Below are 225,000 nucleotides of genomic sequence, written 5' to 3'. Positions count from 1 at the left end.
GCACTCTGTCCAGGGTGTATCCTGCCTTGATGCCCGATGACGCCTGAGATGACCCCCGTGACCCGAGAATAGATCGGATAAGCGGTACAGACAATGAAATGAAAAAAAAAATTGTGTTTATCTTGTTTCCTCTGCATGTGTTTTGCTGGAATTATAAAGTTCTCCCAGATATCTACCACATATATATACAGTATATATATATATATATATATATATATATATATATATATATATATATATATATATATATATATATATATATATATATATATATATACACTTTATTGATCCCATGAGGAAATTTCTTGTATTAAAGCTTAGTCAGTTACAATATAAACTATATTGCCAAAGGTTTTGGGACACTGCCCCTTAGTTCCAGTGTTCAGCTTCATACCAAGAGATTTTGGACAATTTCAAGTTCCCAACTTTGTGGGAACAGTTTGGGGATGACCCCTTCCTGTTCCAACATGTGCAACAGGGCACAAAGCAAGGTCCATAAAGACATGGATGAGTGAGTTTGGTGTGGAGGAACTTGACTTGAGTCCTGACCTCAACCCTATAGAACACCTTTGGGATGAATTAGAGTGAAGACTGACAGCCAGGTAAAACCTGGGACGTCTGCCTTTACATGGACATGAATGTAATATGGAGTTGTCCCGCCCTTTACCCTTTACCACAAGGTTTAGGAGTGTGTTTATGGGAATTTTTGACCGTTCCTCTAAAAGCACGTTTGTGAGGTCAGGCACTGATGTTGGACAAGAAGGTCCGGCTCACAGTCTCTGCTCTAATTCATCCCAAAGGTGTTCTATGGGGTTGAGGTCAGGACTCTGTGCAGGCCAGTCAAGTTCATCCACACCAAACTCACTCATCCATGTCTTTATGGACCTTGCTTTGGGCACTGGTGTGCAGTCATGTTGGAACAGGAAGGGGTCATCCCCCAAAAAAACAACACCTGAATTCAATGATTTGGAGGGGTGTCCCAAAACTTTTGGCACTATAGTGTACAACATGCACACACACAAAAATAAAATGTAAAGTAAATAAATATATATGATGATGTGATGAGAGAAACTCACAATCTTCTCTTCTACAGAAACACAAACAAAATTATCAACTAACTTTTTTCCTAAGACATTTTAAAACCTTACTGCAGCTACATTAAAACTCCACATTCAAGTGAAGAGTATAAACATGTCATTTTAGTCTTGTCCTGTACTGACACACTGCACAATGAAATCCAGCAATAAAAACAACTTTCTCCATCTGTTTAGCTCCACGAGTTCCTCAGCAACACCTGGGAACCTTAAATCAAGAAAACAAACACCAAAATATGCTGAAAAATTGAAAGAATATGGAGTCACAAGAACTAAAGTAGTGTTCAGGACATGGGATCAGGAAATTTACGAAACCTTTGTCCACACTCTCAGATATAAAGGTACTCAGCTGTACTTATGCTTGTTGCTGGCTTGGTAAACAGATGTAGGAGCTTTTTATAGTGTCTTTTACTTAGAAAGGTTCATGTGGTGTAATAATCTTTTACAGCTCTGATCCTTAAGGTCTGATGACACAACTTAAATAAATACACAGGTGAAATACACAAAGTAAACACACGAAAGTCTTGTGGGTGTGGCGAGGAAGAGCGGCCTTAGACTTGGTACCTGAATTCCTGAGACCTGACTGTGCTGCTTCTTGTCTTATCAGTCAAACTGTAGCTTTTGTCACTCTGTTGTCGAATATTGTGTTACGGCTGCAGTTGTGAAGCTGCATTCCACTGTGTTCAAGTGCACACTGAACTTAAACACGCTTAAAGACATGAATAATCTCTGATCGCGAACAGTTAATGCAACGAATTGCAAAAACTGAAAATGGAGTGAAGAAGAGAATGTGAGGAAGATTCCACGTGAAAATGTAAACTACATGCACTGTGTGTGAAAGACGTGTGAAATAAAACGTGTGTCAAAAAAATAATGTGTAAAATCTCTGTGACTTATTCAGTAAGGAAATGAAGCGTGTAGTTTGGGTGTATAAATAAATGTACATGTTGTATCTGAATTCAGCAGAGAACTGAAGAAGAAAATCAGGGCCCATTTAAAAAAAAATCAGGGTTACAGTTTCATCATAAAAAAATATTAATTTGTGAGCAAGTGAGAATAGAACTTAAACTGTTTCAGTGAGTGAAATGTCGATTATTTGATTATTTTAGACATTTACTTCTCCTGTTTGGGATTTAAAGATGTGGATTTTGAGTTTATATTTTTGTTGGGTTTATATTTGTGGTAAGTTTATTTGTGCAGTTCACTTTGACTGGCGTTGTAACTCTGTTCACGCTGTGAGCTGATTGGTTTATTTTGCACACCTGGCCTCGCGCACCTAGGGCTATTTAATAGGCGTGGCTCGGCGCGCGCTCCGCTTCATACCGACAGTCCGCCGGGAAGAGCTTTATTTTCTTTAAGAATCGGATTATTTGGTTTATTGTTTTATGATCTGTTGCCGTTTCCTTGCCGCGTTGCGGTGTGTGTGTGTGTTGTGGCTGCGTTGCACGACGCCAGGACGGTGTAAATGTCGATTTAAGTTTAGAGTTTCTTTTCTTACCTTCTTACGGCTCGCAGTCTTTAATCCATAAAGTACGGTGTGAATTCGGAGTAAAACTCAGTAACTCAATAACTCCGTAAACTCGGTCCTGTCCGGTTTAGACGCCCCGTTCTTCTGTGCACTTTTTCTGTGGGCGGTGAAACACAAGCGCTTTTATTAATAGCCCCAGAAGCGCTGAGGATATTTTTAAAATCCACTGAGAGTCTGAAATGTCCCCCATTACGCCATGAATCCCCATGAACACAACCATGTCCAACACAGAGCAGCACACTGTCCTACACACAAGCGCTTGTGTGCAAAAGTATGTGCACCCCTAATCAACCTCATTTATGGATCAGATCCCCTGGGCAGATCAGACTGCTCTACAGTGAGGAGGAAAAAACAAAAGGAAGTCATGTATAATGATTAACTTTATCTAAACAGTTAAAGGACAAAGACAATTCATCTAAATGTTGTGTAGCAGTAACACAAGTAATAAAACTAGTCTAAAGCTATGTGGATAAATGTTTTCTGGTTTTTGGTTTGTTTTTTACAAACCAAAAAAACTGTGTTGCACTTGCATGTTCAAGTGTGGAGTCAAGCTGTTGAGCCATTATAAGAGATTTAAAAAGAAAAGAAAACTAGTAATAATTCATTATAGTAAAGTATATTTATCAATTCTAAAGGAAAACTTCTGAAACTTGTGAATATTCCTTAAAATGTTAAAAAGTTGTGGTTGAGAAGGTGAGGAAAAAAAAATCAGTTTGTTGGCCAGAGATGGGGCTTTCAGTCTCATCTCCTGTTTTCATTCCTTCTGTGATATTCTGCAGTTTTTGTGATGAGAGAATAAATGAAGTCGATAATAAATTCACTCAAAGTTCATTAAGTATATTAGCAACAGGAAAAGCAAAAAAGAGAAATTTTAAAAATTGGTTTATAACGTTTTGCCCTCACATGGCATCTGTGACTTCAGTCTGTCTTTCAGCATATTTAGAAGAAGAAGAAGAACTGAGGGCATGAAGCCTTTAGTATCGTCACACATACATTACAGCACAGTGGAATTCTTTTCTTTGTATATCCCAGCTGAGGAAGTTGGGGTCAGAGCACAGGGGCAGCTATGATACAGTGCCCGTGGAGCAGAGGGGGCCTTGCTCAAGGGCCCAACAGTATTTGGACTTTTTTCTTTTCTATTTTTCCACGTTACACTTTCTCCATTTGTGGTTTTTGGAGTTTTTTTTCCTTTAAATCAGAAATAAGGATGAAACCTGACAGCTGAACAAAATGACATCCACAATCTTTATCTTCATTGTGTTTATTAAATAAACAGGAGGTAAATAATAGATTAAACACTTCATCGTTCTTCAATAATATATTATTATTAATCCTAAACTTTATCACATTGAGATTTAAAAAAAGCGACACTGTGGCTGTGTGTAAAATCAGACACATTACATATAGATTATATACAGTATTATGCAATAAATGTGTTTCCATATGAATAAACATACACAGGTACAACATTTACATGATTCCTCTCGCAAATGTTAAACAAAACAAAACAAAACAAAAAAAACAACCACTTTCTCTCTGCATCTTTCAGAAACCCCAGGAGGATAAAGAGCAGAGCCTTGTCTGCTGAATTGTTATTTTCTCCTCAGATATGTACGTCCTATGAAGTAGCTTGACTTGCAGTTTTTCAAAAACTTGAATTATCTTTCATCTGCAGGACAAAGTGCGCATTATTTCCTTCCAATAAAACAAGTAAATGCAGAGAATTGACCCAAATTCAGACCCGTGTTTACTGATCAGATCAGAAGATCAGAGTCCATCCTCATCATCCTCCTTATCCTCATGAGTGCTGAGACCAGACCAGCAACAACAAGCTGCACACGTGTTCAGCGAGTCACTAGGAGACCTGCTCTGAATCAGTTAACAGAATATGTGACATTTCCATGAGCTTAGCATTAGACTAGCTTCTGTGTAAAGCTCCAGGAGCAGACGAGGGATGCCATGTTCATCTCAGCTCTGGCGGAAGTGAAAATTCCACACAAATCTCTTCCCTTTTTATATTTCCAAACTTACTTCCACATGTTGAGTTTATCCCATTACTGTGTCCCAATATTGCCTTTCAGCTCACTTCCTCTATGGACCAGAAGCATGGGATACAATGAATTTTTGAAGAATGCTGAAATTATGATATACTGTCAAACAGGTAATGTATAAAATAATGTTCAAATAAATACAAACAGATTGGGATCCGCTGATCTGATGTTAAAACTTTTGTACCAAATCGTTAAAACTGTCTCTGTGTCACTGAGGCGATGGTTGAAGCGTCTTTGGGATGCTGAAGATCTGGCACTTCACATGTATCACTTAGAGGGAAGAAATATTTAGAAATATTGAACTCTGTAAAGGTGGAAAAAGCACAGACACATCTTCACTTAGGAACTGATACTGAGTTCCTGACAGAAGAGAAACATATGAGACGTGTTAATGTTTTCTTCCTTCATTTGTACGTTTTGTACAGACTTCATTTCATGAACCTGGGATCGGGACTTCATCCCTGCTCTGTGAGGTAGAGTTAAGAGGGAGTGTCTCTTCCTCCACGCTCAGCGATTTGACGTGTGTGAGCGTGGACTCGGTACGCGAGCGCTGCTCTTTCCCACAGTTCCTCAGCCTCATCTCCAGCCTCGCCGAGGCTCTCCAGGTCCACAGGAACCTCTTGAGCCGAGCGCCAAAGCTTCTGAGACACCTGGTTTGGAGATTTGCGAGAAGGCGCTGAGACTCTGATGGCAGCTGATATAGCTTCAGGCCTTGAAACAGCTCGGGCAGCTCAAGCGCCTCTGTGTCCAACTGCACCAGAGCGAAGTGCTCAGTGGCGCCACCCTGCAGACGAGCGGAGAAAAGGGAGCTGAGAGCCGAGCTGAAGACGTCGACGTTCCACAGCCAGGATGGTCTGCTCGTCTTGTCGTCTTCGTTCGACACACAGCTCCAGCGCTCAGAGTAGGTTTTGGCTCGGAGCACTGCGTCATGCGAGAGCAGCAGCAGGATTTTGCCGCCACTCGTTTGGACGTGCTGAAGCCGCGAGTACAGCCATGGGGTCGGACCCAGCTTGCTCACTTCGGCCTGGTTCCATAGATCCAGAGAGACGGAGAAGCCGAGATCAGAAAGCCAGGTAGCAAACCAGCACACGGTGTCTGAGAAAGATGGATCAGAACTGGACAAGTGCACAAGCAGCACTTCACCACGGAGACCTGGTGGGGAGAGAGAGAGAGAGAATATTAAATAAAACAAATAAAAAGTGAACACAAAGAAATTAAATAAATAAATATTATTATGTAAAATATTTATATATATATATATATATACACACACACGTGTGTGTGTGTGTGTGTGTGTGTGTGTATGTGTATATATATATATATATATATATATATAAATATTAGATATTATTGTCATAAAATGCATAGAAAAGACAAAAGCAGGAAGAAACAGAAGACATAAGAGCAAAATACTGGGGAAGAAAGGCAAAAACAAATGCAAAGAGGAAGGAAAGAAGGATGGAGGAATGTGGGAAAGAAAAGTCATGAGAAGAAGAAATGAAGGAACTCAAAAGATGTTGGAAGACAGAAACAAGTGAAATAGACACTGACAGAGCTTAATGCAGGGACTGAAACATGGCTGTGTGTGTGTGTGTGTGTGTGTGTGTGTGTGTGTGTTACCTTGGGACTGATGGGTTGGGATGGAGTTTGAAAGCCACTCTGTGAGAAAGAAAGAGAAAGAGAGGGTGAACAACAGCACTTTGTTCACATTCTCTCATACTGAACAGCTCCAAAGAGTAAAGTACATTGCTGGAATTACTTAAATCGTGGGTCGGTCTGTCTCTCTCTCTCTCTCACTCACACACACACACACACACAGATGGCAATACTAGAAGCCTGACAATAAACTTCACCCAAAATGCCACCAACTCTCCACTGGTGGACAGGGTACAGGGGTGCCAATTCAGGGTGCACAGTGACAGTCAGTTATTTGACACCTACAGTGTGGCCCTGTAAGGTTCTCTCTCATATCATCTCACACATAGGAAACAGTTCCTCGTGTTACCCAGGCACAGCTTTGTGTTGTTCTTGAAGGCAGAAAGCCTGGCAAACACACAAGGGTTTTCATCGTCACTCACCTCTGTGTCTGATCCTGAGCACAAAGACCGCCACTATAAGCAGGACTACCAGCAGCAGTGTGACAACCACCAGGCAGATCCAGCGCACCCTAGTGGCTGAGTGGAGAAACAAACATGGCAAAGTTTTACTGTTATTACTATGACGCAAAGAAAGATAGAAATAAGAGAAAGTTGTTTATTCAGACACTCACTGTAATCCTCACAAAAGGGGCCGAACGTTTGTCCGTCCACTTTAAACTGCAAGAAAACACACATACACACAGCTTTTATTCATCCGTACTGATTTATGATGTGACTTGGAGCATCACTCAGGTCTGATGGGAAAGCGTCTTACCATCACACAGGGGGGCAGATTGTTTGTAGTTCTAACGTCCAGAAATGAGTCAGATTTCTGTAATAAAACAGGGCAGCGTCATTAGTGTTGTTAAAACCAAAAACACACACAACAAGCCCTGACGAAGCAACTTTCCTTAACGAAGCCACTAAAGGTGATTCTAGCAATGGCTTGTTGATGCTTTGCTTTTATTTATTTAAAATTATGATGTCACACAGCAAGTGCACACTCTGTAAACACCTCACACACTCATCTCACATCTCTGGTGCTGTGGCCTTTCAGCTGCTTTCACGCTCTTAAATAATATTTTTTGTTTCCGGCAAAGATGCGAGTCAGAATAACTTTCACTTCCACCTCGGAGAAAGTCTGTGATTTGTCTTTCACTCATCTGTGTTTGCCTTTGGTGGAGTTTTGGGGGTATGGCCAAGTGCAAATCAGCTGACCATGTCCTCACCTGATAACATGCAGGTGATTAGCGCTCATCGGTATATACATGTGGGTCTAAAAAAATCTGCGTTTCAGAAACTTTTATAAAGAAATGTTTAGAAAGCAGAAACATTTACACAAAGATTTACTGAACGACTGATAATTGAAGCACTTCAGTAATTTTTTCATTACCCTAGAATCTTAGCAGTGAAATATTTTTTAATTCAGTACACCATAAATCTCCTCATACTCTCTAATAATGAATTGGAGGTAAAAAATGATGCCGCATGGTGTTTTCCCCTTAACCATGACTAAGACATTACCTGTAGCCTGAATAAACAAAGGATTATTATTATTATTATTATTATTATTATTTTAATAATCACACAGGCAGTGTGTCCAAACCTGAACCTTCACACATGCCCTGCATTCCAGCACGCCCCGTTACCATCGCCAACATCACACCCAGCATATTATTTACAAGAACATCAGACTAGTGAACAGACCTGAACTCGCCACACCTTGAAGTGATTTTTTTTCAAACTCTCAGGGCGAGTGGGTAAGTATGTGCACCAACACTACGCTATCAGCTAGCGCTGATGTGCTCTGATATGCTCAGATATTAGAAACTCTTTTGGAGTTTTTTTTTTGGAGCCGCGCTTTATAAAAGCAGATTGCTGAAAATTCTTAACATGGGTGTGAAGTTATTCACATTAAAATCATTAACTTCCTATTCAACCATTAAAAAACCTTTACTAAGGCATAAAAATGATGTTTATTGAAAAATTATATGAATAAATGAAATTACTAATGGGCAGTAATTTGGAGTTTGTTCTGCACTGAACACATGGTTCTTTAAGGGCGCATTGTGTAGTTTTTCAGGGTCTACATGGAACCCTTCTGAGTGGAAACCCTGTGTTTTATGGTTCTGCAAGGAATCCCTGTGTTTTATGTGTGCTGCAGTGATGCTGATGGTGCCACATGAAGAACAGTGCAGATGGGTGTAGAATGCTCACACACTGACTCGCATACACACTCATACACTCACCCACACAGTGCTGATGTTCTCCTCCCACCCCATACTCGTGTTCCTTCTGAATCCCGGCACTTCCCTGCAGCCTCCTCCAACATTCACAGCCATCTGGCATGGCCACACCTCAGCCTCCAGCCTGCAGGGGGCACTCAGGTTCCAGTTCAGAGCCAGACGGCCTTCGTTTGACTCCACGTGTCGGACAGACAGGGACACGTTCCTCATCGCGTTCCTTCTCAACCCTTCAAATTAGTAATTCATTCAAAAAGTATTTATTGAATTACTGGGAGTCTGTGCCACAGGAAAAGCTGCAGATGTGCTTAACGAGGCTTAATTAATAAATTTAGGAAAATTTATTATTGGAAGCAACATATCACTCTATCAGCAATGTTCCTAGAAATGTACACACACACGCTAAACTGGTATTTGTGCTTTTATCAGGTTTCTAACCAGCAGTGTGTTACTGTAGAATAAAATATACACACTATATTTTATATTAATGTATACTTCATAGTATATATTGTATATTATATACAAACTGCTGTATTTTACCTTCTTCTTTCTCAAAGGGGCATTTTTCAGACCGGAAAGATATTTTATCATCTTTGTTTTGCTTCCAAGCCTAACACACACACACACACACACACACACACACACACACACACACACAGAAGATAATAGGGGGAATTAAAAAAACAAAACAAAGAAAACGCTTGAACTAGCTGTGATTTTCAGCAAAATCTTCACTGATCTATGGTCATGTTCTAATTTCTGAAGTTTACACATCTAGTCCAATGATTATTAAATGTTAATATGAACACAAGCTTAGCTCCTACTCCTGAGGTGAGTGTCAGGTGGATCCGTACCTGGAAACACATGCAGTGTGTGACGGCGTGTAGAGGGATGATCCATTCACTCAGCTGCAGAGGAACATCACAACATTTCATTTTAGCACAATCAAAGCTGATCTTTAGTTACAGTTAAAAAACCCCCGACCTGAGTAACATACTCTGTCCTGCGGCATTCAAGAGTCCAGTTATAATGTAACACTGTAGTTGATTTTAAATAGAGACTGTGTAATAATATATATATATATATAAAATATAATACACACTGCATCAAATTGGTCTGCATGGCTGTCATCCCAGAAGGAAGTGTCTACTAAAGATGATGCATAAGAAAGCCTGCATACAGTTTGCTGAAGATAAGCAGATTAAGGACATGGCCAGAACCATATCCTGTGGTCCAATGAGACCAAGATAAACTTATTTGGTTCAGATGGTGTCAAGCGTGTGTGGCAGCAACCAGGTGAGGAGTACAAAGACAAGTGTGTCTCGCCTACAGTCAAGCATGGTGGTGGGAGTGTCATGGTCTGGGCCTGCCTGAGTGCTGCCGGCACTGCGCAGCTACAGTTCATTGAGGGAACCATGAATACCAACATGTACTGTGACATACTGAAGCAGAGCATGATCCCCTCCCTTCTGTCTTTCTTACACAACTGTAACTCTGGATCAAAGTGTGTTAAAAGGAGCTGCTCATTTCAGGCTCTGATCTCTGTTTCCTTTTGATTGCAATGTGATAAAAACAGCTCTCTAAGGTTGAATATGTGCAACACACACTCTAAACAAAGAGCGAAATCAGTGTTCCGTAAAGGAAAGCGTGACAGAGCAAACGGATGTGAGAGGTGTTGAGGCGTCAGCAGCAGTCTCACCTGACACAGGGTCATCCCTTTCCTCTTCACACACAGCTGCAGCGGCACCTCCGGGTCCTCGGGCTCTGCTTTCAGCTCCATCACTCCTCTGACCACGTCAATGTTTGGGGAGATTCTGGGAGCTGTTGCACATTTTAAACACAGCAATTAGTTACGTAATTCTGCTTTAATTTTATGCTCTTTCTGTAGTTTGCCAAATCAAAGAAGCTTTATTGTCACTTCAGCCATATATATCTGATTCAGTACATGGTGAAATAACACAACATTCCTCTTAGACCAGAGGTGATACACAGAACAAAAACAAAGTACAGGTGACATGGACAAACAAAGCTAAACTATACTACAAGGTGCATAAACATACAGCATAAGTGCACAGGATGACAAGGCAGTGCAGACAAACAAGACACACAACACTGACTCTGTGCAAAAGGACAGTGTTTCACAGTGGGTGCAAAGAAGGATAGAAACGGGGTTAGGGACAGTGGAGATAGCAGCAGAAGTACTTATGTTATAACAAATACAAATATTTAAAGTGATGTGTGTATTTAAAGTGAATAGACAAATATTTGAAGTGACGTGTGCATGTAAACAAGATCAGTTTTGTGTGTGTGTGTCCGTGTCCAGCTCAGTTCAGTTGTCTGTTGAGACACCTGATTCCCTTCATTATTCAAGGTGTATTTACACGGTACAACTTTGTGTATGACAAATGGTGAGTTCTTTTGGCTTTGAACTGATACCAAAGACAAAGTTGTGAGAAATTTCACTGAGAGTGTGAGCACTGCCACGGCGCTCGTCTTCAATCCATCACCGAAAATTTCGCCTAAATCAGCTGGAATGGTACAGTGTAAACCCAGCTGAGGTTCACTACACTAACAGCAGAACCATGTTCAAAAAGTACAGGGACATTTTTCACAGATATTCATCATCGTTTTTTTTTTAAAGAGCGAACAAGGTTCTGAGAGATACACACTCTGCTGATACACACAACATTCTCACAAAAGCACATGGAGACATTTATCACAACGTCCATCTCATCATATCATCCAGGCCTAACAGCTAACACCAGCTACTTTAGGAACAAACAACATGAACCTCACTATCTATTATTCACATATCTTCCATGTACAAGGTTTGTACACACATTTTCTACAGGCTCATACTTCCACGGTTCGTGTCTCATAATCTGGACAATGCTATAAACCTGATTCATGTCCCATATGCACTGAGCTGATAGCTGCAATTTATTACGGCATGTCCAGTTAGTCAGTGATCATTAGACAGAGTTAATGACTTAGTATACAGCGCGCGCACACACACACACACACACACACACACACCATCTGATTTCAGTGGGGGATTAATCATCAACCTTCTTTTTGCCTTGGCTGCAGTTGAGGACAAACGAATTGTCCAGGTACAGAAACCAAACCAGATACTCACTTTTACATTCCTTTACATGAGGAGAAGGACACACTGTGGAGGGGGGAAAAAAGAGAAAAACATGTTTAGCATTTCTCATACACTTTACACTGCATGACTTTAAATAGAGCTGGAACCTGTGAGCAGGAAATGTGAAGATGTCTTGAACTTCCTGTCCACCCAAAATGAACAGGTCTAACTACATATGTGCTTCTTAAGATTACTGTAATTGTTCGGTGTGAAGGCTGATAAGCGACTGACACGAGTCAGCCGTGACAACAATGAAGTTTACATGCTTTTTAAACATGTTGTGTTGCTCCAGATCAGTACAGTATTGTAAAAAATCTTAATATTTGACTGGTCTGGTTGCCAGATTTGTTATTTAATCTACATTTAAAATTCATTCATGTATTGTTGGACTAGAAATTCATTAATAACTTAGTTTACATTTAAAACGTTCAGCAGTGATAATAAATAATGGCCCATTGTACACTGTGTCACTGTGGTGTTGTATGATTACTGTTTGATGTTGATATTGTGCACTTGGCCGTGTCTGTGTTTTCAGCTATAGCTCTTTGAGCAAGCAGAAACGAGATCTTTTTGGTTGGTGTCAAACAGTCATGCCAGTTTGTCTCAGAGGATTTACACAGCGCTGCATCGCCACTGAAGCGCGTCTCATGTGATGGAGATGGACTGCAGTCTCACCTGAGGAAGCCAGTGGGACGTGAACTTTCTCAGACATGTTGTTCAGCATGACAGTCACAGTGCTGCCCAGGTACACACCGTCCTGCACCTCCACCATCACCTACACCACAAAATAACAGGCTCTCATGGAGTATCGGACGGCTGGATGAACACTTAAACACTTTTTAGGGAGTGGGCAGTGTTTACAATACTGAGTTAAAAGATTACAAATCTAAAACAGAAAAAAATGCCCCAATGTTTCATGCTGTCATACATTTCATTTTTACCTTCAATTAAACAGGTGGCTGAGGAGAGGTTGACAACAAAACCTTTTTATCTGAATGTATTTCCTTCAAGCAAAACAAAACTCCTTGTTTTTGTAGATGTTCTTAATCCTAATCCTGTCCACTTTTCTGATCGACCCATGTGACTCCAAAGTTAGTATTTTTCTTTTCCCTGATTCTTTCTAACAAACTCATTTCCTTCAGTTTCACAGAATGTTGTCATTTAAACTCCCCTGAGCAGTTTATCCGTAAACTTTAGGCTGTATTATGTTTCGATTTTGCTGTTAGAGATAAAATCACTCCGAGCAAAGGTATTCTTTGTTTGTGAATTCAGATCACTAATCTTATAACACTCATCAGCGGCTGATTTACTGCCACCGCGTCCAAAGGTAACCATCAACAAAGTTGTTGCAGTGTGAGAATCTATTATTATTATTGTGTGCGCTGCCATGGCACTCGCCTATTATCTGGCTGCATGGTGTAAAACTCACAGGGCAGCCAGAAAATACAGAAGTGGCGATGGAGAAGCGTAAATAGAACATGCTAACGGACAGAAAACTTCTCTCATGACCTTTTTCTTCTCTTTGTTTTTTGTTAGTATGCTTCCAGTCCTGAAGTACAGCTCCAGATTAAAATAAAGTGCTAGTGCAGTCCACAGGAACAGAATTAGTGAAAAATCCTGTTTTTTAATTTTAAGTGGTGTAGGGAATCCTTTGCTCACCAGTTCTTCTTGGTTCTTCCGTGTGTTGGATTTCACAATAAAGCTGATCTCATTGCAGGACATGAGATTCGGTGCAGACATGTAGCACAGGATTAAAGCAGCTGCAGGGGGGGGATAGTTTATAAGAAAATATGAGAATGAGGAACCTCAAAAACAAAAGATTTTTATGCGATCACGTGTCAATGGCTGCACGACATTAGGTTCCAATTGCAAAATATTTTTCCTGATAAAGCTTTGCACACTCATCAGCATTGTCTCCACATTCATAATAGAGGTTTTTCTCAAATTTCCCTAATAATCTGCATCTTCACTGACGTCAATTGAATTAATGTAATGTGTCAAGTGAAAATGAGAATGAAAGGAGTTTTATACAGAAAACTGTGGTTTGATTTAAAGCACTAAACGATTCTTTTCACAAATTGTTAACATTTAATAACCACGATATATACTTGTGATTATTCTCAGGATTCTTCACTCAGGTTGTTTTAAGGTCAAGTGACATTTCATGTAAGATAAGATAATCCTTTATTCGTCCTTGGTTCCTTGACCCAGTGAGGAGCCTGGTTTATTTTTAGACATTTGAGAAAATCCTCCTTGTGAAGCTAGCTGAGTATATGCTCTGTGTGCTCACCACTGTCTTCATTTTCTGAATCATCCGGTGTTTCTCCACTGACATCGTCATCGGCAAGGACTCTGAGCTGGATTTGGATCAGGAGACAAACTTTGTGCATTTTTACGCAGATAGCAGGTTCCACACTGAGAGTCAAAACTTCCACCGGCGTGGAAGTGCTAGGTGGAAGTGCACCCTCACATTGAGGAAGCACACAGTTCTTATTAACAACTGTGCATCCTTTCAGACCCTGTCACACACAAAACAGACAACCTCAGTTAAACTGCATATTAACATCACACGATGAAATGTATTCACTTAACCAGACTAGTCACAACGAGGTCAAATCTCTTTTTCAAGAGAGCAAATAACGCTTAACTTTAATATGATTAAAAAACAAGATCACTCAGGTGAAGTCATGACTAACAGGTTAAAACCTGATAATGCAACGAATTTCAAATCACTCCATGACACAGTATCTAAACCTCAGGTTCCTCAGGTGACGTTTCTTTTCTTCAAGGGTAAAAGTTGTAAAAAGTTAAAAATCCTGAGGTGTTTATGCAGCCCACCTGAGAGCAGGTGATGTTGCACTGCGAGTCGTGTTCCATCAGACCTGCTGCACACAGAACAGCTCCAGCCAGCATGAGGAACAGGGGACGCCACGGTGTGGACATGGCTACGGGCATTCGCCTTTCCATCTCCTCAGAGCCAAAAAAAAAGATCAACAAAAAAGTGTAAATGAGTTAATCCTCAGCTGGTAACGACTCTAATGAATAATGCTCAACAGCCGATGTCCTGATATGTTATCTGAAGATTTCGACTGATTATCTGACTTCAACATTTGATGCGTCATTTGCACAGCCCTCGATATTAACTAGGAAAACCAGTGAGAAGATCGAACTAGATTTAACTAGGAAAACCAGTGAGAAGATCGAACTAGATTTAACTAGGAAAACCAGTGAGAAGATCGAACTAGATTTAACTAGGAAAACCAGTGAGAAGATCGAACTAGATTTAACTAGGAAAACCAGTGAGAAGATCGAACTAGATTTAACTAGGAAAACCAGTGAGAAGATCACCAACCCACAAAGCTAGTTAATCTGGCTGTCCCACTTGAACAGATTTGAGATACGCAGTGTATTGTTCTCAGGATTTTCATGGTCCCTGTCAAATGTGACATTTCTAAAAACAAGTCAGGCTTTTGCAATCATTTCTATTTTCTTTTTTAACCATATCATCTGAAACGTGACTGTTTCTGGCGTCGCGGATACAGAGGAACACAAACAAACAAAAATCACGTCGAGTCTAAATCTAACATGAATCTAATATTTAAACGTGTAAATATAAAAATCCCAAACATTTCTTTTTCTGCTTCTTATTTATTTTATTGTATTTTCTTTTTTTTTTTTTTTAGGATCGCGCGGTTTATAATAGGCTAATTACAGAGGTGTCGGAGTGCGACATCAGATTTCTTTTTCAGCTTCGTCGCTCGGACCTCGTCCACTAAAGAGACACACGGGGCATAAAAAAAAACCGTCTGGGCAGCTGAAATCCACTGCTTAGAACCCAAGCCAGTGTTTCATGAAAAAATGAAGAGCTTGTCTATAAAGTAAAATAATAAAAATTGTACACAGATCGTTAATTCGCTCTTACCTGTCGTACGTCTCGAGTTGCGCTCCCAGGTAAGCTCGTGACGCTGGCATTCCCGGAAGTGGGCGTACCTGATACCTGACTCACGGCTAAATTAGTATCATTCCACGTATACGTAAAAAAATAGTGTATAAAACACCTACGACATTATTATTTTCGAGTGGTATCACGTTGGGGGGAATTAAAACATATCTTATGGTTATTATTTTCACCGTCTCGCCAGCTTTCTGAGAATTTTATTTCTATGGAAACGGGTGACGCAGAGAAACCTGAAGTCACGCCCACGGTGAGCCATGCGTACTGCAGTCTTCCTTACTACACAGTATTCCCAATAAACAATGGGCGCGGACTATTGTGCCATACTTTTAAGTAAGGTAGTATGTTTCGGAGCTAAAAAAACAAAAAACATGTACTAGGTGTGTATATTACCGTAAATGCAAGGTAGTTATTACTCGCAGACTAAGACTAGACGAGATCAACTAAATCAACAGCAATCCAGAACACAACTGAAAGCTGAACTGGATTTTCATATCGTGTTGTGACTTATTTCAATGGTGTACAGTTTTTTTTTTTTTTTCAGAATTCAGTATGGCATCCATGTTAATTAAATAAGAATTATTTGACTAGATAGGAATTTAGTTAGGAGGAAGGAAACAAACATTGGTTTAATGTTGAACTAAAACCCTATGGTGCATTCAAAGGATCTCTTTCTCTCTGTCTCACTTACACTGAATCCTTTCAGGCCGGTCAGTGTGCCGAGTTTAATCCGATTAATCATTCATCATGAAATGCAATGGGTTTGAAGTGCGCTTTTGGTTGTGACATAATTTGATGGCTGTGTTGAAATAGAATAGAAACATATAAAACAAAGAAAGAAACAAACACAGTCTTTTTTCTGTTTGTTTTTTTTTGAAGCACTACACTCTGGTGTTTGTATTAAAACATTCCCTATCCATTTTATCACATACACTTAATGACTAGGTGTATCTTTTGCTCTGCTTTGCACAGCATATTGACCCTTTACGCTTTCCTTCCATTGAGCAGGTATTAATTGGGTGGTTTATTTTCAGCACAGCAGTGACCCTGACATGTTAGTGTGTGTGGTGGTGGTGCTTTGAGTGTATCTGGTAAAGCAGGTGGTTTCTTTGACGTCAACCAAAAATATCCAGATAGAGACAGAAACCAAAGCTGCGGAAGAGGACTGCTGAGAAATGTGTATGAATAAAAGACAGAGGTGGACAGTAAAGAAGTACATTTACTTGAGTACTGTACTTAAGTACACTTTTTGAGTATCTGTACTTTACTTGAGTATTATTTTTTCTGGATACTTTTTACTTTAACTTCACTACATTTCAAAGACAAATACTCTACTTTTTACTCCACTACATTTCTGTCATGGTCATTGAGTAGAAATTATTTACATTAATCATAGGATGATTTTTTTCACTCTTGCAGCATCACGTGTTGTAAAGTTCAGTGGTTTTCCATAATTTTTTTAACTCAATTGCTCAATTGATCAATTTCTGACAAAATGGACGAATATATGCTTTGTATATTATACACCACCAACACATTGATATTGATGTTAGTTAACACACAAAAACATGTTCTACTACTTCCGGTAGAAATACAAAGTGCAGAACAATGCACACTCTAACGGGTAATATTGCCCACAACGCATTGCACACAGGAGGGAGGAGCCTGGACAATGGTGTAAATGCATATTAAAACGATGAATTGTGGAAATATATATAACTCTTTGTTAAAGCAGTGTTGCTGTTGGCTGGTTGTACAGCTACAGTTGTGTAGCTGGGTTTTAAAGCAGGTTAGATTTTTTTTCTGACCAGTCTTCATTTACAGACCATTTGATTGAAATGTGCATGAGTGGATACACATAGATGTGTACAGGTACATCTCAAAATTTAGAATATAATGAAAAAGGTCAATATTTTGTGTCACTCAGATGAGAAAGTGAAACCCATATATTATATAGATTCATTACACATAGAGTGAAATATTTCAGGCCTTTATTTCTTGAAATTGTGATGATTATGGCGTACAGATAAGGAAAACCCAAAATTCTGTGTCTCAGAGAATTAGAATATTGTGAAAAAGTTCAATATTGGAAAGTCATGGTGTCACACCCTAAATAGGCTAATTACCTCAAAACAACCTCAAGACTTGACAGTTGTCCAGAAGACAGTCATTGAAACCCTCCACAAGGAGGGTAAGCCACAAAAGGTCATTGCTAAAGAAGCTGGTTGTTCACAGAGTGCTGTATCCAAGCATATTCATAGAAAGTTGAGTGGAAGGAAAAAGTGTGGTAGGAGAAGGTGCACCAGCAAAAGGGATAACCGCAGTCTTGAGTGGACAAAATCCATTCAAGAATCTGGGGGAGCTTCAGACGAATCCTAGACACGGCCTACAAATGTCGCATTCCTTGTGTCAAGCCACTCCTGAACCAGAGACAATGTCAGAAGCATCTTACCTGGGCTGTGGAGAAAAAGAACTGGACTGTTGCTCAGTGGTCCAAAGTCCTCTTTTCAGATGAAAGTAAGTTTTGCATTTCATTTGGAAATCAAGGTCCCAGAGTCTGGAGGAAGAGTGGAGAGGCACAGAATCCATGTTGCTTGAAGTCCAGTGTGAAGTTTCCACAGTCAGTGATGATTTGGGCTGCCATGTTATCTACTGGTGTTGGTCCACTGTGTTTTCTGAAGACCACAGTCAACGCAGCCATCTACCAGGAAATCTTAGAGCACTTCATGCTTCCTTCTGTTGACAAGCTTTATGGAGATGCTGATTTCATTTTCCAGCAGGACTTGGCACCTGCCCACACTGCTAAAGGTACCATAAGCTGGTTCAATGACCATGGTGTTACTGTGCTTGATTGGCCAGCAAACTCGCCTGACCTGAACCCCATAGAGAATCTATGGGGTATTGTCAAGAGGAAGATGAGAGACACCAGACCCAACAATGCAGATGACCTGAAGGCTGCTATCAAAGCAACCTGGGCTTCCATTACACCTGAGCAGTGCCACAGGCTGAGTGCCTCCATGCCATGCCGCATTGATGCAAAAGGAGGCCCAACCAAGTATTGAGTGCATAGAAACGAACATACTTTTCAGAAGCCTGACGTTTCTCTTTGAAATATCCTTTTTTATTGATCTTATGTAATATTCTAATTTTCTGAGACACAGAATTTTGGGTTTTCCTTATCTGTAAGCCATAATCATCACAATTTCAAGAAATAAGGTTGCTAGTAAGTATTGCATACAACAATGCAACAATAATAAAACAATGTGTTGACATTTACTTTTGATACTTAAGTACTTTTAAAAACAAGTACTTCTGTACTTTTACTTAAGTAAAAATCTGTCTTTACAACTTTTACTTGTAATGGAGTAATGTTTGACCAGTAGTATTTGTACTTTCACTCAAGTAAGGAAGTTGTGTACTTCGTCCACCTCTGATAAAAGATGAGCTTTAATCTCATTTAGTCTTGTCTCACGATAAACCGATTGTTTATGAAACAATAAATAGGGCAGGGACAATCTATATTATTCAGCTGACTTTAGAACACTTAGTAAAATGACAGACAATATTGTCTTAATATAATTTAATTTAATAATTTATTCTTACTTCTAGTTATTTATTTATTTTTTTATTTTCATTTTTTCCCCTCCCCTTCCTCTGTTTCTCTTCTTTTGTAAAGCTGCTTTGAGACAATGTTCATTGTAAAAGGCGCTATAAAAAAAAAATTGAATTGAATTGAAATATTGGCGAAGTACATATTTGTGTTTATTCTCCTAAATTCAAAATATAACTATTGTTATTTAGAGCGTATATTTAAAGGAAATGACAACACATCAAAATAACCCAAGATCATGCAGTATTTGCAGAGCTTTAATAACTCAAATAAAACAAAATGCAAATCATTTGTAAACAAATTGTGTTAATGCTTTGGCTAAATAACATTAAGAAATCAGTATTTGGTGGAATAACCCGATCTGCATGTGTTTTGGCTCCATGATCTCCACCAGTCTTTCACATTGCTGTTGGGGAACTTTATACCACTCTTTTTGCAAAAAAGCAAACAGCTCAGCTTTACTTGATGGTTTGTGACCGTCCATCTTCCTCTCGATGACATTCCAGAGGTTTTCAATAGGGTTCACATCTGGAGATTAGGCAGTGGTCTCTTATTTTTTTTTCCAGGGCTGTGTATATATATAAAATGTTTACAGTTTAATGTGTAAGGAATATGTAAGTCTTATTGAAGCTTAACTTATAAGCACAAAATATAAGTTTCATGTCTACATCTTATGGATGTGAAGTTTCTGTAGGTTGATGCACAACTGCAGAGGAGGTATTGTGTTTGTATCTTGTGAGCTATACACATAAAGTACAATCTGTAATTCTGAAGCAATATTTTCATGAGTTTCAGTGAGCACAAGAGACAAATATAATGTTTTATCTGTAAATATGCAGACAGGTTGTAGTTCTAATTGATGTTTTGATTTATCACAAGAAGACAGAAGCTGTGGGAGACATTCTGTCAGCATTAAAACAGTTAAAAAGTATGACTGATAACTGAAAAATAATCAGTGTTGGCAAATTGCTGTAGTATAAGATGAATGAAACACTCCAATATTTTAGCAGAATATTTAGGGTATGGTTTAAGCTGCCTGTTTGTACTGCAGGAGCGAATACACATTTTTAGGCATTGTTTCGTATTGGTTTTGAGTTTTAGCAAAACGTGAGTTTCCTATTAGAATTCATACTGTTTTGTAAAGCTTAATGCTTGAGTGAATTATAATCACTAATGCTGAAGCAATATGTATTGAACACCTGCTGCACTGTTGCATTCATATCATTGAAAATGAACACGCAGGTAAGTTATAGTTTTGATAGAGTATGAAACGATCACATGGTGCATAAATGTAACTGGAAATGTAAGTGCAAGTAATTTAAAGCGTTATAGATGTACATAATAATCACATGCTGCATTAATGTAACTGCATATGTACACCCAGGTAAGTTATAGTGGTCATACAATATATAAAAATTGGAAATTTAAACACAGGTTTATAACCTTGATGATGATACCGTTTTATTCTGTATGTATTACTTATGAATGTACATGCTCTGTGAGCACACCTGTGTGGTGTGAGCTCTTGCACTGAGAGCATCATGAAATTGGACATGGAATTCCACAGTCGTTCAGAAGGAATTCTTCTCAGTGCATGCAAACCTGCAGTTATGAACTATGTCCCCATATGAACCCAGAGTCAGTCCATGGCCACTGGTATTAAAATCCAGGGTGAAAATACCCCAGTATATCAGTTCTTATGTATTCACAGTAGTAATGGGAATTCTAGCTTTTTCAAAGGAGTCATTTTTTTTTTAGATCACTTCACCAGTGAGAGTTGAATCTTGGCTGTAAATGGATGATTTAATCTCTAAACTGAATAATGGTTTTGGCATTATGACCTGTTTTATAAAGTCTTGCACCCAAAATCACATTATCAGGCACTGCATTTCATAAACTCAGATTATCATAACATCAACAAGGCGTAACATGTATAAGAATTCCTGAACTGATGTTATTGTGCTTGATGTTTCTTTGCTTTCCTCTTCATTGCTGTCCTGCTGCCTAATACAGACAGCTGAGAGAAACGCACCTCAAACTAGCGAACTGCCCAGATATTGATATTTCCTGGACAGAAAATATCATGGTTATCTTGTTTTTAATTCACCTTTTAAAAATGCTTGTGATGAAAATTGTGAATGGCTTTTCTGTGTAATAGCTTACATTTGCATTATTTATCTTGTCATTGTAAGGTGAAAGTGTGTGTGTAGCAGTCTACAGTCAGAGATGAGGTGTGAACTCATGCCATAACAGTGTCACTGTAACCGCCCTGTAAATGCTTGGTTAGCAGGGCTTGTGAACAATGTTTACCTAGCCGATTGTCTTGTCATATGTTCTACAGACCTGCTCCTTAATTACAAAGAATGTGTCTTTCCACTGTTGAACCCATAGTGTATCTACTGTGCAGATAAGAGACTTGACGCAGGCACACATAGTAAGCGTGAATGTTATCACACATCATTTCGACGCACACACTCTTTCTCAGGCCTTAATTAAGCTTTACAGCTCTCTTACCCTTATCAGAGCCTCCACTAACATTTGCCAGTGCCTGTATTTAATAAAGGCCCAGCTAGATTAGAAAGGCATCTTTACACTCTGGTTAGCTGAATGAGAGTGACATATTCTCATAAATTAAATTCAACATTAACATATGGTACCAAACAAAAGTAGTACACCTTTTGTACACTGGATGGATTGTAAATATGCCATTGCTGTGGATAAGTGTAGGTTTCACAGGTAACCAGTAATTTGCTTTATCTCTGTTTGTTCCTGAAAGTTTGATATTGTTAATAGATTACTTCCAGCTGCGTTATTAATACTTAACTCTCCGTCTGCCAGGTTCTTGCAGTTCAAACCCTGCCAGGTGCTTAAAATGTATCTAAAGTGGGAACTTTTTGGTTGTTGGTAGATTTTTAGAAAAGGGTCTTTTTTAAGGGTTCATTTGGTAAATAGGTTTTCTTAGTTTCCCAAAATAGTTTTTATTTCTGAGAGGGAAGCATTCTGTACTCTGGTGTGCTACACAGTCCTATGTTTTAATTGCATGGAAATCTAATTAATGAGGCTACAAAATGTTAGCAATTGTGATGTAATAATGTATGGCAAGTCGGTTTACTCTTTTTTTTTTTTTTTTTTTAAAAAAAAAAAAGAGTAAGAGTTTGTTCCCCTTAGCAAAAAACCCCTGACCAAAACAATTTGCTCAAGTTTCTATTCAAGCGGTCATGTTTTTACAGCAAGAGATTATTCAGATCTGGTTATTAATTTTATTTTCTCTTGACATGTGGAACTGCAAGGCAACTTCAAACAGCAGGAGAGTAATATCTTTTTCTTTTTAACACATTTTTATTCAGTTTACTCAGTGTTTCCATTCAGAATTGCTCGCTATAGTTACAGCTACATATAACATGGTTTTGTGAAAGCTTTCTATCTTTTTCTTCTTGCTGGACTGTTTGTCCATCACACAATGACAGGTTAAACGTTTGTAACGCAAAAACAGAATGCTTGTCTGATTTACCCACCTTGTGGTGTTAATGCAACTAGAATAAAGGATTTAAAAGCAAATTTATCTTTCTACTGCTTTAGCTTCACATTTAACTAATGTCACACTGTAAGTAAGATATCATTGTTGCATAATTTAGTGGTGTTTTTTTCTTCCAACAAATAACTTTGACCAGATTTGCACAACCTTGTATAACAGGTTAGGCAGCATGCTCTTACACATTAGTCAGCAGTATTACTTTCATTTTTCATAAACACGGGATTGTAGGTATTGCCAGTCTGACTGCATTCATGTGCTTGTGTCTGGCTTATAACTTGCCATTTTTCAAATTTAACTGAATTTATAAAAACATTTAAGTGCACACTGTAATTATCTGATTATCTACAGTGCAAATTAGACAGCTGCTTCATTTTATCATGTTTCCCTCAGAATCTGTTGCTGTTTTATTGAAATGTATTTTATAGCAGTTCAGAACATGAAAATCCTGCATATGGGTCTCCTTTCAAAACCTTCAGCCAGTTCCCACCATTTGGTTAGCTCTCCTGGGTAGAGCTGCCCTCTTCCTCATACCACAAACTCATGGATAATTTGTGGAAACATTTGCTGTGTTGTGCTGTTTGTAGTTAATTTGAAATTACAAATAAATTGTTTAATTCCCGCAGTTCCAGATTAATTTCCACTTTTATTATACATAATCTTTAGAGTTCTGATTTCCGTAGTGCCTGATTAACATGGATATAAATCAGGACAGAAATGACAAGTAGGAATAATATTTCTAAATTTCACAGAATTCTACAACTGTGACACAGTAAAGTCAGAAAGCTCCCCCTGCAGGGCAGACTGGAATGGTACAAGACAACGTTCCACTATAGGAACTACAGGAACTCTGTAGTCGACAGCTGAGCTCCTATAATGATACACATGCAGTTTAGTGTCAGAACAGCAGTAAGAGAGTACTATAAATTAATGTATGAAATTCATTGCATACTTACAAGTGCACCAGCACTTCTGATCCATGATTTTAATCTTTGATCCTGGTAACTCCTCATACTGAACATTTTTTCCTTGAATATTAAATTTGAAGGCTGTCAGCAGAGGTGGGTAGTAACAAATTACATTTACATTTACTTGAGTAATTGTTTTGGGTAATTGTACTTTTAGAGTATTTTTAAAGATGTGTACTTTTACTCAAGTACATTTTTAGTGAAAAAACTTTTACCACATTTGGCGGCGTTCCTCCGTTACTGTCAAATGGTAATAATTAATGAGATTTTAAAAATAATTAGTTTATATGGCTTATTTGCAAGTCTTGCAAGATGTTGGAGAGGCTGCTTCGCGAGAGGCTGTTACGGATCTCCCGTTTACGTTTAGCGTGCGTTTAGAGGAAGATGATGAAGCTGAAGCAGAGGAAGACGTGTGCGAGTTAACGGAGGCAGATCACCCATGACCTCAAGTTCAGTCCGTTTTCACTCCAAGATATCAAAAAGAATAGTTTCATAATGTGATGCATGCCGTGTTCACCAAAACCAACTGACATCCCAGAGTCCAGAATTCCAGCTCCAGCCTGAAAAAACACGGAGCAGTAAGTGTCACAGTTAGGTCTATTTCAACCCTATTAATGGTCATTTGGTAACTATGGGCACCTTATTTTAATACCAGATTTCTCACACTGTCCGAATGTTTTTCCTCATATGCCCTCTCGTGCAAGCAATATCTTGTGCATCCTACAAACAGCACAGGTTCATGAACAAACGTTCATTCTAAAAGTCTGGACAATTTCACACCCATTTCCCACAAAACTACATCAGTTTTACAGCACACTGTGACGTCATGCATTTATACACAAATAGGGACACCTCAACAAAGTGTAGAACCTACATACAAAATAACGGGATTGTCTTTGATTTTATTCTTACCTAAAGAATGCATGTAGTAATATATGCATATATTATTATTTCATCAGAGGATTCACCGAACAAGCTTAAGATTTATGCAGGACTAATCAAGTCAAGAAAACAAGGATCAGTCCACAGTAAAATTCTGTAAAACCAATTGTTCAAGAAAGAACATATGACAAAATAAACACTCACATACTGAAGGGCAAACACACAAACAAGTTCATACACAAACATAATAACAAACACACACTCTGCACACCTTCTCTTTTGTACTGTTAGCTTGTTTAAATGCAGATGCTGACAAGTTTGTGTTGTGAATATGAAAATAAAAACAGAGTTAACTGTTAGAAAAACACCTGGGTGTGTTTGAGATTTTATTGCAAATGACGTCATGTAAAGTTAATGTGCCCTTCACTGGACTGAGATAGGCGGTTGTGAGGCCGGTTGGATGTACTGCCAAATTCTCTGAAACGCCTTTGGAGACGGCTTATGGTAGAGAAATGAACATTCAATCACGGGCAACAGCTCTGGTGGACGTTCCTGCAGTCATCATGCCAAGTGCACGCTCCCTCAAAACTTGCGACATCTGTGGCATTGTGCTGTGTGATAAAACTGCACATTTTAGAGTGGCCTTTTATTGCGGCCAGCCTACGGCACACCTGTGCAATAATCCTGCTGTCTAATCAGCAGCTTGATATGCCACACCTGTGAGGTGGAAGAATTATCTCAGCAAAGGAGAAGTGCTCACTAACACAGATGTAGACAGATTTGTGAACAATATTTGAGAGAAATAGGCCTTTTGTGTACATAGAAAAAGTCTTTGAGTTCAGCTCATGAAAAATGGGGGCAAAAAAAACAAAAGTGTTGCGTTTATAATTTTGTTCAGTATATAAGCAGAACAAAGAGACTTTCAAGGAGAGGTGTGTGAAAGCTTCCCAAGTAGTTTGAAATTCTGGGTTTTTCACTCAATCAGATCAGTCAGATAAGAAGTAACTAGCTACTTGAGTAGTTTTTTCATCCGATACTTTTTTACTCTTGTTCAAGTAACTATTAAGATTGTTACTTTTACATGAGTAAATATTTCTATAAGTACTTTTACTTGAGTACAGATTTTGGATACTCTACCCACCTCTGGCTGTCAGTACCATCACATGAGCATGTCTGATTTTAGGTGCTGTTTTAGAGCATAATTATTCGACAAATCTGCACTATTTGTACCATCCTTTCTCCTTGTACAATATTGTATTATTATGTTAGACTGAACCTTGCATTCGCAGCATGGCAATGCATCATTCTTTAGAAGTGTTTCAGTTCTCTTACCCAGAGTGCCTTGTGCCTTAGCATTTTTTTTAGTTGTTGACGAACAGAAGGCCACAGAAACACCTCCCCATCTTTGTTGTGGAAGAGAAAAACAACACGCATGGATTCCATGGTCACATTTAATTCATTGTCCCTCAAAAATATTGACATGCTATGGAGAGGCAAAATCACTCAGTTGGATTGACACATTCATATACTGTTTTCTCTCACATGCTATGTGCACAATCTGTGCACTCAAATGCTACTTTACTGTCACTAATACACTGTGAAATATCTTTATACTTTAACATCTTCTGCACTGCCCAGTGTAGTTATTGTACTACCCCGTACCACATAGTACTTTCCGTCAGAGTAGACACTTTCAGTAGGACTCACAAGAAGCTTTTCTGTTTTGTAATGTACAGCGATCAGCTGGAAACCTTTCTGTGACTGTTCAGCATTCATAGAGAAATCTAGGGAGAGAGAGAAGAAAGTAATATCCTGAACAATGGTAATAGCAATTACCAGATTTAATATGCCTTAATATTTTATGTTCATTTTATTTAATTGTCAAGGTTTATGAATACAACAAAATCATATCAGAGCCTTAAACACTTGAGCTACCACTGCCCCAAATGGTGGGCAGTGTGTTCCTGTACCATAGTTTTATTAAATATATATATAAATGGAGAGAGAGAGAGAGAGAGAGAGAGAGTCATACCTGACATCTTCACTGGAATTGATTGAACATTTCCATTAGAAGACTTCTTCAACCTACGCACTAAAACAGAAATGGATGGTATTCCTCTTCTCACTTTTAAATATATAATAAAAAAAACTAATAAAATGTGTTGCTGTTGTAATCTGAAGATCATACGCATCGTTGACAGTGGGCAGCTGTGTATGCTGTAATACTTAAGCAGGCCTACTTGCTTAAGCAAAACGGAACATGGAAGAGACCAACATGGAAACATGGAAAAGCTAAACTCTGAGTGAAATGAAGTGTAATGCTTGCTTATTGTGAAAAAAACTTAACAAATATCTCTAATACAGGCAAAAAAAATCTAAGCTGGAAAGAAATTACAGATCATAAGTAGGCAGATACACAGTATATCTGTCTAAAAATATCTTGGATATTTCAAAGTAATTTTTCACCTATGATAACTTTTGTAAAGTTATAAGTTGAGATATATATATATATATATATATATATATATATATATATATATATATATATATATATATATATATATATATATATATATATATATATGGGATGGAAAAGACATGGGTATGATGCCCTGGGGGTGAGAATAACGACACACACACAGAGGTGAAATAAGGCGGATATATTATAAATGTAATGATATATAAACCACACAGTGAACCGGAGAAGACTTTGGGGTGGACCAAGGCCAAAATAACAAACAGAAACCCTCTAGGTGGGAACTAGCTAACCTATACCAAAAAAAGAACAAAAAGACATTTACTTTCCCTAAACTCCCTAACAAGAAATAGAGACAAAAATCCCACTCCCCAACAAAAATGGCAGTCACACCCCTACTACCGGATAGATATACAAAGTAGCATTATTTACAAGAGTATATTCACAACAGAGGCAACCAAAACAAAAATAGGGCATGGATCAAACTTTCAAATGAACAATAAAGCTGCCGGTGCTGGCCTCCATCCCGGCTTTATAGGGTCGCCATTACTGATTGAAGGTGGAGTAGCTGGATCATCAGGAAAGCCCAGGCTGGAGTATGGAGTGGACCAACCTGAAGAAGCAAGCAAAACACACAGGACAGGACACACAACGCAACCCGTACCTCCGGGTTGAGGAATGAGGAATGACTTATCTATTTATTTTATCTATTGAGTTTAAGTAGGACTTGCATAAGGTGTCTGAGAAACTAATTGAATAAAGTGAGTGAATAAAGTTTATTCTGTCTAATTCAGGCCTTAATGGAAAAAATACGTATTTATTACGTTTTAGCCAAACAGTGTATTTTTGGGAAACGTTTTGCTTGAAAAGTGTTTGTGGTAGCTTTCAAATAAATCCTTTTTTGAACAATTAGATTCGATCATCCATTCTTGTGGGGATATAAAGATCTTCTAAGTACTTCTAATGGTAATGTCTTCTCTAAGGAGATGATCACTCTGGAACTTTGTAGCTTATCAAACATCTCTATAGGTTTTATAACAGATGTATTTATAATAGAATTCAGTAATTTAAGAAACAAGCAGATGGCCCATGAAACCTGGGCTCATTTTTTACCTTCGTAGCTGGCACTGAGGTTATACATAGAAGTAAAGATCCAATGAAAGTTATTATGATTGTTGCTCACTCCATGGTGACCCATATAACACTCTGGTCTCACAATTACACAAACATTTAAACAAACCATCTGGTTACTCCATTTGCTGGTGGCTCCACACGGTTTGCCCTTGTGCCCTAGGGTGCAAACAGCCACAATTCTGTTTACTTAAGGTATGATTACCCAAAACTGTTAAACCATTCTGTTCACAAAAGATGAAAAACAGTTTAATTTCAGATTTTTTTTTTTTCAAGTGTAATGATTCGCTGGTGGTGGAAGTATTGGAATCCATATGCAGATTTATTTAGCAAACACAGCAGGCAAAAATGTGGTCAGAAAATTAAGCAAAAGGTCAAATCAGGAAATCAGCGAGCCTGCAAACTAATCCAAATCGAAAGGCAAGGATCACAAAACACGGTGGCAGAAACGAGCTCAAACACAGTAATCAGATCAAACAATGTAGAGAACGGCTTGGTGCAAACACACGGGAACGACACTTTGCCTAGAGTGAAGTGAGCGCATCTCTTTTATATTCGTGGGAAACCCAGGAGCACGTGATCAGAATTCGGGATTTAAACATTTTAAAAATTTACATGTACACAGAATTGTTGGTACCCTTCCACAAACCCACAATGTTCACTGAAATAACTTAGAAATTACAAAAGTAATAAGTAAAAAATTACTAAAAATGTATTAATGAAAATCTGACATTGCTTTTAAATTGTGGTTCAACAAAAACATTAAAAAAAAAAAAAACTAATGAAACTGGCCTGGACCAAAATGATTTTGTTGCACAACATTTTGAGGCAATTTCTGAAATCAAGTGATTTCTTTGAATTTCAATGATACTTCGGCACCTGTTGACAGATATTTTGGCATACTCCTTGTGAGAAAAGTGCTCAAACTGTCTCAGGTTTGAAGGGTGCCTTCTCCAGGCTGTTTGTTTCAGCTCTTTTCACAGATGTTCAATAGCATTTAGATCAGGGCTCATAGAAGGCCACTTGGGTGTTTTTTGCTGTGTGTTTTGCATCATTATCCTGTTGAATGACCTGTGACTGAGACCAAGCTTTCTGACACTGGGCAGCACATTTTGCTTCAGAGTGCCTTGATACTCTTGAGATTTCATTGTACCCTGCACAGATTCAAGACACCCTGTGCCAGATGCAGCAAAACATGTTTTACATTCGGTACAGTGTTCTGTTCTTTGTATGCTTATTGTTTGTTTCTATAAACATAGGGCTGATGTGAGCTCCCAAAAAGCTTCAGTTTTGTCTCACTTGTCCAAAGGACATTGTCCCTGAAGCTTTGTGGCTTGTCAATTTTGGCAAATTCTAGTCTCGCTATTTTATGACTTGCTTTCAACAGTGCAGTCCTCCTCAGTCATCTTCCATTAAGTCGACTTTTGCTCAAACAGTGACAGATGATGCGATCTGAATCTGATGATTTGACCTTGACCTTGGAGTTCACCTCTAATCTCTTTTGAATTTGTTCTGGGCTCTTTTTTTTTTTTTACCATTTGTATTATCTATCTCTTCAATTTGTCATCAGTTTTCCTCCTGTGGCCAGAGGTTGGCTACTGTCCCTTGGACATTAAACTTATGAATAATATACAACTATAGCCTCTGGAACATCAGGCTCCTTGGAGATGGCCTTATAGCCTTTTCCTTTTAAAATGCTTTTATACAATTTTCCTTTTAATTTCCTGAGATAACTCTCTCCTTAGCTTTGTGTGGTCCATTTGCAGTGTGGTGCACACCATGATACCAAACAGCACAGTAACTACTTTTTACCCTTTTAATAGGCAGACTGACTGATTACTAGTTTGAAGACACCTGTGATGGTAATTACAGTACACACTTTAGTTTAACATCTTTTCAATAGGTTCCATAATTTTTGTTAAGGCCAGTTTTAAATGTTATGTCTCATTTTCATTATTCAATTTTCTGTAAATGTTTATTGTTACTTTTGTCATTTTCAAGTTATTTCACTAAGTATTGTGGGTTTGTCTTTCTTTAGTGGTAGAGTACCAACAATTTTGTCCACGTGTGTATATTGATATAAAGGATGTGGTCCATCTGGCTGCAGGTGAAAACAATTTTTATTAGACATATTAATTAGCTTAAACAACTACTAGATAAACTTTTTGAAAACATTGTGATAGAACAGGGAAAATTATCATAAAGTGCATCACAAACGTAGCCACAATACTCCAGAGCTAGCACAACATTCATCTTTGACTTCGGCTTTCATACACCACAAAAAATGCACTGTTGTCTTGTGTTTTGGATGTATGCGTGATGTTCTCTATCCACTGTATGTCAGAAAACAAACTAAATGGATTGTTAGATGGCCTCAATATTTTTTTTCCAGTCCTTTAAAAATTTGGGAAATGACATAAAATTCTTGGTTAACACAACTCCTGGTTGTCCCTCTTTGTACATTGTTTAAAAAAAAAACCTATACCCTTTTGTTTAGGTCGGGATGAAGACGTCCACTAAATTAAACTGTTCTTAAAATATATCAGATAAATATTATTTTTAAACTTTTTTTGCTTAAATCTGTCAGGTATTCAAGGTGCCTCTCAGAGTTAAATGAGACCCAAATGCAGGGATAACAAAGTGCAATGCAGCACTGATAAATAGGGGAACTGATTACAAGCACATAGGTGACAGGTTTTCAGAGGCGGGGAGTAATCTATAACTAAGGCTGGGCAAAGACACGTAAACACAATATATAAATAAAAGCACATAACACAATACAAAAACATACGCCGCTGAAAAGTACCCTAGAGTGCTGGCAGTGAAAGTCCAAGCCTAACCCTGACAAAATCTGTTAATCAACCTAAGTTTTGATCAAAACTACTAAATATAAATTTTTATTTTAATTCTTTAAATACAAGTTTCATAAGTGATGTCACTGATTTGTTGAAAAAACACACAAAATGACTGATTTTCAATATATAGAGTGATTGTGGACCGGATTTTTTTATTTTTATTACCTTTTATCACTGTCTTGGATATGTCAAAGATGAGTAACATGATTGGCTTTCATGCATTGTTTTTTGCAGCATCAGATTTAAATTTTTTCTTCATCATTTACTGTTTGTGGATGTTTTTGCCCCATAGACTTCCATTATAACAACATTTTTTGACTTTACAGCTATGACACTATATAATCATGCATTCTTGATTGTTGGTGGTTTTCCATGTTGGAAAAAGCTAACATTTGTGATTTTTACCTCCAGCGTGCTGCAGGATATATCATCATCTCCCTCTGACACCACCGACTCAGTAGAGTCAGATCCTGATTTTGTTGTGGCACCCTCATCGTCCTCTCCAGCTTCTTCCACTAAAGGCAAGGAGGACACAGAGGATCCTGGATCTGGCTGGATTGGGAGAAAAGGCAAATTGTGGTTTCCCACCAATGCGGAGACAACAACCTCTAATGTCAGAATGACCAGCCTCCATGGCAGCCGAATAGTGAGAAACTGGACCCGGGGTGAACTCCACAGATCTCACTTACATGGAGCTACTGATTTGGGCTGGTGTCTACAGGTTCAGAGGGTACTCTACATGCTGCCTGTGGATTATGGCAGTGGTCGTACGACTTTCAGAGCCACCGTGTGCCTCTCAAGATTTTATGAAATCGGGAGAGCTCTGTTTTTTGACAAGTTGAAGAGACCATTGGCAACTTGTGATAGAGAGGACAAGCTTTCCCCCATCAGATCTCTGTTGGAAATGTGGACACGTTGCCTTCCCCCCATTCAACCCCAGCAAAATGTCACAGCGGATGAGCAGCTTGTGCCATTCAAAAAAAAAAAAAAAGGCCAAATATGGACTTAAATTTGGGTGAGTGCTGATGTCGCAACATCCTACAGTATGCCTGGAGGTGTGACATTTACCTGAGAAAGACCAGCGATGCTGCAGAGGTGTGCCAGGACAAGCGTGTTGTCATAGAGATAACAGAGGGACTCTAGGGTGTCTGTCACTTGTGACAACTTTTTTTTATGTTACACACTTGTTCTGGAGCTTCTGCAGAAGAAAGTAGCCTTGGTTGGGATGATCAGGAAAAATAAACCAGAGCTACCACCCAACCTGGAACAGGTTAAAAGACGACCTGCTCTTTCTGTCGTCTTCGCCTTCATGAAGAACACCATGGCCGTGAGTTACATTCTACAACGGGGAGGGAGTGTGATCCTCATCAGCAAAAGGCACCACAGTGTGTTCTTGTTCCTTTACCGTTGTAGGTTGTCAGCACTTACAGCTGCAGAAGGAGGAGCAGTCGGTGGCCAGAGATGTTATTTTTTTAATATGGTGGACATCTCAGTATATATTGCTAATGTCATCCTCACAGCTGTGGATCCCACCTGGAACCAGGCAAATTTGTTTAGAAGAAGTCTTTTCCTAGAAGAGCTGGGAAATTCTCTGGTCTCTGCAGCTATATTGAGGAGAGAGCACCTTCCTCACGTATCAGTTGCACTGGTGAGAGGGATCCAGTCTTTTGCAGCTGCCCCTCCAGACACAGAGCCACAGACACCAGCAGACGTAGGAGTGAAGAGGGGAACATGCGCACACACACACACACACACATGTACACATGCACATGTACACACAGACACACACGTGCACACACACTAAATAGTTTCATAGTTTAGTTTAGTCCTCAACTCTTGCACCACTATTCAGTTTATTTGAGGTTGTTGCATTTTGGTTCATAATAAATAGTTATGTTCATAAATCTGATGCGGAGTAGATCTTTTACAGGAAAAATGGAAAGTGTATTACTGAAGGATTTTAAGGTAGTTTTAAGCTGGCTTTACCATCAAGAAAAGACAAGTATTTCATACACAAGCCTATATAAAGCCTATTCCCTTACTGAACAGTTTTCTTACTGAACAGCTGATCATACTGATACACTGTAATATCTGTGTACATCTACTTTATCTCACTGTTATTCACCTGGCATCTTTGCACTATAGAAATAAAATGGTTTTGCACTACTGTACATTTTTATCCTGTACATAAAATACTATTTAAACATGCACATACACTACTCACAAAAAGTTAAGGATATTTGGCTTTTGGGTGAAATTTATGGAAAATGTAAAAAGTTCACGCTACAGTGATTATATCATGAAAGTAGGGCATTTAAGTAGAAGCATGCAATGGTGATTTCCTCATCTCAAACAATTTATTGAAACAAAAGCCAACAACAGTGGTGGGTATACTACAACAAAAAAATGTCAATGTCTCAATAATTTGTCAGGTGCCCTTGACCATCAATTACAGCTTGACAACGACGTCTCATCCTGTTCACAAGTCGACTTATTGTCTGCTGAGGCATGGCATTCCACTCTTCTTGAAGGGTGGCCCTCAGGTCATTGAGGTTCTGGGGTGCAGGGATATGAGCCTCTACACGGCGACTCAGCTGATCCCATAGGTTTTCTATGGGATTCAGGTCTGGAGAAAGTTCAGGCCACTCCATTTGAGGTACCCCAGTCTACAGCAGCCGCTCCCTAATGATGCGACCTCGATGAGCTGGAGCATTATCGTCCATGAAGATGAAATTAGGCCTGTGTTGTTCATGCAGGGGCACATTGCCTGGATTAATGATGTTATTCAGGTAGTATTGGCTTGTCACTGTACCATTCACAAGATGTAGTGCAGTTCTTTATTGAGTGGACACACCTGCCCAGACTGTAACACCACCATCACCAAAGGCTCAACAGTGGCTGATGCATAGTGCTCTGCTTGACGTCTCCAACATCGCTGGCGGCCATCATTTCTGCTCAACGTGAATTGACTTTCATCAGAGAACAGCACTGAGTCCAGTGTAAATGCTCCCTGGCCCATGCAAGATGATGCAGGTCATCTAAAATGCAGACCACGCTGATGTAAACGGTTTTGAATGGTCTGATGTGACACTTGGGTGCCTCTCATCTCCCTTAAATGTGTCTGGAGTTGAGTGGCATTCATCATCTGGTTCCACAGGGCACTGTTCACAATGAAGCGGTCATCAACGTGGGATGTGGCCAAAGGACGTCCACTTCTATGCCTTTCTGTGATTCTTCCAGTCTCTCTGTATCTCTGTCACAACCTGCTGATGACACTCTGTGACACTCTAAGCTCAGTGGCCACTTCCCTCTGAGAACATCCTGTTTGAAGCCTCACAATGGCGAGGTACTGTTGATCAATTGTTAGGTGTGGTCTTGGTCTCATGATGTCAAAATGTGAACAGCATGATGAAGAGGACTGTTTAAATACCAATTCTAATGGAACCAGAAAACGTATTGGTGGATTCATGGATCAAACACCAGTTGTAAATTTTGCTGCTCACTGTTTGTCAAATTTGTTTGCTACATTTTGCTTTCCGGTATTTTTGACCATTGCCTCATTTTCTTGTTTATGATTCTGTTTTCCAGTGTTGTGAATAAACTGTGTATGGATTCTACACCTTCCGCCTCTGGCAGATCATTACAGGATATTACGCCTACGATGAATCCAGCAGATTACCAGGCTGCATTACTTTGCCAGGGTGAAATTATTTGCGCATACCAGAATTAGTTGGCAGTACTCTAGGCCGAAACTAGCCAGCTGCAGCAGCCTCCTCCTGCTCCAGCTCTACATCATGAAGCTCCTTGGATGGCGCTGCCGGATACGTTTGATGGATCTACAGACCACTGTTAGGGATTTATGTGACATTTTTTTTCACTTATCAACCCAAACTGTATGAGGCAGATACAACCAGGTGCGTTTTCTTACTGTGCTTTCTTGGGATGTGGAGGATGTCCTCAGTTCCAGACTTCCTTCACGTACTTCGCTGGTTTGATTCGGGAGGTTTTCGAGTACCCAGTGGGTGGGAAGAACATCTCTGTGCAGCTTTTGGAATTACACCAGGGCTCTGACACTGCTGTGAATTACGCCATTAAATTCTGTACCTGCACAGCACAATCGGGATGGAACAACACTGCATTACTCGCTGTGTTCTGGAAGGGTCTTCATCCAGCCCTCCAAGCAGAGCTAGCCTGCCATGATCCCAATGCTACATTGTCCAGCTACATCAGTTCTGCCATCCATTTAGACAACTTCAGGTGCCAGCACCTGACATCCATGCCTGCCCACTCGCAACTTCGCTGATCTACGGAGTTCTCCACCCCCAGAGAGGACACCATTGAACCCAGTCGTCGTACTGAGCAGCACCTGTGCTACTACTGCAGCAACCCAGGATGACCCTCCAAATCTCAGGTGGGAATCCATGTTCCTCATTCCAGCGTTTCTGTACCTGCTGTGTTGAGCCACACTCATGACCGTGTTTCTGTATCAGCTTTAGTAGATTCTGGGCTCGTGGAGAAGCTCCATCTACCCACCGTTCCATGCACCCCACCACTATAAATGATGGCCATCAACAACCAGCCTATCAGAGAGGGATTCCTCTACCGCCACACGACGCCATTGGAGCTTGCCTTGGGATTATTTCACAAAAAAAGCTCTCGTTCTACGTAATCAGCTCCCCCAGTAACCCCGTCGTCTAGGGGCTACCCTGGCTACAGCTACATGATGTCCGCATCTCCTGGAAGGATAAGGAAATAACCCTCTGGTCACCTCGCTGTCTGAAGTTCTGCCTATCATCCACTCAGTCTCGCCCATGCCTCACCACGTCCATCAAAAGCCCCGAGACCAGCACGTCAGTCACCCTTCCCAGGGAATACAGTGACCTACGGGAGGTATTTAGTAAAGAAAGTGCTACTCGCCTTTCTCCTCATCGTCCCTGGGACTGCGCCATTGAACTTCTCCCCAATGCTATGCCACCCAAGAACTGAGTGTACCCTCTCACTCTCCCCAAGACTAAAGCCATGGAAGACTACGTCGAGGAGGCACTCTCAGCTGGATATATCGGCCCCTCTACTTCCCTGGAGGCAGCAGAGTTTTTCTTAGTGGAGAAAAAAGATGGCGGATCGAGACCCTGCATTGACTACAAAGGACTGAACACCATAACCATACATTACCCGTATCCTCTCCCCTTGGTGCCTGCGGCTTTGGAACAGCTACAAGGGGCCAACATCTTCTCCAAACTGGATTTAAGGAGCGCTTACAATCTCGTGCAGATCAGGGAGGGCGATGAGTGGAAGACGGCGTTCCATACATCCAGAGGCCACTATGAATATTTAGTCATGCCCTATGGACTAAACAATGCTCCTGCTGCACTTCAGTCTTTTGATCAATCAGATATTCAGAGCATACATCGACGACATTCTCATTTACTCCAAGTCCAGGGAAGCTCACATACACCATGTCCATGTCATGCTAACCTGCCTCAAACAACACGACCTCTACGCTAAAGTAGAGAAGTGTGAATTTTATTGCAAGACTGTCACATTTCTGGGATGTGTTCTCTCCCCCAATGGGGTAGAAATGGACCTAGCCAAGGTAAAAGCTGTCACAGACTGGCCTGAGCCCACCACCGTCAAGGAGCTCCAGAGATTTCTGGGTTTTGCCAATTTCTACCACCAGTTCATCAGATACAACAGTACTATTGTGGACCCACTCACTTCCCTACTAAGAGGCAAATCCAAGAGACTTTCATGGTACAAGTCGGTGCGTGAGACATTCACAAAACTCAAACATAGCTTCATGACCACCCCCATCCTCTGCCAGCCCGACCCAGAGCTCCTGTTTGTGGTAGAGGTGGATGCTTCCAGGTCAGGCATTGGGGCTGTACTATCCCAGCGTCAGAGCGGCACTGAAAATTAAAGCGTTATTAAAGCAGCTCTGGAGGAGTGGCGAGCTCGAGGGAGCTCGTCACCCATTCCTTGTTCTCACCAACCATCGGAACCTAGAATAACTCCATGGGGCCAAACACGTTTTCAGGAATTACGGGCTCCCTGAGGACATAGTCTCCGACTGGGGCTCCCAGTTTACATCAAGAGTCTGGCAGGCCTTCTGTGGTAAATTAGGGATTAATTTGAGTTTAAGTTCATGTTCAGTCTAACGGCCAATCTGAGTGGCTGAATCAAGAAATAGGGAGGTTCTTTTGGACATACTGCAGCTGAAAGCAGCACACATGGAGTGAGTTCCTGCCCTGGGCGGAATACCCTGACTCTGTCACGTCTTGTTCTGTCGCTGAACACAAGAGGGAGCCCTTGCCCGAGTTTTGAAGCATCACATGGTTCCCGCCCTGGGTTTCCGACAGACGTTTAAGCTCCTTGCATAGTTTACGTAGAATCACTTCGGTGTTGCATACTTAGCATTTCAATGTTGTTACTAATCTTTTATATATCCGCGACAAAAGGTAAAAAAAAAATATCCAGTCCACAATCACTTTACATATTGAAAATAAATCCTTTTGTGTTTTTTTCTCCAAATTACATCTTATGATGTCACTTGGAGTTTCCAAGATTGCGGTGTGGCAGTAGCACTCAGCAGCCACTCCAGATCCTAGCCCAACTACTATGGTGCATGGACACCAGATACAACAGTGTTCATGTATGTAATCACCAGATACTATTAAGGAATGGAAATTGTGCACCAGTCAACGGGCAAGGGAAGAACTACGGAAAAAGCTTCGCGATCTTGGCTTGCTGCAGAGACCAGGCCCGTGTCCTAGCCGCCGCCTAATGCCGTCGGCCAGGATAGGAGTCGACGGAAGCGGGGTGTGAGAAAACGAAAGCATGGCAAATGGGTTGGCTCTCCCTTCCATACTTATATTCAACGTTTGCTCCCTGGACAATAAACTGGACTACATCCTACTCCAGCGAACTACACGGTGTGAGTACAGACACTGTTGAATTTTTGTTTTTAAGGAGACGTGGCTCACCGACAGAGTTTTGGACGCCAGTTTGCGGAACGTTTCATGCCGACAGAAATGTAGCTCTGTGTGGTAAGCCTCCCGTGGGTGGCTTGTGTGTCTACATCAATGCAGAATGGTGCAAGAATTCAATGGTGCAAGAATTTCAAGCTATTGCTCATCGTTAGTGGAGTTTGTGACTGTTGTCCATTTTATTTTTTACGGGAATTCACCACCATATTCATTGTCAGATTGTACGTTTTCCCCAGCACTAATGCTAAGGAGGCTCTGTGTGTGCTCTATGGAGCTGTTAGTAAGCTGCAGAATGCTCACCCCGTTGAACTTTTTATCATCACCTGAGATTTCAACCATGCAAATCTCAAATCTGGTCTCCCTAAATTCCATCAATATGTGGACTTTGCAACCAGAGGATGAACGCTCTGGATCTTGTTTACACAAACATTGCTGGCGTGTTCCGTGCAGAGTCCCATGCCCCGCCCCCACCAGTATGTGCACTGCTTTCATTTAACTTCACAAAATACTACTATATTAGACATAACAGAATAAACCATAACTATGACATGGAAAGTACTCTCAACAAAACATGACTATAACATAAACCATGACTAAATCATAAAAATAACACAAAAAACATAGATAACTTGGCATCCAGCCAAATTAAGAATAAAAAATTCACCCCGGTGGGTGAAAACATCGGCAACAGTACAAGCCAACATTCAGCATGAACTCTATAATCAGAGTTCATAAGCATGTCAGAGGTGGACGAAGTACACTACTTCCTTACTTGAGTGAAAGTACAAATACTACTGGTCAAACATTACTCCATTACAAGTAAAAGTTGTAAAGACAGATTTTTACTTAAGTAAAAGTACAGAAGTACTTGTTTTTAAAAGTACTTAAGTATCAAAAGTAAATGTCAACACATTGTTTTATTATTGTTGCATTGTTGTATGCAATACTTACTAGCAACCTTATTTCTTGAAATTGTGATGATTATGGCTTACAGATAAGGAAAACCCAAAATTCTGTGTCTCAGAAAATTAGAATATTACATAAGATCAATAAAAAAGGATATTTCAAAGAGAAACGTCAGGCTTCTGAAAAGTATGTTCGTTTCTATGCACTCAATACTTGGTTGGGCCTCCTTTTGCATCAATGCGGCATGGCATGGAGGCAATCAGCCTGTGGCACTGCTCAGGTGTAATGGAAGCCCAGGTTGCTTTGATAGCAGCCTTCAGGTCATCTGCATTGTTGGGTCTGGTGTCTCTCATCTTCCTCTTGACAATACCCCATAGATTCTCTATGGGGTTCAGGTCAGGCGAGTTTGCTGGCCAATCAAGCACAGTAACACCATGGTCATTGAACCAGCTTATGGTACCTTTAGCAGTGTGGGCAGGTGCCAAGTGCTGCTGGAAAATGAAATCAGCATCTCCATAAAGCTTGTCAACAGAAGGAAGCATGAAGTGCTCTAAGATTTCCTGGTAGATGGCTGCGTTGACTGTGGACTTCAGAAAACACAGTGGACCAACACCAGTAGATAACATGGCAGCCCAAATCATCACTGACTGTGGAAACTTCACACTGGACTTCAAGCAACATGGATTCTGTGCCTCTCCACTCTTCCTCCAGACTCTGGGACCTTGATTTCCAAATGAAATGCAAAACTTACTTTCATCTGAAAAGAGGACTTTGGACCACTGAGCAACAGTCCAGTTCTTTTTCTCCACAGCCCAGGTAAGATGCTTCTGACATTGTCTCTGGTTCAGGAGTGGCTTGACACGAGGAATGCGACATTTGTAGGCCGTGTCTAGGATTCGTCTGAAGCTCCCCCAGATTCTTGAATGGATTTTGCCTGACAGTCCACTCAAGACTGCGGTTCTCCCTTTTGCTGGTGCACCTTCTCCTACCACACTTTTTCCTTCCACTCAACTTTCTATGAATATGCTTGGATACAGCACTCTGTGAACAACCAGCTTCTTTAGCAATGACCTTTTGTGGCTTACCCTCCTTGTGGAGGGTTTCAATGACTGTCTTCTGGACAACTGTCAAGTCTTGAGGTTGTTTTGAGGTAATTAGCCTATTTAGGGTGTGACACCATGACTTTCCAATATTGAACTTTTTCACAATATTCTAATTCTCTGAGACACAGAATTTTGGGTTTTCCTTATCTGTACGCCATAATCATCACAATTTCAAGAAATAAAGGCCTGAAATATTTCACTCTGTGTAATGAATCTATATAATATATGGGTTTCACTTTCTCATCTGAGTGACACAAAATATTGACCTTTTTCATTATATTCTAAATTTTGAGATGTACCTGTACACATCTATGTGTATCCACTCATGCACATTTCAATCAAATGGTCTGTAAATGAAGACTGGTCAGAAAAAAAATCTAACCTGCTTTAAAACCCAGCTACACAACTGTAGCTGTACAACCAGCCAACAGCAACACTGCTTTAACAAAGAGTTATATATATTTCCACAATTCATCGTTTTAATATGCATTTACACCATTGTCCAGGCTCCTCCCTCCTGTGTGCAATGCGTTGTGGGCAATATTACCCGTTAGAGTGTGCATTGTTCTGCACTTTGAATTTCTACCGGAAGTAGTAGAACATCCAGGAATTTTTGGAATACTCTTTTCAGTATACTGCGATTTGGGGCATACTAATTCTATTTTTGAATACTATTTAGGACACATAGTATGAGAATTTGGACACAGCATACGTTTTTGTGTGTTAACTAACATCATTATCAATGTGTTGGTGGTGTATAATATACAAAGCATATCTTCGTCCATTTTGTCAGAAATTGATCAATTGAGCAATTGAGTTAAAAAAATTATGGAAAACCACTGAACTTTACAACACGTGATGCTGCAAGAGTGAAAAAAATCATCCTATGATTAATGTAAATAATTTCTACTCAATGACCATGACAGAAATGTAGTGGAGTAAAAAGTAGAGTATTTGTCTTTGAAATGTAGTGAAGTTAAAGTAAAAAGTATCCAGAAAAAATAATACTCAAGTAAAGTACAGATACTCAAAAAGTGTACTTAAGTACAGTACTCAAGTAAATGTACTTCTTTACTGTCCACCTCTGAAGCATGTCATTTTAAGAGTATCCATATTTACACAATATTTTAAATATGTTCCTAATCCATTAACAAATCATTAAAATTCACAACCAGATGGATCATTTCATTCCACTTTATCATTGTATCCAATTTCTTATTATTTGCTGAACATTTTTTGGCATTTTGATTTGGAATCTGTGGACAAACTGAGTCAGTTTGCCAAGCAGCTTGTGATGACTATGATGGAGTAGCAGTAGGTGTTTACTGTAGAGCTGATGTGGAAGCTGCATGCTTGTTGCTGCACTGAGAAAATGGCCACCTACAGTGGGCATTTTTTATTGTGTAGCTTTCTATATGTCCAGCAAGGATAAGTGAAAATTACTTGAAGGAGATGAACAAAACTGATCAAATCACAGAAACATAAACGTTATGTAGTTGTTATTCAGGTCATAGTTTATTTTTCATCTGATTTCATTTATTTGTTTGTGTCTTTGTGTTTTATTGTCAAACCAGTATTGTACTATTTATTTTTTACCTTTGGTGATGTAAGTACTAGGTCAATTCCAGTAATCTCTCCAAAACATACAAAACAGCACAAACAAATCTCCAAAAAAGTGCAAGCAGACTTTCATCTCAATGCTTTTCTACTAGTTGTCCATATTCTACCTGCAGACCTATTATTTTATTTAAATTATTATTTGACTAATTGTTTTTTTTACTTTTTAGATATTATTAATTGAGTAATTTTGTGTCTGCCCATTTCAGAGAGTCTTAAAACATTTGATACATTTAGTTTTTTTAAGTCCTGAAACCAGATTGCTTAGCTAAAAGCTGTTTATTTTTAATAAAACTTCACTTAAATTATTGTGAAGGTACATCATCAGTATCTGTGGCTCCTATTCTGCACATGATTCATCCATCTAAATTAAACAGACCTTAGTCCTCATTCAAGGGTTTTTTTAATGACAAATTATAATGAAGCGAATATTAAGCATTACGGGACTTACAAGAATTATACATAGTAATAATTATACCCAAAGTAATGGACATGTTCATCCTTTCAGACTTGCCAACAACACGTAAAATGCATTAATGCTTTTCCTTCTCTTGTGTTCATGATTACAATCTTAATTGTTTTCTGTACCTCGACAGATGTTTGTTGTAGACTAAATACTGTATTTTGTTTTGGCACTTTCATATCAAGTTACTTCTTTTGAAGAGTTTAATGTAAAGTTATGGATGAACAGCATTTCATGGCATTTAAGTATACAGATGGACTAACAGTGTAATTGCATTTGTTTGCTGTGAACTTTTGCAGCAAGGATCTAGAAGACTGCAGTTTTGCAGTCAGGATAAGTTTTGGAATTTCATTGCATTTGGATTCACTAATGATTTAGCAATGAATGAGCATTCAGATGAAAATAAGATTCACATATTTCATATGAAATTCTACAGCTGTGAGACAGTGAAGTCAGACAGCTCCCCCTGCAGGGCAGACTGGAATGGTACAAGCCAGCAATTCACCCTAGGGGCAGCAGAAAATCTGTAGTCGATGGCAGAACTCCTATAACGAGACAGAGACACGTATTTTTATGGGCGTCCATAAAAGTGTAACAAATGATGCATTAAAACTGTTTCAGTCTCTTACTGGAAAGCTTCAACTTCCTGGTCCTTGATTTTCAGTTTTGATCCTGGGAGCTCCTCATACTGAAGATCAGCTTTTCCTTGAATATCAAATATAAAAATATAAATATAATATCCTGAACCTCTGCCAATGCTACTTTCTTCCTTCTATTTGATAGGTAACTATCTAACTTGGCTTTGAGCCAATTGGACCAGATTGGGCTTTACCACTTTAAACTTATCAAAAAACATGTTCTATGACTATCATAATACAGTTTGGTTCTGTCGCCAAAATACTGCATTTTAAAGGCTTTTCAGCCTGCAAGCTGCCAGTAAACTAGCTCACTTTTGTCCCAGGTGGACCTGAGAAGGAGTCTCTGTTTGGAATGAAAAATGCAGCAAATTTTGTAATACGTTTCCTGTATTGGTTTAAACACTGATCCATAGAAATAGAATTCAAAAGTGAAACTATTGAGTTTAAGTCTGACTTTGTGTTGTACAGTCTTACCCAGAATGCCTGTAATGTTAGGATCTTTTCCTTGTTGATGAACAACAGGCCACAGAAAATCATCTCCTCTATTCTTATGAATGAGGAGAACAACACGCACACTTCCCATGGTGATGTCTAATTCATTGCTTCTTTGAAATATTGCTATGCTGTGGGAAGAGACAATGATCAGGTAGTTGAGTATGCCATGTCCAGCACTCAGTGATATTTCAGTGATGACATTTATAACGAATTTTTTAAGTGCATATTTAAGTTTGTCAGAGTAGCAGAGTTAAAGCTTTGGAGGGAGTATGGTCCAGTGTGGTGTGTGATAAGTTTTTTGATATGTCGATGCTGTTCCATTTTTGGCTTTTAGTTAAACATTAGTGTTTTAAATCTGATTATCAATTTTTGCAGCTGCACTCTGGATCAGTTGCAGAGGTGAAATGACCCTCTAGGGTAGACCTGTCAGGAGCAAGTTGCAGTGGTCCAGTCTCAAAATAAGAAATAGTCACCCAAATTGCCTCAGAGAATAGAAATGGACAAATCCTTCTGAGGTTCAGTGCAGTGTCACCCAAATGTGGATGGGTTCCTTCTGAGCCTGGTTCCGCTCAAGGTTTCTTCCTCATACACTGTATTGCCAAAAGTATTCGCTCACCTGCCTTGACTCGCATATGAACTTAAGTGACATCCCATTCCTAATCCATAGGGTTCAATATGACGTCGGTCCACCCTTTGCAGCTATAACAGCTTCAATTCTTCTGGGAAGGCTGTCCACAAGGTTTAGGAATGTGTTTATGGGAATTTTTGACCATTCTTCCAGAAGCACATTTGTGAGGTCACACACTGATGTTGGACGAGAAGGCCTGGCTCTCAGTCTCCGCTCTAATTCATCCCAAAGGTGTTCTATCGGGTTGAGGTCAGGACTCTGTGCAGGCCAGTCAAGTTCCTCCACACCAGACTCTGTCATCCATGTCTTTATGGACCTTGCTTTGTGCACTGGTGCACAGTCATGTTGGAAGAGGAAGGGGCCAGCTCCAAACTGTTCCCACAAAGTTGGGAGCATGGAATTGTCCAAAATGTCTTGGTATGCTGAAGCATTCAGAGTTCCTTTCACTGGAACTAAGGGGCCAAGCCCAGCTCCTGAAAAACAACCCCACACCATAATCCCCCCTCCACCAAACTTTACACTTGGCACAATGCAGTCAGACAAGTACCGTTCTCCTGGCAACCGCCAAACCCAGACTCGTCCATCAGATTGCCAGATGGAGAAGAGAGATTCGTCACTCCAGAGAACGCGTCTCCACTGCTCTAGAGTCCAGTGGCGGCGTGCTTTACACCACCGCATCCGACGCTTTGCATTGCACTTGGTGATGTATGGCTTGGATGCAGCTGCTCGGCCATGGAAACCCATTCCATGAAGCTCTCTGCACACTGTTCTTGAGCTAATCTGAAGGCCACATGAAGTTTGGAGGTCTGTAGCGATTGACTCTGCAGAAAGTTGGCGACCTCTTCGCACTATGCGCCTCAGCATCCGCTGACCCCGCTCCGTCAGTTTACGTGGCCTACCACTTCGTGGCTGAGTTGCTGTCGTTCCCAAACACTTCCACATTCTTATAATACAGCTGACAGTTGACTGTGGAATATTTAGGAGCGAGGAAATTTCACGACTGGATTTGTTGCACAGGTGGCATCCTATCACAGTTCCACGCTGGAATTCACTGAGCTCCTGAGAGCGACCCATTCTTTCACAAATGTTTGTAAAAACAGTCTGCATGCCTAGGTGCTTGATTTTATACACCTGTGGCCATGGAAGTGATTTTAACACCTGATTCTGATTATTTGGAACGAATACTTTTGGCAGTATAGTGTATCATCTCAGGAAGTTTTTCCTTGCCACAGTCACCACAGGCTTGCTCATTAGGGATAAAATAAAATAGGGATAAAATAGTTTAATAATTTAATTTAATAATTTACTTTTATTTATTTATTTTTATTTATACTTATTTTATACTTATTTATGTATTTTTCTCTCCTTTCTCTGTTTCTCTTCTTTTGTGAAGCTGCTTTGAGACAATGTCCATTGTAAAAGGTGCTATACAAATAAATTGAATTGAAAATTGAAAGAGGAATCGTCATGAGGTTGTCAGATTAGCAATGTCATAGGAAAAGGACAGTTGATGGTCTGTGGTTATCCCAAGGTTGCAGACAATGACTGAACCTGAGATTGTAAGATCCTTGAATCACCTGAGAGGAAAAGAAGCTCAGTTTTCCTGGGATTAAGTTTTTAGCTATTGAGCTGCTATCCATGATTAAATGTCTGAATGTCCACACATGTTGAGCAAACACATGAGTGTCAGTAGGTAAAAGGAGAGAATGAGTTGAGCGTTAGCCATATTGCAGTGGTATGAATACCTTTGGAAGGATATGACCTCACCAAGAGATTGAGGATAGAGGTTGATCTGATTAAGTATCAATACTTTATTGATTACCAAGTTTTGAACCTCATGGGACACCAATGTAAAGTTGACGTAGAACAAATGTGGATCCACTCCACTTCACCTGTGAAGCTGTTAACATGTAGCGCTACAAATTCCCGTGACGGTGGAGAAGAGGGTCTTGTGGTTGATGTTCAAATGTTCAAGGAGAATGAGAAGTGATGACAGATTGGATGTTCTTGCAGTATCTAGTGTCTCAGTGATGGCCAAGAATGTACTAAAACATTTTTTGGGATACTGATTGCAGAGTATTTTATTCACCAAAGTAATTTTTGCTTTACTACTATTTGTTTATTGTGACAATCGTGTGGTAGACTATCAGAATCATATGATGATTATCAGGCATGCTTTTGCAGCAGATGGTGTTAATGTGCAATACCTCCATGGTCAGGGCTTTTATCCTGTATATCAGGACATTTCATTATTTTTGTGTGTGGTTTCATATTTGATTTAACGTTATTGATCGTTTAAACCAGTAGAGTTAAGTTTTGTTCTTACTTCTCCGACTCATGACTGCTGGGCTGTCCCCACACGAACTTCACACTGTTCTCACCATCAGAGTAGACACTTTCAGCAGGGCTCACAAGAAGTTTTGCTGTTTTATAATGAATAGCAACTAGTGTAAAGCCATTATCTGAGAGTTGGCCATTTATAGAAATGTCTGTGAAGAGAGAGAGAAGAAATGTTACACACTATACTTTGTCTGAAACAAAAGCAGTTCTGGCTATGATCTGATTTAATCTTTTATCACTTCTCGGAAAATGATCAATGTTTTTTCATAACTAGTCACAATTTTGTGGTGTAAAATTAAATGCTCTAAAGACCCATGTATGCCCCACCCCTGAATATATATATATATTATATATACTGATATAATTTTACAGTAGTAGCTGAGTAGCAGTAAGCTGATTTGCTTGTATGTGTATATATATATATATATATATAAGTAAGCAGAAAAAGCGCAAAAATACAGCGTACACAGCACAACATGAAACACTCGGGGACAGTGACATGCGAAGAACTGGGATGCTGGAGAATTCTGCTTCCCTTTCCCCAACTGCATGCATAGCCAGCAGCCAATCAAACTGTAATTAAATGAATGGGGCATTGCGATTGGCCAGACTCGTTCCTCCAGCTGTGTGTCCGGAATAGCTGGACAGTTCCCTGCCAGGACCAGAGAGGGCGCTGGCAGGCGAATCTTGGAAGCCTGCTTCTTTATGTGTATTTTGTGTCATGCCTTTCCTATTGTTCTCGTTCCTGTTGTATCACCTGTTCCCCATTTACCTTATATATAAGATATGTATGTGCTTTACATTACTATAATGCTCATATTTAAATGCTTAGAGTCCTCTCTTACCATTACTGACTACCCTATTTACCATGTTTTTTATTATACTTTTCATGTTAATTCAATATAACTGCATTTTTTTGGTGGTGTTTGCTTTGTTTTACTTTGTTGTATGTCTCTATATATATATATTAAATTAATGTATTTTTATTTACTTCATATTTTATCCTGTAACACCGTGACAAATCAAACCTTTAAAACTTTTATATTGCCCACCTGAATTGTCCCAAAAGAGTCGGAGTTTGTGGCCTACAGGTGTGTCATAGCAGATCTGTTTAGGCTGAGCAGAGATTAAGAACCTCACAACACTCACTACAAGAAAGAGAATGGATAAAGAATGATGACACGCTGTACAGAAATGATTTTTGATTAAGATGCACTAAATGCAGATTTTCTGAAAACTCTTATTGGACCTGCAGGGGTAGTGGTTGGCGGTGTTTCAGTTTGGAGTCTATTTTGGAGGACGATCGTTGGCATGGGTTGTTGTGGTAAAGGGATCATATACCCTGCTAATGATATAAAAACGTCAAAAAGGCAGGCATTAAAATAAAAATGCAGTAAAAAAAAAAGAAACTTCATAAAAAGGTATGGATCCTTTTTATAACATTTTCTGTTAACATTAATTAACCAGTGAGCCAATATCATACACATACTGTGTAACTTCTTAGTACCTACTGCACTTCTTCATGTAGCATGCAGCTAATGTACATTGTAAATATTAATATACATATCTGAAATTGATGCATCATTGTCTTCAACAAACAAACCGTAGAGCTTAATCACTGGAAAGTTACATGTTTCAGTGTAAAAAATAAATTGAGGATAACATGAGCATGAAAAGCAACCCAGTATGATCAGTGAAAACATTTCTAAATTCATTCAAATTAAATTTTAATGAATGAAACTTCATTCATTGAAAGTGAGAAAATTTTCATAATAGAAGAGATATGTTACTAAAGACACCAGTCTTTAATATGTTTAATTGTTCAGTAAACATCATTGTTTAAATTTAATTTATCACAGTATAGTCTTTTATGTCTGTTTCTGTCACAAACAATTTTGCATAAATTTTAACAGAATACAGTTTCAGACAGGGCTTTAGGATCACAAGCACACCTAAACAAGTATTGAACTGTTGAATACAATGTATTGAATACAATGAAATAGATGTTAATTGTCATTTTTGTGTTTACCCTTAATGTATTTGGGACAACTGAAAATTTTAATGTCTTCCAAGTTTTCAGGTTTTGTAAAGTTTGTTTTTTGTCAAATCCTTAAATAAAGGTTTTTGTATTTTTAACATCATTGTGTAGATGTTATGTGTGGAACATACACTATTTTGCCAAAGGTTTTGGGATGTCTGCCTTTACATGCACATGAAAGTTAATGACATCCCATTCTTAATCTGTAGGGTTTAATATGGAGATGCAGCTAAAACAACTTCAGTTCTTCTGGGAAAACCTTTAGCAATATAGTGTAATTGACTTACCTGTATATGGAAAGTGAACCAGGTTCTTCAGTGAACCAAGCATGAAACAATTTCAACACATTTCTAAGTGTGGAATTATAAATGTGAAAAATCTGTTCACTTGCTATGTTTATACATACCAACTGATGGGACTGGTTTTCCTTCTCGCCCTGATTGGCCTCGTTTTTTCAGACCTTGTTGTACTGGTGGCCCTATTCGACCTTGTCGTCCTGCTGAACCTTGGGTGAAAAATCTTTAAATTGTTTAAAAATATTAAATAAGCAAGCATGTTTTTCTTTCTTTTTTGTTTCCAAGGCTCCAAACTGTGAACATCCAATTGTCCCATAAACAGTAAAAATAGTGTAAACAGCAGTGTAAAATCTGTTTTAGATTGGTTTTGTGATAATCTTATTTTATAATGAGGAAAGAAATATTGGGGAAAAAGTACTAATGGTAAGCCATGAATATTTTTAAAGTAATCCACTGTGGTTAATCACTGGTAACATCAGCCCCGGAGCAGCTCCAGGAAGAACAAATATTCGCAAAACTGGACCCGAGGTGTACAACCTTGGTTTGCCAATGAGAGGGGGGTAAGTAGAAAAATGCGTTTATAACCTCATGTGGCCACTATGAATACTTGGTCATGCCCTATGTACTTACTAATTACCAATGTCATAGTTTAGATTGACAACATTCTGATATATTCCAAGACTTATGAATCACATTTATTCTAAGTTTGCCAAGTAGTACAGAGACTGCTACAGCATAGCCGGTTTGTAAAAGGAGAGAAATGTGAATTTGATAGGCACTCTGTCTCATTTCTGGGGTATGTCATCAGCAAAGAGGGAGTACAGACGGACGCCAGCAACGTAAGTGATGTGATCAACTGTGCCATACCCACAAACATTAAGGAACTACAATGTTTCCTGGGCTTTGCAAACTTCTATCACCACTTCATCAGAGGATACAGCACAGTGGCCGTTCCTTTCACAGCCCTGCTTAAAAGCAAACCCAAGAAGCTTCCCTGGTCTGCCCCTGCCCAACTAGCATTTAATAATCTCAAGTAAAGATTCACCACAACCCCGATTCTGTGTCACCCTGATCCCAATCGACGGTGAAACTCCACTCCTGTGCCTTCTTTTTGATGAAGCTAATCCTGGCAGAGTCCAAGTATGATGTCGGGAACCAGGAGTTACATAAAAGAGGCTTGGGGGAATGGAGACATTGGCTGGAGGGAGCACAACACCCATTTCAAATGCTTACTGACTGACTTACTGGAGTATATAAAAGGGGCCAAGATACTCAACCCAGACAAGTGCATTGTTCTGGCATTATTCTTCACCCGACTCCACTGAGTGATCATGAGTGATCATGGGTAAACACACAGGACATCGCCAACCCTGACCTAACGGCTGAATTCCACGTCTACCGTTTCTCTTCCACTTACTCCATGGAGGTACGAGGGTCATCAGTCTGTGCTGCAATTTGGATAGCTCTACCCTTTCTTTGGGTTTGTGAGCAACATGTGTCTCCTCTTCCTGAGGTTTAGTGACCACCATGGAGGTGAGTGGAGTCGTAAATTCATATTTCAGAGAGAGATCCAGAGCTTTTTTCTGGGCTGCTTCTTTCTCGTTTCCTTTGAGTGCCACTCTAACACACATAAATGCAAAAATTGTAATACTCTGTAAATCCAGAATGTAGTGCTTTATGTAAAAGCAGTAAACAGTGTGAACACTCACTCTTTCTCCAGGAGCTGTTTCACTGTAAGGTAAGCCCACAGTCTCTGGATGAAGTTTTCATGTTGTGGTAAAACATCAATGACATCTTTTGTTGATATGGAGTCCTGGTATGTTACATTTGTGTTTTTCTGCAAGTGATAAAAGACAAGAAAAGTGGGTAAGTGAGATTTACAGAGAAGTGAAATTGAACTTTCTCCATTCACCTTGAAGTACTGTGCAGATCAGCTCTGTCCAGTATTTATAGACATCTTTAACACCTCACTGGAGATATGCCATATGCCAGCCTGCTTCAAGTCTTTCACCACCATCCCGACACAAAAAAACAAAGATTACAGGACTTAATGATGACAGACCCGTTGCTCTAACATCTGTGGTAATAGTTCTTTTGAGCATCTCATGCTGCCTCACCTAATATCCATCATAGACCCTCTCATGGACAGCCTGCAATTTTCCTACAGAGTCAACAGGTTTGTAGATGACACAAGTAACATGGCCAGGAACCTATGCTAAACTCCTGTTTGTAGATTTTCAGCTCTATACTGTTATTCCGGCTCTGCTACAGGACAAGCTCTCCCAACTAAGTGTTCCTGATTCTGTCTGTAGGTGGATCTCATACTTCCTGACAGATGTGAAGTAACATGTGAGATCTGGAAAACATGTCTCTGACTCACAGACCATCAATATTGGTACCCCACAAGGCTGTGTTTTTTCTCTTCTCCCTGTACACCAATAGCATAAGGGTGGTTTCCCTGGACCTTCAGGTCAGTGATAGGTGTCTGACTGTTGTTTCAGCTTATGGCCCAAACAGCAGTGTGGAGTACCTGACCTTCTTGGAGATCCTGTGAGGGCTGCTGTGAGGTGCTCCGACTGGGGACTCCACAGTTGTACTGGGGGACTTCAACGCTGCTAATGCATACTGGCAGGCCAAGCAAGCTGCAGCCTGGGTGGTTGCCAAAGCAAAAACCTCGGGTCTGGGAGGAGTTTGGTGGGGCCATGGAGAAAATCTGCTGGCCTCAGAGAAATTCTGGCAGACCATCTGGCACCTCAGAAGGGGCAAGCAGCTCTCTGCCAACACAGTTTACAGTGGCGGTGAAGAGTTGCTGATCTTGACTGGGGATATTGTCGGATGGTGGAAGGAATACTTTGAGCATCTCATTTTCACTGACATTCCTTCCATAGAGGAAGCAGTGGCTGAGGACTTAGAGGTAGATTCATCCATCACCCAAGCTGAAGTCACTGAGGTAGTCCAGCAGCTCAGTGGCAAGGTACCAGGGGTGGATGAGATTTGCCCTGAATTCCTTAAGTCTCTGGATGTTGTGGAGCTGTCTTGGCTGACACATCTCTGAAACATAGCATGGCGGTCAGGGACAGTGCCTCTGGACTGGGCTACTGGGGTGGTTGTCCCTCCTTTTAAAAAGGGGGATCAGAGGGTGTGTTCCAATTATAGGGGGATCACACTCCTCAGCCTCCCAGGGATTCCGGTTTGGGGACCACAGGATTTCATCCCTGATTTTTTCTCCTTCAAGCCAGGATCTACAGCATGCACTGGGGCAGTTTGCAGCCAAGTGCAAAGCGGCTGGGATGAGGATCAGCACCTCCAAATCCATGGCCATAGTTTTCGACCGGAAAAAGGTGACTCGTCACGTTTCTCCCTCAAGTGGAGGAGTTTAAGTATCTCGGGGTGTCTTGGGGTCTTGTTTACGAGTGAGGGAAGGATGTAGCATGAGATTGACATACTGATTGGTGCAGCGGCAGCAGCAATGTGAGTTTTGGGTCATGACCAATCGGGGAGGTATGGGTTGTGTTGTGTGTCCTGTCCTGTGTTTTCTGCTTACTTCTTCAGGTTGGTCCACTCCCTACTCCAGCCCAGGCTGTCCAGTCAGTAATGGCGACCCTGGATGCCCTAAAGCCGGGATGGTGCAGCTTGATTGCTCATTCGAATTTGGTGGTTGTGTTCTGTGTCATGTTTTTGCTTCTGCTAATCCGGTTCGATCCTTCCCTGCCTTGACTTTGAGTTGATCCATGCCCAGTTTTGGTTTTGGTTGCCCCAGTTGCATATACTCTTGCCTGTGAATGTAAATATTGCTACATTGTATAAATGTCAGGTAGTAGGGGTGTGTCTGCCATTTTTGTTGGGGAGTGTGGGTTTTCTGTCTGTTTTATTGGTAGGGAGTTTAGGGCAGGTAAATGTCTTTTTGTTCATTCTTTTCTTTTGTGTAGGTTAGCTAGTTTCCATCCTGAGTGTTTCTGTTGAGTGTTTTTGGCCTTGGTCCAACTTGAAGTCTTCTCCAGTTCACTGTGTTATGTATATATTACTACATTTATAATATATCCACTTTATTTCACTGCTCTATTGTGTGTTGTTACTCCCATCGTAACACCAAAAGGACGAGATCCCAGATACAAGCGGCCAAAATGAGTTTCCTTCGGAGGGTGGCGGGGCATTCTGCTGCTCCTCCACATTGAAAGGGGCCAGTTGAGGTGTCTCGGGGCACCTATTTTGGATGTCTCCTGGATGTCTCCCAGGGGAGGTGTTCCGGGCATGCCCCACAGGGAAGAGACCCCGGGGAAGACCCAGGACACGCTGGAGGGACTATGTCTCTCGGCTGACCTGGGAATGCCTTGGAATTCTCCCGGAAGAGTTGGAGGAAGTGTCTAGGGAGAGGGAAGTCTGGGCATCCCTGCTTAGACTGCTTCCCCAGCGACCCGGCTCTGGATAAGCGGGAAGCAATGAATGAATGAGTGTTTCTTCTTGCTTAATATTCTTAGATTTTTCTTTCATTTTAATGTTTATTCTCATTTTTTAATGCAAATTCCTTATATGTATAAAACCCACAGTACTTTGCAATAAAGCTGATTTTGATTCTGAACTACATCCTTGGTAGCAGTGATGATCTTACCGAGATTGCGATGACCTCGGTTTGTAAAGTTTCCAGGCTGTTGTCTGTGATTTGCCCAGCCACCACGATCTCTGAGCCATTATAATACTGCCTGAAACTGGTCTGGGTGAGATTTGCTCCTCCAGGATATTTCAGTTAGACATCAGTTAAGAGTGGCGTGGCCACTTCTTCATAAAAACCCTAAGCAGGAACGTGTGAAATAAAATTGAATTTTTGCCAAGTGACCAGTGTATAAGTGGATCTTCCAGAAAATCCTAGCACACTGTATCTCACCTGCAGCTGGAGGTCAGCATCTGAGTCCTCATAGATCCTGCGAGCAACTCCATCATTTTCCAGTGCCATTTTCTCCAAAAAACTAAAGTTTACATCAAATCCAAACCCCAGACAGTAAAGTGGAAATTTACCACCAATGGCCGCTTTGACATTGGCCTGAATTCTTTCGGTGTTTGTTTCACCTGTAGGACACACAGCTGTTAGAACTGACCAACTGGAACATCACTATCCTGACAAGTGCAGGTGACTAGAATGCTATGATCTTGAGATATAATATTGGGTTTGGCTAAGGTTTGTATTAAGTATTGTGATATAACAACCTATTAAATAAATACTTAAATACTGCACAGTAATTTAACTCTATAAAGGAATCATTGTTTTAACTGTAATATAATTCTGATTTGAATTTGAGTTTAACTGGTTCTACATATTAAATAGTGTTGGTGGATAAAAATGACTTGTCACTTGTTATTTGTAACAACTTATATTTAGTGTATTAAAGTATTTGATTAACCAGTTTTAATCTAGCTAATTTGTTTAATCTCTTTTGCTTTCACTGACTTTCTGTCTAATAATTAACCATTACTGTTACATATGAAGATGGTCTGAATGAAAGCACATGACGCTTTTGCTTTGTACTGCAATACAATACAATAAAATGTTTTCTTTCGTAACTTAAACATGATTACACTTAAGGAACTAGTTTATAGGTAATGGAATTGAGACATAGCTACTGTGTGTGTGTGTGTGTGTGTGTGTGTGTGCGTGCCTGACGTGGGGTCTCCATCAGTCAGCAGGATGAGGATGGAGGCAGAACCCTGTCGTGGGTGGCTTTTGATCATTTCCACCCCATTTAGCACAGCTTGATTGATGTTTGTGCCTGACGGGGAAGTGAATGTATTAAATTATTATTTTGATTTAATTAATAAATTGAGTCTTTTATCACTTAAGCACAATAAAGAATAACAGTTTTTCAAAGTCGATCGCACTACAGACAACATTCTTTCATTTAAAAGAAGTGAATCATCATAGACTTAGGCACTTCTTTTATGTTTTGTGTGTTAATTTAATAACAAATGACAGAGATGAAGTTTATTAGCAGGTTGATGATATAATTGCCCCTAGCATTGTCAGTATAGAATAGAACACAACCTTCAAATCTCTAAAAAAAATCCAAGAGTTTTTGACCAAATTGTAGTTCATTAAGACTCCTGTTAGGTTGCACACTTTTTTACCTCCTTGAGCTTGAATTGCCTCAACAAAGGACTTTGCCTCCTGCAGATTTGTCTCTGTGGCTTGGAGGAGTTCAGGGTTCCAGGCATGTACATAACTGTCAAAGGTGATCAGACCAAAGTAGTCATCTTCAGCCAGATCTCCCAAAATCTTCTGCATTGCCAGTTGAGTCTACCATAAAATATCAAGAGCCTTAGGCCAGTTTATGTTCAGCAATAACCGGAGACAACACGTTATCATTTTTCAATAGCTTATTATTTTAGGATTTGTTCAGCACTGCAAATCTTCACTGAATTAGCAGCAATAGCATTAATTTGCTCTATCATTACTAATATATTAACCAGTGGTCACATAAAAATCTTGAAGTGTTTCCCTGAATGCAACAGAGAAAAGAGGCCATTGTTGGGATGGCTGAGGTCTTTCACTTTTTTCCTGGGCCTCGTCTGGCAACACTTGCTGTAGTTGGACTGCAGGTCAGGGAGCTCAGTGCTGATAATTCATTTAGCTGACCACAACACCTTCTGGAGGGCTTGCCTGTCCTGTTTGGTGTTGTTCCCAAACCAGGAGATGATGTTACTCATCAGGACTCTGTCTATGGTGTAGGTGTAGAAGGTCTTTAGCACCTGAGTGGTTATTTTACAGTCTGTTGAGCATCTCAGGTGGTACAGACACTGCCGGGCCTTCTTCACCAGGGCTTTGCTGTGACAGAACCATGACAGGTCCTGCATGGTGTGCACAACTACATAATGGAAATTGTCTCATTTGTCAATTTGGGTCATGTTGATCTTTAGCAATTTGTATGCTCCTGCTTTGTATTGAAGTCCACTATCAACTACGACGTTCAGTAGAAGATTGTCCTCTTGGCACCATCTTTCCAGGTTCTTGATCTCCTGTAGGTAGGCCATCTTGTTGGAGATCAGGCCTACCACAACAGTGTTGTCAGCAAACCTGATGATGGTGGAGGAGTTGGAAGTGGCCACGCAGTCGTATGTGTACAGCGAGTACAGCAGTGAGCTCAGAACACAACACTTAGGAGCTCCAGTGCTTAGGGTGAGGGAGGATGAGACATGTTTACTCACCCATACAGCATGTGGTCTGTCTGTGAGTATGTTGGAGATCCATTGCCACAGGTATAGGCTGAGTCCCAGGACCTCCAACTCAGAGGTTAGTGTCGATGGAATTATTGTGTTAAACACTGAAGTGTAGCCCACAAACAGAATTTTCACATAATTCCCATTCCTGAAGTCCATAGATGTATGGAGAAGATGAGAAACGTCATCCTTAGTAGAATTTTTAGTAGAGTGGTTTTAGTTGTAAGCAAACTGAAGTGGATCCAGTGTGTCTGGAAGTGAAGCAGTGATGAAGTCTCTGATAAGTCTTTCAAAGCACTTCATCTCTACTGAGGTCAGGGCTACATGGCAATAGTCATTGAGGAAGGGGGGCTGGGTTTTTTTTGGGACAAGAACAATGGTGGACAGTTTGAAACATGAGGGGACTACAGACTATTCCAGGGAGAGGTTTTATATCTTGGTGAACACCGGTGCTAGCTGATCAGTGCAGACTCACAGACCCTGTGCTGTGATGCCGTCTGGTCCTGCTGCCTTTCTGGTATTCCCTCTTTTGTATGTCCTCCTCATGTCATGCCTCGAGATGGTGAATGTTTTTACCTCTCCAGCTGTCTCAGCCTGCATGCACTTTTAGCACTGTTAGTTGCAGCCCTGAAGCAAGCATAAAAGGTGTTTAGCTTGTCTGTCAGACAAGCATTCGCATTCATCATTCTGGATGTTGGTGTTTTATAGTCTGTGATCATTCACAGTCTCTGCCACAAGCTTCAAGTTTCATCCTGTAGCTCAGCTTGCCTTCCTTCAACGCTCTCTGTATGCTGTAAGATTCAGCCTTGTATTCGTCCATGTTCCCAGTGGTGAGCCCTGCATTGTAGGCAGTGGAGCAGGATCTCAGAGCATCGTGGATAGTGTTATCCACCCATGGCTTCTGGTTGGGAAATGTTCTGATTTCCCGATAAATCCCACCACCTCTTCCATAAAAATGTTGACATCATTGGAGCTGCACCTGAAAATGTCCCAATCTGCCTCATCTAAAGTGTCCTGGACAGCAGCCAATGATTGGTCTGTTCAGCGCCTCACCTCCCGCTGAACCGGAGCTTCCGTTTTTAGTCTTTGTTTTTTAAACAGACATGAGGAAGATGGCAGCATGGTCCAATTTTCCATATGATGGACAAGATTGTGACTTCTAGCTGTCCTTAAACAGTGTGTCGCACTTGAGGGTGGCACTGTTAAATTCCCAGGCCACAATGAGTGCAGTGTCCCAGTGCTGGGTCTGGTGTTGTGTGAGAGCCTCTTGTAGGTCCCCTATTGCAGGGTCTGTGTCTGTGATATATAAATGGCGCTGACCATGACCGAGCTGAATTCCCAAGAGAGATAGAAAGACTGACATTTGATGGTCATAAGGCCCAGATTGGGTGTGCAGGAGTGTGAAAGAGGTACAATGCTTGATACTAGGTAAGGGAGTTTGTTGGTCCTCAGCATCTCGCTCAGCCAGGTTAAGTCCAGGTTTAAAAACATCGAAAGGTGAGTGGGTTGTAGACCAATAGATATGAGTGTCTTTGTCATATGTAGTGATGGCCATCTTGTGAAAAGAAATTGGTAGAGATGACTATGAATACAAAAAGTAAACAAAAACAAACAAATTGCAAAAGGAGCACTCGTGACATCAGCCGACCTCACCAGTGCCATTTGGTAAAAATTCTGGTTTTATATTTTGCCATTGATTTTTGGCATGTGTTTTTGATTTTTTCTTCTCTGGGCTTCATTTATTGCATTAAATCTCTGTGAATTTTTTACCTGCACCTATTGAAAATATTTACTTGTAGTATCTTTATGTGTGATACTGTCAGACTCAGACTGTCATGTTTTATTCTAACCCATTAAACACATACATGTTGGTGATAAACATTAACAACATTAACCTTTGTGAGGGCAGCGTCATTCCATCACACACCAGGGTGAGTTATAACAATGACAAACCCTGGTTCACAGCTAAACTCAGACAGCTTAGGTCAGAGAAAGAGGCCGCATTCAGAAGTGGAGACAAAGGAAAATACAAGGCTAAGTACAGATTTAGCAAGGAGGTGAGAAGAGCTAAATCAGAGCATGGTGAAAGAATGAAACAGCAGTTCCAAACCAATGACTCTGCTTCTGTCTGGAAAGGGCTTAAGGCGATCACCAACTACAAGCCTAGAGCCCCCCCACTCTGTGAACTACCTGCACCTGGCCAACAACCTGAATGAGCATTTCTGCTGCCTTGAAAGACGATGGGACAGACCTGACCTCCCCCAACCCCCCCTCCACCACCACCACCACCACCACCAGCCATTGATCAGCAGTAGCCCCCCCCCTACACTTCCATACCTGGATCACCCACACAGCTCCACACCTCAGCGCCACTCCCCACCCCTCACACCTCTCACCATCAAAGAGGAAGATGTGAATAGGCTGTTTAAATGTCTGAACACCTGCAAGGCTACAGGCCCAGACTCTGTCTCCCTCTCCACCCTGAAGCACTGTGCCAATCAGCTGTCCTCAGTGTGCACAGACATTTTTAATACCTCACTGGAGACCTGCCATGTGCCAGCCTACTTCAAGACCTCAGCCATCATCCCAGTCCCCAAAAAGACAAGGACCACAGGACTTAATGATTACAGACCCATCACCCTGACTTCTGTGGTCATGAAGTCTTTTGAGGCCTTGTGGTTGTCCTACCTCAAGGACATTACAGACCCTCTCCTGGATCCACTACAGTTTGCCTACAGAGCCAACAGATCTGTAGAAGATATGGTGAACATGGCCCTCCATTTCATCCTCCAACACCTAGACTCCCCAGGATCCTATGCCAGGATACTGTTTGTGGACTTCAGCTCTGCGTTTAACATGATTGTCCCAGCTCTACTTAGAGACAAGCTCTCCCAGCTGAATGTGCCTGACTCCATGTGCAACTGGATCACGGACTTCCTGACAGAGAGACAGCAGTTTGTGAGTTTGTCTCCTCTGCTATTCTCCCTGTATACCAATGGGTGCACATCTGGTCACCAGTCTGAAGTTTCCTGATGACACCACCCTCATCGGCCTCATCTCTGATGGGGATGAGTCTGCCTACAGGAGTGAGATGGACCATCTGGTGTCAAGATGCAGCAGGAACAACCTGGAGCTCAACTCTCTCAAGACAGAGGAGATGATAGTGGATTTCAGGAAGGACCCAGCTCCCCCCAGCCCCCCCCCGTCATCCTTTGTGACTCTCTGGTGACATCTGTCGAGTCCTTCCGCTTCCTGGGCACCACCATCAACTCTCTCACCAAGAAGTCTCAGCAGAGGATGTATTTCCTGAGGCAGCTGAAGAAGTTTCTCCTCCCTGAGAAGATGCTGGTGAACTTCTACACTGCCATCATCAAATCCATCCTCACATCCTCCATCACGGTTTGCTGCAGCTACAGCCAGGGACAAGGCCAAGTTGAAGCGTGTCATCCACTCTGCTGAGAAGGTCGGCTGCAGTCTCCAATCTGTCCAGGAGGTGTATGTCTTCAAGACCCGGAGACGTGCAGCCAAGATCGCAGCCGACCCCTCTCATCCTGGAAACAAACTTTTTCAGTCCCTCCCCTCCGGTCCATCAGGTCCTCGCGCCACAAGAACAGTTTCGTTCCCACTGTAGTCAGCCTCCTGAACAGTGCCTCACTTACATCCAGATGACCCCCCCAACCCCTAAAAAACGTACGGACAGTCACTTCCACATTCTAAATTGCACTTCTGTTCATTCAAACTCACACCTTTGTACAAAATATTTATCTAATTCTAGATTGTGTACATACTTCACATATGTATATATGCTTGGACAGTCACTTTTACTTTTCACATTCTAAATTGCACTACTTTTCATGCAAGTCACTTTATACAGTATTTATTTAACTTATACTAGCTCTATTCTAAAATTGTGTACATTTGTACAAACATTTCATACCTGTGTATATGTTTGCACCTGACACCAAGACAAATTCCTAGTACTATAAAGTGCTCTTTGCTGACCCTTTGCTGTACCTGGCAATAAAACTTTTTCTGATTCTAAATACCTAAATACATGTCTACCTGTTGAATTTTCTTGCCGTGCATAGAGCCGCTTCGGTCGATGAGAAACACCACATTTTTTGGGATTTTCTGAATATCTGTAGGTGCAAAGTAGTGGACAAAATAGCCATGCAGTGCCTAGAAATGGGCAAAGTTATTTAGAATAAAAAACACATTACAAATGCTGTGCTTTTCAATCATATGAAAACCTGTCACAATGTGATGTCACTGTAAATCATTATTATTTTTAATATTTAGCAGTTTTGCATGTTGTAATTTCAAATTCTGATTAAGATTCTAATTTAAATTTCTGTTAAGTTTTAAACCTGCAGTTCTCCATTCTGTTTTGGTCTCTTCACATCATACTCTATGAACAGGTCTCCATTTAGTCCATTTTTTCCACAACCTTCACACTTGGTCTGTTGCTCGAGAGTGGGATAAAAGTTGACCCATGCCTGCACATACAGATATCAGATTTCTTTAGTCATGTATGATTATTATCATGCTTTAAATAACCAGCTAACTTTTGTAGTACAGGTTAGATGTTTACTAAAGAATAGCTTTAACGTTTAATTTTCACTTCTCTTGTAGACGCAGCTATAGCACTGGTTACAGCACTGGACAGCTCCTGTGTTTTCAGCTCACCATTTACCTCCAGGAAGGAAATACCTGGCTGCTCATTAATGTAGACATTAATCTAGTAGAGACACAAACATACTATCAAATGAAGATATTTTTTTTATCTAATGTTTTATCTCTAGTCATATAAAATAAAAACATAAAAAGAATCTGTAAAAAGAATCTGTCTAATCGGCTCTAAAATGACAAAAACTTTATTTTTCAATTATTGGATTAAATTTGTTTGAATTAAAATCTTAAATATTTGTTATAGATCTTGTTAACATTTAACTGTAAAATTTCTGTTAAATTATCATTAAGTCATTATTTTAAATTATTTATTTAAACAATGACCTGTTCTTTGCAGTAGCCTTTAAAAAGTGCCTTTTTTGCCACATAAATCGATGATATTTCATAGATGTTGATTTAAATTTCACTATGGAGTCATTTGTAGTAAATGTAAACTGTGATATGACATGCTCATAATTTCAAACAAGTTCTAGATGTTCTATGCCTGTTAGGTCTTAAATCACCTTGAAATCTGCCACAGGCTGCATTGGTTGGGCATTGATTTGTAGCTTGTATTTGCCAAGTCTTCGCCTTAGCAGCTCTTCATAGGTGAGTTCAAAGGTCACCTTACTGAGAGCTGCTACCGTCACTGAGGTTTTAAACTCCTCCAGGGTCCGTCCTACCGAGCTGAAGCCCACAACAAGTGTCATCAATATGTACGCCATTTGTTTGGTACTGAGAGTTTATGCTAGTTCATTAAGCAGGTTAGAGACATAAATTTAATCTTAAAGATTTTACTTTGAAATAATGTGAAATCTAAACCATATTATCCCAACTGCCTGGAATAATTATTCTTCTTTCTCCAGTACCTGACAATCCCGGCACTTTCTCCTCGTGATACAGCTTGACTATACTGTCGCTGTGCTTCTTCTTTTTGCTTTACAACTCCGTCATATGTCTTTCCCTCTATGATCCTCATGAAGAGATATTTAGACATATTTTTATTGATAGAATTCATAATTATTGCATACAACAAATATCCAACATAAAAACATAATCCACAATTTAATATCATTGTACCTAAGGAACCATTTTCCAGACATTTTATACAAGATTCTGTATGATGCTGCCATTTCTTCAACAACAACAAATAAAATATTCATTCAATTATAATATTTCCAATTATGACCACAAGTGCTACAAGTGTTAAATCTGACCATTCTGTGCTTTATTCTGTTATGACCCTGGTTAAAAATTTAGAATTCTGGACTTTTGCCTGACTCTGTTCTTGGAAACCTTCTGGCTACATCTGCAAGCAAATTTTAGTGTTTGTGATTTTAGCTTTACCCAGTGAACTTGATGCTTATGCTTGTTGAACCAAACATTTTTGTTAATGCTATTTATTATGCCAATTCTTTTTTGTAGAGCTTTGAAGTCTGTGAAGTACACATCATGCCACTTCTGAAAATGACACCTTTATGTCTAATTATGTGTATTTATAAATGACTTACATCCTGAATTTGCTGATGAAAGCATTTTTTGGTATCTTGACCTGGAAATGAATCTCTTTGGACTCATTGAGCCGGTTCGCCACACGGCTTGTGATGAGTGTAATGGCGTAGCGGCTGTTTACTGTAGAATTGATGTGGAAGCTGTAGATGTCAACTTCTCGTTCCTGCATTTAGGGGAAACCATTTCATTTTTCATTTATTAAATGTTCCCATATGGATGAATCAAAATTCATGTGTCTTCACACAAGTACTGTGTTGCATATTTTGACTGTAGTACACTCTTAACTCTTGTAAACTCTCCTAAACCTACAAAGCAACTCAAACAAAAATAACCCTTAATGTGTGAGTGGACCTTTACCCAATGTTTGCTCAACTACTTGTTTTTTCCATGCTGTATATTTTTGCAGATTCTCACATTCTCAGATTTGTAATAACATGGTAGTAATGTGGAGTACTTCTAAGGGTGATGTCTTCTGAAAAGATATGATCACTCAGGAACTTTGTTAAACGTTTTCATATAGATTGTAAAAGATGTAATCATAACAGAAGAAAGTAATTTAAGAAACAAGCAGATGATCCATGAAACGTCTTGGTCAGTTCGTACCTTCTTAGCTGGCACTGAGGTTATACATAGAAGTAAAGATCCAATGAAAGTTATTATGATTGTTGCTCGCTCCATGGTGACCCATATAACACTCTGGTCTCACAATTACACAAACATTTAAACAAACCATCTGGTTACTCCATTTGCTGGTGGCTCCACACGGTTTGTCCTTGTGCCCTAGGGTGCAAACAGCCACAATACTGTTTACTTATGGCACGATTACTAAAATCTGTGCAACCCTTCTGATCACAAAAGATTTTTGTTAATATCAGAACTTTTAACACTTTTCTTTCTATTTTGTTTCCATGATGCTCCTGACTCCTGTGTTGGTGCAGAGCCCAGTGGAATAATTCTGTACTGTTACTGATGAAGTAGTTGCAATTTTCTTGTTCTGTATTTCATTCATTGTTAAACAGTGGCCAAGCAGGTAGAGTAGGTTTTTGTTTAATGTTTTAAAAATTCACATATAGACAAAATTGTTCATACAATTTCTTCCATTATAGAAAGATAAACCCACAATGTTCACTGAAATGACTCGAAAGTGACAAAAACAACAGGAAATAATAATTTTCTGAAAATAATTCTAATGAAAATCAGACATTGCTTTGTAATTGTTGTTCAACAAAAGCATTTAAAACCGCCCTGAATAACAATGATGGTATGTTTAACTTAATATTTTGTTGCAGAATCTTTTTAGTCAATCGGTAATTCTTAATGAGAATTCTGCACCTGTCGACAGGTATTTTGTCCCACTACTCGTGAGCAAACTGCACAAGCTGTCTTAGGTTTAAAGGGTCCCTTCTCCAGACTGCATGTTTCAGCTCTTTCCACAGATGTTCAATAGGATTTAGATGAGGGCTCACAGAAGACCACTTCAGAATAGTCCAATGTTTTGTTCTTAGCCATTCTTGGGTGTTTATAGCAGTGGTTTTGAGTTGTTATTCTTTTGGATGTGACTGAGACAAAGCTTTTTGACACTGTGCAGCACATTTCGCTCAAGATTGCTTTGATAGTCTTGAGATTTCATTGTACCCTGTTCACATTCAAGACATTGTGTGCTAGATGCAGCAAAACAGCCCCAGAACATAACCAAGCCTCCTCCATGTCTCACAGTCAGTACTGTATTCTTTTCTTTGTATGCTTATTTTTTTCTTCTGTGATCATAGAGCGAGTAATGTCTGATTTTCATTCTTTATTTTTCAGTAAATTTTAGTTTATTATTTATTTAATCATTTTCAATAGTCAGTGACTATTGTGGGTTTGTCTATCTTTAATGGTAGAATGCCAACAATTTTGTCCATGTATGTATAATGATTTAAAGTATGTGGTCCACCTGGCTGCGGGTGGAAACTATTTTTATTAGATATATTAATTAACTTAAATAACGTCTAGAACTAAACTTTTTGAAAACAGGATGTGGGCATTGTGAGAGAACAGTGGAAATTATTATAAAATGCATCACAAAAGTACCCACAATTCTCCAGAGCTAGCACAACATGCAGTCACCTTGCATTTATATGGGTCTTCTCTATTGCTGTGTGTTACACCCAGGTCATGGATAAATAACAATTCGATGTATTTATGTACACTGACAGGCAAACAATAGAAAGTTCCCTGAATTCACTCCTGTGTCTGTGTTCATTGACTATATTAAATACATACAATAAAGAGCCAGAGAACTTTCCTGTATTATGACAGTATGATGAGGACAATAATTGCATTTGGATGTGATGGTGGAGGTTATGAGAAGTTATGAGTAGTGGTGTTCTAGTTGTCACTTTGAACATTGTTTATGTACTGAACTAAGTAACAGTGAACATAAATCATCTATCTACAGTATATTCTGGATTATTCTTCATTACAGTTTTTTTTCTGGATTGCAATATATTCTGCATTATTCTGGTTTACAGTATATTCTGGATTATTCATTTTAATTGGGTTTGTAACAGCTTGTAGCACTTGGTAAAATTTGAATAGCTACTGTTTACCTTTTCACTGCATATTGATTTATTTAGGTTATCACTGCATATTTAGGTTATCACCTTGTTGAGCCGTGGAGAAGCATTATTCCTGTTTTTTATTATTTGTTTAATGTAGGTAAATATGTTTTTTTGTGTAAGGACCACCCACCGGCCCAAAGACGGAATCCAGCGGCGTGGGTGAAGGGATCTCGTGTCCTACCTTCCTTTGCGCTTCTATAAGAGTTTGCTTATTTTATTAGAATTCGGCTTTGTTCTTTGAACTCTGTGTCTAATGATAATCTAACTCCAATTTATTAAATAGATAGAAAACTGAAATGATTGAACATAACTCCATTTAAACTTAAAGTTTCTCCATACAAGTTTAAGTTTCGGTTTGTTCTAATTTAACTTTAAACCGAGGCATTCTCCATTCAAGTTTAAGACAAGGCAGTATTGTACTATTTATTTTTGCCTTTGGAGAGGTAAGCACTAGGTCAATTCCAGTAATCTCCCCAAAACATACAAAACAGCTCAAACAAATCTAAACTCTAACAAAGTGCAAGTGGACTTTCACCTCAAACTAGTTGTACATCTGCTACCTGCAGACCTATTATTTTGCTCAAGTTATTATATAATGATTTGTGTTGTCTGAATAAACATCTTCTTGTATTGCAATTCAATACAAATCGAAATCCATGTGAAAGAACAGAATACATTGTATTTTATTAGGTATTATTAATTAAGCATGCATTAAGGAGCCAGAAGTCTGCAGTTTTGCATTTAGGACAAGCTGAAAATAACATGCCCATATTTCACATAGAATTCTACAGCTGTGAGACAGTGAAGTCAGACAGCTCCCCCTGCAGGGCAGACTGGAATGGTACAAGCCAACAATTCACCCTAGGGGCAGCAGAAAATCTGTAGTCGATGGCAGAACTCCTATAACGAGACAGAGACATGTATTTTTAGAATGTCCATAAAAGTGTAACAAATGATGCATTAAAACTGTTTCAGTCTCTTACTGGAAAGCTTCAACTTCCTGGTCCTTGATTTTCAGTTTTGATCCTGGGAGCTCCTCATACTGAAGATCAGCTTTTCCTTGAATATCAAATATAAAAATATAAATATAATATCCTGAACCTCTGCCAATGCTACTTTCTTCCTTCTATTTGATAGGTAACTATCTAACTTGGCTTCGAGCCAATTGGACCAGATTGGGCTTTACCACTTTAAACTTATCAAAAAACATGTTCTATGACTATCATAATACAGTTTGGTTCTGTCGCCAAAATACTGCATTTTAAAGGCTTTTCAGCCTGCAAGCTGCCAGTAAACTAGCTCACTTTTGTCCCAGGTGGACCTGAGAAGGAGTCTCTGTTTGGAATGAAAAATGCAGCAGATTTTGTAATACGTTTCCAGCATTGGTTTAAACACTGATCCATAGAAATAGAATTCAAAAGTGAAACTGATTCTGTGTTGTACAGTCTTACCCAGAATGCCTCTAATGTTAGGATCTTTTCCTTGTTGTTGAACAACAGGCCACAGAAAATCATCTCCACTGTTCCTATGAATGAGGAGAACAACACGCACACTTCCCATGGTGATGTCTAATTCGTTGCTTCTTTGAAATATTGCTATGCTGTGGGAAGAGACGATGATCAGGTAGTTGAGTATGCCATGTCCAGCACTCAGTGATATTTCAGTGATGACATTTATAATGATGGAATTTTTTACGTGCAAATTTAAGTTTGTCAGGGATTGGTAAGCCTTTAGATGTCATTTAAGCCTGCTAGATACTTCACATAGTCCACCACCTGGGTGCCAGAGCAGAAACGAGCTTTGATGCATGCCCTGAGACAGACCAGATGTAGCTGTGCTTGAGCTTTGGAGGGAGTATGGTCCAGTTTGGTGTGTGATAAGTTTTTTGATATGTCGGTGCTGTTCCATTTTTGGCTTTTAGGTAAACATCAGTGTGTTCAATCTGATTATCAATTTTTGCAGCTGCACTCTGGATCAGTTGCAGAGGTGGAATGGCCCTCCATGGTAGACCTGTCAGGAGCAAGTTGCAGTGGTCCAGTCTCAAAATACGAAATAGTGACCCAAATTGCTTAGGAGGATAGAAATGGACAAATCCTTCTGGTGTTCTAAAATAGGAATTGTCATGAGGTTGTCAGATTAGCAATGTCAAAGGAAAAGGATGGTTGATGGTCCGTGGTTATCCCAAGGTTGCACACAATGACTGAACCTGAGATTGAATCACCTGAGAGGACCAGAAGCTCAGTTTTCCTGGGATTAAGTTTTTAGCTATTGAGCTGCTATCCATGATTAAATGTCTGAATGTCCACACATGCTGAGCAAACACATGAGTGTCAGTAGGTAAAAGGAGAGAATGAGTTGAACGTTAGCCATATTGCAGTGGTATGAATACCTTTGGAAGGATATGACCTCACCAAGAGATTGAGGATAGAGGTTGATCTGATTAAGTATCGATTACCAAGTTTTGAACCTCATGGGACACCAATGTGAAGTTGACGTGGACCAAATGCAGATCCACATCACCTGTGAAGCTATGGCCATGTAGCGCCACAAATTCCCATGATGGTGGAGAAGAGGGTCTTGTGGTTGATTGTCAAACACCGCAAATGTTCAAGGAGAATGAGAAGTGATGACAGATTGGTTGTTCTAGCAGCATCTAGCATCTCAGTGATGGCCAAGAATGTACTAAAACATTTTTTGGGATACTGATTGCAGAGTATTTTATTCACCCACTATTTTTGACACTTCATTATTTTTGTGTGTGGTTTCATATTTGATTTAACGTTATTGATCGTTCAAACCAGTAGAGTTAAGTTTTGTTCTTACTTCTCCGACTCATGACTGCTGGGCTGTCCCCACACGAACTTCACGCTGTTCTCACCATCAGAGTAGACACTTTCAGCAGGGCTCACAAGAAGTTTTGCTGTTTTATAATGAATAGCAACTAGTGTAAAGCCATTATCTGAGAGTTGGCCATTTATAGAAATGTCTGTGAAGAGAGAGAGAGAGAGAGAGATTGGAAATGTTATACACTATACTGTAAAGCGCCCTTGAGATCAAATTGCTGTTGTCTCTTAGTGTTACAGACACGAATATCATAGTATATCTGAAACAAAAGCAGTTCTGGCTATGAACTGAATTTATCTTTTATCACTTCGTGGAAAATGATCAATGTTTTTTCATAACTAGTCACAATTTTGTGATGTAAAATTAAATGCTCTCAAGACCCATATATAGACCCATATATGCCCATATATGTTTACAGATATCATTTTACAGTAGTAGCTGATTAACAATAAGCAGATTTTATTTTATTAGTATTTTTTTTATTTATTTATGGTATGTGCCTTACATTACTGTACAATGCACATACAATCTTTAAATGCATAGAGTCCTCTCTCTTAGCATTACTAACTACCCTATTTACCATGTTTTATTGTACTTTTCATGTTATTACAATATACCCGCATTTTTTGGTTTTTATTTGCTTTGTTTTACTTTGTTGTATGTTTCTATATATTAAATTAATATATTTTTATTAACCGTTATTATTGTTGCTTAACTTGCACAGTCCTGGTGTCAACACTCGGCATTTTACTGCATATTTTACCCTGTAACACTATGACAAATCAAACCTTTAAAAAATGTTAAACCTTTATATTGCCTACCTGAATTGTCCCAAAAGAGTCGGAGTTTGTGGCCTACAGGTGTGTCATAGCAGATCTGTTTAGGCTGAGCAGAGATTAAGAACCTCACAACACTCACTACAAGAGAGAGAGAATGGATAAAGAATGATGACACGCTGTACAGAAATGAATTTTTGCAGATTTTCTGAAAACTCTTATTGGACCTGCAGGGGTAGTGGTTGGCGGTGTTTCAGTTTGGAGTCTATTTTGGATGATGATTGCTGGCATGGGTCGGTGTGGTAAAGGGATCATATACCCTGCTAATGATATAAAAATGTCAAAAAGACAGGCATTAAAATAAAAATGCAGTAAAGAAAGAAAGAAAGAAAGAAAGAAAGAAAGAAAGAAAGTTCATAAAAAGCATGTATCCTTTTCATAACATTTTCTGTTAACATTCATTTTTTTTATTTTTCTACTCCAGAGCCAATATCATACACATACTGTGTAACCTACTGCACTTCTTCATGTAGCATGCAGCTAATGTACATTGTAAATATTAATATACATATCTGAAATTGGTGCATCATTGTCAACACACAAACCGTAGAGCTTAATCACTGGAAAGTTACATGTTTCAGTGTAAAATAATGAATTGAGAATAACATGAGCATGAAAAGAAACCCAGTGTGATCAGTGAAAGCATTTCTAAAGTGTTTGGGTTTATCTTTATGCACCTATATCAGGAGCTCTTGTAGCTTGAGTCCACTAAAGCAGGGTTCCCCAACCTTTTTTGTACCACGGACCGGTTTGATACCGGACAATTTTCCGTTACATTTTGTTTTGGGGTCATTTTAGCATGGGTTAACTTGCAGACTTATGCCTATTTCACACTGCATAATTTTCAAAGTGGTTGGATCACTGTTGTTTTCACACTTCACAACTATCTGGGGTAGCCTTCAGCTGTTGCTTTGTTCACATTACACGATGGTTCGGTGACAGGAGGTTACACACTGCACAATAGGAAGAATCGCCAACAACTCTGTCTGGTCCACAAACTATGTTTCGGCGATTTTGCAAAACCTTTTGGCGAGTGAAAATCAGGGATAAAATCCTGCAGTGTGAACTCGGCATCACTGATGTATAGAAAAACCCGCGACTGCGTCAAATTTGGGAGTGAGTTGTGGGCAGAAGTGGTAATTTTTTTTTATATATATAAAATTATAAGTTTATTGTTTCTTCGCAGCCTGGAATCAAATGATCCATGGCCCAGTCTGCAGCCCAGTGGTTGGGGAACCCTGCATTAAAGGAAGAAGAAAGTAAAGTGTGTGTAGGATTAAACTGGCCAATATAATTATCTACAGTTGGTATAAGTCTCATAATTTATGTGAACATAAAACACAATACCATGAATGTGGTTTTCTGTTTATAAATCCATGAAAGAGCAATAGGATCATTATATTTAAAGCAATGTAAAATTTCACTTGGGTTGTTCAGTTCATTCATTAAAAGTAAGAAGATTTTCAGTGCATCTTATAATAGAAGAGATATGTTACTAAAGACTCCATTGTTCATTAAACATCATCGTTTGAATTGTCTTTTATGTCTGTTTCTGTCACAATTTTGCATTTTTGAATATAGTTTCAGACAGGGCTTTAGGATCACAAGCACACCTAAACAAGACAGAAAGTATTGAATACAGTAAGATAAATGTTAATTGTCATTTTTGTGTTTACACTTCCAAGTTTTCAGGTTTTTAAAATTTTGTCAAATCCTTGATGAGGCTTAAATAAAGGTACTTTTTTTTAGTATTTTTGACATCATTGTGTAATGTGTGGAACATACGTCATATTGCCAGAAAGTTTTGTGATGTCTGCCTTTACATGCACATGAATGTTAATGACATCCCATTCTTAATCTGTAGGGTTTAATGTGGAGATGGCCCTGCCCTTTGCTGTTAAAGCAGCTTCAATTCTTCTGGGAAAACTTTTAGCAATATAGTGTAATTGACTTACCAATATACGGAAAGGCTTCAGTGAACCAAGCATGAAAAAAATTCAACACATTTCTACATGGGGAATTATAAATGAGTAAAAACTATCTGTTTATTTGCCATGTTTATACATACCAGCTGATGGGACTGGTTTTCCTTCTCGCCCTGCTTGGCCTCGTTCTCCTATTAGACTTTGTGTTACTAGTGGCCATCTTCGACCTTGTCGTCCCTCTGGTAGACCTGGGATTCCTGGTTGAACTGCTTGAGCTAGGAAACTTGACCCAGACATCCCGACACCTTGGATTGGGAAAACCTTTAAATTGCTTAAAAATGTTAAATAAGCAAGCACATTTTTCTTTCTTTTTTCTTTACAAGGCTCCAGACTTCCAAAATCCAATTGTCCCATAAACAGTAAAAATAGTGTATACATCAGTGTAAAATCTGTTTTAGGTTGGTTTTGTGATAATATTTTATAATGAGGAAAGAAATATAATGAGGGAAAAAGTACTATTAATGGTAAGCCATGAATATTTTTAAGGTAATCCACTATGGTTAATCACTGGTAACATCAGCAGCTCCAAGAAGCATGAATATTCGCAATACTGGACCCAAAGAGCTTGTACAACCTGGTTTTCCTATGAGAGGGGGGTGAGTGGAAAAATGCATTTATAACCTCACATGGCTACTATGAATACTTGGTCATGCCCTCATTTACTTACTAATTACAAATGTCATAGTTTAGGTTGACCACATTCTAAAATTGTCCAAGACTTACGAATCACATTTATTCCAAGTATGCCAAGTAGTACAGAGACTGTTACAGTACAACCTGTTTGAAAAGAGGGAGAAATGTGAATTTGATAGGCACTCTGTCTCATTTCTGGGGTATGTCATCAGCAAAGATGGAGTACAGATGGACGCCAGCAACGTAAGTGATGTGATCGACTGGCCCATACCCACAAACATTAAGGAACTACAATGTTTCCTGGGCTTTGCAAACTTCTATCACCACTTCATCAGAGGATACAGCACAGTGGCCGTTCCTTTCACAGCCCTGCTTAAAAGCAAACCCAAGAAGCTTCCCTGGTCTGCCCCTGCCCAACTAGCATTTAATAATCTCAAGTAAAGATTCACCACAACCCCGATTCTGTGTCACCCTGACCCCAATCAATGGTGAACTTGGAAAACTCCGCAACACCCATTTCAAATGCTTACTGACCACAAAATTCTGGAGTATATAAAAGGGACCAAGAGACTCAACCCCAGACAAATGCATTGTTCTGGCATTATTCTTCACCCGATTCCACTGAATGATCATGAGTGATCATGGGTAACCACACAGGACATCCTCGACCCTGCCCTCACAGCTGAATTCCACGCAGTACATAATAATAGACCATGTCCCAGACCCCGTGGTTGACCAAGAAGAACCCCAAGAGGTGTTCTTGGGGTGGGGGATTCTGTTACAACTGCACACACAAATCCACCTATTGTCCACTGGAGGGAGCCCTTGGGATTTATTTGCTTCACTGACTGTTATTTCTGGCTTCTCTGATCTTTATGACTCTTTTTCCAACCCTGCATCTGTCTTATGATTTGGATTATTTACTGCTCATTAAACGGAGTGTTCAATCCGCACATGGATCCTACAAGCCAATCATTAGACCAGATTAGTCTATAACATTATCTTGTGAATTTCTGAGCATGCTTCAGCAAATAGTGCTGCATCGATTATGAAACTGTTTAAAGTTGAAAGAAAGGATTAGGCCATTTCATATGTTAAAATGACCTGAAATACAATGTATTGTATTCAAGACACCATAAAATAGCTATTTCCTTGGATAGTTCTCTAGCCTCCAGACCTGGATTTAGATCAACTTTTTATATAATATTGTAGGTAGGTAGGTAGGTAGGTAGGTAGGTAGGTAGGTAGATAGATAGATAGATAGATAGATAGATAGATAGATAGATAGATAGATAGATAGATAGATAGATAGATAGATAGATAGATAGATAGATAGATAGATAGATAGATAGATAGTTTATTCATCCCAAAGGGAAATTCACAGTATAACCTGTGGTATAATCAACATAGGAGTTATTCTTTTTTTATATGGAGCAGACTCGTGTTGGAGGGAGTAAAACCTAAATTGCTAAAATGTAATTAAAATTTCCTTGTCTACCATTTCTTTTCCACTTACTCCATGGAGGATGGTAGGCCATGTGTTTGAGTAGCTTTTTGGGTAGCTCTACCCCTTCTTTCGGTTTGTGGGCAATCTGTGTCTCCTCTTCCTGAGGCTTAGTGACCACCATGGAGGTGAGTGGAGTCACAAATTCATATTTCAGAGAGAGATCCAGAGCTTTTTTCTGGGCTGCTTCTTTCTCGTTTCCTTTGAGTGCCACTCTAACACACATGAATGCAAAAATCTCAATACTCCATAAGAAAACATAATGTAGTGCTTCATGTAAAAGCAGTAAACAGATTGAACACTCACTCTTTCTCCAGGAGCTGTTTTACTGTAAGATAAGCCCACAGTCTCTGGATGAAGTTTTCATGTTGTGGTAAAACATCAGTGATGTCTTTTGTTGATATGGTGTCCTGGTATGTTACATTTGTGTTTTTCTGCAAGCAATGAATGACAAGAAAAGTGGATATGAGAGATTTACTGGAAAGTGAAATTGAACTTTCTTCATTCACCTTGAAGCACCGTGCAGACCAGCTCTCAGAAATGCCATATGCCAGCCTGCTTCAAGTCTTTCACCATCATCACAAAAAAACAAGGATTACAGGATTTAATGACTACAGACCTGTTGCTCTGACATCTGTGGTAATAGTTCTTTTGAGCGTCTCATGCTGCCTCACCTAGACCCTCTCCTGGACCCACTGCAATTTTCCTACAGAGTCAACAGGTCTGTAGATGATGCAAGTAACATGGCCCTCCAGCACCTGGCCTTCCAAGGAACCCATGTTAAACTCCTGTTAGTAGATTTCAGCTCTACTTTCTATACTGTCATTCTAGCTCTGCTACAAGACAAGCTCTCCCAGCTTAGTGTTGCTGATCCCTTCAGCATGTGAGGCCAGACCATCAATATTGGTTCCCCACAAGGCTGTGTTCATTCTCCTCTACTCCTCTCCTTGTACACCAATAGCCTGTACACTCTCCCTGTACACCTCCAGTCATCGATCCATCAAACTATTGAAGTTCGTGGATGACACCACCCTCATTTGGCTCACATGGTGGGGTCAGAACAAGTTAGTCCTGCACATAAACTCTTAAATTAAAAAAGCGCACAAGCAGTTGTACTTCCTATGGCAGCTAAAGAAGTTCAGCCAACCAAAGACAAAGATGGTGCACTTCTAAACTTCCATTATCGAATCTATACTCACCTCCTCCATCACCACTTGGTATGCTGCTGCCACTGTGGTCCATCAAGACAAAACCCTTACACCATAAAAACAGTTAGCAACTGGCCTTATTAACAATATGTAGGACCTATCATGGTCTATATATGCAGGACCCACCATGGTTATCCGCCTCCTTGGACATTAAGGTACAAACGCACCAACCCCCTTGTTGTGTTCATATGTGTTACTTTAACGCACATGACTCAGATAGCCACACTGCACCTATACCTTATCTTACATTCCTACCTCAAACTGTGAGCATTTGCATTGTTCCACTAATGTACAGTTTATGTTTCTATTTACACTGAATGTAGCATTTGTAATTTAACGATTGCACTGGATCACTTTTATACACTATTATACTGCATTATCATACAATTAATGTTTCTTCTTGCTTAAAATTCTTAAATTTTTCTTTTATATTATTATTATGCTTATTCTCATATTTTTTTTAACCCAAATTCCTTATATGTGTAAAACCCACAGTATCTGGCAATTAAGCTGGTTTTAATTCTGATTCTGATTTTGAACTGCATCCTTGGTAGCAGTGATGATCTTACCGAGATTGCGATGACCTCGGTTTGTAAAGTTTCCAGGCTGTTGTCTGTGATTTGCCCAGCCACCACGATCTCTGAGCCATTATAATACTGCCTGAAACTGGTCTGGGTGAGATTTGCTCCTCCAGGATATTTCAGTTGGACATCAGTTAAGAGTGGTGTGGCCACTTCCTCATAGAAACCCTAAGCAGGAACGTGTGAAATAGATTAGAATTTTTGCCAAGTGACCAGTGTATAAATGGACCTTCCAGATAATGACTGTATTTCACCTGCAGCTGGAGGTCAGCATCCGAGTCCTCATAGATCCTGCGAGCAACTCCATCATTTTCCAGTGCCATTTTCTCCAAAAAACCAAAGTTTACATCAAATCCAAACCCCAGACAGTAAAGTGGAAATTTACCACCAATGGCTGCTTTGACATTGGCCTGAATTCTTTCTGTGTTTGTTTCACCTGTAGGACACACAGCTGTTAGAACTGACCAACTGGAACATCACTATCCTGACAAGTGCAGGTGACTAGAATGCTATGATCTTGAGATATAATATAATAAATACTTAAATACTGCACAATAATGTAACTCTAATAATGTAAAGGAATCATTGTATTCATTATAATATAATTCTGATTTAAAATTGAGTTTAAGTGGTTCTACAGAAGGGCAGCATGGTGGCTTAGTGGTTAGCATTGTTGCCTCACAGCAAGAAGGTCCTGGGTTTGAACAGGCAGGGGCCTTTCTGTGTGGAGTTTGCACGTTCTCCCCGTGCCGGCATGGGTTTACTCCGGGTACTCCGGTTTCCTCCCACAGTCCAAAAACATGTACATCAGGTTGACTGGTAATTCTAAATTGCCCATAGGAGTGAGTGTGAGTGTGTGTGGTTGCCTTTCCCCCAGTGTGTGCTGGGATAGGCTCCAACAGACCCCCATGACCCTAATTAGGAATAAGCGGGTATAGAAAATGGATGGATGGATGGTTCTACAGATTGGTGGATAAAAATGATTTGTCATTTATTATTCTTAACAATTTATATTTAGTGTATTAAAGTATTTGATTAACCAGTTTTAATCTAGCTAATTTGTTTAATCTGTTTTGCTTTCATTGACTTTCTGTCTAATAATTAACCATTACTGTTACATATGAAGATGGTCTGAATGAAAGCACATGGCCCTTTTGCTTTGTACTACAAGTTACTATTAATAAATAAAATGTTTTCTTTCGTAACTTAAACATGATTACACTTAAGGAACTAGTTTATAGGTAATGGAATTGAGACATAGCTACTGTGTGTGTGTTTGTGTGTGTTGTGTGTGTGTGTGTGTGTGTGTGTGCGTGCCTGACGTGGGGTCTCCATCAGTCAGCAGGATGAGGATGGAGGCAGAACCCTGTCGTGGGTGGCTTTTGATCATTTCCACCCCATTTAGCACAGCTTGATTGATGTTTGTGCCTGACGGGGAAGTGAATGTATTAAATTATTATTTTGATTTAATTAATAAATTGAGTCTTTTATCACTTAAGCACAATAAAGAATAACAGTTTTTCAAAGTCGATCGCACTACAGACAACATTCTTTCATTTAAAAGAAGTGAATCATCATAGACTTAGGCACTTCTTTTATGTTTTGTGTGTTAATTTAATAACCAATGACAGAGATGAAGTTTATTAGCAGGTTGATGATATAATTGCCCCTAGCATTGTCAGTATAGAATAGAACACAACCTTCAAATCTCTAAAAAAAATCCAAGAGTTTTTGACCAAATTGTAGTTCATTAAGACTCCTGTTAGGTTGCACACTTTTTTACCTCCTTGAGCTTGAATTGCCTCAACAAAGGACTTTGCCTTCTGCAGATTTGTCTCTGTGGCTTGGAGGAGTTCAGGGTTCCAGGCATGTACATAACTGTCAAAGGTGATCAGACCAAAGTAGTCATCTTCAGCCAGATCTCCCAAAATCTTCTGCATTGCCAGTTGAGTCTACCATAAAAAAGTAAAAAAAATATCAAGAGCCTTAGGCCAGTTTATGTTCAGCAATAACCGGAGACAACACGTTATCATTTTTCAATAGCTTATTATTTTAGGATTTGTTCAGCACTGCAAGTCTTCACTGAATTAGCAGCAATAGCATTAACTTGCTCTATCATTACTAATATATTAACCAGTGGACAACACATAAAAACGTGGAAGCATTTCCCTGAATGCAACAGAGAAAAGAGTCCACTATCAACTACAACGTTCAGGAGAAGATTGTCCTCTTGGCACCATCTTTCCAAGTTCTTGATCTCCTGTAGGTAGGCCGTCTCATCGTTGTTGGAGATCAGGCCTACCACAACAGTGTTGTCAGTAAACCTGATGATGGTGGTGGAGTTGGAAGTGGCCATGCAGTCGTATGTGTACAGCGAGTACAGCAGTGAGCTCAGAACACAACACTTAGGAGCTCCAGTGCTTAGGGTGAGGGAGGATGAGACATATTTGCTCACCCATACAGCATGTGGTCTGTCTGTGAGTATGTTGGAGATCCATTGCCACAGGTATAGGCTGAGTCCCAGGACCTCCAACTCAGAGGTTAGTGTCGATGGAATTATTGTGTTAAACACTGAAGTGTAGCCCACAAACAGAATTTTCACATAATTCCCATTCCTGAAGTCCCGGGGGCTCATAGATGTATGGAGAAGATGAGAAACGTCATGCTTAGTAGAATTTTTAGTAGAGTGGTTTTAGTTGTAAGCAAACTGAAGTGGATCCAGTGTGTCTGGAAGTGAAGCAGTGATGAAGTCTCTGATAAGTTTTTCAAAGCACTTCATCTCTACTGAGGTCAGGGCTACATGGTGATAGTCATTGAGGCAGAGGCTGGGGGTTTTTCGGGACAAGAACAATGGTGGACAGTTTGAAACATGAGGGGACTACAGACTATTCCAGGGAGAGGTTTAATATCTTGGTGAACGCTGGTGCTAGCTGATCAGTGCAGACTCACAGACCCTCTGCTGTGATGCCGTCTGGTCCTGCTGCCTTTCTGGTATTCACTCTTCTGTATGTCCTCCTCATGTCATGCTCCAAGATGGTGAATGTTCTTACCTCTCCAGCTGTCTCAGCCTGCATGCTGTTTGTGCCACTAGCACCTTTAGCACTGTTAGTTGCAGCCTTGAAGAGAGCATAAAAAGTGTTTAGCTGTCAGACAAGCATCCACATTCATCGTTCTGGATGTTGCTGTTTTATAGTCTGTGATCATTCTCAGTCTTTGCCACAGGCTCCTACAGCCACCATGTTGAACCTGTGACACTAGTTTCATCCCGTAGTGCTGCTTGGCTTCCTTCACCTCTGTAAGACCTTGTATTCGTCCATGTTCCCAGTGGTGAGCCCTGCATTGTAGGCAGTAGAGCAGGATCTCAGAGCATCGTGGATAGTGTTATCCACTCATGTCTTCTGGTTGGGAAATGTTCTGATGACGGTTTTTTTAACTGTATTTTCCATCATTTTCCTGATAAATCCCACCACCTCTTCCATAAAAATGTTAACGTCATTGGAGCTGTGCCTGAATATGTCCCAGTCTGCATCATCTAAAGTGTCCTGGAGAGCAGCCAACGATTGGTCCATCCAACGACTCACCTCCCTCTGAACCGGAGCTTCCTTTATTAGTCTTTGTTTGCAAACAGACATGAGGAAGATGGCGGCATGGTCCGATTTTCCAAATGATGGACATGATTGTGACTTGTAGCTGTCCTTGAACAGTGTGTAGCAGTCAACTAATGTCCTCTTCACCCCTGGTGAGGCATGTTATTTGCTGGAAAAAGTTTGCCATTGCGCGCTTGAGGTTGGCCCAGTTAAAGTCCCCAGCCACAATGAGCGCAGTGTCCTGGTGCTGAGTCTGGTGTTGTGTGAGAGCCTCTTGTAGGTCCCCTATTGCAGTGTCTGAGAGAGATAGAAAGGCCGACATTTGATGATCATAAGTTCCGGATTGGGTGTGCAGGAGCATGACAGAGGTACAATGCTCGATGCTAGGTAAAGGAGGTACCGGCGAAAGATGAGTGGATTGTTGACCAATAGATATGAGTGTCTCTGTCATATGTAGTGATGACCATCTTGTAAAAAGAAATCGGTAGGGATGACTATAAATACGGAAAATAAACAAAAACATACAAATTGTAGTAGGAGCACTTTTTTTTCAGAAAAATTCTGGTTTTGTATTTTGCCATTGATTTTTGGCATGTGTTTTGGATTTTGTCTTTCCTGGACTGTCTTCTCTCACTCTGTTGGTGATAAATAATTTTTATTACTAATAATTTATTTGCATATAAATTTTCATTGTCTACCTGTTGAATTTTCTTGCCGCGCATGGAGCCACTTCGGTCGATGAGAAACACCACATTTTTTGGGATTTTCTGAATATCTGTAGGTGCAAAGTAGTGGACAAAATAGCCGTTCAGTGCCTAGAAATGGGCAAAGACAAAATAATTTAGAGTAAGAAACATTACAACATTACAAATATTACAAATGCTGTGCTTTACATCTTCAATCATATGAAAACCTGTCACAATGTGATGTCACTGTAAATCATTATTATTTTTAATATTTAGCAGTTTTGCATGTTGTAATTTCAAATTCTGATTAAGATTCTAATTTAAAAGTTTTAAACCTGCAGTTCTCCATTCTGTTTTGGTCTCTTCACATCATACTCTATGAACAGGTCTCCATTTAGTCCATTTTTTCCACAACCTTCACACTTGGTCTGTTGCTCGAGAGTGGGATAAAAGTTGACCCATGCCTGCACATACAGATATCAGATTTCTTTAGTCATGTATGATTATTATCATGCTTTAAATAACCAGCTAATTTCTGTAGTACAGGTTAGATGTTTACTAAAGAATAGCTTTAACGTTTAATTTTCACCTCTCTTGTAGACGCAGCTATAGCACTGGTTACAGCACTGGACAGCTCCTGTGTTTTCAGCTCACCATTTACCTCCAGGAAGGAAATACCTGGCTGCTCATTAATGTAGACATTAATCTAGTAGAGACACAAACATACTATCAAATGAAGATATTTTTTTTTATCTAATGTTTTATCTCTAGTCATATAAAATAAAAACATAAAAAGAATCTGTCTAATCGGCTCTAAAATGACAAAAACTTTATTTTTCAATTATTGGATTAAATTTGTTTGAATTAAAATCTTAAATATTTGTTATACATCTTGTTAACATTTAATTGTAAAATTTCTGTTAAATTATCATTAAGTCATTATTTTAAATTATTTATTTAAACAATGACCTGTTCTTTGCAGTAGCCTTTAAAAAGTGCCTTTTTTGCCACATAAATCGATGATATTTCATAGATGTTGATTGAAATTTCACTATGGAGTCATTTGTAGTAAATGTAAACTGTGATATGACATGCTCATAATTTCAATTTCAAACAAGTTCTAGATGTTCTATGCCTGTTAGGTCTTAAATCACCTTGAAATCTGCCACAGGCTGCATTGGTTGGGCATTGATTTGTAGCTTGTATTTGCCAAGTCTTCGCCTTAGCAGCTCTTCATAGGTGAGTTCAAAGGTCACCTTACTGAGAGCTGCTACCGTCACTGAGGTTTTAAACTCCTCCAGGGTCCGTCCTACCGAGCTGAAGCCCACAACAAGTGTCATCAATATGTACGCCATTTGTTTGGTACTGAGAGTTTATGCTAGTTCATTAAGCAGGTTAGAGACATAAATTTAATCTTAAAGATTTTACTTTGAAATAATGTGAAATCTAAACCATATTATCCCAACTGCCTGGAATAATTATTCTTCTTTCTCCAGTACCTGACAATCCCGGCACTTTCTCCTCGTGATACAGCTTGACTATACTGTCGCTGTGCTTCTTCTTTTTGCTTTACAACTCCGTCATATGTCTTTCCCTCTATGATCCTCATGAAGAGATATTTAGACATATTTTTATTGATAGAATTCATAATTATTGCATACAACAAATATCCAACATAAAAACATAATCCACAATTTAATATCATTGTACCTAAGGAACCATTTTCCAGACATTTTATACAAGATTCTATATGATGCTGCCATTTCTTCAACAACAACAAATAAAATATTCATTCAATTATAATATTTCCAATTATGACCACATTCTGTGCTTTATTCTGTTATGACCCTGGTTAAAAATTTAGAATTCTGGACTTTTGCCTGACTCTGTTCTTGGAAACCTTCTGGCTACATCTGCAAGCAAATTTTAGTGTTTGTGATTTTAGCTTTACCCAGTGAACTTGATGCTTATGCTTGTTGAACCAAACATTTTTGTTAATGCTATTTATTATGCCAATTCTTTTTTGTAGAGCTTTGAAGTCTGTGAAGTACACATCATGCCACTTCTGAAAATGACACCTTTATGTCTAATTATGTGTATTTATAAATGACTTACATCCTGAATTTGCTGATGAAAGCATTTTTTGGTATCTTGACCTGGAAATGAATCTCTTTGGACTCATTGAGCCGGTTCGCCACACGGCTTGTGATGAGTGTAATGGCGTAGCGGCTGTTTACTGTAGAATTGATGTGGAAGCTGTAGATGTCAACTTCTCGTTCCTGCATTTAGGGGAAACCATTTCATTTTTCATTTATTAAATGTTCCCATATGGATGAATCAAAATTCATGTGTCTTCACACAAGTACTGTGTTGCATATTTTGACTGTAGTACACTCTTAACTCTTGTAAACTCTCCTAAACCTACAAAGCAACTCAAACAAAAATAACCCTTAATGTGTGAGTGGACCTTTACCCAATGTTTGCTCAACTACTTGTTTTTTCCATGCTGTATATTTTTGCAGATTCTCACATTCTCAGATTTGTAATAATATGGTAGTAATGTGGAGTACTTCTAAGGGTGATGTCTTCTGAAAAGATATGATCACTCAGGAACTTTGTTAAACGTTTTTATATAGATTGTAAAAGATGTAATCATAACAGAAGAAAGTAATTTAAGAAACAAGCAGATGATCCATGAAACGTCTTGGTCAGTTCTTACCTTCTTAGCTGGCACTGAGGTTATACATAGAAGTAAAGATCCAATGAAAGTTATTATGATTGTTGCTCGCTCCATGGTGACCCATATAACACTCTGGTCTCACAATTACACAAACATTTAAACAAACCATCTGGTTACTCCATTTGCTGGTGGCTCCACACGGTTTGTCCTTGTGCCCTAGGGTGCAAACAGCCACAATACTGTTTACTTAAAGCATGATTACTCAAAACTCTGCAACCCTTCTGACCACAAAAGATGAAAAACAGTTTAATTTCAGAATTTTTAACACTTTAATAAATTTTTTTTTTTTTTACAATGTAGCACACCTATTTTATTTTCAGGATGTTCCTGTCTCCTGTGTTAGTGCAGAACCCCATGGAATAATTTTATAATGTTATAACTGTATTTCATTCATTGTTGAACAGTGGCCAAGCAGGTAGAGTAGGTTTTGATTTAAACATTTAAAAAAATTACATGCAATCAAACTTGTTGGTACCCTTCCATTATAGAAACAGAAACTCACAATTTCCACTGAAACGACTTGAACTCACAAAAGTAACATTACATCAAAATTTACTAAAAATTTTCTAATGAAAATCAGGCATTGCTTTTAAATTGTGTTTAAACAAAAACTTTTAAATAACAACCTAATGAAACTGGTCTGGACAACAATGATGGCACCCTTAACTTAATATTTTGTTGCACAACCTTTTAAGGCAATCACTGCAATCAAGCAATTTCTGTAACTCTCAGTGAGATTTCTGTACCTGTCGACAGGTATTTTGGCCCACTCCTCGTGAGCAAACTGCTCAAGCTGTCTCAGGTTTGAAGGGTGTCTTCTCCAGACTGCATGTTTCAGCTCTTTCCACAAATGTTCAATAGGATTTAGATCTGAGCTGGTGTGAGCTGCTAAAAGGTTTTGCTTGGTCGTCTTCCATTAAGTTGACTTTGGCTCAAACAGTGACGGATGATGCGATCTGACACTGATCTGACCTCAACCTTGGGGTTTACCCCTAAAGTTGTTCTGGGCTCTTTTTTACTATTTGTATTATCTGTCTCTTCATCAATTTTTCTCTTGCTTCCACATCAAGGGAGGTTGGCTACAGTCCCATGCACCATAAACTTCTAAATAATATATGCAAGTGTAGTCTCTGGAACATTAAGCTGCTTGGAGATGGTCTTATAGCCTTTTTCTTTAACATCCTTGTCTGTATTTTTCCTTCAAATTTCCTGAGACATCTCCTTAGCCTTCTGTGGTCCATGTTCAGTGTGGTGCACATCATGATACCAAACAGCACAGTGACTACTTTTCACCCTTTTAATAGCCAGACTGACAAGTTTGAAGACACCTGTGATGGTAATTACAGTACACACTTTAGTTTAACATGTCCCTATGGTTCATTTTCAATCTTTTCTCTAGGGTTATCATAGTTTTTGTTCAGGCCAGTTTCATTAGGTTTTTATTTTTAATGCTTCTGTTGAACCACATTTCAAAGCAATGTCTGATTTTCAATATTCAATTTTCAGTAAAATTTTATTTATTGTTACTTTTGTCAATTTCAAGTTATTTCACCTTTATGGGTTTATCTTTCTTTAATGGTAGGGTATCAACAATTTTGTCCATGTGTATATAATGATATGAAGGATGTGGTCCACCTGGCTGCAGGTGGAAACTACAGCTCTGGAAAAAAATAAGAGACCACTGTCCAATCTCCAGATGTGAACCCTATTGAAAACCTCTGGAATGTCATCAAGAGGAAGATGGACGGTCACAAACCATCAAGTAAAGCTGAGCTGTTTGCTTTTTTGCAAAAAGAGTGGTATAAAGTTCCCCAACAGCAATGTGAAAGACTGGTGGAGATCATGGAGCCAAAACACATGCAGATCGGGTTATTCCACCAAATACTGATTTCTTAATGTTATTTAGCCAAAGCATTAACACAATTTGTTTACAAATGATTTGCATTTTGTTTTATTTGAGTTATTAAAGCTCTGCAAATACTGTATGATCTTGGGTTATTTTGATGTGTTGTCATTTCCTTTAAATATACGCTCTAAATAACTAAATTGTTATTTAGTATCTAAATTGTTTATGTACTGAACTAAGTGACAGTGAACATGAATCATCTATCTACAGTATATTCTGGATTATTTTGAATTACAGTATATTCTGGATTACACTATATTCTAGATTATTCTATATTATAGTATTTTCTGGATTATTCATTTTTAAGTGGGTTCATAGCCCCCCTTAGCACTTGGTAAAGAAGTGAATAGCTACTGTTTACCTACTCTTCGCATATTGATTATTTAGGTTATCATCTTGTTAAGGCTTGGAGAAACATCACTCTTGCGTTTTATCATTTGTGAAGGTGAATGTACTAGACAAAAACTTGATCTACAGTATATACTTTGCTATGTGATGTAGACAGAAGACAAGCAAGTGTATTTCAGATATTTGATCTGTTTGAAACACTATTACATATGCTTTGACTTTCATGCACAGTTTTGTTTTGTATGTTTGTGTGATGTTCTGTCTCTATGAATTAGAACTAAATGGATTGAATGCTTTATTGTGAAGCTGTTAATATTTAAGAGCTCCTTAAAATTTTTCTCTCAGTCCTTTTAAAATTTGGAAAATCACATGGAATTCTTGGTTAACACATCTCCTGACTGTTTCCCTTTGTGTTTAAAATAAGTTTCCGTAGATTTGCATATCATCAAAGTTCACATCCAGATTGATCATCCACATGTACGCTTGTTGATGCACAGAGAATTTGGGCCTCCTTCATTGGGCATTTTCGTTATTGTGTAGTCTTCTAGAACACATCCAGCAAGAATAAACAGAAAATTACTTAAAGGAGAGGAACAAAATTGAACATAGAAAGCACGTTATTCAGTTGTTATTCAGGTGATAGTTCATTTTGTAGCTGATTTCATTTCATTTTTTTCTTCCATCTTATCTTTGTGTTTTATTGTCAAATGCAGTATTGTACTATTTATTTTTGCCTTTGTTGTTGTAGGTACTAGGTCCATTCCAGTAATCTCTTCAAAACATACAAAACAGCACAAACAAATCTAAACTCCAGCAAGTGGACTTTCATCTCAAAGTTTTTAAACTAGTTGTACATCTGCTACCTGCAGACCTATTCTTTTATTTAAGTTATTATTTGATGATTTGTGTTGTCTGAATAAACATTTTGTTGCATTGCAATACAAGTAGAATCAAAACCCCGTGAAAGAACAGAATACAATGTATTTTATTAAGTATTATTAAGCTGAAAATAACATGCCCATATTTCACATAGGTTTCTACAGCTGTGAGACAGTGAAGTCAGAAAGCTCCCCCTGCAGGGCAGACTGGAATGGTACAAGCCAGCAATTCACCCTAGGGGCAGCAGAAAATCTGTAGTCGATGGCAGAACTCCTATAACAAGACAGAGACATGTATTTATAGAGCGTCCATAAAAGTGTAACAAATGATGCATTAAAATTGTTCCATTGCCTTACTGGGGAGCTTCAACTTCCTGGTCCTTGATTTTCAGCTTTGATCCTGGGAGCTCCTCATACTGAAGATCAGCTTTTCCTTGAATATCAAATATAAAAATATAAATATAATATCCTGAACCTCTGCCAATGCTACTTTCTTCCTTCTATTTGATAGGTAACTATCTAACTTGGCTTTGAGCCAATTGGACCAGATTGGGCTTTACTACTTTAAACTTATTAAAAAAACATGTTCTATGACTATCATAATACAGTTTGGTTCTGTCGCCAAAATACTGCATTTTAAAGGCTTTTCAGCCTGCAAGCTGCCAGTAAACTAGCTCACTTTTGTCCCAGGTGGACCTGAGAAGGAGTCTCTGTTTGGAATGAAAAATGCAGCAGATTTTGTAATACGTTTTGCAAAACTGATCCATAGAACTAGAGTTTTAAAGTTTTGAGTTTAAGTCTGACTTTGTGTTGTACAGTCTTACCCAGAATGCCTGTAATGTTAGGATCCTTTCCTTGTTGATGAACAACAGGCCACAGAAAATCATCTCCTCTATTCTTATGAATGAGGAGAACAACACGCACACTTCCCATGGTGATGTCTAATTCATTGCTTCTCTGAAATATTGCTATGCTGTGGGAAGAGACGATGATCAGGTAGTTGAGTATGCCATGTCCAGCACTCAGTGATATTTCAGTGTAAAAGTGTAGTATTATAGGTAAACATCAGTGTTTTAAATCTGATTATCAGTTTGTGCATCTGCAATCTCATCAGTTGCAGAAGTCAAATGGCCCTTAAAGGCAGACCTGTCAGGAGCAAGTGGCAGTGGTCCAGTCTCAATATGACAGGACTGCACAGGCACCCGAGTTACCTGAGCAGATTGAAATGGATTAATCCTTCTGATGTTCTAGTAGAGGAATCATCATGAGGTTGTCAGATTAGCTATGTGAGAGGAAAGGGACAGTTGATAGTCCATGGTTACCCCAAAGTTGGGGACAGTGACTGATCCAGAGATTGTAAGATCTCAGAGATTGTAAGATCATGACACATTGAATAGAACCTTGTGGGACGCCAGTGGAAAGTTGACATGGGGCAAATGTGAATCTGCTCCACATCACCTTTAAAGCTATTGCCATGCAGCGCCACAAATTCCAATACTTACGATAGTGGAGAAGAGGGTCTTGTGTTTGATTGTGTTAAACACTGCAAATGTTCAAGGAGAATGAGAAATGTTGACAGTTTGGTTGTTCTAGCAGGTAGGATCTCAGTTATGGCCAACAATGTACTAAAATAATTTTATTGGGATACTGATTGCAGGGTATTTTATTCACCAAAGCCTTTTTTGCTCTGCTACTATTTGTTGATTGTGGCTCCCAATTCCCACAATCGTGTGGTAGACTATCAGTGTCCTGTGCTGATTATCATTCATGCTTTTGCAGCAGATGGTGTTAATGTGTAACACCTCCATGGTCAGGGCTTTTATCCTGTATATCAGGACATTTCATTATTTTTGTGTGTGGTTTCATATTTGATTTAACGTTATTGATCGTTCAAACCAGTAGAGTTAAGTTTTGTTCTTACTTCTCCGACTCATGACTGCTGGGCTGTCCCCACACGAACTTCACACTGTTCTCACCATCAGAGTAGACACTTTCAGCAGGGCTCACAAGAAGTTTTGCTGTTTTATAATGAATAGCAACTAGTGTAAAGCCATTATCTGAGAGTTGGCCATTTATAGAAATGTCTATGGGGAGAGAGAGAGAGGAAATGTTATACACTATACTGTAAAGTGCCCTTGAGATCAAATTGCTGTTGTCTCTTAGCGTTACGGACACGAATATCATAGTATATCTGAAACAAAAGCAGTTTTGGCTATGATCTGAATTTATCTTTTATCACTTCTCGGATAATGATAATGTTTTTTTCATAACTAGCCACAATTAAATGCTCTCGAGACCCATATATGCCCCACCCCCTAATGCAAATCTCATTTTATAGTAGTAGCTGATTAACAGTGAGCTGATTGACAGCTAACAGTAATATTAGCAGTAAGGAGGATTTGTCTCTGTACATTTGGCTGTGATTGTCCTTTTTTGCTTAGTCGAGAGAAGTTAACATTTACAAAGAGGGAAATTTATATGAAAATTGTGGATCCTGAACTCCCACTAACTTATCTTCTTCTACTTGTGTGTGTGTGTGTGTGTATATATATATTATAATTATGTTATAATAATATTTAATATAATATATTTTATAACCGTTATTATGCTTATTTTTTCCAGCAGTCCTGGTGTCAACGATCAGCATTTCACTGCACATTTTAAAGCTTTAAAACTTTTGCAACCATTATATTGCCCACCTGAATTATCCGAAAAGAGTCGGAGTTTGTGGCCTGCAGGTGTGTCATAACAGATCTGTTTAGGCTGAGCAGAGATTAAGAACCTCACATTACCCACTACAAGAGAGAGAATAGATAAAGAATGATGACATGCTGCACACTGATGTGTTTAAGATGCATTAAATGTAGATTTTCTGAAAGCTCTGATTGGACCTGTTTGGATGACTGCAGTTTGGGTAATGAACGTTGGCCTGGGAACTGGTTTTAAAGGGTCCATTCTTGCTACTAATGATATGAAACAGGCAAAAAGACATGCATTGAAATAAGAATGCAATAAGAAAAGAAAAAAAGGTATGAGTCTTCATTCATTTTTCTGTTAAGAATTAAGAAGTCTTTTCACTGCAGATCCAATATCATACACATACTGTATAACTTACTGCAAATCCTCATATAGCATGCAGCTAAAGTACATCGTAGGTATTAATATACATACCTGAATATGACATTTCATAGTCTTCATCACACAAACCATAGACAAAAGACAACATTTTTTGTAAGAGCAAAATCAATTGAAAATTGTGTTCTAGTGTAAAAAAATAAATAGAGAATAACCTAAGCATTAAAAGAAACCCAGTGTGATCAGTCAATGCATTTCTAAAAAGTTTCTAAAGTTTCTAAAGTTTTCTTTATGAAAATTCATAAAAAGGTATGCATCCTTTTCATAAACATTTTCTTCTAGCAATGTGTATTTATTTTCCGTATATAACTTTTTAATTTGTTTTACTGCAGCACCAATAATATACACATACTTTATGACCTACGGCACATTCTCATATAGCATGCAGCTCAAGTCCATCATAAATATTAATATACATACCTGGAACTTGGTACAAGTCTTCAACACACACCATAGAGCATAATCAAAAGAACATTACATGTTTCAGTGTAAAAAAAAAAAAATAGAGAATAACATGAGCATGAAATTGTTTAAAGAGAGAAAGGAGCAGGCCATTTCATATGTCAGAGAAAACAAACAAATGTATTGTATTCAAGACACCATAAAATATCCATTTCCTTGGATGGTTCTGCAGAGCAGTTATTCAGTTTTTTATGGAGCAGAAGTGTGTTGGAGGGAGTAAAACCTAAAGTGCTAAAATGTAATTAAAATTTCCTTGTCCACTTACCATATGAATGCATGTCGTCTTTCAGCCCATGATAAGTTGTGGTTGGCTTTTCACCTTCTTTTGGTTTGTGGGCAACCTGTGTTTCCTCTTCCTGTGGCTTAGTGACCACCATGGAGGTGAGTGGAGTCACAAATTCATATTTCAGAGAGAGATCCAGAGCTTTCTTTTGGGCTGCTTCTTTCTCGATTCCTTTGAGTGCCACTCTAACACACATGAATGCAAAAATACTCTGCAAATCCAGAATGTAGTTTCCTTACATAAAGCAGAAAAAATGGTGAACACTTACTCTTTCTCCAGGAGCTGTTTCACTGTAAGATAAGCCCACAGTCTCTGGATGAAGTTTTCATGTTGTGGTAAGATATCAATGACATCTTTTGTTGATATGGAGTCCTGGTATGTTACATTTGTGTTTTTCTGCAAGTTATTAAAGACATACAAAGTGGATAAGAGAGAAATACAAAGCGTTAATTATTGGTCACGGAACATGTAAAGCAGATACTCGACTTAGACAGATAAAGACTCAGTTTAAAGACTTTTTATCTCAGCAGTATACTCGGTGTACTCAGAATCAGTTGAAGGCTGTAGCATTTACAGTTGCACACCTGCTTCAAAATTGACAAGCAAGAGATTTACAGGGAAGTGGAATTGAACTGCAGTTGTGGTAGCAGTGATGATCTTACCGAGATTGCGATGACCTCGGTTTGTAAAGTTTCCAGGCTGTTGTCTGTGATTTGCCCAGCCACCACGATCTCTGAGCCATTATAATACTGCCTGAAACTGGTCTGGGTGAGATTTGCTCCTCCAGGATATTTCAGTTGGACATCAGTTAACAGTGTGGTGGCCACTTCTTCATAGAAACCCTAAGCAGGAAAGCGTGAAATAGATTAGAATTTTTGCCAAGTGACCAGTGTATAAATGGACCTTCCTGAAAATGACTAGCACACTGTATCCCACCTGCAGCTGGAGGTCAGCATCCGAGTCCTCATAGATCCTGCGAGCAACTCCATCATTTTCCAGTGCCATTTTCTCCAAAAAATCAAAGTTTACATCAAATCCAAACCCCAGACAGTAAAGTGGAAATTTACCACCAATGACCGCTTTGACATTGGCCTGAATTCTTTCGGTGTTTGTTTCACCTGTAGGACACAATCATTACTAAGTAAAGTTACTAATGAAGTAAATAATTGCTGTTTAATGATGCACAATATTTGTGATGGAAAATCTTTCAACGTTTTGAAATGTTGTAGAAAATTGATGCCAGATTTATTAGGAGGCCAACACAATTTAAACATTAAGTACCTGAAGTGGGGTCTCCATCAGTAAGCAGGATGAGGATGGAGGCAGAGCCCTCTCTGGGGTATCTCTTGATCATGTCCACCCCCTTCAGCACTGCAGCATTGATATCTGTGGCTGAGGGGAAGATTAGTATGAGTTCAGATGAGTCATTTAAGAGTTATTAAAAACAGTATACAGTGTATGTTAATAAACAACAGTTTTTTCTTTGCATACCAAATTGGCCATTGTTTCCCAGTTTCTTGCATTATTCAAAATACAAATACATTCAGGCTTTTTTATTGGAGGCTTTTTTTTTCTTAATGTCATGGCAGTACACTGCATCTCTTTCAAATCCCATTTCTTGACACTTAACATGCCTATATGTAACTCTTGTACTACTTGCATACTGATGAAAGATCAATGTTACTTGCAGCTTCGATAATAATGATTTGTGATTTTCATTACTTATATTGCCATGCTTTACACAACCTTGTTAACCACTAAATGTTAAAACCTGAACATGTAAGTGAGAAGTTTTAAAAATACAATTCTATTAAGCACAATGCGTTTTTATACAAGTGCCCCCCTACAAAAAAAACCCCAAACAAACAAAATTTTACTTTAAAACCCTGTTATGTATATTCCCACTATTCAGTAAGAAAGCTAATCATTTTAGCTTGTTTGTGTTTACTAGTATTTAAGTTTGATATTGAAAATGACTACCTCCTCGATCTTTAATGTTCTTCACAAAGTCCTTTGCTTGCTTCAGATTCTGTTTTGTGGCTTGGAGAAGTTCCGCTTTCCAGACATCTACTTCAGAGTCAAAGATGATTAGGCCAAAGTAGTCATCCTGACCAAGATCTTCCAAAATCTTCAACATTGCCGTACGAGTCTAAAATGGCAAACATCAGCAGTATTTCAAACTGCATCTGTGTGCTGTCTGCATATACATGGTCAATGATATAAAGCCATTATAGCTTTATAATTATATCAGTTCTGATAACTGTAAAACTCCATATATATATACAAAACACATTTGACTGTTTGATTGTTTACCTGATTAATTTTTCTGCCGTGCATAGAGCCACTTCTGTCTATAATAAAGACCATATTTTTTGGGATTTGCTGAATATCTGTGGGTGCAAAGTAGTGGACGAAATAGCCATTTGATGCCTGAAAAATTGCAAACAGTATTTAAGTATGCAAAATATCTCAGTAGAATATCTCATGATTAATAGGAAGGGTATGCTAAGGAGGATCAGGGCGAGGAAGGCTGCGGGCCCAGACGGCCTCAGCCCCAGGCTCAGATCAGGTCTGAGCCTGAAGCTGGGGAAGGCAGGAAGACTGTGTGGTACCTGTACCAAAGATGTCTCGCCCTAAGGATTTTGGGGACTATAGACCGGTAGCACTGACCTTACATCTGATGAAGACGCTGGAGAGGCTAGTGCTTACTCAACTCCGACCAACACCCTTCACTACCACCAGTGAACATTCAGGGAGAGGACATTGAGAGAGTGGATCCTTATAAATACCTGGCTGTTATTCTGAACAACAAACTGGACTGGACAAATAACACAGTTGCAGTCTTCAAGAACATTACATTAGACAAACATTAGACTCTTTCTGCTGAGGAGTCATTAGACTCATTCTGCAAAGTTTTTTGACTGTGTGGTGGCCTCAGCCATCTTCTCTGGAGTGGTCTGCTGGTGCAGCAGCATCTTTAATGCAGACAGGAAGAGACTGGACAAGCTAGGAAGGCCAGCTCAGTTCTGGGGATGCCCCTGAACACAATACAGGAGGCGGGAGAAAGGCAGATGGTAGCTAAGCTTCAGTGACAGACTGTTACATTCTAAATGTCTGTAGGAGCGATACAGAAGGTCTTTTCTCCCTACTGCTATTAGACTTTACAGTCAAAGCTGCTCTCAGTGAACCAGTTGCCATAATACACGTTGTTCATTCTGATTTTTTTTTATAATGATTTTTATACTGTGTTATAACTGTGAAATAACCTCACATCATAATACACACTGTTGTGTGTGATATTTTTTAAGCCGTGCAAATGCATTAATTTAAATTCTGTGCAACAACAATAGTGCAATACCAACAGTTTATGTTGTGCAATTGTTTGTATGTTTTTGTGAATTTATTATTACTATTATTTTTATTTTTTCTTCTGTATTTATATATAGATTTCTTTATCTTTCTGCTTCATATTTGCACATCTATGGCTTTAATGACTTTTTCGTGTATGCTATTATGTGCTATTATTCTACTTATGATTCCACAAAGTACCCTCAGTTCTCCATTCTGTTTTGGTCTCTTCACATCATACTCTATGAGCAAGTCTCCATTTAATCCATTTTCTCCACAACCTTCACACTTTGTTTGCTGCTCGCGAGTGGGGTAAAAGTTCACCCATGCCTGCAGACACAAATGAGTGGGTACATTAATGTAATCTGTGTGTATACAGTACACATTGACCAATCAGTAAATTGATTTTCTTTGAAAGAGGCTTTGATATTGATTTAAGGAGTTCACTAACTTTCAGCATAAAGTTTATTTTTCACCTCTTTGGTAGAGTCAGCTAGAGTACTGATTACAGCATTAAACAGCTCCTGAGTTTTCAGCCCTCCTTGTACCTCCAGGAAGGAAATTCCTGGATTCTCATTAATATACACATCAATCTAGTGGAGACACAATCTGAATGTAACAATAAGCTGTATCTTAAGAACTGCATGGGATTTGCATATTGCATATATTCTGTATATATATCTGTATATTTGAATACCTTGAAATCTGCCACAGGCTGCATTGGTTGGGCATTGATTTGTAACTTGTATTTGCCAAGTCTTCGCTTTAGCAGCTCCTCATAGGTGAGTTCAAAGGTCACCTTACTGAGAGCTGCCACCGTCACTGAGGTTTTAAACTCCTCCAGGGTCCGTCCTACCGAGCTGAAGCCCGCAAGAAATCAAGGGTTTAATTCCTATGCCTTAGCAACACAAATTAAGCATTATTTCAGTCTCTCAAGTCAGAATATAACACATGATTTTCAGATTCTTTTTTCATTTTCATTATCTCACCTGGCTGCATTAAATTACAGAGGATATGAAAAGTCTACACACCCCTGTAAAATTAGCAGGTTTTTTTGACATGAAAACATGAAACGATTCCATTGACTATTTGATAGATATGAAAGATAGATGAATGATAGAAAATGACCAGATTAAGATCTACTGACTTTTGACCAATTCTTAACCAAAAGAGTGCTTTATATTCAAAATGTGTTAATAAAGTGCTAAATAAATTAACACTTAAATGTCTGAAACCAGGTTATTATACTTTTATTTATTGTTTATTTTGAGTAACTAGAAATATATATTTTTTTTCAAATCTTTTACAGTTAAATTTTGTTGGTTGCTTTATTACATGAATTCAATTAAATGTATTCAGTTTATACATTATACATTTCTACATTATTTGTACATTAAGGGTCTGATGTGATTAATCTTTTTCATTAAAAAGAACCTGGAGCATAGATTTTTATATCCACTGTAGCCACTTGTGGCACTGTGGCACTTGTGTTTCTGTGGTACCCGACAATTCCGGCACTTTCTCCTCGGGATACTGCCGCACTGTACTGCTGCTGTGCCTCTTCTTTCTTCTTCACAACTCCATCATATGTCTTTCCTTCTATGGTCCTAAGGAACCAACATTATAATCCACATAATATACATCAGTCCAGCATTCAGAATTGTGTGTGTGTGTGTGTGTGTGTGTACATGTAAATGTCTTAAGTCATCATGACCTCTGAAGTGATCATTTAATTATAGCTTGGGCTGTTAATAATGCTCCACATAATCTGAGACTAATAATAAACACAGGGATAAAATGATAAACTAGGGACTTATTAAGAAAATAAAACTACAGTCACATGGAAACCCTAGGAAAAACTAGGGGACTAAAATACAAACTAACGAACACAAAAACCAGGTAAAAAGAGACAAGGACTCAGCAATAAAACAAGCACAAGACTGCAGGTATTCATAGGGAAGGTAATTAGTGAGACAAAAGGAACAGGTATGTAGAGCCATGAAAGGGAAAGGGTTGGGCGTGGCAAACATATGTGAGAACTCAGAATATAAACAAAATCACACGGCACAGCAAATAACATAAACAAACCCTGCCATATTCCCCACCCCTGAAGAAACTGTCCAAGTCATACATGGCATGAACAGAGCAAGAATGATATCACTGGACCAGAAAAAAGAAACAAGATCAGAAGTGAGCAGACTATAGCAGAGCGAAAAGTCCTGAATCAACAGATAGGAAACACTTAGCATAAACATGAGGGATTAAATATCCAAAGTAATCAATGGGTAAACTCAAGGGAAACAACCAGTGACCCGACATGATAGATAGATAGATAGATAGATAGATAGATAGATAGATAGATAGATAGATAGATAGATAGATAGATAGATAGATAGATAGATAGATAGATAGATAGATAGATAGATAGATAGACTTCTTTTCATTATTCATTCTCTTGTTGATCATTTCTCTCATACCACAGCAATTTGCCAATGATTTTTATTTATTTGTTGTTTCCTCAACAGCTCTTCTTTCACTCCCTCTCTCTCATTCTCTCAAGGTCAAAATGACTAATGTATATGTGAGAAAGTAAATCAGTGCATGAAAGCTTTCATATTGACTTACATCCTGAATTTGCTGATGAAAGCATTTTTTGGTATCTTGACCTGGAAATGAATCTCTTTGGACTCACTGAGCCGGTTCGCCACACGGCTTGTGATGACTGTAATGGCGTAGCGGCTGTTTACTGTAGAATTGATGTGGAAGCTGTAGATGTCAACATCCCGTGGCTGTGTTGAGGGGAAAGCAGTTAAATAGAAGTTTTAATTCTAATGATCAAATAAAGGAATGTTCAGTCATTTTTTTGTTGACAACTTTCATTTCTTTCTACTTCCATTTACCGCAACAGCTCCATTTTCTTATGTTTTAACCTACTGCTGTAAAAAATCATAAATTATCCTGCATTGACTTTTATCATGTTCATGTGTAACTTCACACATTTATAATTTTACACAATTTTAAAAAAAGATTTTTTAAAGAGATAAATAAACATTTTTGTTAAATAGTTTTTTTTTAAATCAAGCAGTTTGCCAATTCCTTTTTCTATCATAAATCTAACAAATCTAAATGAATGTGGCGTTATTTAACCACTACATTACAATGCGTATGTTTTTGAACAAACTGATAGAAAATAAATTTTGCAGGATATTAAAGAAATATGGAAGTTTTTCTTAGACCTGGTATAGTCAATTTAATATAATTTTAAACTTTATATTTTTGTTAATGTATTTTGGTCATATGCTCTTATTTAAAAAATGGAATGATGACAAATTTCAAACTTAATGAACTTGCTGTTAAACATTAAAATGGGAAACATCATCATTAGCACACATCATAGTATATTTGATTTCATTGACTTTCTTTTATGTGCTTAATTTCTGTGATTATATTAATTAGGGATGCACGATATGAAAAATTTGAACCGATACCAATAACCGATAATTAAGTCCTTCTCATGGCTGATTCTGATAACCAATAAGTTGATATTTTTATATTAGAATTTTCATATAATCTGCAGTTTGTGCACCCAGGAGAATAGAAAATCTAAGATGCACTGATGACACTGATATTTTAGTAGCTCTGGCCTAACTGTAATAGCAAACATTAGACCTGAATCATCAAATGTTTTTATTTTTTGTGTAAGGCACTACAATAAGAACAGAAATGGTTTAACAGAACTATGACAGAGAACTATGGTTTATCTGCAATTAACAACTCATTAACAACAAATTTAAGTTAAGGTCTATATACCTTCCTCATCCTCAGGCACTAAAATGTTCGTATATAGACCTTAACTTAAAGTCTATATACCTTCCTCGATGCTCCGTGTTTAGCGCTAGTGGCTGGTGCTGCCGCGGCTGCTTCATATTCTTTTAATATAGCTACGCCACGATGACGACCCTTGAAGTGAGATATAAGATTTGTTGTGTTGACTATAACTTTTTACCTCCTCTCGGAATCCTTGCTGAACATGCGTTGTAAATAGAAATGGCATTGTCCTCCGCTGCCACCGAGTAAAACTTCCATTCTATTTTATTGACCCTGATAGATTCCAGAAGGAATCCATGATGGTCATTAAAACATCACTGACATTTCAACCACTAGAGTCGAGCAACAGTGTCATCATTGCTAGTTACAATAAAATCCTCAACTGGATTAAAATAGAAAACAGTGATTAGCTTTTATCAGTGATCATTTGATTTCTTGATAAACATTGCACTACAATGTTAAAATGTAATGTCTGCTTTCCATCACTAAACCTAGAGAATTTCGTTGAAATACACACTTAGAAACCTTCAGTATGACCTTTGACCTTACCTTTTTGATTGGGGTAGAAATGACACAGATAAGCAAGAGACTCAAGAGAGTTAATCTGATTGTGGCTCGCTCCATTGTGCGACTCAAACCGGACTGAGGTCTTACACACAACACAACCTTAATAACAACCCCCACCAGATCTGTTATTGGTCACTGAGCTTGCTAGAAGCAACCTCCGTAATGTCAGTGACCTCTTTTACGGTAAGGCTCTGGAATGGAAACTAAAAAATGTGTATTGAAAATTCGGAAAATAAAGAATGTTGAACCAGATCCTGAACCAAATATGTCATTCTTTATAATTTGATGATTAGTTCACATAATTTGGACCTGATAGTGGCGTTGTTCATCATTTGTAGCTGTCTTTCTTTGCTTGTACACAAAAATGGACATTTTGGGTTCTGTGGAAACTGGTTGCTCTGCAGTGCTATGTAATAAAGCCTTGATCATCATAAGACCACTCTGGGTTGATCAAAGGTGTCTAATAACACTCTGAAATCTTTTAGTAGTGCATACAGACATTCTGATTCAAGACTCTTATTCAAGAAGAAAAAAGCTCAGAAAACCCTCCTTATTTCTTCTGATTTTTCACTTTCAATATTTGATCATTTTGTACCCATAATAATTATATCGCATCCCCACCCCTTTTCTTAATCTAAGTGCCTTTTTTGTTTCTTTTATTTATCATACATTTATAATAGATTTCTCCTGCTATTTATTTATATAAAATCGTTTTAAGCAATAAATCTCACCATTGCTGTTAGGCTGTCAGCATGCATATTTGGTGTGCTTATGTTAATTTTTTTTAGCCTGAATCAAACACTTGTCTGGCATTTGATTTGTCCCACTAATATATTTATATATTTAGGATTTTAGTGCAAGCATATACAAGCGAAGAATCTCATGGCAGTAATGCATTACTTGGTGGGCATTTTTGCATAGCTAAGATACAACAGCAGAAAATATGGAAAAGCTGGATAAAGCAATTGTTTTATAACTATACACTGTACAATTATACATGTATTTAGTTCTAAGAAGAATCCTAATTTCAAATGATTATATTCTGGAACACCAACAAATTTATACATTTAAGTAAAGTGTTTTGAGTCACTGCATGAATTAAGGCATGTTTTACACAAAGCTGATGACGCCCATACGTTATTCTTATTGGACAGAAAATAAGGAGGGTGTGAAGACTGAACTTTGAATACACTTATAGTTTTTTGCATTTTAAAAGTGGCCATATACTCATTTACACACATATTCACACACGCACGTCCAGAATTTTGTAATAGCACAGTGTCTTATCAGATGTAGTGTCCAGAGATAAGCATAATATGTCTCCTATGTCAGTGATTATACATTTTAAATAGATACATCACCTTACACACACTTCCCTGTTTTGAACATTTGCCGCTGAAGCTTTTAAGTCCTGGTACTACTCATCACTTCAGTGAGAGGTAACATTGAACAGGACCTCAAAGCAGCAAACCTGTCAGGAACAGCTGGACCTTTCCCTGACAGGCCCAGAGAGGGCGCTGGCAGGTGAACCTTGGAATCCTGCTTCTTTGTGTGTCTTTTGTGCTACGCCCTTCCCATTGTTCTCATTCCTGTTGTGTCACCTGTATCCCATTAGCCCTAATGTCTATCCCTATAAATAGGGATCCTTATGTTCATGCCTTTGTCAGTGATTATCTGTGCCGTGGTTCTGTGTTAGGTTTTGTTTTGCCTTGCCATGTTTTGCTATGTCCAGGTTATGGTTTAGATTAGTTTTTTGTTTTGTTTTATACCATGCCATGTCTAAAGTTAAGTTAGTCCCCTGTCCTATGTTTATGTAATAAAAGCAGCACTTTGCTGAATCCTGCATATGGGTCTCCTTTCACAGCATGCAGACACATACATGCAACACCACGGAGATCTGGGTTCGAGCCCCGCACAGGGCAGGGGTCCCAGACGTGACGGAATCACGGAATCTTTTCGAGACCCAGCAGGATTCCCAACTAGTTCCTGTCTTCGGTAAGGATTTGCAGTCTGCTGGCTAGAGCCCTGGACATCCGGTGGATGACATCTGGCGGATTCCTTTCCCTGTTTCCCCAGGGAGGTGCCTCCATCCTTGTTTAGGTAGAGGACGCCGCTCCGTGATGGAGTTCCACGGAGGACGCTGCTCGATCCCATGTCTTGGGGGGCACCCCCCTTTTTATCGGACCCCATGGAAGCGTGGTTCCACCACCTTGCCAGAGGGGGACACTGCCCCATGATGGAGTTTCTGTGGAGGATGTCGCTCGGTACCATGGGTGGAAGACACTTCCCTCACGTCTCTTGCCAGGGCCGGATGTCAACTTACCCCTGGGACCTGGGCCATCGCCGTAGACTGCACTCATGAACTACATCAGGCCTTGCATCTTGCATCTCCCCTCTATTATGGACTACATCTCCCACCTACTCCTGGTGTTCATGCTTTTGTCAGTGATTATCTGTGCCGTGGTTTTGTGTCAGGTTTTGTTTTGCTATGTCCAGGTTATGGTTTAGATTTAGATGGTTTAGATGTAATAAACGGAGCGCTTCGCTGAATCCTGCGTATGGGTCTCCTTTCACGGAATGCAGGCACATGCATCCAACACTACGGAGGTCCGGGTTTGAGCCCCGCACAGGACAGGGGTCCCGGACGTGACAAAACCTTTCACTTGTATGTATTTGAGTGTTTCACATTTTCCTGTGAAACATCTGCTGGCACATTGTCCTAGACTGCCTAACAACAGTGTCATCTTTCCTTCATTACATATTCTTAATAAAATAAAATGACGATCTTTGAGGCAAATCATGTATAAATTATTTTTTACAATATTTTGCATGTACTGAGGATACTGTACATTTTCCTGCATGCTTGTACATTGAATAAAACTTCTAATTTGTCAACAGACTCCTGAAATGTCACCAGTTTATTTCATTAACAGGACATTTCTCTGTCCATTTCTAATAAATATAGCTTCTAATCCAGATTCCTTGGTATGAGCTTAATTGCTTACAGCCTGGCTCTCAAGGTATCAGTGAATGTGATAAATGTAATCAACAGACAAGGATACATTTCACTGTGCTTATACAGTGTCTTAGTACTGTTATGGGTGATATATGTAAAAACTACAGTATAGATAAATTATGGACATATTCATACTCACCTATTTGGCTAATGTTCATATACATATCAATTGGCATGGATATTTACATTATAAGGGCCAGAAAGATATATGTAAGTGGGTGCATGCTTTAAGAGATACTAGTAAAGTTGTACAAGCTACCACACTGTAATGGATTTTAGTTGATTTTACAGCATGGGAGACATAAAATAACTAAAAGAAAAATAAAATAATTTCACAGACACAAACAAACTACTGCAACAGGATATTGCACTTGTTAAATTATTGTTATTGCACTGTTGTTACACAGATTACATTTATTACACAGATTTATTACACAGTTTAAGAATATCACACACAGCAGTGTGTATTATGAGGACAGGTTATATCACAGTTATAACACAGTGTAAAAATCAGTATTTAAAAAATTATCATGAACAATGTGTATTATGGTGACTGGTTCACTGATAGCAGCTCTGATTGTAAAGTCTAATAGCATTCGAATAGTCTAATAGTCTAATAGTCTTTTGTTGTCTTTCAACAAAAAACCTGCGTCTTAAGATCCCCTGTAAGAAGCTCAGTCAGAGGTATATTTGACCTTTTAAAATTCTCCACCGGAACAACCCAGTCACGTATTGCCTACAGCTGCCTGCTTTGTACCATTGCTCCCTATCCTTCCATGCCTTTGGCTCAATCCTGCTTACACCACCCACAATACTCACAATGCTGATGCAGCACCCCCACCATCACTGGACATAGACTGCTCTGCCACCTACATTGTCCATACCATCCTGTGCTCCTGGAGGAGGAGGGATCACTTACAGTACTTGGTAGACTGGGAGGGGTACGGACCTGAGGAAAACCCTTGGGTGGGGGCCAATGACCTCAATCCCTAGTTGTTACAGAATTTCACCAAGCCCATCCCAACCGAACAGCCATGCAATCCATTGGGCGACCAAGGCTAAGAAGGAGAACACTGGGAGATGTTCCTGGGGGGATTTCTGTAACAGTGCTACCTGCAACTCCCCCTCTAGGTCTCCAGAGGGAGCCCTCACCAGAGTACTCAGCACTTCACGGGTACACCACTCACTTTCGAGTTACTTCCTGCTTGCTGTGTATTTAACCATGCTCTCAACAGTAGACTGTGCGAAGTATTAGCTCTGCTACTTACCAAGCCTTTGTTTGTTTCTTGCCATTGTTGTTGTTTCATGTGCCTTGACCTTGTTTCTCTCTGCTTTTGGATTACGTTTTTGGTACTTTTGCTCTGCAGATTGCTTTGTTTGGATTTTCGGACTACCTGCCTGCTTTGCTGATTTTGACCCTGCCTGCTGATTTAGATTGTTTGCCTGTGTTTTTTCTTCAATAAACTCTGCATATGGATCCTACATTGTTGTTCCCAGAATCCATGTTACAATATTGCTGCAAAATGACCTTGAACTGTGTTGATTGAAGTATGTTAGTAAGGTTTATTCTGGTTTTGTATCTTGCCATTGACTTGAATCAAAACCCATGTGAAAGAACAGAATACAAAAGTACTTTATTATGTATTAATATTCAAGCATGCCATCAGGAGCTAGAAGACTGCAGTGTTGCAGTTAGGACAAGCTGAAAATAAGATTCACATATTTCACATGGAATTCTACAGCTGTGAGACAGTGAAGTCAGACAGCTCCCCCTGCAGGGCAGACTGGAATGGTACAAGCCAGCAATTCACCCTAGGGGCAGCAGAAAATCTGTAGTCGATGGCAGAACTCCTATAACGAGACAGAGACATGTATTTTTAGAATGTCCATAAAAGTGTAACAAATGATGCATTAAAATTGTTCCATTGCCTTACTGGGGAGCTTCAACTTCCTGGTCCTTGATTTTCAGTTTTGATCCTGGGAGCTCCTCATACTGAAGATCAGCTTTTCCTTGAATATCAAATATAAAAGCATAAATATAATATTCTGAGTCACTGTCAGTGCTCATTTTTTGTTTCTATTTGACAGGTAATTATTCAGCTTGCTTTAGGAAACTACTAAATTTGGCTTTGGACCAATTGGACCAGATTGGGCTTTACCACTTTAACCTTATTAAACAAGTTTTATGACTAAATCATAATGCAGTTTGTTTCCAATGTTCACCTGCCAAAATACTGCATTTTAAAGGCTTTTCAGCCTGCAAACAGCCAGTTAACTAGCTCACTTTTGTCACAGGTGGACATGAGAAGGAGTCTCTGTTTGGAATGAAAAATGCAAATTTTGCAACACTGATCCATAGAACTAAAATGTAAAATTTGGAGTTTAAGTCTGACTTTTGTTGTACAGTCTTACCCAGAATGCCTCTAATGTTAGCATGTTTTCCTTGTTGTTGAACAACAGGCCACAGAAAATCATTTCCACTGTTCCTATGAATGAGGAGAACAACACTCACAGTTCCCATGGTGATGTCTAATTCGTTGCTGCTTTGAAATATTGTTATGCTGTGGGAAGAGACAATGATCAGTTATTTGAGTATGCCGTGTCCAGCACTCAGTAATGTTTCAGTGATGAAATTGGAATTTTTAAGTGCATATTTATGTTTGTCAGGGATTGGTAAGTCTTTGGATGTCATTTGAAGCCTGCTAGATGCTTGGACATCTACAAGAAGTTTAGTCCACCACCTGGGTGCCAGAGCAGAAATAAGCTTTGATGCATGCCCTGATAGATGGTGGGACCAAACGTAGCAGTGCTTGAGCTTTGGAGGGAGTATAGTCCAGTGTGGTGTATGATAAATGTTTTGATATGTGGTTGCTGTTCCATTTTGGATTTGTAGGATAAACACCAGTGTTTTAAGTCTGATTAACAATTTGTGCAGCTGCACTCTGGATCAGCAGAGGTCAAATGGTCCTCAAAGGTAGACCTGTCAGGAGCAAGTTGTAGTGGTCCAGTCTTAATATGACAAAGGACTGCATAGGCACTCGAGTTGCCTGAGTGGATTGAAATGGATTAATCCTTCTGATGTTCTAAAAGAGGAATCGGCACGAGCTTGTCAGATTAGCAATGTTGGAGAAATTGGACAGCTGATGGTCCGTGGTTACCCCAAGGTTGCGGACAGTCACTGAGATTGTAAGATCCTGACATATTAAATTGAACCTTGTGGGACACCAGTGGAAAGTTGACCTGGGACAATTGTGAATCTGCTCCACATCACCTTTAAAGCTATTGCCATGCAGTGCCATGAATTCCAGTACTTACGATAGTGGAGAAGAGGGTCTTGTGTTTGATTGTGTCAAACACTGCAAATGTTTAAGGAGAATGAGAAATGTTGACTGTTTTAGCAGCATGTAGCTTCTCAGTTATGGCCAACAATGTACTAAAATTATTTTATTGGGATACTGATTGCAGTGTATTTTATTCACCAACAATCGTGTGGTAGACTATCAGTGTCCTGTGCTGATTATCATTCATGCTTTTGCAGCAGATGGTGTTAATGTGTAACACCTCCATGGTCAGGGCTTTTATCCTGTATATCAGGACATTTCATTATTTTTGTGTGTTGTTTCATATTTGATTTAACGTTATTGATCGTTCAAACCAGTAGAGTTAAGTTTTGTTCTTACTTCTCCGACTCATGACTGCTGGGCTGTCCCCACACGAACTTCACACTGTTCTCACCATCAGAGTAGACACTTTCAGCAGGGCTCACAAGAAGTTTTGCTGTTTTATAATGAATAGCAACTAGTGTAAAGCCATTATCTGAGAGTTGGCCATTTATAGAAATGTCTATGGGGAGAGAGAGAGAGAGAGAGAGAGAGAGAGAGAGAGAGAGAGAGAGAGAGAGAGGAAAATGTTAAATGTTATACCCTATATTATAAAGTGCCCTTGAGATCACGTTGCTGTTGTCTCTTAGTGTTACGGACACAAGTATTATAGTATATCTGAAACAAAAGCAGTTTTGGCTATGATCTGATTTTATCTTTTATCAATTGTTGGAAAATGATCAATGTTTTTTCATAACTAGCCACAGTTTTGTGGTCTAAAATTAAAAGCTTTCGAGACCCATATATGCCCCATCCCCTAATGCAGATCTCATTTTAAAGTAGTAGCTGATTAACAATAAGCTGATTGTCACGAAACGGTGGCCTCCACAAGGCAAGATCATACCCAAAGTGCAGGGATAGCAGCCAGTCAGGACAATATACTTTATTTTTAAAAAATAAACAGGAACATACACAGAAACACTGGGGAAAAACTCAACACAAAAAAAAATCCAGAGACCAGAAGAGGCACAGAATCTCGCACAGAATCGCACACACACCCCACACACACAACAAACATAAACAAATGATTGTGAAAACACAAACATAAACAAAGACACATGGCACAGGTGTAAACAAACCCCTGCTGGAAAGCCCCCTAGTGTTCCAACAGGGAATTAGCCAAGCCATCCATGACACTGATTGAGATATATATATATATATATATATGACTACACCCCTAAAGGCTTGGTCACACTACAAGACTTTAACCGTCAGCAGATCGCTTTGCTGTTCAGACTACATGACTTCACTGTATGTCTTTTTGTCCTTGTGGTGTTCACACTACGCGACACTTCGTAAATGATCCACAAGAGGGGGTCGCACACCACACGATCTGACAACAACTCTTGTCACCCAACACCTCAACACTGTCCCCACCCTCTGATTTTCCCACGATCACAGCCCGATCTGTCGGCGAGCTCGTTAATTTGCAAATCGGGCTTAAATCGGGCTTAAAATCCTGTAGTGTGAACTAGGCTTAGGTGGAAATGTCCAAATTGGGCCCAATTAGCCATTTACCCTCCCCGGTGTCATGTGACCCGTTAGTGTTAAAAGGTCTCAGGTGTGAATGGGGAGCAGGTGTGTTAAATTTGACGTTATCGCTCTCACACTCTCTCATACTGGTCTTTGGAAGTGCTGCCAGCATTGCTGCAGAGGTTGAAGGGGTGGGGGGTCAGCCGGTCAGAGGGGTGGGGGGTCAGCCGGTCAGTGCTCAGACCATATGCCACACACTGCATCAAATTGGTCTGCATGGCTGTTGTCCCAGAAGGAAGCCTCTACTAAAGATGATGTACAAGAAAGCCCGCATACAGTTTGCTGAAGACAAGCAGACTAAGGACATGGATTACTGGAACCATGTCCTGTGGTCCGTTGAGACCAAGATAAACTTATTTGGTTCAGATGGTGTCAAGCGTGTGTGGCGGCAACCAGGTGAGGAGTACAAAGACAAGTGTGTCTCGCCTACAGTCAAGCATGGTGGTGGGAGTGTCATGGTCTGGGTCTGCCTGAGTGCTGCCGGCACTGCGCAGCTACAGTTCATTGAGGGAACCATGAATGCCAACATATACTATGACTGAAGCAGAGCATGATCCCCTCCCTTGGGACTGGGCCGCAGGGCAGTATTCCAACATGGTAATGTCCCCAAACACACCTCCAAGACCACCACTGCCTTACTAAAGAAGCTGAGGGTAAAGGTGATGGACTGGCCAAGCATGTCTCCAGACCTAAACCCTATTGAGCATCTGTGGGGCATTCTCAAATAGAAGGTGGGGGAGCACAAGGTCTCTAACATCCACCAGCTCTGTGAGGTCATCATGGAGGAGTGGAAGAGGACTCCAGTGGCAACCTGTGAAGCTCTGGTGAACTCCATGCCCAAGAGGGTTAAGGCAGTGCTGGAAAATAATGGTGGCCACACAAAATATTGACACTTTGGGCCCAATTTGGACATTTCTACTTATTTTTGTTAGTTATTTTGATGGGAACAGCAAATTTACACTGTTATACAGGCTGTACACTCACTATTTTACATTGTAGCAGAGAGTCATTTCTTCAGTGTGTCACATGAAAAGATATAATAAAATATTTACAAAAATATGAGGGGTGTACACACTTTTGTGAGATACTGTGTATATATATATATATATATATATAGTTTGTGTGTATGAATGTATATACTTATCTTTGTACAATGCTTGCATTTAAATGCAGGTACTCCCCTGTTATCGTTACTGCTTTCCCTGTTTGCCATATCTTATTATAGTTTTCAAGTTATTACATTTTATCTGCATTTTTTCCCCTTATTTTTGCTCTTTTTTACTTGGTTTTTATGTATATATTAAATTAACCTTGCACAGTCCTGGTGTCAACACTCAGCATTTCCCTGCACATTTTACCCTGTAACACTATGACTTTTAATCTATTGTATTGCCCACCTGATGAATTGTCCAAAAAGAGTCGGAGTTTGTGGCCTGCAGGTGTGTCATAACAGATCTGTTTAGGCTGAGCAGAGATTAAGAACCTCACATTACCCACTACAAGAGAGAGAATAGATAAAGAATGATGACATGCTGCACACTGATGTGTTTAAGATGCATTAAATGTAGATTTTCTGAAAGCTCTGATTGGACCTGTTTGGATGACTGCAGTTTGGGTAATGAACGTTGGCCTGGGAACTGGTTTTAAAGGGTCCATTCTCTCTACTAATGATATGAAACAGGCAAAAAGACATGCATTGAAATAAGAATGCAGTAAAAAGGTAGGAGTCTACATAAAATTTTCTGTTAAGAATATGGATTCATTTTTTTTTTTAACTTTTAGCCAATATCATACACATACTGTATAACATATTGCACATCTTCATATAACATGCATCTAAAGTACATCATAGGTCTTAACATACATACCTGAACCTGATGTGTCATAGTCTTCAACACAGAAACCGCAGACAAAAGACAACAGTTTTGTAAGATCATTATCAATGGAAACATATGTTTCAGTGTAAAAAAAATAAATAGAGAATAACATAAGCATGAAAAGAAATCCAGCGTGATCAGTGAATGCGTTTCTAAAGTATTCTTTATGAAAATTCATAAAAAGGTATGCATCCTATTCATAAAGTTTTTTTGTTAACAATATATAGTAATTTCCCATATATAACTTTGTAATTGTTTTTTTCTGCAGAGGCAATATCAAACACATACTGTAAAACCTACTGCACATCCTCATATAGCATGCAGCTAAAGTACATAATAAATATTAATATACATACCTGAATTTGGTTCATCATAGTCTTCAACACACACAAGGTAGCGCATCATCAGAGGAAAGTTAAATGTTTCAGTGTTTAAAAAAAAGAGAATCACACGAGCATGAAAAGAAACCCAGTGTGATCAGTGAATGCATTTCTAAAGTCTTTGCATTTATCTGTATTCACCAACATCAGGAGTTCTTCAAGCTTGATTCCATTAAAGGAAGGAGAAAGTAAAGTGTGTGCAGGATTTAATTGGCCAAAATGATGAACTACAGCAGGTTTAAGCCTCATAATTTACGTTCATAAAAATCACACCATCATGAATGTAGGTTTCTGTACATAAGTCCATGAAACAGCAATATGATCATCATGTGTGATGCAACAGGAAACACGTGAAAAAATCTCACTTGCGTTGTTCAATTCATTCATTAACAGTAGCGTTTCAGTGCTCCCCTTAATAGTAGAGATATGTTACCTAAAACACCAGTCTTAAACTTTAAATAAATTGTTCATTGTTAACATAAATTTGTTTTAAACTGAATTTATCACAAAGTCTTTTATGTCTGTCTGTCACAAACAATATTGCATAAATTTGATCGGAATTAGGATCACAAGCACACCTAAACAACACAGAAAGTTTTGAATGCAATGAGGTAAATGTTAATTGTCATTTTATTTTTACACTTAATGTATGTGGGACATCTTAATATTTGAATGTCTTCCAAATTTTGAGGGATGTGTTTAAATTCGGGTTTTTAAAAAGTATAAATGTACTTTTTGTATTTTTAATATCATTGTATAATGCATGGAACATAATTGACTTACGTGCATGTAGAAAGTCTTCGGTGAAACAAGCATGAAAAAAAAAATCAATGCATTACATGTGGAATTATAAATGAGTAAAAACAATCTGTTCATTTGCCATGTTTATACATACAAGGTGGTCTTGGTTGACGTCTTCTTGGTGCTAATAGACCTGGTTCAAATGGATCTGGGGAAATTTGTACGTCTGTATGAACTAGGTAGCTTGACTTGGGAATCCCGACACCTTGGATGATCCATAAAAAATCTTTAAACTGCTAATAAAAGCTAAATAAGCAAGCACATTTTCCTTTCTTTTTTTCATTACAAGGCTCCAGTCTAACAACATCAAATTATCCCAGAAACATAAAAATATAGTGCATGCAATAATGTAAAATCTGTTTTAGGTTGGTTTTGTGGTAACGTTATTTTATAATATTAAGACCAAAAGTTTGCTGGCAATCAAAATGAAATATGTTTGGGGAACAAGTAATATTAATGGTAAGGCATTTATAATTTTAAAGTATTCAACTGTGGTTCATCAAGCCAATGTGTTTTGAATGATGTGGTGGTTTTATTAAGATGGTGTTAGGACGTGTTCTTGCAGCTTTTTTTCAAGCTATTCCACAGAATTTGATTTGGACCTAGATTTAGCTTGGTCCATTTCGAAATATTTATCTTCTTCATTAATCATCCATTTAATTTTTTGTGCTTTGGGTTGCTATCAGTAGTTTTGTGCCAAAATAAATCTGTATTTGGCTCTGTCCATGATTCACTCTGGGCCAGATCTTTGCCAGTAAATGTAAACTGCCCACTTTTCCTGGCTGAAGAGTTAAGAAATTATGATGAAGAAATTAACATGCAGATTAGTCTGTGATATTATCTTGTGAGTTCTGAGCATGAATCAATCATTTGATCAATCATTTCATATGTTAGAGTACCACAAAACACAAAAGTATTGTATTCAAGACACTATAAAATATCCATTTCCTGGAATGGTTCTCAAAAAAGTTATTCTGGAGCCCTGGATTTACATAATGTTTTATATAATCCCTTCCACTTACTATATGGAGTCAAGTACGCCATCAGTCCATGATGCATTTTGGGTGGTTTTGCCCCTTCTTTTGGTTTGTGGGCAACCTGTGTCTCTTCTTCCTGTGGCTTAGTGACCACCATGGAGGTGAGTGGAGTCACAAATTCATATTTCAGAGAGAGGTCCAGAGCTTTTTTCTGGGCTGCTTCTTTCTCATTTCCTTTGAGTGCCACTCTATAAAGGCAAAAATCCAATACTCTGTAAATCCTGTAAACAAAGTTATTTTCTTACGTAAAACAGGGTGAACACTTACTCTTTCTCCAGGAGCTGTTTCACTGTAAGATAAGCCCACAGTCTCTGGATGAAGTTTTCATGTTGTGGTAAGATATCAGTGACATCTTTTGTTGATATGGAGTCCTGGTATGTTACATTTGTGTTTTTCTGCAAGTTATTAAAGACATACAAAGTGGATAAGAGAGAAATACAAAGCGTTAATTATTGGTCACGGAACATGTAAAGCAGATACTCGACTTAGACAGATAAAGACTCAGTTTAAAGACTTTTTATCTCAGCAGTATACTCGGTGTACTCAGAATCAGTTGAAGGCTGTAGCATTTACAGTTGCACACCTGCTTCAAAATTGACAAGCAAGAGATTTACAGGGAAGTGGAATTGAACTGCAGTTGTGGTAGCAGTGATGATCTTACCGAGATTGCGATGACCTCGGTTTGTAAAGTTTCCAGGCTGTTGTCTGTGATTTGCCCAGCCACCACGATCTCTGAGCCATTATAATACTGCCTGAAACTGGTCTGGGTGAGATTTGCTCCTCCAGGATATTTCAGTTGGACATCAGTTAACAGTGTGGTGGCCACTTCTTCATAGAAACCCTAAGCAGGAAAGCGTGAAATAGATTAGAATTTTTGCCAAGTGACCAGTGTATAAATGGACCTTCCTGAAAATGACTAGCACACTGTATCCCACCTGCAGCTGGAGGTCAGCATCCGAGTCCTCATAGATCCTGCGAGCAACTCCATCATTTTCCAGTGCCATTTTCTCCAAAAAATCAAAGTTTACATCAAATCCAAACCCCAGACAGTAAAGTGGAAATTTACCACCAATGACCGCTTTGACATTGGCCTGAATTCTTTCGGTGTTTGTTTCACCTGTAGGACACAATCATTACTAAGTAAAGTTACTAATGAAGTAAATAATTGCTGTTTAATGATGCACAATATTTGTGATGGAAAATCTTTCAACGTTTTGAAATGTTGTAGAAAATTGATGCCAGATTTATTAGGAGGCCAACACAATTTAAACATTAAGTACCTGAAGTGGGGTCTCCATCAGTAAGCAGGATGAGGATGGAGGCAGAGCCCTCTCTGGGGTATCTCTTGATCATGTCCACCCCCTTCAGCACTGCAGCATTGATATCTGTGGCTGAGGGGAAGATTAGTATGAGTTCAGATGAGTCATTTAAGAGTTATTAAAAACAGTATACAGTGTATGTTAATAAACAACAGTTTTTTCTTTGCATACCAAATTGGCCATTGTTTCCCAGTTTCTTGCATTATTCAAAATACAAATACATTCAGGCTTTTTTATTGGAGGCTTTTTTTTTCTTAATGTCATGGCAGTACACTGCATCTCTTTCAAATCCCATTTCTTGACACTTAACATGCCTATATGTAACTCTTGTACTACTTGCATACTGATGAAAGCCCAATGTTACTTGCAGCTTCGATAATAATGATTTGTGATTTTCATTACTTATATTGCCATGCTTTACACAACCTTGTTAACCACTAAATGTTAAAACCTGAACATGTAAGTGAGAAGTTTTAAAAATACAATTCTATTAAGCACAATGCGTTTTTATACAAGTGCCCCCCTACAAAAAAAACCCCAAACAAACAAAATTTTACTTTAAAACCCTGTTATGTATATTCCCACTATTCAGTAAGAAAGCTAATCATTTTAGCTTGTTTGTGTTTACTAGTATTTAAGTTTGATATTGAAAATGACTACCTCCTCGATCTTTAATGTTCTTCACAAAGTCCTTTGCTTGCTTCAGATTCTGTTTTGTGGCTTGGAGAAGTTCCGCTTTCCAGACATCTACTTCAGAGTCAAAGATGATTAGGCCAAAGTAGTCATCCTGACCAAGATCTTCCAAAATCTTCAACATTGCCGTACGAGTCTAAAATGGCAAACATCAGCAGTATTTCAAACTGCATCTGTGTGCTGTCTGCATATACATGGTCAATGATATAAAGCCATAATAGCTTTATAATTATATCAGTTCTGATAACTGTAAAATTCCATATATATATATACAAAACACATTTGACTGTTTGATTGTTTACCTGATTAATTTTTCTGCCGTGCATAGAGCCACTTCTGTCTATAATAAAGACCATATTTTTTGGGATTTGCTGAATATCTGTGGGTGCAAAGTAGTGGACGAAATAGCCATTTGATGCCTGAAAAATTGCAAACAGTATTTAAGTATGCAAAATATCTCAGTAGAATATCTCATGATTAATAGGAAGGGTATGCTAAGGAGGATCAGGGCGAGGAAGGCTGCGGGCCCAGACGGCCTCAGCCCCAGGCTCAGATCAGCTGCGCTGCATATTGTTGTACATGTTTGGTCTGAGCCTGAAGCTGGGGAAGGTGCACAACTGCGGAAGACAGGAAGACTGTGTGGTACCTGTACCAAAGATGTCTCGCCCTAAGGATTTTGGGGACTATAGACCGGTAGCACTGACCTTACATCTGATGAAGACGCTGGAGAGGCTAGTGCTTACTCAACTCCGACCAACACCCTTCACTACCACCAGTGAACATTCAGGGAGAGGACATTGAGAGAGTGGATCCTTATAAATACCTGGCTGTTATTCTGAACAACAAACTGGACTGGACAAATAACACAGTTGCAGTCTTCAAGAACATTACATTAGACAAACATTAGACTCTTTCTGCTGAGGAGTCATTAGACTCATTCTGCAAAGTTTTTTGACTGTGTGGTGGCCTCAGCCATCTTCTCTGGAGTGGTCTGCTGGTGCAGCAGCATCTTTAATGCAGACAGGAAGAGACTGGACAAGCTAGGAAGGCCAGCTCAGTTCTGGGGATGCCCCTGAACACAATACAGGAGGCGGGAGAAAGGCAGATGGTAGCTAAGCTTCAGTGACAGACTGTTACATTCTAAATGTCTGTAGGAGCGATACAGAAGGTCTTTTCTCCCTACTGCTATTAGACTTTACAGTCAAAGCTGCTCTCAGTGAACCAGTTGCCATAATACACGTTGTTCATTCTGATTTTTTTTTTATAATGATTTTTATACTGTGTTATAACTGTGAAATAACCTCACATCATAATACACACTGTTGTGTGTGATATTTTTTAAGCCGTGCAAATGCATTAATTTAAATTCTGTGCAACAACAATAGTGCAATACCAACAGTTTATGTTGTGCAATTGTTTGTATGTTTTTGTGAATTTATTATTACTATTATTTTTATTTTTTCTTCTGTATTTATATATAGATTTCTTTATCTTTCTGCTTCATATTTGCACATCTATGGCTTTAATGACTTTTTCGTGTATGCTATTATATGCTATTATTCTACTTATGATTCCACAAAGTACCCTCAGTTCTCCATTCTGTTTTGGTCTCTTCACATCATACTCTATGAGCAAGTCTCCATTTAATCCATTTTCTCCACAACCTTCACACTTTGTTTGCTGCTCGCGAGTGGGGTAAAAGTTCACCCATGCCTGCAGACACAAATGAGTGGGTACATTAATGTAATCTGTGTGTATACAGTACACATTGACCAATCAGTAAATTGATTTTCTTTGAAAGAGGCTTTGATATTGATTTAAGGAGTTCACTAACTTTCAGCATAAAGTTTATTTTTCACCTCTTTGGTAGAGTCAGCTAGAGTACTGATTACAGCATTAAACAGCTCCTGAGTTTTCAGCCCTCCTTGTACCTCCAGGAAGGAAATTCCTGGATTCTCATTAATATACACATCAATCTAGTGGAGACACAATCTGAATGTAACAATAAGCTGTATCTTAAGAACTGCATGGGATTTGCATATTGCATATATTCTGTATATATATCTGTATATTTGAATACCTTGAAATCTGCCACAGGCTGCATTGGTTGGGCATTGATTTGTAACTTGTATTTGCCAAGTCTTCGCTTTAGCAGCTCCTCATAGGTGAGTTCAAAGGTCACCTTACTGAGAGCTGCCACCGTCACTGAGGTTTTAAACTCCTCCAGGGTCCGTCCTACCGAGCTGAAGCCCGCAAGAAATCAAGGGTTTAATTCCTATGCCTTAGCAACACAAATTAAGCATTATTTCAGTCTCTCAAGTCAGAATATAACACATGATTTTCAGATTCTTTTTTCATTTTCATTATCTCACCTGGCTGCATTAAATTACAGAGGATATGAAAAGTCTACACACCCCTGTAAAATTAGCAGGTTTTTTTGACATGAAAACATGAAACGATTCCATTGACTATTTGATAGATATGAAAGATAGATGAATGATAGAAAATGACCAGATTAAGATCTACTGACTTTTGACCAATTCTTAACCAAAAGAGTGCTTTATATTCAAAATGTGTTAATAAAGTGCTAAATAAATTAACACTTAAATGTCTGAAACCAGGTTATTATACTTTTATTTATTGTTTATTTTGAGTAACTAGAAATATTTTTTTTTTTTCAAATCTTTTACAGTTAAATTTTGTTGGTTGCTTTATTACATGAATTCAATTAAATGTATTCAGTTTATACATTATACATTTCTACATTATTTGTACATTAAGGGTCTGATGTGATTAATCTTTTTCATTAAAAAGAACCTGGAGCATAGATTTTTATATCCACTGTAGCCACTTGTGGCACTGTGGCACTTGTGTTTCTGTGGTACCCGACAATTCCGGCACTTTCTCCTCGGGATACTGCCGCACTGTACTGCTGCTGTGCCTCTTCTTTCTTCTTCACAACTCCATCATATGTCTTTCCTTCTATGGTCCTAAGGAACCAACATTATAATCCACATAATATACATCAGTCCAGCATTCAGAATTGTGTGTGTGTGTGTGTGTGTGTGTGTACATGTAAATGTCTTAAGTCATCATGACCTCTGAAGTGATCATTTAATTATAGCTTGGGCTGTTAATAATGCTCCACATAATCTGAGACTAATAATAAACACAGGGATAAAATGATAAACTAGGGACTTATTAAGAAAATAAAACTACAGTCACATGGAAACCCTAGGAAAAACTAGGGGACTAAAATACAAACTAACGAACACAAAAACCAGGTAAAAAGAGACAAGGACTCAGCAATAAAACAAGCACAAGACTGCAGGTATTCATAGGGAAGGTAATTAGTGAGACAAAAGGAACAGGTATGTAGAGCCATGAAAGGGAAAGGGTTGGGCGTGGCAAACATATGTGAGAACTCAGAATATAAACAAAATCACACGGCACAGCAAATAACATAAACAAACCCTGCCATATTCCCCACCCCTGAAGAAACTGTCCAAGTCATACATGGCATGAACAGAGCAAGAATGATATCACTGGACCAGAAAAAAGAAACAAGATCAGAAGTGAGCAGACTATAGCAGAGCGAAAAGTCCTGAATCAACAGATAGGAAACACTTAGCATAAACATGAGGGATTAAATATCCAAAGTAATCAATGGGTAAACTCAAGGGAAACAACCAGTGACCCGACATGATAGATAGATAGATAGATAGATAGATAGATAGATAGATAGATAGATAGATAGATAGATAGATAGATAGATAGATAGATAGATAGATAGATGGATAGATAGATAGACTTCTTTTCATTATTCATTCTCTTGTTGATCATTTCTCTCATACCACAGCAATTTGCCAATGATTTTTATTTATTTGTTGTTTCCTCAACAGCTCTTCTTTCACTCCCTCTCTCTCATTCTCTCAAGGTCAAAATGACTAATGTATATGTGAGAAAGTAAATCAGTGCATGAAAGCTTTCATATTGACTTACATCCTGAATTTGCTGATGAAAGCATTTTTTGGTATCTTGACCTGGAAATGAATCTCTTTGGACTCACTGAGCCGGTTCGCCACACGGCTTGTGATGACTGTAATGGCGTAGCGGCTGTTTACTGTAGAATTGATGTGGAAGCTGTAGATGTCAACATCCCGTGGCTGTGTTGAGGGGAAAGCAGTTAAATAGAAGTTTTAATTCTAATGATCAAATAAAGGAATGTTCAGTCATTTTTTTGTTGACAACTTTCATTTCTTTCTACTTCCATTTACCGCAACAGCTCCATTCCATTACTGAAACTAGAGATTTCACTGAAATACACACTTAGTAACCTTCAGTATGACCTTTGACCTTACCTTCTTGATTGGGGTAGAAATGACACAGATAAGCAAGAGACTCAAGAGAGTTAATCTGATTGTGGCTCGCTCCATTGTGCGACTCAAACCGGACTGAGGTCTTACACACAACACACAACCTTAATAACAACCCCCACCAGATCTGTTATTGGTCACTGAGCTTGCTAGAAGCAACCTCCGTAATGTCAGTGACCTCTTACGGTAAGGCTCTGGAATGGAAACTAAAAAAAAGGTGTATTAAAAATTCTGTAAATAAAGAATGTTGAAACCAGATCCTGAACCAGGATCCAAACGAACCATTTCCATATGTCATTCTTTATCATTTGATGATCAGTTGACAGAATTTGGACCTGATAGTGGCGTTGTTCATCATTTGTAGCTCTCTTTTTTTTGCTAAGAGACAAAAAATGGACATTTTGGATCTGCAGTGTTATGTAATATAGCCTTGATCATTCTCTTATTCAAGAAGAAAAAAAGCTCAGAAAGCATAATAAAAACCATTATTTCTGCTGATTTCCCACTTTCAATAAATTTGATTATTTTGTGCCTATAATAATTATACCCCACCAAACCTTTTCTTAATCTAAGTACCTTTTAATTTTTATTTTTTATTGTACTTTTTTATTTTATTTTATTTTTTTGTTAATTGTTTTTCAAATCATTGTTGTACCACATTTAGCCTGAATCAAATATTGTCTGTCTTAAGCTCCTGTAAAGTGGTTTAATTTTTTGTCTTTTTAGGAATAGCACCTAATGGAGCTCATTATAGAACATTTCTTCGTATTCAGACTAAAACACACAAAAAATAACAGGTAAACATTTAAAAAAGATTTAATATCTTTACTCTTGTGAACAGTGTCCAGACTTGGCCTTAGTCTGTAAACAGAGGAAGAACAGGACGTGTTGAGCACAGTAGGATTTTAGTGCAAGCATATACAAGCGAAGAATCTCATGGCAGTAATGCATTACTTGGTGGGCATTTTTGCATAGCTAAGATACAACAGCAGAAAATATGGAAAAGCTGGATAAAGCAATTGTTTTATAACTATACACTGTACAATTATACATGTATTTAGTTCTAAGAAGAATCCTAATTTCAAATGATTATATTCTGGAACACCAACAAATATATACATTTAAGTAAAGTGTTTTGAGTCACTGCATGAATTAAGGCATGTTTTACACAAAGCTGATGACGCCCATACGTTATTCTTATTGGACAGAAAATAAGGAGGGTGTGAAGACTGAACTTTGAATACACTTATAGTTTTTTGCATTTTAAAAGTGGCCATATACTCATTTACACACATATTCACACACACACGTCCAGAATTTTGTAATAGCACAGTGTCTTATCAGATGTAGTGTCCAGAGATAAGCATAATATGTCTCCTATGTCAGTGATTATACATTTTAAATAGATACATCACCTTACACACACTTTGCACACTTCCCTGTTTTGTTCCTTTAGCTCTGAAGCTTTTAAGTCCTGGTGCTACACATTTGAACTCATCACCTCACTGAGTGAGAGGTAACATAGCACAGGACCACAAACCATGAACATACCGTGTGTATTTGGGTGTTTTACATTTTCCAGTGAAATGCCTGTTGGCACTAGACTGCCTAATAACAGTGTCATCTTTGATCCATCACAGATTCTTGCAAATCTTGAAACCCAGACTAACTTTTGGGCAAATCATGTGTAAAATATTTCCCATGCACTGGGCATAATGTACATTTTCCTGCATCCTTGTACATGGAAATAAAACTTTCAATTTTGCCAACAGACTCCTTAAATGTCACCAGATTTCTTCATTAACAGATATTGTCATTACCAGTGGCTCCACAACTGCTGTTCAAGGCACTCATGTAAACTTCACCTTGAAACTTTCTCTGTTTCAGTGACAAGCCATTTCTAATAAATACAGCTACTAGTCCAGATTCCTTGGTATGCACTAACTGCTGACGTCCTGGCTCTCAAGGTGTCACAGTGATGCAGTGAATGTTATGAATTGAATCAAAAGACAAGGATACATTTCAATGTGCTTATACAGTGTCTATGTATTGTGATAGGGTGATATTTTATGTGCAATATATGTAAAAAATACACTGCAGATAAATTATGGACATATTCATACTCAGCTATTTGGCTAATGTTCATATACATATCATTAGCATAGATATTTACATTATAAGGGCCAGAAAGATATATGTAAGGTGGTGCATGCTTTAAGAGATACTGATAAAGTTGTACAAGCTACCACACTGTAATGATACTTTAGAGAATTTTAGTTGATTCTACAGCATGGGATACATGGGCCTAGGAGTCCTGTTTTGAGATTTGAAGGGCTCTAGTGGAAATGACTGTCTGGTCCAAGATGAAGCCACAGTGGAGAACATAAATCCTCCCTGATCAGGACCTGTGTTCTGTGCAGGCCAGTGAGAAATGTACACAGAGGAACCTAGAAATTCACCAAAATGGTTGTCGTGCACTGACAACCCATCCTGGTGTGTGAGCAAGGGTGTCATCTCAGAAGTGTGGGAATTAATCCTCGGCCATGATAGAGAAAGCAACGAGGCTGATGTTACTGCTGCTGAGCCTGGAAGCACCTAGGCAAAGAAAAACATGGTGAAAGGTTTTTTTTAAAGGGTTGACCATGAAACTGTTCTGGAAATAACTTAAACAAGAGGAAGCACTGTGGCTCATGAGCTAAAGTAGTTGTATTTGAATAACTTTTAGTTCTGGCTAGGTCTCTAAAGATCCGGAACTACTGAGGTGAAGACACTGTTTAGTCAATAGCCGCCCTTTAGCCAAACATTCTTCTTGTTTTTTATTTTACATAAATGGCAAGTAGGTAATTTCACATTTCTAATGGTTTAAATTGCACAATTCTAATGGTTGACTCATGAATTAAAGGCTTGAATTGTGAAATTTCACATTGTGTAAGTTAGTTAAAAACCTACACTTTGTTAAGCAAACAGCTTAAAAAAACACCCTGCTCCATGTTCACTCTGGTGCTTTGCTCAATTTCTGTTTATGATCACTGCCCTTGTAGCAGAAACATAAAAACAGAAATTTCTTAAGGAACTGTGGTGTTCATCGAAATGGTAATGGAAAATCAGAATTTCTTGATGTATACAATAATAAATGTAGATGTTAGTAAGGTTTTAATGATTTAGCATATTTGTAGACATTGTTAGCTAATAGCATACAGATGGTATCAGTTATTAATAGTTCCATGCTGTGCTACATCCACAATGTTGGTAACAGAATACTGAAACTTTAAATGTTGTTTGTACAAGTCTGTCCTTACCCCTTCAGCACTCCTGGTTCTAGCTCTGGTGGTTTTCTGTGCTCTCAGGCTGAATGTGTGTGTGAACAAACAAGGCTGTTTGGGACTCCATGTGCCCACCAACTTCTGCAGCTCCTCAGGGCACAGGTCATTGTTGTTGTTGCTGTTGTTGCTTTGTGCTTGAGCTAGCCCCACTGCTGGGTGGCGTGGTGAGGGAGTTGAACCTGGGGGCATCTGGGGATGATTACATGCCCCAGGTGGACCTGCAGGCCCTGGAAAATCATAAAAGCCCAAATTAAATTACAGTACAATTTCCAGGAGTGCACCATTGGCGGAGGTCGTTAGCTGGATCTTTCAATATATGTTTAATTATATTGTTGAATACAGGGATTCTAACACCACAGTCAGCAAAAAAAAACACTGACTGGTTTTAATCAGAAATTAGATAAAAAAGGATAAAAGCATGAAAAATAAGTATAGTTACTGTTTCCACGTTCTTTACCCAGGCAGAGACGTTTCAGCGTCGACCCTACAGGGAAAAGATGTCAGCATTCAGGTTTAGCATTCAGTTGTAAGCTTTGAGAAATCTCACTAGACATGTAGGCAAAAATTCCAGAGGTTAAATGTAAAGACAGCGATCATGGATTCAGAACAGCAAATCAAACAGAGCATTATACGAAGCTGCTGAATAATGTTTTACAAATGGTAAATGTTATGTTCGGAAAGTAAGGATATTTCAAGATCAGTTAATGGTTCATATTGTTCTTTAATTAAACCATATAATATTTTAATGAAAGAAGAGTAAAAGGGTATTAATTTAATAATAAGGAAGAATAAAATAAACAGATTGTACTGATGTATGGAAAGGGAGGGTAATACAGGTACGACAGAAAATGGAACAGCGGATTGGTGAGTGACTTGGTTTGGTGAGAGAAAGATACAAACAGATGGTGAGAGAAACAGGCCCACTCAGGAATCTAGCACGAGGTTTACTGCTGGATTTGTAAGTGACCTTCTCAGCCGTTGGGTGATAAGGAGACCAGCCTGGACACAAGAAGAGGGAAAGGAAAAAAGAGGACTCGTGTGAGGAAAAAGTATTTCTGCAGAGGACGACAGTATACGATAGTACATTAACTAATCAATACACAACAAAATATCATGAAGTTATATGCTGTAATTTTAAGGACGTTTACCCTGTCCTGGCTGGCTGTACACTCCTGCTCCCTCTCCATGCAGTCCAGAGCAGACATTATCAGACGACATTGAGGCCTTGAGGGAGCAGGGTTGTTGGGTCTGGACCGGTTCTGATACAGAGCTGGGTAAAGTGTCAGTCCCTGAACGAGCCCGGGTAGGACACCTCTCTGAGGCTCTGGCTGGAGAGCCGTTCACACTCACAGCAGGTTCAGCTGAAACAGCAAAATCAGAGCTGTTATTATTTGCTTTTTTTATCCACAAGAATTATGAGTAGCTAAATCTGACTTGAGCTGATCCTGAAATTGCATGTTTATAACTTTATCCTATCAAAAAGCAAGGGAGCATCACCAGGTTTGCTGCTGTCACTTGTTTTGGTGACACTTCTTATCTGCTGGACCAGAGGGCTGAGCAGTTTGCTTGCCCTGAGTTTATGCTTGCTGGCTCTGCGTCTGCGCCCAGCAGGAGGCACTGTTGATGTGAGGCTGAGGCCAGTAGGTGGTGCTTTACCAAGTCGTCGATACAGCAGCTCGATTTCCCCACGCTGGTGAGCCTGCAGCTCTGTAATCTCCATCATATGTCTTAAAAAGAGTTCAGATAGAACAATACAAAATGTGAGTAAAAATACATACTGTATACACAGGTATACTATAACTGCTACTGACATCCTCTACGTAAATATGAGCACCATTTACACACTGAGTAACGGACATGATACTCACTTTTCCCTCAGTCTCTGCAGTTCATTTTTAATGTCCAAGTCCTCCATCTCAGAGTCATTATCACTGCTCATGTATGAGCCATACGTTCCACCATGTCTACTAGGAGAATCAGAGCTCTGCACACTGCTGCTGCGTCCAGAACGCCTCAAGAAGGCCACTGCCCTCCTCATGAGGTCGCTTCCTCTCCTCTCTGAACGAGATGGTGTAGGAGGCACCATTTTGGCTGGGCTGCTTTCTGCCCCAGAGTCAGAAGACATGAAGCGAGCGTGGACATCCGCTGAGACGGATGTACGTACTCGTGGAAGGGTGCCGGGCTCGCTGAGAGAGGACAGAGGGTCCAGGCAGAAATCAGGTGGAGCTGAATTCCTGCTGCTGTGTTTCTTGCGTGTGGCACTGTTATCCCCTGCATTAAAGGTTGCATTTGGCTCACCGTAAATGCTGCACTCCCCATAACAGGCACCAGGGTGTGCTGGAGAAGCCGTGCTGCTCCAACTCCGCTGCTTCCTCCGGGTCCCGGAAAGGAAGTCGGGAGCACCAGTTGTCATCTGATTGACAGTTTCTGAGATTAATGGCTACATTAAAGTGGATGATGAAATGTAGAAACTTTCTCAAAATTATTGCTTAAAAACAGTACCTTATAGCGACTCCTGGAGCTTGAGCAGGAAGTGGAGTGAGGCATTATGGGTTTCTTTGACACTGTAACTAAAGAGAATTAATTCTGGTCACAAAAATTATGGGGTGTCATGTAGTTTAATTTACGTTATCGCTGACCTTTTCAAATCGGAACATTTGAAATATATATTTTAGTACGACGGATAGGCTATTTTTTAATTGTATGGTATTATAGAAAAAGTAAAAAAGATTTGTCATACCAGCAACAGCAGAGTCACTGAGCGTGCTCAGACTGTCTACTCTCTCTGGAATCTGTGGCTGTTACCAAGAAATTGGTTAAAGTTAACACCAAGAAGAGAAAAGAAACCTTTCCTTTTGTATTTGTCCTGTTTGTCAGGTCTAAAATATGCTGATTCCAACTCCAAAAATAATAAATATCAGTATACGTTGGAGGTCTATTTAAGTTGATATTAATGAAAAACAAAAGCTTATTTAAGCAGTAGTAATAACCCCTAAATTCATACCATGGCCTTGGAATGTTTACATTTTTTTTAATTATGGAGATAAACGTAAGGTATAAATTAATGTTCATTATACTTTATATAACACCTGTAGAATAGTATACAGCAGGTAAAATAAGTATTGAAGGAATCACCATTTTTCTCAGTAAATATATCTCTAAAGGTGACATGCAATTTTCACAAGATGTTGGTAACAACCCATGCAATATGCACATGCAGAAAGAAAGAAATCAAACGATGAAATGACACAGGGAAAAAGTATTGAACACATAAAGAAAGGAAAGTGCAAAAAGGTATGGAAAACCAAGACACCAGCTGAAATCAATCAGTAATTAGAACGCAATCCTGCCACTGGTCAGTGCAAATTAATATCAGCTGGTTAAGTCCCAAATGATGGCCTATAAAAAGGTGTTTCATTACCAAGGTGTCACACAAGAAACATCTCATGATGGGTAAAAGCAAAGAGTGCTCTCAAAACCTTCACAACCTTATTGTTGCAAAACATACTGATGGCATTGGTTACGGAAGGATTTAGAATGTTACAGTGAGCACTGTTGGGGCCATAATCCGGAAGTGGAAAGAACATCATTTCACCAAAATCCAGCCTGAAACACCTGGAATTAGCAGGTACACTGGTTTAAAAGAAAACAATAAGTATTGCACTCAACCTTCGTGGCCTGTATGCATGCTCACCAAAGTTTGCTGCACAACATTTAGACAAGCCTGTGAAATACTGGGAGAAAATGGCCTGGTCAGATGAAACCAAAATTGAACTCTTTGGTTGCCATAATAAACTCCATGTTTGGAGGACAAATGGCACAAACACCAGACCAACAGTGAAGTTTAGAGGTGGGAACATCATGGTGTGGGGCTGTTTTTCAGCATACAGTACTGGCAAACTTATATAATTAATGGAAGGATGAATGACAAAAATGTACAGAGACATTCTTGATAAAAATCTGCAGCCATCTACTAGGATGATGAAGATGAAACGAGGATGGACATCTAATCAAGACAATGATCCCAAACACACAGCCAAGGAAACTCTCAATTGGTTTCAGAGAAAGAAAATAAAGCTGCTAGAATGGCCCAGCCAATCACCTGACTTGCATCCAATTGAAAATCCATGGAAAGAACTAAAGATCAGAGTTAATAGAAGAGGCCCATGGAACCTTAAGGATCTGTAGACTGTTTGTGTGAAAGAATGGGCCAAAATCACACCCGTGCAATGCATGCAACTAGTTTCTCCATACAGGAGTCGTCTTGAAGCTGTCATTACCACCAAATGCTTTTATACGAAGTATTAAATGATTTTCAGTAAGTGTGTTCAATACTTTTTCTCTGTGTCATTTCACATTATTCCACATAACTTACTTTACAGACATCTATGGTTTGATTTTGTTGGATTGCATGGGTTGTTACCAACATCTGGTGAAAACTTCGTCAGTTGCCCCTTTAGAAATATATTTACTGAGGAAAATGATGACGTTTTCAATACTTATTTTACTTGTTGTAACTACAATTCTTATTCTTATGTATGCCTTATCATGGTCTCAATAAAAAAGAAATCGTGTAACATTGCTATTTGCAAATATATGATATTTGAAAGAAAGCTTTTATAAACAATAGAATTGTTTAAATAATAAAATTTCACCTAAATGAAGAAAAAGTATGTTTAAATAAATTAAAAAACCTCACCAGTTGCTCCCCTGTTCTGATGCGTCCGTCTCCGATGGTTTTGGGTGTGCTGTTACCCGATCCCCCTGCTGCGCTCTCTGGTCCAGGTGGAGACTGCACATACTCAGTGCCTGATCCTGGAGTCTCTGCTGCACAGCCTGATGGGTACATGGGCACATATTCCTGGTACAGTAGATTTCTCAACTTCTCATCCAGTGTCTTGATGGTGCTGTCTACAAACCCCACCCGGGCCCGACCTTCCCCATCTGATTCGTTGGGTGCATGATGGTGCTGTGAGGTCGCCGGGCTCTGGGGCATTGATGGGGGCTTGGCACCACCCACAGATGCAAATGGCTGCTGCAGAACAATGCCATGAGTGTCCTGCATTAGGGGAGGGGTCACTGGTGAGGAGTGCTGAGCACTCACGCCTGTATCCAGTGCTAATGGCATAACTAGTGGGCAGCAGGGCATGTCCTCAGCTCTGGAAGCAGCACAAGCCAGATCCACAACCTGCTGGGCAGCATGGATTGGTGTAATTGGTCCACTGTGAGACTGTGCTGGCAGGGTGGCAGAGAGTGGAACCAAGGATAAGGGGTCTATGGTATTCAGAGACAGTGGGCTGAATCCATGAGCATCACTGCCACCAGATGGAGGAGCTGTGGCATAACCTGTTGAATCTAAACAATAATAAACAGGATGTGCAAATAAGCAAGGAATAAAACACTATAATAGGATAATAATGGTTGGGTGTTTAGATCAAGCAGTGACAGAGACATACTTATTTATTTTCATATATATAACATCCTACCTGTTTTCGCTTTATAGTTATATTTAAAAAGTCAACTTTAGATTTTCCTGTGTTGATCCACAAAGTTAGAGCTTTACCTCTTATTGCTCATTTTACAAAGGAGTGACATCATCCGTTTGTAAATGTTTATTAAGCATCTCCTAACAGAAAACTTCACCATATCAATGATTAGACATTATATCTTTGTTAATTAACATGATTTTAAATCTGTTTAGTACGGAAGCCCAGAGAGGCCATGCGATATTATTTTTTTTGCTTTTGTTTTCTCGTGATCTCGACATAATCAGAACCGCGGTGAAGTTAGTTTGATATTCGGACATTAGACAGACATTCGGAAGCGGTAGTTTAGGGGCCGTCAACAAATTTCTGTACGACTGAAATGTGAAACTTGTTACTTAACTGACTACGTTCCCCAGTTATTCTAATTTCTTCCTATGACATGCGGCATTGCAAACAGCATTTGTTTATTTATAAATGAAAATTGAATGAATTGATAGTATTAATTATGTATCATGTGAATTAATTTGCTATTATTAATTTATTTTTTAATAAATAAAAACTATTTCTTCAATAGCTTCTAGGTCATGTGACCCTGTGACCCAAATCTAGTACCAAAATAATCTACTTGAACACCTCCACAGGGTACACCTCTTTGTATCCCAAAAAATCTCTTCTTTTATTTTTATTTTAATTTTTATTAAAAAAAAACACTATATCTTTAATAGCTTCTATGTCATGTGACCCAGAACTAGTACTAAAATAATGGATAATGCTTTTAAATAGCTTTTGTGGTACTTTGATATCATACGCCAATTGCTCTCCGCAGAGCCACGTTATGTTGATCGATTTCAATGTACATGAAACACGACTGCCGCCTACTGGTCTCGTCTTTCCTGCGCGAGAGCGTCACACACAATGCCGCACAAGTCGCCGCGGGATTCCTGTCCCTCTGACGCGCATTCTTAAATGCCACATCTGTATATATGTATGTGTGTGTGTGTGTGTGTGTGTGTGTGTATGTGTAATATGAAATATATCAAATTATCTCAACAGGTCCAGTGTGGCACTTTGCAGCTTCAAACAGCCAGAAAAAAAATATGGAAACGCTGCTTGTGTGTTTAAGAAGACTATTGTGTAATAACAATAAAAAACGGTGTGTAATCGTGATAAAAATGACTTGTTTATTTATATAAGAAAGGAGTTAAACAAATGAAGAAAATAAACAAATGAATAAAAATCAATGAAGACATTTTTTGGGATAAGAAGAGGTGTACCTTGTCGAGGTGTCCAAGTAGATTGTTTTAGTACCAGATTTGGGTCACGGGGTCACATGACAGAAGCTATTAAAGAAATAGTGTTTTTTTTTTTAAATAAAAATAAAAGAAGACATTTTTGGAATAACAAAGAGGTGTACCCTGTGGAGGTGTCCAAGTAGATCATTTTAGTACTAGTTTTGGGTCACAGGGTCACATGACCTAGAAGCTATTGAAGAAATAGTGTTTTTTAAAAATAGAAATTAAAATAAAAATAAAAGAAGAGATTCTTTGGGATACAAAGAGGTGTACCCTGTGGACGGTCCCTAAACTACCGCTTCCGAATGTCTGTCTAATGTCCGAATATCAAACTAACTTCACCGCGGTTCTGATTATCTCGAGATCACGAGAAAATTAAGTCGTGATCACGAGAAAACAAAAGCAAAAATTATAATATCACATGGCCTCTCTGGGCTTCCGTAGTTTATAATTAGAGCACAGCATTAACTTATTGAATGAGAGCATTAATGTAATCTAACGGCTTGTAGTCACTGTTATAGCAAAGCTGCTGCTATAGAAAATTGAATCAAAGGTGCTATGGTATTAAAACATGTTTCGGTGAAGAAAAACTTTTGGATTGGACATCAGTTGGATTTAAAAAGGCAGCATAACAAATGCACCTCAGCCTTGCTTTTTAGGATTTATGGGAACCTGACATTACCTGTAGAAGCAGGTGCAGTGCAGTGCTCCACTGGCTGAGCTGTGCTACTGTCAGCAGCCTGACTTGGCGCAGTGCCATCGCTCAGTCCACTTGTATGTGGTGTAGCTGTAGCTCCCTCTGAGGATACATCCTGGCTGACACTCGGCTCATCCACAGGACAGATTATGAACCATCTCTTACCAGTATGAAGCACTACAGGGCCAAACCAAAAAAGACTGCTATCAAAATGACTGGCATGTTTTACAGATGCATTTCTGGTAGGTTATGTCAGACAAATGTAGTAGTTCTACATACTGTACGTCATTAACAAACACTCATTCTAGAGCAACAAAGTGATGACTTTGGCCCTCAGTTTATAAAAAAAATACAAAATGTTTTCCCATGTTTGTTAAAAATCAAGGAGGTCTTGGGTGGGGTTTCTGATCTAATTAGTTACTGGTGGGGAAGTCATTTAGTTGGAAACCCTGTTTCAAAATAGTGTAACTAGAGAGAAATTAAAGATCTTTATCCATGGCAGTACATAACAGAAAAAAAATAAGTCTATCTTACAAAAACCTTACTGGTTTTATTATTTGTCCATTCATATTTGGCCACACGGTGCCCTTAAAGGTTTTATGTAGAATCCTTGAACAAATACTTTAGTACATTTGATGAGTGAGCCCATTTAAAGAAGAAAATGTACCATTCTGCTGATACACAGGCTGAGGGGCACCATCTTTCGGTCCTTTCAGATTCTGGATAACCTCAGACAAACAATAAAATCAAATTATTAATTTTTTAACTTGCATATTTATCTTTTTGGTTTTAAACAGTAGGGTTTTGCTTACACAGTTCAGACTTTCACCTTTTATGTATCTACTCACCTCATCCCCCGTTCCTCCAGGGGAGCTGCCTTGAAGCGGAGTATCCCTCAGGGCACCTGGTCTCTCCCCCTCTACATCCTCACTCAACATGTCCTCAGCTTTGTCCACAATGTCTTTTAGCTGGTCAATGAAGATCTCTTTCTCTATGGGTAGAATGAAGCCATTCTCCACCTAGGAGATAACATGCATTGTACTTCTGGTATGGCAAAAACAAATGAAGTGATATCCATTTGCTACATGCAAAAAAATTAAACTAATCCCCTGACCATGTATGTTGCTATTTCCTCTGGTGCATCACCATCCAAATCAAATTTGAATGTCACCATTTTGTGGTTATGGGTTTCTAGCTGGCATTCCACCATTTTATCACCTGTATCACAAACCTAGTTACATGAGAAGGAAAGACAGGGAGCAAACAGTAAGCAGAGGGCATCAATACACAACCAAAAATTGGAAAATACAATACACTCACATTGAGAATGCTCAGTTTGGGTTTGCTGGTCTTCTCTTGTCGCGAACGGGTACGAGCAGACTTGCGATGATGTCTTCGGGGTTTCCCATCACCTTTTCCTCCACTAATGGTTCCATCATAACTATCACTCATTTCTTTACCTGAAGCTGCATCTGAATTCAAACTGAGAACAACCACAAGGGCCATAAGCTTCAGCCATGAGGACATTCAGACACATAACTGCTGTAGGAAAAAAATAACTGTACAACAGAGAAGATTTAAACAGAGGTTTAAAGATAGCTACCTGTCACATGTGTAGATGGGGAGTGGCATCGGTACTGACTCCTACAACATAAACATGACAATTTCAGTGTTTTCCCATTGGCTACTTATATAAATTTGTCTAAACTGGAATTTGTGAGTTCTGTCATTTGTGAAACACTGGAATAAACAAGCCGACAGTGAAAGGGTCCCAAAAGGTTGAAAATGTCTGATCTGAACACCATATTCCCTCCCCCTTAGTGGTACAGTGTTTTGACAGTGTGCTGATATTATGCTTCTCTGTCAATGTGACAGTAATGGATTTTACCTCATGGATTAGGTCAGATGTAGGAGGAATGAATACAGATGCTGTCTCCTGGATCTGCTGAATATTGCTTGGATCAGTGCAACTTTCACCTGCAGATAACGAAAAAATAATACTTGATTCATACAGAGCATATGTTTTTTTTTTGTTTGTTTGTTTGTTTGTTTTTTTCAAAAGTACAACACCGACCACAACTCGCTGCAGTAAATTCTTGATTTGGTTCTTCTCTGTGTGGAAGAAACTTCATCTGTGTTGGTTCTGCATGTGCATGTCCCAGAGTTTCATCCTATGTAGAAAAAGAGCATTACAATCAATATTGCCCCCCCTACACTTCAGTCCACTGTTTCACCTAAACTCATAACTGATTCATTCTCAATATAAAATCTTATTTGTTTACTGTTTCTGGTCAATCCTGAACTCATGCAACTATGCCACTATTCAGATGTAGAATTCTATTCATCTTAATAGAAACCTTCTGCAAATGTAGAGCTTTGCTCAAATAGACATAGGACATTATCTTCTGATGTCCTGACATGTACTTGATTGTTGTATATGAATGATCATACACTGACATCAGTTTACATTATCTTAGACAACTTAGACAAGATAGTATGTACCTGTGCAGGTGGTGCAGAGATGCAGGACTCTTGTGGAGGAAAGGAGGACGATGGCTGCAGCAATGTATGAGAAATGGGCATAGAGGACAGGGTGGGTTGGGGTTGAAGGAGAGAGCCCTCTGGTGGAAGAACAGAAGGGTACACCTGCTGTAGTGGTGGTATGAGGGAAGGAGAAATAGCTATACCCAGGATTGGTCCCAGAGGAGCAGATAAAGGGGTTTGGGGTGTACCTGCTCCAGGTATGGATGCTATGTTCTGTGTAGCTGCAAGAGGTAGTGGGACATGGGCTGGACTGGGAGAGTAGTAGGATGGAGGTACTGGAGGAGCGCTATTGGGGTAGGGGGTGCTGTATGGTATGGAGGAAATTGTTACTGCCTCACTTCTGGCAGGAGTGCCCACTGTTGACATAACGGAGTACGGTGAAGAGAACTGAGGAAGCAAAAATAATGCAACTTACAAAAACTGCTAACTAAAGATTTAACGACACTTGTTAGAAGGATTCACCTAGTGATTAAGAACAAGTTACATACTTGAGTGGAAATCTGAAGAGGCTGAAGTAGGGGTGTAGCATGAACAGTCTGCTGTGGTTGAGAAGGCGGTGCAGTGCTGAGCATAGCAGAACCTGGTTGATGTAGATGCTGAGGATGTGCCTGTCCTTCAGAAGTCGACTCCACAACTGGCTGCAGATTTGATAATGTCTAGAAACGAGAGACTGAGATGAGTCCTGTGAAACTACCTTCACAGTGATCAGCTTGTGACTTTCTTAACAACGACCAACAACAACTATTTGTTTTAAAGGAACTCTTCTTCCAAAAGTGCTAACATGGACATCAGCAAAAGAAACAGAATTCTACTACATTTTATTAAGTATTAATGTTAGCACTTTTTGGAATTAAGTACTCCTTTACATGCAAGTATCTATCTCCAACAACTCAGTCAAGGTCATGGTAGTGGATGTCCCATAAGGATAGCTAATTATTTTAGGGATTGAAGATGTAGGCCATAATTTACGCGAAGATCCAAGAGCCAATGCCTGAAAGCTTAACAACAAGATGTAGACATGTCTACAGATCTGAGCAGGTAGATCTACCTGGGACAGGAAAGCTGCAGGATGGAGATAGAGGTGAAACTAAGAGAAATAAAAACACAAAAAAGAACAAGCTAAATTAAAATACTAAGCCACTACACAATGAAAGCAAAGATAAAGTTACTTGTTATGGACACCACCACAAAAAAAACATAATACATATACATTTAGTTTGAATGACCTGGGCAGTAAGGTGGAAATAGATGTGTTTATTAAATTAGCCCGAACAATGTAACCTCACCTCCTGTCCTTGTGGTGCAGTTGCTGCTGGGGTCGCTGGCGCTGATATAGTCTGAGGCTGAATCAGTTTAGCAGAAGGCTAAAAAAACATAAGAAAAAAATGACAAGCAAGTGATTCTTAAACATTACAATTGAGAAATGCATTATTAGACATCTAAAAATGCTTATTCTAAGATTGTAGCTGTTGCTAATAATTAATTCCACATTAGTAGGATGTATGAACAAAAGCAAGAATTTGAAGAGATGTAGCAGTGTTTATTTTGATGGAATAAAATAAATTATTAGCTATAGCCATAGACAGAAAAAAGCAAAAAAAAAAGAAAACAACAGGGTTAAACTACAGTACTCAGAGCAGTGAGTCAAGATGATACTCAAGGGAAGTTACTGGGAAGAATGGTTACTTGAGGGTAATTTGCAGTCTTTCACCAGTTGCTGTTTATTGCTTTAAAAGTTTCTGCACTTTTTGACAGTTTTTTTTTTACTTTACATTTATTTAGAAATATATGTATATAGCTTCTTGACAAATAGATTAAATTCCAGTACAAAAATTCCTTTGAGATATCATGCACTTCAGAGTTGTAAAAATAATGTTGTGAAAGGCAATTTACCCTTTTCCACCCAATTAATAAGGATAGTACTCTGTTGGGATTAGTAAACTTTTTAAAGGTGAAATTGCAAAGCCAAAGCAATTCTGGAACATTTAAAAGGGAGGCACCTTGAGCTTAGCCAAGCAATGTGGAAGTATTAGAGGTATCAGCCCTGCACAGGAGATCTCTTCTGGGATCAAGGGCAGTGTGTCCATTTTCTGACATACCATAAAATCTTGTCCATCCTTGCTGCCAAGAACATACAGTGGTGTGTCAGGAGCCTTGTGTTGTGTGGTGGGTGATGATCCAAGGCTTTTAATGTCATTAAGTAGAGGATTACATATGGTGACACTTCCATGGCTACTGCTTGGCTGCCTTGCAGTTCTTTCCATCAGAACAAGGGAGCTGGTATGGTGACTGATAATGTTATGTAAACTGTGAATAAGGTGAGAATCCCTGCTCGTGCAGGACTGCGAAGCCATAGGAAATAGGGGCAGGCCCGAAGAGCATGAGCTAAGTGGTGACCTCAGCTCACTAGATGATGATGAGGACATGTTCTCAGTAGAGGGAGGAACCTGTGGTATTGATGATATTGGTGATATTGAAGGGCTCAGTATGTCCATGGAAATGTCAGATTCTGGAAGTGGTGACTTTAATTGAACCTGACCAAAGCAAGAGTGTTTTTTATGCTCAGTAGATGGAGCACTGATGTGCATTGCAAATTTTACTGTCTGATGAATAGGAGATGTTGAAGTCACAAGTTCCTGGGAGGGCAGAGATATATTGTAAGGAGATGTAGTCATGCATGGATGGAGGTGATTGAGGTAGGTTGCACTGAGTGAAGCAAACACAATGGGGGTAAACCAGAAATAAGGGCTTGGTTTTGGTGGATTGGTGAGTAACAGGAAGAGGGAGACTGGGATTCAAGGGATCCTCTGTTCCTCTCTGCAGTGAGCAACAAAGCAAGACCAGCTTGGCGGTTATGTGAACAACATGGTGTAAGGGAATGTCTATGTGCAGAGTAATAGGCATGTACCTGTGTGTTAGAACTGACTAAATCATTTTGAGGCTTGCATCCATGAGGAAACAGTACAGCCTCAGTTGATGAAACATTTTCAAATGTCAGTGTATTCTGTTGTGACTGAGATGCTGTAAATGCACTAGTAAAAAAAAAGACTGACTCTGTGTGAAATTGCTGTAATTTTGGGCAACTGCAGACTGGCTGTGGCAGTGGCTTTGAATGAGTGTGCCAGTGGGTTTTCCTCTGTAATGTGTTCAGAACAGAGGCACTGCCACATCTAGTACCAATCCTGCTCCTTAGGTTCAAAAGAAAACCCTGGGATTCACTGGCATGTCTCTGAGCAGTCAGTAAAAGATTAGACATGAGGACATATCCATCATGCATAAACAAAATATGCAAATGTTTAAAATAAGGACAGTCATTTAGAGTACATTGCCATGTGCAGATTGTAATTGCATTATGTTATGGAATTTAAGTTTAAACATACTTACTGGATGTGACTGGTAAAGACTCTGGTTTAGTACAGAGGGCTGCAGGAAGGCTCCTTGTTGTATTGAAGTAGTGGGCTGCTGATAAGTTCCTTGATATAGCTGTGCTACAGGTTGTGGTAGAGCCTCCTGTTGGCACTGTGTTGAAGGTTGAGGGTGGGCCACATGATGGTGCTGCACTGTGGGTTTTTGTTGAATAACCTGTGGCTGGATCCCCTGGAGTAACTGACCAGCATTTTGCTTTTGCTGTTCTCCGTGGTGGAGATGTATAACAGATTGCTGTTGGGCTTCTTGATGTAACTGAGCTGTGGGCTGTTGCAGCTGGACAGTGGGATCTTTAGGATCCACAAGTTGTTTTATGATCTCTTGCTTATACTGAGCAATAGATAATTGTGTTGAATGCAGGTGAGCGGTGATCTGGTTTTGGACCTCCTGATGAAGCTGAGTTGTTAGTTGTGGTTGGGTTACATGATGTAACTCAGAAATAAGCTGTAATGGTGGACTGAGGACCTTCTGGGAAGTGGTGAAGGGCTCAGATGATGACTGGTAAATTATGCTGTGCTGGTTGCTCAAAGCATCTGAGATTGCTGCAGGGCAGGCAACGCTGTCTGCTGCAGAGGTGAATGGAAAAGAATAATTTTATTTAAAAAATTGACTACACAATAGCACTTAGGTGCAATAATGCAATTTAATATAAAATGTAAGCATATATCTTCAATTATCTGTAGTCCAAATGGAAGTCTAGATCAGTTATCGCAGTTCTGGACAAATCAGCTATGGGTGAATGGTTGTTTGAAGGTTCAGTGATTATCATTCGGCTGATTCCCTGATTATGTAAAACTGGAGTATGACATTTTGAGGCCTGTTTAAGAATGGTTCTTTTCCCTATGTCCTTACAGCACATAGTAGTACCCTCACTGGTGTGTGTTATTGCTTTAACAATTTAAATTTTAACCTTGACAATTCCAGAATTAGTTTTGAGATAATGTAATTTATGCTGATTGGTTTTCTTGTGACAATATTAAAGATTTGCCTGATTGTCAAGTCATTAGAGATCAGGATAAAGACTCGTGCTATCCATAGCAGTTGCTCACATGTAGTTGAACTGGTGGGGCCACTAGAGAGGTTGACTGACTCACTGTCGTGATCCCCAGGCTCTGTACGAGCATCAGCCATGGTACTCTGTGTCAACTTAAGAGATGGATCCTGAGGCACATTCTGTTCATGGTCCTCAGTGACCTTTTCAGTCTCGCCCTTGCCTCTAGAGATGGTCCTCTCCCTACGCCATTTTATGAGAGCTACACGGTCCCGGATTGACTTGCCAACAATCTTCATGTCACTCTCCAGGAACAAACCAGAGTCAACCTGAAGGGGGGAAAAATAGCATTTTTAGATAATTTTTAGATAATTTTACCCCATAATTTTACTATATAAAAAAAACAATAGGTTAGTTTTTGGACAGAGCATATAGTGAAACTTTAATAGAAATATGCTTACCATTTCTTGTGCAACTGCCTCTGGCACCTCTTTTTTTAGGTCAAAGGTGAACTCGATTGCACCACTGTCCTTGTACTTCCCTTTCAGCTTTTTCTGGTCCTCCACCCAAAGCCTGAGTGCAATCGACGTTTTCTTGCCATCATCTTCCTCTGCGAGTTCTACCCTGACGCCAGTGTCCTCTGCAAAGAAGGCATGATTCAGCAGATCCTTAATGGAGTATCTGGGGAAAGAGAAGAGTGATGCTATTGGATCTTTATCTTTTTCTTTAGAAATCCAATATACCTATAAGGTTTTATTTTAACAGGCAATAAATGGCCACTTGATACTGATGTAGACCAGCATTTGTCTATCACACTTGATAACATGCCATACTTCATTCAAATGAGGGAAAATTAAAGCATATAACATCAAAATGCACACGCACACACACACACACACACACACACACACCTATGCATACAAACACAATTAGAGCATGAAATACAAAGTAGAAAAAAAATCTTCTATTTAATATTAGTGCTTAGATTAAATCAAGTACCTTTCTCCAATTTTTCCATCAATCATATGTAGGAATCAATAGGCTATGGTAAACCTGTTCATGTGTGCTCTCACCTCTCTTCCCAGTGATAGCGGATACACTCCCCTATGATCTCCTTAATCTCTGGGACGGTGACCTTAGTGTAACTGGCTGGCTTGACCCCCTGTGCAGAAACCAGTACAACAGGCAACTGAAATGCACTATCATGCTTTTATTATAATGCATGTATTATTGTTTATTCCTTATCTATATCTACATTTCTATTCTTTAGCACATTATGTCTTAAATATAATAATAATGCAGAATCATGCAATGAGTCAATTTATCTGACCACACAAATATCTGAACAGAAATGCAAACCTGTTGGTGCTGGCATCTAAAAATCTGGAGCTTTTCTCTACAAATTTGATGCTTTGTAGTTAGATGCATTTAATGGATAAAAACGTACTGTGAACACTGTCTCTGGAGGTATCAATTAAAATGCTGCATTGAGCTAAAATTTGCACTGACATTTAAAATCAGTGTTGGTCTGTTTTAAAAATGCTGCAGAACAGCACAACTGAATACAAGCCCTGAGGTTGGAGGAAATGCAAAATTCTGGCAAGCTGAACCAGTTTTAGCTTTTTAGCAAATGTAACTCACACTGGTGACTTTGCGGTAGATCTGAGCAGCGTTCTGGCACTCAGAGTATGGATACTCAGATGTGGCCATCTCCAGCATGCACATGCCAAATGCATAGACATCTACCGCCTCATCATAGTGCTCTTCATACATCTCAGGAGCCATGAACTCTGGAGTGCCTAACAACATCAGAAATAAACCTTTAATTGTAATTTAATTTTTTATGGTTTTAAAAATAATAGTAGAGGAACGATAAATAAAGAGAATGATATTGTCTTGTTAAGAAATGTTTAAAATAGTAACATTTTATTGGTCTGTATTATAAGATGTAATTTTATCCAATAAATAATGACATAAAGGCCTAGAAGATTATTACCAATGACACTTGTGGCAAAGGAGGCCCTCTTGAGTGTAGCTAGGCCCAGATCCCCAATCTTAACTGAACCTGTGGGGCCTGTGATGAAGATGTTGTCGCATTTTAGGTCTCGGTGGATGATAGGAGGTGTGCGTGTGTGCAGAAAGTGAAGACCCTTGAGGATCTGCCGGCACCAACTACGCAGCACCTTCGGCTTCATCACCTTGAAACGCTTCAAGTACCTGCAGCAGACAGCGCTATCAAATCTTGAGTTCACCATGTTGATTTGTTAGATCTTTGTGTAACCCCATCACTGGGCACTCTTCCAGCATTTTAAAGTCTAGTTACCCCCGAAAGTGAAAAGCGAGAGAACTGGATTTAAAAGTTTGTGCAGGAATATCACAGGTATCCGATTACAGTCTGTATTGATTAGGCTTACAGTATTGCTGTTTCACCATGACACACAGCTCTGAAACAAATTGATCAAAGCATGACATTCAGTGAGTAAGGAAATCACATTTACCTCGCAAGGGTTTAAACATCTACAGGCAGATTCACTTTAATCATTCTTTAATCATAGCAAATTTTATACTGGCTACATATACAACATGATTTTAGCAGGTGGATACCAAAGCAAGGTTACAAATTAGCCAAAATAAAAACACTTCTATGTTAGTTTGGTGAAATATATGTACAGAGATACTGCATGCTTAAAATAGAGATATTGCATATAGAAAACTAAAATTATTTTATCTGCTAAGTTTTTGCCTGGACCACTACACAGTACCTACAGCTGCATAACTGTCAAGCATTTCAACTTGACAACTATCAAGAGCTCAGGATCTGAAACCAGTGCTCTTTTTCTGTCCAAAAACTAAATGAATGCTTCAGTGAAAAAAGTTCTCATTCTCATGGCACAAAAATTCTCATAAGTGTCAGGCACTGCATAGTCAATACAACCAGAAATAAACTATTTAGTCAAAAATGAAGCAAAAGCTTCAGATGAGTAGCTTTACCTCTGGTTGATACTGGTTGCTTTGCTGTAACTCTATCTCAATGTCTCATTTTTCATGAATAATTATTGATGTTATTTATTGTTCTCCTAAAATAATATGTTTTTCACCCCAAAAAACACAGCTGAATCGTTACAAATCGCAAACAATAAGTGTAATGAAACAATTTGGAGTATTTTTATATCTCCTTATTTTTCAAAGCTCCGAGACTCACGTTTTTAAAGTGCCTGACGTCATTAGTTCAGTGACCAAGACGATGCACTTCTTTCCTTTGACAGGAGACTCCCAAAAGTCATAGAAACGGACAATGTTGGGGTGCTGGAGACCCTTCAGCATCTCCGCCTCCTCTTTAAACCTCTGCCGGTCCACTTTAGATAGTTTACGGTCCTGAGACATGTTTGGAAAAAGAGAAGGAGAAATTGATGTGGCAAAAAAAGTTGCAATCACTGCAAAACAAGCCTATAAAAACTGCTATAAAATGTTGGGGGTTTGTGGGGAGAAACTGCTGCGTTATAATAAATAAACAACAAATGCACCCTTATTACAATGTTTTACAGCTACTCACAATACACTTATACTGGAGGAAAAAAAACAGGCAATGGTCAAGAGTTATATGTTTTTTTTATACAACCCTATGCTGTTGAAACTCGTGTACATATTCTCTCTTATACAAAGTGAGCCATGTTTATGCATAAATTCCTCTAACATCTCTTTCTCGAACTATATCTTTAAGCTTTAGAATAACGTATATATTAATAGGCTATTAAACATGGCCACAATCTCTGAATCCCATATTCTGTGGATGATCTGGAATCAGCTCCGATCTTTGTCAATAATTTTAGCAGGACATGCTAAAACTGACCCTAGATCTGTGTCTAGATCTAATATGTTTTAACGTCGAGTCACTGACTGGCGAGCAGGAGTGAGAGAGTTCATTATCGATCAATATGTTGGTACATGTCCTCTACTGCTGCAGGAGGAGCTGAAACTACGTTAAACCATCTCCATCTGTTCCACACTCACTGGAACAGTATTAGTGTTATTAAATGCACACATCTCTTGCTATATGTTTTTTTTTTTTTGTCGTACAAAAAGTGGAAAGAAGGGCTAATGCTAGGCTAGTTTTTGGGCAAGATGAACACAAATGCTGCTTGATATAGTGTTGTTATTTGAAAAATGTAAAACTATTTAGATTGTTTATAAAGTTTAATCCAAGAAAACAATACAGAAAACAATTCATGTAGATTGGTTAACATTTCTGTGGTTTCAAATTACGGATGCATTTTTTCCATATCGCACTGAGCAACATGTTCAGTATCTGAAACATACCATCTATATACCAACTATACCATAACCCAGTAGTTTCAAAGTCATAGTCTTTGTGTTATTTTAGAACCTCAGTGATGTGCTCTGAGCAGCTTTTACTTACCAACACTGAGTGCCAAGAGCTGCACTTGCACACTATGCTCTATCTGTATCAGCACCCTTATAACTGTGATGCGTCTGCTCACCTGAAATGACTTTGCGTATTACTTACCATCTGCTGGGCCACTAACACCCCCCCCCCCGGCCACCCCTGTACCACCGCAATGAATGAGGGTGTTCTGATAATACACACTGGAGGAGTGTCATTTATAATTAAAGTTGTAAAAAAAATCCCACAGAGTTCACTACAAGCAGTCAAATTCTCAGTTCTCCACACCTCCATATGACTTCATAAAGAGGAAAAAGTGGGAGGAATGTGAATTGGCTGTGATTAAATCCAAACCATGATTGCAAATTCCACATTGCAGGGCTATATAAAGAATATCTAATCAGTGTGTGTTTACTGAAACCAAAACCAAACTGCAATCTGAATAACTCAAATAAATCCAAATTAGATGAATACAATAACAACAACAATGTCTCAGGTTAGGGGCCACAAATAAGACTGGTTTTTTAAACTTGATCCTCTAAAGAAGCTTCTCACTGACTTGAGACTTAAGAGAGAAACTAATCTTGATTTCCAAGGGACACTAAACTGCAGCAATCCCTATGATAAGTGTGTGTGTGTGTGTGTGTGTTTTGCTACTTATGATAATGAACATGAAGTCTCTCTCTCTCTCTCTCTCTCTCTCTTATTCCAAATCCTGGAGCTTAAGTCAGCATATTTTGCTGTCTCTGCAGTGAGCTTTATCCAGCATGTCTGCACATCTTGGGTTTTCAGCTTGTTCACGTGGTATGAAATCTTCTGAACCAGTGCAGACAATTAAATCAGATATATCCGCACACGCACACGCGCGCACACACACACACACACAGCCATCAATCCAAATCTAATCACAAAAGGCTCCAGACAAGTGGAATAAAGGAAATGTCAGTAATTCATGTTTAAAATGTAGGCAAACTTGTTTAGACTGTACTGTGCTCACAAAACCACTGTGTAGGTATGTGTACTACAGTTGTAGTTAAGTGGACAAAATATACTGTAGTCTAATCTAGAAATGAGGTTGCACCTCATACATGCACCACACACACACCACTATGTCATCATCACTGCAATACAGAAAATGATTCACCTTCTAAATAAGGTCTGTTCTGCGATGGTCTGATGTTAAAATTTTTGGTTTGTGTGCTCTTTGGTTTGGTTTGTTTTCATTCTGCACATGATTAAGCAAACGAAAAAGGCGTATATTTTAATTAAAGGGTGTGTAAAGGACTGAAAACGTTCTCATGAAACTCTTTCATTCATCAATCAGAAATACAGCAAAAGATAAGAATAAACAAACCACAGCAAGTGTGAGTAGAAATGACTAAAGTCTGCCAAGCACCAAGAACACTCAGATGGTGCTATTTAAACACAGCATTTTGTATCATGTCCAGTGTTTATTTTGGTTAGTGGTTCATTAGTTCCAGTCTCCAGAACACATGGCGTTTTCTGCAGCACTACAGCTTTGGCTCAGTTTGTTTCTCACAGCTCAAAAAACAAAACAAAACTACTGCAAACAAAAACGCATGGCATGTTTGGTTTATGTCCTGCAGTCCAGAGCCAAATGGCTTTTTCATTGCAATCAAATCCGGCGAGCACTAGAGTTCTCTAGCCCGGGTCCACTTTGCTAAAACGCACTTGGACCCAAGTAGGAACGATCTGTTCTCATCTGCTTAAAAAACTGTACTTAAGGGGAGAAGAAACCAGGGTCTTATTCAAACCAATTAAACACTGCACATGAGTACGCAACCTCAGTAAACTACTTTCCCATCATGCACTTGAACTTGGCTAGATATATACACTGACCTGTTTCAAGGTTTCAAGTCACCTGTTTAAGACATTTTATTTTTGGGAATGAAATAATCTCATAACTAATTGTTTTCTTTTGGCATAATATAAAATAAATTACTTTTAGTACAATGGGTTTTAATAAAATATTAAAGCACACACAATATATTGGGGGTAATGCAATCTCCACTGAGCGAATGCTCTGCTCTAGAAACTCTAACTTGCTAAGTCACCCTGCCTTCCAGGATCTGGACTGTGCCAGAAAGGGGCGTGGTCCAGGATCGGATGCAGATAGAAAGGAGGAGGGCTGAATTGGCAGGTAACGTATAAGGATTCTCACCTGCATCTTATTACTGCTGTGATTCTGAGAGGGATAGTGGAATGGTTAGCAGAGCTAGCAACACACACACACACACACACAGATTGGAATGCAGCAAAGAGCTATTTGTCAAAAGCTGTGATGGCCCTTTTAGGCTGCCAGTAGTGGGTTGTTGTTTTTTGTTTGTTTATGTTTTGGCTGAGTTTTTTATGTATGCTGAAAAGCTGCTAAGAAATAAAAGTGAGCCCTGAGCTCTGCTGAAATTCCTCCTGCCCCTGAGTCTTTCTCCTCACCCATATACCCCAGGTTATACAAGGACAAACAGTTCAACTCATATGTAGGATGATAATAGTACAGATTGGTAATAAAATGACAGATAGTTCAGAGATTTGTCAGATGTGTAAAGAGAGTTGTGGCAGCATGTATTATGGATTATTGGATTTAAACAGGACTAAGAGATGGACAGCAGCATGGCTGTGTTGCAGCACACTATTATTTACATCCTGGATGCTTCCTCCCTTCTGTTTCTCTTTGTCTAACTGCCTGTTGCCTTGTGTGTGTGTGTGTGTGTGTCTGTGTGTGTGTCAACCCTTTCTCCTTTCTTTCCCTCCAGAGGAGTCTGTATCTGTGGAAACACTCAGTATTCCTCTCAGGAGTCTAATATGCAGATCAATACCCTAGAACTCACAGCAAACACTCATACTCAAGATGATGTTTGAAAATAGTAAAAAAATGGTAACTGCCCAGCCCTGGGGATGTTTCAGACTGGAAAAACTGCCCAGCCCTGGGGATGTTTCAGACTGGAAAAGTCAACGAGCATCATATTTCTACATTTCTCATATTTTAAAACCCTTTGCTAAACCCCACCCCCAAAACAGAGATTCACATCACATTTTCAGTCACATTTTGAGTCCCATGTTTCAGCTGTACAGTGTGCAGAGTTGTGTGTAAATGTCAAATGTTAATAAATAAATACCATGGGTTGCCAATATGCCGAAACATTTTGAGAGGATTTGACAAGTTTCCAACATCTGCACCAAAACTGGAATAAACAATACATTTATCACGGGCTATTTTAAGCCTTATTTTAAGCCTTTTTTAATCCGTTGAACACATTTCAATTAAAAATGCCAAATACTGGATAACTCTCTTAAAGACACAAATGCTAACAATATGAGAGAAAATTAACAGCACTAAATAAAACAACTTTCATCATGTTCATGTAGGTCTGCTGTCAGTGTGTAATAATAAGCAGAGATATTAGCCAAAATAAAAAAACTGATCACTCAGCTACGGACACAAGCATGCCGTTAAATATGCGCTGAAAATGCTGAACTATTGTGTTCCAGTTGATGAGATTTTTAAAGACGAGTGTGAACTGTTGCTTTACTGAAGGTTGCCATTACACTGTCAGTTACATGCACTATGACTCTAAGGTTTTTCTGTAAAAGACAGTACTGTAAATCCACTCGATGTCCAACACCCTGTGCTCTGTGTGTTACAGAAATCATGCTAGTATTAATAACAAGAAATGAAAGCTAACTTGGGTGGATGGCATTGGGGGAATATACTAATTGGCCCTCATTAGCATACAGTCACATGGGGGTCTTTTGTTGCTCTAGAACAAAACGTTCAATTTCCCTTGACCTCAGCTGAACCAGCTGCTGCAGGAGATGATGTGATCAGAGAAATAAGCTGACTGTATAATGACATCATTAACAGGCTCAGTTCCTCTTTCTACATTTAAACAATACCTGTACTTGGATGTTACAATAAATCTGATGGTTCAGGGATTTATAGGAAGTATAGAAGTCTTAGCAAGATGATACGATGCTGTGCGCTTCACCTCTCAGAGTCCTGGGGGTAAAAATAGCCAGCAGCTATCAGTCTGATATCAGTATTTATAAGCACTGTTCAACACTGATTGGGTCTGAATAACCATCGTGACTGAGACGCCTCAATGCCATTGGACAGAGCGTTCATCACATTGCTGCTGGATCAAAATCTCCAGAGTACACTGCTTCATACACTGCATTACAACTTATAAACTTCTTTTCTTTCTAGAAATCTTTCACCAAAAGTCTGCTTTTGTTTATTTCAGACCTATGTTTATTCTAATTAACGTAAAAGCCTTGGGACACAGTAGAGACTCCCATAATGCATGAGAGAATATGTTTATACTACATTACAAACAAAGAAATTAGGATATTAATCATGCATATATCTTATAGGCTTATAACTTATTGTATAATTACATACCTGTGTATTGAATGGGTCTCTAAGTACAAAAAGTAGTATTTCATCTGATCCCTTTTCAAAACTGTAACTTGACATTAAAACAGAAATGTTCAGCTTGTATTTCCTTCTTTATTTTTTATTTCATACTTTTAAATAATTTTTGTATTCTTTTTTCTTGTTCTTCTTTTTAGTCTTAAATAGTTAGGTGCTAGTATTTCCTGTTACGTTTATTTTATTATTATTATTATTATTATTATTATTATTAATCAGAGGGTTTTTCTTTTCTTTTCATTACTTTTTCTTTTTTATTTTGTTCACATGACGTAATAGACTACATTTTCACATGAAATCGGATTTTATTTTCATTTTTGTCTCACCTGAAGTTCACACCACGCCACCTCTACCCATGTCTCGGTGTCCAGGCCCTTATACACGGTCTTAAATGAGCCTCTGCCGAGCTCTACGTCGAACTTGAGGAAGCGGCCACTGGGAGAAGTGCTAACTGCCGTCATCCCGGCTTCCTCTTCTTCATCCTCTTCCTCCTCCGTGTGCCCGTGCTCGTCCTTCCCGGCAGTGCTCGAGGCGACGGGGTCTTCCTTTTGCTCGGCCTCGCTTTTCTGTCCCTGTGCGTCGGTGCAGTTTTCGGTCCTTACTGGACTTCCCGCGCTCGAGGTCTTTCTGTACCGATTTCTGCGCGCGTTGCCGACGGGGCGGGTGATTCCGGTGCTGATGCTGTCGCCGCATTCCGGAGTCTCCAAACCGTGATCTTCCGACTCTGAGAACCACAAGTTGGTGCGGATGAACCTGCGCCTGGCCGAACTCCGGCAATCTGTCGATTGCTGCTGGAGGCTCGCGCTCGGCTCACTCGCCCCTCCTCGCGCTGCGGCAGGCTCCGTGTCACCGCGGCTGTCTTTTCGGTCGGTAGCTCTCGAGTCCGACTTAAGCACAGGCGGCTCAGTAGAGTGGCACGCGACCGCCGCGTCCATTTCCGGTGTCCCGTTATGACAGTTATAAGCGCTGATCAGGTCCGTGCACTTGCGCCGTCACCAAGCACCTGCAGTAACGACCACCGACACTGACGCAATCAGGCATCCTCGACCTTGTGCACGCACAAAAGTCTAAAAAAACCGTATGTGAAATGTAAATACTTGTATGTGTGTATATATATTATTAAAATAGCCTACGATGTCATTGTGTTGATGTTTTGCATTTAGTCCAAAACGATGTTTTGTAATACGCATATATTTACATTATAGCATAACAACAGTAATAATGTTATTTTTGACGTCGTTCATTATGTCTTTACAAATATCCTAAACACAATAATCTAACACATGCTAGTCATTATTATGGTCATCATTAGACCAGGGCATTACAGAGTTTGCTGAAGGCGAATTCAGGGTCAGATTTCAGTACGAAGCTCTTGCTTACACACTATTACACAGGCTCCTTCGCTAATCCTAAAGAGTGATCGCGGCTTTATTTCCCCGTGAATAATCATCTGTTCAGATTCTAACTTGCGGTGTTAAAGACCAGAAGCATCATTTGACATCATCGTTTCTTCCCTTTTCCGCGTCCTGTCTTTTGGAAGGTGTCCGAGCTCTGCGTTCAGGTCTGATCAGATTATTTTCCTCAATGCGACGCATGCTTTCCGGTTAATACCGCCTGTCTGTCTTCCCTATAACCAACAACTGCTGGTCGCTCGCTGGGTAGCAGGTTCATGCCGGCACTCTGTAATACGCACTTTAAAAAAGAAATCTCACTGCTTCCTCTGCAGAAAGTCAGAAAGAGATCCGACAAAAAGAGATCCGTTTCGGGGCGGGAGCCGCTTTTACCGTCTGTGTCCGCGCGGGGTCTCTCTCTCTCTCTGTCTCTCTGCTGAAATCCCCTCTCTCTCTCTCTCTCTCTCTCTCTCTCTCTCTCTCTCTCTGTCTCTCTGCTGAAATCCCCTCTCTCTCTCTCTCTCTCTCTCTCTCTCTCTCTGTCTCTCTGCTGAAATCCCCTCTCTCTCTCTCTCTCTCTCTCTCTCTCTCTCTCTCTCTGTCTCTCTGCTGAAATCCCCTCTCTCTCTCTCTCTCTCTCTCTCTCTCTCTCTGCTGAAATCCTCTCTCTCTCCTTGATCCTGAAACTTACAGCAATACGTAATTTAAAAAAATGTCTTTTTTGCACAACATACAGATAGTTCTACTATAAAATGATCACAATATAAACAAAGTGCTTAAATATGGTGCGAGAGTGTAAAGTTGTACTATGCAATAATTTATGTAAAATAAAATAAATAACATCATGCCATTAGTACTGTCCACTGTACCACAACAGCATGTACATGATGTTCATTTATTCTAGTCAGCATTATTTATATTTTTTAAATTGATTACTGAGTTATAGGCAGTCCTCTTTCTTTCCAAGTAACCAATCATGTACATTTATGATAACTAGATAATAACCATACTAGTTAACATTAACTTGTAAAAAATGTAAATCTCAAGCATGCTTCATTGTATTAAAAAAAAACTTAGCTCTATAAAACAAAATTAATGTTCATAAAGAATCTAGCTGTAAAGAATGTAATGTGAACTATACAGTGAGCATGTGCAGCTTTACCTGAACAGCTTCAAGCAGTTTACACTGTCAGGTTTGGCACTAATGATAATGTGTCTCACACACAGTGTGGGTTTACTACGGCACTCAGTGCCAAAGGCTTTGGTAATGCTGCAGCTGGTAATTAGTTTAATTGTATGTGTTTAGTGTCTGAGTGACTGTTTCTGCTGTAAGAGCTCAAGCTTAAAATCACAGCTGTACACATGCAGTGTGATGCTGTGGCTCTATCATCAGATTTTTAATTATTATCAACAATATGCCGTGTTTATATAGGATTTATATCTCTATTAATTTACAGTAGTACTGTTCAGCCCCACTCGATGTTTATATAAACCAAATATTTTACCTCAATGGAAATACAGCTATTGAGGTATAAAGTTAATGCCTTTAAAAAAAAGAGTGAGGATCTTTCTCATTTAACAGGATGGAATAGTACATGAATTATTGTACATAAAGAAGTGTGCATTACAACATTTATAGGCACACTGTTTACCTATTTACTTTCACTTTACTGTATTTCCTAACTGTATACTTAATTATTACTGGACACATTGTGTGTGAAATCAGACTGCAATCAGTTTTTCCTGTGACTGGCCATGTGAGATTCAATCAAAGTCTGATTCTGACTGCAAATATTAGTCTAAAGTGCAGGGGTAGTAAGTACATAGAAAAACAATTATTGCAGTTGTACTTGTACAGAAGGTATAGACATTTTTTGCCCCCACAAACATAAATCTTCTGACCTCTACACTACACCGCTAGGACACTCATGTCTCACTAACATTCACCACCTTGCAGTTCTGCTACATTTTCTCCCTATAATATAATTATAATATACACTACCAGTCAAAAGTTTGGACACACCTATTAATTCAATGTTTTTTGTTTAGTGACTTATTTTCTACATTCTAGAACAATACTGGAGATTTCAAAACTATGAAATAACACACATGGACTTCAGTAATCCATATGTAATGACAACAAGAAACAGTCAGTTTTTATTTTAAGACACGAAGGTCAGGTGTTCTGGAATAGTTCTTGCAAGAACAGTATTGTCAAGTGCATTTGCAAAACCCATCAAGCACCATGATGAAACTGGCTCACATGAAGACCATCCCAGGAAAGCAAGACCAAAACTGACCTCTGCTGCAGAGGAGAAGTTCATTTAGAGTTACCAGCCTCAGAAATCACCAATTAACAGCACCTCAGATTAGAGGCGTTATGAAGGCTTTACAGAGCATCAGTAGCAGACATATCTCAATAAATCTCAATATATATATGTATATGAATTACCAAATTATATTATAGGTATATATATATATATATATATATATATATATATATGTGTGTGTGTGTGTGTGTGTGTGTATATATATATATATATATATGTGTGTGTGTGTGTGTGTGTGTGTGTATATATATATATATATATGTGTGTGTGTGTATATATATATATATATATATATATGTGTGTGTGTGTGTGTGTGTATATATATATATGTGTGTGTGTGTGTGTATATATATATATATATAATGCACACATTTTGCACAAATATATAATTGCTCTTTTCTTAACACTTTCTATGCTGTAAATACAACTTGCTCATACTTCTCTATGCACATACGGACATAGCCTTATTTATTGATGTACATATTGACATATTTATCTGCACTTGTTCATATTTCTACTATTTACACTTCTGGTAGATGCTATGTACCTGTACTTTAGATGTGTTAGATGTTCTATGATAGATAGTAATCTATCTATCTATCTATCTATCTATCTATCTATCTATCTATCTATCTATCTATCTATCTATCTATCTATCTATCAAAGAAAGCAGTGGTGTGTATTTACACAAGATTTACAGAAGTACTAGATCAAGTGTGTTATACAGGTAGATATGGGAATGACAGATTAATATGTCTGTATGTAAGTGTGTTAGATCAGTTTGTGTAAAGCGCACGAAGAATGAAGATGCATTTGTCTTTACACGTCTTTATACTGAGCCACCAGGAGGTGGCGGTAGAAGCCAAAGTCCATGTGAAATTCATTAGTCATCATTGGTTTTATTCTTGGCCAGGGTTTGATTTCACATTAATGCGCCCTGAAGGTTTCATCATCGCTGAGATGGTACCATCAGGGGGATCTTTTCTACCTGGGAATCTGCATAAGGTGGACTTTTCATCATTTACATAAAGTCCAGTTATGTTGCTTAAATGGTTTAAAAGGTTTCCAGGTAAAAATGAAGGGAGTTTGTGCCGTTCCTACACCTAGAGATCACGGAATATGTGGCTCCTAACAAGAATATAATAAAGTCTGTGAGAGATGAGGTATTTATTACATTCTGATTGTTCCGCCTGTCCTTCACATGTAGTCCACCCCTGTACAATTACACCTAATTAACAGCTAAAGTAAAGAAACACATGTAGCGTTGATGTAACGCTGTAACTAAAAGTGAAAAGTCCTGCACTTGTGCTGTTTATTGCTTCTTGTTTTCTCGAAAGCGGAAACGTTTCTCCTCTACTTCACTCCTTCCCCGCACACTTCCGCACTGAATATATAGTGTGTCGAAATTGGTAGTGTTTTTATTTATTTATTTATCGCTTGTTTGGCTGTTTGTTTGTTTTTTATCTGCATCATCTGCAGGAGGACAGAGAGAGAGAGAGAGAGAGGAGAGAGGATCTTGTCTCTGTGGGTTTAACGAAGAGGCTGAAACCCAACCCTCTGCCTAGCAGCTCAACTTCAGCTCAAAATTCATTCACTTTCCACTCACACTCACACACACACACACACACACTCAGTCGCTGTTTCTCACACACACACACACGCAGTCGCTGTTTCTCACACACACACACACACACACACGCAGTCGCTGTTTCTCACACACACACACACACACACACACACTCAGTCGCTGTTTCTCTCTCACACACACACACGACGGTCATGGCGTCTGAAACGATGGAGATGAACGGAGATGCCGACAGATACAAAGAAGACGGAGAGGTTAGTCATTGTTTCAGGTTACTAAATAGCCATCTTATTCCGAATAACGTTTCTTTTCCACTGTGAGAAACAGTCCTAGAACGCAAAATAGTGTTTAAAAAAAACGCGGTATGTTAGGGGCCAAAGCATGTGTACTTCCGGTCAGTGTTTTGAACAAACGCGGCACAATCAGCGATTATCCAGCGAGTTTCACCGTGAAGTCCAAAATTATTTCATTGTTCGGTTTCACATGTGTATTGTGTGACACGTCTATTGTGAACAGACTGTGTGTGTGTGTGTGTTGCTATAGTTACAGTAACCAGATAGCGCGATTATTGTGGAACAATAATGAACTGTTAATATGAGTAATAAACCACAAGCTTGACGAAGGAGTTCTAATTACAGCAACGATGATGATGATGATGATGATGATGATGACAACAAAGCTGTTTTATATCCTGTAGTGAAATTCCTTTTCTTCACATGATGTATATTACCATGAACTAAACTAAGAAAAAATAGACATGAGAAATCCTCAGAGCTCTTAACTTTCTTTTCCCAGCTTAAGACTGACCTTTGTATGGAAACTGGGGAGCAGCTAGAGAGGAGTTTGTCATCAGAATTTATTTATCCAACACTTTTATATCCTAATATCCAAATATTACATTTGCGGCAGAATTTGGTTGACTCGGTTGTAATTTATGTAATTTATAATGGACAATAAATAATAATAATAGCTAAGCTATATATTTTAATAACGATATTAAATTAGCAATAGTATTTTTAATTAACAGTAATACTTGCTGTTTACTACTACTAATAATAATTATAGTGTTAGAGTACAGTTATTTCTACTGAAATGTAATATGAGTTTACTGGTAGTTGAGTGCTGTAGTGTCACTGAAATCTGGTTAATGAGAGAAAGTACCAGTGGTAAGAAAGTGCTTCAGTGGTCCACAGTTTAGTTTTTAGGAAGAGGAATTGCTTTCTCTGCTCTGCTCTTTGTCCTGTTGATAAACAAGTCTTTGGCTGATGCAGCGGAAGATTTTCTCAGAGGTCACGACTTCCTCTTCACACTGACGCCACCAAACCCCCTACCGATGGAAGTCATAAGGTTGCCTTTTATAATGCTAGTATAGAATTGCACCAGTTTAGCTTTGAGTTAATGGAACTTTGCCAACTGTGGTAATAAGTCCACCCTTTGCTGAGCTTTCTTGTTACGGGTTTGACCTCCCATTTGAGATCCTGTAGTTTCCAGAAAAAATCAATTAATGTGTATCTCTGTGTTTTGAAGCACATTGAGCTCGAAGTTGATCCAGCTACACCATCAGGCTAGATGTTTAACCTCCTGGTGATATTTTGACTCATCATCATCAGTGACCAGTAGTAACGTCATCTGCTAATTTGATCAACTTCACAGATCACTGAAAACACAGTCATTTGTGTGGATTGTGTAAACTACAAAGAGAATCCTGGCACTTGTGTTTTGGAGAGTCTAGACCCTTCATACAAAGTGAAGCACAAGACAAACTGCCTTCTAATCTTTCAAGTCTCTCAAAGATGGGGTGTAAGGTAAAAGCCATTGGTCAGCAGTGTCCGGTTTTCAGATACTTTAAATATGGCTTTAACAGATTTTTCAGTTTTGACCACTACTACCTACTATCTGAACACTGTGGTAACACCCAAACCTACCCAGAAAAAAAGTTGGGTTAAAATTTGGTCTCAGACTGCCCACTTAGTAAGTTCATTCTTAGTTTATTGTACCAGTGTGTACAATCAGTACATCTGTACACATCAGCCCTCAGTGCTGTAAAAGGATTGAGCTTAAAAGTTGATCTAAAAGAAGCTGTAAAGAAAGATTGGGAATTAAAGCTAGGCCTGGAATGTCCATCTGCTCATGTCTCCTTTCTCCTGTTGACTCTTATTCAGGACATCTGAGAATGATTGACAGACACTGTGTTAATGTTAACCACAAATACTCCAAGCCACAGCAAGGTAGGAAAATTCCCGTCAGCTGACTCGGAATGACTGTGAATGTTAAAATAATAGAAATCCCTCGACTTTCCCCCCTCGCCATCAGCGTGAGTTTCACTTTCAGTAGCAACTGAGGTAACTGTGGAAAGACATTTGGTTCACGTGCTCAGTCCTGTGCTTCTGCTCACTGCTGTTCTAGTCTGGGGTCACATGAAAGTTCATTCATTCTGAAACTTATTAATCTTGCAAAGGGTCTGAACAGGTTCTTTTTTTACCAACATCCATAAAAGAGGCAGTGACAGTCATTCAGTATCAGTTCATTATTAGGTACAATACATGATCCACCAATAGTTATACTGGTCCAGTAAACTTCTGGTCTGAAGTGTTCCAGGTTTTTTTTTTTTTGTAAACAGAATTTTATATATATATATATATATATATATATATATATATATATATATATATATATATATATATATATATATATATATATATATATATATAATCTCATGAATGATTTTGGAAGATGACAGTGTAGGTAAGAAGTACATCCTTTGCTGAGCTTTCTTGTTGATGGTTGATGTATACACCTCATATTTGAGATCCCATAGTTCCCAGGGCATCAAGGATCAAGGAAGGTGCATCTCTGTGCTTTTGAGAGCATTGAGCTTGTGGTTGTTCCAGCTACATCATCAGGCTAGATGTTGAACCTCCTGGTGATATTTTGACACTTGGAGGTAAGCGCTTTCCACCCTGTACTGCATGCATGAGCTCACAGCTGATTGGCTAGTTTCGCTGTGATTGACGGAGCAGGACTGTATGACCCTTGGCAAGGAATAAGTGAGGTATTATAAGGATTGAAAATTGTGCTGGATGTTAGGAGGGACTTTTTTTTTGTTGAGCCGCTGGGGAGCCATGTTGTTACTTTATACTTCATGCGAGCCGTGACTAGCCTTCTTCCAGGACATGTGGGGAGATAAAAAAAAATAGCATAGGTAATCTGTTGGTCAAACAGTCACACAGATATCCGGATTAACTTTTCAGATTAAACTCATGTATTTCCCAAGCCCTAAAATCATCACAAGGCTGGAAGTGAATATCTCTCTTCAGTTCCTCACTCTTTTGAAACACACATTGACCCACTGCTATGGCCGATATCACAATAACTATTTATAAACAGCATACGGTGCCGCCCTTTTATGGATAATGCTCCTTGAAAATGCCCAGTGATGTTTTATTATCCTCACCAACTTCTTTACACACCTGTATGATACCATTATGTCAGGTAACACGGGTGCAGTGAAAAAAAATGAAGTGTGATGCATTGTGTACAAAAGTCTCTGTAGTTCCAGTTTTCACAGAAACATGACTGCACGTGAATTTCCTGATTTGTTTTGCTCAGAAGAAAGGGAACAAGCGCGTGGTAGAACTGCAAGCCATAAATAGACTGAATGTAGAATGTTCTAGAGATCTGAGTGACACATGACATTGAGACGAAGAGGGTGAGGGGAGAGAGAGTGAGAGAGATGGACAGATCCAGTGTAGGACAGAAGACTGATATGAGGAAAGGGAAGATAACACACACTGCACCATCCAGATATAAGTGAGTCTGTCAGAGTAAGGATGTGTGTGTGAGTGAGTGAGAGAGTAAGATGTTGTCTTGAGTCTCTATCTTTTCCTGCCTTCCCACACAAGGGTTCGTTTGTGAGCAGAGACTCAGCTCCACCCGACTGTCCTGGCACACTCCGGGAATAAAGTTTCAGTCTGCTGAAGCTGCATAAACACAGATGAGGCCATTCCAGTACATTCTAGCCATCATGTTAACAAACTCAACACAGATGTCCAGCTGTTCTTAGATGAAGGTGTTTTTAACCTGATGATGTCAAACTGAGAACATGAAGACTCTCAGAGCTGTCTCATGGTGTCTTGTATTCTGCTGATGATTCCCACGTTGACGGTATTGTATTGTGGTTTCCCTTTTTATAGTCTTGCATTGCACTGAGGGCAAAGCTGGAACTATGTCCTGTTTTCCCAGAAAACTCAGTGGGTCACCTGATTACGGTGATATGAATGTGTGTTTGAGTATTTGCACTTCACTGGGTTAATTCAGCTCACATATGCTTACAGGTCTTTTGTCCAGAGTTTCTTCACCAGTTTGATGAAGCCACAAACATATCCCTAGGGCAATCCCATAATTCAGTTCACCAGATTCCAGTTCCATGAAAGCTAAAAATAAACATAAAACCTTAACAGAGTTCTTTATGTAATGTAATGTAGTAATTATAAAACAGAGAATAAAACACACTTAAATAAAGGTTTTTTTTTATTTTATGTCAGCACAAACTTACACTCACACGGCAGACTAACACTGATAATTAAAAAGTTAACCTGATACAGGTGACACCAGACAAGTTTTCATTTGTGTCTCCCAGGCTTGGTTTATCAGGTTAGAAGAGTAAACGGTGAAAAAGTGAATAGTTTAGTTCTATAAAAGCAGAGTCTTTTCAACCCCAGACCTTCTGATGCCATTTATCTGAGCATAACCCACTTTCTGTGACCACATTGACTAGCCACACTTCCTAACAGCCATTTCAGACAGGAAAACAACCTACAAAAAGTGCTGCAATAATAAGACGCAGCCATTTCCAGATCAAAAAAGTTGACAGAAACCCATAGTTAAGTTATTCACAAGCTTTGTGTTTGCTTTTCCTGTGGAAGTGGGCGAGCATGTTTATTTTAAACGTAATGTACCTGATACTCTTTCAGTATGGTAGCAAGTGTATCAAGGTCATTTAATATTTTATTCCCCGCCCCCCAAAAAAAAGCATTTGATCAATTCATGTGGAGACTTTGACTGTATGAAGGGTGCAACATTTCTACAGGGAGAAACAGAGAAGTTAAATACTTTAACATTAAAAGGGCTCAGGAAGAAAGAGGAAGCTGTTGATTGGACAGTGTGGGGAGTGATGTGCACAGATATGCTGGACAGAAGTGGCCTTTATATCTCACATGTACATGGCAGTGAAATTCCTTTTTTTTAACATATGCCAGGTTTGTTAAGGCTTTAGGGTCAGAGTGCAGGGTCCACCCTAAGCAGAGAGCCTTGTTTAAGGGCCGGACAGTGTCATATTTGGCGCTGCTGGAGCTTGGACTCCTGGCCTTAACAGTGGAGCCACCGATGCTCCATAATCGCTATCACGTCCACCATGAGTGTTAAATATGAGGAAGGAAACGCACTCCAGTTCTCCGTGACCCTTTATCCTTCTGCTTTCACGCACTTGCTTATAAGATGTCCTGCAGTAAACCTTGAACTTAGTTTCATTTCCTTTGTGGGAAAAACACACAGCATCCTGTGGCTGGAATTTCACACTGATCTCAGAACTGTAAAAAGCTTTCAAAGTATCAGAATGTATTAGGGTGCACTAGATACTCAGTAGAGTCCTGAGAATTCAACACAGACACGAGGCAGGAGGTTTTATTCCTTTTATACCACAGCAATTCACCATCTATTACAATTTTAATTGAATAACCAGTGAATGACTAGTTACATGATGTGGAATCGCTCCCGTTCTCACATACGTGACCGCAGCTATGAACATTTCCTCACCAGCTTCTTTAAAGATCATAAAACAAAACAAAAAAAAGCATGCAGCTTGTCATGTTACTCTGAAACCGCAGAGAGGTGTAAAGCCTTCTGATCTGAAGATGTCGGAAATCCTAAAGTTCCAGCTTCACTTACAGACATGATGCACAAACACCTCCTCACAGAAAACCTCACCATATCAATAGTTACACCATTGTTTATTCATTTATCTGAAGACCCAATCAGGAGGTTGCATAAATCATAGACTGTGAATTTTATTTGAACAAAAGGAGAAAAAAACATTTTTGACAGTTTTAAACTATTAAAGCTGATAAACTGTTTAAGAAAATGTTGAAACTTTGTGTGATGAATATGATCGTGTTTCCTTATCATAGGCATCATGTTTTCAGTCCTCCAGATGTTAAATGTCTTGTAAGAGTAGGTCTTGTACTTTAAATCACCAGTCTGCTTCTTTTACATCATTTCCTCTGTGATGCTCTATTTATCCCAGTGTAATTACTGCTCATCACCCAGGCTCAGGATGCTGTAATAACAGTATTTCTGTGTGTGTGTGTGTGTGTGTGTGTGTGTTCAGACTTCGAGACAGGGATACCGGAGGAGGAGGATGTCGCCCCCACTCAACATGAACCACTATGCTAATAAGAAGAGTGCGGCGGAGAGCATGCTGGACGTAGCGCTGCTGATGGCTAACGCGTCTCAGCTGAAGGCCGTGCTTGAGCAGGGCCCCGGGTTCAGCTTCTACATCCCACTGATCATACTCATCAGCATCTCACTCATCCTGCAGATCATCGTCGGGGTTTTGCTTATATTCATCGGTGAGATACACACACAGAAACACACACACAAGCATATGCATATATCCATATATATATATATATATATATATATATATATATATAAATATAAATAAAACACACACAGTCAGATACACACACAGATAGACCGTTTTTCATACTTTTTGTTCCCGTGTTTCTGAAACTAAACTAAATCAGTTTAATACAAACCCTGAGAAACACATGAGTTTATCATCATTCTGGTTTGTTAATGTTTGTTATTGTTTGTTAATTCTCTGGCGTGTCTTCTCTCGTTGTTGTTTAGTGAAGTGGAATCTGAACGACGAAAGTAAACACTACCAGCTTAACATTCTGGAAAACATCTCCACGTCCCTCGTCTTCATCATCGTCGTCGTGAATATCTTCATCACAGCGTTCGGCGTGCAGAGACCCAACACCGGAGCATGATCCACACAGAGAAAACACACACACACAAACCAGGTACACACACTAACACACACACACACACACACACACCTGGAGGCACACTGTAAACGTGAAGTGAGTACACAGATGATGTGAGAGAGTGAGGATATGAAAATGCTGCATATTAACAAGCATCTACTGTTGTGAAAGCCACATGTCAGTGATTCAACACACCAGATGTGTTTTACAAAAACGCTAAAATAACACTGGTCAGGAACAGGATTGGTGATTTACAGCTGCATCCTGTAGCACCAACTGGTCATTTGGGGTTTTTTTTTTTACGAATAATCCATACACTGTTGCAATATTTTCATGAAAAAATACATTTATATTGTTTCTTATTAAACAAATTGAATAATAATAATGAGTAATAATAATAAACAATAATAAAAGGTAGCATTTCAAAAGATAAAATTGAAAAAAATAAAGAAAGACTAATGCCACAAGCAGCGATCATCGGGGTCCAAGCATTACTCCACATGTAGGCTTCGTGCTGTAACTCCAGCCTGCTGATGTGTAAACACCCGACTGGTCAGACTGGACAACTCTGTCCAGTTTAACCCCCAGAGTTGAGCCTGGGAAAAGCCTGCTGAAATCCGATTGGCTTTTTGTGGACATGTGGTTTAGAAAGCAGTGTATCAAACATCAGCAGGATCCGGGAGAATATCTGAACCTGTGCTGAACAGGATTTACATGTATTCGTTGTTTAGGTCGTAACGCTTGTGCGTCATTTGCATGCTAGTTAAATAAGCTCAGATGTCAGGGGGCGGAGCTAAAGTCACCAAAAAGACTTTAGGCTAGGAATCAGATCTAAACAGAATTGAAGTGTAGAGCTGAAGCTTGTGGAGATACGGACCTCAGTGTAAACACAGCACCAGCATCACGCTACTTTGGTGTTCTGAAAACAACCAAGCAGAAAGAAACATGGTTAAAAAAAACTCAGTGTGGTGTTTCGAGATCGTCTGAGACTGATTCCAGCATGAAAATCCCTCCCAGGTCTGAGGCTGTAAGAGAACTTGAGGGTGACTCGTGTTCTGGGAACCATGGGGGACGTTTTCACCATCACCAGACCTGCTGACGTTTCTCCTGACTGTACGAGTGAGTGGACAAGCGCCGACTGCCAGAGACCAACAACACAACCAGGATTCTGTACAAACCGTCTGCTGAAAATTCCCTGGTCAGATTTCACCTTTCACGTGACTGTGATCACGAGTGCGTTTGGGATTTATTGTTAACAACACACGATGCTGTCTGGGTTCGAAACAATTCACAATCATCACCAAAACAGCAGGGAGAAAAACTTTCACTGCTTTGATGAAATGCATGAACTGTATTATAGTGTTAAAGTGTTAATATGGTAGGCATGTGCCGATGACTGGTTACACCATGTATAGTGATATTCACAGTGATGCTAAAAACACTGGCCTTTATCAAAGTCCTAGAAACGGAGAACACACTGCAGCATTTATTTATCAGTGACACAATGAAATGAATCAGCATTAATGAATCATCTGCATTCGACTCGCCCCAGTTTAACGGAGAAAATTCAGTAGCAGTTAATGGACAGAGACAAACCTAACACGAACCTTATTTCACATATTTCTGTTCAGAATTGGGGTTTTTTTCTGCCTTTAACATTATCTGACACCTCAACTTTGACGACATGGAGATGATTTTATTAATGACGATGAATTTTGCTCTTGCCGAGAGCCAGTTAAACACACACCCACACTGCATGTGCTCAGTCTGCTGCGTGTCTCACACAGTGAGTAAATGACTCAATTTAATCAAGATGTTGGACAGTTCCATGTCGTAGCAAAACAGACTTTAACCTTAAAATATTCAGTCTGTAATCAGAGATCGAATGAAATCTTCACGTTATTTTCTCCGGTTTCACTTTTAAAAACGCTGCAACTTCATTTGTCTTACAAAAGGTTTTCCCAGACCATCACACATACCTTTATTTATTATTCTGCTTCATTCCTGTCCGATTCTTCTCTTTCTGTCCTTAATTTCAGCTCAGACACGCAGACACACTTGTGTTTATCTCACTAGTACATCATTGTTTAATGCATTAAAGCTGTTTACTCAAACCAAAGTAATATATATATATAATATACAGTTCTGGAAAAAAATAAGAGCCCACTGCAAAATAATCAGTTTCTTATGTTTTTTTCTTCCAGGTATTGGTTTCATGTATTGGTGAGATGAACAGTTTTGTTTCATTTGTTGTGAACTGCTGACAATATTTCTCCTAAATACAAAATATAACTATTGTTATTTAGAGCGTATATTTAAAGGAAATGACAACACATCAAAATAACCCAAGATCATACAGTATTTGCAGAGCTTTAATAACTCAAATAAAACAAAATGCAAATCATTTGTAAACAAATTGTGTTAATGCTTTGGCTAAATAACATTAAGAAATCAGTATTTGGTGGAATAACCCGATCTGCATGTGTTTTGGCTCCATGATCTCCACCAGTCTTTCACATTGCTGTTGGGGAACTTTATACCACTCTTTTTGCAAAAAAGCAAACAGCTCAGCTTTACTTGATGGTTTGTGACCATCCATCTTCCTCTTGATGACATTCCAGAGGTTTTCAATAGGATTCAAATCTGGAGATTGGGCAGTGGTCTCTTATTTTTTTCCAGAGCTGTATATAAAGTGTGTGTGTGTGTGTGTGTGTGTGTGTGTGTGTGTGTGTGTGTGTAAGAGCCAGTTTGTAGGTGGTTTCTTCATAACGTTGTCTTTTAAGATTAACACTGAACTGAGTCTAAAACCTTCTGAGTATTAAAGGAATAATTCCAGCAAAAATCCAGTTTATAACATTATAATAAATCTGACCCACAGTTTCGAAGGGCTTCTGATTATTCTGGAATAATTATTTTGCACCGAAGCCCACAACCAACCTCCAGTTCATCATGGTGTGTGTTTCAGCATGAAGGAAATTGAACGCCTTTATTAATTTTTTTTTTTCTTATTGTTCATTTAAGCACATATAATGACATCACTTCCTGTTTAAAGACCTTGGGCGAGTCTGGATCAGCTCTCTAGTTCAGTAGTCAGGGCACTGATCAGGGAGTCAGCCATTAAAGTTCACTAGACCGTTCACTCCCTAAACAATCCCACAATGCCCGCTGTGTTCTCTCACTGGAAATGACATCATATTTTCTAAAACGTCTCAGCTTGGAAAAAACCAGCGGACAAACTCTGGGACCAGCTTCCTGTGCAAATCTAAGCAGCTATTTCTCATGAGAGTGATTACTTATGCTATTTTTAATCTTTATAGGTTTTATATAGAGTTTGTTGTCGAGTCTAATGACCTTTTAAGTATTTTATAATTTGAAACAATCCACTAGCGAGACTCTGACCTTGAAGCAGAGTGTCAGAAACACATCTTGAGTACAGTAAGAGATTTATGTGACCTATAAAGCTGAAATATTTGATGTGTTTGGGTTTGGACTAAGGACTGGGACTGGGACTGGGACTGAGGGAATGAGAATGTTGCTGTATATTGAGTCATCAGGGTCACAGGGTCCTGAGCTAGGGCGCTAGAGAGCTGGTTGGGACGTAGCCTCTGTCTTGCTTGTACTGTGTTGTGTATCATTAAATATAAATAAACAGTATTAATACTGATATATTGAAGATTGACGCCATCTAGTGGTCAGGAGACGTGTTCAATATCCTGCTGCCTTCATTTCAGCTCCTCTATGCAACTGTTTAGCTGAAGAATGTTGGGTTTTTTTCTGTAAATAACTTTCGTGTGTGTCTCATTATGAAGAAACCAAATCAGTAAACTTATTTACTTTAATGATTGTTATAGCACTGTGTAGTTCTTCTTTTTTTTACTAAAATAAAAAATGAAAATTGATTTAAAAAATAAATAAAAATGATAACAGACATTTGGATGATTTATTGTTTTCTTTCTTTTTTTTGTAAAACTGGTAGAAATAAAAAGACAAGATAAGGCACAGTGTTACGTGTGACGGCCGTATACAGCTGTAGCGGTTAACTGAAATGCATAAGAGACTGAACAAACTTTCATAAAAATATAAAGCATTACGTCAAAGCTGAAACCTTACAAATGCCTCGTTTATATTAAAACGCTGAGGAAGAAGAAAAAGTTAGAGGAAGAACCTTAATGCTTTCATCAAGTCTAAGGCTCTCATTTTTCCAGTCCAGCCTGCAGTACTGAAAGCCAGAGCTGTTCTGTAGGATTGTCACAGGTTAGTGTTCTAGCTGGAACAGATTTGTTTTATAAAGTCTACTATTCTTAATAAGCACTTTAGTGTGGGTTTTAAGTTAAAAATGCCCACATGGCGCCACCGTGTGGTTTCCCCCTGCTGCTGCCGCTTGCGTGTGGACGTGTAGCTGTGCGGCCTGATGTTTTCTCAGATGGAGGACGCGTTCACTGGGACAAGCTCCGAGTCAGTAATGTGGCTCCAGCTCTGTCTCTGTCTCAGATTTTATTGTATCATTATATATTATATGATCCTCATACTCACACTGCTGACAGAAAAGCATGCAGGGTTTTTTAGCCAGTGATGCTGCGGCAAAGTGACATTCGAATTAGGAAAGGACAGGTTTCGAGGGATTCCTCGGACCATGCGCAGGGTCACCGACTCGTCTCAGTTCGGTTCTTGTAGTGTAGAGGAAGATAAAACAGCCAGCTAGTGTCCACATCAGCGATGACCACTTAAAACGTCTACAATAAAACTTTATCGATATTTTTTTAAGCTGTCTCTCTGTCACATGTCCACAGCAGCACCTCATTTTGGAGCATCATGAGCTTTTTAGTGCCTTTTTTTACCTGAACAAATTAAAAATTAGGCACAGATTAGTGGACATGGACGTCCCTGTGAAGACACACTGGTGTAACAATTCAAAATGTTCTGTCTGGTTCTGCAGTGTTTCCTCAGCTCTAACACACATAGTCATTTACAGACCCTGTCAGTGTAAAAACACACACACACACACACACACACACGCCTCAGTGACGGCAGTCTGAGCTCCACACACTCGGAGAGAAATAAAAACTTTGTAGTGGAAAATGTTACAGCCTTAAGCAAAAGGACAGGAGTTTTAAACAGCTGTGGGCGTGTTCCCTCATCTCATTAACGGTATGTAACTGATCCTTTAAAAAGAAAAAAAAAAAGGTAAGGCACTTTAAACCTGCTGTGCGTTTACAGGCAAGCGGAGCGTCATGTTATAGTGTAAAACTCTGTAACAGCTGGGAGAGCGCCAGGTTATCGGCCCCGCCCGTCATCTGTGTACCAGATCAGAACCTCCCGGATCTTCCTCCCAAACCTGAGAGCGGCGAAGCCCAGAGCGCTGCTCGAACCCGACACTGCCTTCACATCTACACACACACACACAGGAGAAAATTGGATTAGTGGTAAATAAGATGATGCTCCAAAAGCTGTAAATAGTCTTAGAAAAGGAAAGAGAAGCACTGACATTTAAACACCAGTGAATGGGTTTGTTTGGCGACGTGATTGCTGTCTAATCAGAGATTAAAGACTGACTGACTGAATCTGAGTCTTTCATCCCTGCATGGAGCTGAGCATCGTGTTGTGTTGACGGGACAGACGCAGACTGATTTAACTGAACGAGATTAATGCGCTTACCTCCGTAATAATACAGTAACGCTGCTCCTACAGCCGCACTGAAACAGCTGAGAAAGAACAGAGGACCTGCAGTGAGAGAGAGAGAGAGAGAGAGAGAGAGATCAGTATAGTACACAGGATGGACAGAATCACGTGTATCTCTTGTCTTCAGAAGGGATTGCAGCTCACCCTGTTGGTTTAATGTGTATCTCTCAGTGGGTCTGAAGGCGGGTCTCAGCACCGGATCAGCAGATTCTACACAATCACACGAATCACTGGTAAATGATTCATAATTCATGCAGAATATAGTGTCTGTCTGTTAGACTGGTACTGGTACTTGTGTCATGAGTATTTGTGGAACACTTCCCCAGCGCTCACACCATCGGGTGACAAAGCGACAGTCGATTCACGTGTACAGAAACGTGACAAGACAAATAAAGCTTGGAAGGATGTAGCAGAGATCGTTGTCCGATTCACTCATCATTTCATGTGCGTTTAATCGGCTTTAGCCTCAGAAGCTGTAACACCGTGTTACCTTTCCACAATTAAAACAAGGACAAGAAGGGCTGGCCAGGCCACGCCCACAAGCCTGTACCAGATGAGTGTTACTGATCTAAATCAGTTCTGCTGGTGAGTTCCTGAGATCAGTGAATGTTTTTATAGTGTAGCAGTTAGAAAGCATTCTCCTGACCTCATGCTGGTTATTGAGGAGTGTAGTGACCTATAGCCAGGGGCTAAGAAACTATTTGTGTGTGTGCGTATGTGTGTCTGACCCCGGCGGCGGCGGAGGCGTGTAGGGAGGCTATAATACACCTCCTCCACATGCAGGTGAAGCGCACGGTAAAACTCTCGGCACGCTTCCTCTCCTTTCTCCTGCAGGTGTGTGAGCAGCTCGGCCAGTCGCAAACATGTGGGTACGTCCAGATCTCGAAACTGTCCAACACACAAACACACACACCGTAAACTCAGGGCCACGCCTGGACACGCCCTCGGCAGGCATTCTCTTCCCCCTTGGGCTCTGGAGGCAGCACACACGTCTACCTGTTATTTCTGGACGTTTTCTGCCCCGCAGTCTCACCTTGGTGGCCTCCTTGTCCGTGAGGATCTGGGGGTGGATTCTATTCAGCTGCAGAATGATTTTATCCACCAGCTCGGTGTCCAGGCGCCGGTCCGACTTCAGGAACCAGCTGTCTGCCTTTAACTGCTCTAGAAAGCTGTCTGACATTCAGAGAGGAAAAAACTCATATAAGGAAGTGGATTTTTTTAAATTGTAGCACTGACCAGAAGCTCTGTGATTAAAGAGCTGCACCCAGTGACCATGCCACTGTGAGGTCACATTCAAACCTCGCAATGACTTCAGTAATCCCAGGAAGTGCTCCCTGAGTGCTGTGAGATTCCCGGTGCTGATTATTGAGCACACAAGCAGAAGAGTGTGTTTACGTCCACTCCACTAATCTGATCAAGTCTAACACACTCTGTAATCTGATTTGTTTTGGTAAATCTGCTCGTGTTACTGAATTGGTTTGTGTGTATTTTTAACATCGAAGCAACTGCGAGTATTTCAACTGCATCATCTATATGTTTACAAACTGTAAAAACAGAAAAGAAATAAAAAATAGTAAGCTTCGTAATTTATGTAAGAATATGCAACAAGTTACAGTTCCGTGGTTGGCCACAAGAGGGCGCATGATGAATGAAAACAGATGAATAAGAGGATTTATTTCTTAGTTTATTAGTGGAAATATATCACTGTTAAAGCGATGATGTCAGTTATATTCAGTAGTTAATGTGAGTAAATCTCTCTCATGTCCTGAAATCTGATTCTTTAAAGAATAAAAAACTTTTGACAGCTGACAGATCAGGTTTGTCTACATGGATTATAATAGTGCATTTCTGCACAAAACCCAAGTCAAAGTTTAGTGACTTTTCTGTTATTGATTAAAAGAAAAACGAGCAACTTTTAATATTTCTTTTTAGCAAAAGTGTAGGGACTTGTGTAAAAGTCTCCTAGGAAAAATATGAGCTAATGTAGTAATTTACTGTAAATTCCCCGCATACATTAGCGCTCATTCAGCTCAAAGGGGAGATTTTAATCACAAAAAATAAAACGGAATAATTTGAAACACTCTAATAGTCACTTATATCTCTTAGATCATAAGATAAAGTGTAATAATTTGAGCTAAAAGTGCTCATTTTAACACTAACCTCCCATCTTGGTTCCCTTGTCCTGCCCTTTGTTTTGGCACTCCCATGACATTCTAAACAGGGGCGGAGTCAGGGACGTCACTTAGGAAAAAGCAGGCGTTAAGCTTCATAAAACAAAAGTAGTAGCGTAGTCACTTTGTTTTTTGTTGTTTTTGTTATTGTTTTGTTTTTATCCACTGACCACTAGAGCATCATTCACCTCTCTCACAAAGTTCCGTTTCAGTATTAATTCGTCCACGACGTGAACTTTTACTTTGCCTTATCGTGCATGCGTACGGACGCTGCTTCCGGTTTAGCTAGTTAGCCGTTAGCTAGAGAATAAAAAAAATCAATATAATTTAAATATAAAGTTTGCACAGAGTGTTTGCAAGTAACTCCAGAGGATTATAAATAAACAATGTATGTTGCGTATTATATATATTGAGGTCTGTAAATAATGACCTCATATACCGGAAATCGTACCAAAGCGCCTTCAGAAACGGAAATGGCGCGAAAGAGACCTTACATAGCGGAAGTTGACGAGTGAAATGTGAATGTTATCGTTACCTAGTAAGTTTTTTAAAAACTTTTAAGAGACGCTTAGAAACTAAAACGGTTCATAAAATGGTGATATATTTTGTCAGAAGTGAGGCTCTTGTGTGTTTTAACAAACAGCCTCTAAAATTCCCCTTGATTTGTGCAATAAAATTCACTTTATAGTCAAATAATAAAAGTCTCAGGGCAGAAGTGAGCTTCTTTATATATATATATATATATATATATATATAAACTTTAAAAATAAATAAACTTTCAATATAAAGCTAATAAATATAAAATGTGTTATGCGACAGAATAGTCCTTAAAATTGTCACATCCTTAAAAGATGTTGGAGATATATAATAAACAGTAAAGTTCAGCGACTGCATTATAAAGTCTTTCTGGAAATTTTTAGACTTGTGTTATCTGAAAACAACAGCTGAGACACAGTCCTGTGTGTGGTATTAAACAGGCTTTAATAGCATGTTAGAAATGACTTGAATATAAAACTGAAATAACAGAGGACACTGCTGCTCTGAAGTTGCTGATAAAACAAACAAACAAACAAACAATTGTTTATTAAAGGCACATGTGAAAACACTGTAATGTCTCCTGTATCTGAAGTAAACACAATGTTTTTTCAATACGGCTCTCGACAGGGCCTCATCGACTTCCCTTCATGACTTGGAAGAGCTCAACATCTCACTAACATCAGCCGGAGAGTGTGTGTAGGAGAGCATCTTTCAGCTTGCTTTCTTTTCTTGTTGATGTAGACAATGGCATTACTCATTCATTTATTTTCAGTAACCACTTCAGGTGCTTCCACTGGAAACGTGTTTTCACAGCTGAGCTGGTTGTGTGTGTGAAAGGTGAAGTGTAGGTTTGATTTTCTTAGTCACAGGGATTTGATCAGTGGCAAATGAGCTGAGGGGAAGTCGACGTGGGTGCCTCCGAAACCGCATTAAAACAAGAAACTGCCACAGTGTGGAGCGGAGACGTGAGTCACTAGCATTTGGTTTCTCGTGTCTTAAAGCCGACGCTTTTGTGAGCTATGTACTGTTTTCTACGACGCTGATACACTAGACACTACTCATCTTTTCCTTTAAACCGTAAGACATCCACACCATTCCTCAGTTCATTTTCCCTGGATAGCTTCTGAACTGAGCAAAATAGTCCTATTTAAAAAGAAAAAAAGTCTTATATTATCATTTCTGTTAAATAAATCCAATTAAAGAAGTGACAAAGAGGTAGCTGACAAAAGGAGGTGAAAATCTATCTATTTTTGTAGGAAAGTCACCAAATTTCCAATCCTTCTGTCAACATCACCAGCGTCAACATGTCCGCCGTTTGATATATAAAAAAAATGAACGTCTTTATCACTCCCACTGCAGGACATTCTGCATATTCAGTTTATTACAAAAGAATAAATTAGGACGAAAAAGCAAAACGACCAGAAACCGACGCTCCTTAATTACACACAGACTTCTGCTGACCTGAAACCCGTCACGTATGTGCGTGTTTTCATTTGACTTTCAACTGTAAAATAAGGCGTCACAGGAAATGAGATATACAGATTTACACAGAACGTGTCAAAGGTGTGGAATTAAACAGAAACGTAATAAAAAAGCAGAGACGCAAAACAAAAGAGTGGATAATCAGAATACTGTGAAGCCTGCAGTCGAGTGTCATAGTGTGTGTGTGTGTGTGTGTGTGTAAGGCAGGACGTCTGCGGTCAGGGATTAAGCCACTTTGGGGGAAATTCTCCTTGGCAACTATAATTACTGTGAAACACATTAAAAATACATTATCATTAAAATCATATAAACATCAACACATCACATTAACACTCTGTTATATTATATTATATTATATTATATTATATTATATTATATTATATTATATTATATTATATTATATTATATTATATTATATTATATTATACTAAAAGAATAACCATTCACAAGGAAAACACACACATGAAGGACATTTGGTGGACATGCACATGGGTTAGCATTGGCACAAGTTAGCTGGAGTTTTAATTCATAAAATTCATACGAGTGCAGCAGTCCCTCCAAAGCCACGTCTCTAAAGGCCACGCCCACGTACCGCCTGCACCGGAGTGATGTCACAGACAGAGACGCCTCCTATCACTCAAGAAGAAACGTATACTTTCAGAGCTGAAAGTAGCTGCTGCTACTGAAAGTAGCTGGTCAGAGCTGCTGCTGGGCACTGATGTCCAGTCCAACATCAAAGTTCAGTGTAAGGAATGTAAAACTGCTCTAAAATTAATGAATAAATTGATTAATGAATTAATGAATAAAGCCTCTAGCCTCTGAAGCTGCTCATGAGTTTATCAGGTGGATCTCTATGTCAGCTGAGGCACACAGCCCCACCCACAGGAGATGTAGTGTCTGATATACTGTGGAATCTGTCTGATATTCGGTATATTCTATCTGATATTCGGTATATTCTATCTGATATACTGTGGAATCTGTCTGATATTCGGTATATTCTATCTGATATTCGGTATATTCTATCTGATATTCGGTATATTCTATCTGATATATTATATATTCTGTCTGATGTACTGTATATTCTGTGCATTTTTCTGGCTACAGGCTTTAGGATGTTGATGGTTGCAGTGTGATGGCTGAATCTCCACTCCTACATGCTGCCATGTGCTGCTTTAAATCAGTAAATCCTTATCCTTTTCTGTGAAACTGCGCGATAATCAGCCACAAGACGTACCAGGATGCTAGCAATCTAGTTTGCGTGACTAAACAGTACCTACTACCAACAACTAGGTGAATTCATACAATATACCATTCTAAATTATAGATACATAATAATACTGCAAGTGCTATAACTCCTACTAACATTAATACTCTTATATAAAATGTACTAATACAATAACAAATATTTAAAATGATAACACTAAATAAATTAATTTTCAATAAAGTGAACCTCACTGGCTGCACTGAAAGACGATTATAGAAGAAACACCACTGGTCTGAGATCAGCATAAAAACTGAACTGTTGTTACAGATGCTGATACAGAGATTCTGAACTGCTGTTAATGAAACAACACAAGACTCCACGGTAACTTGGCCGTCTCGAGACGTGAAGCTCCTCACGGCACGAGGCTCAGCGAGACGCAGCAGGGTTAGTGTGAGACTGAGAGTGGAGCCTAAAGACAGGTGAGGTGATGAAGCAGTGATGATGAAGATGAAGATTAGTTGGTGTCAGGGATGAGAGCAGGGGTAGCAGTGAAGAGGTTCAGGCGCAGAACACCACAGGACTACCCACAATGCCGTGGGGCAGAGGAGGGCCTCTATAGGGCGGAGTGGGACTTACGTGCAGGTTCTTGCTCTTAGAGAAGGGCCCTTTGGAGCGGGCCGAGGCGGCGGCCGCACTTCCTCTGCGCTCCTGCTCGTTGTGGAACTCAAGGTCCTCCAGGCGCTGCGTGAGTGCCAGCTTCTGCTGGATGGCCATGCGCAACAACGAGTTCAGTGTCTTCTTCTCATCCTCAGCCGCCGCCAGCTGCCTCTGCATGTCATCCAGCTGAGTCACATACTCATCACATCTACAGAGAGAGAGAGAGGGGGGGGAGGAAGAGACAGAAAGAGGGAGAGAGAGGGAGGAAGAGAAAGAGAGAAAGGTTGTTTATAAACAATTAAAAACAAACTGGAGCTCCATCACTTTCTTTCACAGCACCTCATTTCAGACAGGAGGCGTGGCCTAAATCTTAAAAGTCGTTACAAGTCAGTCAGATGAAATATATTTCATAGTCAATTGGAATGTAATTAAATCTATTTTTAATAATTGTTCAACCTTAGTTACAATCCTGAACTGGTGGCTATAAACTTCCACGGCTTATCTCCACATCGCTCCAGTGTAAGAATAAAAGAAGTGAATTTCAGACACTGAACATGTCTCTGTATGTTTCTGCACATCGTTCCTTTCAGTGTGTTGGTCTAATCTAATCTGTGGTTTGGTTTGTGTGTGTGTGTGTGTGTTTGTGTGTGTTTTGGCATGTACCTGGTGGCGAACATGGCTCTGAGGGAGGAGAAGGTCGCTGCGTCCTCTTTCAGAGCCTTTAGCTCGTTCCTGAGCTTCAGCATGGTCTCTGTCACGATGGTCTTCTCATTCTCGTACTTACTCTTCAGATTAGCGAGAGCGACCTCGGCCGTCTGAGAAACATAGGAAACGTTACATCAGCTGTAATATGTAAATAATGTACAACCTGTTCATATATATACATATATACTGTAGTGACTATACTGACCGTTGTAGTATATAACACCATATAACTCACAGTACGTTTGTTAATGACACAATATTAATAACACAGTATTTATCAAGCATTATTTACCGAATTGCTAAATTTTCTGCAGGCCCCAGACTCGACTCGTTGTGATTCTCACCTGTTTGTTGGCTTTGAGCACGGCCCTGAGCGTGGCGATCTGTTCCCGTTTGGTGCTCAGCAGTGACCTGAGTTTGAGGATCTCCTCCATGCAGGCTGCCTGTTCTTTATCAGGCACGGTGGCAAGCTCCAGCGGTGCCAGCCTCTGCCTCGCCAGCTGTGTACCTCGCTCCACGGCCTGCTGCAGGTGCCGCATCTGCTCCCGAATCATCTCGGCCAGGACACACACGTCCATCGGCTCTTTCCTCGAGTCTCTCACAGAAGCCGAGGCAGGTCTAGCGGCGTTTTCGGTTGAGCTCGCGTTATCTGTTTTTCGCGTTACCTCTTTGTCGTCTTTCTTATTCTTGTCCTCTTTGCCGTCTTTTCCCTCTCTGTAGAAGTCGAGCGTGACACGGCTGGGCGTCTCGTTGTTGCACACACAGACGTGGTGATAGAGGTTAGCAAGCTCCTCGCTGAACGAAGCCAGCTCATCCTGAGCCACTCCAAGCGTCCTCCGGGTCTCGCCTGCAGCTGTGTTCACCTCGTCCAGCTCCCTCTGCAGCCGTGCCAGCTGTGCCCGCTCCGTCCGTCCCTCGCTCTCCAGCGAGCACACCTGAGACGAGAGATCACGCACCTGGCTCTCCAGCCGTGCACGGACCTCCTCATGCGCCACCCTTACCTGATTTAAAACAAAAGCGTGATGTTTGTCATAATTCGGACAATAACAAAGACATACGTTATCATCTATGTAAACTCTGTCTCACCTCCTCAAGCTCCGCCTTTAGCAACTTAAGCTCCTCCCTCAGCTCTCCAGCCTCAGCCACTGATGCCTCATATTTGCAGCGCAGGATCTCAGGGCCGTGAATGTCCAGCTCGTAATAGTCCACCTCTCCGTCCTCGCCGCTTACCTTCTCCTTCTCTTTGTCCTTTGCAACCTGGATGCGTCGCGTGGCTCCAAAATCTTCACTCAGGCGTGCTAGCGCTCCTCGCGTCTGTGCTAATTGCTTCTGAGACTCCTGGAGGGAGGAGACGAGCGCCACTTTCTCTCGCTCCACCTGAGACAAAGAAAAACACACAGCTTCAGCGGCAGAACAGAGGATCGAGTGTTGAGTGTTCAGCATGTGAGGGAACCCACCTGGTGCAGCTGCTGTTTGAGCTTCTGGATCTCGCAGATGTTTAGTTCGCTCAGCAGGTCGTCCACCAGACTCTTCTTCGGCATGGATGAAATGTTATCGTCGTCGTTGTCGTCAGCTATCTTCGCGAGCCCGTTCTCAAAAGCGCGCATGGCCTCGTCATTGTTGGGCTCGTTTGAGTCGCTAAGTCTGAGTCCATCCAGTGAGCCGCTGAGGAGAGAGTCTCCCAGAGTCATGTGATGCGTGAGCTCTTTGCGCAGTGCCGCTTTCTGCTCACGTTCGCTCTTCACCGTCTCCAGAGCCTCGCTCAGCTGACGCTCGCCGATCTCACGCAGACGCACGGCTTCCTCCAGCTGGCTGTTCAGGTACTGTGCCTCCTCCTCTAGCCTCCTGATCTCATGCTTTAGACCCTCGAACTCCACCTGCACTCACACCAGGAAGTAGAAAAACATGTAAAAACCACGTATATATCAACTCATACACTCAAGTGAGAAACTTCACTCGGCTTGGCCTTGTCTCACCTGGCCCTGCTTCAGCGTGGACACTTGTTTCTGCAGGCTGATGTTCTCCTCCTCCAGCTCGCTGTAGTCCTGCAGCAGCCGAGACTCTCTGACTTTATACTCTCGGATGTCATCACGCAGACGAGTTCGCTGCAGCTCCAGCAGCTCGGCACTCTGACAGAGAGAGAAGAGAAATAAAAAGGGTTGAGATCAATAAAGGGTAATAATAGTGTTACAGGAAACCTGCATGACCTACCATATTAGACTGAAGGTCAGGACGAGTGATCATGCTTTTTATTTCTCACCCACCTCCCTCAGCTCCAGCGTGATGCTGCTGAGGCGCTCGTTCTCGCTCTGCGTGCTAGCGAGGGTAGTTTTTGCCTGCCTCAGCTCGGCCTGCAGCTCCTGCACCCTCTGCTCGTAATATGCTTCCTTAGATGCCGACTCCAGGATGAGGGACTCCTCACGACTCTCACCATCCTCCGCAACCTTCCTCTGGGCGGAGTGGGCCTGACCGTATGCCTGACGCAGGATCAGAGAGAGAGAGAGAGAGAGAGAGAGAGAGAGAGGGAGGGAGGTCAATTTTTACATTTATTTTGAACCCAAGTCATGTGTTTAGCGTATAGACACCTGACCAGGAAGTGCTGTCTGACATTTTCATCCTGATGGACCACATAGAGGCTGGACATCCTCCAGTGTTTTCAAGTGAAATGCAAAGAAATTCTCAGTTTCATCTTGTTTCTCTGTCAAGATGTGATGTGTGAATGTTGCTGCGGTTGTGTAGGACATTGTGTCGAAGCCACAGGTTTCAGTCCAGTGCATTAGATATAAGGAGAATGTTGAATTTGTCTCACATCACACACATCACAGCTGCTGAGAATGGCTCAGTCTCATCAAAGACCAATCACTGATCACCAACAAAGGCCAGAACAGAGAAAGAAATAACAACCGTCTGAAACAACTGTACGCAAACGTGGCCCCGAGTTCCCCAAACTATGTCATCACTTGGAGAACATTCTGAAAGGAAAATTGTGGTTTTAATCCAGAAATGCACGTCTGTATTTCTGCGGTCTGGATCTTCTTAAGCACAGCCTGAAAGGCCTCTCAGCGTGAACTTGAAGCTCACTCCACTCAGCTTAAAATCTTCTTGTTTAACCTCAAACATCTGGACTCTTTCTTTAAATAGATTTAGGCTTGAAATATTTTCACATCTGCAGAGCTGTGAACAAACTACATGTACTCTAGACTCTTCTTATGGATGGAGATCATATTCCAGACCATCTCGACAGCAGGTCTTCATGGTGGAGCTCTCACCCTGGACCACACTCTCCCTGGTGAAGTGTACAATGAGTTTCTGAAGCCAAAGTGGTCTGAGGTTACAAGAGGGGGCAGAACTGTTAGATTTAAACACACACTGTCTTCTGAAGCCGTTTGGAAATAACGAGAAATGATGTTAGTTCACACATCAGGAAATCAAGCGAGTATGGACAGTTTGGAGATGGACACATGGGTGGACGTCATATTTTTCTGGGCTCTGTGTCTGGATCATTTAAAAATCTTCTTGAATAAGATTGTGTTTTTCAGTTTTGTTTAAACAGCAGCCCACTCTGGATGATGAGCGTTAAAGCAGAGCAGAAGGTCAGTGGTTCAGTTTCCTGACAGAAGGTTAGACTCTGCAGCTGCTTCACGCTCAGACTGAATTCCGCCTTTTTGGAGAAAAGCACATGCCAGAAGAATAACTGTAACGTGTTCAGCTCACACACTGTAATCAGACTGTAAGCTCTGGTGCATGTGTGAGAGGCCCAGCATGCTGCAAATCAGCGAGAGCGGCTCCAGCGCCAGAGCTTTTTATAGCCTCATTTCACCACAGATCCTCTTACAGCCTTCACAGATTCCACCTTTTATTTAGACACGGCTCTGATCAGAGACACAGTCACAACAATACTCACAAAATACTGAGAGAGAGAGAGAGAGAGAGAGAGAGAGAGACAGAGAGAGACAGAGAGAGACAGAGAGAGACAGAGAGAGAGAGACAGAGACAGAGGGAGAGAGAGAGAAACCGAGGGATAGAGAGAGAGACAGACAGAGAGAGACAGAGGGATAGAAAGAGAGACAGAGGGATAGAAAGAGAGAGAGACAGAGACAGAGAGAGAGACAGAGGGAAAGAGAAACAGAGAGAGACAGACAGAGACAAAAATAAAGATAGAGAGAGACAGGAGACAGACAGATGAAGGAGTGGTTGTATAATGAGTAGGAAAGAAAAAGAGACATTAATGGTGGTGCAAGTAAATGAAAATAAAAAGCACACAGTGGCTGCTGAAGGAGTAACAGTTCACAACTCTGCAGTAGTTGTGTAAGATATTTTGTGTGTGAGTGTAGTTGTGTGATGTGTGTGTGTGTGAGTGTTATTTGTGTATGTAGTGTGTGAATATAATGGTCTGTGTGAGCATTGTGTGTGAGTGTGAGTGACTACAGTGGTGTGTGTGTGGTGTGTGAGTTTTTCCGTGTGTGTGTGTGTGTGTGTGAGATTTTTAAAGTCAGACAGTTCTGAGGCTCACACTACACTCCCAATCCACTAGATGGGAATATGAACATCCTGCTTTTCCTCATAAACACACAGGAAGGAAGTCACATGACCTTTTTCTCAAAGCCTGTTGTGACGGGGAAAAGCTCCAGAGAAATCCTCTGATTCCTCGGAGTTTGTGTCCAGCAGATCTAGACATCCTGCAGTTCCTTCTGACCCCAGCTCGTGCTGTTCATCATAAACCCGTACGTGACCTCTACGCTCTGTTACTTACAGTGTAATACACACAAATACTCCAAATCTGTGTGTGTGTGTCAGTGTTTTGTGACGCATAAGCAGACGTGTGACAAAAGGGAAGTGAAATCAGGCTGATGGTGATTTCATTTCCACGTCTCTTCGTTTGAGCAGTGTGAGATCAGCTCTGATGTTTCTCCACTATTTCACTCCCATCAGGAAGTTCAGACATTAAATCATTTTCTCCTACAATTTAACTGGGACACACTGGGCTTTATATTTACTGACCCCTCACTCTGCACTCTTCTACTCATTTCATGGGACAGCAGCGTGGTGTTGGTCAGTCTGAGGCTTTTTGGAATACTTAGGGGTTGAAGGCTTACAGAAAGGGTTCTCCTGTACTTCACAGAGAAATGCTCTCCTGCAGGGTTTTTACACAGAACCGTGTTTTTAACTTCTCCTGGAATCCACTGCTTCCTCATGTACAAACAAAACACTGACAAAACACTAACTCTTGTCATTTGGGTAACAATAAATAAATTAATTAATTAATTAATATCAGAATTGCTTGATATTTTAAATGCCAATATTTCAAATGTGTATTGTCGAACTTCAGCTCTGTATAACATTAAACACAGGAATATAAATCAGTTTTCCCTAAAACAGGCTGCAGTTAAAAGCGGTGGATTTTTCTTTTACATTTTTATTTTTATCATCGGATTAAATATAATCGGATTGTTCTGTATTGTTTAGACTTGTATCTGATTGTATTGATTTGAAATGAATTCAAATTTCTTTCTTTAAATTTACCTTAGGGATGAATAAAGTATCTATCTATCTATCTATCTATCTATCTATCTGAATTGTATCAGATCTAATTGGATTGACTAATTGTGTTATTGTGTGTGATTGTGTGTTATTGTGTGTGATAGTGTGTTATTGTGTGTGATAGTGTGTTATTGTGTGTGATAGTGTGTGATAGTGTGTGATTGTGTGTGATAGTGTGTGATTGTGTGTGATTGTGTGATTGTGTGTGATTGTGTGTTATTGTGTGTGATTGTGTGTTATTGTGTGTGATAGTGTTATAGTGTGTGTTGGTGTGTGTTAATGTGTGATAGTGTGTTATAGTGTGTGTTATAGTGTGTGATTGTGTGTGATAGTGTTATAGTGTGTGTTAGTGATTGTCTAGCACTCCAGAGCTCTGACCGCTTGAACCCAGTGGTGCTGTAGTCTTCTCTCACCTCTTTGAGTTGATCCAGTTCGTGTCTCTGTGCTTCATATTCAGTCTCCAGCTCATCATAGCGCTGTTGGAGCTGCTGTTTCTCCTCCAGCACCGCCAGCCCGTACTCCGCAGCGCGGATCTTATCCCGGCTGGTCTCGCTCAGTTCCCGTGACAGGCGCTCGAGCTCGGACCGGAGACCCTCCACCCCGTCCTCCGGGATCGGCTCTGAACCGGGAAAACCCTCCTGCTCCATCCCGACCTGCTTCCACCCGAACCGAGCCGACTACAAGCCTAGCGGACCCAGCCCGTTCACAACGCCTTTAATCTCTCATGACCAAACTCACAAACACACACATCTCCACACACATCCCTAACAAAGTACACACCACAGACTCCAGCTTACACATCCGGTTTGCTTCAATAGATCCATTATAGTGAGCAGTAATGGTGGTATTTTATTGTGATTGTTATTTATTTTCCTTCCTTCTGTCTGCTCGGTGTCACGGGAGAGGGGAAGGGGGAGACCCCGAAGCTGAGCTCATCCCGCTGGAGGAAAAAAGACGTGATTCCTTAAAGATGTGTCTCTGAACCGCTGGGACATGTAGTCTTCTCTGATGGACAGTGTGTCGAGGTGACTCTCGTGCGCACTACATTTCCCAGCATGCTGTGCGGTTCGCCTTGCGAAGGCGTTTCCTTGCTGGTTCCTAAACTCGACGTCATCCATTTTTATCATTCAAGGAGGTCTGAGACTCCAAAACTATGAAAGCCACATCAGTGTTTCTGACACGCGCGCGCGCGTACACACACGCACACACGCACACACACACACACACACACACACAAACACAAACCTTTTATATTATTTATCTAGTATTCATTCTAGAAATTACATAGTGACTTTATTTATTATTTATAAAAGGTCTTATTTTTTGTTAATCAGTTTAAAAAAATAAATCAGATTGAGAAATTGATTACAGGTGACGGGGATGAATTGGACACGGGACGATTCTCCTTCACATATCGCTTGGACCCTTGGTGATAAATTAGATGAAAGACCTGGACAGAAAGGTATGCAATGCTAGATAACTGTGTTTAAATCCTGTGCAGTTAATAATGCTAACTATTTAGCAGCAGTAACCTCACTGGTCAACTAGTAAGAGTGAGCATCGTTAAGAGGTTAAGACTCTGGGTTGTTGGTCAGAAGGTTGGGGTTCAGGCCCCAGCACTACCAAGCTGCCACTTTTGGGCCCTTGAACAAGGCCCCTAACCCTCTCTGCTCAAGGGGACTGTATCATTACTGCCTCTGTGCTCTGACCCCAACCTCTGGAGCTGGGATAAGAAAAGAATTCAGCTGCTTTGTAATGCAATAAAGGCTTCTTTCTTTTTTCACAGTAAAACAGGACAGTGGCCAGACTCTGGACTCTTTCACATGTTTATAATGTTACATCTCAACTATCCACAAGCGGTTGGATGAACAAAACCAACACTAACACCTTCACACTGTAGATTCTGGATGCGGGGTTAGAGGAACATGAGGTGAATTCATGGAGTGAATAAACATTTCCACTGTTGTTGTACTTCACCTGTTTAACCACTAGAGCTCTAGTTTAGATTAATTGTGAACACTGCACCTTTAAATTCCCCTTCTGGGATCAATAAAGCTGATTCCCACAGCTTGCCACGCTGGATTTCATTTTCATTCACATGACTTCTGTAGACAATGTGACATCATTTCCTGGAGTCTGTGATGACACACATTTATGTTTTTTTCCCCATGTGGTCTGTAATTGTGTGAAAAAAAATGAAACCTTCTCCCGGTGTTTCTATTCAGTTGCTGAACATTGAAGTATGTTGCATGTTTTCTTTTGAGATCGTCTGATATCTATCTATCAAAACAATAACCGAGTCACGTTCTGAGAATCCGCCACCTCATGTGTAATGATTAAAGTGAAACATTGGCAAGATGAAAGTGAAATCAGTGTCTGGGGATTTCCAACCTTTACCTTTAAAGTTTGTTTTGTCACGCAGCCAGTTTTAATCACACCTGGAACCTACAGCTGAAGCTCCCCTGATGACAGGCAGCATGCTGGACTTGTACAGTCACTGTAAGTTTTTCTTGATATTTCTGTAACTGATTAACAGTACAGCCGGTGATGGATTTCTTTATTTCTTTTTTTATTTGTTTTATTCCAGATAAGTTTTATCATTTCTTCTCCATCTGCTTCGGCCTGGGCTGTGGACTGTGCAGCTACAGGCCTTATTACTGTGAGTCCAGTTCACGTTCTGACCACAACTCAGTGTAGAAAACCTCCTGTAATGTGAGATAAAATAAACCTAATCATTCGGTAATTTAAAAAAATTATAATATTATATAATTATAAATGAAATTAAAATATATAGAGATTATATATTGCTGTAAGAAGAAGAAACCTCAGCACATGAGCTGTCTGAAGCACAAATAAAATGAAGCAGAAATATTATATTAACTCATTTTTTTTTTCATTTACATTATCTTTTCACACTTATGCTACACACTGACACACTCTCTTTTTTTAAATTTAAAACGTATTTCTAAATTATTATTTTTTTTAGAATATGTTATTATCATTTCAACATATTTGCTCGTCAACATTTTTTGCTTTTGTTTCTCTTTTGTTTGTTGTTGTTGTCATGTTTTTCACACACGCTCAGTAGGAGAGATCTGGAGTGTGATTGGCTGCTCAGTCATCTCTAAAAAAAACAGTCAGTCAGCTTACTTTCAGTTTTAAGACAGGAAAACTGAAGTCACGCGATGGCTGATTCAGTGAGATGTATAATAGGCATTAAGGTGGAACACAACCCTCAGTATGTAGAATACACAGAATATCAAATTCCAGAAGTAAAATTTCTTTTGAGACCTTTCTTTTGACCTTTATTTCCCGTGTTCATGTTTTTGACATCAGCTACTATCATCTCCTCGTTGCTTTTAGAAAGTCTGGTTTAGTAGTAAATTTGTGCAACTATGTTCTCATGTCTTTCCAGCTCTGGTGATGCCAGTCGTTCTCACCGGGTTCAGCATGTTTGCTTTCGAGGCCGTGGGCTGGTGCCTTGGTGAGATCCTTCACAATCATTTACAGTAATGTAGCTAAGAACTGAGGTGTGTTCAGGTGTGTAGAGATACATTATGTTCAGATGTGTATTTAGGATCATTCACATAAGTGCTGTCTGTTCCAGGTCTGCCTCCACACACCAAACAGTGCAAAGGTCCACCTTTCCACAGGAGAGGTCAGAGGAGCATGTTTCTAACCAGCAACACGTTTCTAACCTGAGACTATGGAAAAAAACAACAACAACAACATCTCTTTAATCCTTCTTTCCTCGTTTTCACCAGATGCATTGTGGGGGTTTGTTTGCGCTCTGCTTGTGGCTGTCCTACATCTCAGGTCTTACCACGGTCAGGATCCATCTTTTTTTTCTGTTAGCATTTCACTCATCTTCACAAATACCTTCTTTCAGTTTAAATTACAGGTGTGTCCTGGTGTGTATTGTGAGGTGTACAGGTGTGTCCTTGTGTATTTAGTTGTATACAGATATTACCAGGTAAGTATTTATGTGTAGTTAGGTGTGTTTAGATATATTCAGGTGTGTTTAGATGTAGTCAGGTGTGTTTAGATATATTCAGGTGTGTTTAGTTATATTCAGGTGTGTTTAGATGTAGTCAGGTGTGTTTAGATATATTCAGGTGTGTTTAGATATATTCAGGTGTGTTTAGTTATATTCAGGTGTGTTTAGTTATATTCAGGAGTGTTTAGTTATATTCAGGTGTGTTTAGTTATATTCAGGTGTGTTTAGATGTATTCAGGTGTGTTTAAATATATTCAGGTGTGTTTAGATGTATTCAGGTGTGTTTAGATGTATTCAGGTGTGTTTAGATATATTCAGGTGTGTTTAGATGTATTCAGGTGTGTTTAGATATATTCAGGTGTGTTTAGATGTATTCAGGAGTGTTTAGATGTAGTCAGGTGTGTTTAGATGTATTCATGTGTGTTTAGATGTATTCAGGTGTGTTTAGATGTAGTCAGGTGTGTTTAGATGTATTCAGGAGTGTTTAGATGTATTCAGGTGTGTTTAGATGTAGTCAGGTGTGTTTAGATGTATTCAGGTGTGTTTAGATGTATTCATGTGTGTTTAGATGTATTCAGGTGTGTTTAGATGTATTCATGTGTGTTTAGATGTATTCAGGTGTGTTTAGATGTAGTCAGGTGTGTTTAGATATATTCAGGTGTGTTTAGATGTATTCAGGTGTGTTTAGATGTATTCAGGTGTGTTTAGATGTAGTCAGGTGTGTTTAGATATATTCAGGTGTGTTTAGATGTAGTCAGGTGTGTTTAGATATATTCAGGTGTGTTTAGATGTATTCAGGTGTGTTTAGATGTAGTCAGGTGTGTTTAGATGTATTCATGTGTGTTTAGATGTATTCAGGTGTGTTTAGATGTAGTCAGGTGTGTTTAGATGTAGTCAGGTGTGTTTAGATGTATTCATGTGTGTTTAGATGTATTCAGGTGTGTTTAGATGTAGTCAGGTGTGTTTAGATGTATTCAGGAGTGTTTAGATGTAGTCAGGTGTGTTTAGATGTATTCAGGTGTGTTTAGATGTAGTCAGGTGTGTTTAGATGTATTCATGTGTGTTTAGATGTATTCAGGTGTGTTTAGATGTAGTCAGGTGTGTTTAGATATATTCAGGTGTGTTTAGATATATTCAGGTGTGTTTAGATGTATTCAGGTGTGTTTAGATATATTCAGGTGTGTTTAGATGTATTCAGGTGTGTTTAGATATATTCAGGTGTGTTTAGATGTATTCATGTGTGTTTAGATGTATTCAGGTGTGTTTAGATATATTCAGGTGTGTTTAGATATATTCAGGTGTGTTTAGATGTATTCAGGTGTGTTTAGATGTATTCATGTGTGTTTAGATGTATTCAGGTGTGTTTAGATATATTCAGGTGTGTTTAGATATATTCAGGTGTGTTTAGATGTATTCAGGTGTGTTTAGATATATTCAGGTGTGTTTAGATGTATTCAGGTGTGTTTAGATATATTCAGGTGTGTTTAGATGTATTCAGGTGTGTTTAGATATATTCAGGTGTGTTTAGATGTATTCAGGTGTGTTTAGATATATTCAGGTGTGTTTAGATGTATTCAGGTGTGTTTAGTTGTATTCAGGTGTGTTTAGATGTATTCAGGTGTGTTTAGATATATTCAGGTGTGTTTAGATGTATTCAGGTGTGTTTAGATGTATTCATGTGTGTTTAGATATATTCAGGTGTGTTTAGATATATTCAGGTGTGTTTAGATGTATTCAGGTGTGTTTAGATATATTCAGGTGTGTTTAGATGTATTCAGGTGTGTTTAGATATATTCAGGTGTGTTTAGATATATTCAGGTGTGTTTAGATATATTCAGGTGTGTTTAGATATATTCAGGTGTGTTTAGATGTATTCAGGTGTGTTTAGTTGTATTCAGGTGTGTTTAGATGTATTCAGGTGTGTTTAGTTGTATTCAGCTGTTTTTAGATGTATTCATGTGTGTTTAGATGTATTCAGGTGTGTTTAGATGTATTCATGTGTGTTTAGATGTATTCATGTGTGTTTAGATGTATTCAGGTGTGTTTAGATATATTCAGGTGTGTTTAGATGTATTCAGGTGTGTTTAGATGTATTCAGGTGTGTTTAGATGTATTCAGGTGTGTTTAGATGTATTCAGGTGTGTTTAGATGTATTCATGTGTGTTTAGATGTATTCAGGTGTGTTTAGATGTATTCAGGTGTGTTTAGATGTATTCAGGTGTGTTTAGATATATTCAGGTGTGTTTAGATATATTCAGGTGTGTTTAGATATATTCAGGTGTGTTTAGATGTATTCAGGTGTGTTTAGATGTATTCATGTGTGTTTAGATATATTCAGGAGTGTTTAGATGTATTCATGTGTGTTTAGATGTATTCAGGTGTGTTTAGATGTATTCATGTGTGTTTAGATGTATTCAGGTGTGTTTAGATGTATTCATGTGTGTTTAGATGTATTCAGGTGTGTTTAGATGTATTCATGTGTGTTTAGATGTATTCAGGTGTTTTTAGATGTATTCAGGTGTGTTTAGATGTAGTCAGGTGTGTTTAGATGTATTCAGGTGTGTTTAGATGTATTCAGGTGTGTTTAGATGTATTCATGTGTGTTTAGATGTATTCAGGTGTGTTTAGATGTATTCAGGTGTGTTTAGATGTATTCAGGTGTGTTTAGTTGTATTTGGGTGTGAATTCACAGTTTCCAGTCCATTGTACAAAAACAGCTGAATATGTGAGGATACAGAGTACTAGGAGATATTGTGAGAATTAAGAACTTAATTGAGAAGAATAAAGACTAATCCTGACTAATCCTGTGTGATACAAGTGAAGACTTCATTAAGAATATAAAAAATATATAGGATCAGAAAATCAGGAACAGAAACAAAGTGCAGACAGACAGACGGTGTCTTGTCGGTCTTCAGAGCAGTATGAAACGAAAGCAAAGAGGATCTGCTGAATAAATCTTCTGCAGAACAGAATTGTCTCTGAGCTCTAAACGCTCGTCTCTTCCCACTCTGCAGTCTACACTCTCTCCTACGGCAGCGGCATCGTTGTGTTCTCCATCCGAGGAGCCAAGCGGAGATACAGCACTCTGTGGTAAGTGCGGCTTGATGAAATGTCTTGAGGAGTAAATCCCTGACAGTCCATCTCTACCTTAATATAAACTCAGAGACTGTCTGATATGAGGTCCAGTACTGGACCGATCTCCTGCTGGTTTCTCCCAGACGTTTCTCCTAGCTGGTTCATTGGCAGTTAAAACTCTGCTGTAACAAAGTGCACTGTAAATTAGTTTATTATTTCACCAGGAATTACTGGAACACAGACCACACCTCCTCCACTAGAACAAACAAGAACACAGGCCACGCCTCCTTCACTGGAACAAACTGGAACAGAGGCAATGCCTCCTTCACCGGAACAAACTGGAACAGAGGCAACGCCTCCTTTACTGGAACAAACTGGAACAGAGGCCACGCCTACTTTACGAGAACTGGCTGGAACAGAGGCCACACCTCCTCTACAGGGGCCGAGTGATCCAGTGGACCTTATTCACTCTGTACTGTTCATATTTATCTAAAGAGATTTACAGTAAATTATAGAATAAATGTATCTGATTTATTTTAATGTAAAACACAGCAATGACAAGGACGGTGATTACATTGATGATGATGATGATGATGATGATGATGATGATGATGTTTATGTTGATGATGATTATGCATGATATTTCTATGCAGATGAAGCACCTTTATTTTAACTAAATTATTTTTGATATAAAATTTCAAATTTTATATTTTTATATATACAAATTCTTCTTTGTGAGGTCACACACTGATGTTGGACGAGAAGGCCTGGCTCTCAGTCTCTGCTCTAATTCATCCCAAAGGTGTTCTATCGGGTTGAGGTCAGGACTCTGTGCAGGCCAGTCAAGTTCCTCCACACCAGACTCTGTCATCCATGTCTTTATGGACCTTGCTTTGGTCACTGGTGCACAGTCATGTTGGAAGAGGAAGGGGTCAGCTCCAATCTGTTCCCACAAAGTTGGGAGCATGGAATTGTCCAAAATGTCTTGGTATGCTGAAGCATTCAGAGTTCCTTTCACTGGAACTAAGGGGCCAAGCCCAGCTCCTGAAAAACAACCCCGCACCATAATCCCCCCTCCACCAAACTTTACACTTGGCACAATGCAGTCAGACAAGTACCGTTCTCCTGGCAACCGCCAAACCCAGACTCGTCCATCAGATTGCCAGATGGAGAAGCGCGATTCGTCACTCCAGAGAACGCGTCTCCACTGCTCTAGAGTCCAGTGGCGGCGTGCTTTACACCACTGCATCCGACGCTTTGCATTGCACTTGGTGATGTATGGCTTGGATGCAGCTGCTCGGCCATGGAAACCCATTCCATGAAGCTCTCTGCGCACTGTTCTTGAGCTAATCTGAAGGCCACATGAAGTTTGGAGGTCTGTAGCGATTGACTCTGCAGAAAGTTGGCGACCTCTTCGCACTATGCGCCTCAGCATCCGCTGACCCCGCTCCGTCAGTTTACGTGGCCTACCACTTCGTGGCTGAGTTGCTGTCGTTCCCAAACACTTCCACGTTCTTATAATACAGCTGACAGTTGACTGTGGAATATTTAGGAGCGAGGAAATTTCACGACTGGATTTGTTGCACAGGTGGCATCCTATCACAGTTCCACGCTGGAATTCACTGAGCTCCTGAGAGCGACCCATTCTTTCACAAATGTTTGTAAAAACAGTCTGCATGCCTAGGAAGTGATTTTAACACCTGATTCTGATTATTTGGATGGGTGAGCGAATACTTTTGGCAATATAGTGTATATTTATGTAGGCAGATACCCAGACTGACGGGATACTCAGTTTGTGCATTCAGTGTAGGAGTTTGGAGACTGTACAGAACAGGAAGGAGGGCTGTGCTTCCCCCTGGTGGAGAAAAGGAGCGTGCACAAGTTAAGCTCACGCATACGCAATGGAGTGGCCAGGTTGAAGTAGGTGTGTGTGTGTGGGTGTGTGAGTGTGTGTCCCGACTGCTGTATTTAAATAACAGTGACAACATCACGTGCTGACCTGAGTGAGTGCACGTGAGGGACAGCTGTCAGTCTCCGGAAGTGCTGTAGGTAAGTGCAGTGTTGTTGCAGAGAACCTGACTTATGGGGATGGAGTAAAGATCACGTCATAGGAGCGCGTGGACAAGCGTGTAAGTGTGTTTAAGAAGTCGGGGCATTTGATCTTACCCTCTTTATCTGTTAGGAGTAGTTTGTTATTGCTTGTTGGCTGCAGCTTGCTGTCGTTAATCCTGCCCACACTCTAAGCCACGCCCACTTTCCCATACCCCTTGTAAGTCATCCCCTGTCACCGTCGTACTGGTCAACACACCTGTTACCAGTCTGCTCCTTTACCTTCCCTGGATTGTCCTCTTGTCAGTCATTTTGGTGAACACGCCCCCAACGCCCCTTCACTTCTTATTAAATCGTTATCAGAAGACGTCACGTGATCATGGCACTGTCACTCAGCCTCCAAGCTTCTTCTTTTCTTTTTTTTTTAAATTATTACGATCAAATCAACAACACAATCCAGGCAGTGAGGGAAAAAAGAGCAGCGAATGGCAAATAACAACACACAAACAACAACAACTGAAAAGGGGCACCAGAAGAAAAAATTAAAAATCTTTGTCATATAAATGTAAAATTTAAACAGCCTTATAATTTTAATAAGGAGCAGTATACACTTATGAAATGACATTTATGAATAAAAACAGTAACTTTGCAATTATTGAGATTAAATCCATTCAATCAGAATAATAAAATTAATGAAATGAACTGAATGAAAACGAGAATATCTGACCAAAATTTTTTGTATGATCCAAAAAATTAATGCACAATTGTTTCAGGAAAGAGCACAGCTGGGGTCAGTCTTCTTTCTTCTTCTTTCGGCTTTTCCCTTCAGGGGTCTCCACAGTGAATCATCTCTCTCCACCTATCCCTATCTTCTGCATCCTCAACACTTACACCCACTAGCTTCATCTCCTCATTTATTACATCCATATACCTCCTCTTTGGCCTTCCTCTTTTCCTCCTGCCTGGCAGCTCCATGTCCAACATTCTCCTACCAATATACTCACTCTCCCTCCTCTGGACATGTCCAAACCATCTTAATCTGTCCTCCCTAATTTTGTCCCCCAAACCTTCCACATGAGCTGTCCCTCTGATGTACTCGTTCCTAATCCTGTCCAACCATCTCACTCCCAAAGAGAACCTCAACATCTTCAGCTCTGCTACCTCCAGCTCTGACTCCTGTCTCTTCCTCAGTGACACTGCCTCTAAACCATACAGCATGGCCGGGCTCACCACTGTCTTGTACACCTTCCCCTTGATTCTTGCTGATATTTTCTATCACAAGCAGCTGGGGTCAGTGTCCTGATCAAAAATCTAATACTTAAGACTTTCTGAATGGATCTCAAAAGATTTTAATAGATTTTTCACTATTTTTTGAGTCACAAGGAACTTCCTGTTGTTCATATCCTGTGCAGTATAGAGCTACATACTGAAAACTAACTAAACTAAATTGCTCAGGTTTGGAGATATTCTGATCTTAAACTCTAGAGCCGGATGTCACACTCGGTTTTAGGTATCAGGCCATGCTATGCTTTGTCCAATGTCAAGTGGACTGAAGCACAGATTTAGTAGATGAGTAACACGCTTCATTATGAAGTGAACAATATGTCCAGTTGCATTATATAAATATTCAAGACTCAAAGGGTTTATTGTCATGTGCACAGAGAGGAAAACAAGTTTCCCTTTAACAATGAAATTCTTTCTTTGCTGTCCACAGTGAATCCCAAGACAAGTACAAAAACTATGTAAAAATAAGATAAACACACACACACACACACACACATAAATGCACACACAAACATAATAAAAACTAAAACTCTGCCGCAGAAATAGAGATATAGTCTATGTAAAGATAGAAATGTGCAAGTGTACAATATTGACTTGTGTGCGCTTATGTGTAAAACAGTAGTACAGTAACATGCGAATTGAATGCGACTGTAGATAATAATAGCAGCTGCAGTAACTTTAACAAGGTGCAAAATGAGAAGGAGCAATTTAGTCCAACTAATATTCACTATTATACAATATAAATATACTAATATTCAATATAAATATTCACAATCCTTTGGACTTTTCTGCAGTATCTCACATTTCTAGCATGATGTTGAAGAATGACATCATTAGCACAGTTTGTTAGTAGCCTTGAGTTTATTGCTCTCTTTTACCCCCTAGTGGAATAACAGAGACTGGTATTTGGTCCTGTTTGTGTTCTGTGCTGTGGCAGGGTTTGTGTTTTTAAATCGTCCGGCTCTCACGTTTGTTGTGGTGGTGTTGCTCCTTTCGACCGTACAGTGACAGAGCATCCTTATGAGGAATATATATATATATATATATATATATATATATATATATATATATATATATATATATATATAGTTCTAATATTTATTTTATAATCTCTCATATTCATGTGTGTGTGTGTGTGTGTGTGTGTGTGAGACAAAGCCTGTGGTTTGCAGTTGTACTAGAAGAGGCTTAGTGAGTGTTCTTGCACATCTGATGAACCTGATCATGTCATGCCACTCGTCTCTGGGAGCTCGTGCAGTCAGACAGTGAGTGTAGTGAGAGAAGCAGAAACCCAGCAGCAGTAAGAAGAATGAGGAAGTGTTTGTGCCCTGGAGCTGCTACAATCCCACTATCTGGTGTCACCCAGAAGAGGACAGGTTTCCTGTTGAGTGTGGTGGCAATGTCTGCTGTTAAAACTGTGATCAGTGTGGAATATGATACACCATGAGAGCTTGTCTCTGTGATGTCGAGGTTGCGTCACTGTCCCGCTGTGTCACTGCTAGAACTGTAGAACCACCACACAAATGTCAGTGTGTGTGTGTGTGTGTGTGTGTGAGGCTCAAGGCTGCCACGTGGATGTTTTTCACAATTACAACTATTTGTTGGTACAATCCGGAACAATCCAGCATGTCCGCTGCAGAGGGGTGAAGGGGGCGGGATTTGTCCTTCTGCGTCTTTGGGAGGGACAGAGAGGTAATTTTTAGAAACCATAATGTGTGGGTGGAAAGTGGAAGAGAAACATAGATCCTTCCATTTGCGTTCTCAGAAAGCAGGCTCTTACACACACACACACATTTTCTTTGCACATCTTTTACATCGACACACTCAACTGTGCCTTGAACTAAACTGCACTTATTGCTAATGAATAGGTGTGTGTGTGTGTGTAAAAATACACTGAAGAGGTGGAGGCACAAATTGTCACCTTGGACGGCAACGACACCCTCTCGCAACCAGATGGCAGTAATACACATAATTTTTCATTCTGAACGTGATAGCGTGGTTTTATTTATTTATTTATTTATTTATTTATTTATTTATTTATTTATTTACCTAATCAACATTTATTTCCCTACGTTTATTTATTTATTTATTTATTTATTTAACTAAACAACATTTATTTCCATATATTCATTTATTTATTTATTTTATTTTATTTACCTAATCAGCATTGATTTACCAACGTTTATTTATTTATTTATTTACTTACTTACCTACCTAATCGACATTTATTTCCGTAAATATACTCAGAAATCTTAATCGTGCTTAGTCAAAAATGATTTTCATGTGAAATATAAGACAAAAAAAATCAACATCTAATCTAAGCAGCAGACTCCTACTTTAAATTACGACAATAAAGAATGATTAGAGGTGATCGTGTGGAGTTTTATCATCCTGCTTAATAAAATCTAACTGCTGTTTTTGGTGCCCTGTGTTCAGATATGGGAGACTCTGCACTGGTCTGTAGCTCTGTTCTTGTATCTCGTAGAGTTAAAAAGCTGTTTGTTTGCCATGAGGATGAGTTGTGATGTCCCTCATGCTCTGAGAGATGTTTTATATTCCTGTATTGCAGTGATGTAGTTCACGTGTGCTCTGTGTGTTGGTTTCTCATTACCGGGCACGTCTCTTCATTCTCACTGCAGTATTCACACTCGAGGTGAACAGATCTGTTGATAATAATGCTAAATGTGTTCTTAGAAGAGGAATTGTAAGGGGGAATTGTGAGCATTGGAAGTTGTCCACATGTGATGGAAGTGACTTGCTGAGTGAACACAGCTATCTATAGCATGTTGCAGAGACTGAGTATTTTTCCCTTGCACATGTGAGTGATGATGTAATTTAATAGAATAATAAAAAGGTGTTTAGAAATAAACTCTTTATTAGAAATCAGTAACAGTCTGATGGATGAATAGTGAGAATGAATGCTGCTCATTTTCATCCTTCTTGTTTAGATAGAGGGAACATCTGGAACAGGCATTCATTTTTATACATTTACCGTCTTCCATCATTATGTTGTAAGTTCTAAATGAGATTTTCCCTGTTTCTGTCTGTCACTCAGTCATGGGGCATGTGTCCGTGTCTCGGAGGCTGCTGTGATGTCATGTTCGTCCCGGTCTGGCAGAAGGACAGGACGATGATGTCATGATGGACGCAGGCAGTTTTGGAGCCGGGCTAACGGCGGGCAGGCAGGAGAACAGTGCAGTGCCGAAGAACCTTGAAATCTCCTCCACGCTCCCGCAGGAATTTCGAGAATGAACTCGTGCTGAGACGGAAAAATGCTGGATGATTGCGGTTGGTTCGCACCTGAATCACGATCCCATTAAATCAGAGGCTCAGGACGACTGAGTCATCATACTCTGTCACTTCACTAAATCACCTTCAGCATCATCACATGCAACCTGTTCACCTTCAAGCACCACACTGCATCCTGGGTATTCTGTACACTCAGCCATGTTAGAATTACAGGTTCTGATTGGTCAGAAGGTGTTGATTAGTTTCCTTTAACAGCGGCTCTGACCGTAGGAATCACAGGTCTATTATATGAATGTGCTTATTCTGTTAAGGTTGCTATAGCAACAGCGTGAACGGATATAAAAATGGGTGAATCATCGATACGGTGTTTAGGTTTTCTGTAACATTGTTTATGTAAGGAGTCTCCAGTGTCAGCGCTTTCCGTTACATTTTCAGGACAGAGGTCACTCTGCGGATTCTCAGTAGCATGACAACAGGGTTTTTTTTAGTCTTACTAACTTCCATAGAGAGAATAAAAAGATGCTGGCGAGGGAACAGGACCTGACTTAGTCCCTGGATGTTCAACAACATTAAATGACGTAATTTTTTATTAATTGCTCTAATTTTAATTAATTGCTCTGGTATGAAGTGAATAAAACCTCTGTGGAGGGAAAGTGGCGTGTGGCATGGTGTGTGTGTGTGTGTGTGTGTGTGTCTGTGTGTGTCTGTGTGTGTGATGGTCTGTAGATATTAAATCTACACATGTTGGCTCTGTCTCATATTTTGGAAACAGGCTCCTCCCTATTTTACACTGTGGTGCATTATGGGACAGGTTAGTTCAGAGTGTCCATCATACCAGATGTCACTTACACACTGCATCATCTGGCACTGGGAGAAATAGCAGAGTCTTTTGAATTTACTGTCATCTCTCAATGAGTTTTAGGACAAGCTACATATATTCAAATGAAATATAGTATATAGTCATTGTATGTGTGTGTGTGTGTGTGTGTGTGTGTGTGTGTGTACATATGTATATATAGTATTTAAACACTATTAATGGTAAGTGATGGGCTGTAGGTTTTGATTTGTCAGTGAGTGTTAGGAGACTGGAGAGATGTTTGTGTATTGGTGTATGTGTAGTGTATATAAGTGAACATACACACAATCTGGGACGCGGATAAACCCTGCAGGAAAGCGGATCGGAGCTTGGGTTGGGCCACTGTCTCTCAGGGCGGTGTGAGATCTCTGAGGACTCTGTATACAATGTTCTAATAATTAATAAGAGCTATAGATAGCACGGCATGTGGCGAGAGCGAGGGATTTGTAAGACGTGTAACTTAAAAAAAGCCCTTATTGTGATGTTAGAGTCAGCATTAGTGCTGTGGTGCAGTCATCTATAACTCTCTCCCTCTCCCTCTCTCTCTCTCTCTCTCTTTCCCCCATTCTCTCTCTCTCTCTCTCTCTCTCTCTCTTTCCCCCATTCTCTCTCTCTCTCTCTCTCTCTCTCTCTCTCTCTCTCTCTCTCTCTCTCTCTCCCCCTGTCTCTCTCTCTCTCTCTCTCTCTCCTTTTCTCTCCCCAGGGCTTTCTAACCCCGTCAGAATTGCTTCTCTTCAAACTGCTCTGAAACGTGCGACCCAATCCCGGCCTGGGAACATGCTCTCACGTCGCGCCTTTCGTCCAATCAGCGTGACTCGTGCCTTGCTAACTTCTCTGAGGCGAAGCTCATTCTGAGTGTTTCTATTTTTGCTCCGCAGGCTCGAGCTACAGCTACAGCTCTGTCTTGACACAGTGGCCGTCACACGGCTACTGCTGGGGATTTGGGTTAGGTAGGATGGACCATGCGGTGGAGTTAGCATACACTTCACACACACACACACACACAATCTGAATTTGAGGCCTGTCAATCAACTGCACCTGTCAATCATCATAGCTATTTAGTCAGAGTCTGAAAAATTGTCTGTCTGTCTGTCTGTCTGTCTGTCTATCTATCTACACTCGGTACATGCTCTGTATTTGTCGTGACACATGGCTTAGTTTACAGAAATCAGAGCTGTCAGATTTCCACTCTGAATGGACTTTTCCAGTCAGGAGTCAGAAATGATATTTTCTTGTTCCCAGTGCAACAAGACCGCATGCTGGTATTGAGCTGCACATTTCCTCTGTTTGTGTTGTAGGTTTTCTATTAATTTGTAATCCAGATCACCTCATTTTTGGCCGCTGAGAATTTCTGAGCTCTAATACATCTGGAAACACATTAACGTGTGGAGCTGGTATACGGAGTGCACATCTGTCCACTGGTTCTGTGTTCAAAAATACTGTGTCCTGTTGACTAACACCTCGATGCGGTGTTAGAGGAATACAGAACATTTCATTATAGTCAAAGTACATTTGCTGTACTATTTATACACTATGTTGCCAAAAGTTTTGGGACACCCCTCCAAATCATTGAGTTCAGGTGTTGTTTTTCAGGGGTTGGGCTCGGCCCCTTAGTTCCAGTGAAAGGAACTCTTAATGCTTCAGCTTCATACCAACACATTTTGGACAATTTCATGCTCCCAACTTTGTGGGAACAGTTTGGGGATGACCCCTTCCTGTTCCAACATGACTGCACACCAGTGCACAAAGCGAGTTTGGTGTGGAGGAACGCCCTTATCCAGAGAAACTTACATTTTTTTAAGACTCATTAAGAGTTCGTTAAGAGTTCTTTTCACTGGAACTAAGGGGCCGAGCCCAACCCCTGAAAAACAACACCTAAATTCAATGATTTGGAGGGGTGGCAGTATAGTGTATATACTGTATATCCTGTTCTAGCATGAAAGTCTCGGCGGAAAGTTTACACGCAGGGAATTTGGGTCACAAAGACGAGAAAGACAAGAACTGAGACCCAGAGGAAAGAGAGACAGACATGATCGAAGCAGACAAGGAATTTCAGACTGAACTGATTGCTGCTAGCGAGGTTGTCGCACCAGCATCCGTGTCTCAAGCTGACTCGAGGACAGAGCGTCGTCTTTATAGCCTCCCTATAACGCAAAAGGAAACTTGGTTCAGTAATGACTTTTTTGACATAATGTGACAGCTCTGAACACACAAATCATTTCCTGTGAGAAGAACATTCACCTTTTCCTCAAACTGAGCAAATGATAAGAAATATTATAAGATATTCTTATTTGTTAGGATGAAAATTCAGTGGAAAATACACGGCAGATAAAAGTGACACTCTGAGCAGGGATGGTGATAATATCCTAAACCGTCATAAAAGGTTAAGCAATTATTGCGACCTGAAAATTTAATATCTGTACACTCATAAAGGATGCACGCTGTCTCTGATTGGCTCAGAGCTGCTCAATAATTCAGGTGCATTCTGGGAGGAGGTGCCACACCTGGCCAGAAAGGTAAGTGGACACCAGCTGTAAAAATATCCGCGCTAGTCTGTGCTAACTCCTTCTTTCTTCACCTGGCAGTCACAGAGAGGGGTAAAGCGAGGGGAAAAACATGGACGAGTCTTTATCGGCCGCCGTCAGGTAAGATATCACCACGTGATCAGCTTCACCAGCTTACTGGTGTTTTTATTTATTTACAAAACATTCTGTTGACCTGTGAATAACCTGTGTAATGCAGGACACCGTTCTATCAGTCCTATCAGTATAACAATATTTAATACATAAAGTGTATAATATCACAGTTGTCTTATTTACTGAAGACTAATACAATGGAGATGTTGGGTGTGTTACAGTATATCAGCTCGATCATACTGTCATATACAACAGAAACATTCCAGGACATGACTCTTTAATCACAGGTGTGTTAAATAACCTGGTCTATGTGCAGAAATGTATGTTTTTATACGTTGAGGGAATCAGGACACCCCGTCTCTTCAGCTCCTTCCTCAGCTTTTGTCGAGATCTTTAACACGAGAGTTTCTCTCGAGGGTGCCGAGCACAGAGAGGTGATGATGAGAGAATATTCCGGAGACAGCTGTAAGATGAGAGACGAGCTCGAGTGTGAAAGTGGATCAGGTGGAGGGTGTTGGCTTTCCGTACAGTAGACGGCCTAAAAATGGGAGTTATTCAAGCGTTAAAGCTAGCCGGCAGGTCGACTAGCCAACAGAGTGCCTTAGGAGAGACGTGCTGATGTGGTGACTGAGCCGAAAATGATCAATGTTGAGCAAGGCCATGTCTGAACAGTTTGGTCCCCAAATTAGTCTGTGGTTCAGTGGTAAAATGTACGAGCGTCACTTTCGGTTGGTTCAAACGCTGACAACGCATCAAAATGTTTCCATAAAGTACCTGAAAAATGAATATTGGTGAAAAGTTCTATAGCTCTGAAAAGACCTGAAGGCTGACATTTCCACCTCCTGAGCAGTGACTATCATTAAAGTCAAAGGGCTTCTGTTGCCTTAGCAAGTTATTAGCTAGAATGTTATTGAGCCACTGACTTTTTCCATTTCAGTTACATCAACAAGCAGAAGCAGACAAACTGATTAATCCAATTAAATAGCTTTGTTTCTAGTGTTAATTTCATTTTTGTGCCCCAGATATATACAAACACTTCATAACTGGCACTTTTTCGTGATCATCTAGCATTATATTATGTTAATTGCATAAAGTAAATTGCATTTTCTATTCTTCTCATGCGCCCTTTCTGTGAAATTTTTCCTAATGTGTGCAAATCTATTTTAAAAATCATGGGGCCCCTGGTGGTTCTAAGGGCCCTAAAGGACCATTTAAACGGCTTGTAGCAAGAAACAGCCCTGATGTTGAGCTAACTATGTAGATAACATTCAGCTAGGTAAGGTGAGTGTGTGTGCGTTCTTAGCTAGCTAGCAGACTTCATAATGCATTACATCTACCTTTAGCTTCCCATAAATGCCTTGTTATGGGCTCTGATATTAGTTTTCATATATATAATATTTTTTTGTTACCACAATCCAAATTCAGGACAGTTAACCAGGTTGTTCTCCTGTGGGACAAAGCCAAAGCAATTAGAAACATGCTGTTGAGTCACAGCCAGAGAACATCCTGAAATTTTATCTAATTGTTCATTTGGAGAGAACAAAGCTGAGGGAATTGTGTACATTAGGGGTCAGTGGAGAGTACAGAAAGTGATAATGATCAATTTACAGCACTGCCTCTATTCATCATCCAACTGAGAATTAACCCTGAGTGAGTCAGAACTTATTTTAAATCTCAGCACTGATACGATTGAAATGATTTCTCTCAGTTTATTTTATTTTATTTTATTTTTATTTTTTGTATTCAGCTCTTTTTCTTTGGTGCCCTCGTTATGACTTTCTGGTCACGATATCCCTAACCTCTTTTACCTTCATAACACTTCATAATTGTTTAACCTTCATAACATTGCTACTCTGCTGTCTCCTCTCTCATATTCTCCTGCTGAAACCATCCACAAGCTTCATAACGGCTCACAGCTCAGCTCTCGGCTTCAGGCTTAAACTCCAGGTTACACCACAATATAAATTTTTAAAGACCGCAATGACCTTGTGTTTTCCTGGCTTTTTGACTCTCCCATGTTCCTCCTCTGTCTTTCACCCTTTCCCTCCATCTCATCTCTGTAGACTCGGCGGCTGAGACCTTTCTGTGCACCTTGACTCCGGAGCTTGCCTTTAACCATCTACTATTTACTTTCTGAGTAAGGAATCATTTCTTTCTGCTTGGCCAACCAGCTCGGCTGTAGTGTTGCAGAAGTGCTGATTTTTGTTGTGACACTTACACACACGTGCACATACACACACACACACACACACACAGCCACCCGCCCCCTCTATTGCCTGCGGTCGTCCATCCTCATCTTTGTGCAGATTATTTACAATTCGACTGCTTTGCTTTTTATGTCACATTTATTTCCTCTTTGGCCTGATCAGAGTGGGCTCTCTGTCAATTTCTGTCTGTCTGTCTGTCTGTCTGTCTGTCTATCTCTCACTCTCATACACATCTTCAGCTCCATAATTTCTATAAAATCTTCTCTCCACCCTTTATTAACTAATAAAAACTGTGTTCATGGTGAATGGATGAAATAGGGAATAACATGCTTGGTGTTGTGCGGTTATAGTAAAATAATCATCAGTGATGAAGAGGAGTTACATCTAACATGTTACTCCAGAATTGATTAATTCCTTTCAACAGCACATCCCCAAGTGTTTTATTCCTCTTATACCACAGCTATTTGTTTTCAATTATTACAATTTTCTCTCTGTATTTTTATCTGTTTATAGTTACATTTGAGCGAGTGAAACAAGCTCATTCCCATTCTCACTCCGGTTATACCAGCTATAAACAATCATTCCCTCATGTTTTTTTCTCTGACTCTTAAAATTAATAGGACAAAAAAATGCAACTTGTCATGTGACAGAGAAACCTCTGACACTGAGCACTGACACTGGAGGATCCTTCCAGAAATATTAAATACATGTCTCCTTTTTTAAATCTGTTTATATGTCCACTGTACAAGTCCCTGTGAAAGAGATAAACAATAATACATTAGAACGAGTGCATTAATTAAAGACGCTCAGAAAATTAATCAACACTTTCTGAACCATTACAAGTGAGAATCTAGCGACAATTCTAGAGTCCCACAGCTGGAGGAGGACCACAGAGCTTCCACAGGGATGTCCGATTACAGGCTTATAGACTTAAATAACATGGGCTCGTTCTTTTACCGGACCCCGCTTTCCTATCTATGCCCTTATATGGTCATGCCTATAAATTTTAATTAACAGAGAGAGAGAGAGATAGAGAGAGATAGAGAGAGAGAGAGAGATGTTAAAGGTTTTGTTTACCTTTCCTGCCTATGAGTTCGCCTGTCATTACGTCGGCTGTTTGGCGCTGTTACTATAGCAACACATCTTTCTCTCTGTATGAACCGTCAGTTATAATGACCATATAAACGCCGTATTATGCTTCAAAAACCCGGATGTGGACGTTATAGAATGTGAGTAGTATTTTTTTTTTTTTAATAATGAATAATGACTTCCTATGCGCTCATGTCGCTAATGTTAAATAAAAGCGCCTTGCGTCTACGCACGAGCAGGGGACTGGACCGGTGCCTCTTTCGCTCATTCGTTTATCACCGGCGCTGAAAAACGGGCCCGCGCGCCGTACGAGCGTGCGCGCGTGAGCGCGTTTCCACGCACACACTCTCACGCGCGCGCGCGCACACGGCTCTGAGGATGCTCTCGTGCGCGCTGGCGTCCTACACGGCTCGCGCTTCCAGCGAAAAACATGGAACGTTATGATTTTAATAGCGCACGCGTGCGTGTGCATACGTGTGTCTCTCGCGCCTCGAGCTAATGACTTTAAATCCGCCGTCGGAGGCCGGAGCTGAGCGATTTTGGTCGCGGAGGTTTCTCTACGGATCTAAACGGAGCGCCAGACCTGCGATAAAGTCCTCAAAGAAGGTAACGACATTCACGGACGACTTTCAGCAGCCCTCGGTCATGAGCGGTGCTTCTCTGTATAGATGTATTTATCTGTTTTTTAATCTTCATCAGCTCTGAAATAAACCTAACGGTATTGTCCAAGCTTATGATACGACGTCTATATAACACTCGCGTTGGGGAAAAAACAAAACAAACAAACAAACAAAAAACCCCCTTTGTCCTTCATTTGTGTTTCGGTCCCGTGAGACCTGTGACGCTGTCACTGTTCGTCATATCCGATTAAGATGTATTTTAGGGGTCATGTTAAATAAATAAAAAATAAAACAAAACAAAACAAAATGTCGGCGGGTGACTGGTATCGCATAACGGTATGGTAACCTGGCAGTATGGTAACCTATGGTAACGTCTCGCGCTGTGGTAACCAAGCAGCTGTTAGCTCGCGCATCACCTGATAGCCACGGAGCTAGCCGAAAACGTTCATACACCGCTTGACATTTTTTTTGGTGTGGAAAGAGACGTTTTTGTGTCATTTAGGTGACATGAAGTCAGATTTAACCTACATTTTAAAAGGTTTTATTTTTGTATCGAGGTTATAATCGAAGTGTCGCCACTTCCTTTGGGGAATGTTTCCGTCCATTCAAACTGCGTTTAAAGCAAAACACATCACACACACACACACACACACACACACACACACACACTGCTTTAATGTGTTATTATAATAAACATGTTTTAAGTGCTCAGCCCGTTAAAAATCATCTTATATAGGCTCTATAACCCTTGACCCAGGGGCTAAATCCTAAATTATTCATTTCTTCCTATCAGGGATGAAATAATTCAGTAACAAACACCAGTTTATAATTTCTGTATCCAGCTGGGATTATTTGGGATTCAGCCCTTGGTATCTGACAGGACCTGAGGCTTTCAGAGCATATCTTAAAAGTATTTAAAGTGTAATAACATGTACTAGTTTTGTTTGTTTGTCGCTGTGTTGTGTAAAAGACACAAAACACAAATATTGTTCAGAATCTATTAATAACCATTCAGAAATTGATATGTAGTCCCTCAGAAACTAAGGGCTGAATCACAAACTACTCCCTATGTCCCACTTAGGGAATTATTTCATGACAGACCCTAATTTATAATTGATATGCTCCTTTGGGAGCACTTGGGATTCAGCCAAACAATATAGATGATAAGATTATAACCCATAACCTCAGTGTTTTCTCCCGTTACTGTAGCTGTAGTCTACTGAACAGTAACGCAGTAGAGGAGAAGAGCGGCTAGATGACCTTTTTGCGGAATAAACACTGTGACCTCTTTGATGCCCCTTTTTTCCCTGCGGTTCCCATGAGGCCTAATGGGTCAAGGACTTAACACAGCTGATTTATTGGTGTGACAGCTCTGCTCGTGCTTTATGCTCGTTATCCTCTGCTTCATTTGATGCCAGGGAAAATCGGTTAAATCTTGGCTTCACAGTTTTGCAGAATCTTCATCTCCGAGTTCTGGCTTTCGGTTAGCGTCGTCCTTCAGTGGGTCACCTGCGGTGGGATTTTAATCAGATCATTTATTCACTATAGTCTCAAGCGACACCGGCGGATCAAATACGAACTCATTTTGTCTGATTGATTCCCATTTTTGAACTCGCTCTCAAATGAAACTTTTATTACATTAGGTTTGTCATCTACAATATTGCACACATCAAGACAGCTTCATCCTCCAGTGCTTTTAGAGGCAGTGGTTTTTTTTGTGTCTTCGGAGTTTTCTTATTTTGAACAAATTTAGCGAGAACACTTCCTCTGAAACACTCAAATCATTAACCTGTATATTGTTTTTTGAATTCAGGGACACAATTTAAATAAAAATAAAAGCTTTTAATAATCCGGGCCTACTGAAACCACCACATTAGTTCTACTTTCGCCACCATGACGCTGTCCTCTTTTCTGTACTCCATGGCACGATCCAGTCCGTCTTTCCCACCGCATACCAGTTTGATTATGTGGATTAGCCATCACTACTATTACTCCTAAACCTCTTATCTGAACTAGCTGAAGAAAGCAGACTGTTTCCAGTTAACGCTGTAACGGCGAGGCCCCGATAACAGACTCTTCGTGTGGCATTTCCACATATAAAGGCTATTTGCTATACAAGCCACAGGCTGCTATATTTTTCATTAAAGGTTAATTGAGCCTCAGACCTGCATTTGCATACGATCTCGGAGGAGGAAAGCCGATCCGGGATGTGTTTAGTGATTACATACATAATAAACGGAGCAGCAACCCGATGCCAGAGAAGCACTCAAATTCTTAAAGTGTGATTCTGACCAAGTTCACCACTCATTTTTACGCCATCAAACAGTCAAGTGCAGGTAGGAGATTAAGTAGTGAGCGGGGAACTGCAGAAACGTGGGACCACGTGCGCCGCAGGATTGAGCTGAGGAATCATTTGAGCTGTTCGTTTCTTATTCAGTGCTTTGGAGTAAAAATGAAAACTGGCAACGAATACAGATGCTTTCAGACTTTGTAGTTGCGTTGCTGTTGCTAATTGTTGTGTCTTCACATTAGCTAAGTGTGTTAGATGTATTTAACTACACTCTGGATATCTATAGCTGCTGCCTTAACGTTTTCAGAGCTAGAGACACGTTGCACTATGTGACACATGCTGCACTAGGAAATTGTATGTAATTGTATTCGTTAACATGGATATAGCATATAACAGACTCACACACTGATGTCAGCGAGGCAGCGTTAACGGGCTCAGGTCGGGGGGCGGGGGGTATGTCTTAGTCTCAGTCTCAGTCTCGGTCTCCTCACGCCCGGCATGTCCACTCGCTCCCATGCTGCTCAGCCCACGCTGGACTCCACGCATATGCTTTCACACTGTGCGCATAAATGACAGCGGCATGTGTTTGGAGCTGAAAATTATGATTCTAGATACCGCAGGAGTTTGTTTTCATTTCTCTTCAAAACAGCTCTAATTAAAGGTCCTCCATTTCTGAGACTCTACACAAGCGTTCAGCTCAGATATTTATTATTATTTTAGTTTAATGTCACTTCCTGTGTCGTAGCTGAATTCTCAAACCTTGAGGCATTTCCGATTTTTTGACCTGATTTGGTTCATCAGTGTATCCTGAACCCTGGAGACGTTCCTTTGATAACTGATCCATGCAGCAGCCAATCACAGGGCGGAAGACAGAGCAGGGACTGGTGCACTTGTCAGGTGTTGTGTTAAAAAAAAGAAAACACAATCCCACAATCAAAGTGAATAGGCTGTTTTGCGTCATGGCATCCGTGTGTATTTACGGGTTCGCTCGCTTCATGTTAGAAGTGAGATGAGATGTTCACAATGTTCCTTATCTTTTACGATGGTGTAAGTCATGTTGTGCATGCGTGGCTTTAATGGACATGGAAATGCACATCAGAGTGTGTTACAGCATATGAGCAAATTAAATCAACACAGAGAAACTCTTTTAACTCAACCATGGAAAGATTTTATCACTTTTTACAGCGTAATTCTGATATTATTCTAAAATGATACAGTTTACATAATACCAAAGGTCATTCAGTTATAAGGTTATGAGGTAACATGCATGTGGCAAATTTTAGACCCCCCCCCCCCCACACACACTGTTATCAGTGAGGTAGCATTAACCAGTGCGGGCATTTAATATTCCTTATTTGATATTTTTTTCATGTCGTAGGAAGACATTATTAATACGAGACTCCTTAGTGGCATTGATGGAGTGGATCTATTGAACATTAACTATAAATACAAATAGAAAATTGATCCGATGCTCAACAATCAATAAAACACATCTCAGATACAGAGAGGTATTTAGACATCAAAGCTGAGCTCTCAGTGTTGCAGCTGCTTTACTAACCTGAAGACGTTCATCCTCATGGACACTCTCAGCAGTGGTCTCTGTTAGTTTGCTTTAATCATCTGGCTTAGTTTGGAGTGTGTGTTGTGTGTGTGTTGTGTGTGTGTTGTGTGTGTGTTGTGTGTGTGTTGTGTGTGTGTTGTGTGTGTGTGTGTGTGTGTGTGTGGTAATGTATGCTGGTCCCAGGAGCCTTTAGACCCCCAACACTCAGCATGTCAGTTTTTTTGACTTAACACCCACGATATTGCATAATGCAGAGGAATAGATAAGGAAATCATCACACAGCCTCCCACAAACTTCTCACACACACACACACACACACACACACACACACACACACACGCTTTCAATGTCTTTCTCCTTCCATATCCATGCTGTTCTTTTTGACTCTATTTATTTCTCTTTTCCTCTCAATCACACACACACACACACACACACACATCCAACTCATCCCTTTCCCTCTTTTCTTTCAGAGGCAAATTATGCCAGCAGCACCAGTGTCCCTGTTCCTGGTGACGTGCCGGCGTGTTGGTGAGAAAGTCCCGCCCCTCCGCCCCAGTCCCCACCCTCTCCCCTGCCCCTCTCCCCTCTCTCCTGGGAGGCTCGTGCCGGTGGATGCCCCGCTCTGGCCCAAGCCTGCACCATGAGTGTCAACGGCCCGGTCCCGCCGCCTGTCCTGCCTGCCGACGACGCAGAGGTTCCGCCCACGACAGTGGTGGCGCCGGTGGGCTCGCTGGCGGCAAAGAAGAGGCTGCAGTACGCCAAAAGCAAGAGCGTCGGCTCAGCCAACTCACGGCCACAGAGAGCGCTGTTCTGCCTGAAGCTGAACAACCCGTTTCGCCGGGCCTGCATCAGCATCGTGGAGTGGAAATATCCTTTACACCCTGAGAACTGAGACAGAATCAAACGTAACATGGCATTCTCTTTATAGGGAGCTTTAGATTGTCCAGTTCCTGCTGTGCTGGAAAATAACCACCAGTAGTGGTGTGATGAAGCAGAGTCACCGTTACCACACTGAAGGTCATCATTTCCACTAGGAACACTAAGTGTCCAAAAATGATTATCTCATCCAAAAATGATAACGTACTGTGCTTTACTTTTACATTACATGAAGAGGACAAGCAGGGTCTAATCAACCAGGAAAACGGGCTACTGAATCTATTTAGCGTCTTCTTCCTTCTAACACACCCGAGAAACTCAATAATGAGCTGCTGAGGCGAATAATTGTCAGATCCGATCCGAAAGCAATACCTGATTTTAAGGCAAGGGCTTTGTAGTGTCACGCTTTGTATTTGCCAGAGGTTAAGTTCTTCAATTAAAATATCAGACAAAAAATCATACAGCGTTAGACTGCTGTGTAGAAGAGAGTGTTTAAAGTTATATATAAAATCTAGAGTTTAGGGAAAATCACAGGAAGGAGAGCCGAGTACGTTTTTTTTTTTTGCGAAATGAGTCTTTTTTTTTTTTTTAGACCTGGTTTAAGTGCACTGGGGATTTTTGAGACATAACGTCTTCGTTGTGTTTAGTGATCATTTGACTAGAAAATAGATTCCTAAGCATGTGAAAGGTAAGAACCGACCCCTGATCAGCATGTTTCACTGAGAAGGTGCAAACATCAGCTGTGTGAGCGTTTCAGCCCAGAGCAGCAAGGACATTAATCTCACACAGGGATAGGTGTGATAGGTGTGTGTGTGTGTGTGTGTTTGGCCTAGTTTCGAGCTGCGCAGCTCTCTCTGTGTTTTAGAAAGCAGGCTAAAGGAACTGCAGTGAAAGAAGTGACAGAGCTGTGACTCAGCGAGAGAGTGCAGGATCTGTACAGCGCCCTGTGCGTCTCAGTGAGAGAAAAGCAGCGCTGGTGTTTCAGCCACACACTGGGAACAGCAACACACTCGGAGAGGAATGAGTGGGTGATGCTGGAAATGAAAATTGGTGGAAATTAATTTGCTAGGGTTCATGTCTAGTTGGTATTTTTGCACAGACAGGGACAGGGATATTTGTATTACCCATAATGCATTGTAGGCACACAGCAGTGCGAAATGGCAGTTAGAGAGAATCAGTCACAGACCATGGGGCGCTTCTTATTTCTATAATTGTGTCTCCTCGCGTCACATTCTCGCTTCTTAAGTCCTCTTTCTGAGGAGTCTCGATGAGAGGACAGACAGGAAGAATGAAGAACAAACGTACTTACCTCGTTTTACTCTCTTGCTCATTGAGGCATCACTATTATGTGACTTTAATAAACTCACTTATTGATGACTGACCTTCATATACACCAATCAGTCATAACATTATGACCACATGCCTAATATTGTGTTTCTCTTCCCTTTGCTGCCAAAACAGCCCTGACCCGTCCTGCACTGTGTATTCTGACCCCTTTCTATCAGAACCAGCATTAACTTCAGCAATGTGAGCAACAGTAGCTCATCTGTTGGATCGGATCACACGGGCCAGCCTTCACTCCCCACTTGCATCAATGAGCCTTGGCCGCCCGTGACCCTGTCGCCGGTTCACCACTGATGCTCTGATCCAGTGGTCTAGCCATCACAATTTGGCCCTTCGTCAAACTCGCTCAAATCCTTACACTTGTCCATTTTTCCTGCTTCTAACACATCAGCTTTGAGGACAAAATGTTCACTTGCTGCCTAATATATCCCACCCACTAACAGGAGCCATGATGAGGAGATCATCAGTCTTATTCACGGCACCTCTCAGTGGTCATAATGTTATGGCTGATCGATGTGCATTAAGAGTAAATCTTTACAGCTTGTGTAGCTCCATCACCACATCACACACTTAAATGTTTAATGTTGTTCCACTCATCACCTGATTTTATTTGTACTCATTTTTGGTTTTATTAAGATGATTTATTTGTATTTTTGGTCCTTATTAATGCCTCATTTATAGTAATTAGTTTTTTTTTGTGCAGCATTTAGATCAAGATCTGGAACAAAACCTATTTCCATGCAGTAAAAAGCAGGAGGAATTTCCTTAAGTGCATGTTAAGATTCAGTACTTCTTTAAAAATTCAGTACTTCTGTTTGATTTTCTAAAAAAAAATCAGTTACTGCACTTCAGAGTTGATAAGTAGATGATAAGCCAGATGATTCGGATGCGCTGAAATAGATTTGTCTGCTAAAACGAAACTGCCAAATGTCTGTTGTTAAGTGGTTTACAGACTCTAGATATTGATGCTGCAATAATAAAAGTGTCTGAAACAGACAGCAGTGGATATTAAAACCAGCTCAAGCATTCTCTAAATGAATTTGCGTTATTAGATCGGGCTCTGTTAAAGGTTTCTCTGAGTAAAATACTGTTTTGTGTAATACTGTGTTTTCATTGTAGAGAGTGAATGTTGTTACTGTTTGGCTTATGACTTTAAACAGATATTATCTTCCTTAACCCTAGCGCTTGCAGGCCATTTGATATCTTTATACTAATTGCTATTTTTGCCAACTGCATGGCCTTAGCCGTCTACATCCCGTTTCCTGAAGATGACTCCAACTCGACCAATCACGACCTGGTGAGTGAACAACCATCATCACCTTTCTGAACGTCTGAGCTCTTAAACCTTGGTTAGAGGCTCGGTCATAAAGGACATCTCTTTTGACTTATTGGTTGATTTTAAATTGTCTTAATTCGGGCAGAACCGAGTAGTGCTGTCATTTCCACTGCACCTAATTGTCTGGGGAATTGTGAAGGACACAAAAAGACTCGGTCTGGATGAACTCTGGTGTTGCGTTAGACAGTGCTGTTAGTAAATGAACATCAGAATCAATAAATGCTGTACAGGGAGAGCATTCCACTGGCAGTGCAGATTTGCATCAAAGCACAATGTTTAAAGCAGCAGTTTGCAATGTTTAAAGCAGCAGTTTGCAGTGTTTAAAGCAGCAGTTTGCAATGTTTAAAGCAGCAGTTTGCAATGTTTAAAGCAGCAGTTTGCAATGTTTAAAGCAGCAGTTTGCAGTGTTTAAAGCAGCAGTTTGCAATGTTTAAAGCAGCAGTTTGCAATGTTTAAAGCAGCAGTTTGCAGTGTTTAAAGCAGCAGTTTGCAATGTTTAAAGCAGCAGTTTGCAATGTTTAAAGCAGCAGTTTGCAATGTTTAAAGCAGCAGTTTGCAGTGTTTAAAGCAGCAGTTTGCAGTGTTTAAAGCAGCAGTTTGCAATGTTTAAAGCAGCAGTTTGCAATGTTTAAAGCAGCAGTTTGCAGTGTTTAAAGCAGCAGTTTGCAATGTTTAAAGCAGCAGTTTGCAGTGTTTAAAGCAGCAGTTTGCAATGTTTAAAGCAGCAGTTTGCAATGTTTAAAGCAGCAGTTTGCAGTGTTTAAAGCAGCAGTTTGCAATGTTTAAAGCAGCAGTTTGCAGTGTTTAAAGCAGCAGTTTGCAATGTTTAAAGCAGCAGTTTGCAGTGTTTAAAGCAGCAGTTTGCAGTGTTTAAAGCAGCAGTTTGCAGTATTTAAAGCAGCAGTTTGCAATGTTTAAAGCAGCAGTTTGCAATGTTTAAAGCAGCAGTTTGCAATGTTTAAAGCAGCAGTTTGCAGTGTTTAAAGCAGCAGTTTGCAGTGTTTAAAGCAGCAGTTTGCAATGTTTAAAGCAGCAGTTTGCAGTGTTTAAAGCAGCAGTTTGCAGTGCTTAAAGCAGCAGTTTGCAATGTTTAAAGCAGCAGTTTGAAATGTTTAAAGCAGCAGTTTGCAATGTTTAAAGCAGCAGTTTGCAGTGTTTAAAGCAGCAGTTTGCAATGTTTAAAGCAGCAGTTTGCAATGTTTAAAGCAGCAGTTTGCAGTGTTTAAAGCAGCAGTTTGCAGTGTTTAAAGCAGCAGTTTGCAGTGTTTAAAGCAGCAGTTTGCAGTGTTTAAAGCAGCAGTTTGCAGTGTTTAAAGCAGCAGTTTGCAATGTTTAAAGCAGCAGTTTGCAGTGTTTAAAGCAGCAGTTTAGGAGTATAGGAGTGTGTGTTACTGGAGTAGCTGAGTGTAAGGAGTGTGTGTTACTGGAGTAGCTGGGTGTAAGGAGTGTGTGTTACTGGAGTAGCTGGGTGTAAGGAGTGTGTGTTACTGGAGTAGCTGGGTGTAAGGAGTGTGTGTTACTGGAGTAGCTGGGTGTAAGGAGTGTGTGTTACTGGAGTAGCTGGGTGTAAGGAGTGTGTGTTACTGGAGTAGCTGGGTGTAAGGAGTGTGTGTTACTGGAATAAGGAGTGGACTGATATTAAAGAGCTCATGTTTTACTAAAGCTGCCTAGCTTTTAATCACTCTTTATCTATATTTCACTTCATCGCTGAAAGTATTTCTCAGTTCTGTCTCTTTATGAACAGACTCATGAGATTTTCTTCTGAAAGAAAGACACACAATGCTTATTTGTCTGTAGAACCACAGAACACATGCAGCTGTCCTCATGTTGTCCTTCTGAATGGGACGGATTTTATCTCTGGAGCTCAGAGAAGCTGCTTGGCAAGACGGCCGGCATCCAGACTGAAGGCAGGAAGTATGTTGAAGTGTTGTGTTAAATATGGCAGTTATTGATGCGCCGTGATGTGAAGATGTTCGGTCCTTGTGGTGTGGTAATGGAGTTTATGTGCAGCGCTCTGAGACACATCAGCTGTGATGTTGCTCGTGAGAACGTCTGTCCTTTTACAAGCATGTCTCCTGTTTTACAAGCTCCTGCTCTTCTTGTGCTGAATAGCTGTGATTGTGCAGCTTTGCAGTGGCATATTTAGGGAAGAGGCGTGTGTGTGTGTGTGTGTGTGTGTGTGAGTGGTAGCTGGTGAATCAGCGGTGACGTATTGTGTGTGTCTCTCTGAATACGAGGCGAGATGAGGCAGCTGTTCAATCTCCCATTCGGACAGTGAAAGGCTCTCGAGTCAGCGCACACTTCCAACACACAGAATAATCAAATAACAAATAAATGAAACACAATACATATAATATAAACATCACAAAACACTGTTAAGGTGAGGTTTAGGAATTAAAGCTACATTTATAACAGACAAGTCAATACAGTGTGATAAAGATGATTTAAAATGCCAGCGAACAGAGACTGGGATGTCATTCAGACTCCTTCCCTACTCATTACAGAAACTTTACTATATTAACCATAACACATGGGTTTTCATGGGGGTCTGCTGTTACTATAGAAGTGAGAAAGAGTGTGTTAATGTAAACCATAATCAACACCTGACAGCCAATCACAATCCAGATCTCCCCAGTGCTGAGGTATGAACACGATATCAATACAGACCTGACACTCCTCTTTAGTCTTTATACTTAGTTGAAAAAAACACTTTTGGCAGTATTTTAATTATTTACATTAATTATTGCTATAAATCAGGAATTTCTTGCTTTATTCTCTCCTGTTTTTTTCTTCTCTGATGCTGAAGACTATACAGGAGAGAGAGAGAGAGAGAGAGAGAGAGAAAGAGACAGAGAGAGAGAGCTAAGGCGAGTGGTGAAGAGGAAAGGGAGAGAGAGAGAAAGAAAGAGAGGGAGAGGGAGATCCTTTATCTTATGTCTGTATTGTAGACCCATGTGTGTGTGTGTGTGTGTGTGTGTGTGTGTGTGTGTATGAAATGTTCTTGGTCCTGGCTAATACCTCCAGTCTGGATCAGCGTGTGTGTGTGTGTGTTGCTCTGTGGGGTGTTAGCGCAGCAGGTGACTGTTTCATCAGAAACACAGCGTGTTCAGTATCACACACTACACAGGTAGCCTCCCTCAGGTGCGCTGACGTAGAGACGAGGTTTAGACACGTGTTCAAATAAACTCATAACAGTCTTGTTACTGTTTTTTTCCCTCAGACTCAGCGTTCAGTCTGTATCTTAAACCATACGATTCACGCTGATGCCCTAAAGCTCAAAATATCGTTAAAGCCAGCTATAAATGACCGCAACACAGTGTAGAGCTGCTGCTGCTGCTCAGGGCTTATTAGTAGCATAACTGACAAATAGGCCACGCCTCCTTCACTGAGACTGACAGAAACAGGCCACACCTCCTTTAACCAGCTGTATCTAGTGTGCATGCTCCAGTTTTTGCAACAGCTTGACTCCTATTTTAAACAAAAACTGCTTCAAAACCACAAAAGTGTTTAAAAGTATTTTTATTCTATTATCATTATAATACTGATTAAATTCCCGTCTATTACTGCTCGTTGTTTTCACCTGAACATGGTCCTTCCTCCAGTGCCTCTCATCTCCTGTGTGTTTGGCTGCGACTCCCTGGAAATGAACCCCTCCCTCTGGCCTTTATTATGCTGCAGGGCTTCTTGAAAATGCAGCGTCATATTCAGCCGCCTTTCTGTAATTTTATAATAATCTCATTTTTATTGGCAATTGTTTTGAAATTTCATCAATTATAATTTTTTGTGGCATTAAAGGTGCTACATGAAAAAAATTACATACAAATTATGTATGTATGTGTATATATATATATATATATATATATATATATATATATATATATATATATATATATATATAATGTGTGTGTGTGTGTGTGTGTGTGTGCGTGCTGCATTGAAAAGACCTGTGTTAGGAGCTGTGAGGTCTCATTCAGTGTGTTATTGGGCTGTGATGTGGAGGTGTGATGTTCTGGCTAGGCACTGTGTGTGTGTGTGTGTGTGTGTTTCAGGTGAGACTGTAGCACACAGACTGTGGCTTCCTCACTTTTTGTACACACTCATATACACTATAGACACACACACACACACACACACACAGGTGCATGCTGGACGCTTTTGTATACTGTTGCAAATGAACTCTGCACACATCATCACCTCTGTTGCTATTACACTCACTTTTCCCAAGCTCACCTGTTTACACACACACACACACACACACACACAGACTGTCAGACAGACTGGCGTCCTGTTGAAAGGTCAGTTGGTTGGAGGATGCTGTGGCTCCTGCTGCTGCTGCTTAGACCTGTGTGGCCTTTTCAAAGCCAATAGCATTCACAGACCTAACTGTTTACACACACACATGCACATGTACACACACTTACACACAAACACACACACACACAAACACACACATGTACACACACTTACACACAAACACACACACACAAACACACACATGTACACACACTTACACACAAACACACACACACACAAACACACACATGTACACACACTTACACACAAACACACACACACACAAACACACACATGTACACACACTTACACACAAACACACACACACACAAACACACACATGTACACACACTTACACACAAACACACACACACAAACACACACATGTACACACACTTACACACAAACACACACACACACAAACACACACATGTACACACACTTACACACAAACACACACACACACAAACACACACATGTACACACACTTACACACAAACACACACACAAACACACACATGTACACACACTTACACACAAACACACACACACAAACACACACATGTACACACACTTACACACAGACACACACACACACAAACACACACATGTACACACACTTACACACAAACACACACACACACACACAAACACACACATGTACACACACTTACACACAAACACACACACACACACACAAACACACACATGTACACACACTTACACATAAACACACACACACAAACACACACATGTACACACACTCACACACAAACACACACACACACACACACACAAACACACACATGTACACACACTCACACACAAACACACACATGCACATGTAAACATACATATAGTTTTATAGTAGTCTCATTTTTATCTCTTGTTTAATGGCAGAATTGCAAAAATCTAAGAGTGTGTTTACATGAATACATGTTTGTGTGTGTGATGCTGTGTGTGTGTGTGTGTGTGTGTGTGATGCTGTGTGTTTGTGTGAGGGAGGCTGGCTGTGTCTGTAGACCCCAGTAGGGGTGATGCCTGAAGAGTGTGTTTAATCACTTAGCCAACTGCTTATTTACGTCTCATGGCCTGACACCCCACTGCTCTTTGTCTAGATGTGTGTGTGTGTGTGTGTGTGTGTGTGTGTGTGAGAGAGAGAGAGAGAGAGAGAGCAGGACATGTGAGTCTGTTTACATACACATTATCTTTTTTACTTTTTATAGAGGAATTTTGGAAGTGTGTGTGTGTGTGTGCGCCATGAAGAATGAAATGGCTCTGGCGTCATCGTGTTGACCTGCCTGAGGTTTTCTTCAGGTGATCTTGTGCTCTACCATTAATAAATGATCTGCTTGCAGGCACCAGGGTAAATTGCTCACACACACTCACACACACACACACACACTCTTGCAGTCATTTTGTTGAAAGCCCCTCAGGTGGTATGTGGACCGAACTCGTCTTTAGAAAGGCAAAATGTGAATTAGTGTTACACGGGTCTCATCAGGTCTCACAGTGTGTGTGTGTGTGTGTGTTTCTGTGCCTGCATTCTCTGGTCAGAATAACATTAGCTTGTTTTTTACACTGAGCATGCACATTAACTCTAGCAGCATGTGCTTATTTCTGTGTTTCTCAGTTAAAAATAGAAACACGCTAATGAACATAAGCTTTCTCTAAAACATTTAAAAACACATCCTCGTGCTGATCATGTCGCTGTTACAGCTAGCAGAAAGTCACTCAGAATCAGTCGGACTGGAGTTTTTAGTCGTTAGCCTTTCATGGTTTTAGCGCCGATGTCCCTGTCGCTTAGATAGGACTGTTGATGGTGTGCAGTATAATGTACTATTGCTGATTGATGCAGTGTCGCTTGTGGAGTTCAGGCTGCATCCAGGGTCTTGCTGCCACTCGCTGGAAAGGAAGGGGGCGTGGCTTATGCGTGTGACATGGTGTGTAGAAGTGCTGTCACTACATCAAACAATACCAGGAGGAACGAGATGGCTGTAGCTGCTAGTGTCTGCTAGTGTAACATTTCATCTTTTTTTTAAAAATTTAATTATTAATAATTAGCTGTTAACGAGGTCAGGGATGCTGTAAAACTGAAGCAAATAAACATAGCGAGTTAACGAGAATTAACTTTACCTCCACTCATGAGAAAATGATATGGACTCTACATGTGCATGAGCTCTGTGATGGACAGCAGCAGTGATACTTACTGAAGTCTTGTATGGTGAAGTCGCCCTGATAAACCTTCTCTTAAATGTAACCTGCGCTCGTGTTCTGCGAGTTGAACACATTCACAGCTTCTGAGAAAGCTCTGAAATCAGACAGCAGGTTAGTAAAAGTTCTTAAAGGATACAAAGGTTGAAAGTTTATCTTAATGCTGCAGGCATCATGTTTCCAAACAGACATTTAAATCCTTCCACACGATACGGAATCTACAACTGATGCTATTGTCGGTTTGTCTCAAACCTTCTCAGAAACTATCAATGAGGAAATCACATCGATCTGCTCTCATGCACAGCAGATCCCTGACTCCAGTTTATCATCCATGTTGGAGGGTGAGGATAAAATGAAGCTTCTCAACAAAACAAATATGATTTTTAGATTTTCTGTCATGACGTTGCAATTCAGTCCGCTTCTGTTTTATCCAGAATAAAAGAAGAGCTAAAACGAGGCTACAGAACAAAAGAGTACTAACCAGTATCTCTGTGGTGATGATATTATTTTACAGGAGTCTTTACTGCAGGCCCTGGAGGACAGAGTGTACCTTAAAAAGTACAGAATTAGAGCAGCGGTTGTGCCTGTAGTACCACAGGGAATATAAACCTGTAGCTGTACCGGAGCTCGCAGTCTGACAGTGACACTCACCTTGTGAAGTCTGCAGGATTGATGAAATTGACCAAAACGTTATAGGATAGTGTTTTCTGAGATCACAATCCTCAGGGACTATGATGATGATATCAGAAAGAGCTGATAGTGTAGTGACTGGACTTTTCTTTAAGGGTTTTTTTGGGTAGCGTCTTGATTTTGTCTACTGAGAGGTGATACATCATTGTGAATCATTTCTGCCAGTACACTGTGTGTGTTTGTGTGTGTCTGTGAGTTCTTTGTGTTTTTAATCTCACTGTGTGACAGGTAGCATGAGGCATGAACACAGAAACACAGAGTCTTTGATTAAAGCCCTGGAGGTGACTTGTGTTTACACCAGAGGTGCTCATATATCAGTGTAATGTCCTTCCAGCACTGATTAGTCTAAGGAGCCTTAATATTGGCTGACTTCTTGAGTTAAATGATATATCAGCTTGGAAATTGTGTGTGTGAGTGAGGGGGGTGGGGTGGGGGGCAAAACAGGTAGTTAAATGTTAAATTCATTAGCTAGCTGCAACGTGTCATTTCCCATATTTTGGTAACCCAGAGTCCTAACAGACTAAATAATACAATCTAATATAACCCCCAATTATGACAATTATGAGTTATTGAGTTAAATGCCGTCTTACAGACTGCTGACAACATAAATTCCCTAATATCTTCATTATAATGTTCAGGCCATGAGCTGTGTCACAGATTCACATTAAAAACATTGCTCATGTCTTTTTTCTCTTCAGTACTCTTTATCACACGACTACAGTGGCCGAGAAGTGCAAAACAAAATAACAAAACTGAAAACACAACAATTCAGATAAACTGGGATAGGTAGGTACAGTGAGGGAAAAAATGATTTGATCCCCTGCTGATTTTGTACGTTTGCCCACTGACAAAGAAATGATCAGTCTGTAATTTTAAGGGTAGGTGTATTTGAACAGTGAGAGATAGAATAACAACAAAAAATCCAGAAAAACACATTTCAAAAAAGTTATACATTGATTTGCATTTTAATGAGTGAAATAAGTATTTGACCCCTTTGCAAAACATGACTTAGTACTTGGTGGCAAACCCTTGATGGCAATCACAGACGTCAGACATTTCTTGTAGTTGGCCACCAGGTTTGCACACATCTCACATCTCAAGGAATTTGGACCCACTCCTCTTTGCATCCATGACCCATTTTCAATGCCCTGGCTGAGGGAAGGAGGTTCTCACTCAAGATTTGACGGTACATGGCTCCATCCATCGTCCCTTTGATGCGGTGCGGTTGTCCTATCCCCTTAGCAGAAAAACACCCCCAAAGCATAATGTTTCCACCTCCATGTTTGACGGTGGGGATGGTCTCCTTGGAGTCATTCCTCCTCTTCCAAACACGGCGAGTTGAGTTGATGCCAAAGAGCTGGATTTTGGTCTCATTTGACCACATGACCTCTGAATCATTCAGATGTTCACTGGCAAACTTCAGATGAGCCTGTACATGTGCTTTCTTTAGCAGGGGGACCTTGCGGGCGCTACTGGATTTCAGTCTTTCACGGCGTAGTGTGTTACCAATTGTTTTCTTGGTGACTGTGGTCCCAGCTGCCTTGAGATCATTGACAAAATCCTCCAGTGTAATTCTGGGCTGATTCCTCGCCATTCTCATGATCATTGAAACTCCATGAGGTGAGATCTTGCATGGAGCCCCAGACCGAGGAAGACTGACAGTCCTTTTGTGTTTCTTCCATTTGGGAATAATCGCACCAACTGTTGTCACCTTGTCACCAAGCTGCTAGGCGATGGTCTTGTAGCTCATTCCAGCCTTGTGTAGGTCTACAATCTTGTCCCTGACATCCATGGACAGCTCTTTGGTCTTGGCCATGATGGAGAGTTTGGAATCTGATTGATTGCTTCCTTCTGTGGACAGGTGTCTTTCATACAGTTAATGAGCTGAGATTAAGAGCACTCCCCGAGAGTGGTCCTACTGTAATCTCAGCTCCTTACCTGTATAAAAGACACCTGGGAGCCAGAAATCTTTCTGACTGATAAGGGATCAAATACTTATTTCACTCATTAAAATGCAAATCAATGTAGAACTTTTCTGAAATGTGTTTTTCTGGATTTTTTTGTTGTTATTCTGTCTCTCACTGTTCAAATACACCTACCATTAAAATTACAGACTGATCATTTCTTTGTCAGTGGGCAAAAGTACAAAATCAGCAGGGGATCAAATCATTTTTTCCCTCACTGTATAGTTTGAGAATGGAACTCTTCCCTCTGATTGGACGAGACATCTGTCACTCAGGATCTACATGAAGTCCAGCTGTAGCAGTAGAGAGTGGATTGGTGTGTGTATGAACGCAGCTCTGCTCTTATAGCGCTCCTTACATCCTTTCATCTGGAATAATTTGATCTTCCACACATTCCTGGTAAAGTTACACTTTCCATCACTTAGCTGAAGTGACTTTTTGCGACTACGATTAAGGAAACAGAACCTGGGGACGATACGGTTGTCCCAAGCGCATTCACACAATCCAACACACAAATCACTGCGCTCCAGACACTGTACTGGAACATCACAGCTTCACCAGCAGGAGATTTAATATATTAAAAAGCACAATACGGACCAGCGCGACCTCCTTATAGTGAAATCTAATCAGTATAGAGCCATTTATTTACATTATATAACCATCGTGTCCATATCGCCAGGCTCTGCTTGGATATGCTGGAGATGAAGTTCCTTACACTGCAGTTTAGGTGCCAAGGAAGACTCGGTTTTGCCCAGTCATCACTAGGTGTGTGTGTGGGATGGTGTAGTTGAAATGTTGAGTCAGGTTACAGTACGGCTACTTTTGGCTGGAAGTTGTGTTTCCTGAGTGGATGGTTTGTGTGTGTCAAGCGGTTTTGTTGGAATGAAGTAGCTAATAATTTAGTGTGTGTGTGTGTGTGTGTGTTGGTGAAAAAAGAATATGTACTATAAGTCTTTGGAGCATAAATAAACTGTGATGAGTCAGAGATATTTCTGGGCTGCTCCGCCCCCTCACTCGCTCCCTTAGTGCTGATATATGAATAAAACAGATGGGTGAAGGGCTGGACGTCCGTTTTCACTCAATCTCTCTCTCTCTCTCTCTCTCTCTCTCTCTCTCTGTCAGCAGTGATGGTGAAGCCAGAAAATCTCTACACTGACAGAGACCAATGGGAGTGAGATATAGCCCAAATGATTTAGCTCCCATATACTACAGCAATTTGACAATGATGTCTAATCCTTTATGTAATGTTGTGGAACATCAATGAAACAAGTTAGTTCCTGTTCTCACTCACGTTACAGCAGTCATTCCCTCACTGGCCTTCCTTATGTCTGCACTATATAGCCAAAAGTATGTGGACACCAGAGCACCCTGTGCGTTCAAACAGAGTTGTTCCCTCTTTGCTGTTATAAAAAGCTCCGCTCTTCTGGAAGGTTTTCCACTAGATGTTGGATCGTGGCTGTGGGGATTTGTGTTCACTGATCTACAAGAGCTTTAGTGAAATCAGACACTGATGTTGTGTGAGGAGGTCTGGAGATCCAGTTCATCCCAAAGGTGTTCAGTGGGGTTGAGTCAGAGTCAGGACTCTATGCAGGACACTCCAGTTCTTCCCCTTCAACCTTAACACACCGTGTCTTCATGGAGCTGCTTTGTGCACAGGGGCTTTGTCATGCTGGAACAGGTTTGTCAGTGTGTTTAATGTTTCTGTGCATTAAAATCGCTAAATATTTTGCGGATTTGAAAACCTTTTGGCTCAAGGTTGTGAACAGTGAACAGTGCAGCTTCTGCATGGTCACTCAGAGTAATGAATGAAGTATACACTACACCTAAGATGAAAGAAAATGTTTTACTAAAATCTGTTTTAAATGTTAGCTGATGTAGAAAAATGAATGTTTTAGCAAATTTTAGTGTATGACAAGAAACAGCTACAAAGCTCTCTCTTTAAGCCACTGGTTCATAGCCATGCTACCTTGTCCTGCACCTATTTTTTCCTCTCCAACACACACACACACACTTCATCTCAGGAAGGGCTATTAATTAGTTGATTAGTTGGATTAATTATGCTGGGAGCAGGCAACACTAATGTGTGTAGGAAAGGAGGATCTCCAGGGATCACTGTGGTCAATGCATTTTGAAACAGCTAGTATTTTATCTGATATATCCTCCGCTGCCACTCTGTCTTTTTTTTTCTCTCTCTCCGCTCTGTCTACATCAGCAGCCTGTAGTCTTGTCCAGCCTTTTATGGCATTAACAAAAGCGCCTGTCTCTCTTACTCTGGGATAAGTGCTCCACTCAATTGTTGGTAAATTGTTGGCAAAACAAGGCCTGCAGCAACCAGCAGGCTTCCCCACACACACACACACACACACACCTTATACCATGACTAAACCTATAAACAGCATCCACAATTGTCCTACTTTTTTGTTCCTAGTCATTGCTTGATTCATTTGTCAGTAATGTTACTTGCATTCCCTTAGTCCAACAGCACACGATGAAAATAGTGTGGATGTGTTATTTAAACAGCGGATGAATGCTGACTGCTTCCAGGTGTGTAGTTAGCTAATTAGCACACTGAGCACTCACTCCAGCATCTCTGAGGATCTGTTGAGAGTTTGTGAAGGAAGTGCACCTTAGATTTCTTGTAATACAGCTGCCCATTTTTTTCACGCTAGCTGAAGGCCATCTTTGACTGAGAATAGAAGAAAAACAGAGCAGCATGAGTTGTGGAGGTACTCTGGGTGCAGGCTTCAGGATTGGTGATCTGTGCACTTGCTCTAGCTCAAGCATGTGCAGATTATGGGCTGCAGATTACTCTGAGGAAACAGAATGGTAGACAGTGATCCTTTTAGAGATACCAGTTACTTGATTGTTTGTCTAGGGCAATTTTTCCAGCTTTTCCTTAATTAGATTGTTTTCAGACATTTGCAGTGAGGCTCAAATTTGCACCAGCTACTGTTATCTCAATGTTTTGAATTTTAGAGCTGACTGAGCTAATGTTGGCATTGTCTGTTACTTGAGAATGCAGTTTGGCATTGAATCTAATTTAAAGTGGCTAAGTGTCTTCATGGATAGTGAAGACGTTCTGTTGTAAAGGAGCAGTATTAACTGTCACATGGTGCAGTTGGTCACTGCTAGCTTCACTTGGAATCAGAATTAAATTCCACATTTGTTTTTTCTCCTTTATTAATTTTTTTTATTCACATGGGTCTCTTAATTTCAGGTTTAAATATATTTATTGCATTCACATTGCAGTATAAATTCTATAATGTAATTTTTATTTTTTTTATTTTTATTTTTTTTAATCTTTGTAGTTTCCAATTTAAAAGACATAACCCAGAACACGGCTTCTTTCTCTGTGGGACTCTGTGGTGTAGTGGTAAAGGTCTTGCCTCAGAAGATAGAGGTTGCTGGTTCAAATCTGGCTTGTCCCCAAAGTTACACTGAATGGTGAGCTGGTTGTGTGGCAGTTGGTTGAGAGGAATGGTGAGCTGGAAAAAGGGGCCTGAAAAACAGCAGAACAACAACACCAAAAAAAAGGGTGCAATATTTTATAGCGTTTTTCCCACCCCTATTAGGAGAAAAAGCTTTCAGGCTTTATTGTGTCTTTTCTTCTGTCTCACCCCATCCCTTCAATGGGCTCCTTTCTCAAGCCCTCAGCCCAGCTGTGTATCCATCATGCCTCACTTGGCTCCATCTTTACCACTCAAGCTGTGGCCACACTACTTAGTCAGTCTTTCTTGGTACCATCATACCAGTGGGTTTTCACCTTTGCTGCACCAAGTATGTCTTTCTTTTGTACAGGCCTTCAACCTTTGCCACTCAGGAGGTGCCTTTTGTTGTACTGGGCTTCAACCTTTGCTGCTCAGAGTGCATCGTTCATTGCATTGGGCTGCAGCCATTGCCATTCAGAGTGCATTTTTCTTTGCACTGGACCCCAATCTTTGCCATACAGAGTGTGTCTTTCTCCTCCCCCTCCCCTTAGGTGTTGTTTGAACCAGGACCTTCATGGGCATGAGGGTATTGCTCATCCATATGAGCTACAGAATCTCATGTTTGTGTGCTTTCTTATAGGCCTCTTTACTTGTGATTTGCTCATCAAATTTAAGAGCAAAACCTAGACTTGAACTTGGGATGTTACGCTGCAAACACAGCGTCACTAACCACTAGACCAAGTGTATAATGCTGTGTAATCTTAAGGTAGTACCTTGTCTTATATGATAGGCCAGTTTTGTTTTTCATCCCCTCTTAATGTTACAACAAAAGAAGGATTTGAACCCAGAATATCATGCACCAAAGGCCACATTACTAACCACTAGACTACTGCAGGATATGTTTAAGGTTCAGAATCTCATGGTAGTCCCCCATCTTATAGGAGACTTTAGATTTTTTCTTTAACCCAACCTGATGTTTCAGCAAAATGTGGCTCTGAACCAGGAATGTCACACACAAGAAACCATAACTCTAACCACTAGACCACATTTGGATTGAGAGGTGCTGTTGAATCACATATGGTAGTACCCCATCTTTTAGGGCATTATAACTTTAATCATTTTGCCCCTATCTGAAGCTACAGCAAACAAAAGGCTTGAACCAGGTATGCCCTGTAACAATACTCAGGGGTTATCACCCCTGACCACTGCACCACTGCAAGATAGCTTGAGTGTTGTGAACAGATTTTTCTGGTTGAGCAGATCATCATTCAGATTGTCACTTTTCAAAAATAAAGATAAAAAATTAGGTATTGTTTGAACCCTTAACCTTGCTCATTAGAGGCAAGCACTTATTGCTGAGTTCACACTGCATGACTTTTTTTTTTCTGACTGAAACATACCTCAGTGATGCCCTACAGCCAATGAGAGAGCGAGATACAGGGCAGCGGGCAGTTCGGGGAGGAGTTATAGCGCGAGACCTCTGACATCACATGTGATCTTGCGTTATTTCCTTATTTTTTCTCGTGTATGTTCAGTTGTGAAACACAGTTTGCGTACCAGACAGAGTTGTCGGCGATTCTTCCTATAGTCATGCAGTGTGAACACAGCAGAAACTGAAGTTGTCATGCAGTGTGAAAGCAACAGTGATCTGATGACTTTGAAAATCGTGCAGTGTGAACCCGGCATATCTGGTCGAGCTACAGATTCCTTATTCCAACCAAATGCTTCAACAAAAGTTGGATTTGAACCAGCAACCTTATGCTGCATAGGTCATGTCACTAACAACTAGACCACAGTAAATCAGCAAAAGCCTTCAGAAGCTCATAGTACCTTTCACAATCCATGTCTTCCTCCAAATGTGATGCAACAGTGATAAGAGCATTTGAACCTGTGCACTTTGGTTTCAAAGGTCAAGACTCTAACCACTAAACCACAGCATAACTAGTTAATGGTGCATCTTATGGTATTAGCCCATCTTATAAGACATTAATTTTTTTTTACCTCCCTGTCTGACGCTACAACAAACAAATGATTTGAATCAGAAAAATCATGCACCAGAGTCTATGCACCTAACCACTGCCCCACTACAGGAGGAAGGAAGCATTTTAAACATTTTTCTGGATGAGGAGTTGATTCATTCCTTATAGCTTCCAAATGATGATGTTCAACACACACTAATCATTCAGGTTGTCACTTTTATTTATATATATATATATATATATATATATACACACACACAAATGGAAGCATAAAGATGTATTAACTCATGATGAGAAGGCTAATGTATTGTTTGAACCAGTGGTCTCCTTCACCAGAAGGCAGCACCTAACTGATTGACCTATAGAGACACATAACAAGAAGCACCACATTTACCTTTTTGTACTTCTTCCCAACAACAAAAGGCAGATTTGAACAAGGGATACCATGGGGCAGAGTGCATGTTGTTAGTCACTAGACCACCAAACAGCACTAAAAGCCCACACAATCTTATGGTACTTCTTAGTGTTATAGGAGCTTTCACTTTCTTCACCCCAGCATGAACCCTCAGCAAGACAAAGATTTGAACCAGAAATATCATGCGTCTAAGACCATGGGCTAAGCACCAGACCAGGGGCGTCTAATCTTATCCACAGAGGGCCGGTGTGGGTGCAGGTTTTCATTCAAACTGAGCAGAAGCCACACCTGAGTCTACTGAAAGCCAAGATCAGTTGATTAGCCAGTTGGAATCAGGTGGAATCATATTTGAAACAGGGCTACTATACTTCAGAATTCAAGTCTTTAAGCACTGCACCATTGCAGGACAAAGGAAACAGCCTGAACATTTTTGTGTATGAGGAGTTGATTAATTCCAGAAGGCTGCATTACCTCTTTCACTTTTCTGTGCGTCATCCCAACCAAATGCTACAACAAAAGGACTTGATCCAGCGCTGGCATGCTTCAGAGCCTATGTTCCTAACCACTAGTTGACTGTAGGACCACAACACAACAGCAAATAAAAAACCTCACATAATATCAGAGGTACCCAGTTTTTAAATCTTTTTTTCAACCCCCACTGATGCTACAGGACTTTTGTGAATGAGGAGTTGGTCAAATGATGGTCATTTTGTAGCACTTTTAAACTAGAAGATCTTTAAGTTACATTTTTTAGATACATCTTTTTTTGTAACCTAAAAGCCACCATGCTGTGTTTTTGTTGGATTACTAATAATATCACTATGATCAAGCATAGATACATTTCTTAGATAGATTTTGACCAAACTTCCTACCGTACAATGGTGTTTTAACCAAAATGTGGACAAAGCAAGCATTGTGTCTGTATGGTCAAGCACATCTGGGTGCATCACATTCTTTTCTAAAACATGTCATGTATGTTGCATCTCCAGCTGGTGCTTCTTCTACAGCCTGGTGAAATATTTACAATGTGTATGCAATGTTCCTTTTGTACAACACATAAATACAAACAATAAATTCAGCAAACTATAGCATTCTGTTCTCATAACTCTCTACATGGCAGCTCCCACTCGGCTACTTTGCTGCTGTCCTATAAATAAAAAACGCCTGCTACAATTTTTAGTGTTTGCATCCATCCTGAGTGGAAAAGGGTTCTGAAGCATCTGGGCCAAATCTTCCAGATTCAGATAGAAGCTCTAGATAGAAGCCCTTCAATTCATTTTGATTTAACATAGCCCTCACTTCACCTGAGAGACATTTCACTTTATTTCTCCTGAACATGACATTTTCTATCATAACGTCATGACTATTATAGAAAGGAACGGTCATTTGGTTCAGTTGTGCTTTGCTTAAAGGACACCTCCACCCTGAATGACTTACATATTGATCTTCATAATTAACATGCAATCTTTCCATGTCCATGATTTATTTACTAATGAAATGTGATTTTGTTTGTAAGAGTGCTGACTATTTGTTAGCAGTGAATTTGAGCATAGCGTTCCAGGAGCAGTAGATCAGTGGGTAAGCTGTTGGGACAGGGAGCAGAAGGTTGTTTGCTCAAATCTCACTGTAAACCGTGTAATATTGTACTATGGGGTTTAGGTGAAGTGTACCCTGTTACAGGGACGCTATAACAATGTGAAGTCTAGCTTGTTTTTTTCCGCCAATAAGCAGATCCAGAGTAGCGTAAAGAACGCAGCACACAGACATGAAGTGTGTGTTAGTGTGTGATTTAGTCAGGGTTTCATGAGGAGCAATAACAGGACATTTAGTCATGATTGTTACAGGAGTGAAGCAGGTCCATGAGGAGTCATTTTAGTTACATAAACTCCAAAGGTTTTGCGGTTTGAGCAGATGGTCAGAGAATTCCTCCCCAAGGGGAATGTGTGCATGCGTGTGCATGTGTGTGTGTGTGATTGTGCACACATGCATGTACGTGTACACGTTCTGTAAATATCATTCTGTAGGTTGCAGACACGTTCTTTTCTGCACTGCGTGTGTGATGTTTAGCTTCCTGTATGGCAGATATTGAAATATTGTTTCACATAAGCGACTGATTTACAAACCACACACACACACACACACACACACACTCCTAGTAACAGTTAAACCAAAAACCACTGTCTTTACACACACACACACACGCTGGATGTGTGTTACCACATCCGTGGCAGCAGCACAGTGGTTAACATGACAACTGTAGTGAGAGTGTGTGTGTGTGTATCTTTGTATGTGTGTGTGTGTGTGTGTCACAGGCTGTTTTTGAACTGGTTTGTTTTTGCAAATGTGTGTGTACACATCTAACCGATAATATTATCAATTTTAAGGAAAAATAATATAGTAATATTAATCAGTAATAATAATCAGTTCCAGGGTCATGTGATGTAGTAGAGTTACTGTTACCCCTTAATGATTATTTTTGTATAACAGCCTACAACACAGTGGTTTATTCTTCTTACCCCACAATAAACATTCAGATTTATTAAAGACATGCCTGATCATTTAGAAATGCCAGCCGTTGTTCCTGCAGCTCATGTAATCCTGAAATCAGACTTAATCTGGACCGTATTGTGTCCAAATTTACTGAGTGTAATCCCTGAAGAGAGAGGCAGAGAGAGGTTTAGCGCTTCTCACTGATAAATATCCAGACTGTATCAAGATCAAAAGGAAATGTTCACGTCCATCAGAGAATACATTAATGCATTTTGATGTAGGTGTGTTTGTTGGAGGAAATTAATCTTTTTCGTCGTGTAAATAGGAAACTCATTTAAACACAGATGCACTGCTCCAGTCTTTACGCTTACACCAGAATGTATTCTGCCAAAAAACCTGAGAATTGCACTCATTTAAAATGACTTATTTTGCTGATATTTAAAGGAATCACTTAATAAATATCATATCGCATTGTATTAATGGTATTTTACTGGTTATTTATCCTCACGTCTCCATTTTTCTGTGTTTTTTTCTCTGTATTCCAGGAAACAGTTGAATATGCCTTCCTCATCATTTTTACAATTGAGACCTTCCTAAAGATCATAGCATACGGATTAGTCATGCATCAGAATGCGTACGTCAGGAACGGCTGGAACATGCTGGATTTTATTATCGTCGTCATTGGGTAAGTGTGTCCTGAGGAACCGAGGAACACTGTCTTTTTTTTTTTTTCTCCCAATCTGCTGCAGGTCACCTGTAGTCACTAATCTCCGTTATGCTGCCCGTTATAGCCACTTTGCACAAAGGTGTCTTTTTGTGGATTAAAATGAACGAGGTGCAGCGCTGTGCAGAGAGCTGAGCCATGTGAAGAAAATTCTGCAAAGCAAAGTCACCTTAAGAAATAATGAAATAAAAAAGCTTTTACATGGAGAAAATGGAATATAAAGAGCAGGAAAGAGTGATGAACTAAACCAGATCACTATTTGACATGATCACACTCATTGAAACTGCATCGACTCTCTCAGGCCTCTCTGTAGCTCTGTTTTATAAGATGGACGGTGCTACAGTCTGTAGATAAAACAAGAACAGAATCCACTGTTGTTTCATCTGAAAAGTCCTCCATTACTGAATATACCTCTTACTTTAAAGACGCACAAAATGAAAATTTTGGGGAGAAATGGGCTCGTTTCTGCTAACACAAGAGGTATGAAATAAACATTGAAAAATTACAACACCTAAGACTTTTTCAAAGTAGTGGACATGCTGAAGAAAGCCCAGAGGATATTAAATACACAACTTAATCAGGCTGGATACTAAACTAAAGAACACATGCTGTTGCCATCAGAGCTGAGATGAGGCGACTAGTGTAGCCTATGTGTCATGAATAGCATGAATATTAGAATAAGGATTATTTACATAGACATGCAGGTATAAAAGAATATAGACTAAATATCTCTCTCAACTACGTTCGAGAACCAACTGGATAACTCACAGGAGCAATTTCTCTACATTTAGAGAAATTACAAACCAATTGAAAAAAGTGTCTTTGGTGCATTTCATCTGCATTTGATGCGTATAATCCTTACCCAGATAGAATTCTGATGCTCAGTGAGCACTGAACACATAGGCGTTAGCAGAGTCAATAAAGTCTGATGAATCATAAGAAGATGGAGTTTAGCTGAAGGTCGTGTGTGTGAGAGAGAGAGAGAGAGAGAGAGAGAGAGAGAGGGAGAGAGAGTGTATGCGTATGGTGATGTCATACAGGTCCTGTTGTGCCAAGAGTGAATATATCAGCTTTATTGAGAGGTGCTTTCAATCTGCTCCTGATCTCAGACTCTGATGCATTAATTCACTACAGTCACGTGCACACTCATCCTTCTGTCATCTTCCAAAGGAAAATCAGTTTATTCTCTCTCTCTTTTTGTATGGGCTCCTCCTTCTCTGCTCTAGTCACGCTCCCTAAACACACACACACACACACACACACACACAGCTCTTCAAGCAGCTATATGACCCAGAAAAGACACGAGGAATAACATCAAGTCTCCTTGCTGATAGAATGACTCACCATCTTTCCACACTCACCTCTTTTTGGAATAATGATCCATTCTTCATCGCTCTTTTTTTTGCTTTGTTTCCCTCTTCCTTTCTCTGTATTAATATTGTTTAATTGTTTTTCGCCATTCATGCCAATCTTCTCCTCTTCTTGCATCCGCTCTTTTCTATTTTTTTCTCCCCACACGCTCTCCTCTTGTGCGTCAGCCTCTTTTCTATCTTCTGCATGCTGCTTCCTTGCCTCGTTTCAGTATTAGCAGAGCGCAGCAGACAGACAGGTGCACTCACTGTGCTCTTAGACCATGCAGAAGTGTCACACTCTTCCTGTCTCTCAGACTGATGGCGTTAATGATGTGGAACTGTTACAGACTCACTGTTTAACGGTCAGATTATTAAATGTTCACTGTTTTGCAGATGCTACAATAACGTCTGAGGATTAATAGTGACAACAACGATTACTTAATGACATACAGCGCTTTCCACATTTTACACTTTTATTCCACATCATCTCTCACTTCTTTCAGCTATTTCATTTCTTAATAACTATAATTCTGATTTCTTACATGTTTATTTTTTTAATTTTAAAGACATCCTGTAAAATATGAAAAAAATATATATTTCTGTAAAAAATCATCTAATATTTATAGTACGAGTATGACTGGAGCAAATATTGTAAGAGCACATAAACTAAACTACAGAGAACAATGCTGTGTTTGTTTCGTTGCATTGAATTAGCCATTCAAAATCTATTGCACTTAAGTAGAGTTTAATTTCTTTATAATCTATTAAACATGGCACACTAAATCCAGTCATACCTGTGCAATGTGCATTTCACTGCATGTTGTACTGTGTATGTATATGTATGTGACAAATAAAATTTGAATTTGAATTTGAATGACAGTAAAATATTCATATTCGTATGAAGAACTCTCTGATCTTTCACACAACATATGTGTTTGAAACAGAGGGAATTTAATAAACGGATGTTTTTTTGCATAGTGTGAAATGCTGTTGTGTTTCTGCAGACTGTTCAGTGTTACCCTAGAAGTTCTGACCAAAGAAGGGGCTCAGCAAAGTGCAGGGAGCCCCGCCCCCACACACGGCCATGGAGGCAAACCGGGAGGCTTCGACGTCAAAGCGCTGCGGGCCTTCAGGGTGCTGCGACCCCTTCGCCTGGTCTCAGGAGTACCTAGTAAGTGACCTTTGACGCTTACTCTGTTCTCGTTTTAGAGCTCTGCTTTTTAAACCTTACCCATGTTTACATGATTCAACAGTTTTTTCCAGTGACTTGGGTTTGAAATGATTTGCACTCAACAAGGGTGATGGGGATTGTAGGCGTTATGCTGTTATGCTGGCCGTCCCACACTGCAAAAACCCTTCATAGGGGTGAATGTGAAGTGAACAAAGCTACACCACATGACCATATGGCAGCTCTCACTCACGTCCCCAGGAGCGTTCACACTGAACAAGCTGTTAAACTCTGAGCGCCCAAGCGCACTGTCGTCTACGGCGTTTGTGCACATGTGAATTTCCCTTACATATCTTGAAAGCACTGTATCACACGATGCACTATGATAAAATATATACCACATGGTAATCACAATACACTACAAACACAGATGATTACATTTACTGAAAATATTTTAAACCAACGAAGAAGATAGTAAAGAAAAGTCAGGTTTCTGTGTCAGTCTACACCGGGCTTCTCTTTTTTACTTGGATGAAATAAAAACTCTGGAGCATCCAATGACTTGCCTGTTTATTATGTATACATGTAGCTAATAACTCAGCAGCACAATAGATATTTTATGTCATCACCACAATCACAGACAAGTTTACACATGGCCACTAATTAACCTGGTGTTTGTTTGCTCGTACCTGCAGGTTTACAGGTAGTGTTGAACTCCATCATTAAAGCCATGGTTCCTCTTCTCCACATTGCTCTGCTGGTCCTCTTCGTCATCATCATCTACGCCATCATTGGCCTTGAGCTCTTCCTCGGCAAAATGCACGCAACCTGCTATATAGCTGGGACAGGTGGGTTTCAGATTTAGCTTCAAGGCTTGAGGTGGAGTTCAGTCGGCAGCCATGCTTCCAGTTTCACTTTTGCACATGCCTTATTGCTGTGAAGGCATGGTACTATTCAAAAAAGCGAACAAACTAATTATATAGTAACATGCAGTACAATGAAATATAGCAGAAAAATCTATCTAGTAGCAGATATTTACAGTTATACAGGTGTTTATATACGGCAAGGTTTCTTTTCTCCTTCTCAATGTGTCTATGTAGCTATGATAGCGGAGGACGACCCGGCTCCTTGTGCAATAAATGGTCATGGCCGAACCTGCCTCATGAACAATACGTTGTGCAGAGAAGGCTGGCACGGTCCCAATGGCGGCATCACCAACTTCGACAACTTCCTGTTTGCTATGCTGACGGTGTTCCAGTGCATCACTATGGAGGGCTGGACAGACGTGCTTTACTGGGTCAGTCACACCACTGCCTTCTGTATTTCATCCTCGTAGCATTATTTAGTGATAATTATAAGTAATTTCACTGTAGGTATTTATTTTGTGTTCCTGTTGAGATTGAGAAAGCCACTATTACAGATATAACAGTTATTATTATTATTATTATTATTATTATTATTATAATACAGAACAGGCTTTTTGCTGTCTAACACTCCCGCCTCTCCCCTGCTGGGTCACTGTTGCTCAGGGAACGCTACAGTGGGAAAATCCACATTACTGCATTCTTCATTGCTTCCTCCTGTCTTACACATCTGATTATTAGCTCTTTGCCTGACTGGAGTGTTTTCCTTTACTGGAGCTTCTGTGATTTGCTGTTACCTATCCTTTATCATTTTCTCATTGTTCTTTATTTATGTTAGTTAGGTTTATATAGAATGGAATACAAACAGATATAAAGTTACAATGAAAGTCACACAGTGAATATAAAAATGTGAAGTAGAGTTTAATCATGCGGCATTGTGCTTAGGCGTAATGCTCTCATTTCATTTTAAACATCACTTAAATACAGACTATTTCTGAAAACGTAAGATTCACATGTCAATATGTGGACCCCCATCCCCCCCAAACAACCCCCACACCCATGTTCAAATCATAACCTATGCTGGTGAATGTCAACTCATCACCTCAAAAGCACCTCCCCAGCACTTTGCTGTTGTTCTGGAAAATCTTCTGCTGTCCTGTCCTGGCCAGGTAGATATCTCTTGTAGACATCGGGAGGATTTGTCTGTTTCAGCCCACAGAGCTCATTTGGGGGCTTGTTTTGTGTCATCTTGAGTTTGGATAGCTTGGTCCTGGGAGGTTACCTTCCTCACCCTGTCACACTTGTCCAAGAAAGAAAGAAACAGAAGTAAATAAATAAATACAGAGCCTCATGTCACAATTCACTTATCTGTACAGTATGTGTACTAAATATTATTCGAGATCAGAATTAGGGGGAGGAGTTTTGTAGCGGTTTGCGTCATCGCAGTTTAAACATCAATGGAATCATGTTCGTGGACACCCATGCCAGTAGCTATGATAAAAGGATTCCTAGCGCATTCATAACACACACAAAACTGCAATGATGCCATGATGTCAGCGTTTTCAAAAACATTCATTGTTCATGTCTACACATTTAAAAAAATTTAAAGGAAAACAGAATCTTCTAATTTCTCCATTTTGAAGGTTTTCTACAGGCTTCATTTTCAGCAAGCTAAATGGCATATTTGTGTGGGCAGGAGGCCAAAAAGCAGAGAAAAAAGCCTATCTTTGAAATAATATGTGTATGTGTGTGGAGAGGAACTAAAACTGATAGATTTTCTACATTTTGTTTTGCTTGCTCTCACATCAGGTGTTTTTGTGAAATAGCAGAATTTCTTCCTCCTAGATCAGCATAAAGGAGATGGTGAGATGGCTCACAGCCCACACACAGCAGCAAAAAATCCAAGAGCGAGAGAGAGATAGAGAGACAAATCTCTCGCTCTCTTTCTCCCGCCCACCACTAACCTTGCGCCAGAGCTCCAGAGCACACTGGACCCTTCCTCCAGCAAGCATTGATAGCGTGTGGGCTCTCCACAATCACTTTCTCTGCACAGATCAGAGATTCTATTTCAGGGTTGACATTTGTTGCTCTGTATCTCACTTTGCCTGCAACTGTACTCCTCATTAACACACGCTGTGTTTCTTCAACTCAATATGGAGTCGCAGCATGTGAGATCCATTAAAAACCAAAAAATTAATGTGGCGCAGCTGTCTGATGTTTCTCCTTATTGTCGTCAGATCATGAATCCCGATGGTTTCACAACCATCTGTGGCTGCAAGACCAGAAGAGCATTCTCTTTCTTTCCTCACTGTCAAACTGACTTTAGTTAAATATCCAGACAAGGAATTGCTCATGACTAAACCAGAGGATGATGATAAAAAATAAAAATAAAAATAAAAATGTAGAGTAAACATTAACATTAAATAATCAGACTAGTTGAGTATAATGTAAGGGATAAAACAAAACAGGGTTCGCTGTTTTAGGAAAATAAGCATATCTGATACAAAGAAACATGATTTGCAGCTGCACTACCATCAGAGCTGCTGTTATTAGAATAAAATTAATCAAAACCTCCTGACCAAACCCAATTTCAATCACTATCAGACCAATGACTCTTCTCTCTGGATCTTTTATCTTCCATGACTGATATATTCCTCCTGATTCTATCTGTTTCTCTATTCTGTATTGTTCCCCCTCGTCCTCCTTCCTCCTCTCTCTCTCTCAGATGAATGATGCGATGGGGATGGAGTTGCCCTGGGTCTACTTTGTGAGCTTGGTCATCTTCGGCTCTTTCTTCGTCCTGAACCTTGTTCTGGGGGTGTTGAGTGGGTGAGAAGCTTGCTTTCTTCACTCCCGATTCCTCTGTCTCTTTTTGTCTCTCGCACACTATGTACTTCACACATTCTCTCTGTCTACCTCTAACATGGTCTTTCTCCTCAGTGTCTCTCACTCTCAGGGTGTTGGGTGATTCCTTTCCTCATCGCCAGTTATGTCTCTCTGTTTGGGGTAACACTGATCTTTGAATTCTTGCAGGTGAACGACTCTATTGGCCGGGAGACGCCATGGATCTACTTTGTTAGTCTGATCATTTTGGGGGCGTTTTTCGTCATGAACCTTGTGTTAGGTGTGCTCAGTGGGTAAGAGCAGTGTGCTGGGTGTGTTTAGTGCTTAAAAAAGTGTGTGCTAAGTGTTTAGTGGGTAAGAGGGGTGTGCTTAGTGGGTAAAAGAGGTGTGTTTGGTGTGTTTAGTGGGTTACAGGAATGTTTTTGGTGTGTTAAAGGAGTGTGTTTGGTGTGTTTAGTGGATTAAAGGAGTGTGTTGGGTGTGTTTAGTGAGTTAAAGGGGTGTGTATGGTGTGTAAAAGGATAGTGTTTAGTGTGTTTTGTGTGTTAAAGGAGTGTGTTTGGTGTGTTTAGTGGGTTATAGAGGTGTGTTTGTTGTGTTACGTGGGTTAAAGGAGTGTGTTTGGTGTGTTTAGTGGGTTAAAGGAGTGTGTTTGGTGTGTTTAGTGGGTTAAAAGAGTGTGTTTGATGTGTTTAGTGGGTTAAAGGAGTGTGTTTGGTGTGTTAAAGGAGTGTGTTTGGTGTGTTTAGTGGGTTAAAGGAGTGTGTTTGGTGTGTTTAGTGGGTTAA

At 39.8% G+C, this 225,000-nt stretch overlaps 10 protein-coding genes and 1 pseudogene across 34 annotated transcripts in view; 2 read left to right on the top strand and 9 right to left on the bottom strand.

The window, feature by feature from the left end:
• LOC131342924 (protein disulfide isomerase CRELD1) overlaps nt 1-2,896 on the bottom strand; it is a 10,557-nt gene extending 7,661 nt beyond the window's left edge. Inside the window, exon 1 of the mRNA XM_058374241.1 lies at nt 2,593-2,896. The gene's annotated coding sequence lies outside the window, so the exon portion shown is untranslated. The remainder of the gene's footprint in view (nt 1-2,592) is intronic.
• Nucleotides 2,897-3,883: 987 nt separating this feature from the next.
• il17rc (interleukin 17 receptor C) lies at nt 3,884-15,857 on the bottom strand. 2 transcript variants are annotated; one of them, XM_058374233.1, is made up of 15 exons: nt 15,414-15,449; nt 14,540-14,671; nt 13,992-14,220; nt 13,361-13,461; nt 12,377-12,476; nt 11,693-11,725; nt 10,253-10,374; nt 9,408-9,461; nt 9,094-9,163; nt 8,560-8,783; nt 7,086-7,142; nt 6,943-6,988; nt 6,752-6,847; nt 6,294-6,332; nt 3,884-5,825 (listed from the first exon to the last, which is right to left on the bottom strand). In XM_058374233.1, exons 1-15 carry the CDS (start codon nt 15,432-15,434, stop codon nt 5,107-5,109), a joined length of 2,043 nt encoding a protein of 680 aa, XP_058230216.1. In that variant the 5' UTR covers nt 15,435-15,449; the 3' UTR covers nt 3,884-5,106. The 2 variants fall into 2 exon arrangements, with proteins under 2 accessions (XP_058230216.1, XP_058230217.1); XM_058374234.1 differs by lacking the exon at nt 15,414-15,449 and adding an exon at nt 15,624-15,857 and having other exon boundaries at nt 3,885-5,825; nt 14,540-14,668.
• Nucleotides 15,858-42,591: 26,734 nt separating this feature from the next.
• On the bottom strand, nt 42,592-62,783 carry LOC131342917 (inter-alpha-trypsin inhibitor heavy chain H3-like; annotated as a pseudogene).
• Nucleotides 62,784-65,265: 2,482 nt separating this feature from the next.
• LOC131342915 (inter alpha-trypsin inhibitor, heavy chain 4-like) lies at nt 65,266-81,366 on the bottom strand. Its single transcript, XM_058374226.1, has 20 exons — nt 81,190-81,366; nt 80,586-80,749; nt 79,970-80,074; nt 79,625-79,787; nt 79,060-79,176; nt 78,806-78,934; nt 78,483-78,599; nt 75,981-76,149; nt 75,515-75,625; nt 74,452-74,633; nt 74,186-74,365; nt 72,715-72,842; nt 72,421-72,623; nt 70,355-70,516; nt 68,454-68,549; nt 68,272-68,367; nt 67,430-67,592; nt 66,058-66,206; nt 65,590-65,665; nt 65,266-65,506 (listed from the first exon to the last, which is right to left on the bottom strand). Exons 1-20 carry the CDS (start codon nt 81,262-81,264, stop codon nt 65,392-65,394), a joined length of 2,700 nt encoding a protein of 899 aa, XP_058230209.1. The 5' UTR covers nt 81,265-81,366; the 3' UTR covers nt 65,266-65,391.
• A 3,065-nt stretch (nt 81,367-84,431) lies between these two features.
• LOC131342918 (inter-alpha-trypsin inhibitor heavy chain H3-like) lies at nt 84,432-96,077 on the bottom strand. Of its 2 annotated transcripts, XM_058374229.1 has the most exons (21): nt 95,948-96,077; nt 94,196-94,359; nt 93,073-93,177; nt 92,268-92,430; nt 92,047-92,163; nt 91,772-91,900; nt 90,536-90,652; nt 90,203-90,371; nt 89,504-89,614; nt 89,159-89,340; nt 88,885-89,064; nt 88,491-88,618; nt 88,205-88,407; nt 87,898-87,915; nt 87,514-87,534; nt 87,234-87,305; nt 87,042-87,137; nt 86,264-86,426; nt 85,167-85,315; nt 84,700-84,775; nt 84,432-84,616 (listed from the first exon to the last, which is right to left on the bottom strand). In XM_058374229.1, exons 1-21 carry the CDS (start codon nt 96,020-96,022, stop codon nt 84,502-84,504), a joined length of 2,553 nt encoding a protein of 850 aa, XP_058230212.1. In that variant the 5' UTR covers nt 96,023-96,077; the 3' UTR covers nt 84,432-84,501. The 2 variants fall into 2 exon arrangements, 1 of the variants encoding a protein (XP_058230212.1); XR_009203077.1 differs by lacking the exon at nt 85,167-85,315 and having other exon boundaries at nt 84,585-84,616.
• A 4,552-nt stretch (nt 96,078-100,629) lies between these two features.
• On the bottom strand, nt 100,630-114,514 carry LOC131342916 (inter-alpha-trypsin inhibitor heavy chain H3-like). The gene is made up of 23 exons (XM_058374227.1): nt 114,363-114,514; nt 114,004-114,167; nt 112,887-112,991; nt 112,082-112,244; nt 111,861-111,977; nt 111,586-111,714; nt 110,304-110,420; nt 109,969-110,137; nt 109,270-109,380; nt 108,925-109,106; nt 108,651-108,830; nt 108,257-108,384; nt 107,975-108,177; nt 107,047-107,157; nt 106,935-106,949; nt 106,128-106,148; nt 105,763-105,783; nt 105,487-105,558; nt 105,292-105,390; nt 102,662-102,824; nt 101,394-101,542; nt 100,916-100,991; nt 100,630-100,832 (listed from the first exon to the last, which is right to left on the bottom strand). Exons 1-23 carry the CDS (start codon nt 114,435-114,437, stop codon nt 100,718-100,720), a joined length of 2,685 nt encoding a protein of 894 aa, XP_058230210.1. The 5' UTR covers nt 114,438-114,514; the 3' UTR covers nt 100,630-100,717.
• Nucleotides 114,515-115,175: 661 nt separating this feature from the next.
• On the bottom strand, nt 115,176-142,808 carry wnk2 (WNK lysine deficient protein kinase 2). 7 transcript variants are annotated; one of them, XM_058374214.1, is made up of 30 exons: nt 141,315-142,808; nt 135,339-135,511; nt 134,133-134,353; nt 133,778-133,935; nt 133,210-133,298; nt 132,598-132,817; nt 132,195-132,465; nt 131,104-131,711; nt 129,006-129,083; nt 128,768-128,806; nt 128,208-128,375; nt 127,678-128,106; nt 127,250-127,346; nt 127,064-127,152; nt 126,779-126,819; nt 126,496-126,658; nt 126,290-126,406; nt 126,024-126,194; nt 125,843-125,903; nt 125,161-125,352; nt 122,400-123,055; nt 120,441-120,498; nt 120,203-120,270; nt 119,569-120,113; nt 119,198-119,427; nt 118,849-119,061; nt 118,601-118,699; nt 118,140-118,184; nt 117,677-117,927; nt 115,176-116,972 (listed from the first exon to the last, which is right to left on the bottom strand). In XM_058374214.1, exons 1-30 carry the CDS (start codon nt 141,921-141,923, stop codon nt 116,661-116,663), a joined length of 6,471 nt encoding a protein of 2,156 aa, XP_058230197.1. In that variant the 5' UTR covers nt 141,924-142,808; the 3' UTR covers nt 115,176-116,660. The 7 variants fall into 7 exon arrangements, with proteins under 7 accessions (XP_058230197.1, XP_058230201.1, XP_058230199.1 ...); XM_058374218.1 differs by having other exon boundaries at nt 118,625-118,699; XM_058374216.1 differs by having other exon boundaries at nt 120,203-120,264.
• A 3,432-nt stretch (nt 142,809-146,240) lies between these two features.
• Nucleotides 146,241-165,058, top strand: ninj1 (ninjurin 1). Of its 2 annotated transcripts, XM_058374281.1 has the most exons (5): nt 146,383-146,401; nt 146,450-146,548; nt 152,680-152,920; nt 153,204-153,379; nt 154,361-157,272. In XM_058374281.1, exons 2-4 carry the CDS (start codon nt 146,489-146,491, stop codon nt 153,344-153,346), a joined length of 444 nt encoding a protein of 147 aa, XP_058230264.1. In that variant the 5' UTR covers nt 146,383-146,401; nt 146,450-146,488; the 3' UTR covers nt 153,347-153,379; nt 154,361-157,272. The 2 variants fall into 2 exon arrangements, with proteins under 2 accessions (XP_058230265.1, XP_058230264.1); XM_058374282.1 differs by lacking the exon at nt 154,361-157,272 and adding an exon at nt 164,317-165,058 and having other exon boundaries at nt 146,241-146,548.
• On the bottom strand, nt 157,270-161,415 carry card19 (caspase recruitment domain family, member 19). 3 transcript variants are annotated; one of them, XM_058374278.1, is made up of 6 exons: nt 161,183-161,415; nt 160,056-160,195; nt 159,751-159,910; nt 159,167-159,232; nt 158,999-159,064; nt 157,270-158,730 (listed from the first exon to the last, which is right to left on the bottom strand). In XM_058374278.1, exons 1-6 carry the CDS (start codon nt 161,232-161,234, stop codon nt 158,618-158,620), a joined length of 597 nt encoding a protein of 198 aa, XP_058230261.1. In that variant the 5' UTR covers nt 161,235-161,415; the 3' UTR covers nt 157,270-158,617. The 3 variants fall into 3 exon arrangements, with proteins under 3 accessions (XP_058230261.1, XP_058230262.1, XP_058230260.1); XM_058374279.1 differs by lacking the exon at nt 161,183-161,415 and having other exon boundaries at nt 160,056-160,202; XM_058374277.1 differs by lacking the exon at nt 161,183-161,415 and having other exon boundaries at nt 158,999-159,232; nt 160,056-160,202.
• Nucleotides 162,156-172,253, bottom strand: bicd2 (bicaudal D homolog 2 (Drosophila)). The gene is made up of 9 exons (XM_058374276.1): nt 171,733-172,253; nt 168,043-168,255; nt 167,755-167,907; nt 167,236-167,655; nt 166,865-167,155; nt 166,123-166,779; nt 165,737-165,888; nt 165,053-165,281; nt 162,156-163,479 (listed from the first exon to the last, which is right to left on the bottom strand). Exons 1-9 carry the CDS (start codon nt 171,964-171,966, stop codon nt 163,477-163,479), a joined length of 2,352 nt encoding a protein of 783 aa, XP_058230259.1. The 5' UTR covers nt 171,967-172,253; the 3' UTR covers nt 162,156-163,476.
• Nucleotides 172,254-192,105: 19,852 nt separating this feature from the next.
• The window catches only part of cacna1da (calcium channel, voltage-dependent, L type, alpha 1D subunit, a), an 89,191-nt gene continuing 56,296 nt past the window's right edge, over nt 192,106-225,000 (top strand). For 9 of the 14 annotated variants that reach the window (XM_058373333.1, XM_058373337.1, XM_058373341.1 and 6 more), the window contains exons 1-8: nt 192,106-192,367; nt 196,703-197,099; nt 199,644-199,749; nt 217,807-217,946; nt 220,342-220,508; nt 221,201-221,353; nt 221,606-221,802; nt 224,094-224,197. In XM_058373333.1, the coding sequence (XP_058229316.1) occupies nt 196,873-197,099; nt 199,644-199,749; nt 217,807-217,946; nt 220,342-220,508; nt 221,201-221,353; nt 221,606-221,802; nt 224,094-224,197 (1,094 nt within the window). In that variant the 5' untranslated portion in view covers nt 192,106-192,367; nt 196,703-196,872. The remainder of the gene's footprint in view (nt 192,368-196,702; nt 197,100-199,643; nt 199,750-217,806; nt 217,947-220,341; nt 220,509-221,200; nt 221,354-221,605; nt 221,803-224,093; nt 224,198-225,000) is intronic. The other 5 variants (XM_058373339.1, XM_058373343.1, XM_058373340.1 and 2 more) reach the window with 1 other exon arrangement.

This window comes from Hemibagrus wyckioides, linkage group LG21, assembly GCF_019097595.1.
Source record: "Hemibagrus wyckioides isolate EC202008001 linkage group LG21, SWU_Hwy_1.0, whole genome shotgun sequence".
Taxonomy (NCBI): domain Eukaryota; kingdom Metazoa; phylum Chordata; class Actinopteri; order Siluriformes; family Bagridae; genus Hemibagrus; species Hemibagrus wyckioides.
Note: the sequence above shows the minus strand (reverse complement) of the source record. Positions and strands in the feature narration are given on the sequence as shown.

What these genes read in the sequence shown, in the direction of transcription:
- il17rc (XM_058374233.1), bottom strand. Translation starts at nt 15,434, where the DNA reads ATGTCGCACTCCGACACCTCT. An exon ending in CACACTGCATGTGTTTCCAG is followed by an intron (nt 9,164 to 9,407) that starts GTACGGATCCAC and finishes TGTGTGTGTTAG; the next exon opens with GCTTGGAAGCAAAACAAAGA. An exon ending in CCCCTTTGAGAAAGAAGAAG is followed by an intron (nt 8,784 to 9,093) that starts GTAAAATACAGC and finishes ACTAATTTGAAG; the next exon opens with GGTTGAGAAGGAACGCGATG.
- LOC131342915 (XM_058374226.1), bottom strand. Translation starts at nt 81,264, where the DNA reads ATGGAGCGAGCAACAATCATAATAACTTTCATTGGATCTTTACTTCTA. An exon ending in ACTCTTTTGGGACAATTCAG is followed by an intron (nt 67,593 to 68,271) that starts GTAGGCAATATA and finishes CTCTCTTCACAG; the next exon opens with ACATTTCTATAAATGGCCAA. An exon ending in AGCAGTCATGAGTCGGAGAA is followed by an intron (nt 66,207 to 67,429) that starts GTAAGAACAAAA and finishes CTCTTCCCACAG; the next exon opens with CATAGCAATATTTCAAAGAA.
- LOC131342918 (XM_058374229.1), bottom strand. Translation starts at nt 96,022, where the DNA reads ATGGAGCGAGCCACAATCAGATTAACTCTCTTGAGTCTCTTGCTTATC. An exon ending in AAACAGCTCCTGGAGAAAGA is followed by an intron (nt 88,408 to 88,490) that starts GTAAGTGTTCAC and finishes CATGTGTGTTAG; the next exon opens with AGTGGCACTCAAAGGAATCG. An exon ending in TAACATTACAGGCATTCTGG is followed by an intron (nt 84,776 to 85,166) that starts GTAAGACTGTAC and finishes TTGATATTCAAG; the next exon opens with GAAAAGCTGATCTTCAGTAT.
- LOC131342916 (XM_058374227.1), bottom strand. Translation starts at nt 114,437, where the DNA reads ATGGAGCGAGCCACAATCAGATTAACTCTCTTGAGTCTCTTGCTTATC. An exon ending in AACTGCAGTCATCCAAACAG is followed by an intron (nt 105,391 to 105,486) that starts GTCCAATCAGAG and finishes TCTCTCTTGTAG; the next exon opens with TGGGTAATGTGAGGTTCTTA. An exon ending in CTTTTTGGACAATTCATCAG is followed by an intron (nt 102,825 to 105,291) that starts GTGGGCAATACA and finishes CTCTCCCCATAG; the next exon opens with ACATTTCTATAAATGGCCAA.
- wnk2 (XM_058374214.1), bottom strand. Translation starts at nt 141,923, where the DNA reads ATGGACGCGGCGGTCGCGTGCCACTCTACTGAGCCGCCTGTGCTTAAG. An exon ending in ACGTCAGGCACTTTAAAAAC is followed by an intron (nt 134,354 to 135,338) that starts GTGAGTCTCGGA and finishes TGTCTGCTGCAG; the next exon opens with GTACTTGAAGCGTTTCAAGG. An exon ending in GAACCAGGAGTGCTGAAGGG is followed by an intron (nt 116,973 to 117,676) that starts GTAAGGACAGAC and finishes TTCTTTGCCTAG; the next exon opens with GTGCTTCCAGGCTCAGCAGC.
- ninj1 (XM_058374282.1), top strand. Translation starts at nt 146,489, where the DNA reads ATGGCGTCTGAAACGATGGAGATGAACGGAGATGCCGACAGATACAAA. An exon ending in GATACAAAGAAGACGGAGAG is followed by an intron (nt 146,549 to 152,679) that starts GTTAGTCATTGT and finishes GTGTGTGTTCAG; the next exon opens with ACTTCGAGACAGGGATACCG. An exon ending in GGTTTTGCTTATATTCATCG is followed by an intron (nt 152,921 to 153,203) that starts GTGAGATACACA and finishes GTTGTTGTTTAG; the next exon opens with TGAAGTGGAATCTGAACGAC.
- card19 (XM_058374277.1), bottom strand. Translation starts at nt 160,202, where the DNA reads ATGTCAGACAGCTTTCTAGAGCAGTTAAAGGCAGACAGCTGGTTCCTG. An exon ending in CGGACAAGGAGGCCACCAAG is followed by an intron (nt 159,911 to 160,055) that starts GTGAGACTGCGG and finishes TGTGTTGGACAG; the next exon opens with TTTCGAGATCTGGACGTACC. An exon ending in GTTACTGTATTATTACGGAG is followed by an intron (nt 158,731 to 158,998) that starts GTAAGCGCATTA and finishes GTGTGTGTGTAG; the next exon opens with ATGTGAAGGCAGTGTCGGGT.
- bicd2 (XM_058374276.1), bottom strand. Translation starts at nt 171,966, where the DNA reads ATGGAGCAGGAGGGTTTTCCCGGTTCAGAGCCGATCCCGGAGGACGGG. An exon ending in AACTGGATCAACTCAAAGAG is followed by an intron (nt 168,256 to 171,732) that starts GTGAGAGAAGAC and finishes ATCCTGCGTCAG; the next exon opens with GCATACGGTCAGGCCCACTC. An exon ending in TCAAACAGCAGCTGCACCAG is followed by an intron (nt 167,156 to 167,235) that starts GTGGGTTCCCTC and finishes TCTTTGTCTCAG; the next exon opens with GTGGAGCGAGAGAAAGTGGC.